Consider the following 288358-nt stretch of genomic DNA (forward strand, 5'->3'; position numbering starts at 1 on the left):
AGAACTTCCCTTAACAAAAAAGCTCTATGACCAGCAATATATCAAAGCAAAGAGAAACTCATGGTATTATGATATTTAATGATTTTCAGCCTTAACTGCACCAATATGGTATTCCCCTTTCACATCCATCCTTGATGCCTATCTCAGTGAGAGTCTAGTGCCAAATTGTCCAGATCAACATGGTCAGTTTTGTTACGGGCTTGCATTCACCGGGCATGAGGGATTATTCAAACTAATTTCATTCTGGTTCTTAGCTCCAACAATTAGAGGAGCCTTTCATCGAATCAGTCCACGATGGTCCTTCCCAAAGATGAAAGACCATATGCTAACCACTGCCAAGTCTTAAAATGTATACAAACTACTCAATTTTTAACATGTTCAAAATTGCTTACCATTCTACAAACTTTATATTCCTATCCTTTTTATTTCTCTTTTGCTTCCAAATTTAGCTTGAATTGGAAATACCATGCTGATGCAATTAGGGCAGAGTACATTGAGATTTATTCCACTCATGTTCTGTGTCTGACCTGTGCGTTCTTGATACTGATTGCATCAAAGAAATTATGGTGCAAAAAGTGGAAAATCCTTCCATTTGCAGAATGCTATTGTACCTCAATTTGATGAGTAAAAATGGAAAAAAAAATTCCTAACCCATCCTAAATTCAGAAACTGCAGCAAACTATGTTGTAACACTACTTTAGGATTGTAATGCTTCAAGAAAATAAATTCTGTTCCAAAGTTATTTTATCCTTGTTGAAAACTATTCAATTTCACAATTTGCCTAATGTAGTAATCCAGTTAACTGAATTGCAGGGAGCACTGGCCCAAAAGTGGAAATTAGTAAATAAAATCTAATCTAAAAGAAACCCAGTAAAAACAAAACTTGCATTTATATAACACTTCATTATGACTCAAACATCTAACATCACTTCACGTACAATTAATTCTGAAATGTGGTCATTGTTCTCAGTAGATGTAGCATCATTTTTAATTTTTTTAATTCTTTCATGGGATGTGGGCATTGCTGGCAAGGCCGGCATATGTTGCTCATCCTTAATTGCCCTTGAGACATGGTGGTGAGCTGCCACCTTGAGCTGCTGCAGTTAACTGGTGTCAGTGTTGTTAGGAAGGGAGTTCCATGATTTTGACCTAGTGACAGTGAAGGAATGGAACTATAGTTCCAAGTCTGGATGGTCTGTGACTTGGAGGGGAACTTGTAGGTGATGGTGTTCCTGTGCATTGTCTGCCTGTATCTTCTAGGTGCTAGAGGTCGCGGGTTTGGAAGATGTTGTCACAGGAACCATGGCAAGTATATGGTACACACTGCTGCAACAGGGCACCAGTGGTGGAGGAAGTGATGGCTTAGGTTGGTGAATGGGGTATGATCAAATGGGTTGTATTATCCTGAATGGCTTCGATGAGCTTCCTGACTCTTGTTGCAGCTACACTCATCGATGCAAGTTGTGCGCAGCAGAATCGTAGAAATGAGATAAACAACCAGTAAATTTGTATAGCTTGAAGGCGAAATGTTAGCCAGGTCACCAGAGAATTCCCTTTTTTAAGAATTCAGATGTTTTAACATCCACTAGAATCATGTCACATGAAGCTACTAAGTGTCAGCGATACATGACAGAAATGGTACAGGTGTTTCCTCCAAAGCAAAGGTAGTCTTTGATCAATAGTTTGATCATCAATATGGTATGTGTACATAATTAATTTTAAGTGGTGATTTCACCAGTCTTTCATTACTATGCAATTTAATACCAATCCCAATAAAGTGACGTGAGTTAGATTACCTTAAAATTTATGTGCAATTATCTTGACTATAGCTATGCTTAAACATCCTGAGCTGAGAGCCATCTATTTTCTTTAAAGCTCTTTATCTTGTGAATAAATGTCTGGTGTTAAAATATTTTGCAGGTTTCAAAGAATGCCATGACAAACTCTGTTTTTACATTTTATGAACTCTCCAATGGAGATGACACTGAGGGTGAAGGTAAGGAGTTTTGATAATTACCTGCCATTAATTGAGCACTGGAAGCAATTGGCAAGTTGTCTCCCCTTTTAATTGTTCTTGTTTTTCTCTCTCTATATCCTGACATCTAGAATTCAACAGAGTATCCTTCTAAACTCAACTGCCATCATTTTTCTATGAACTCTTCATTGATAATTAAGGAGGTGCTATATACAATTGACAAATTGGTTTGTCTACTTCTGATGAAAACAAACTTGTAACCACATAACTGTATAAAAATAACTGTTCCCATTGTGCTGTTTAAGACGATCCAGAAGCAATAGACCATTCTGGTTACAAATTCATGTCCTAATACATTTAATTTTAAGCTAAGTTACCCTCATAAAATGAAGTAAAAGGAAAAAAATAAATTGGGTGTGTTTCATCAATTTATTATGTAATTTAGAACCAATAAATTTACCGTACAAGAGGAAACTATTTGGCCCATTACATCCATGGCAGTCTTTACCTGAAGTTGTATGCTTTCCCATTTTCCTGCCCTTTTATATTTGTTCTCTTCCCACACTTATTCAGTCCACTTTTAAATTATGTTGCAGTCTGTGCATTAGTGTGGTAAAGCATTGCATATACGAGCAAGGAGTCAGAGTAGGCCACTTAGTCCCTCAAACCTTCTCTGTCATTTAATAAGATCATGGCTGATCTGATATTCTAATGACCCCCTCAGTGAAAAAGTGTTTTCCAACTTCTGCCTCATACTTTCTAATGATAATCAGGTCAGTGCTGTCATGTTGCTATTTCATGAAGCAGTGGAAACAGTCTTTCTCTGTTTACACTATCTCTATGATGACAGCACACTAGCCATACATCTGGATGGGCCATCTTCAGCTTTCTATTCTATAGAATTTCTTAGTTATGTTTAAGAATGTCATATTGCAAAATGAAATGAAGAATTTTTTTTCAAGTATAAAAGCCTATCGGTTTTGAGAGTTAGCTTGATCTCACAGGGATGCAAAGAATCTAACACTGGAATCTGACACACAGAAAATACACTGCAGTTAGTGAGTGAGAGAAGATAAGTAACTTTCTTATGCTTGACTTTTTGTCAGAAGTGCCATACTGATAAAAGGTCAGGAATGATAGTGTGCCTTTTTGTTTCAAACGCTGATGGTCCTGCCTTATCTTTCAAGCAGCTCCCATTATTATAAAGAGCTTACTGACGTGTATCCAACTCACCTAGTAAATTTCCATAGAATTATGTTGTCAACGAGAATGAAAATTGTCATGCTTTCATCACAGGCATTATGTTCTGTCCTTGCTAGAGTTCCATGGTTTGGAGGAATGGCTTCTGCTACGGGCACTACAGTCTTTGCAATCTGAGCGAAAGGCAGAGATCTTCACCCTTAGTGACAGCAAAGGCGTCAAGTTCTTCTGATGACATCCTTGTTCATCTGAGCAGCTGCTGGAGACGTACACGTTGTGTATGGAATGAAGATTTTACAGTTAATGGCAATGAAGACTAGCCCTCAAGGAAGAGTGTATTGGATTACAGATCTCCAGATACGAGACAACACAGTTGTCATGACATTGACTTGTTTGTTATGCACGGTCTGGCTGCTTGCAATTGCAATCTCCTTTTCATTCTTCATCTAAATAATCTTAAAACTATTATAGTTCCATGTACTGAGTGGAAAATGCAGCATTACTGATTGCACTGTACTGATCCCTGTGTGTGCCAACAGAGAAAAACATTCAAAAGCAGAATACTTCCACATAGGCGACCAGTACAGGTACAGCCTTAAAGGTTTACATGAGGGAGTTCAAGATGTTGCAAACTCACAATAATAATTTTCCCCAGTTGCAATTATGCCAGGTCACAAATAAAGTTAAATTAATTAAAATGATTTGCAAAAGGGGCCCTCCACCCCCCTTAGCGTAACTTCAAGAAGCCTGTCAACCTGATCTTGCTCGGGGACAGTGACAGTGATTAGTTTGTCGACTACTCATTCCTTATGAGTATTCTTCAATCTGTATATCTTTTCTATTTAAGCAGTCTGTTTATTTTCTATAGGTATCTTATAAAGCATTAGGTAGCAGGGAATCCTCTGCTGATACTGAGATTTATGTATGCTTGCATTGCTTTGAAAAGTTGCAGGTTTTTATTGGTGTATAACACTTGTAATTAGCCAGTATAAAAGATAAAAATAATGAATGCAAAATGCAACATTGCTGGCAATGGAACACAGACCTCATGAAAGTGCTAAGCATTCATAATGACCATACATTGCAAATTTGATTGTGCTGGGTGGTTGCAGCCTAGGATAATACCTGGGGTGGAAGAAATGGATCCAGTCCCTACTCAAATTACACAGAGCTAGAATTTTCCATGGTTGATGGATTACATCAAGCACCACAACAGAATAATATATAACTATCAACCTTAGAATTATTTTTGTCTTTCCAAGATTTCTCCTTTTTGGTGTTCAATGATTTAACCTCTATTGCATCCCACCTCCACATCCCCAAAAAATAACTGTTTGCAGTACTGAGATTTTGGTTTGATTGTTATATTTTGCAATTTAAATCAACGTGACGTGAAAATATTAATATTTGACAGGAACTTTCTAATTATCTCAATTATTTGCTCTAGAGATGGGATTACAGTAGTGGGATTTTATGCTGTGAATTCTTGTCCTCTCCAGACACTTGAACTCATAATCTGATACTTCAGTGCAGTGCTGAGGGACAGCTACACTGACCTTTTGGTTGCAATGTTAAACCAAGGCCCAGTCTACTTTCTCAGGTGGATGTAACTGATCCCTATTCCAAGAAGAGCAGCTGGTGTCCTGACCAATATTTATGACTCAACCTAAGAGACATAAAAAAAAAAATCTGGGTAATTTATCTCATTGCTGTTTGTGGGAGCTTTCTGTGTGCAAATTGGCAGCCATGTTTCCTACATTACCACAATACTTCAAAAGGCTGTCAAACGCTTTGAGATGTCCTGAGGTCATGAAAGGCGCAATGTAATTACATGTCTTTATTTTCTTTTATCAAAGGGCTAGCTTTATATACATGTAACAGGTTTAAAGTGAGGGAACCACTCCAATCGGTTGTGATCAGCTTTTAATTGGAACCTGTGCAAATTGGTCCACGTAGTCACTTATGTCCCTTTATTGTTGACATGTTTTGACGGTAACTCAAATATAGGTGCTGATTGATGAAATGTGATTGGTCAACAAGATTTTTTAAGTAGTTTCTTTAAGAAATCAATTTAAATTCTGCAGTTTATGACCAATTGTACAGAATGGTAGCTGATTCGCACAGTACTTCTATACTTCAAACTTTGCTTCTTGTTAAAGTCAGTTCTGAGGTAATTAAAAATAAATTTAAAAGTTCTCTCAAAGTGAAAATTGTATTTTTTATTTCCAAATACTTGTTTTAAGATTAGCATGGGCAAGAATTTGATTATCACTAATTGCAGGGATTGATCATCAATCATTTACTTGCACACCTGGAGTCTCATGGGTCATATATGAAAAATTATAAAACAAAATACCGAATTCAAAGAAAGTCTGTCCTTCCCACCCCCACAATTAAAAATTTGCAAATTAATTGTTTAAATTTTCTGCTCCGTTTCAGCGGCTGTCTGCAGGAGGCAGGTGACCAAAGCTTCACAAACTGATAGCCAGGTTCATAGTTTGCTTGATGATTAAGGACAATAATTCGAGCATCTCTAATCTACCATTTTTGCCTTCAGTAGCTCAGCAGCAGAGAAACTTTATTCTAGTATCAGAGACCAGAACAAGGGACTTAACAGCCTTCCGGACTGAATATTGAATTCAACAACTTTAGGTCTTGAACTCCCTCCTCCTTCCCCACCCCCTTTCTGTTTCCCCCTTCCTTTTGTTTTTTTCCAATAAATTATATAGATTTTTCTTTTCCCACCTATTTCCATTATTTTTAAATATTTTTAAATCTTTTATGCTCTTCCCACCCCCAGTAGAGCTATACCTTGAGTGCCCTACCATCCATTCTTAATTAGCACATTCGTTTAGATAATATCACCAACTTTAACACCTATGTGTTCTTTTGTTCTGTTGTTTGTGACATCTTTTGATGATCTGCTTCTATCACTGCTTGTTTGTCCCTACAAACACACCAACCCCCTCCACTTCTCTCTCTCTCTCTCTCCCTCTCCCCTCCTCCCTTCCCCCCCCCCCCCCCCCCCCCCCCCCCACACACACACACACACACACACACCTTAAACCAGCTTATATTATTCAGATCTTGTAATAAACTGTGGCAAGAGTGAGTTTGCAAAAGCTCAAGTAACCTACTTAGGGCATCTCATAGGGCAAGAACAGGTATTGCCAAGAGCAACAAAGGTACAGGCTCTGGTAGAATTCCTTGCCCCTAAAACTAAACGGGAAATCATGAGATTTTGGGAACGTGCAGTGTCTATTGTAAGTTTGTGCCAAACTTAAGCACGATAGCTGCTCCACTAACATTTATTACAAAAGAAGTCAAAGGTAGTATGGTCAAGAGAGTGCCAGGCAGCTTTTGAGAGATTGAAGGCAATTTTAACTCATGAAATGGCATTAGCTGCCCCTCGTTTCACTTCAACCTTCAAGGTGGCATTCGATGCCAGTGACTTGGGGATGGGTGCGGTCTTATTGCAAGATGATGAATCAGGCATAGAAAAGCCATTGGGATACTTATATAAAAAGTTCAATTGCCTTCAAAAAAGATATTCTACCATAGAAAAGAAAACCCTGGGATTGTAACTAGCTCTAATACATTTTGGGATATATGTCCTTCATGGCTGCAAAGAAACGCTAATATGTACTGACCATAATCCCCTGGCCTTTAAAGAAAAGTTTAAGACTCAGATGCCGGTCTGTTTCAATGGAGTTTCTTACTACAGCCTTATAACTTGAAGGTTGTCCATATTGCTGGAAAAGATAATGGACAGAATCATCTGCCTGTCAGGCAGATCAGTCGGGAGAGGGCACTAAGCCAATCGCCACCTGCGATCGGCTGCACGCCGCCGTTTTACACGGGTGGGCCAATAATTTACTGTATAATTCCTGCCTGTATCAGACCTTCCAAAATGCATTACCTCGCATTTGTCCGGATTAAACTCCATCTGCCATTTCTCTGCCCAAGTCTCCAACCAATCTATATCCTACTATATCATTTGACAGTCCTCTTCACTATCTGCAACTCCTCCAACCCTAGTGTCGTCTGCAAACTTACTAATTAGCTCAGTTACATTTTCCTCCAAATCATTTATGTATACTACAAACAGCAAAGGTCCCAGCACTGATCCCTGCGGAACTCCACTAGTCACAGCTCTCCATTCAGAAAAGCACCCTTCCATTGCTACCCTCCAAGCCAATTCTGTATCCATCTTGCCAGCTCACCTCTGACTTTACCTTCTGTACCAGTCTGCCATGAGGGACCTTGTCAAAGGCCTTACTGAAATCCATGTATATAACATCCACTGCCCTTCCATTGTCAATCATCTTTGTCACTTCCTCGTGAGACACGACCTCCCCTTCACAAAACCATGCTGCCTCTCACTAATACACCCATTTGCTTCCAAATGGTAGTAAATCCTGTCACAAAGAATCTTCTCCAATAATTTCCCTACCACTGACGTAAGGCTCACCAGCCTGTAATTTCCTGGATTATCCCTGCCACCCTTCTTAAACAATGGAACAACATTGGCCGTTCTCCAGTCCTCTGGGACCTCACCCATAGCCACTGAGGATACAAAGATTTCTGTCAAGGGTCATTTGGACTCGAAACGTTAACTGTGCTCCTCTCTGCAGATGCTGCCAGACCTGCTGAGTTTTTCCAGGTATTTTTGTTTTTCTTTTGGATTTCCAGCATCTGCACTTTTTTGCTTTTATCTTAAGGTTACTGACAATGTTGGCAACGTGAAAGTTTTTATATTATGGGAAAGGTACAATTCCAAAGACAAACAGAACAATGGAATTTACATATTAAAGAGAGAGAAACATATAAAGGAAAATGGAAGGCAATATTGAAGGCCATGTAAGATCTAACAGGAGTGTGTGAAACAGTCTTGAAAAAGCCTCCAGCCATTTGTGCATAAGTCTTCTGTGTCCAGTAACTGAAGTTGGATAAAACCATTTGGAATTCCACTTTCAAGTGGGTACTGTGTTAACCTGCTGGGTTTTATTTAAATCTAAAATATATTTTGGACTGTTGCCTTAAAGGGGGAGCGTATCACAGAATCACACAATGCAGAAGAGGCCCTTCAGCCCATCGAGTCTGCACCGACATGTGAGAAACAGCTGACCTACCTACCTAATCCCATTTACCAGCACTTGGCCCATAGCCTTGAATGTTATGACGTGCCAAGTGCTCATCCAGGTACTTTTTAAAGGATGTGAGGCAACCCGCCTCCACCACCCTCCCAGGCAGCGCATTCCAGACCATCACCACCCTCTGGGTAAAAATGTTTTTCCTCACATCCCCCCCCCCCCCAAAACCTCCTACCCCTCACCTTGAGCTTATGTCCCCTCATGACTGACCCTTCAACTAAGGGGAACAGCTACTCCCTATCTATTCTGTCATAACCTTGTACACCTCAATCAGGTTGCCCCTCAGTCTTCTCTGCTCCAACGAAAACAACCCAAATCTATCCAACCTCTCTTCATAACTTAAATGTTTCATCCCAAGCAACATCCTGGAGAATCTCCTCTGCACCCCCTCCAGTGCAATCACATCCTTCCTGTAATATGGCGACCAGAGCTGCACACAGTACTCCAGCTGTGGCCTCACCAAGGTTCTATACAACTCCAACATGATCTTCCTACTTTTGTAATCTATGCCTTGATGATAAAGGCAAATGTCCCATATGCCTTTTTCACCACCCCACTAACATGCCCCTCTGCCTTCAGAGATCTATGGATACATACGCCAAGGTCCCTTTCTTCCTCAGAACTTCCTAGTACCATGCCGCTCATTGAACACTTCCTTGTCAAATTATTCCTTCCAAAGTGTATCACCTCACACTTTTCAGGGTTAAAATCCATCTGCCACTTATCTGCCCATTTGACCATCCTGTCTATATCTTCCTGTAGCCCAAGACACTCAACCTCACTGTTAACCACCTGGCAAATCTTTGTGTCATCCGTAAACTTACTAATCCTACCCCCCACATAGTCATCTATGTTGTTTATATAAATGATGAATAATAGATGACCCAGCACAGATCCCTGTGGTACACCACTGGACACTGGCTTCCAGTCACTAAAGCATCCTTCTGTCATCATCCTCTGTCTCCTACAACTAAGCCAATTTTGAATCCACCTTATCAAATTACCCTGTATCCCATGTGCATTTGCCTTCTTTATAAATCTCCCATGTGGGACCTTGTCAAAGGCTTTGCTGAAATCCATATAAACTACATCAACTACACCACCCTCATCTACACACCTGGTCACCTCCTCAAAAAATTCAATCAAATTTATTAGGCATGACCTCCCTCTGACAAAGCCATGCTGACTATCCCTGATCAAACCTTGCCTCTCCAAGTGGAGATAGATTCTCTCCTTCAGATTTTTCTCCAATAGTTTCCCTACCACTGATGTGAGACCCACTGGCCTGTAGTTCCCTGGCTTATCTCCAAAACCCTTCTTAAATAGCAGAACCACATTAACTGGTCTCCAGTCCTCTGGCACATCCCCAGCGGCCAGAGAGGAATTAAAAATTTGGGTCAGACCCTACGATCTCCTCCCTTGCCTCCCTCAGCAATCTGGGACACAAATCATCCGGACCTGGAGATTTGTCCACTTTTAAGGCTACCAACACCTCCAATACCTTGTCACTCCCCATATCAATTTGCTCAAGAACCTCGCAGCCTCTCTCCCCAAGTTCGATATCTTCATCCTCATTCTCTTGGGTGAAGAAAGATGTGAAGTATTCATTCAGCATTCTACTGATGTCCTCTGGCTCCACCCATAGATTGCCCCCTTGGTCTCTAATGGGCCCTACTCTTTCCCTGGTTATCCTCTTCCCATTGATATACTTATAGAATATCTTGGGATTTTCCCTACTTTTACTAGCCAGAGCTTTCTCATATCCCTTCTTTTCTCTCCTAATTGCTTTCTTAAGCTCCACTCTGCACTTTCTGTACTCCACTAATGCCTCTGTTGATTTGCTTCCCATGTACCTGCTAAAAGCCTCTCTTTTCCTTCTCATCGTATCTTGAATATCTCTGGTCGTCCATGGTTCTCTGGGCTTGTTCCTCTTTCCTATCACCCTAGAGGGAACATGTTGAGCCTGTACCCTCCCCATTTCCTTTTTGACCGCCCCCCACTGCTCCTCTGTAGATTTCCCCAAAAATAGCTGTTCCCAATCTACCTTGGCCTTATTTTACTAAAATCTGCTTTACCCCAATCCAAAACATTGTTTTGCAACTTGTCGATTTTGTCCATAACAAGCTTAAATGATACTATGTTGTGGCTGCTATCACTAAAATGCTCCCCACCACCACCTCAGCTACCTGTTGGGCTTCATTCCCCAGAATTAGGTCCAGCAATGCACTGTCCCTTGTTGGATCATCTACATATTGACCTAAAAATTTCTCCTGTACACATTTCAAGAATTCCACTCCATCCAAACCCTTAACACCATGTCTATCCCAATTAACACTGGGAAAGTTGAAATCACCTAATATAATTACCCTATTGTTATTGTTTTTACAGACCTCCGCAAATTGTGCATAAATTTGCTCCTCAATTTCCCGCTGACTATCTGGGGGTCTATATTAAACATCTAACAATGTGGCTGCCCCTTTTTTATTCCTAAGCTCTACCCATGAAGCTTCATTTGATGCCCCCGCCAAGATATCATCTCTCCTTACTGCAGTAACTGACTCCTTAACTAATAATGCAATGCCTCCTCCTCTTTTACTCCCTCCCCTGTCTCGCCTGAAGATTCTATTTCCCGGAATGTTGAACTGCCAATCCTGCCCCTCCCTCAACCACATCTCAGCGATGGCTACTATATCTCAATTCCACGTGTCAATCCTCACCCTTAACTCATCCGTTTTACCTGTAATACTCCTGGCATTAAAGCAGCTGTAACTAAAAACATTACATGTACATTACAGTAGCTGCAACTGGGAGTCAGGTTAATTAGGAATTTTAGGATTTGTTATGGTATTAAGTAATAGTAGACAAAATCTTTTATTTTGATAATAAATATTTTAATTTAATTTTTAAAATCTCTAAAAGTCTTGGTGCTCTCATTACTTCTGAATTCAGTGCACACATCTCGTAATAAATGCAAATTGCAAAACTGTTGTGATATTGTGGCCAAGTTTCCCCTGTGGTTTTGGTCTGCCTGGTACACATCATCTGCCATGTCATAACAATACCTTAATAGTCACTTTCTTAATCTACCATGTCAGCTTCAACAATTTGTCCACACATACCCCTATGTCCCCTGCTCCTGTCCCCTTTAGAATTGAATTCTTTATTTTACACTGTATCCTCATTCTTTCAAACAAAATATATCACTTCAAACTTCTCTGCATTAAATTTCATCTGCCACGTGTCTGCCAATTTCACCAGCCTATCTATGCCACCTTGAAGTCTATCACTGTCCTCCTCACAGTTCTCAATACATACAAGTTTTGTGTCATCTGCAAATTTTGAAATTGTGACCCACACACCCTAATCGAGGTCATTAATATAGATTTTTTTAAAAAAAGGTCCTAATACTGACCTCCCTGAAGAAATCCATTTTCTACCTTCCTCCAGCCTGAAAAACAACCATTCACCACTACTCTCTGTTTACCTGTTTTACGCTCTGGAGATCGTCTCACCAGTTCTGCTCATCAATTGTTGTATAACTGTTGCAGGTTTGAGTAGAGCTGTAGCATGTCAAAACAAAGGAAAGCAGTGCAGCTGTTGGTTTCTGTCCTTTTTGCCAAGCATCCAGTTACAGTATTTGTGAAAGTTGGTTCCTATACTAGGTTGCATTCCCTGGAATACAGTGCACAATGGGTTATACTATCGCATGATGCATCATGGGCAGGAAGTGGTAATGTAATACAGCTTAAGGTACAAGAGAAGAAATTCCTCCACTCAATATGGGTAATAAGATTCTTAGCCACATCAGTCATGGTTTGTTGATAGCACTCCCTGTGAGTCAGAGGTTTGTCCTGAAGCAGGACTTGATCCCAACAAATCAAAGCTGACACTCCAGTGCAGTACTGATAGGGTGCTGCACTGACAGAGATGCTGCCTTTTGATTAAGATGTTAAACTGGGACTCTATCTGCCCTCTCAGGTGAATGGAAAATATCCCACAGCTTTATTTTAAAGAAAAGCAAGAGAGTTATCCTTAGTGTCCTAGCCAATTTCTATCTGTTGATCAACATCACAAAAACAGGTCATTTGGTCATTATCACCTTGTACACAGCAAGCTCCCACAAAAAGCAAACTGGCTGCCATTTCCTAAATTACAACAATGACTACACTTCAAAAGTACTCCATTGATTGTAAAGTGCTTTGGGACATCATGTGGTCATGATAGGTGCTATATAACTGCAAACCTTCCTTTCATAAGTTTGCTTCTGAAAATTTTGTCTATTTGCTATTTCAAGCAAAATCAAAATTCCAAAACGCATAAATAATTTTAATAGCTAGAAAAACTGAATTAACAACTCTTCGCCAATGTCCCTATGGTATTGTTGTATGCACCAGATGTTACCTTACCTATTGCAAATAAAGGCAAGAGGGCTTTTATTCTCTAATCTGGTTTCCTCATATCTCAATGCAGATGTTGGGTGACCAAAGTGGAAAAACATTCCACTCTGGAGTCCTGACATTCTTTATCTTGATGACGACAAAATTTCAACAGCAAAAAGAACCAACTATGAGTGAGGACACTTTTTAAACAAGCACAGATCTGTGTTTGTGCACACTTAGGACAGAATCATCCTAGATTTGCATTAAGTGCGTTAGCGGGCGGGTTTTACCCATTGGCCGCAATAGCGGCTTTCCATGGCTGTATTGTCCCAAACCCACCGCATTAATGATGTATTCCTGGGAAACACACCATTTCCATGGCGGGCGGGCTCTCATTCACATACCACGCCATCATCTCACTGGTTCATCATGCCGGGCGCCATATCTAAAGTGCAGCCATGCACACACCTCTCAGTGCTTCCAGCCCACGACTGTTGCACAAAAGACAGAAAGGCAAAAAGACTGCAGCCCCCAGGTTCAATGACGCATCCCTCAAGCACCTTTTGGATGCAGTGGAAGCTCACTGCATTGTCCTCTACCCCCGCTCTGGTCACAAGGTGGGCAACAATCTCACTAATACAGCTTGGGAGGCGGTGGCAGCAGTGGTCAGTGCCAACACCCATCAAAAGAGGACAGCCACCCAGTGCAACAAGAGGGTGAATGATCGCCTCCACTCTGCCAGCGTAAGTCACTCTCAACTCTCGCACTCACAAACACATCACACATCCAAAGGGATCTCACTCACTGCTGGTTCAAGGGACATCATCATTCAACCTCTCACACACACTGTCATTGTCCTCATCCTATCCATAGGACCACCACCACCCACACGTGCCAGGTACATTTATCATCCAGCCTGGGAGGCGTCCTGCTTAGACTCTCTCCATCTCTATTCATGCAGGACAAGCTGACACACAACCACAGGGAGAGGTCACACACTGGTGGAGGAATGCCTGAAATTAAGGTCCCCATGGACTTTGAAAACAGAGCCATCCAGCTGGGTGGCGAGGATCTGGACCAGTCCTGTGCTGACAGTGATGTCGGCGGTGCTCTACCAAGTAAGGATCCAGCAGTACAACATCCATCAGACAACCATACTGTGAGTGGTGTCCTGTTTCACAGGCCACTGTCATGCACTAATTAACTCTCCTTGCTTTCGCAGGTACATCTGCCAAACAGCCAATGGACCCCACAACCCAGAGCCTCTAATCAAGTCCCAAAGAAATCTGTGAAGAGGAATCTGAAGGCTCCCTCCTTGAAGTCCCATCACAGCGCTCACCCACACCCTCCACTAGCGCAGAGACACACTCCTCGGTGGAATCTAGCTTTAGAGTAGCCTCAAGATCACAATCTGGGAGCACATCGCACATTCTGATCCATAGCAGGTGGTGGCAGGGATTTCTCAGGTATCCGGCACTCGAAGGACTGCTGGAGAAATCTGCTGAGTCCTGGTCAGATGATGAGCCTCTGGACTCGGTCATGTCTCAGTTGCTAGAGCTGCAAAGGCAAGCTTGGGAACATCTGGAAGAGATGCCCGCTGCATTCCTCGGGTTGCAAGGCACAATGGAGGAGTCTGTCTGCCTTCAGGCTAAGGTGATAGCGCTGGCAAGCCAATGCACCGAAGTCAACACTAGTAGGATAGCAGCCACCATGAAGATCTTGGTCCAGGACATCGCTCCTGCACTGCTGCGTGGGTTCAACTCCATTGTTGCTTATTAATTGGCCTCCAACATTGCGTATGTGAGAGGGATTGGTGGGCAGCTTGATCTCACTACAGCTACCCCTTCTCCTCAAGGAGTCAGTCAGTGACCCTTGGGCACCCTTAGGGAGGAGGATCAGTAGGTGCACACCCCGCGGCCATCAACCCAAGTGACTCAGGAAATGTCCAGCCCATCTGAATCTCATCCTCCTGTGACCCCAGCAGCTCCAGCTCCACAGGCCGAGGAGGGTACTACTGACACACAGCAAGTCCCCAAAAGCAGGCTAGGGCCCTCCAGGTCTCAGCCCTCCAGAGGTCATCACAGACAAAGCATAGCAGACAGCAGGCTGCCTCCACCTCTGCTGTGGATGTCCGGCGAGCACCGAGACATAGCGGCAGGGTTAGAAAGGTTAAGAAAGTGTAGTTGCACAGCTTGGACAGGGTGTCAATCACTTTTACATAATGTTCACTATTGTCAATAAACTCCCAAGAATGTCTCCGTGCCTATGGCTCCTTATTCTGATGAGCAGAGCTCGTGTCACTCAGATATGAAACATTTCTGCACAAGATAAAGGTGGGTGTTCCGCTCAAGGGCCTCTTCCCTACACTTTGTGCAGTTTTCAGACCAAAGGGATGGTCCGGCCTCACTCCCTGGACACATTACTGATGCCTGCACCTCGACAATATTTGTCATTGTTGCCAGAATTGTCGTGGGCAGGCATCACAGAGCTCCCATCTCTTCATCACCTGTGACCAGTGACGCTGTGCTCCTGAAGGGCTCAGGAGCTGAAGGTGGACAAAGGATCAAATGCTTTTAAAGTTTCATGGCTGCCTCTCTATGATATGATCCAACTGCAAGCCAACTGCCCTCAGCCAAACAGGAGTCAGACATTCAAAGAGGCTATGTGAAGACCTATGGAGTGTCCTCACTGCATGTCGTCATCATCCTTCTGAAATTGAGTGACTATTAGGGCCTCCAATGCATCTCCATGATGGAAGCATTCTCACAGAGGGTATGTGCATTGCCAGAAGCCAGGCTGGAGTCAAACATTCATAGGTGCAATATGAGGATCTATGGTGTCTCCTCACTGCATGTCATCAACATCCTCCACAAATTTAGCAGCTATGAGTGCCTCCTGATCGTGCCTGCCTCATCTGGCTAACGCAAGGGCCTCATCACCTTCATCATCACCTTCAAGGATCTCCTCACCATCATCACAGTCAACATCCTCCTCATCGGAGGAACCCTCCAGCTCCTGCGTCTCCTGCTCAGCCAGCTCTTCTCCCCCCTTGCAGCGCTAGATTGTAAAGGGCGCAGCAGACGACGATGATGCGTGACACCCTCTGTGAACTACATTCAGGGCTCCACCAGACCCTTCCAGGCACCAGAACCTCATTTTGAGTATCCCAATGGTTTGCTCTACCAAGTTGCGAGCTGCAGCCTGAGCCTCATTACACCTTCGCTCTGCTGCAGTCTGAGGCCGCTGCACAGATGTCATTAGCCACGTCTTCTGCGCGTAACCCTTGTCCCTGAGGATCTTACAGTCTCTGTGGACCTTGGAAAACGTAAGGGATCTGTGACCAACTGAGAACGTAGGAGTCGTGCACACTCCCTGGAAACTGTGTGCTGACCTGCAGGATGAGTTGTGGTGGTCACACACCAGCTGCACATTCAGCAAATGGAATCCCTTATGGTTGACATAGTTGATCCTGTGTTGCAACGGAACTCTGAGTGCAACGTGAGTGCAAACAATGGCACCCTGCACCTGTGGGAAACCCAAGACCTGGGCAAATCGAATCACTCTTGAATCCTGGCTCTCCTGGTCCCGGGCGAAATGCACCAATTTGTGTGCCCTCGTAAAGATGGCATCTGTGATCTCATGGATGAATTTGTGGGTGGAGGTTTGCGATATCCCACAGAGGTCACCTGAGGAGTCCTGAAAGGAGCCATTGGCATAGAAATTGAGCACCGCGGTCACTTTCATGGCCACTGGCAGTGGATGCCCTCCATGTCCCTGTGGTGCCAAATCCTGCAGTAGCTGGCATATGTGACCAACCAGTTCCCTAAACATGCGCAGTCTTCGGCGACACTGGTTCTTGGTCATCTGCAGGAATGAAAGGCAGCATCAATAGACCCTGGATCTATAGGCACAGCACAGACCAGCGATGGCTCTCTGTGGCTCTTTGGCGATGTATGCAGGAGCCCCAGTCACCCCTACTTCCAGAGGGTGCTGTTCCTTCCTTTGCACAGCTAGGAGCCTAAGTCGCTCTCTTCTCCATTGTCTTTGCTCTCCATACTCCATGAGGCACACAGCTAGTTCACCAGGCTCCATGATCCTGATGTACTGCTCCTGCAGGATGAAGGAGGGAGACACGTGGGTTATCATGGGTGTACTTAGAACGTCTCTTTGTTGAGTCTGAAAGCCTTTTAACGCATCCCAGAAAGTGCTGGCCACCATTTGGATGGCCAGAGATTAGACCGCTGCATGGCTGCCCCTCTCCACTGGTGTGCATGCTGTGCTCTCAGCTCAGACATAGGCATTCTTCTAATCCACTGCAAGGCTGTGCTGTTAGCTTGAACCATGGGGGAGACTGGTCCAAACCTGGATGATGACATTGCAAGGGGCTGTGAGCACCTCGACCAGTGAATGCTCCATGGCCAGCTTCAGCAAGGAGGCTGTACAGCATGCCCAGTTGTCCAACTGTTCTGTAGTCCACTAAAATGCTCTTTAGCTTGCAGTCTGTGCCCAAGGGGTGAAAAGCTCTGGAGCACTTGGTGGCTCTTTGATGCCTCTGCATTGCTTGAGTGGGGGATAAGCTACAGGCCCGACTCCAATCATTTCAATGCGACTGTGCCTGAACTGTCTCAGCTGCAGAGGAATGGTCACTTTATACTTGGAGTCGCTAATGCACGGCCATTTTCCTCAACCACCACCCCCCACTGCATGTGCTTGTGCACTACCTTCAATCGCGGGCAGCCTTTGCGCCCCCACCCCAAAGTTGCCTCAACCACAGGGCAGCCTTTGCCCCTGCAACCTTCAGCCTTGAAGTCCAACAGGCACCCCTCACGAACGTTCCACAATATTACTGTGCACTCACCTCCAAGCTCCCCTCAAAGTGCAGCCTACCAAGTGCACGCCTTTTATATGCTGTTGTGAAACACGTCAGCATGCAATCAAGCCGGCGTGGGCAGACAATCCAGCAGTGGGAGGATGAGTCCAGCAGCCTAGCCTTATAATGATATGCTGATGTATTACAGTGAGGTTCCGGATGCCTGATGGCGTGAAGTGCAGCCCGCCATCGACAGGCTGAGCAGATGATCGCAAACTGGTTTCGTGATGTCGTGTCACTGATTTTTAGCCTTCTTGCCATATTGTCCACTCACGCCACCGAACACACACGACGCCAGTGGTCACAGACGATTCCGCCCTAAGTGAGCTCTCCTCTGTCCAACATTCAATTTTATTCCCTAAATAGAAAACAAATGAAGTTATTAATTAGCCAACAGTTTTCAAATACAAGGTCTGCTTTCCATATCCCAGTGCTGCAACAAGGGGCTTTGCACAAACAAAATAAACAAGCAAATGTTTCAAGGCATAAAGCTAGAGTTATGCAGTAATGAGGGTAGAACAAATGAGCACTCATTATGTCAAACTCAACAGTCATTCAAGTCAAGTTGAGTCTATTAAAAAATTGAACAGTTGCTTGCGACATAGACTGACAGTTACATATTCATGAGATGAACGGTAAAGCAATTGTTTGAAATGTCATCCAAGTTTAGAATTTTGCTAGACTATAGATGCTTAGCTTCACAACAGCTGCAATAAAGCACTTATGCTCAGTAAGTCTTCCAGATCAATCAATGAAACCTTGACCTGCACTCACCCATAGTAAGATCTTGTGTTGCTAGAGGAGCCGTGCAATTTAGTTTTCGCTAAAGACGTTTGTATAATTGTGGCATCACATAGTTCCTGTGACATTTCTGAGTCACACTTATCATCAAATTTATTCTAGCCTTAAAAGTTTTACGAAGTAAATGCATTCTTGCCACAACTTCATTTGATCATTCTTCCCATCCATTTAAGGGGAAGCTAGACAAGCATATGAGGGAGATGAGAGTAGAGGGTTACAATGATTGATTTAAATGAGGAAAGATGGGAGGAGGTTTGAGTGGAGCATGGACAGAATGGCCTGTTTCTGTGCCTTATATCCTATGTAATTCTATGTAAGCCTTGTTGTTGATTCTGACTGCTGGTCCTTTTGGCCCTGCACCCACAGTATCTTTTATAATCTTGGGATTTTCCAAAACGCCTTACAACCAATGAAGTACTTTTGAACTGTAGTCGCTATTATAATATAGGATACGCACGCAGCAAGGTCCCACAAACAACAATGTGATAATGACCAGATAATCTCTTTTTGTGATATTGGTTCAAGGATGCCAGGGAGATCTCCCCATGCTCTTGTTCAAATGATGGCATGGGATCTTTTATATTTGCCTGAGAGGGATATGAGCATTGGTTTGTCTCACATGAATATAGAACCTCTCACAATGCAGCATTCCCTCAGTATTGAAGTATAAATTTTGTTTGACATTGTATATTGTTCCTTTCTTATGAAACACTGCATCCTCAGCTTTACCATGAGCAATACCACTGGAATTTCACTTATCAACTTATTTAAAAAATAATACATACAGAGTGCCTACAGATAGCACTCTGCAGATGTCAAACTTCTGTACGATTTTAAAATGCTGTGTGCTTGTGAGCTTGACCTGAAACTGACACGCACATTCCAATTTTCTAATGTCTCACACCAAACAATAGTTAAAACCAAATGATATGAGACTTTGTTTCCTTAGCAAAAATTAGACTTTGTGGCTATAAAAGGACATGTACTGCACAGCAGAACAGCACATTGTGTTTTACATGGAGTAACATACTGTCGTTATATGCAGCAGGTCATTCAACTAGCATAAACAACACCATCAGAATTCATTTGTATATAACAAACAGAAGGCAGAAATGATTAGAATGAAAGCACTCTCATACGTGATGTTCAAATATTATCTAAACTCCCTCAATGAGACTATTTTCTTGTAATCACACCCAGCCAGCCACTATTGCCTACAGTTTTGAAATTATGCTGAGCAAAGATTATAATTGAGATGACACCATTATTAAAATAGTAGAACAGAGAATTTTATAGAGATGAATTACATGAATTTATATAATTTATTGTCAGTTATTTATTTTAAACTTACAATATTATCTTAGAGTTACTGGATAATAGCAATATTTCTGAAAATTACATAGAATTTTAACATGCAGAAACAAACCATTTGGCCCAACAGATCTATGTTGGTGTTTATACTGCCCACAACCCTGCTCCCACCTTATTTCATTTCACCTTATCAACAACATATTTTGCTATAATTATTCAATGTAGTAAATTCTAAATTCTCCTCTACAGAATGTATAGAAGGATTGTTTCTTAAGATTACCAATTACTGGCCTAGGCTGTCCATAACTTTGTGTTTAAATAAAAATAATGGAAATTTATTCCTCCTTAGATGCAACCATTTTGTAAAACAAATTGTTGACCTTCTGAACATAGGTGTAAATGCGCTGCCATAGTTTACAAAGGGAACCTAAAATCAATGAAGTTAAAGTGCGCTTTCGTTTATTTAATGCTTCTTAACCCAAACAGCCTGTTCTGCTGCTAATATTGAATGAGATGCCATTATAGAATGGTGATGCTGTGGATATAAACCTTAATTATAGTTTTACCCCAGCTTTTACTGTCAGGGTTGTACTGCATGCATTTTAGGTCTGTTGATGTGAGGAGTCCCTTTATAATGCATAAGTGAAAGTAGTGAATAATGGTTTAGCAGGAGGGCTATTTAGCACAGCTACCACACCATCAAGATACAATATTAACAAACTCCTTTAGAGTAAGAGCACTGAACATCCTGTAATTCACTACTGTACAACAATAAACAATAAAATGATAGCTCTAACAATGTATACAGTACAAATTGGGTTTTGAGTGTAAAAGAAATCACTGAACTAGATTTACTCTTTACAGAAAGCAGCCTTAAGGCACAGCATTATTTAGAATAATACTTTGTGTTAATGGTCTTTTATGTTTTATGATGCATATTTTTACAGCATGCACTTAACTTTAAAAATATATTTGCTGTATGACAATGCAATACTGTGTATTAATGTACAGTTTGAGTACTTGACAGCCATCTGTATTCAACATTGAGTTCAACAGTTTCAAATCATAACCCCTGCTCCCATTTTTTCAAACTGAAGATGCTGGTAATGGTTCTGCCATTGCCATCTATGCCTCTCGTGGACCCATTTTTTGTTTCTTTACTTGTTCCATTAGCACCTGCTTTTGCCTATCACCATCATCCCTCTGATCACTTCTTCTCAACCATTATCATCAACCTCCCCTCCCTGCTTTCTCTGCCTCTGTAAAACTTAAAACTTGTTACATCTCTAACTTTTACCAGTTGTGATGAAAGATCAACCCCGAAACACTAAATGTTTCTCACTCCACAGATGCTACTGTACCTACTGAGTATTTCCAGCATTTTCAGTTTTCATTTCAGACTTCCAGCATCTGCAGTATTTTCCTTTTGTATAAATAAATACTCAGCTGATGGTATAAGGATAATGCCATGGGAATTTTTTTGAAAACTTCAGATAGTTCTGATTTTTTTCTTACAAAACAGCTTTGGATGATAGCCCACTCAGTGAGACATTTCTTCCTTTATTTAATATGCTGCAAATTGTTTTTTGGCAGTTTGGTTCAGTTGGCAACATTCCTGCTTCTGAGTGAGAAGATTGTGAGTTCAACCCCAAGTAAGGATTTAATCTAGGTTGACACTACATTGCAAAATCAGGACAGTGTTGTATGTTTGAAGCGCTGTTATTTTGGATGAGGTCAGAGTCATTAAGAGTGCAGAAGGAGGCCATTCAGCACATCAAGTCCATATTGGCACTCTGCAGAGCAATCCAGTCAGCCCCATTCCCCCATTCTATTCCCCGAGCCCTGCAACTTTATTTCCTTCAAGTGTCCATCCAGTTTCCTTTTGAAATCATTGATCATCTCTGCTTCTACCACCATCGTAGGAAGCAAATTCCAGTTCATTATGACTTGCAGCATAAAATAGTTCTTCCTCAAATCCTCCTAGCATATTTTGCCCCAAATCTTAAATCTGTGTCCCCTAGTCCGTGTACCATTAGCTAATGGGACAGCTTTTCTTTGTCTACCTTATCTAAACTTGTCATAATCTTGTACACTGTATCAAATCTTCCCTCAATTTTCTCTGCACCAAGGAGAATAACCCCAGCTTTTCCAACCTAATCTTGTGGCTAAAGCCTCTTATCTCTGGAACCGTCCTGGAAAATCTCATCTCCATCCCCTTAAGGACCTTCACATCCTTCTTAAAAGTAGGTGATCAGAGCTGCTTGCAATACTCTAGACTAACCAGAGCTTTATGAAGGTTCATTAAGACTTCCCTGCACTTGTATACAATAACACTACTAATGAAACCCAAGATCCCATATGCTTTGATATGAATCCCCCTGTCCCTCTGTCCCTGCACATACTTTTAGAACTGTGCCATTACTGTGCATTGCTTCTTCTTATCCCTTCTGTCAAAAGGCATCACCTCACACTTCTCTGTATTAAATTCCATCTGCCACTTGTCTGCCAATTCAGCTAGCTGGTCTATATCCTGCTGCAGTCAATTGGTATCATCCTTACTGTTTGTCACATCTTTAAGTTTGGTATCATCAACAAATTTTGAAAATTTACTCTGTATTCCAACATCCAAGTCATTTATGTACATCAAAAAGGCAGTGGTCCTAACACTGACCCTTGTGGAACACCATTGTCTACCAAAATCTAGTCTGAAAAACAGCCATTTACCATAGCTTAATCATTTCTGTCCTTTAGGCAATATTTTAACCAAGCTGACACTAAACCTCCTATTCCATGAGATTCAATTTTGTTAACCAGTGTTTTTTGCGGTACTTTGTCAAATGCTTTCTTAAAATCCAAATATAGACAATATGAATTGTGTTCCCTTTTTCAACCTTTTCTGCACTTCATCAAAAAAATTAAATTAGTCAAGTACAATATGCCTTTATAAATCAGTGCTGACTCTCTTCAGTTAATTTAAACCTCTCCAAGTGCCTGTTAATTTTTTTCGCTGTTTTTGTTTCTAAAACCTTGCCCACCACTGATGTTAAACTGACTGGCCTGTAGTTACTGGGAATGTCCTTATATCCTTTCTTGAATAAGGGTGTCACATTTGCCACTTTCCAATGCTCTGGCAATTCTCTTGTATCCAGGTAAGTTTGGGAGATTATGGCAAGCTCTTCCAATATCTCCACTCCCGTTTCCTTTAGCAACCCGGGATGCAAGCAATTCAGACCGGGTGATGTATTTACTATAAGAATACTTATCCTTTCCAGTGCCTTCAGCATATCCATTTTCACCCCATCTGTTACCTCTACCATCTCCGCTTCTATCGACATTTTGTCAGCATCCTTTCTTAAACACCAAAACAAAGTACTCATTAAATATTCTATCCCTTGCCTGCCCCTCTAAGCATATTTAAAAACAAAATACTGCAGATGCTGGAAAGCTGAAATAAAAACTGAAAATGCTGATAAAACTCAGTAAGTCTGACAGCATCTGTGGACAGGAAAACAGTGTTTATGTTTCAAGTCTGTACGACTCTTCTTCAGAGCTAAAGAGAACTAGAAATGTGATTAAATTTATACTGTTTAATGGCGGTGGAGCAGATGAAGCTGGATGGAGGTCAGCAACAGGTGGGGGCTAAGGAGAGATTGACAAAGCTGACATGGACACAAGACAAAGGAATGTTTATGGTAAGGTAAGGACTGAAGAAGGTGGTGATAAGCATATATCTTCCTCTTTGCCCCTAATAGACCCACCTTACTCTTACTACTCACTTATATGCCGGTTTTCTTTTTATTCATTCATGGGATGTGGGCTTCGCTGGCTGGGCCAGCATTTATTGCCCTAGTTGCCCTTGAGAAGGTGGTGGTGAGCTGCTTTCTTGAACTGCTGCAGTCCATGTGGTGTGGGTACACCCACAGTGCCATTAGGAAGGGAGGTCCAGGATTTTGACCCAGTGACAGTAAAGGAATGGCGATATATTTCCAAGTCAGGATGATGAGTGACTTGAAGGGGAACTTCTAGGTGGCAGTGTTCCCATCTATTTGCTGCATTTGTCCTTCTAGATGATAGTGGTCATGGGTTTGGAGGGTGCTGCCCCAGGAGCCTTGGTGAATTCTTGCAGTGCATCTTGAAGATGGTAGACACTGCTGCTACTGTGCATCAGTGTGGAGGGAGTGAATGTTTGTGGATGTGGTGCCAATCAAGTGGGCTGCTTTGTCCTGAATGGTGTCAAGCTTCCTGAGTGTTGTGGGAGCTGCATTCATCCAGGCAAGTGGGGAGTATTCCATCACATTCCTGACTTGTGCCTCGTGGATAGTGGACAAGATTTGAAGAGTCAGGAGGTGGATTACTCATCACACGGTTCCTAGCCTCTGACCTGCTCTTGTAGCCACAAGAGCATTTATATGGCTAGTCCAGTTCAGTTTCTGGTCAATGGTAACCTCCAGGATGATGAAAGTGGGGGATTCAGTGATGGTAATGCCATTGAACATCAAGGGGCAATGGTGGGAGTCTCTCTTGCTGGAGATGGTCATTGCCTGACACTTGTGTTGTGCAAATCTTACTTGCCGCTTGTCAGCCCAAGCCTGGATATTGTCCGGGTCTTGCTACATTTGGATATAGACTGCTTCAGTATCTGAGCAGTCACGAATGATGCTGAACATTGTGCAATCACCAGCGAACATCCTCACTCATGCCCTTAATGATGGAAGGAAGGTCATTGATGAAGCAGCTGAAGATGGTTGGACCGAGGACATTACCCTGAGGAACTCATGCAGTGATGTCCTGGAGCTGAGATGACTGACCTCTGACAACCACAACCATCTTCCTTTGTGCTAAGTATGACTCCAACCAGTGGACAGTTTTCCCCCTGATTCCCATTGACTCCAGTTTTGCTATGGCTCATTGATGCAACACTCTGTCAAATACTACCTTGATGTCAAGGTCAGTCACTCTCACCTCACCTCGGGAGTTTGGCTTTTTTGTTGTTGTTTGAACCAAGGCTGTAATGGGGTCAGGAGCTGAGTTGTCCTGGCAGAATCCCAACTGAGCCTTTGTGAGCAGGTTACTGCTAAGCAAATGCCACTTGATAGCACTCTTGATGACCCTTTCCATTACTTTACTGATGATGGAGAGTAAACTGATGGGGCGGTAACTGGCCAGGTTGGATTTGTCCTGCTTTTTGTGTACAGAACATACCTAAGCAATTTTCCACATGGCTGGGTAGATGCCAGTGTTGTAGCTGTACTGGAACAGCTTGCCTAGGGGCGCGGCAAGCTCTGGAGCACAAGTCTTCAGTACTAGTGCCGGAATATTGTCAGGGGCCATAGCCTTTGCAATATCCAGTGCCTTCAGCTGTTTCTTGATATCATGTGGAGTGAATCCAGTTAGCTGAAGATTGGCATCTGTGATGCTGGGGACCTCCAGAGAAGGCCGAGATGGATCATCCACTCAGCACTTCTGGCTGAAGACTGTAGCAAATACTTCAGCCTTATCTTTTACACTGATGTGCTGGGCTCCGCCATCATTGAGGATGGGGATATTTGTGGAGGCTCCTCCACCAGTGAGTTGTTTAATAGTCCACTACCATTCACGACTGTATGTGGCAGGACTGCAGATCTTAGATCTGATCCGTTAGTTGTGGAATCTCTTAGCCCTGTCTATCACTTGCTGCTTATGCTGTTTGGCATACAAGTAGTCCTGTGTTATAGCTTCACCAGGATGACAGCTCATTTTTAGGTATGCCTGGTGCTGCTCCTGGCAGGCCCTCCTGCACTCTTCATTGAACCAGGGTTGATCCCCTGGTTTGATGGTAATGGTAGAGTGAGGGATATGCCGGGCCATGAGGTTAGAGATTGTGTTCGAGTACAATTCTGCTGCTGCTGATGGCCTACAGTACCTCATGGATGCCCAGTATTGAGTTGCTAGATCTGTTCGAAACCTATTCCATTTAGCATGGTGGTAGTGCCATTCTATGTACTGTCTGAAGAAGAGGAGCAGTTCTACTGTCCTGAACACTATTTCTGTCTGAAAACACCACCACCAAAAGCAGACTAACTGGAGACTTACCTTTGCTAAAGTTTGTTACTCTGTTTGCCCACTGCTAACTGCACTCCAAAGTCAATCCTTTGGTTTTAGAAGCCCTTTGGTTGGTCCTGGGTATTTGTTGACATATACACATGCATGTTTGCTTTTTCTGCTTGTTACCTTATAAGTCAAAACTTTACTAAATTGTGATCAAGGTTTAGTGTTTGAATAAGTCAGATTTTCATTGTATTGTCAGATTCTTAATTCTTTGTTGTTTTGTGGATTGTCTGCCACAATGCTATCCATTGGAATTGGAAAATCAATGGTCTCCATTACAATCTGCAGTACTCTTACTCCTATCAAAAATTACTGGACAGCTACTTTCTCACAAGTTAAAACTATTTGTGCAAACCCATCTTGGTATAGGTGGCTGTTACCATCTTTATACCAGATGTGGGTACCACCACCCCTCATTGGTTGGGTTATGGAGGCCCATACACCCCCCCCAGTAAAGGACTACAATATGGACTGATAAAGGTGGTTTTGGCCATGGAAGGAGACTATTCGCCTGTCAGATTGACAATCAGCCTGCAAATATTTACGCTACCTCGCACTGTTGTTCAATAGAGGGTGAAGATACGAACACATCAGCAACCCTCCCTCGGGCGGCGTATGCCTTGGGGTGATAGTAGCGCAGCTTCTATTGAAGAGGCCATGGCACTGTGTGAGACCGTGACATGAGCTGAGTGAATGTTGTGCCCGATAAAGGAGGACTTGTCCATTCGGATCCTGCTCCTTCTGATAATGCCTGTTCTGGTGGAGTGCCTTCTGAGAACGTGCGTGTTTCCCTCGCTCAGCACTTTGTGTCCTGATCTTTCAGCACTTGGAAAACAAGGGGAAATTAAAGGGCTGTCCGAAAGCAGAGAGAGAGAAAAAAAATGACAGTAAATTACATTTCATCTCCCCGCGATGGAGAATTGAGTAAACAATGTCGGTCAGGCTGATTCCCCCCGCCAGGTGTCACTCCCCTGAGCCAATGGGCGCTGTGGGAGGTGTTATATGCGCAGCCCCGGCCTGAGACCAATATCAGGCGCCAGTGCAGTCGACGCTGCAGTGTTTTTCCAGTCCTTGCTGCAGCTTCACAGCCCCAGTAACTCCTTAAGATCCCTTTCTGTTTCTTGCAATTGGAGAATAAATGGCCAACAGTTTACAATCTGGAGCTGCCTGAGAGAGAAGAAACATAAAAGTTTGGGCAGCAGAATTGTTTTATTAAGCAGCAGATATAAAGTTTGCGTAGGTTAAGCAAAGTGGGGGTGGGGGGGGGGACTTTCAACAGAAGCCCATAATAACGATGCCATGGGTTTTGCTTTTCTTTGGTGTTGAGTTAAAGAGGTCGGTTTGACAAGAGAGGAGAAGTCAGGTTTTTAATTCACTCCAAAGTGCCTCCAGTTGCTCTTCAGGCGAAGGTTTGAGTCTGAGTTTTAAAAAGTGAATGAAGGAGGGCTCCATGTCCAGGACAATGTCTCAGGCGGAGGTGGACCTGGCTGGTTTTGGGGTTATCGCCTCGCCGCTGGATTTGGACCTAGAGCGCTCGCCTCTGCTCAGCAAGATGCAGAACCGGCGGCGGAGAGCGCCCGCCAGAGACTGCAGGAGGAACCCCCGCCTCCAGAGGAAAAGCTCCATCGAGATCGAGCTGGGGGCTGACGGTCTCCTCCTCCGCCGCCCGCTCCGGCCACAGCTAACCCCGGACAGCGAGCCGCCGCCGCCGACGCCGCCGCCGCCCGCTGAGGGCGGGCCAGGAACGGGCGCCCCCAGCGCTCCGCCCGGCTGCCCAGCGCCCCAGCCCCTGCTCAAAGCGGCGGCGGCGGCCACCGCCAACAGCTCGGACACCGAGGATGGCAGTCCCCGCCTCCCACACAAAGACTCGGTTTCCGAGCTTCCCGAGGAGAGTAAGATGGAACCGGAGGAGAATGAGGTGGAGATGAAGGCGGTGGACACCTCTCCCGATGGCAGGTTCCTGAAATTCAACATCGAGCTGGGCAGAGGGTCCTTCAAAACTGTCTACAAGGGCTTGGACACGGAAACGACTGTGGAAGTGGCATGGTGCGAGTTACAGGTAAAGTGGGGGCGGGCGGGACAGGTGCTTTGAAATCCCTACTTTATAATCTGGGGACACTGTGCCATCATTTATCATTGTGTTATTCAGAAATGCTTCAGTGCTGCAAAGAATCTTTCACAACGTCAGGACAACAAAGTTCTTTTAAAGTGTTATCAATGTTGTACTGCAGGAGATGCGGGAGCCAAATTGCGCACAGCAATTTCCCACAGGTAGTGAGGTAATGAGCAGATTATCTGTTTTTAGTGATGCTGGGTTGAAGGATAAATATTGCCCAGGGAATAGCTCTCCTGCCTTTCAGAATAGTGCCATGGCATCTTTTCATTCACTGCAGAGGGCAGATGGGGCCTTGGTTTAAAATCTCATTCAAAGATAGTTCCCTCAGTACTGCACTGGAGTGTCAACCTGCATCATGTGCTCCTTATATGGGACTTGAACCCACAAATCTTCTGACTCCAAAGCAAGAGTGTATTACTGACCCACAGCTAACTTGAATGACTGACTTGTCTTGCAGAAGGATGCTTAATAAGTCATTTCCTCAGTGCATGGTCACAGCACTATGGATTGTGTATCTTTCACTGTGCCGCACACTCCAAGGACTGTTATGCTGCTAGAACGATTGAAAAGCATATCCTGAAATTAGGAATGAAATTATTCCTGAAATTTCCTGCCAAAAAAACCTGACTTAATATTCACACTTTGAAAGAATGATACTGATACATTAATGTTGTAGCTCTAGGCCTGCTCCATCCCCTAGCAAGTAAAATAACAATATTTAAAGAGAGCAGCAATGAGCTTGCCCACCCTCTACATATTAAAATTAGCTACTGATGGAATTGAAAGATGCTACGAGATCCAAGAGACCTCCACCTTTCTCCCACCAGCATTTCTAAACCTATATTGATGTGACACTGAGGCTATACACTGTCAGCTCCAGGGGATTTGTACAGTATCTCTAAAATTTCATTATAAATGCACCCTTACAGAGTGGTGATCGTTAAATGAAATGGTGAGAATGAAGAGCCAGGTACTTTTGGTTAGAGGTTTAAACTGACTTACATGTTGATGCAATTATTGTAAATTAAGCTTATGTGGCATTTGGCGAAGCATATATATTGTACAGTGAGTCTGCTAGCATAGCTGTATATTCTGGTACCTTACACACTTGAGGATCAGGGTATTCTGTTGTTAGTGGTCATGGGTGGGAGATATGGCGGCTGAGAAAGTTTTCTCCCTGTTTACTCTATCTTGTCAAATGCTGCCATTGGGTTACGGTATTATCCTTGTGTCTGGAACCGATTGTGAGATACTCGTATCTTCCCTCTTGTACTCGATTGTTCCTCACTTGGTCTTTTTCATTCCATGCCCAGCTTCAATTTTGACATCACATGGAGACATGGAAAAAATAGCCATGTTGTTATCAAAGTTGTATCATTTGTTATATAAAAAAGGAAAATGCTAGAAATATTCAATAGGTGAGGCAGTATCAGCAGTGAGAAAAACAGTTAACATTCCAGGTCAATAACCTTTTACCAGAAATAGAAAAATTTGGAGATGTAACAAGTTTCAGGTTATCCGTTAATTCTTGTTTCCCTCTCCACAGATACTGCCTGACCTGCTGAATATTTCCAGAATTTTCTGTTTTTATTTGAGATTTCCTGCATCTGCAGTGTTTTGATTTTGTATTAGTTTCATTTGTTTAGGAAATGACTTTAATACCAAATTCATGTCAAGGAAGTGTATCTTGGCTGGGCAAGGGTGAGAAATTATATAAGTTATCTCATGCAAGACATTGAAGAATCCTTGGTGTTAATAATCATGATTAATACTAAATTAAGAGAAATAAACCTATACATTGTTTTAATTTTACCAAATCATTTTATGTGATATGCACAAAATATAGACTAAGAAACTATGCAATATTCAATTTATTCCACTCACTAACTGAGTTAAACTCCCTATTGTCTCTTCATACTTCTTCAAAAGTTATAGGAAAATAGAATACAATGCCCCACGGAAACCTTCTATGCAAAATCAATTAAAGTATTCAAAAGGGCAATAGATAAGTTACTCAGGAAGTAAGAGTGTTGAGGAAGATAATCTGGTTATTTTTAAAGTTATTAACATTGAACTGATGCTGCTCATTATCCCTTTTGGAAAATAGATAAGAAGCTAAGTTAACTGAAATGGTTTCCGTTAAATAATGTAGTTTGTTTTTGCACAGGGATGTAAATCAAATGGTTGAACTTGAATCTACAGGGAATTGGGATTGAAAAAATAGAGCTACCATGGCTAGCAGAATGGTGAAGCAGACTTTAAAGGCTTAATATGATGTGCCGATTAGTCCAGATTTTAAATCATATTTTCTTTTTGTTCACTGTACTGAAGAAATTCATTGACCCAAAACAACATGGATTTGTTTGCTTGATTTGTACTTAATGTCATAAAATGTAACTCTACTCCATGTCTTTTCAGTTTAAATGTCTAACGAGGTGGTGACATTAGAAATATATTTCAGCTCCAGCCATAGCAGAACATGGTTCCATCAGCCAGTTTATTCCAGTTTCTCAATGTGAAAGCAAAACATGTATCATATTTGCTTAAAGAACAAAACACATATCGAGTGTTTTAAGAAAGCTGCTAACGAGAAGTCCTCTATGGATTAATTTCCCATTGAAAACACAGCACGTAACTTACTGTTATGTCAACAACTCACTGTGGAAATAAAAAAACATACAATATTGGCATTCATTCAGTATATTCTACCCATAGAGAATCTCATAAATGTGGAAAAATGTCCAAGTTTTACTTACTATCCAGGTTCAACCATTTAAGTTATATTTCTGTGCTGAAAACCACAATGTTGAACTGAAACCATCTAATTTAGCCCAGCTTTTTATTTCTTTTCTAGAAGGGATCGGTTCAACTTTATAACTTTAAAAATAACCAGATTAGCACATTTAATAGTGGTCCTTTTCATTGCTAGCCAAATCACAATGTCAGATCACTTGCAGTAGTTGTGAAGCAAATAGCCTATCAGCTGATTGACAAAGTGTGTAGCTTTTTATTTTGCACTGTCCTTATCTAATGTGCAATTTTTAGCATGAAGGAGTATTATGATCAATTATTTAGATGTAATTATATTACTGATTTGTTTTGTAAAGTCCGTATTATGTTTCCTGTTCTCTCACGCATGCCTTTTCGTCTATTTAATTTAGCAAGCCATTGAGATGTATTGAAACATATTGGTATCCAGCCAGATTGGGGCCATTTACTCAGTTTACCTCAATGTTACTTTGGTTCACTTTCAACACAGGGTTCAAAGCCCTAAGGCATTTAGTAGTGTTTTTATACATTGGTACTAAGGTCTCCTTGTAAAAGCTTAATCACTGTGGTAGATAATTAGGTTGTGAAATCACATGTAAATAATTCACTTAAAATGACGTGAGTATTTTAAGTACATCTGACCTACAAAATTGCCATCTTTGCAATGTTAACATACAATAAAACACTAAAATTTGGAGTGTAGAAATTATGGAGCTTGGGGCAGGAGACAGCATAGTGGTATTGTCACCAGACTAGTATTCCTGAGACCCAGGGTAATGCCTTGGGGATCTGAGTTCAAATCCCACCACAGTAGATGGTGGAATTTGAATTCAATAAAAATCTGGAATGATGACCGTGAAACCGTTGTCGATTGTCTTAAAAACCCATCAGGTTCACTAATGCCCTTTAGGGAAGAAAATCTGCTGTCCTTACCTTACCTGGCCTGACCTACATGTGACTTAAACGGCCTAGCACGCTACTTAGTTGTATCAAACTACTACAAAGTCCATAAGGAATGAAACCGAACGGACCACTCGGTATTGACTTAGGCATCAGAAACAACATTGGCAAACTCAGCCCTGTCGACCCTGCAAAGTCCTTACTAACACCTAGTGCCAAAATTGGGAGAGCTATCTCACAGACTAGTCAAGCAGCAGCCTGACATAGTCACACTCATGGAATCGTATCTTACAGACAATGTCCCAGACACCAGCATCACCATCCCTGGGTATGCCCTGTCCCACCGGCAGGTCAGACCCAGCAGAGATGGCAGCACAGTGGTATACAGTTGGGATGGAGTTGCCCTGGGAGTCCTCAACATTGACTCTGGACCCCGTGAAGTTTCGTGGCATGAAACTTGGCATGGTCAGACATGGGCATGGAAACCTGCTGAATACCACATACCACCCTCCCTCAGCTGATGAGTCAATGCTTCTCCATGTTGAACACAGCTTGGAGGAAGCACTGAGGGTGGCAAGGACACAGAATGTGCTCTCGGTGGGGGACTTCAGTGTCCAGTAGCAAGGGTGGCTCGGTCGCACCACTGCAGGCCGAGCTGGCTGAGTCCTAAAGGACATAGCTGTTAGACTGGGTCTGCGGCAGGTGGTGAGGGGACCAACAAGAGGGAAAAATATACTTGACTTCATCCTCACAAGTCTATCTGCTGCAGATGCATCTGTCCATGACAGCATTGGTAGGAGTGACCACAGCACAGTTCTTGTGGAGGCAAAGTCCCATCTCCACATTGAGGATACTCGTCATTGTGCTGTGAGGCACCACCACCATGCTAAATGGGATAGATTTCAAACAGGTCTAGCACCTCAAGATGAGGCATCTATGAAGTGCTGTGGGCCATCAGCAGCAGAATTGTACTCAACCACAATCCGTAACATCATGGCTTGTCTATCCCCCACTCTACCATTACTACCAAGCCAGGGGATTAACCCTGGTTCAATGACGAGAGCAGGAGGGCATTCCAGGAGCAGCTCCAGGCATACCTAAAATTGAGGTGTCAACATGGTGGAAGCTACAATTCAGGACTACTTACGTGCCAAACAGGGTAAGCAGCATGCAATAGACATAACTAAACAATCCCACAGTCAACGGATCAGATCTATGCTCTGCAGCCCTGCCACATCCAGTCATGAATGGTGGTGGACAATTAAACAACTCACTGGAAGAGAAGGTTCCACAAATATCCCCATCCTCAATGATGGGGTTGCCCAGAACATCAGTGTAAAAGAAAGGGCTGAAGTATTTGCAACCATCTTCAGCCAGAAGTGCTGAGTGGATGGTCCATCTTAGCCTCCTCTGGAGGTCCCCAGCATCACAGATGCCAGTCTTCAGCCAATTTGTTTCACTGCACGTGATATCAAGAAATGGCTGAAGGCACTGGGTACTGCAAAGGGTACGGGCCTTGACAGTATTCGGGCAATAGTACTGAATACATGCTCCAGAACGACACTCAAGAAGCTCAACACCATCCAGGACAAAGCAACTGCTTGATTGGCACCCCATCCATAAACATTCACTTCCTCCACCATTGATACAGTGGCATCAGTATGTACCATCTACAAAACTCACCAAGGTTCCTTCGACAGCACTTTCCAAACCCACGACCGCTACCATCTAGAAGGACAAGGACAGCAGATAGATTGGAACATCACCACCTGGAAGTTCCCCTCCAAGCCACTCACCATCCTGACTTGGAAATATATCGCCATCCCTTCACTGTCGCTCCTGGAACTCCCTCCCTAACAGCACTGTTGGTGTACCTACACCACATGGACTGCAGTGGTTCAAGAAGGCAGCTCACCACCACCTTCTCCAGAGCAGTTAGGGATGGGAAATAACTGCTGGTTTAGCCAGTGATACCCTCATCCTGTGAATGAATAAAAAACAAAAAAGTTTTCCCTAACTACAGCTGAGGTATGGGGGCTTGTGTGAACCAAGCACCCCTGTATTTTCATCCGCTCCCAGAATCTGCCCACTTTGTGCTGCCCTTTTCTGAGCAGTTCCACCTGAACGATTGATTGCATCTTCCTGTTATCCACTGAACACTAATTTTCCTATGTTTGGTACCAATTTCAACATTCTGCAACACTTCTGTGATTGCTACAAGTCTGCTGTTTCCTCTCCGTCAGCCCTGCTTAAATACACATGAGGCCCATGCAGACACCCCAGTAACATTTACTAAATTTATAAGTCACATATCTGATATTAAATTCAAGGCCATTTGATGATTGGAAGGTGTCAGGTACAGGGGAAAAAGTCAAAACGTAGACAGTGAAAGCAATGCCCTTGGTATATCTATACAAGAAAGCAGAGGACAATTAGACATGCAAGTGAACAATAAAATTAGTGCTTTTTTTTTATTATTTACACTCACTTCCCACTCACCTTCATCACCCCAGCCCCCCCAAATTTTCTCCTTACCCCTCCTGACCTAAAAGCAACACTTGGTTTGGGTAACAACTCTGCCAGTGTAATGCCTAGTGACCAAGTTATGTGCAGGATGGCAGGTCTCATTGTTTTCAATGGGATGTGAATTGAACTTTGACCCTACTTTGTAATTTAATGGAAAAATTCCAAATTCATTTGGGAAAAGTAAGGCATCATCCACCCCGCTTTTCAACATGTCTAGATTCCTGCCCAAATTTAAATCAGTCTCATTGACTATAAAATTTTAACCTCCCAAGGACCTATGCAAATAAATAAAGGCTAGTAACAGAACTGAAAATGATGGAAAAGTAAAAGCAGGTTATGTTGTAGGTAAGAAGCTGAGACCAGTATTTGATGCCTAAAGTTGGCAGACCTTTATTAAAATTCATGATTACCTGAATCTGACGAGCAAAGACTGACTTCAGTGCATATATATTTCCATGGATGAGCAGAGTGCTCTTCTCTCTCACAGCAGATATTTAATATTCCATTCAGTTTCAAAAGTTGTCAGAAGGCTGAACTGACCACCTGGGCACTTTAGCCACACAATCTTGTTCTGGACTGGAGTTATACTGCTGCTGGTGTGAACTCAAAAAGTGTGAAAAGGCATCCTTGTGGTGGGAAGGGGGAAGCTCACTGTTCCTTGGCTTTAATATGCTTGTGTGTCAGACTGTGTCCTGTTACCCTTGTTCTACTGCCACATTTTGCGTCAGTTTGTTCATGGAAGTCATTTTCTATCAGTGCAAGAGTGGAAATATAACCTTACCTTAACAATGACAGTCTAAGGAGGTGATATTTTTGCCATTATTATTATTTTACCCTCCAGCGTCTGGTTTGTTGGAGAGTGGAAAAATAAACATGTCTACAATGAATTATACAGCTCAGTTTGTGAAGGTATTTACATGCATTATTGGAACAACGGAAAGCATTTTGCATATTGACTGGTTGGTTAAAGAAACACTGGAGATGTTTTTATGACGTGAGTTCAATGGAGATAAATAGAAGTGGCAATTGAAAAGAGTGGGTGAAACAGTTACAATAAGGTAGTAAGTAACTGGCTGTTTTAGGAAGGTACCCGTTTATGCTCTTATGGTGCACACTGTTTAAAAATAATCCTGGTCAATCTCCTTCCCTCCAATCCTGAAAACCTTTACTGTTGCTGGGAAATGGTTTCATGAATGTCAGACACCCTACACTGGTTAGATCAAGAGGCCATTTCACAATAGTAGCTGTCAGCACACCGCTACCAATGGAGGGCACGTAGCCAAGCTCAAGACTGTCCTCACTCAATGATCACATACCCTCACTTTTGCAGTTTTGCTTGTATAGCCTTCATCAGCAGAAATCCTGGATGATTTTTCTCCTTTGACATAAGGCTGCTGATCCCAATTGTAGTGACATATCCAACTGCTCTGTCTGAAATCGGGTAACTCAGCTCAGATTGGGGACTCACACCTGAAACCTTTCTGGTATTGCACCTCGCAGCCACTCACTAAGTTAAACCTGCTGAGCTACCAAGAGACCCAATCCAGTCTCTCTTCACTCAGTTTGTACTCTTTCATCTGTTCCCAAGGGCCACATATCTCCTGCATTAAGAAAGGTGAAAATGTGACCTTCCCCCAGTGGCACATTAATAAGTAAATGCTTCCTTTGGAATGTTTCTAAATCTGTCTAAACTTAATTCTAGAACATAATGCAGAATGTAATGTGACATTCCTTTTTTTTTTGCTTCTGTGAAAGATCTTCCGAATCGACTTACCTTAGCAATTTGTCCATCCTTGCAGTGGCCATGAGCTAAGAGAGTTCCGAGGTACAGAACTCTGTCAACTGATTGAATTTCCATAACTTGACCAGGAGACAAATCTACCTTCTCATGTTCTGCAAACACCAAAAACTTCAGCACTATTTGCATGCAAGATGACTTCTGTATTTAACGACTTGCATGCAAATGTCTAATTAGCTATTAAATACAACCTACAGGAAAATGTGACGTGTCATGTTTCATAAGCATAATAGGTAAAATACCTTTGCTTATCTGCATCCTCACTTTGAGTGTAACCCATGGTTTCAGGATAAAAATTATCTTGCTCTGCCAATTGTACAATTTTTAAATAAAACTCAACTTAGTTCCTGGTGGGCATTAATTTACGTAAGTTGGCACTAATTTGCAGCCAAAGTCAAAGGTGTCAAAAGGATTTCTAGCATTTAAATGAAAAGCCACACTGGAGCACAGTGTGAGTATTTTAGTCTGCGTTTAATTGTGTACAGAACCCAGTGCTTAATTGAAAGCTGGGGAGAAAATATTCCATTCCCAGAATTGACATTTCCAACTGTAAAGAAATGCTGGAAAAGTTGATCATTAAAAATTCAAGCTTCAAAAAGAAAAACAATGGGTGTTATTATAACCTAACTCACCAAGCAGGAAACCCATAGGATCAGTTGCAACACTGGTTTTACACCCTAAATGGTTTTACTCTCCATTTAAACTCATGTTCCACCTAAACTGATTCCTGGGAAGGCAGGATTATCATATGAGGAGAGATTGGGCCAACTAGGTCTGTATTCACTGGAGTTTAGAAGAATGAGAGGAGATCTCATTGAAACATATAAAATTCTGACAGGGCTGGACAGACTGGATGCAGGGATGATGTTTCCTCTGGCTGGGGGTGTCGAGAACAAGGGGTCACAATTTCAGGATTTGGGGTAGGCCATTTAGAGCTGACATAAGGAGAAACTTCGTCACTCAGAGGGTGGTGAACCTGTGGAATTCTCTACCACGGAGGCTGTGGAGGCCAAGTCACTGAATATATTTAAGAAGGAAATAGATAGATTTCTGGACTCTAAAGGCATCAAGGGTTATGGGGAGAGAGCGGAAATATGGCGTTGAGATAGAGGAGCAGCCATGGTCATATTGAATGGTGGAGCAGAGTGGGCTCAAAGGGCCAAATGGCCTACTCCTGCTTCTATTTTTCTATGTTTCAATCCCATTGGTTTCCTGCCTGGCAAGTAAGCATAAAATTATCACCAATATCTTTCCTGAGCAGAGATTTAATATTTCCCATGAAATCTTCTGATGAGGATCCAACCGGTCAACATGATCTTAATTTTGTGCTTTGAGGTCCTTGTGAGGGCCTAAAGACCAGTTATTTAATGTTCCAATTCTCAGATGTAGATGTTGTAACATTTTGGAGCATCTCCAGCTCAAATTTCTGATATATTAAATTGAACAAAATTCCACCTGGATGATGTTAAACTAAATTTATGTTAACACCATGAGCCAGGTCAATTATCCTTCAACAGTCATCCTGTTGAGTTATTAACGAAGAATAATGATGTTTATAAGAGCTTGTAAAATCTCTCTGCATGGGAAAGGTACTAATAATTAGATAAAAATAGTTCAAGTTTGAATTTAGAATTTGTCTGTTTAAAAATTTTTGATGTATCTCTCTTGTTTACCGTTTACCACCCTTCAAAGTTGTGTGTGTGTGTCTCCTCTGTTTGAGTTGTGAGGAATTTCAACACTGAGGAGTTTTCCTCTTGCCTTGTACGGCTCATACCAGTGTCAAAAACACTGAGCCCTCAATGTACTAAATGTGGTGGCGAGCATGAAAATCGGTGTTTTACCTGCCAGCTGCACTGGCAGGGTTTTGTGTTGTAATGTCTGCTTCCCGCCTTATTAAATATGCACGCAGGGGAAACATACCAGATCGCTGGCAAGTGGCCTCTGATTCACCTGTCCCACAGTGAGCTCATCGCTTCCTCACTCTGGACGTCATATTTAAAGTGCAGCCGCGCACAGTGTTCTCAATGTCTACAGCCCAGGACTGCTCCACTGAAGACATGTCTCCGAAAGCCAAGAAGACGGCAGCCCCCAAATTCAGTGACACCTCACTGGAATGCCTTTTGGACACAGTTGAGAGCCACCACAATGTCCTATACCCCCACCCTGGCCACAGGAGGTCCAGCAAGCTCAGCAATCCAACTTGGGAGGCAGTGGCAGCGGTGGTCAGTGCCAACGCTGCACAGAACAGGTCAGGCACCCAGTGCAGAAAGAAGACTAATAATCTCATCAATGCCACAAGGGCAATGTAACCATCTCATCACTCTAAACTCTCACAATCACAAGCCCATCACACATTCCCTGGCATCTCACTCCCTGCCAGTTCAAGGGACATCAACACTCACTCTCTCACACACCCTCACATCTCCATCTGGGTTGATCTCCTCTGGAGATTGTTCATGGCTCCCCTCAGCACCCGCACATGCCAGGCATCCTTATCGCCTGCCCTGACATGCATCTAGCTCATACCCTCTCCATCTGTCTTTATGCAGAGCAAGATTGCACACAGTCACAGGGAAATATCCCAAATGGGGTAGGAGTCCCGGAAGTCAAGGTCCTCTCTCAATTCAAAAACCAAGCTGTTGAGCTGGCCAGAGAGGACATGGACCATGCTTGCAGCAATGATGAGGAGCGGCAAACACCCACATGAGGATCCTGCACCAGCTCAATCCTCAGACAACCATAGTGTGAGTGCAGTGTCCTGTTTTAGAGTCACCTGCCTTGCACTTATTACCTCTACTTTCCTTCATAGGAACGTCAGCCAAGGTCCTGATGGCTTCAACCAGCCAAGCCCTTAGCTCAACCCCTGACGACACCTCAGATGAGGATCCTGAGGACACCACAGCAGAAGACGCATCACAGCGCTCACCCTCCACCAAAGCAGAGGCACACACCTCAGTGGGACCCAGTTCTAGAGCAGGCTCAGTCACAATCAATCTGATGAGCACAGCGCACAATCTAGTCCACAACTGACAGAGGCAGGAACACCTGAGGTTGCCAACACTTGGAGGATAGCTGGAGGCCAGGATTCTGAGTCCAAGTCAGATGGCAAGCCTCTGGATTCAGTCCAAAATCAGTCGGTCGAGCTGCAGTGACAATCATGGGAACATCAGGAAGGGATGTCAGCTGCACTGGTGCAGAAGCTGCATGCCATTGCTGTAGCCATTGGTGGCAATCTATCAGTGGCCGTGCAAGAGGAGGGTGGGGCTGGAGTGTCCAGTTGATCCCAATCCCCTCTTCCTGTGACCCCATCATCTCCAGCTCCACAGGCTAAGGAAGGTCCGCCTACCTCACAGCAGGACACCCAAAGCAGGCCGGGGCCCACCAGGCCTCTGCCCTCCAGAGAACGCCACCAAATTCATCATAGACAAGAGGATGTAGCAGTCAGCAGGCTGCCTCCACCTCCGCTGTGGGTGGCGTAGATTCACTGAGATGTAGCACTAGGGTTAAGAGAGTGAAAAAATTTAAGGAGCACAACGATGGCATGGGTGTTCACAACATATATAATGTTCCCAAATGTAAATAGAATTGCATCTATTTCACATCTCCTCTTGTGTATGCCTCCTTTTTATGATGAGCTGTGTTGCTGTGAATCAGGTGTGAAACCATGGTGCCTCTCCCCACTTATGGGAGATGTCGCTACCATGGGCCTCTTGTCTATGTAGTGTGCTTCCATATCACCCCAGTGTGTCCCCGTTTTTCAGATCATTCTCAACACCAATGCTGCCTCGACCTTATGGAGTTCCACAAGCACACTTAACAATGTGCTCTCTATCATCCAGCAGGGTTTTTCATGCAATGAGCCCATACTCAGAGCCCATGTGCACTCCTGTCTGCCAACCGCATTTCCAACTTTCCGAGTGTTGTCCCATCACTGCAGAAACTTCTTTAGCCAGAGAGTGGTGAATCTATGGAAATCATTGCCACAGAAGGCTGTGGAGGCCAGGTCATTGAGTGTATTTAAGATCGAGATAGATAGGTTCTTGACTGGTAAGGGGATCAAAGGCTACGGGGAGAAGGCAGGAGAATGGGGTTGAGAAACTTATCAGCCATGATTGAATGGTGAAGCAGACACGATGGGCCGAATGGCCTAATTTCTGCTCCTATGTCTTATGGTCTTATGGAGATGGATCTCCTTGAGGAGCTTTTTCACCTTGAAGGCATACAACTATGAGCCCACTGAGGATCGTGGAATAGCTCTTGGCTCTTGTAGGCTGCCATTGGGACTGGGATGCTGGAGAGACATTTGAAGAGGCAGTACCTTTTGATGTCTGGTGCTGGAACTTCCTCCCCCTCCAGTTAGCACTTCATCTCAGTAAGGACACTATTCCCGAGGTTTCATCATCCTTTAAAGGATCAGGACATTGTGAGCCTGATGTGTAACTATTCACTCTTGTATTGGAGTGCATGTTTGAAATGAGAGGAATAGCAATGCTGGTGTTAATGTTGGATTATGATGGAGGGCACTTGTCCAAGAAGGTATTCGCTGCAGTTAGCCACCAAATGCCACTAGGAGGATGACTATGAGGGCCTCATGTGCATGCCTGCTTTGTCTGGCCCATTCTCTGGCCTCTTCCCCTGCAGCCTCGACTTCCTCAAACTCAGCGCCCTCATCCTCTTCAATGTCCTCTTCATTGGAGGAGACATTCAGCTCCTCCATGTCGGCATCTGGCAAGTCCTTCCCACTTTGCAGCGCCAGGTTGTGCAATGTGCAACAAACCATAATGATCCATGAGATCCTCTGGGGACTGTACTGGAGTACTCCGCCAGATCTGTCCCAGCATTGGAATCGCATCTTTAAGATGCCTACGGTGTGCTCCACCAATGGTCGGGTAGGGCATGAGAATCATTACATCTCTCTGCAGGATTCTGCGGCCACTGCACTGATGTCATAAGCCCCATCCTTTGCAGATACCCCTTATCATCGAGGAGCCAACCCTGGATCCTGTGTGGATCTGCGATCTACTCAAGATGTATGAGTTGTGGACGCTTCCTGGATATCTGTCGCAAACCTGCATGATAAGTTTCTTATGGTCACAGACCAGCTGTTCATTGAGTGCTTGGAAGTCTTTCCTGTTTATTTGTTAGAGTGCCTATTGACAAGGAGCTTTTATAGCGACATGAGTGCAGTCGATAGTACCTTGTACCTGTGGGAATCCAGGAATCGCTGCAAAGTCCACTGCCCTGGCTCCTGGCTTGCTTGATCACTGTTGAAGTTGACGTAATTGTGGCCTTGGCAAAAATGGTGTCAGTCACCTCATGTATACGTTTGTGAGTGGAGGCGTTAGAGATGTCGCAGAGGTCCCCAGTGGAGCCCTGGAAGGAGCCGCTCGTGTTGATGTTCAGTGCCGTGATTACTTTCACAGCCAGTGGCAATGGATGCCATCCCAGTCCCCGTGGTGCCAATTCCTGGAGAATGCGGCATAATTTGAGTCACCAGATCCTGGGACATGTGGAGGCATCAGTGACTTTGTCTCTTGCTCATCTGCAGATAAGACATGTGAGTTCTGTACACCCTCGGACTTCAGAGGCACCTACACACGACATTTCTGTGAGCCTCGTCCTCTGTGTCCTGCGGGAGTCCTGCTGCCCCTTGGACTTGAGGGTTTAGCTCCTCCCTTTGGGGAGCCTGGCACCTCGATCATAATCTTCTCCTTCCCCACTCCTGCCTGTATACGATGACGCATCAGCAATAAATCCAGGCTCCATCCTCCTGATGGTCTCCTCTCAGCAGCTTCAATGAGAAACAGACATGAGTCAGCATCAGCCTGCAAAGGTCCTATTTCTGTCAAAGACTCGTCAGTGAATGTGGGTTCAAGGGCTTTGTACCAGTGTCAGAAACAAATTACCCCAAAAATCCAGGTTAACGCAACATGTGTTTTAAGGTGTGTCTTCCCCTCACTTCGCTCAATTGCTCTGGAGTGCGTTACTGCCCTGGGGAATCTCCACGCTGTGAACAAGGGGTTAATACAAGGAGATCGATTAGTGACACTTTGGGGGATTAGCCTCGCATGAAAGCACATTATAATTTCATTTTCCTGATTCCCTGCATCGTCATTGAAAAGCTCCTAATATGCCTCAGCTGTACATCTCTCCTCATTTGGGAATGCACAGTTCAGTTGGGTGCCCCTTTAATCACTCCCCCCACCCCTGTGCAGGCACCCACCCTCCAATCAGCCCTCGGAGCCCTCACCAGCAGAGTATCTCCTCATTTTAATTTTGTACTGTGCCATCACTGCAGTTTGGAAGATGGTGGTGCTGAGGTCTCACTACCAGGCCAGCTTGGACCCTCCCTGTATGAGCATGAAAATCCCTCCCATCATCCTGCAGGAGCTCAATGTTCAGGTTTCCCCCCTCAAGTGCCCCCACAATCCCTTTCCCCCATCTAAAGGCTGCAGATGCCTCCCCTGACTATGTGTGACATCTGCAGTCCAGTATGGGGATTGCAGAAACCCCCCCCCTCCAGACCAACACGTGTGATGATGCAACAACGCCCTGCGCACAACATGCTGGGCACAAATAAGACTGGACTGACCTGACCTCCCCCTGCCTGGACTGGGACAAGGACAGTCTTTCCAAGCTCAACATTGAAGCGCTTCTTCGCTCAGCGATCCTCCTATTCTGGCCCTGTGTCATTCTGTAACCAACTCTCTCCCCATCCTGGCCCTGAGGCCGTTTCCCCACCACCCCTACTGCCCCCAGTTATGTGTCTGAGTGCAACCTTCCCCACTCTTATCCCCCGGTGGAGGCCTTGCCCAGCAGCCCCTTCCCTTGCCTCCAACCTGGTTCAGTGGAGGCTTTGCCCTGCAGCACACTAAAAGCCACCCCACCTTACTGCTGGAATGATAGGTAAAGACTGGCCTCTGACACCCCCTGAAAGTTTTTTTTTTGCAAAAATATACTTTATTCATAAATCTTCAAAAACATTTCGCACCATTTCAAAATCACCATTACAAAAATACAATCAGATTCAACTTTTACAACATGAATCACAAGGTGTATCAGTACAAACAATGAATATTACAATCATTGGCAGACATTCATTTTAAGCTGTACAGCCTGAGGGGCTCTTTACAGTTCCCAGCCCCTCGGTGCACTGTGGCAAAAAGGTCTTAGGCAACGACCCTTCCCCATTGCGCCTTTGTGACGGCTGCCCCAAACTTAACTGTGTCCCTCAGCACGTAGTCCTGGACCTTGGAATGTGTCAGTCTGCCTGAAAGTGATCTGGTGCTGCCTGCGAAGCCTGGCGATGGCTCTGAGTTGCCACGAGTGCTGTGCGATGCAAGGTAAACACACAAACCTCAAAGTCATAAGCAAAGTGCAGGTCGCCAGGTGCATTCACTTATATACCATTGTGAAACATGTTGGTCTAATTGGACACCGACGTACCCTCTTGATCCAGCGTAGGAGGATGATTCTGGCGAGCAGCCCTTATAATGAAATGCAAATGTATTGAAATGAGGTTCCCAATGTGCCACAGGGGGCAACGCGGCCCACCATTGGCAGCTGGAGCATACGATCCCAGACGGCTTTTACAATGGCGGTAAACTGATTTTTCCAATCTCGTGATATTTTCCATTCACTCTTCTCCGCCATGGTATCTGTCACAGGTGGGGCTGGAAAATCCTACCCACTTAATTTAAGTATAACACAAATTAGATTTAGGATCAAGCTTTTAGCATTCTATCCCAAAAATGTGTCCTAACCCCAAAGAAGCAAGACACTTTCGTTTTACTTATTGCTACTTGTGTGAATTTTCTCTTTTAGTGTAAAATTATAGACAAATGAAGATCTGCTACAATTATAAAAGAAGTGGCATTTATACAATCAGGCTGTGTTAGATTGACTGCCAAGTTCCATAAGTGGAAGAATTGTGCTCCAAATCTATTCTGTAAATGTTCAGTGTTTTTCCGATCAAGCAAGAAGTTACTTTGTAACTCCGAACATGTATTTGAAAGTGCAGGAGATCTGACGGTGTAATACATTGGAGAACTCTATACACGATAGCATGGAACCATACATAGGAAGGCATTTTGCCTAATAGGCAAATTCCTAATCTCAGATGGGTCACCAAGAAAAACATCAATTAGAGCTCATCATGAGAGCGAGAAAGAAATTGTCAGCCTGCTAGTAACTTGTTAAGGGGCAATATTTCCAGGACTTGATTCTTATTATCTTGTTTAGGCATAAGGTATATTTTGGGGAAGGGGTGTAACTCAGCAGATTAACGAACAGGTTGAAGTATATTAGATATTTTATTCAGGCTTGCTTTTGAATATTATGAAAAATCTCTTTGAATAATAACTAATATATGTGTTAGTAAAGTGAATAATAAATTAGAGTTCAATGGTGGCTGTCAGAACTGTGCTGTTAATTGGCATGTCGTTGGGATTCAGGGACAGATCTCAAAATCTCAATTGAGTCCCATCGTGAATGCATTAGGCTGTTGTGATTGAGCAAATAAATGGGACTGTTTTATTACATTCTATCATTTTAATTAATCAACTAAATTACATTCAGATCTTACAAAAATGATTTGGCAATGGTGATTTCCAGGCCGTTTATCACTTAAATTATTTTAATGAGAATACATATACTAGTTGTATGAGAGCTGTTGGTTAGTACACACTAGATTGCCTTTGTAGACAGGAAATCATTAAAGTTTACAAATACCAGATGTGTAAAGGTTCAGTAGATATTTTTTCAATAGCCTATGACTCTTTAATGATGAATTGGTTACACTGGAGTCTTCACTTTGCCCCAAACAAAGTACAAATACAATCGCTTCCATCAGTGGAGCACAGAGGAATGGATGTCAGTCTGGACTTGATCCAACACAACTTAAACTGATCCAACCGAAGCTTCTATTCAGTCCACATTTTGTACATGCCAAACCTTAGTCATTTCTCTTAAAATAGTTGTTCCCTATTGAGTTGTATTGGCTCTGTGTTGGAGAGTAGATAGTTACTTGTGAGCTTCTTACTGTGAAGGGGTCTGTATATATTGCTCATGGAGGGTACATCTTTTTTTAACAAGTCTTGCATTTGATCAGTTTTTTCAGATACAGGAGGTGTAATTCATTTTCCACTCCACTCAGTCCCCAGAACTTTTAACAGTTGATGAATATAAGATTGACTTGCATTTTCGCGTCTTTCATGACCTCAGGACATCTCGAAGTACTTTACAGCCAATGAACTAATTTGGAAATTTAGTCACTGTTGTATTGCAGGAAATGCGCAATTAAAGGATATGTATTAGCATTTTCTGATTGCCAGGCTTAAATCTTTATGACTAAGTTAATATATTTTACAATTGTCAGGTAGGGAACAAAGGGAATTAAGGGAGGTGAATTAGTGACGAGGCTTTGTATAATTTATTTCCATGTAATATTTAGAGAAATAGGGAATTAAACTAATTAAGTGACAGGTTATTAAAACGTATAGTTATTAAGACTGATTCCCGACCACTCACACTGTGAACCCACCATAATTTCTAACTTTTCAACACACCGGAAAAATCATCTGGAAAAATGGGAAATCTGCTTGACGTAAATATATTGAGTATAGTAGCCATCTGTTTGCAATTATTGTTCAAGCATTTGGTTATTATAATAATATTAGAAAATGTCAGTTAATTTTACAAAACTTCTGCAAGTGTCAGCTGTGGCTCAATTAATAGCCCTCTTGCCTCTGAATCAGGAGCTAGTAGGTTCAAGTCCCACTGCCAGATTTGAGTACAAAAATCTAGGCTGGCATTCCGGTGCAGTACTTGCGGAGCACTGCACTGTTGGAGGTGCCACCTTTCTGGTAGGACGTTAAATGAGGCTCTGTCCTCCCTGCTTTGGTGGATGAAAAAGTTCACGTGGCAGTGATTTACTAGAGGTTTTCATAGTGTGAAGAGACTCTCTAGCTGAGGAGTAAGTGGCACAAGAGTGATCCATTTAAAATCGTCAATGAGAGACGAATAGAGAAAATTCTTGAGAGAGTTGTTGGAGCTTTATGTTGGGAATAGTTGGGGTAGAGAACATTGTGCTTCTTCAGAGAAGGGTAGATAAGAATATGAAGCAGAGGAAGTTACAGGATTGCAGAGAGACAGTAGTTTGGTGTATTACAGGCTTAATGACCTCCTCCTATGTGGTGAATTGCTACAATAGGCAAAAAACAAAAGTGAGAAAGATTTGACAATAGTTTAATCAATATGTGATGATAACTTTGACTAAAAAGAAATCAATTAATATAAAAAAGACTATAATTGGTTAGTAACTGTAGTAGATAGAAATTAAGCTATCATGTTCAAATTTTCTTATGCATTTTGATATGTCAATGTGATCATCTGCAGCTCTGTTTATGGAACTGAAGGCCTATTCAAAATACAACTATAGGCTTACTTGAATAATCAGATTGACTTAACTCATTGTTTTTTGAAAAGCTGGCAGTAATAATGTAGCCTCATGCGTTGAAGTCCCACAGGTTACAGGTTACACAGGTTAGCTCTTTAGCAAGTCATTTATCTGTGATTATTTGAGGTGATTGCACAGTGAGCGTATTTTCCTCTTGTTGGCATGTGACAGTAAAGCAGTTGTATCCCCAACCCATTTTTCTGCCTCGTGGCTCATTGAGCATGTAGCTTGGATTGCCAGCAAGATCCATGCCACCAAGAAGAAGCTTGCTGCTACAAGGACAAGGGGAGAGGTGAGATCATTTAAAGATTTAAAGTCCTGAAGATCCAGGAGAGACCTGCAATTTTTAGGGCTTGGGCTGGGTCATGCCCAGAAAAGCCCATGGTTTAAAATAAGCCCACCTTTCCTGCCAAATATCAGCCTAAGAGCCCACTCCATATACTTGCTCCTGTCATACGGATAACTGTGTCCTCTCTCCTGCTAGTCCATGGAGTCAGTGGAATCAGTAGTGCTAAATAGGGGTAATAGAATGACAAGCTATGGGCAGGGATAAGGTATCCTCCATCCATCCCACCAGGAGTGATGGAAGGGAAATTTAGTGTGGTGTGGAAACACAGTGAGAGGCCTCATTGCCTCATTTTGATTCCTTTTCCACTGCTGAGACGGAGCACAGAGGAAAGTCCAGCCAGTGAGCTGACAGTGTAAGGGTTATAAATTCTAGGTCAGGCTAATGTATAGTAAAAACTTCAAAGTTATGTAGATTTTTTTAAACCACTGACGAACAGCAGCAACAGTGTATGCCATCTACAAGATGCACTGCAATAACTCACCAAGGATCCTTAGACAGCACCTTCCAAACCCACGACCACTACCAACTAGAAAGACAAGGGCAGCAGATGCATGGGAACATCATCACCTGGAAGTTTCCCGCCAAGCCACTCACCATCCTGGCTTGGAAATATATCGTTGTTCCTTCACTGTCGCTGGGTCAAAAATCCTGGAACTCCCTCCTTAACAGCACTGTGGATGTACCTACACCACTTGCACTGCAGCAATTCAAGATGGTAGCTCACCACCACCTTCTCAATGGCAATTAGGGATCAACAATAAATGTTGGCTTAGCCAACGACATCCATATTCCATTATAAAAAAATTATACAAAAATCAATTTTACAAGCCACGTAAAGTTTTAAAACAGTGCATTAAGCTTGTAATAGTCAGCCACCATTTACACTAAGTCTTATGGTTACGTTCTTTCAATAGAAATGGATTACATTAAAGTTTTTACTGTTTTCATATTTTTACTTAGAAGCTAATCTTGGTTTAAGGGCAAGGAAGATTTGTGCTCTTATGTGATTGAATTAGATCTTAGGGTTAGTTTAATGAAATATTTTGTGTCGCTTCAGTAAGATCACAAAGCTACACAGGATATTATTCTATCAGTATGAAATGGTGATGTCTTAAAACATTTTAGAACCCTTCGTGAAATCTTATTCCCATGTGGTCTTTGCCCTGTCCAAATGTGGATTGCATTAGTTAAGTGCCAGATGTGAACTGCACATAATTTCAGAGCAAATGTCAAAAACCCTTTGTTCAACAGTTTATAAATCAGTTTAACTTTTCTTTCCCAGGATAAGGAAGCTGAGTACAGTGGCATGGTGGTTATGTTACTGGACTGAGCAATCCAGAGGCCTTTACTATTATTCTGGAGATGTGAATTCAAATCTCAACATGTAAATTTGTGATAAAAACAAAATACTTTGGATGCTGGAAATCTGAAACAATCATAGAAAGTGCTGGAAAAACTCAGCAGGCCTGACAGTATCTGTGGAGAGAGAAACAAACTCTGTTTCTCTGTCCACAGATGCTGTCAGACCTGCTGAGTTTTTCCAGCATTTTCTATGTAAGTTTGTGAACTGAATTCAGTTAATTAAATAAACCTATAATATAAAGCTAGTATCTGTAATGGCATCCATGATAGTTGTAAAAACCCAACTGGTTCGCTAATATCCTTTAGGCAGGGAAATCTGTCATCCTTGTGTGGTCTGGCCTATAACTCCAGAGGCATATCAATGTGGTTGACACTTAACTGCCCTGTGAAATGGCCTAGCAAACCATGAAACCTTCTTGAGAGGAGTTAGGGATGGGTAATAGCTTTCCGGCAATGCCCACATTCCTTGAATGTGTCAGAAAAACCTTCGCTTAATTGTCCTAGTTATGTGAAATATAATGGATGAATTATTTTTGCAATATCCTTAACCTGCAGCAGACCTGAGGACCTTTGTGGAGCACAGATACAGTAAGATCGATCGTGCTGCCAAAATTTCCATTGGGCAGGGCATAGGAATTTTGAAGACATGCTTCAGGCGTCTTTATAAATCTAGGGAATGTTTCAGTACAGTTCTGCCAGGTTGGTGTGCATGGTTGGTAGCCTGTCGTATCCTGTACAATTTTTCCACAAACAAAGGGCTACTGATTAAAGCTCAGGAGGACAGAGAAGAAAGTGATCAAGGTCGTCAGGGTCAACAGGCAGCTGAGGCACTATTAGAGAAAGTGGTCACACAGGAGCACCCTTTGCTAGCTGCCAGAGATCTGTGTGCAAACCCAGCAGGGACAAAGCTTCAGCTAAATAATTGCTGTGTCCACCAGAATTACTTTCATGGTCCCCCTTTTTGGAAAGGCCTTCTTGTTATTGGCACTTCAAACAGTTTCTCTTTATTTTCTCTAATCTAAACCATTTGTGACTTTAAACCTCTATCAAGTCTCCTATTACCCATACAATACACTGAGCCATAAACAAATCCTTTAAATTTAAAAAAAGTGGAATAATTTGTTACAGATAGACATATCTTAATATTCTCTAATATGTCAGGGGAACCACAGCAATTGTTGGCTGTCATCTTAAAATATATGTTTTCGGGGATGAAGAGAGAACTCCAACAGGCCGTTTGGCTGGAAATAGAAAATAATCCAGAACTAATTGACTAAAGCGGTGAGGTTTGAAAAATTTCATGCAAAGTCCAGTGTAGGAAGTTAAATGTGTGACATATGATTGAAGCTGTCATTGTACATTTAAATAGTTTCATGAAATTATAAGCAGTGTGTACTATTAGATTGAAGTAATACTATGGATTCACTCCTCGTTCATGATCCAAAGATTTCTCACATGTTGCTAAGTGGAAAAAGATAGTAATAATATGCAAGTTATAGAATATGTTTGAGTATTGCTGAAAAAGAAAAGACACGTTGTCGAAGCTTTTTGTCTTGCACTCATCAGGACATCGTAAGAATATCAAATATAAAGGGAACAACAATTTATATTTCATGAGAAGAAGGTGCTGATTGGTTGGCGAGTAAACTCTGATTGGTAGAAGCATTGCCATGGGGAATGCACCAGTTAACTGATGATTAACCATTAACTGCCAAGTTTTGTTTAAATTCAAACCAGGCAGGTTAACTCTGATTGGTCAAGGCATTGCTCTAGGGAACGAAACAGAGAATGGCTATTGCCTGTTTTGTTTAAGTTGAAACAGGTGCAATTTGTGTACGTGTTTTTTCTGTCTGCAAAGAACAGGGCTCTGTGTATTAATATATGTAGCTTCTAACACACATAAGTGTGCCACACAGCAAGCCCGACTGATAATCTTCAATCGGATGTCAGCATAATTCTTAGCACACTCAGGATTGTTTAGCAAATGTTGTCCAATCACAGAATCCCATCAAATGTTGGATTTGAATTTTAACAGCATGGACTGATTGGGTACGGTTGGTCTCTTGCCTGTTGCGAACAGCTAAAGGGACATGCTGTTTGATATAATCCACCAGTCTTTGGGACGTATGGCCTACGTACCTAGCATCACAATGGACTGAAATTCATTTACTACATTTCTCATTTTTGTGATAGGCAAAACGTCTTTTTAGCAGCATCCTGTTAGTGGCAAACCCTAGGTGTTCTGTTTACATTTGGCATTCTTGTGAATTGTCCTGATGGGTGCAAGGTGAAAAGCTTTGACAATGTGTCTCTTTTTTCAGCAATAATCAAGTTCTGCAATACCAAATGACTAAAAATATGTTTGATTATTACATGAAGCACATTTGAGCCTGAGACCATGCATCCATGACATCACTAAGACCACCTGTCTCCACCTCCATAATATCACTTGGCTCCACCCCTGCCTCAGCTCAGCTCATCTGTGGCTGAAACCATCATCCATACCTTTGTCACCTCAAGACTTGATTATTCCTAGCTGGCCCCCCACATGCTACCCACCTTAAATTTGAAATCACCTCAAACTCTGCTGCCCATGTCCTAACTTGTACCAAATTACATTCACCCATCACCCCTATGCTCATTGACCTATATTGGCTCCCAATAAAGCAATGCCTCAATGTAAAAATTCCTATCCTTGTTTTCAAATCCCGCCATGGCCTTGTCCCTTCCTTTTTCTGTAACCTCCTTCAGCCGCATAACCCTCTGAGATATCTGCGCTCCTCTAATTCTGCTCTGTTGCGCATTCCCAATTTTAATTGTCCTACCATTAATAGCTGCGCCTTCAGTTGCCAAGGTCCTAAGGTCTGGAATTTCCTCACTTAACCTCTCTGATTCGCTCCCTCTCTTTCATAGAAACATAGCAAATAGGAGTAGGAGAAGGTCATTCGACCCTTTGGGCCTGCTCTGCCGTTTAGTATGATCATGGCTGATCCTCCATCTCAATGCCGTATTCCCACGCTCTCCCTATACCCATTTACGCCTTTAGAGTCCAGGAATCTATCTGTTTCCTTCTTAAATATATTCAGTGACTTGGGCCAGGATTTTCCCCTCGGCGATTTGGGAGCAGAGCCTGCTCGCCGAGGGGAAAATGACACGGGATGATGTCAGAAGGAACCCTCGACGTCATCCTGGTCCCTTTAAATATTCACAAAGGCGGGAGGACAGCAAAATTCGTTGTCCGCCCGCTGACCTATCAATGGCCAATTAAGGCCATTGACAGGCTAATTAACCTTATTAAACACCCTGCCCGGCCAACCTTGAGGCCGGTGGGCAGGCCAGGAGCCCCAGCGGGCTGCAGATTATTAATGAAACTTCATCCACTTGCGGGATGAAGTTTCATGTCCGTTTTTTAAAAATTTAATAAATTTTATGTGTTTATTATTAACATGTCCCATCTCGTGTGACATTGTTCTATTATGTTAAAGGTGTTATATAAATACAAGTTATTGTTATCGTTTAATCAATTTTAAATGCAGTTTTCTTGATCACTTTATAGAATTCTAATGCATTTGTGGTCAGTTGTGGAATACTGTGGCTAGTTATTGTCATCTTAGCCATGTTTATCTCCATTCTTATTACATTATAATTTTTGAGATTCAATCCAAAATATTGATGTACTGGTCCTTGAAAAGACTCAATGAAAGGAGCCATTTTTCCACTACCTACGATGTGTAAAATCATGGGAGGAATTTTATGGTAGGATCAGGGCTGTAAAATGCGGCGAGCCGTTCAATGGTCCGTTGACTTGAGCAAGACCATAAAATCCCACCGAAGTAAAATTTCGCCCCTTGTTTTTCTAACCTAGCAGGAACACAGGCATCAAATTTGCATCAAAATTTCGTTCACTCTGACATCCTTTTAAACAATGAAGGTGACAATGTGGGGCTGAGTGTATTGATTTTGATTGTATTAATAATGATTTTATTTAAAAAAAATACTCCAGTGCATTATTGAATGCTCTTACATTGGCTGCTGTTATATAAAAAGGAAGTTTGAAGGACAATGTGGATTTACCTCATTCACATAGTTTCTTTGATAAGAAATACTACGTGTATTGTTAATCATTTAAACAATGCCTGATTATACCTGAAACCCAAATATCTTAGGCAAATATATTGATGTCCTAAATAAATATGTCTTTCCATCCCCTGTTTTGAATACCCATTATTTCTGTACGTGTAATCGTTTTGGCAAGAATATTGTCCGTCAAAGATGACGTGACTGAAAGTGATAGGAAACAGATTGTTGAGTTGCACAGGCAGCTTAGAAAACGTGGTCAGTAGCAAAATTACAAATCTGTTTTACATAATCAGATCCGACCCTTAGGAGAGGGGCATGGGAAATGGCAAAGGTTGATACACCAGATCTGAATATTAGTGGTCCCAAAAAGTTGTTTGCCAGCATACCTGAGATGAGAGGCCTGAACTTCTTCAGAAATTTCAATCTCTTCAAAAGCAAGTGACAGTAAAAATGTAAAGTGCTTTTATAACCACCAATTCAAGGACCCTCCTCAGTATGTGCCAGACTGTTGTGGAAGCTTTGTATTTTACATTTTTGTACTGACAGCAAATGTAGGTTTTGAGTAGACTGATTTGAGAAAGTGCCAGTACCTAGGAACTTGTGAGCAGCTGCACAATATTTTGCCTCTTTGCTGGTGTTAAATGAGAAAACCTTAAAACTGGAATGGTTTACATTTTCCATGTTTTGCCATGCCTCGATGGTATAGGGAAATTGTATTCAGCAGCTCGTACTTAAGGAGTCACATTGCAATGTATTATATTGGGTTTAATTTGTAGCAGATTTCTGGAAAGAATTTATTTTCTGATTGTGGTTTGCACACGTTAAGGGCCTTTCAAAAAATGAACCCTGCTCCTGGGCCTGTAAACCATTAGCACCAGACCTGTACGTAGTTTTTTTGATCCCATAGGTAATGAATTTACTATAGGTGGAATGTTAACAGTTCTTTATTTTGGCTGAGTGCATACCCTTTCACAAGGAGTCAGAAAAATAGTTGACTTACGTCCCTTATCCTTGCACAAAGCACCCTAACACTTACTACTGGGGAGTAGTAAATGCCAACTCCATATGTGCAGCTGGCTTCAGAGGAACATTTATAGAAGCCAGACTGTGCTTTATTTTCAAAAATAAAGTTCACTAATGTCTGTGCCAAGAAAAGCTTACTTTTTTGTATTATCTCCGCATGGACATTGTTTTCTAAGTAATATTCATTGAGTGATGTGACAGCTGTGGTGTGCCACTGAATGATTGGCTGTGAGTTCACACATGTGATTGCCCACATGGTCACATATTGGCAAATCTGATTGAAACAGGAGGCATCCTACCCACTTAAGGCATTTATAACTCTCAAGAGAACAGGGAATAATCTCGCATGCAATTAAGGGAGATAAAAAATAGCCGTAAGATTAGCCAAGGGACGTGTGGAAAATTATGCGTAATTGCCGCAATAATAGCAAAATCTTTCTCAGCTATGTCAGAAGACCATTAAGGATGGTAAAGGGCCACTAGAGGATCCCGTTGGGCAGATTCAAACTGACTTTCAGGTTATGGTAAAGCTGCTAAATGTCTATTTTGCATTAGTCTGTAGAGGATTCAGATGAGGGGTGCTCATTATTGAATAGCATAAGTAATATTAAAATAAATCGTGTCAATTTGGATAGATAAGGAAAAATCAAAAAGCTGTGGATAAAATCCATCCATGGGCAATTAAGGGATGGGATAGGGGCTTTGCGAGCCCCATGCCCATTTCTTCAATAGTTTAATAGAGTCAGGGATTGATCCCTTCTGCTGGAAACTAGTTCCTGTAGCTCCTATTTTTACAAAAAAGAGGAAAAATTAGAACCAGGGAACTAGAGGCCTGTCAGTTTGACATACATTACTGGGGAAAAACTAGAAGGGATCGTAAGAGATACCTTTACAATCACTGAGAAAGGAAAATTCACATGCAGCTTCCAAAAAAAATCCCACCTAACAAATTTGATAACTGGTAGTGGATAAGGGAAATCCAATGGTCTTTGCTTGCCTGGAGTTTCAGAGTACCAAGGTTCCTCGTACTAGGTTACTTCACAAGTAGGAATCTTCTGGTATCAATAGAAATTAGGAATTGGTTCCAATCCCACAACCCAATGGTTGTGGATAGTGGATGATTCAATTTGGACACTTTCTACCAGTGGTATTCCCCTAGGTCTACTACTCTTCAAGGTCTTTATTAATGACCTGGACAGCATTATTGAGAGTATGGTAAATAAGTTTGCAGATGACACCAAAATCTGCGCAATGGATCAGATGGTAGAGGAACGCAATCAAATCAAGAAAAAAAATTAGATGTACTAGAGGAGTGGACCAAACATTGTCAAATTGCATTTAATTTAGATAAATGTAGTGTCATGCATGTTCTTTTGGGATAATCCAGCCAACGTGGTGTGTGGCAAGCTTGTTGGACCAGTTGGTCTGTAAATTCTGTATGTTCATTTGTTCTCAACCATGCCATTGCTGGAGCCACAGATCATAAACCAGGTCTCTCCCCACAGGAAAGTAATGACACTGGAGGGAAAAATATCTTTGGGTGAGTCTTTCACATGTTTTAGCAGTAGGTTCCAGGGCAGCATTGGTGGAAGTCTAAGAGGCAGTCACCTTCCTGCCAATTCAACAGAAGATGGTGTGTTGCATATGAAGATCAAGAAGGGATAAGAAGAAAAATGCCCTCAAAAGGAAAAGTCTTGTCCTTAATATAAATTTCAAAGAATGCTAAATAAATTACTCATGCCATTTCTATAACTGACAAGCAGTGCTTCACAATTTTAAGGTATCATGCTAGCACATTGTGAATTGGTTGTTGATGTTATATGGATCCTAAATGTGTTCATACCAAAGTCCAGATATTTTACTCTAGCTATTAACCTCCATAAAAGTACTGGAATTTGGTACTGGTGCATCACATGGTGATATTGATGGTCATTTCTGTGTTAGTTTCTTATATAATCTAAAAATGGAATCTGGTTTTGTTTTTTTTTAAAAAATCACATACTCATTTGTTTTCTCACAGACTCGAAAATTATCGAAGGCGGAGAGGCAGAGGTTCAGTGAGGAGGTGGAGATGCTGAAAGGATTACAACACCCCAACATAGTGCGTTTCTATGATTCCTTTAAATGTTCAGTCAAAGGTCACAAGTGTATTGTGCTGGTGACGGAGCTGATGACATCAGGGACGCTCAAAACGTAAGTAGTGAGGTAACGACCATTTAGAGCTGGCTGACAGATTCTCTTTATAGACACAGTGTGGTGACTGGTGTAACAAGCAAGTTGGGTTACATGTGCTGGAGCGAAGATGAATGATAACTGACACTTATGTAAAATTTACAGATGCATTTCTAAAGAAATTCCAAAACTAAGATCGTTCCCCCAATTCCAACTCCCCTCCTCCCCTAACCTCATTTCTTCCGAAGAATCTTTGAGATATCACGAACCTCTGGAACTTCGCTCAAGTAGCCGTTCTTTATGTGCTAGTCTGGACAATGAACATGACTAGGCTATTCAGCTGCAGTGGCCATTACACACAAGCATGATTTCTCATGAATCAGCAAAATGGAATAATGGCCAAGTTTGTGTTCCACAGATGGGGATGCTTAGGCCAATCATAGCACATTGCTGCCACCTCAGCTGAGACGTTCTAACTGGATATATAGCAAGGATGGTACCTGCCTCTTCTGTGTAACAATGCCACATTATGTATTGCACCAATCCACTCCATTATCAGAAGCAGACATTTTTATGAAATTGAAATCAATGGCAAAAAAAATCAGGAGAGTTGTAAATTGGGCTGCTGACTCTCTCTCAGCTATTTTGCACAATCGCACAAGGATCTAATTTAAAAAACACAGGACAAAAATCATGACATAAATTACAAATAAGAAAATAACAATATTTATGTAGTAACTGTTCATGTTTTATATTTTTTTGAACGACATGTTTTTAATTTTCTGTGTAATTTTCCTACCCTTCCCTACAATTCCTTATGACAATTATAAGATCAGCCTGCTTGATTGGCACCCCATCCACAAGCTTTAACATTCATTCCCTCCAACACTACATTGGCAGCAGTATGTACCATCTGCAAGATGCAGAGCAGCAACTCACTAAAACTTCTTCAATAGCAGCTTCCAACATGTGACCTCTATCGCCCAGAAGGTCAAGGGCAGCAGAACCACCTCATGCAAGTCCCCCTGCAAGCCACACACTATCCTGACTTGGAACTATATCGCTGTCGTTGGGTCAAAATCCTTGGAGCTGCCATCCTAACAGCACTACACCACGTGGGGCAGAATTTTACGGCCTCCTCGCGGTGAGGGTGGGGCCATAAAATGCGGTGAGCCATTCAAAAGTCCATTGACTTCGGCGGGACCGTAAAATCCCACCCACATAAAGTTCCGCTCCATGGACTACAACGGTTCAAGAAGGTGGCTCACCACCACCTTCTCAAGGGCTTTAAGCATGGGCAATAAATGCTGACCTAGCCAGCGACGCCCGCATCCTGTGAAAGAATAAATAAGAGTTATATGTGATGAATGAATGATGACATTTGGTGGGATTTACAGTGTGTAATGTACAACAAAATGACACTGGCAGAACCATACAAATGACAACTGGAAGGTTTGCTGCTCAGGCTGCAATGCTATTTTACTGCTTTATCTTCAGGTACCTAAAGCGGTTCAAAGCAATGAAGAATAAGGTTCTGCAGAGGTGGAGCAGACAGATTCTGAAGGGCCTACAGTTTCTTCATACACGGTCACCTCCTATCATCCACCGTGACCTGAAATGTGATAATATCTTCATTACAGGGCCAACTGGCTCTGTAAAGATTGGCGACCTTGGTCTTGCAACACTAAAGAGTGCATCATTTGCAAAAAGTGTAATAGGTAAACACAATTTAAGATCGTATATTACTTTATTAATCAGATTAATATGACATCATAGTAGAAATTAGTTTCTGGCAGTTTGATCCCACTTGTCCAGTGGGGTCCAAAGTACTAAATTTCCCTCGATATGACATTACTTGGCACTGATTTGGTAATCTCATTCAGAACCATATGACTGAGCAATGTAATATGAAAATATTAGTCATGCATTAAAAGAAGCCTACTTAAGTTTAGCATTGCGGGTACCTTGTCAGCATTTCATTTAACCCATGACCCAACTGAGAAAGGAACTCCTGGTGTTGTCAACTGAGGGTAAACAAATGACATCTGCTGCAACCTTTCCTCCAGAGCAACGTCAAAAAAACCTGAATGGGAATTTCAAAGCTCCCCCCTCACACAATTAAAATTACTATCCAGCCTCAAAGAACATTTCAACTGTCAGCAGCGTCTTGTCTGCTCTGAAGGGGATGGTAGGAAAGAAATGACAGGCAAACATGAAGTGAAAGGAAAACCAAATGAAACACAGTCTGCAGGTAAGTGATGCACAACCACAACCAGTGTTGCCTGGGCTGGAGCGTTTCAGTTATGAAGAGAGATTGGATAGGTTGGATAGGCTGGGGTTGTTTTCCCTGGAGCAGAGAAGGTTGAGGGGGGACCTGATTGAGGTGTACAAAATTATGAGCGGCATAGACAGGGTAGATAGGAAGAAACTGTCCCCTTTAGTAGAGGAACCAATAACCAGGGAGCATAGTTTTAAGGTGAGAGGCAGGAGGTTTACAGGGGATTTGAGGAAAAATGTTTTCACCCAGAGGGATGGGGGGGGGTGGGGGTATCTGGAACTCAATGCCTGAAAGCGTGGTAGAGGCAGGAACCCTCACGACATTTAAGTATTTAGATGAACATTTGAAACGCCATAGCATACAAGGCAACGGGCCAAGTCCTGGAAAATGGGATTAGAGTAGATGGGGGCTTGATGACTGGCACAGACACGATGGGCTGAAGGGCCTCTTTCCATGCTGTAAACTCTATGACACACACTATAACCTAGCATCTGCCCCTTTTTTGATGGCTGCTGAAGTGATGCTGGTGTTGCATGAAATAATTGGGAAGCCAGTGACCCTGAAAGGAGATGGAGACACATTTGAGGCTGTAGCTGTTGTTCACCATGCCAACCAGGTGTATATTAGCTGCAGGTGCACTTGCAGCAGCTTTGTGCTAACCTGGAGTCTCTAAACTTGCTTTCTCTTGGCCATAGCCTGCAGGAGTGGTTGATCATGTTCGCAGGTTCACTCAAATATGCATCCACCAGTAAAGTTAGAGCCTTCGCAGAGCACATCCATGTCATTAAGTCTGCAGTTGCTTTGGAATTGGAGCCTTCACTAATTATCTGTGCTTGGCTGTGTGAAGATCCAAGTATAAAGCTATTGGCAGGTGGGCACAGAATACTTCTGATGCAGCCTAATTTATCTCGTATTCCTCCATTGGTGCTTCTCTTTATTGTTCTCCAAAAAGAACAAGTATTTGGGATTCCCAAGAGGAAGCACAATGTGGTATTATTGTCAGTGGCAAAAAATGGCTATTCCGGAACAATCACAACAGTGTCTTGTGACCATTTAAATGAAAACAATGGACAAAGAGAAAAAGAAAATGCAAGAAAGCAGGATAAAATGGCATGAAAATATTCAAAGCGACAATCAGACAGAGCTTTTCAAATCAAGTGCCCATTTTAATAGGTGCAGGCACCATAAAATCCCATTTCCCTCTAAATAGCATAATGGGGAGCTGGCTTCAGTATTATGATTACACGCTTGTCTGTTTCCTTCAACTCAATTGACATTGAACTTTAAAAAAAAGCCATAATGCACAACATTGGCAGAAATCCAGTGTGATGGATTTGTACTCCATTTCTAAATTAGTAACACCCAATTTATGCCTGAAAGACATGGATTATCAATTGGAAAGTATGCCCGCAAGTGCCAAAATCAAACAAGTGGAGTAGAAAATGCTTTATTAAAGCTGGAATGAAGACTAGAGCAGAACAGTAAACATTTGGTCTGTGCTATACTTGATCTAGAAGTGTATTAAATTTCTTGGAATTAATACAAAATCTTGTACTAGGAGGGATTTGATGTGGAGACAAAGAAACAATCAGGTGCCAGTAGGCTGTATTCAAGCCAAATGTTCAAAATTGTTACATATGCTCCTTAGCAAAGGCCAACATATGCATATATTCAACATATTCAGATACATAATTCCCTGAAAGTGGCATCACAGATAGACAAGGTTGTAAAGAAAGCTTTTGGCATACTGGCCTTCATAAATCAAAGTATTGAGTATAGGAGTTGGGATGTTATGGTGAGGTTGTATAAGACATTGGTGAGGCCAACTTTGAAGTATTGTGTGCAGTTCTGGTCACCTAACTACAGGAAGGATATCAGTAAGATTGAAAGAGCGCAGAGAAGATTTAGTAGAATGTTGCCGGGTCTTAAGAAGTTGAGTTACAGGAAAACATTAAACAGATTAGGACTTTATTCCTTGGAGCATAGAAGGATGAGGGGAGATTTGATAGAGGTTTACAAAATTATGAGGGGTATAGACAGAGTAAATAAGAGTAGTCACTTTCCACAGATTAGGAGAGATAAACATGAGAGGACATGGCTTTAGGGTGAAAGGGGAAAGGTTTAGGGGGAACATTAGGGGGAGCTTCTTCACTCAGAGAGTGGTGAGAGTGTGGAACGAGCTGCCATCTGATGTGGTAAATGCGGGCTCACTCTTAAGTTTTAAGAATAAATTGGATAGATACATGGATGGGAGAGGTGTGGAGGGTTATGGACTGGGTGCAAGTCAATGGGATTAGCGGAATAATATTTTGGCACAGACCAGAAGGGCCGAATGGCCTGTTTTCTGTGCTGCAGTGTTCTATGGTTGCATAACAGCTTAATCTATTGCTAAGGGGTGTGGATAAGAACTGTTCCTGTTTTGACTAAATGTTACACAAAAACATCATCAGCAAAGACTGATGCACAAACACCATCATCAAGCCAACATCAGTGTCAACTGTGGCTCACTCTTGCTTCTGATTCAGAATGTTATGGGTTCCAGTCCCACTCCACGACACTCCACTGTAGCACTGAGTGAGTGCTGCACTGTCAGAGGTGCTGTCTTTTGGATGTAATATGAAGCTGAGGCACTATCCACCAGCTTAGCTGGTTGCAAAAGATCCCATGTACTATTTTGAAGAAGAGCAGGGGAGTAATTGCCAGTGTCCTGGCTAATATTTATCTCTCAATCAACATCGCCAAAAAGAGATTATCTGGTCACTATCACATGGCTGCCTGTGAGAGCATGCTGTGTGCAAATTAGCTGGTGTATCTCCTATATTACACCAGTAACTATATTTTAAACAGTATTGCATTGGCTGTAAATTGTTTTGAGATGTCCAGTAGTCATGAAAGACTTGATATAAATGCAGGTCTTTTTTCCTTCTTTCAATGGATGAAAAGCAGAGGGTTGATAGACAAGAAACAATAGATCACAAAAGCAACAAGTCAGGAGTGAGCATAAGAAGCCAACAGTGATAACCAGGAGAGAACAAGAGAAAAGCAAAATACTGTGAATGCTGGAAATCTGAAACAAAAACAAAAATAGTTGGAAAAACTCAGCAGCATCTGCGGAGAAGAACACAGTTAACGTTTTGAGTCCGAATGACTCTTCAACAGAACTAAAGAAATATAGAAATGTGGTGAAATATAAGCTGGTTGAGGGGGGGGGCGGCGACAGGTAGAGCTGGGTAGAGGGCCAGTGATAAGTGGAGGCAAAGAAGAGATTGCCAAAGATGTCATGGACAAAAGGACAAAGGGGTGTTGACAGTGGCGATATTATCTTAGGAATGTATTAATGGGGACATTAAGGGTAGAAAGCAGGACAAACAAGTGACAGATGGCCCTGGTGGGGGTGGGGTGGGGGGAAGGGATCGAAATGGGTTAAAAGGTGGAGATAAAATGATAGATCGAAATGAATTTAAAAATAGGTGGGAAAAGAAAAATATATTTAAAATATAAATTTGGAAAAAGGGGGATCGGAAAGGGGGTGGGGATGGAGGAGAGAATTCATGATCTAAAGTTGTTGAACTCAATATTCAGTCCGGAAGGCTTTAAAGTGGGGATGGAGGAGAGAATTCATGATCTAAAGTTGTTGAACTCAATACTCAGTCCGGAAGGCTTTAAAGTGCCTAATTGGAAGATGAAGTACTGTTCCTCCAGTTTGCGTTGAGCTTCACTGGAACAATGCAGCAGGCCAAGGACGGATATGTGGGCTTGAGAGCAGGGTGAAGTGTCGAAATGTCAAGCGACAGAGAGGTCTGGGTCATGCTTGCGGACAGACCGAAGGTGTTCCACAAAGCGGTCACCTAGTCTGCGTTTGGTCTCTCCAATGTAGAGGAGACCGCATTGGGAGCAACGAATACAGTAGACTAAATTGAGGGAAATGCAAGTGAAGTACTGCTTCACTTGAAAGGAGTGTTTGCGCCCTTGGACGGTGAGGAGGGAGGAAGTAAAGGGGCGGGTGTAACACCTTCTGTGGTTGCATGGGAAGGTGCCATGGGAGAGGGTTGAGGTGTAGGGGGTGATGGAGGAGTGGACCAGGGTGTCCCGGAGGGAACGATCCCTGCGGAATGCCGCCGGTGGGGGGGGGGGTGAAGGGAAGGTGTGTTTGGTGGTGGCATCATGCTGGAGTTGGGGGAAATGGCGGAGGATAATCCTTTGAATGCGGAGGCTGGTGGGGTGATAATTGAGGACTAAGGGGACCCTATCATGGTTCTGGGAGGGAGAGGAAGGAGTTGAGGGCGGATGCATGAGGGATGGGCCGGACATGGTTGAGGGCCCTGTCAACCACCGTGGGTGGAAAACCTCAGTTAAGGAAGAAGGAAGAGATGTCAGAGGAACTGGTTTGGAAAGTGGCATCAGAACAGATGCAACGGAGGCGAAGGAACTGAGAGAATGGGATAGAGTCCTTACAGGAAGCGGCGTGTGAGGAGCTGTAGTTGAGGTAGCTGTGGGAGTCGGTAGGCTTGTAATGAATATTGGTGGACAGTCTATCACCAGAAATTGAGATAGAGGTGTCAAGGAAGGGGACGGAATTGTCAGAGATGGACCATATGAAAATGATGGAGGGGTGGAAATTGGAAGCAAAATTAATAAATTTTTCCAGGTCCACAGGAGAGCATGAAGCGGCACCAAAGCAATCATCGATGTACCGGAGAAAGAGTTGTGGGAGGGGTCCGGAGCAGGACTGGAACAAGGAACGTTCCACATACCTCTTAAAGAAACAGGCATAACTGGGACCCATATGGGTACCCATGGCCACACCTTTTATTTGGAGGAAGTGAGACAAGTTTAAGGAGAAATTGTTCAGAGTGAGAACAAGTTCAGCCAGACGGAGGAGAGTGGTGGTGGATGGGGTTTGTTCAGGCTTCTGTTCGAGGAAGAAGCGGAGAGCCCTCAGACCATCCTGGTGGTGGATGGAGGTGTAGAGGGATTGGACATCCATGGTGAAGAGGAGGCAGTTGGGGCCAGGGAACTGGAAATTGTTAATATGATACAGGGCATCAGAGGAGTCACGGATGTAGATGGGAAGAGACTGGACAAGGGGAGAGAGAATGGACAAGGGGAGAGAGAATGAAGTCAAGATAGCAAGAAATGAGTTCCGTGGGGCAGGAACAGGCTGACACAATCGGTCCGCCCGGACAGTCCCGTTTGTGGATTTTGGGTAGGAGGTGGAAGCGGGCCATCCGAGGCAGGGAGACTATGAGGTTTGAAGCTGTGAAGGGAAGATCTCCAGAGGAGATGAGGTCAGTCAGTGACAGTCCTAGAAACAATGGCTTGATGTTCAGTGGTGAGGTCATGGTCCAGGGGGAGGTAGGAGGAAGTGTCTGCGAGTTGACGCTCAGCCTCTGTGAGGTAGAGGTCAGTGCGCCAGACAACAACAGCACCACACTTGTCAGCGGGTTTGATGACAATGTCAGGGTTGGACCTGAGAGAACGGAGTGCAGCAAGTTCAGAAAGACAGGTTGGAGTGGGTGAGAGGCGCAGAGAAATTGAGACGACTGATGTCACGCCGACAATGAAAGAGAAAGCTGAAATGATCAAAATAAGCCATCAACAACATTTACCTTCTTGGAAAGAAAGTATGAGTTAGCAAGACAAACTGGGAAAGTGAGATGAGAGAGAAAAAGTAGCAGCATGAGACAAGCCAGCAACAAAGGCCTCGGTTATAATATACTCCATTGTTTTGATTTAATTCAGTGTTAGTATTATTGACATTTTTAGTTATTCAAATGAGTGTCTCTCTGGTGAAAATTAACTGCCAGTTCTGGAGGTATCAGGAGAACATTGGGGCTGATATTGAGTCTAGCGATCGCAATTGTTGATTGACTGGATTTAAAAGAAAACTTTGGTGTGTGCAACAAACATGTTAACGTTATAACAATGGATCCTACCTTTCCTTGTTTTAGGTACTCCGGAATTTATGGCTCCTGAGATGTATGAGGAAAAGTATGATGAAGCTGTTGATGTTTACGCATTTGGCATGTGCTTGTTGGAAATGGCCACCTCAGAATATCCATATTCAGAGTGCCACAATGCAGCCCAGATATATCGAAAAGTAACAAGCGTAAGTAGAAATTTAATTTTATTTTCAATTTTATTAAGTTAAGAATAACATTCCTGAGTGAAAGCCAATTTACAATTTACAAGCTACAGTATTTACTGATATGTCATATTTCCCAAAAATTTCTACTCCCCAAGTAAGTAGGAAAAAACCTTTGCATTTATATAGCACCCTATATAAATATATACACTCAGGACAACCTAAAGTATGTCCCAATCAGTTATACGTTTTTCATGCGCAGTTGAGTCAAATGCAGGAGCGATTTGTACATGACGGTGTGTCAAACAACCAGATAATCTGTTTTTTTTGTATGTTCCTATTTGAGGGGTAGAATGTTGAACAAACTGCTGGGAAAACTCCCCTTTTTTTTGATCAATGTTATTGGGCCTGTTACATCCGCTCAAATAGACAGGTGCAGCATCAAGACAATGGCCAAGATTTTATGGTCCCTCCCACCTGACAGGATATTGCGGTCCCGCTGAACTGAATGGAAATTTGAATGGCTCACCGCATTTGCCAGGGTCAGACACACCGCGGCAAGGGCCATAAAATCCTGGCCAATATCTCAACTAAAAGTAGCATCTGTAAACATGGGCCATTCCCTTACTACTCCACTGAAGTTAAGTAGTCAAGTCCTGGAGTCCAAGTCTGTAGCCCAGCATCTAGTATGATCTATTAAATTAGGAATCATCATGTGTAATTTTCCTAGTGGTGGTTCCAAGTGAGACAATGACAATGAGTCACAGCATTGATGTCATGTTGGGGGAGCACAAGAACTAAATGCTCCCTGTTGTTAATATTAAAAGCACATTATATGATTTAAGAGTAGGATAAAAACACAATGTTGGAAATGCTCAGCAGACCAGGCAGCATCTGTGGGGAGAGAAATAGAGTTAATCTTTCAGGTTGACTTTCATCAGAAGTGGAAATTAGAGATGTAACATGTTTTAAACAAGCACAGAAGCAGGGAAAGTGGGGAGCTGGGAAAAGAATTAAAGGGAAGGTCTGTAGTCATATATCGGTTAACTGTAAGTCTTCATTGATTCTATTTACAAATATACAGTAAAGAGTACAAGCTGGAAGCTGTCTCCATACTTGCTGGTACAATAGCTCTCAAAGACTAGATTGACTGTGGGTGTGGATCATGGGCTATCCTACATCACAATGCGGGCAGTACTGTCCTCAGTCCCTTATTAACCTTATATGTGCCAGACCCTTAGACTACATCTCTCCCCAAGTGTTCTGGCGGGAGAGTAGCTGTGGGAGTCTATCCTCAGAAATGGAGACAAAGAAGTTAAGGAAGGGGAAGGAAGAGTTGGAGATGGATCATATGAAACAAGGGAAAAGTAGAAATTTGAAGCAACATTCATGAAATTTTCCAGTTTGGGATAAGAGCGAGAAATGGTACCAATACAGTTTGAAAAATCACGGATGTAGATGGGAAGGGACTGGATAAAGGGAGAAAAAGCAGAAATACAATTGCAAGAAATCAGTTCTGTAGGGGCAAGGCTTGAAAACAGTGGGTCTACTGGAGCAGCCCTGATCGTGGACCCCGTTTCCAGTTTTGGTAGAAGCTGGACCAGACATATCGTCCCATTTTCCTCCCCTACCCGCCTCAGGATTTACCCGTGGACTAACTTGGAGTCCGAGCCAGTCGATTTTGAATTTACATCTATTGGTCAGAATATTGCCGTTGGTGTGCGAGGATGAGCCCGACACACCGATGCGTAAAATGACATGTGATGATGTCAGCCGTGCATCCTGATGTCATCGCACGGCATTTCGTTATTTCGTTCAGCAGGCGCACGCCAGAGGTGGCTGCGTGCTCACCAAACTGTCAACGGCCTACTAAGGCCATTAAAAAAGTAATTTACCTCATTAACAACACTGCCCGTCCAACCTTAAGGTTGGCGGGCAGGTGACGAGCTCAAGTGGCCTTCACATTTTTCGGGAAACCTCATCCACGGGCGGGATGAGATTTCCTGAAGGTTTTGTAAAATAATTAAATAAGTTTTGCTGAATTCACAAGCATGTCCCAGCTCATGTGACACTGTCACATGAGGGGACATGTTTGGATAATTTTTTTACTTTCAAGTTTTATTCACAAATTAATCTCCCTGAGGCAGCTCCGTGCCTCAGGGAGATTGCTGCGCTCTTATGCACAAAAGAGCACAGGCCTGACTCTACCCCCCTGCCCCTGACCGCACAGGTAGCGCTGAGCGCCAGCAACCGTGCGTTACACTGGGCCAGCCTCAATTGGCCCGCCTGCGTAAAATGGTGGCGCGCAGCCAATCACGGCCAGCGATCAGCTCCGTGCCCACCCGCCCCAGCTCCTGAACAGCCCACCTGCCATAGGAAAGATTCTACCCATTATGTCGATGAGACCCAGTTTTAAGTGAGCCCCGGGTCTTGGCCTCCCAGAATTTGCTCCAGACTCGGTACCAACTCTCAGCAGAAGACTTCCTGTCCATTGTCACCAATGCAGTAATAGTCACGAGTCAATCTGAGGTGTGAGGGCAACTTTAAAAACAACAAATACTATTTAAATTATCCTAGTTCTAAGTAGTGCTAAGCAATCAGTTTTGTTTCACTGCCTGCTAAAAGTCAAATTGTTTTCAACCTGTTTGGCTGTATTGTGCAAGAGGGAAAACGTTAACACGTGTTTCCTGGAACATAATGGAAACATACCCATGGCGACATTGTCAATGATTTCAAACCAAATATTCCCTTGTTAGTTAACCATTCAAACATTCCATAAACCAAAGCAAAATGCTAGCTTTGAAGTGAACGGAAAAAGGAAAGGCGTTTGTTTAACTTATCGTTCAGGTCAAGCTTGAAAGGAGGGACTGAATAAAACTGAGGAAGGTCAAGAAAGATGGTATATTTTAGAGGGAATTAGGAATCACAGGATGTGTGGGGCAGTCAGCCCCCAGATGATGCTGATCCTAGGGTTCTCAAGCAAATTATATGTAAGATATGTGCTGTGCAAGTTTCTTGCCCATATCTTTAGTAGCTCACTGGAGTCAGGGACTGTTGCCTTAATGTTGTTCTCATCTTTAAAAAGTCAAATAAGGTGGATCTATAGGATCATTATTCAGTAATGGGAGTGATGCCTAAAGGAATCATTAGAGATTCGCCATGTGACTATTCAGACAGAGAATGACTTTTCTTGCTGTGGCAATGTGGCTTCAGGACGAGGTCTTTTCTGACTAATTTTGAAGTTAGGAGAAAAGAAGGCTGGGAGGAGATTTGATAGAGGTATTCAAAATCATGATGGGTCTGGGCAGAATAAATAGGAGCCTGAGAGTGTGGTGGAGACAGGTTCAAACAAAGCGTCCTAAAGGGAATTAGGTTGTTATCTAAAAAAGAATGCACAAGGTTAAGGAGAAAAGGTAGGAGAATGGCACTAGTGGAAATGCTCATTCGGAGAGCCAGTGCAGACACGATGGGCCGAATGGCCTCCTTCTGCGCTGTAACAATTATGTAACTCTATAATTGTATTTTTGAAGAAGCCACTGAGATAGTGAGTGCTAGATCTGCCATTGTCTACCTCGACTTTTTAAAGCTTTAGATAAAGTACCGCACAAGAAGCTTCTCTGCTAGGCTAAAACTTCAGGTATTAGTAGCAATCTGCTGTGCTGGATCTGAGAATTGACTGAAACCCCATAGACACAAAGCATTTGAAGATAGACATAGATATGACTGGAGACCAGTCACCAATGGTATCCTGTAGGAATCGGTGTTAGAATCATTGGTGGTTATTTTCACTAATAATCCAGATGCGGGTTTTGGGGGAATTATCCCAAAGTTTGCAATGATAAGATATGTGCGAGAGTCAGGACTGCAGACGATGCTCGATTACTACCAATGAACCTAATGCACTAGGGGCTCGGACCCGTGGCAAGTGATGTTTAACTTAGAAAGTTGTAGTGTTAAGCATGCGGGCAGGGTGCATGCTGAATATATGTAACACCCTTCAGGAAAAAGAACTAAAGCTCCAACCGTGGGCTTTGCTCCCCTTGCTGACTTGCTGACCAACCCCACCCCCACCTCACCCCCTGACAACCCAGTCCATGCCTATTAAGGCCTGCCCAGTGTGACGGGCACCCAGTTGCGCTCAATGCTCCCTGTGCAGGCCGGGGGAGGAGGGAGAAAGAGTGCAGAAATCTCCCTGAGGCACAGAGCTGCCTCAGGGAGATTAATTTCATAATAGAACATTGAGAGAAAGAAAAAATAAATTATTTAGACGTCCCCTCAAGTGACAGTGTCACATGAGCTGGGGCACGTTTATGAATTTTCATGAAAATTTTTATTGCATTAATAAAACCTTCATGAAACCTCATCCCGCCTGTGGATGAGGTTTCATGAGAAATGCGAAGGCCGCCTGGGCTCTTCACCTGCCAACCAACCTTCGGGCAGCCCTGACAATTACTTTAATTAGTTTATTAATGGCCTTAATAGGCCTTTGACAGTTCGGCGGGCGGGCAGCCGACTCCAGTGCGCGCCCGCTGAACTAAAGATCGGAATGATGCGCGGTGACATCGGGACACATGCCTGATGTCACCACGCGTTCACGTGTGGGGTCCACCCCCACACGCTGACCAGAAGATTCTGCCCTTTATGTTGTAAACTGCAGCCTTTGTGATAGGCCCAGGGCTCAGTTATTTCATCCAGCTGATATGTGGAATCCTGCTGTTATCTTTCCAGCTTTTACACTCAACCTGACTAACAACCACATCTTTGCCATTATTAAAGACAGTTCTGATTAAGTGTAAAATTATGATCTGCAGCATAGGGTTAATCTGGGGAATTTATTGCCAGGAAATTTTACCTCAGAGAAGAACTGCTTTTTCAAAAGGAAAACTTGGGAAATGATTGGTACAGGTCTGAACTGGTATTGTATACTTTAAAATGGAATTCCAGTTCGGACTAGTACCAGTCATTTCCCAAGTTTTACTGGCTTTGCCCTCTGAGTATCAATTTTACATAGCTATACTGGACAGTATTGAAGATATTAATTCCATTTTGTGCTGTTAATCATATGTGGGCCATTTGCCTCTCAATCCCAAATCACTCCTCTTTACAGCAATTATTATAATCCCTGACAGAGATTCATTCTGTGATTGAAACTATATTAAATAAATCATCTAATATGCCAAAATTAAAATACAAAGTAGGAAATTTTTATACAAGTGGGAGAGTACTTCCTGTTGAAAATATTTCCTCTACAATTCTTCTTTAATGAAGCTTTTGGGGAATGGTTAATGACTTCAGAGTAATATGGGTAGGAGACCTGAGAAAGCTATACCTGCCTTGATTCTTCTTGATTAAATATTGGCAACTATTCTTTCCAACCTCTGTAAAAATAATCAGCATATGATCCTCAAGAGTCATTAGTTTCAACTGTAGTATTGGTTATGGACTCATACACATCTGGGGAGCACAACTTGACTGATGTTGTCATCTGTTGTCAATTTGGGAATAAAAGGAAATTTTTCTGAAGTTTGTTTTTCTGACTATACAACATGCACTTTGAGGGAAGGGGTATCATGTGAATCTGAACATGTCTTTGAATCAATTAGTTCAGCAATGCAATGATCTTTTGGCCCAATATCTTTGTAAGTTGTTGTTCTGCATTTTTGTTTAAGGATGTTTCAAGGATTCTGGTATATGGCCAAAGTCAAAGTACCACTAGTTAATGATGCTGAACTATTTAGATGCTAATCTGATTAAATGTCTTTGACCTTAGTAAAATTTGTACTTGCATTATATGGTCGGAGTTACTGAGAAGCAAATGCAGTTAAGACTGTTTTAATTTTCTTAAAAGCCACCAACACTGGCTCATACTGGAATAAGTTGATATTGATGGGCAATACACAGTAAGAGTGTAGCCTAGTTTCACAATCCTCCTTGATTAGATTACTCTGTAGGAAAATTTTGGAGGTTACATGATTCACTCATTTCCATCTGATTGATTAAACTGAGACTGTGTAAAGAGCTTGACCCCAGTTTTACACCTGACATTTGAAGAACGATGCACATTTTCATTATTATGAGTGCAGCACTTGATTCAGCATTTGCAAGTAGTATAGCTGTTACATTTGGTATTTGTAAGGTTTATAGTCAGCTTCTATTTTAGGTTTCTTTCCTGGCAACTGCATCAGATCTGTGCCTATTTAAATAATCACCTGCTAAATTATATATACCCAGAGTGGGTAGAGAAACACAAATCTGTAAGTAAATATTTAATTTTCTAATCAAACCAAAGCTTTGTCCAATTGGATTTTAGTTTAAACTAATCAGTCTGTAGTGTCTGGATACAAGAGTAAGTGCTCATCGTGTAGTTTGCAACAATTGCGGGGAATTAATTAATGCTTCATCATTACCAACAATGAGCAATTGCAAACAGAAATAAAATTGTGATGACGGAATATGACTTTATTTGTAAACTTACTGAACTTGTTTACTTGTTTTTTTCTGAGAGGTAATTAAATGCATACCATAAAAACATTTACCCAGTTAATCATTACTACGCTCAACACTTTACACTTTGATTGCACTTTGTTTTAAACTAAAGGTTACTGCTTGGTATTTTTTTCTGTAGGGAGTTAAGCCAGCCAGCTTTAACAAAGTAAAAGTCCCAGAGCTCAAAGAGATTATTGAAGGATGCATACGCCAAAACAAAGATGAGAGGTAAGAATCTGCTCATCGTTTGTTAGGTGACATAAGTTAAACTTACAAATAGATAGGGAGTTCATCTATGATCTATGAACTGTCCCTCCCAATCCCATAGGACCAGCTGGAATACAGGAAATTTCTAATTCCTTGGATGGGAAGCAAATGTAACAGCATTATATGGGGAGATGTTTAGGCAGTTTCTGGTTGGTACACTATGATGCTAAATGCCAAGATGTAATGTGATTCTCAATGGGTTGTTATATTATTGTTCTGTTATAATGCAAGACTTCTTTAAATAAATTGATTTTTTTTATTATCACTGTGATTTTGTACAGCAGTCCATGCATCTGACTGGATAAGCCCACGGTGCATGTACTGTCAGGAATTTATTGCCAGGAAGTTTGGGCCTCATTGTCATCAGGCAGTGCATACCTACTAGGCCTCACGAGGTAGCTCACCTGGAACAGAAGATCAGGCTGCTGAGATGGCATCAGGAAAGGAGGGCGGTTGTGTAGGGGAGGGACAAGTGAGCTGGGGGTGGTGGGGCTGGGTAACTATGTTGAGGGAAAGGTAGGGCGGGTTGGGAAGTGTGGGGGACTGGATCAGGAGGTGGGGAAATCGAGTCAGGAAAGGGCTGCAATCAGGGAAGGGGAGCTGGTGGCTGGGTAATGGTGATCAGTCGGGGTAAACGAAGGCTGAGCTCGGGGTTGCAGAGGTGATCAAAGTCAAAGGGAGCAGCAGCCACTGGGGGAAGGGCAATAATGGTGGAGATTGGGAAGGGGTACGAGCCGGCAACAGCCTGTGTGGCTTAAATGTTGGGTCGGGGGACCGTCCTGCCAGCTCCACATTCAGATAAGTGTATTTTAAGATCTTAGCTTCTTGGTTGCAGCCTACAGAGCCAAGCTGTTAGGCTGCCTTGCACCAGTTGTGTTCATGGCAAACTCGTGTGGTGGGGCGGAGATGGGGGAGAGTGCTTCAAACATGCGTTAGGTCCCTTATTTGAATCTGAGAAGGGATCATTTCCTGTTTCAGGCATGGGATATAGATGCTAATTTATTTGTCTACATTATCGTAGCGGGTGGTGCATTTCTGGCTCATGATAAGTGTGCCCTTCCTACCTGCGGTATTGGGAACTAGGGAGGCAGTTCAGCACCTTAAAAAAAAAGGTGCAAACTGGAATTTCTAGGCTATTGTGCAGCAAGAGATGAAAAACATGTCAACCACTTTAGAACTGATTACGCCTGAATCCTATCTGCATCCCTATTTTGAAATGTAAGCAGCAGGAATGTGTTGAAGTTTATAATCTGGTGCATACTAATCTGGTGTGTGCGGATCTAAGGAACAAGGAGATTAATTGAAATGTACCATTTTTGCTTCCCATTCCAATGTCTTTGATCTGCACCTTCCCATTATCACTGCTAGAAAAAGATCTCTAATTTTCAGCAGCTTGGCAATAAGCGCCAAGTCTGAAAACAGCAATCCACAAAGATACCCGATGACCGCTTCATTTGTTGCAGAACATGCCTTTCAAGGATTGGTCTCTTCAGCCATCAGTAAAAATGCACCATATGAAGCTACACCCCATCCCCAACAGATTTGATTTGCTGCATGTCCACCATTTTGCATAGATAAAAGGGGGCCGACCACAATGAGGTCTCTAATCCTGAGTCTTCTTGCAGAGCATTTTATTTTTAGCAGTTGATGATGAGAATCCTCCCGTACTTCCTGAGAGGTCATCTAAGTGGGAGGGAGGGCTATAAATTGCATAACTGCAAACATATAATTATAACAGCAGAACCATGGGTGCTATCAAATTGTGAATCTAGAGAAGAATGCAAGTTGGTGTATGTGGTAGCATTAGAAATAAATTAAGAGGGTCTCTGTTTGTTATTCCTATTGTAAACGTATTCCTAAAAAGTGAATTCATTATGGCTGAGCAAGACTCATGATCACAATTCTGCTAAAATTGGGTGAATTGGGTAAAAGTAGTTATAACTTTGATCCATTGCTGAAATCTTGCTTCATAGAGATGCCTGGTAACAGTTACACTTTCAGAATTCTGAGATGTAATTTTTTTTACCTTTTATTTTTATTAGTTAGGTAAGTAGCAGAGATGTTAGTTGCAAAACATGATCTGAACATGATGGGAATTATTTACTTCGAGGTCACTTGATGGTTAAATGCATGAAACTATCAACAATGTTTATTCAGACATTTGAATATCCAAGTAATGTTCAAACTTAGATATGTGGAAAAATATTTAATTGCAGATCCATCAGCTGGCTTAATCTTGGCGTCCTATTCTCTTCTTGAGCAGGTACACCATTCAGGATCTTCTCGACCACTCATTCTTTCAAGAGGACACTGGGGTCCATGTAGAGCTCGCAGAGGAAGATGATGGAGCAAAATCTGCCCTAAAACTTTGGCTCCGCATGGATGATTCAAAGAAACTCCATGGAAAATATAAAGACAACAAAGCTATAGAGTTTCTTTTTGAACTGTATAAGGATGTTTCAGAAGAGGTGGCACAGGAAATGGTAAAGTTACCGCTATTTACGCTTCTACATTGTCAGCATGCAGAGCTCAAAGAAATGTAGGTTTTATTTGTAGGATTTGCATGAATGTGAATCTTGGGCAAAATGTTTTTAAAATTGTTCCAATGAAAAAAAGAGCCTTGAATAATTAGCAAATGATCCTCCCATTATTACATTTTTTTTTTTGCTTTGTCCTAAAATTTCCATGAACGTAGAAGGATTTATGTTTTGGCAAAATTAGGATGTGTAATCATTACTAGTAAATTAGATACTCCGATAATTGGGCCTTCACTTGCACAAGAATACATTGTCTCTTTTAAGTGCTCATTTCATGTACCAACACTGCTAACAATGACTAATCTTAGGCCGGGATTTTCTGGTACCGCCAGCGGTGGGAATCGGCGTGGACTGGACCAGAAAATTTGGAGAGCAGCCAAAAGTCCAAAACTCCCGCCCTTAGGCCAGGATTTTCCGGCCTTGCCATGGGCAGGACCCGCCGTGGGTGAGGCAGCGACCCAACCAGAAGTCCATTGACTTGCGGCGAGACCGGGAGATCCCAGCGATGGGCGGATGCAGAAAATCCCACCCTTAGGCCAGGATTTTCCCCTCGGCGATTTGGAGGCTGGGCTCGGTCACCGAGGGGAAAATGATGCGGGATGACGGTGGGAGGAATCCCCGACGTCATCCTGCCCCATTTAAATCTTTAGGAAGGCGGGCAGGCAGTAAAATCAGCTGTCCGCCCGCCAATCTGTCAATGGCCAATTGGGGCCATTGGCAGGCTGGTTAAAGTAATTAAAGACCCTGCCCGTCCAACCTTAAGGCTGGCGGGCAGGCCAGGAGTCCCAGATTATTGATGAAACTTCATCCACTGGCGGGATGAAGTTTCATGTCCGTATTGTAAAAAGAATAAAGTGTACATGTTCTTTATTAAAATGTCCCATCTCGTGTGACATTGTCACATGAGGAGGACATGTTAATAATTTTTAAATTTTTCTATTTTTAATGTTTTTGACGCTGTCAGTATTCCCCCTGAGGCAGGACTTTGCCTCAGGGAGAAGTGCACTCTTTCGCTCATATGCACGAAAGAGTGTACTTTGACAGCTGGGGATTCCCTCCCCCCAGCCGCACAGGAAGCGCATAGCCCTGGCGGGCTTCAGAAAAAGCATGAAACCTCATCCACAGGCGGGATGAGGTTTCATGAGGGTATTTAAATTTTTAATAAAGGTTTCAATAAAAGTCATGGACATCTCCCAACTCATGTGACAGTGTCACGTGAGGGGACATTTCAGGGAAATTTTTTTATCATTGAATAACAATTTTTAACTCAGAGCCTTAATTGGCCCGCCCCGCTCAAAATGGCAGCCGGCCCCGCTTCAGTGGTGGGCAAAATTCTGCCCTTGGTCTTTCTTTGGAAAACAGGATCAACATTTGGCAGCAGATGTGAAAACTACATTGTTCATCTTGAGCTTACTGCCTAAAGGCTGTCCGACCCATAATGGCATGACCTCTACCAGGGTAGGGCAGGGAGGCAGATCCTGAATCCATCCTAGCCGGAACAGGAATTGAACCCTGTGCTGTTGGCACCAATCTGATCCACACTGGCCATCCAGCCCACGTAGCCAACCAGTTCCCCAAGGAGCTTAAGTTGCTGTGGCAACATACACTTTTACATGCATGCTGTAGCCTGGAGCTATAGATAGTCTTGGTAGGGGCTTCAACATTCTTTCCATCACATGGCTGACCAGGAATCTCTCTCCCTCTCACTGCTTGCCTTTGGTGTGTGTTGGGAGAATTTACAAGTTGATACTCAAACTGTTCGGCTGTGTTATGGACACACCTTCTGTAGTCATCAAATCCTGGAGTGGGTCTTGAACCTGGAGCTTCTGGTTCAGAGGCAGGGATACTATCCACTGCACCACAAGGCCTCCAAAGCTAAGTTAAGCAACCCTCTTTAAGGTGGCATTTTAGAAATTCAGAAAAATAATCTTCACTCTATCAGCAATCCTCCGTGTTAGCAGTCTTCTGCTTAATTCAATACATGTTTGCCTCTACTTTTTGTTAATATGCAAATGGTGAGCAAATTTCTCCAGTGTACCACCTGGATCAGAAAGGTCACCACTTCCGTTCACAAACTAACCCTATTAGCTGATTATAGCCACAGTGTTTATAGTTGTATTACAGTTGGAAAATTTTAAATTCCCATTGGCAAGAAACTAGCATGAACCTTGGCACGATTCTGATGTAAAAGTGATTGAGGAAATTATAAACCATCTCTGCAGTTGGTTCCACCCAAAATGAAACTTGTGCAATGAGACTAATCCCAAACGACCAAATATTATGTGTAGAATCAAATCAGGCAGACAGAATGAAAATGGTGGTATTGGAAATAAACACTAAATTCCCCAAAATGAAGGGTTTGTAAAGGAAAGCCACAGTCAGGTTATTAACCCAGAATCAGATACAGGATTTCATGGGCAGGATCTTCTGATCGGCAAGCAGGGACGTCACCCTGCGTCATTTCCATTTTCAGCTTGGTGGGGGCGCAGCTGCGCGCCTGCCAACCTGTCATCAGCCTATTGAGGCCATTGAGAAACTAATTAAAGTCATTAATGGACCTGCCCGTCCAACCTTAAGGTTGGTGGGCAGGCCGGGAGCCCTGGCGGGCTTCAGAAAAAGCATGAAACCTCATCCACAGGCGGGATGAGGTTTCATGAGTGTATTTAAATTTTTAATAAAGGTTTCAATAAAAGTCATGGACATCTCCCAACTCATGTGACAGTGTCACGTGAGGGGACATTTCAGGGAAATTTTTTTATCATTGAATAACAATTTTTAACTCAGAGCAGATCTCCCTGAGGCAGCACTTAGCCTCAGGGAGATCAGTGCGCTCTCTTGCACGCATGCACGAAAGAGCACACTGCCGGCTGAAGGAACCCCCCCGCCCACACAGGGAATGCATAGCGCTTTCTGGTGGACATCACACTGGGTGAGCCTTAATTAGGCCGCCCACGTAAAATGGCAGCGCACCCCCCCCACCCCCAATCGGGGGTGGCCAATTGGAGACAGCGCCCATTCCTGCACGACCCACCCCCCCCCCCCCCCCCCCCCACAATGGAAAGAAAAGTTCTCCCCTTGTTATATATCAATAAACTCGGGTTCAAATTGATGTATAACACTAAAACTGAATTTTATTACTTATTTTTTCAAACATACTTGAACCAAAGTCCTGTGAGCTTATTGGATCTGCCCTTGTTTTGAGGCAGTTGCTTGATGGAAGGGGCTCATACTGCTATTTGGATAGTTATAATTTGGCTCAAAAAAAAGGAGCAGCAGTTATATAGATAGAGCTTAGAACTTGTGGAAGACTACAACTGTATAACTTGTTGATTTTACTTTTCTAGCTAGTGGATTACATTAATACTGATTTAGATGTGCAAACAAATCATTAAGATTAAATGTTCTGGAGAAATGGGACTCTTACCTTTCACAATATCAAGATTGACAAGGCTGTCAATCTGTTTGCATTTTTGAAGTCTACATATGTAAATGATTAATTAGGATGACAAACGTCAATGACTTGCTTTGAAGCCTACATGATGAGTGATTGCTCTCTATACAACCTTGGAGTTATAATCACCGCATTCATCCAATAGGAGATGACCAGAAATCAATTAGGATATAGAATCCTAGTCCATCTCCATTTTGCCAGCTCAGGGACTGCAATCAACTTAACACACACACAGGCCAACTCAACACTGACCCAGGATTGAACCTGAAACCACCCTGGTCTATGCCATCTGCTTTTATTCAGTTTGCCAATTTTCTCTCATTAAGAAACAAACCTTTGCAAAGGTACAGTTCCTTAGGCAATGACAGCCCTCTGATTGCTTTCTCGAGAGGTCATTCTCTATCTGTGAGCTTAGCTTATATCATTAGGCTACTCAATGTGGCATGTATCACAATTGATTCCAGCTTGATTATCACCCACAATAGCTCCTTACTAACAAGTGTCACTGCACAAATATCAGCATCAGGAACCCTTGCCATTTTCTTTTTGCCCCTTCCAAACCCAGGGTCACTGAGACCTGCTGTAATGCCCCAGCTGAGATATACTGACTCAATGCAAATCAAGAATCGAACCTTGATCTTGTAGCCACACTGCACACTAAACCATTGGAGGATCTACAAAGAAAGTCTGCTTTAATTCCTGGAAACTTGTCTCATTGAGGACAAGCCTATGGGCCATAATAAATCTTAGAGTTTCAGGGAACAACAATTACAGTGCAGACAATTTCTGTTAATTATTTATGCACATATATTATCTATTTATTGAAGACAGAATAGATGAGCAGTATCATTCTTTTATTGTTATTACATCTCCGATCCAATAATCTTACAATCATCGCAGAAATATTTCATTTTGTATTCAAACAGAAGTATTGTTGCAGTGAACATAGAACATGAGATCACACCATTAAATTGTAGATTATGGATAATCTACAAGGGGAGACTTTTAGGTTACCATGGTACCATAAGATCAAAAGTGTATATATGTGAAATTAGTTTTTCTTCAGCAAAATGCTGTCCTCCCATTTTTGAATGTGTGGTGTATCTCTTTGTTAGGTAACCTTGGGTTTTGTGTGTGAGGCTGACTACAAATTGGTTGCAAAGGCCATCAAAGATCGTGTGACTGAGGTCAAGAGAAAACGTGAGAGAAACCAACGTATGCAAGAGGAACTGAAGAAAAAAGAGCAGGAGAAAAAGAAGAAGATTTATGAGCTCTTGGAAGAGCTAAAGGTGCCTCAGGACACAACAGAGAGTGCAGCTGGAGCTACTCAACTTTCCAAACCTACAGCCACCACAGGTCTAACTGAGATCCTGCTGATTCCTCCATTCCCACCTGAGCCTGAGGAGCCAGAGGCTGATCAGCATCAGACTTTTCGTTATAGAAATACTAACTATTCTTCAGCTACATGTAAGACTGAATTGAAATAAGTAAATAATTTTATACTCCAGATTTTATACTCCTGAATAAAAATGATGGCTGGAATTGCCTCATCTTATGGCTAAACCCTAGACTGTCTAACCATAAAAATCTGTGTGGGCCCAATCTAGGATATATGGGAAATGAAATTCAGAATGGGCAGGGACGCCAAACAACCAGTGCAATGCACAGACGGTTATATGGACCGCCAACATATGATTCCATTGAAATAACTCTGTGTCAATGTTGTTCTATTTCTAAATAGTGCTTAGCACCTAAAAGTGGATGGCTTAAGCTTCTCTCAACTCTGAGTTTATTACTAAGCACAAATTGCATAGTGTTTTATTTCATTATTGACTGTTAACCCTCATTTCCATGTATTTTCCAGTCTTTGTTAGGTTCCCTAATACAGAATTAATACAAGTCTACTTCATTTTCCAATTTTCCCCCCTTTGAGGGGTAATACCTTGTCCTGTCTGTGTGTTTCCTTAACTGTACAGAAAGTTTCTAGTTGCAGATGGAAAGTTGGCTCTAAACCACAGATATATACACATGTTTGCTGATTAATTGCATAAACATATTTGCCAGGAAAACTTCAAACAACACTATTATTAAAGTGGCACAAAGAGACCAAAGACAGTGTTTGCTTGTGGATACTTTTCTCTTCCCATCTGTCAGAGGAATACATCTTCAAAAGAAAATAAGTTTTTAAGTATATTTTTATGAAGCCAAGTAAGGGCAGAATATCAGTGCACTCGTTTACTGTATCATAAATGGATACTATTGTCTGTTAATTTCCCACATGGGGGTTCCTGATATTGGCCAAGCCATCTGAGTAATAGATCACAGAATTCAAATTATTAGTAATTCCTGGTCAATCCATAGCAAATCTGATGATATTGCAAACACATATAGTTAGAAATATTATTGTGCATTCCCTAAACACAATACTTTCAGTCCATTACAAACCTCTTTTCCAAAGAATTATAGTCTATAGATTTATGGATTTTCACTAATTTTACACTGGTACCGTTACAACATAAATGGTAACATGTTCAGCTCCACTGATTTGGATTTTAAAGCTGGTAATACTTTGATAAGCGCGTCAGTGGAATTCATCCAAGTGTAATCAGAGCATTTATTGTACTCTTTGTTAAAATGTAACACAAGAAGAATAAAATTGATGTCATTGAAACCAACCATCTTCATTTTTTTCTCTGTTTCTGATTAGCTGATTGTGAGACTGATGGTTATCTGAGTTCTTCTGGATTCTTGGATTCCAATGACAATTTGCACATGGCTGGCCAGTTAACACCTAAATCTACAATTGGACTCCAGTTTCCAGCAGTAAGTGACTGTCATACAGATTTAAGCTTGTGGACTTCTTCAGACAATGTCAAGTTTTGTGAAAGTTATCCAGTTTTCAGCGCTAAGTACAGTTAGTAGTCCTAATTAAAGAACATTTTTGTTGGTGGCATCATTTTATCAGGTTGCGTGGTTGTGTTTTGCTAAATTTTGGTGCGTTGAAAGGCTTGTTCTCAAGTCCCAGGGCAGTAAGATAATACTATGGGGTATTGGACAGTCATCCCAAACCAGCGGTTTCCAACAAATTCATATGGGCTTGAGTTATGTGCCTCATTTTTTTTCCCTCTTCTCAATTTTCATTTATGAATGGCTAAACCTATTAAATTTGGTTTCTTACTCAAAAAATGCTTGCAAGATCATGGGCAGAATATTACGCTCGGCGTGTGGATGCACACCCGACACGCCCAAGCGTAAAATGACGCTCGATGATGCCAGGCACGTGTCCTGACGTCATCGCGCACTCGCACGATATTTCATTCGGCAGACGCATGCCAGAGTCAGCTGCACGCCCGTCGATAATTGAAAAGCCTATCAAGGCCATTAACAACCTCATTAACTTTAAATTTACGCTGCCAATCCAGCCTTATGTTTGGGCAGGTGAAAAGGCCAAGCAGCCTTTACACTTTTTAGGAAGCCTCATCCACGAGCAGGATGAGGTTTCCTGAAGCTAATACACATTAAATAAAAACTTTAAAGCATGCCCTATCTCATGTGACAGTCACATGAGGGGACATGTTTTATTAAATTTTTATTGTCTTTATTAAATTTTTTTAAAAAGCCCTTCAATCTCCCTGAGGCAGCTCCAAAGCAATCTATTGAGCGCACGCATGAAGTTCGCACTAGGCCGGCTCTCCCTCCTCCCCCTGCCCGCACAGGCAGCACTTAGCACTGCTGCTCGCGATTCACACAGGGCGGGGCTTTAATTGGCCTGCCCACTGAAATCGTGGTGCGGAGTCGACCACGGGTGGCAGTCGGCTTCCTGACCGCCCCAGCCCATCCCCACCAAGCACCCTTGCCAAGGGCGTAATCCTGCCCCATATTTTCCAAGCTAATAAACTGTTAGATGTACTAATTGGTTTGTCTACCTGTGGCAGCGTATCACATAGTTACAGTTCTGAAATAATGTGTTTTTTAATTAAAATTACAAGAAACAATTTTATTTTTTCATTGGAAAACTGAGATGAAAATAAACAGTAATTGGATGATACCAAGCTTTCAAATATGTCAAAAGTCAGAAGTTTGAAGAAAGAAAGACTTTTGGAGTTGAGTTTTAGTTTTCATATTATTGGGAACAATAATTTAGAGTAAGACCATATAGAAGCCTTGAAAGTTCTGATTTGAAGGAAGTTGACGAATGTGAAATGGTCAATAATTGGACAATTTGAGGAGGCTATTATATAAAGAAGAAATGTGGTGGGAGAGAGGACAGAGCTCAAGGGAACATTTGTTAATAGAATAAGAATTTGAAAGAAAATGGAAGAGCCATGAATATTATGTTGGTGGGAGGACATAACCTGCTTGGAAATGTACAGTGCCTGACCATGTATGAATGCTTCGAAAATGTTCAAGGCAGAATTCCCAAGTGCATTACATACATCAATAGTCCTGCCAAAAATATGCTGCCTATCATTGTTTAGGCTTCTAAAGTAATGGGAAATTCAAAAGGAAAGGGCAAGTTCCATAACTTTGGAAAATACTGCTTTAACAGGGTGTACTCTGAAATAATGCATAGTACTTATTTTAATATTTTACATGATAACTCATGTAGGAGAAGAATGTTGGAAATAGCTGGGACTCCACATACCGGGTAAATTTTCATCTTTACCACCAGGGCAGTAGTCTGATGGACCAAAGCGATGGAGCTGATCATTCATCTGTTGTAGAGCTTGTCTGATCTTTATTCCATTCAGCTGAATGGAAGTCGGGCCAATTCTACAACGGATGAGTTATCCTCTCCCTTCAATCAGATGACTGTTCCGCTCTTTAGTTTCTGGTCATGGAAGCTTTTAAAGTTTGTTTAGTATGGTATCTCAATAAATGTTGCATAATTCTTATTCTGTTTTGCATCTTTCTTTGCAGAGCATTGCTGTGACTATTCCCTCAAAACATCATTTATCACTTCACAGTGGGCTCAATTCGCCAGTTGACAGGTAAATCAAAATGACTCAGAAATTGAAGAACCATGGGATCCTTTAATCCATTTGCACTCCCACTTTTAAAAATTTGTATATCCAAATCCCTAACTCTCATATGTCTAATCAATAGGGGGGAAAAAAAATGCAAAGAACATTATTGTAGTGACCTATGAGTATACTTCGATTTTTTTTTATAAAGTCTTCATTCTCTGGCTGACATTTAAACTTGTCAGTCTTTAGTGTGTGCCTTTTACTAATTCTTTTTTGGACAACAACATGTAGTTCTTCAAAGGAATATGTCAGAAAGGGTGGAATATCTGATTGGTTTTTTTTATGATGTCACGAGAAAATTATTGCACCTTCATGGAATTATCAACTGTTGTGGAATAAGAAATAGTTTTGCAGCAATTCGAACTTGCAACATTTATAACAAAAACTTATTTGTCAAGAAATAATACAAAATTGAAAATGGGACCAATTTTTGCAATAGAGTAAAACCTTCTGTTCCATGAAGGATTGAATAATTATAGTGAGAGAAAGAATTAAAGATCAAAGTCACTTCGACTAAATTTCAATAACAATATTTGAGAAGTAAATATCATGAGTCATTGAAAACCATAATAAACATTTCACAATTTGGCTATAAAGGGTATTAATTTATAGTTCCTTTATCTTTTCAGTGTATCACATGGCATGCATGCAATATAAACTAGCTCTTTGAACCTCTCCTTCCCCTAGTTTAGACCAGGATCTTATGGCCTTTCCCACCCAGTGGGATATTACGGTCCCATCGAACTGAATGGAGATTTAAATGGCTCACCACATCCGCTGGGAGGAGATACGTCAAAGCGGGGCCATAAAATCCTGGCCACAGTTTTGTTGCATTGCACCTAGATAGCATTTGAGGAAATTTGTCCAATTTTTGGCAACAATCCTCCAGGAAGAGGTTGTTCTGAGGTGGAAACCTACAGCCTGTAACTGTTGGCTTAAATGCAACACTTTTATACTAGAGTCCAATCATTTGCAGTTGCTTAAAAAGTGAGAAAAAAAATTGTCTTAATTTAGTAATGTATGCAGAAACTGAATGGAACCACACTTCTCTTAAGCATCAACACTAATTGAATGATATTTTCTTAACTTGTAAAAGTAATGTTGAATTATCATCTGTTGTATGTTCAGAAATTACACCATGGGAAGAATTTTCCGGTTGGCGAGCAGGCGCGGGGCCCACTCATTGACGTGTGAAATGACACACGGTGACATCAGGCGGGTGTCCCGACGTCACCGCACATCATTTAGGTTTTCAGTTCAGCCCACCGAACTGTCAAAGGCCTATTAAAAACTAATTAAAACAGTTAAATGAGCTGCCCGTCCAACCTTAAGGTTGTCGGGCAGGCGAAGAGCCCAGGCGGCTTTCGCATTTTTCATGAAACCTCATCCATGAGCGGGATGAGATATCATGAAGTGTTTTAAAATTCAATAAAAATTATTTTAAAAATTCATTGACATGTCCCAACTCATGTGACACACTCTGCCTCCTGCCAGACAGTCAATCTTCTATCCATGCTAGTACCTTGCCTCTAACACCATGGGCTCTTATATTACTGAGCAGCCTCCTGTGCGGCACCTTGTCAAAGGCCTTCTGGATGTCCAAGTAGATAACATCCATTGGCTCTCCTTTGTCTAACCTACTCATTACCTCCTCAAAGAATTCTAACAGATTTGTCAGGCATGACCTCCCCTTGATGAAACCATGCTGACTTTGCCCTATTTTACCATGCACTTCCAAGTATTCTGAAATCTCATCCTTAATAACGGACTCTAAGATCTTAGCAACCACTGAGGTCAGGCTAATCGGCCTGTAATTTCCCGTCTTTTGCCTCACTCCCTTCTTAAACAGGGGGGTTACATTAGCGATTTTCTAGTCCTCTGGGACCCTCCCTGACTCCAGTGATTCTGAAAGATCACCACTAATGCCTCCACTATCTCTTCAGCTATCTCCTTTTGAACTCTGGGGTGCAATCCATCTGGTCCAGGTTATTTATCCTCCTTCAGACCTTTCAGTTTTCCTAGCACCTTCTCCTTGGTAATGGCCACCATACTCACCTCTGCCCCCCAACTCTCTTGAACTTTGGGGATGTTACTCATGTCTTCCACCGTGAAGACTGATGCAAAGTACCTATTCAGTTCCTCCGCCATTTCTTTGTTCCCCACTACTACCTCTCCAGCGTCATTTTCCAGCAGCTCAATGTCCACTTTTGCCTCTCTCTTACCCTTTATATATTTTAAAAAACTCTTGCAATCTTCTTTTATATTACCGGCTAATTTACCCTCATATTTAATCTTCTCCCTCCTTATTTCTTTTTTAGTTGTCCTCTGTTGGTCTTTGTAGGCTTCTCAATCCCCTGGTTTCCCACTGCTGTTCGCCGCATTGTATGCTTTCTCTTTAGCTTTTATGCTGTCCCTGACTGCCCTTGTCAGCCATGGTTGCCTCGTCCTCCCTTTAGTATGCTTCTTCTTCCTAGGGATGAATTTTTGCTGTGTCCCCCACATTACTCCCAGAAACTCCTGCCATTGCTGTTCCACAATCTTTCCTGCTAGGCTCATCTCCCAGTCAATTCTGGCCAGCTCCTCCCTCGTGCCTCTGTAGTTGCCTTTACTCAACTGTAATAATGTTACATCTGATTCCAGCTTTGTCCTCTCAAATCGCCTAAGGGTTCCTTCACCTTAAGCTCCCTTATCAAATCTGCCTCATTAAGCTCTGTGCCTCAGGGAGATTTTTGCGCTATTTCGTGCACATGCGCAAAAGAGCGCAGGCCCTGACTCAGGGAATTCCCCCACCCACACAGGGAGGGCTCAGGACACCTTAATTGGCCCGCCCACATAAAATGGCAGTGCGAACACGATCTGGGGTGCTGATTGAGTTCACGCTCACTCCCGCCTGCTCCTGCACAACACCCCCGACAGGGGGAAAAATTCAACCCCATGTAACAAATGTTTCTCACAACTAGCTACAGCAACAACATTGATCCAAGTTGATGGAAATCAAACACTGTATTTGATAATAAAAGCAAAATACTGTGGATGCTGGAGATCTGAAATAAAAACAGAAAGTGTTGGAAAAACTCAGCAGGTCTGGCAGCATTTGTGGAGAGAGAAAAAGAGTTAACGTTTCGAGTCCAATATGACTCTTGTTTGGAACATAGGGCAGAATCATCTTGTCCCATTGCTGGCGGGCGTCATGGCGGGCGTGAGCGGATAATATGGTAAGAAGGCCAAAAACCGGATTTACGCCATTATGAAAGCAGTTTGCGATCGTCCGCTCCACCCGTCAATGGTGGACCGTGTTTCCCACCACCGCACATCGGGAACCTAGTTTCAATACTTTACGCAATCTCATTATAAGCCCTGCTTGCCAGAATCATCTCCCCACGTTGGATCATCCGGGCACATTGGCATGATTGCATGCTGACGTGATTCACAACTGTACATAAGTGATGTGCATTTGGCAAGCTGCACTTCGCTTGGGACCTCAAGTTTGTTTGCCCACCTTGCTTCGGTCATCAGCGCCAGGCTTCGCACGCTTTTAGAGCACTCATGGGCAGGTCTTTAGTGACCAGACCAGCCATTAGGCGGGGCTAGGGCTTCCTTGGAGAAAGGGGAGAAGTGGCCTCCGGCAAGGGAAGAGGCTGCAGAGTGAGGGCTTTCTTGGGGAAGGTGGTATCCCAGGGTGTGTGTGGGAGCACATGTTGATCTGTTGAAGTGGCCTCTAGATGGTGAGGGCTGAAGAGGCAGTCTCCAGAGGAGTTGACGCCAGATGGAGATTTGAGGGTGTGTGTCAGTGAGTGAGTGGTGATGTCCCTTGAGCTGGCAGTGAGTGAAATGCAAGTGAAGATGTGATGGGCTTGTGTGTGTGAGACTTTAGAGTGATGAGATGGCTGCATTACCTTGGCGGTGCAGATGAGATCATTCACCTGTTTTCTTCACTGGATGGCCAGCCTCTTGTGTGCAGCATTGGCACTGACCACCTCTGCCACCGCCTCCTAAGGGGCAGTGGGGGAGTAGTGAAATTGATGGGCCTCCTGTGGCCAGAGCAGAGGTAGAGGACATTGCAGCGGACTTCCAGAAGGCATCCCAGGGATGCATCACTGAATCGGGGGGCTGCACACTTCTTGGCTTTTGGAGCCATGTCTTCATCAGAGCAGTCCTGGGCTGCAAGCATTGAGAACTGTGCATGCAGCTGCTGTTTAAATATGGCACCCGGTGTGAGGAAACGTTGAGGTAACGGTGTAACGGGCAAATCGGAGGCTGCCCGCCAGCGAGATGGTGTGTTTCATGTGGCTGCATAATTAATGAAGCAGAAGAGGCGATACAGTGCACAAACCCGCCATTGCGGCCAGCAGATAAAATGTCTTTTTTCATGCCTGCTAGTGCAAATCGGGACGATTCCGCCCTTAGTCTCTCTCCACAGATACTGCCAGACCTGCTGAGTTTTTCCAGCATTTAATATATTTGATCATGTTGGCTCTACTTTCTGTTCTGGTTGGTTTTATTCAGCTATGCCTCAGATGTTGCTTCTGGAATGAGTGATGGGAACGAAGGTCTATCTGCAGGAGAAGGATCAACAAAACTGCCAGTGAAACATATATCGAGCAAACTCATTCGTAGGCGTGGCAGATCCAGGCTACGAATTCTTAACGTAAGCATTCCCTAATTCAATCAGATACTGTCCCAGCAAATAAATTGCTAAGGGAAGACCTTTCCCCAACTTTTACTTTCCCACACATTCACACAAAGTTCTTCCTTTCACAATGTGGAACAAATTTATGTTTACTCAAATATTGTAAAGGAAAGAGCATTGCCCACAAGTAAGAGTTACGTACTGCCTAGACACAGTTTCAGGGATGTTACACTGGAGCTTTACCAACAGTAGATCCACATGTTGATGTAAATGGGCCTGGCACTAATAGCTACACATTTATACAATGAGCATGTCATGCTCAGCGTTTTGTGGAACTACTGCAGTGTTGACTTAAATGCAATTGACAGAAGAAATAGTAGGGGTAGAAATTGGTAGGCAGTGGAATCTTAGGGCAGGTTTTTCCTGATCCTGAAGTAGCGGGCTGTCCACGGAGGTGCAGACCGTGCCAGTTGCTCACCCTAATTATTCAAACAAGGCCCGATGACTAATTTGGCATCAATCTTTGGACCTTTTGCTTCAGGTATGCGCTGCCTCCACAGTACTGAATATGAGGCCAAAAAAAGGCCTCAACCAATTTCTACCCTGTATTGTTTTATTTCCCATGATAATTAAAATCTGAAAATGGCATTACTCTCCCTATTACATTGGTGCTCCAGTCAGTGCCATCTTGGTGATGGCCTTTAGATGGGTCATCAATATGTGAATCTACTGTTGGTAAAGCTCCAGTGTAACATGCCTGAAACTCTGTCTAGAGATTCCATAACTCTTACTTGTGGGCAGTGCTCTTTTTAAGCAGGAAGCCACTTTTGATATGCAAATTGGGGGTTCAAAGGTATACACAGCACCCTTGAGTACATATGAGTGGAGTGTACTTAATGCATGTTCTTCTCATTGGTACTGGCCAAAGTATTCCTGCTGGCCCATGTCCTTTCTGCGATTGCCTTCCCCAGGTCCACTGTTGGCTGCATATATGTAGGATCTGACTGATTTCTCACCCTCACGACCAGAAAGAGGCGATCAGAATACCAGTCTAGCCTGGTCATGTCACCTGGTCATGTTATGGAAATCAGGCCCATGTCACAAAATAGCTCAGGTCTCACAGCAGCAACAGTGACCGGCGGCAGGTGGATTCTGCCTGTCGACTGTCCATGTTACACTCAAGATAAAATTAGCCCCTTTACCTTGGCATCTGTGTCTTTAGCTCTTGCGTTTGTTTTTAAATTTGTTTGCATTTATTTTGTTTTAAATTTGTTTATATCACTTATATAGGTCCGTATGTAGGTCACAATGAAATACCTGCAATTTATACTGTTAGTGCGGATCATACAGGCTGTTGCTGTCACATGTCACACATACTCATTCCTGCTTCAGATTTCAGACAAAGGAGATCGGGTTGTAGAGTGCCAACTCCAGACACACAACAACAAAATGGTAACATTCAAGTTCGATTTAGAAGGAGACTGTCCTGAAGATATTGCTGTTGTTATGGTACGTAAAACGAGAAAGGTCCTTTTCATCAGGAAGCGCTAGGTGTGCAATCGGCCTTCAGCGGTGGCGATGGAGCAGTGGTTCTCAAAGCGTGGCCCATGGACCACTGGTGGTCTGCGGGGCTCCTCCAGGTGGTCCGCGGGCTGGTCCAAAATGCAAGTCGCTGACGCGCAACATGACAGCCAAGGCCATATGAGAGGACAGGCCAGAACCCCCATCCCCACCACTCACATAAAGTTACACAACCAGAAAGGCTCTCCTGTGTGTGTGGTATAGCCGTCATGATCATGAACAACAGCAATGTAGTTTTATAAGCAAGATTTATGTTACTGTTGATATGGTTTAATATAGATGTAAGATGAGTATTAGTTTCTCAGAAGTTTATTGTGATGATTTTATAATAGAATATTTCAAACTAATGGGTTCTCTTGTGATATTAATGTTTTTAATATGAAGATGTTTAGATTTTTGCTTATGACATGAATTCATAATTTATTTTTGTTCTTTAATAATAAAAAGACTCATTTTTTACATTTAGTTGTGGAAAAGCAGTGAAATATTTATAGCTTCCATATGTTCCCATTAATTCTGATGAGCTTTTTTGCGCTGGCAAGTGAAAGGGGGTAGGGTAGGACCGGTAGATGGTCTGTAGGCTCTTGTGCCCTGCTTAAGTGGTCAATGGATGAAAACGTTTGAGAACCACTGTGAAAGAAAATCAACCACCCATTCTGAAATCGACGGTAAACAAAATTGGGCGACCTGTAAAACAGACTTCTTTTAAATGAATTCGTAGAATATGGGTCACGCTGGCAAGACTGGCATTTATTGCCCATCCCTAACTGGCGGTGAGACACCTTCTTGAATACAACTGAGTGACTTACTCAGCCGTTCCAGAGAGCAGCTAGGAGCCAACCACATTGCTGTGGCTTTGGGGTCACATGTCAGCCAGACTGAGTAAAAGCGGTAGATTTTCTTCTCTGAAGGACATTTCTGAAGCAGACGGGTTTTTACAACAATCCAATACTGATAATAGCTTTTCCTTCTTGACTTATTTAATTAATTAATCTTAAGTCTCCAACTGCGATAGTGAGATTTTCACTCTGGTCTCTGGCTCATTCATCTTGATCTCTAGATTACTAGTTTAGCAACGTACCCACTATGCTGCTGTACCCCTCTCATTGTCACCCATTTTTTGCCATCTTCGAAGACAAATTTCACCTCCACTAAGTCTTTTTCCCTGCCTTCCCTGAAATCGTGCAGTGTTGTTGATAAGTCTGTAAGGCCTTAATATTATCTGCCATATAATACTTGATTATAATTATGGCTTATTTTTTTTAAATCTCACTCCCTTTTTTTCTCATCTATTTCTCCAATTTTGTCATCCTTCATTCACATTATACAACACTGAGTGGTCAAGTAATCAACCTCCCCCGGGCCAGAATCTTCAGGTTGGTGTGTGGGGCCGGGCCCCACTTGCTGATACATAAAATGATGCGTGGTGAGATCGGGCACGTGTCCGGACATCACCACGTCATTCAGATCTTCAGTTTGGCGGTTGCACACCAGAGATGGCTGCGCACCCACCGAACTGTCAAAGGTCTATTAAGGCCATTTAAAAACTAATTAAAGTAATTAACTGAGCTGCCTGCCCAACCTTAAGGTTGTCGGGCAGGCAAGGAGCCCAAGCAACCTTCACATTTACCATGGAACCTTATTCACGGGCGGGATGAGGTTTCATGAAGCATTTGTAAATTGAATAAGACTTTTTGTTACAGTTCGTTGATATGTCCCAGCTTTTTACTGGGCAAATGCAGATCTCTCACCAATGCAATAACTCTAAGGCAGAAGTTGTTCAATTCTTCTATGCTCCTGATCTCATCAGTGCTGTAAGGAGATACCAAGTGGCAACTGCGCAGTTCCCTGTGTCACATGAGGGGACATGTCTTAAAAATGTCTTTTTTCTTTAGTTTGACCGTTGAAAATTTTAATTATCTCCCTGAGGCAGCTCTGAGGCACACTCTGACTCAGCCTACTTCCCCCGCCCACACAGGGAGTCTACAGCACTTCCGGATGCATGTCACGCTGGGTGGGCCTTAATTGGCCTACCCATGTAAAATGGCACGCAGCCGATCACAAGCGGCGATCGGCTGCACCCCCAGCGCCCGCTCTCGCTCAGCGCCAGCCCCCCCCCCCCCCCCCCCCCCACGACGGGGAGAAAATTCTCCCCCAAGCTTCTGTCAATTATATTCTTCCTACTGTTACTCGGAGATCTGTAAAGATCACTTGGGAAGATTTGTGTATGGGATTCGCTCAACCATTAAAAGTTAAAACTGCCAATAAAATGCTGATCCAATTTGAAGTAAATGCCCATGTCAGGTCAGACACTTCTCTAACCATGAGCATTCCATAGCCAGCCGACTCGGCCTCTGTTCTCAACCAGGCTCTAAGAAAAATTTAACAGCAGTCTGGAGACAACACTTCCCATTTCCTACCCCGCAGGGAACTGCACAGTTGCCACTTGGTATCTCCTTACAGCACTGATGAGATCAGGAGCATAGAAGAATTGAACAACTTCTGCCTTAGAGTTATTGCGTTAGTGAAAGATCTGCATTTGCCCAGTAAAAATAACGTGCCAAATTGTGAATTCATTGTTTGAATGTAGTGCAAAACAACGATCATTCTTTTATGAAGTAAAGAGAAGGCTTTAACTGTATTATCAAAGCATATTTCATGATATTAATAAACAAGCCATCATATCTGTTAATCAGATTACCAAAATGTGTAGTCACAACAGTTGAGTGGAACATTTAATCCACTATAATTTTGCAAGTGTGGGCTCTCCAAAAGCTTGACCAGAATTTAGCCCTCGCTGGGGGCAGGCGGGAGCAGTCAGGAAGCCGACCGCCACCCGCAACCGTGGCCTGACCGCAATTTCACGCTGGCTGGCCAATTAAGGTCCGCCCAGCAAGAAACGCATGCTGCAGCACTCAGCGCTGCCGGTGTGTTGAGGGTGGGAGATGGAGGGCGGGCACACAAGTTTGCGCATGCACCCGGGCGTGCACAGGAGAAACAGGAAGGTGAAGATTTTTGAAAATTTAAAATAAAGAATTTTAAAATGTTAACAAAAATGTCCCCTCCTGTGACTCTGTCACATAAGGAGGGACATATTATGAATGAAATGTTAAAATTTTTATTTAATTTTTAATTGCTGTTGGAAACCTCATCCTGCCTGTGGCCTTCATGCCTGCCCGCCAACCATAAGGTTGGACAGGCAGCGAAAAATTGAATTTGATTAGGTCTTTAATAGCCTTAACTGGCCTGTTAATTGTCAGCAGGCACACCCGCGTGCTTCCGCCAACCAAAATATCGCGCAAGTGTGATGACATTGGAACACTCATCCAATGTCATCACGCATCATTTTATGTTTGTTCAGGTCAGGTGCGCACCTGCCCAACGAGCAAAAGGTTCTGGCCCTTGTGTTACCTCTTTCATCTTTGTCATGAATGATTAATTTACCTAGTAGCTCTGTGGACTGATTTTGTTCTGGCATTTTCAGATCAATAGGGAGTTCATTCTACTGTCAGAGCAGGATGGTTTTGTCAGCAAGCTGCAAGAAATCATACACAAAGCAGAAGCTGTGTTAAAGAAGGATATTCATGGGGATCACGGCACTGAAAAACTTAGTAAACAGTCAAGTACTGCCAGTTCCCATGATTCTCAGGTAAGGAGCATGCTAAGAATTTTAAAACATTTTTTTATCCTTTCGCGGGACTTGGATGTCGCTGGCTCGGCCAACATTTTTAATGTCCAACCCTGATCACCACCTTGAGAAGGGGATGGTGAGCCACCTTCTTGAACCACTGCAGTCCATGTTATTAGTTATAATAATAATAGCTATGAACTATTTTTAGTTTCCTTTCCTAACTACTAAAACACTGAATCATCGTCTTTATCTCCCTTACCATATGATCATTAGTTTTCATAGCTTGCGTAACAAACTTGATAGCAGATTTATTGACAGATGGGGGACGGAGTCTAGTTACTATGTTCCCCTTTATTTGATGGAAATATCTATGTTTTAACCTCCATAAATTTATGTTTGTTAAATGTCTTTAGACTGCGTGAAATGATTAGTGATAAAATCATAAGGCTAGATATTTTTATTGCCAAGAGTGGTGCGTCAAAGCTTAAAGCATATGTTATCTTAAATAAATAAATACCTACATGTTAAAATAATGGACAAAGGAATGTCGTACTAATGCAGCAAGTCTGGTATTACCAGTAAGAGTTCCTAGCTTATTACGTTTGATTGTGTGGCCTGAAAACTATGCATACATGCTAACCGATAACTACTGTAATACTGCTTTCAGGTGGTTGAAAAATGGGTACCCTATTAAAGTGATCCTGCCTGGGCTCTTTGATTTGATCATTTTATTAATATCCATATATAATATTTTTATATAACCTAAGTAAGTGAATAACAATGGCAAGTTTATAAATGGGTCATGCGTGTGTGATAACATAGTCTCGTGTTTCACAGGGAGAAGAAAGGTTAAACCAGGCACCATATCCCACATTATTGCCTTCAGCTTCAATAGGTGAGCTGCACAATTAATGCCTTTTTGTCTACATCACAGAATTGACCTTTATATCTACTGTACCTTTAAAGTGGTGTTTACATTCAAGTATAGGCAGTTTTGTGTTGTGTACTTGTATCCAGGAGGAACTGAGTTGGCGATGCTCAAACTTCTTTAACAAAAGGCCTTGCCAGCTGATTTAGAGAGATTTTATTCTCTCAGTTTAGGCTGGATTTAAACTTCAAGAGATTGGGCCAACTTTCTTACCCCAATAGCTGTGATGCCTACCATGTTGAACAGCCTACTGACATTTAACATAAATATGACAGAAGCATGCAGCACAGAAAGAGGCCAGGCATTCAACCCATCACATTTCTGCTGGCTCCTTGAAAGAGATGCTAATTCATTCTATTCCTTTGGTCTTTTACCAAAGATCTGAAAATTTCTCCTTTTCAAGTATATATCCAATTCCTATTTGAAAGTTACTACTGAATCTGCTTCCACCACCTTCTCAGGCAGTGCATTCCAGATCATCATCATCTCGCTGCGTGTGTGTTATAAAAAAAATCAAAGCTCCTCGTTTGCTCATGGGATTTTTTTTGCTAATTCTCTTAAATCTGTGTCCTTTGGTTACTGATGTTGCATAATATTTTGCTCAGCATAGTAACTTCATGAAACATGGCATCTGAAAGGCATCAGGACTAAAACAAAAAGAATATTATGTTGATTTGCATATTGTATGCACACTGAATGGAGTGATGTAAAGCATGCCCTACATCAAATAAATTTGAACTTTTAAAGAAGTCAAGCTATCAAAATAAATGTCTGTTGGTATGGATCACGTAATGATGATATTATCAAATTGTCATGCCTCGGCCTATTTATTCTACCCAAAATAAGCTCATATTTTTCAAAATATGTTTTTCTAATAGTCCACCATACAATATTTCATTGCAGGCTATATATGCTGAAAACTATTTTTAAGTCTAACTTCCTGTCAAAAAACTAAGTAATGTTAAAGTGCTTTTAAACACTCCATGCTGTTGGAATAATATAGCATTGACATTTACAGGACAACCTGTGCTTTAGCAAATATTCAGTGAGAACTAAACAAAAACAAATGCCCTAAGGTTGGTCTAAAAATTGTTCATAAAACTAACCATCATACTTTCCCCACTGAAAGGGAATGGAAGAGTTCCTAGGAAATAAGCCTATTCTGTCACACAAGCAAAAAGTAAAGAAATAGAAACAAGAAATGCGGTCAGGCAGCATCTGAGGTGAAATAGGGTTAACACTTCAGGTCAATAACTTCTCCTCAGAACAAGCAAGAATAAACATTAGGCCTAAATTTTCCAATCCCGCCCACTGCAGGAATTGTAGTGGGCAGGATGGATAATTTGATGGACCAGCAGAAGGTCTGTTGACTTTGGGCAGGAATTTTCAGTCCCACAGTGTGCAGGACCAAAACACTTCTGCCCATCGATATGAGTGAGTCTTAAGATGGGTTCATTGAAACTGTTTCCCACTGAATTTAGAGGTCAGTTATGATAGAATTCCGTGAGAACTATTCGTAGACTGAAACAGATGAAAATACATGGACAATTTAATTTAATAAATTAGTTACTGAAATTTTGATGTATATTGACTATTTAGTCTCTGTCATTACTGCAAATTACAATCTTTAAATGCATTGTTGGTACAGCAGTAATTATTTTCTTGGGCCAAAAATAATAAAACAATTGCAATCAGTTCTGTAGTAAAACATCAGTATAAAGCAGACACAAGGATTGTCAGATAACTATGTCAGCCAGTCCTTGTTGCTATTACATAGGATATTTGATTGCAGTACATAACTTGATCTGTTTATTCCATGTCAGATGAAGTGAGTACCCCTCTCAGTCAAGTGGTAGAGTCTGCAACAAGGAAGTTTCTGGTCAGCCCTGTTCCTGAAAATAAGTTGTCAAGTCCTATGACGGTTAACTCATCAACTCAGCCTTATGTCGTCACCACATCTACAGGTATGAATGCCTTAAAAAACAAAATAACTTTATATCTTGGACACAATAATGCCAGGCCCAAGATTTTAAAATAATAATCTATCTCAGTTTTCATTATAATTTTGGTCCAGCGCAAAATTATTGTATACCATAGATGTAAACTTTTTATTGATTGCACAAAATGGATTCTACGTGGCTCTCCTGTTCACATGGCTATGTCTTGCATTGTGAGCAGTCCTGACTTCACTGAAATGTTTAAATATATTTCCGACTACCTGATAGGCTTTTGGTTATCTATACAAAAGTTCCCCACAGTGGAAACCAAGCTTTTCGTATAAATATATTGCTATATCATAGTTTTACTGGAATCTGATAACTTAGATTAATTCTTATAAATGTTGGACGACTCTACATCCGAACTGCAAGCACTTGGTTGAGATTAGAACAGAGTCACCCTCATGAGTATATCGTAGCAACAAAAACTTTTAAAAGTTGCAGTAATGTTTTATTGACTTACTCTTAAAACCAGCCTGCTAAGAGTTGTTTAATCCCACATCAAATTGCTGGAACAGTTGTCCTTGTGGCTCCAACCAGTCTGTATCTGTTATTTAAATCCCATTAAAAATATAGCATTGAATGGATCTAAATTGGGGTGCAGTTCATCATCATGTGGTTAAAAGTGCAGAAGGTAAGGCTGCTTGGGTAATAGATAGAGTCCATCCTTATTTTTTATGATTTTTGTTGTTGAAGGTTGAAAAATGTCAACACTAAGAATGCTTTCAATTTTGGGCCCAGCATCATTTATTCCTAGATATGTTATGCCTAGATACTCATTCATTATTCCTCAACTCCAAATGCAGAATAGCACCTCTGCTACCTAATGTGACATATTGTCATTTCCTGCAACCTACATTTAGCAGTCTGAGTGAGATTTCAAATATAGTGGCACTGGATTGAAGCTATCTATCATCATTAAACACTGGAAACTTACAGCCAACATGGAGACAAGGGAGTGGACATTGTGATTGTTTTCCAGGTGGAAAATGGTAGGGGGGCACAGAGTCTATTTAAGGGCCCAACCTCCTACACCAAGCGGGTGCACTAATCGGAGGCCCGCCCACCCACGCCTGCACTTCCCCTCCGATGGAAGGAAAATGTTGCCCCTAGTTTACACTGGCAAAATGGCAGGAACTGATTCGATTGCGCGCCCGCCGAACTGAAAATCTAAATGACACAGGGTGACGTCGGGACGCATTCCCAACGTATCCCCGCGTAATTTCACATGACGGTGAGCAGGCCCTGCCCGCTGACTGGAAGATGCTGGTCTAGGTGCAGGGACTGATTCTTGAGCTGTTTCTTGCTGAGGTTTACTCTGTCTGGGCTGGATTCAGTTCCAGGTCCCAGAGGTGAGAAAGCAACATGTTATCCTCTGCACAACTCCTGTGATTTTTAATAAAGGCTATAGCATCTGAAACAAAGACAGAAACTTCCAGGAACATTGGGCTGAATTTTAGTGCCAAGGTCCCAGTCCAATTGCCAGGCTGAATTCCAAACCAGGAATCCAAAGGGTGGCCCTGGAGCCAAGAGGAGATTTTTGAGGAGGCGGCCAATTAAGAGGCTGCCTCCAATTAAGAGGCTGCTTCCAGGAGCTCCATCTAATGGCGGGTGGGTAGATATCACACCCCACCACCTCCAACAGCCGCCTCCCTGAAAACAGAGCACAGGCAAGGAAGGTATCAGCACACTGACCAGTAATGAGAGATTGCCGGCACACCCATCTCCAAACCCTCCTCTGCTTTGGGATGGAAATCCTACCCATTCAGTTGGCAGCTGCAGAGAGAACAGATGACTTAATGCTCCCTGTGTGGACCCTTTTCTGTTTCTGAACAACATTTTCTGGCTTTATTAAGAATTCCTAAGTTGTCTTTATCAGACTCACTAAAACCATCCCATTACTTGTTTCCTAATATAGTAACTGATCAAAATGTATTGTCTGGCAGGAGGCAGAGAGTGGGGATAAGGGGGTCCTTCTCAGGATGGCAGCCGGTGACTAGTGGAGTTCCGCAGGGGTCAGTGTTGGGACCACAACTTTTCACTTTATACATTAATGACCTAGATGAAGGAACTGAGGGCATTCTGGCTAAGTTTGCAGATGATACAAAGATAGGTGGAGGGACAGGTAGTATTGAGGAGGCGGGGAGACTGCAGAAGGATTTGGACAGGTTAGGAGAATGGGCAAAGAAGTGGCAGAAGGAATACAACGTGGGCAAATGTGAGGTCATGCACTTTGGTAGGAAGAATAAAGGTGTAGACTATTTTCTAAATGGGGAGAGAATTCAGAAATCTGGAGTGCAAAGGGACTTGGGAGTCCTAGTCCAGGATTCTCTTAAGGTTAATTTGCAGGTTGAGTCGGTAGTTAGGAAGGCAAATGCAATGTTGGCACTTATTTCGAGAGGACTAGAATATAAAAGCAGGGATGTGCTGCTGAGGCTTTATAAGGCTCTGGTCAGACCACATTTAGAATATTGTGAGCAATTTTGGCCCCCGTACCTCAGGAAGAATGTTCTGGCCCTGGAGAGGGTCCAGAGGAAGTTCACGAGAACGATCCCAGGAATGAAAGGCTTAACATATAAGGAATGTTTGAGGACTCTGGGTCTATACTCGATGGAGTTTAGAAGGATGAGGGGGGATTTGATTGAAACTTACAAAATACTGGAAGGCCTGGATAGAGTGGACGTGGGGAAGATGTTTCCATTAGTAGGAGAGACTAGGACCCAAAGGCACAGCCTCAGAGTAAAGGGAAGACCTTTTAGAACAGAGATGAGGAGAAACTTCTTTAGCCAGAGAGTGGTGAATCTATGGAATTCATTGCCACAGAAGGCTGTGGAGGCCAGGTTATTGAGTGTATTTAAGACCGAGATAGATAAGTTCTTGATTGGTAAGGGGATCAAAGGTTACGGGATGAAGGCGGGAGAATGGGGTTGAGAAACTTATCAGCCATGATTGAATGGCGGAGCAGACTCGATGAGCCGAATGGCCTAATTTCTGCTCCTATGTCTTATGGTCTTATGGTTTTCTGATGGTACATTCTGAGCGTGCACTGAGAGGGAACAAGAACAGCTCTTAGAACAAGTACCAGCAAAAGATATTAAACTTGAGTGTTTTGAATGTGGTTTTGCTAAGAGTTTGCGAACTGGTTGAACTGCTATTAATTTATTTTCCTACAGCTTCATCAAATGTGTTCTACCAGCCGAGAGCAACATCACAACCAATTTCAGTAGCAACATTTAGTAATGTGTCACTTAACAGTTTTGACCCAATTCAAGTCACTAACAGTGAAAACAGTGGAACCGACTTGTTTATATCTACGCCATTGCAGAATTTTAAGCCAGTGCTAGCGTCTCTACCTACTGCTACATCTGCTTCGAACATTCTTCAAAACGTAGCACTGAATCAGCAGGAGAGTCCACAATATGCTGTGCAACAAGAATTTCCAACAAAGGAGGCAGAGAATGTTGGCAAAGACATGCCACAGTTTTTACAGCCACAAGGTAATAGCTGGCCAACAACCACACAGCCCTTGTCTCTCTTGGCTGATGTACTATCATTGATGTGCATGAGTCATCTGGCCCATACAATGTTACCGAGCAGTTCTTCACACTCTCCACTGGTGTCTCCCAGTAGCATTGTCTCTTCTCCAGGCTTTCTGCCTGTCAACATTTCAAGGCTGCCTCGTCTTTCATCTCCAGAAATAAATATTGGAAAACAACCAAATAATGCTGAGAATGGTGGCATGGAAAGGCTAGAAGGACAACTTGGACCAATTTTTCCTGAATGCAACAGATCTCATGAGACGCTCCAAAACTTCAGCCACGTACTGGGAACATCAAGTTCTGAACCTGGTCACATGGTATCATCAAGCAAAGAAACTGACTTCAGTTCAACATCTTTGGATATCCAGGGTACCCCATACCAGAGCGTAGCAGCTCCTACAACAGCTATCACACCAATGTCTACCGCAATACCAGTCTCTAACATGTACTCTCCATCATCAACAAACTCTCCATTTTATTCACATCCCAGTCCAATATTTAATCTTGCAGGTTCCCTTTCACCACCTCAGAATGTTAATCTAGGAAATTATGTGCATACTAGTTTCTGTGGCAGCACGTTAGTCTCACCTTCCATGCCTCAAGTTGCTGTTACAAATCTTATAAGCACCTCAACTAAAGAACTAGAGAATAGACAGTTCTCGGTAAGTAGAATTCTAGTAAGTACAATTGATTTAGAATTCTATAAATCAATCTCTAATTTTTGAAATGCATAATTGAGATTAGTAACTCTCCATTGTGATCGGTGTCGTAATATTGACTTTCATTCAATGACAATGACTCATAATTAAATAGAACAGTAGCACAGTAGTTATGACCCTGGACAAATAATCCAGAGCCCTGGACTAATGATACAAAGATATAAGTTCAAATTCCACCACAGCAGCTGGAGAATTTCAGTCCAGTTAATAAATAAACCTGGAGTAAAAAGCTATTATCATTAATGGTACCCTAACTATTAGATTGTCATTAAATCTCATCTAGCGCTCATCTGTCCATTAGGGAAAGAAACCTGTTGTCCATAACCGGTCTTAGCCTATATGTGACTCCAGACCCACAACTGCCCTCTGAAATGGCCAACAAGTGACCTGTTTATGATAATTATGGATAGACACTAAATGCTGGCCTTGTCAGGAGCACCCACATCCTGTGAACAAATTTTTTAAAAAGTTATGTTTATTGAAATAACAATGCAATAACCAATCTGGTCCCACTAGTGTCTTGAAAATCAATTACATTCAGAATGATATTTTATTGAATGTGTTTCAAAAATGAAGAATGCTCATCTTACAAAATTTTGATTTTATATTTATGTAAATTTCTTTTTAACAGTTGCTGGATATAAGTAAGAAAAGTATATCATCATTGATTATAACTGAAGCCCTAACATCACAATCAGGAAAGTCATCATTGCCTCCTATTACTGAGGGTAAGTAATCACCACATCTGCAATACGCTTTGCAAAGTTGCATTGTTTCATTTTTCGTGAATTAGTTACTGAGCATTTTTCCAGCCAGTTATTCCTACCATTTCATTCATTCATCCATTTATAGTGGTCTCATTTGTAACTTCTGTGATGGGTCTATAAAGCTGCAGTGTTATTTTTTTTGCAACAATTGCTTCTAAATGTAAGAAACATAGAATTAGCCAACCAATGTGATATAGTTTATTCGCAATCTTTTTATTTAAACAAACTGATTCCAAAATAATTACTTGCGACTGTGTAAGTATATCACCCGTGCAAGACTAGTTTTTCGTAAATATTTCAATTGATACTTTATTAAGGAGGAGCAAATGAGGTAAAATTATTTTGATTTTTTTTTCTTTGTAGTCATTTTTAGCTTGGAATCCACATTTAGCTTACAGGTAAAGTTAAAAAGGCTGTTAGTCTTTGCACATAGCATGTAGAGTCATAAGGAAGAATTTTCCTGTCGGCGAGTGGGGGTGGGGTCCGCTCGCCGATGCGTGAAATGACGCACGGTGACGTCAGGCGGGCATCCCAACATCACCATGCATCATTTAGATTGTCGGTTCGGTGGGCACACAGCCTATTATAATGGCCCATTAAGGCCATTAAGAAAGTAATTAAAGTTGTTAAGAATGCTGCCTGTCCAATCTTAAGGTTGGCGGGCAGACGAAGAGCCCAGGCAGCCTTCGCATTTTTCATGAAACCTCATTCCACAGCAGGGATGAGGTTTCGTGAAGGGTTTATTAATTAAATAAAACATTTTGAAAAGGTTAATGGACATGACCCAGCTAATGCGACAGTTTTACATGAGAGGACATGTCCTTCAAAAATTTTTTCACCTTTATTAAATTTTCCAGAACTTAAACTAATCTCCCTGAGGCACCTCTGTGCCTCAGGGAGATTTCTGCGCTCTTTCGCTCACATGCACGAAAGAGCACAGGCCCCAACTCAGGGAATCCCCTCGCCCACACAAGGAGCAGTTGGTATAGGATAACCTATTGAAAACAAGCTCATTTGGAAAATAGTGATTAAAGTACTGTTTGCTTCTTTTACAAAGGCTGTTTTGATATATAGGCAGTGTCATTGCCCATTGCGCTGTGATGCAAAGTTGTGGGGATAAAGATTCAAACATATTTGTGTCTGCAAGTTCCAACATGATCACTTACTAATCTTAGCCATCTCGTTTAGAGAAAGTACAAAATAGAAGCAAGCAGTTACCCTCCAGGAAAAAGGAAAAATTGCACAGCTGCTATGCCCCAACCATTCTGAGCAGCTTCTTGTGGGAAATCGATTAGGGACAGTACTGGGAACAGGGGGATGTAATAGAGGAGAAAAGAAAAATACTTCAAAAACTCATGACTAGTCCAAAAACTAGTGATGCACAAACTTTACAAATTATATTGTAATTGTTTTGATGACACATGAACCTTTAGTGGATTGACCTACCATTTTTGCTAAGTTGTAAAATTAATCACTTTTTACTGTAAGAGCCTTATCAATTAAGAAATATTCTTTTAGTTTTATATATTTCTACACTTCAATATTACAACTGCACAAATCTACAGGGGAGGAATTTTGATTATGTAATCAAAAAGGAACAATGATGTTTTTCAAAAGCTAAGATGTTATTTTGGTGTGCAAAAATAAAAGCATCAATTTCTCTCTTCAATGTTAAACTAAGTAACAAGCTCTCTCTCTTTTCTGATATTTAGGTGAGTGGAGGCACTGTTCTTATTAGTTGTAGCTATTAACAAATGGCTGTAGTTCAGGAAGAAAACCGAGACTATATACATTAGCTAAAATTAGAAATAAATTAACCTTAAATGATACTTGAAAACGAAAAATCTGACAAGCTCCTGATTTACTTTGCATAGTATGGACTGTTTTGTACATTCAAATAACTTGATATAAAATGAGATTGATCTTGTTAGAGTTGATTATCTTTACTGTAGCAACTGCATTTCAAATAATGTAGCTGGATATTTGATATCCCAAAAGTGACACTGAATGCAACATGTTTTGCAGTCAAAAATAAGCACATTATTTGAATCTAGATCTGAAGAAACAAGGTAATTATTATGATTAGTAATTTGTCGTGGTTTAGTGGCTACAGCAGTGAAAGAGGAAGCACTGTATGGATCCTGCCAACTAACTTGTCAGGTTTTTCACCCTGTCAACTTGCTGAGCAACTAGATAGCCAACTTGGGTGAAATCCTGTTAAGTGAGTTAGCTGGATCCATTCGCTGAGCAGCAAGATGGAGGATCTTAGGCTGGAAGAATGAGGCTTCAAAGTCAGAGCTATGGGAAGGAGCCTGACCAACATTGAAAAGGCTGAAATGCTTCAATGATGCTTATAGTTCTGTATTGTGGATTCCGTGCCCCAACAAGATTAGTTTCATGATCAACTTGCCTTGCCCTGTGCTAGTAAGCAGCTGAGTATGCCTATCCATTCTGGGAATGTTCTTCCCATGCCAAGAAATTAGATTCCATCCTCAGTGCAGCCTGCAGAGCTATTGCTGGCTGCCTGAAACCTACTAAGGTGGATGATTTGTACCTGCTTGCCGGTATTGCTCCACCTGTCATAAGGAGAAAAGTTACATCAAGAGTAGAACAGACAAATAAAACCTGTGACCCTCGTCATCCTCTCTTCCAAAAAGAGCCAGAAACAAAGGGTATCAAGTCAGGGGCAGCTTCTTACATATTTCCCAGCCTCTAGATTGTACCCCTCACAGTTGTCGCCTTGCTGATTGGTCAACACATCTACAAAGGAATACGAGTTGTCTAATGACCCAGAGGAATCCTTCCCATCAGGAGCCAGCAAAACATGGCCTTATTTGGCTGTGACTCAAGAGTCTCAGGACTGGTGTTGACTGCTGAAGGAGGACCCTTATGCGTAAGTGGAGATATAGCCAAGTGAATTCTGTCAGCTGTGACTGTAGAGAGGCATCCCAAATGATGAAATGTCTTCTAGAATGCCCGCTATTCTGAAAGCCATGCATCCCTAAAGATCCATAGGTCTGAGGGGCTTCAACTCTCGAGCCACAGACTGTGTGGAACAGTGGTGAGGGAAGGTGTAGCAGTATGATGAGAAATTATTTTACAGTTTTTCTAAAGAATATTAATCCTAAATATTTCTATAAAGAGAGAGATGTTGGCAAATCTGGAGTCAACCTTGTATTTTAATTGCCTCATTTAAAAAAATTCCAGTTTATGGAATAGTAATTACTAAGAACATATTACAAAACAGCTCCTATTTATTTCTTTAGTGCATAATTATTTTTCACATTCAAATTTTAAGTGGATAATGTGGACATCATGTGGACAGGATTTACTAATTCAATAGTTTTATGTGCAATACTTCAAGAAAAACTGCCAGAACATGTGGAAGTAAATTACTTACAAATTATGCTATGCTCGTAGAATAAGAAGTATTAGATAAGTAGTAAGAAATATGATAAACTTTCAAAGTAAGATAGTTTTTAACAATTATTTTCAATGTTTTGCAGAGTTCAAGAATTTTCAACCAATTGGTTCACCCCAGGCCCTTACAGTAGGACGCTTTGAAGTCTTGAAAACTCGAGATCTAATTAAAGAAGTTTCTCAACTGGCAAATCATGAAGCCACTAAAACAGAAGATCATTTGGTTGCAGACAACTGTGCTCCTTTGAGACCAACTATGACTCTCAGTGAACCAATGTTGGACATTGGATTGGGTGTTGCACTGGGAAGTCAGCAAGATAGCAACACCGTGCCAAGTTCACCCAGCCAGATTGTGCAGTCTTCCTTAGGAATTTCTGAGGCTGCTGCTGACAATCACTCTCTAGATAGTAACAAAGTAATGGTCAGTTCAGGAGATGAAAAACAAAATACTGATTCCAAACTATTGGATGACCACACTGATTCAGTCCCTGTACATGGATGGATTCAATATTCACGGTCAACTGTCTACGTAAGCAGTGACGATACTGAGAGCGATGGCGATGAGATATTTGAAGAGTTGCAAAACCTGAGAGAAAAGTAAGCTCTTGAGTTATGATTGTGAACTATTTGTTGTTCATAGTGCAGTACCAATTTTTTTTTGAGTTTATATTTTGAAAGGTGTTTCTAAAGTTCTTTAGTGTAAATCTGTGTCGTATTTCGCATTTCAAATTTACATAATGAAAGTTTATTTCAATTTTTGTTTTTTTTGCTTACTAATATTTCAGTAAAAATAGGTCAGGATGTATACTAGTAGGTACTGAATAAAGAGCATTCTAAACTGCTATCAGTTGAGATCAGCACTAACGACTAAAAGATCTTCCATAGAGTTGTCATGTGCATTGCATGAAGGGCTGTTTTTTAATGGCAGGTGTATTATACCAATGTAGAATGGTATAGCTGAACAGTTTTAGCTGAATTTCTGTTTGGTGAGGTAAGTTTAGAAGGTGCTCATAAGTTTCCAGTTGCCAGCCAAAAATGAAATAATCATTAGATGACTGCCTTCATTTCTTTTTATACTTTTGACACTTTGCCATCTGAAATGTAACCTGTACAAGACCCAGATTTTCCTATTGGATATGTAAGTCCATTGCTTATACAGAGGGATAATGCATTTTCTAGGAGTTGAGTTGCAGTTTTGGGACAGTCATATGAGATGCAAGAGGAGGGGGAAATTCTTCTCATTTTATATACCATGGCTTTATCGTTTCTATTTATTGGTCATACCATTCAACCAGAAAAGATTATGCCGTTGTCACAGTGCCCTTTGTGGAGTGAACAACATCCTTATATTTCAGTAAAACTGGTTTGGGCTCTGCAGTATCAGCAAATAAATAAACTGATTGAAGTACTCATAGGAAAAATCTTCCCCCCATTGGCGGGGTGTGGGGAAGTGCGGGAGACGGTGCGGGCAAGCGTGCCTCCAATCGGCGCCCTGCCATTTTACATGGGCGGGCCACTTAAGGCCCGCCCAGCGTGACGTCCGCGAGGAAGTGCTATGCACTCCCTGTGCAGGCGGGGCAGAGGGAGATTCCCTCAGCCAGGAGTGCTTGCGCGTGCTTGCGAAAGAGCACACTGATCTCCCTGAGGCTAAGTGCTGTCTCAGGGAGATCGGCTCCAAATTAAAATTTGCAATAAAAACGATAGAAAATTTTCCCTGACATGCCCCCTCATGTGACACTGTCACATGAGTTGCAACATGTCCATAAATTTAACTGAAACCTTTATTAAACATTTAAATACCCTCATGAAACCTCATCTCACCCGTGGATGAGGTTTCATGCTTTTTCTGAAGCCCACCAGGGCTCCTGGCCTGCCCACCAACCTTAAGGTTGGACAGGCAGGTCCATTAATGATTTTAATTAGTTTCTCAATGGCCTCAATAGGCCGTTCACAGGTCAGTGGGCACACAGTTGACTTGGCTGCGCCCCTGCCAACTTGAAAGTAGAAATGACGCAGGGTAACGTCGGGAATGCCACCCAACGTCATCCCGCACCATTTTACGCTCACTGACCAGAAGATCCTGCCCCATATAAATTTGTAAATTGGTTTTGATGAAACCAAAATAGTAGCTGCAGTAAAACCAGAAAATGCCGGAAATACATACCAAGTCAGACAGTATCTATAGAGTGAGAAAAGGATTTATTACCGCAGGTTGTTGAACTATCAGAACTTGAGTCCATGTGCAAAATCCAAATTTTTTAATTGGACATATGGGGCCACTGTTTACACAGAGGGATAATGCATTTCCAGGAAGTTAAGCTACAGTTTTAGGACAGACAGCAGGTCAGTGATCTGAAGTGTTAACTCTGTTTCCTGTTCCACAAATGCTGCCTGACCTGCTGAGTATTTCCAGCATTTTCCAGTCTTTATTTCAGATTTCCAGCATCTACAGTATTTCCATTTTGTTTTAGTGGCTGAAATGTTCTTGTTAATCCAACAGACACATGGCAGAGGTTCAGAAGTTGCAGGCAATACAAAAGAAGGAGATTGAGGAACTCTATGAAAAGATGGGCAAAGTACCTCCTGCAGGAATAGTATCACCAGCTGCAATTTTGACTGGAAGACAAAGGCGTTTATCTAAGGGCAATTTTAACCAATCCCGTCGTAACAGCCTGCAACGACTTGAGGTTTTACAGCAAGCAGGTATCTATAAAAATATAAAGTGAATAGCTGCATTTTATAACTAGAAAATTTACTTTGCCTTGAGAATTTAGGGCTTTACAGTGTAAACACAATTCCATGTAATTTTATTTGGTAAGCCAGAAGAGAACAAAAATGTTTAATCATCATGCATTGATGATGCCAAGTACATTTGTAACATCACAGGACAGATATGGGTTAGGAGAGGTATTTAACACTAACTTATATTTAAGTAGCATCTTTAATGAAGGACAACATTCCAATATGCTTGATAGAAGCATAATCAAAAATGGATGCTAAGCTAAGTATCAGGAAGGTTGACCAAAAGCTTAGTCAAATCAATGGATTTATGGGGAGTTTTAAGAGGTAAAGAGGAAGAAAGTGCAGACAGAGAATCCTATAGCAAAGCACCTAGGTGGCAGAATGCTCAGCCACCAGTGGTGAGGTGAAGCACAGAGGTGGAGGGGAATGAATAACAGGCTAGAGTCAGAGGAAGAGAAGATTCTGTTTGGGAGTAGGTGGTGGGGTAAATGCAAGACTTAAGAGCTATATTGCAGTGAAGGGATTTAAACAAGTTGAGAATTTTAATTATGAAGTATTGAGGGTTTGAGAACTAATCAAAATTCACATGAACAGGAGTGATGGGTGAGCGGAACTTGGTGCAGCTTAGAATTAAGGTAGCAGAGTTTTGGATGAACCGAAGTTTATGGAAGGTGAAGGGTGGGAGATTGGCCAGGAGAGCATTGAAACATTTAACTCATCTAAGCTCACACATAAAGGCCCGAGTCCTTGTTATGGCCACAGCCGATATTATTCGCTAGAGCAAGCCAAATCCCAGAGGGAAACGTGTCTTACTGATCATAACCTTTTTTTTGTATTTTGAAAATGAGGGGGAAACTACTGATCCCAGAAGCATAGAATCCCAGTAACACTTGTAGGATTTTAAAATTAAAAAATTTAATAACAAGAAAAAAACTTAAGCACACAAGATTAAAATTACAAGGTTAAAACTGTCTTACAAAACACAACCCCCATTCCACCCCCAAAAAAACCACTTAGAACACACAAGTACACCACTTGACAACAGATCCCTTATAGATTTTTAACCATAAAAATCCAGTAATATCACCCAAGGCAAAAACTGCTGTTACTTTACTAAAGTATATCACATGACTTCTCACTCTCTTCCACTCTGCTATGGAAATCCAAAAAATTTCAGACACTTTTCAGAAAACAAAGACTTTTCTGGCTTAAAACTGGATGGCTGCTTCAACTTTTCTCAGCACAGAGCTGGCCTCAGGACGTGTCCCCCATACAGCCAATACAAAACTAAAAATCTGTCCTTAAATATCTATTTTTTTCTTTTCATCTTCAACTCCATTGTCTTAAGCATCTCTAGGAACTCCACTTTTTCAAAATATAAAAATCTTTCATGTTTTCCTATTGCCTCCACTTTCAGGTCAAATAAAATTTAATAACCTTCCCTTGTTTACTTATGAAACTGTCACGGAAAACAGAGTGAACACTCAGACCCAGGAGGTTTGTCTCGGAAGCCTTTATTGAATCGTAATATCACGGAGAGCCCAGCAGCATACAGCGGAGCTGGCCGGCACTCTGAGGAAGCATCAGAGTACACACATAGTTATAGTAAAAGCTTGCGCAATTTTATCTTTGGCATGCATACAATTGTTCTGTCTTAGTTTATAATTACGCAAAAACCTTGAGTAGTCCATCTGGGGACTAGTCATCTGAACAGACAACAGATAGCATGACTAGGCCCTGTCTCATGTGCTAATAACAGACATCCTAACTTTGTTTCAAGGACTCTTGGTAGTTTGTTTATGATACTTGTTTTTCTTCCTTCACAATAGTTGACAGCGCAGGTTTGTCTGCTACTGGTGCAAGGAGACTTCATTGTGGTATTCCATTATGGTTTAACCACTGAACCCTTTGTTATCCTGTAGATGTATTTTATTCTCCCACAATCCCTCCTTGTTAATCTTCTAGATTAATACCAGTGAGGAATAGTATCTTCATTATCATAAGGGGGTTCATAACCATAAGGAAAAGGCCAATCTCCGGCAGGGTAAACCTCCTCTCCCCACCAGTGGGCTTCACTAGGGCCAATGCGCATCATTTGAGGGACAGCTAGAGCTCCTCCTAATCCAGTAGAGACACTGTTAATAACCTGGGAACAGCAAATTCACAGAGCAACACATGCACTACATCCTATAACACTTACTATGACTAACCCAATTAAAACGAATAGCAACTAACTTCCCCAACCGGAGAACCAACCTAGTATTACAGACCACCAAGAATCTTTTTTATAAAAATTACTCAAACTTTCCGTTTCAATACATAATACAAGTTAGATCACTTGGTAACAGCTGCTATATTGTTGCCGGACAATGTCTTTTACAGCAAGTGGCATGGACCCAGTCTTCCTTCCCTTTAACCTTCAAAGCCGTTCAAGTTGTTGGCAGCACAAGGTAGGGTCCTTTCCATCCTCTCATGCAATTCAGCTGCTGTTTTGCATAGAGGAAAATGAGTACAAATCCAACATTTAGTCCAATTAACTTGCAAGGCTATGGCCTGCGTTCGTTGAACCGCAGAATTGGTAGTCCGTGCCCCTGCAAGGACCACGCAGGACAGGATCCAAATCAGTGTCAGCATTCTGACGGCTCAGTTAAAGTTCTTGCACAAGCACTTCCGTCCGAGGTCAGCGTCCGCTTGATGTGCGATGCGTGGATCCACAAGGGCATCCTTCAACCTTCACGGCCATATGGGTGGTGAGCAGGACTTGGAAAGGCCCTTCCCATCGAGGTTCCAAACAGTTCTTTCTCCTGAAGGTCTTTACTAAGACTAGGTCTCCGGGCTGGTATTGATGGCAATCTTCAATGGTGGGCTTTTTCTGAGCTTCTACTACCTGTATATGCAAGCTCTTGAGATAGTTAGGGTGAGAGCGCATAGTCATGAGCGCCAAGGGTAGAGCTTCAGGCCCTTTCAAACTGGTTTCTTCACATAATTTAGCTAGTTTGTTTTTCAGAATACCATTTTGTCTTTCCACCGCTCCAGTAGACTGGGGGTGGTATGGGCAGGAAAGGTGATGGTTGCATTGTAAGGCCTTCAACAGTTCCTTTATCACTTTAGCAGTAAAATGAACAACAATTTTACAACAACAACAGCATCATTTCGTCGGATGGGATATGCCTCCACGCATCGCGAGAACAAACATACTAGAACTAAAACATAATTATATTCCATACATTTAGGCATTTGTATAAAGTCCATTTGCAGGTGTACAAATGGGCCCCATGGCTGGGGTCCCGTACCAGCAGTCACTGTGGGCGCCTTGACATAGGTATTATAGGTATTACTAATACAATGCCTATGAGCATATTACTATTCACTATACATTCAACATTCATTCTACATACATGTGTTAAACCCCTGAGCTGGCAACCGGTCAAAGCATGATTCTTGTGTCGTGAGAGATTCAATAGATGCTCATTAGTTACCCATAAAGGGACTACCCCTTCTTTAGTATGTCTTAAATTTTCTTGGGCTTGTTCCAGTGCCCAAGATCCATAGGTGTTGCATACATAATTTCTGCTCGCTTCATCTGAAATATTTTTCCCTATTTCAATTAATTTATTGATAGTCCCCGCATGACTTTCGAGCACAGTTGCCAGGCTTTGGATTAACCAATGATGTCCCTATATTGAATATCATAGTGGCATCATTTATCAGGCTGCGCTTAACGCGGTTCCCTCCCAAGCCTGATCGCATCTCGCCACTGAACTGCTTCAGTCATCAAATGGCGCGTCAGAGCTGTACAGAGTGCTTGGGTATGGGTTGAGCACCATTGGGGCAGGACGACACCGGATACATTCAAGACTATGGGTACCAGCTCATGGTGTACATTATCATACAAAACTTCTGATTAACGAGTACCAAACCATTCTGGATGCATAGTCGGACAAGGTGGGTCAGTCGGTGTGGTTTGAGGGGCTTCAATTATCTCTACTCAGACTGTGAAAGTAGAGGTGGGAGGTGGCTGGGTAGTGGCGGACCTCTCATGCTCGATCTGAAGCAAACACTTACTACAATTTGAAAGCACTTGTTCTTCCACTGTTACGTTTATCATTCCCCGTTGCGTGTCGCAATCGGCACTGTCCATGCTGTACCAAAGTTCCTCCTACGGTGCGGGATGAGCAGTGATGATCCCCGACCTTGTTGCCAGTACTGATAGGCCCACGATCAATATCGTAGATCTGTGGAGACATTAACATCAGCTCCCGTTCTCTGTGTTACCGCTTGGTCAATTGTCATGTATCTTTAACTGTGTGTAATGCCACCATTTACTTCCCGTTCTCATATCTACAAGTGCGCATGTATCACCTATCATAATTACCTGATATGGTCTTGTCTGTCAGCTCCGAGCTCACCCTAACCATCACCTTATTCCCCACTTGGGGGGGGTCCTTTGTTGCTCCTTGGATTTGCCTGTTTCCATATCCTTAATCATCTGTCAGTCTCTAACTTCCTCTCTCAATTCATGTAATTGCCTACTTAATTCCCTTACATTGTCCTGTATTTTTCCTTTCAGTGGCCCTACACCTCCTACTATAATGCCTTCAGGTAATTGCATGGCCCTTCCTCTTATCATTTCAAATGGGATGAACCTGTCGGTCCTGCTTGGGGTAGCCCACAGTGCATTAGAATATTGGGCTGTTCCCTGTCTCTTGATTGATGTTTTTTTTTAAAGTTCAGTTCATCCTTTCCACCATCCCTGGACTCTGGGGATGGTAAGGAACATGGAATTTCTGTTTAATCTCCATAAAATTACACACTTCTTTAATGACGCTCCCTGTGAAATTAGTTCCCTGATCTGAATCCATTTGGGAAGGCACCCCCACTCCTTCCAGTTTACTCTCTCCTGCTGCTGTCTCATGTCAGGCCTCAATTCCTTAAACAACTCTACAATGCACCTGCTTATCCTATCTTTCAATGGTTCAGTATCTTCACTTCCAGTGATGGTTCTCTCTGGAAACCGCTTAACTCTGCCTGTTATCAAGGTGTTAATCCTATGGTTTTACTTTTTGTAGCTCACAGGCACATTAATATAATCAGTAATACATCTATTTAGCCTTTTTCCAGCTTTCCCTTTACCTGTATCCATCTTGTGGTAAATTGTTGCTAAGTATTATTTCTCCTTACATTTCAATTCCTGAACTACAGATTCCTCATAGTTTTACCTCTAAGTTTTCTTTCCTGACCATGATCATCCTAAGGTTCTCGAGTTCAGTTTCTCTATTTTCTTAATTGTTTAAAATGTTTCCTTACTCTTTAAGCCAAATTAACTATTCCATTTCAACGGGGATCTCTGTCTCTAGATCTTTGCTTATCTCCCCCTGTGCAGTTCCAATGCCTCAGTTGATGGCCAGATTATCAAATTCATTTCCCTTAAAACAGTTTGTACATTATGTCCTCTGTCCTTAACTCATTCTCCTACTTGCCTCATACCATATTACACTTGCAATAGCTACCATCTTATCTTGTTCAGGTTGCCTGGAGAGACTTTAAAATAAATAAAATATTCTCATAACAGCTTTAAAAACAGAAATCAGGTATTGACATGTTTTGCTTCCTTTTCTTCTTCTCAAAGATTTTATTGTCTTAAAAGTAACCCACTAAATTGTGTCTGACCCTTTTCTTTTAGAATTATCCCAGATTCATTAACTCAGCCAAAAATTGGATTTCTGCCAAACTTTGTCAAGATCTTGAGCTTAGCTTCATATTTTGGGAACAGACTTACAAACACAAAAGCTTGCAGCATTTGAATTAGTGCCAATTGTTGTCAGACCTTTTAAAATGAAAATTCCCTTTTTGAGAACTTTATCAAGAACCAAACCTCAATTTTTTAAACTTTGTAAGAACTGTAATTTACACTTATCAAAATTAAAACAACCTCTTTTTCATGTGTAATGATTTGTATCCAAGTTATAATTTCTGTATGTTTATCAATACATTCTTTATCTTAGATAGCATCCTAGTGATTCAAAAGTAACCTGTTAAATTTCACTGCACTTTACATCTCAAGATTGTCCCAAATTCAAATTCCAGTGCTTTTGGAAAGCAGATTTCCTTTAATATTTAATTCATGTCTACATAAGAAACCCCTTTTTATCCATTGGAACCACCTAGACCTTGTGTTTATGTCTTTTCATTTTCCTAGAATCCTTCTGAATTTCAAGTAATTTCTTTTTTCTCAGAATTTTAGAATACTAACTCGTATGTATTAATCCCAATCAGCTTGGAAGCTGATGATGAGGGTTATTCCCTACTAGTATGCAAGGGGGTGGTACAAGGGTTGGTTCATCTCAAACAAAGGCAAGCCCTGTTTTATCTTTACACTAACTTCAAATTACGATTTTTGCCAGAAATCTCAACTCAAACCTTATACTCAAAACTTTGGAATGTTTGAATAAACTTTTCCTTTAATCTAATATGGGGCTTTCGACTCTAAAGTGCTCAACTACACACACAAAAGACAATTCAGGGAAGAAAACACATTAAAGCTCACATACAAATGCTTCATTGCACACAAACACATAGATAAAGGTATGTATCGATACTCCTATAACATTGAACTTAACTCTAAACGAAACTTCGAGTAGCAGTGGGGAATAAAGGGATCTTGAAGGCTCGACCTATAGGGACCTTCAAACTGACGAAAGCTCACATTTTCTCTGCTGCTGCTTGTCAATTGCTCATTAAGCCCCTAGAGGTACCCTCTCTCTCTCTCTCTCTCCTCAGCACAAACAGCTCATGTAACTTAGATCAATTCATTTTTTTTAAGTTATAGAAAATTCAGTAGCGGACTATCTACTCCCCTTAAAACATATTATAAGCGCTCAATTCTGTCCTGATTAAAAGTTCCAGCTGGTGGGAAGCTCTCTCCTTTACTTTGACTCCATTTAACCCAATCAGAAACATATTGGTCAATTTCAGGACCGTAGTGGACATACATATAAGCATTTGGGGTTCCCTTCTAAGGGGGAACCTGGGGTTTCTTTGATGTCATATTTCCCATTTTACTTAATTACACAAAAGAAAACACAGAAATTACTTATTTTTTACCTCCAGGGGACTCGAACCCCTGGGTATACTACTACTACTTTTTTCATTTTCTAACCCATTTTCAAAGTTCCATATTTAAGCTCCAGTTTTGCCGGTTTCAGTTTGTTCTTAGTGCTTTGCGAAGCGGGGGGGAGAGTGGCAGAGCCCGCTCTGCTGTTGCGACCTCCCATTTTTCTGAAAAGAAAACACAATTAACAGCGCGGCGCGTTTTCTACCTTATGCGCTCACCAGTGTTTAAGAGTTCCTTAACAAGTCCTCAGATTCTTTGGGTCACTTAAATCTGGTCGGTAGCTACCCTTTTTCAAGCATTCCCCCTTTCAGCTAGAATGCTTTTTGTCCCCCTTTCACCTCTCCAACGTAAGAAGTAGCTGGGACGCTATTTAACTGCACTCCCCCTTTCAGCTAGGATGCAGTTCGTACTCTCCCCAACTTGGGAGAGTAATTCCTCCCTGTTTCCGCGAGGGTTCTTTTTTAGAGATCCGACGGCCCAGAATTTCTTTTCGTCCCCCTTTCATCTCTCCAACTTAAGAGGTAGGTGGACTTCAGTCGGATCCCATCCTCGTCGCCAAATTGTCACGGAAAACAGAGTGAACATTCAGACCCAGGAGGTTTGTCTCGGAAGCCTTTATTGAATCGTGATATCACGGAAAGCCCAGCAGCATACAATGGAGCTTAACTGTACTTAACTGTAAGCAAATTTTCCACTAATGTCCATGTTCCTATGATCACTGAAACTTTGTGAAAATCTGGAGCGTTACTTCAAATTAAATTATGAAATTTTGCACAAAGAAACATGTACAAACTAATAAGCACAAATTTAAGATCAACGTCAAGAGGCTGTTTCACACATAGTGATCAATACTATGTCTTCTTTACAGAATACCACCATATTCCCAAAAACATTTTTAAAAAATAACATCCATCTTCACATCCTCCACATCTATTGCAGTACCAACTGTTTAAGTGATTTCAGAATTTGTCTTTACTATTTCAGCCAATGGTTAATTTGATGAATTGATCACTATGTGTGAAGCAGAGCCTCTTGATGTTGATCTTAAATTTGTGCATATCAGTTTGAACATGTTTCTTTGTGCAAAATTTCATAATTTAATTTGAATTAATGCTCCAGATTTTCACAAAGGGCAGAATTCACCCCCCCACCCCCGTCGGGGGGGAAGGTTCAGGACCGGGCGCATGGAAGCCCCAATTGGGGGTGCACTGCCATTTTATGTAGGCGGGCCAATTAAGGCCTATGCACTATGCACTCCCTGTTTGGGGGAGGGGAGATTCCCTAAGCTGAGAGTGCGCTCTTTCGCACATGCGCGTGAAAGAGTGCACTCATCTCCCTGTTGCCTCAGGGAGATCAGTGCCAAATTGAAAAATGTTAAAAACAGAAAAATAAGATTTCCCAGACATGTCCCCTCATGTGACACTGTCAAATAAGTTGGGACATGTCTATCACTTTTAGTTGAACTTTTATTAAATTTTTAAAACCTACATGAAATCTCATCCCGCCCGTGGATGAGGTTTCTTGCTTTCTCTGAAGCCTTAAGGTTGGATGGGCAGGTCTTTTAACAAGCTCAATTACTTTGGCCATTAACAGGCCTGCGGGCGCACAGCTGATTTGGCTGATCCCCCGCTGACCTGAAAACTGAAATGACACAGGGTGACATCAGGAGTTCCGCCCAACGTCATTTTACGTGTCAGTGAATGGGCCTCACCCCCGTTCGCCAACCGGGAAATCCTGCCCAAAGTTTCAGTGTTTACTTCATAGGAACATGGACATTAGTGGAAAATTTGCTTACAATTAAGTGTTCCCCACTTTTATCAAATTAAATGTTATCATGTATTGTTACATATTAAATATTAATATATTACAGAAATCCTCTTTGGCCATTTTGATGGCTGACAATAGCAGATTTATGGTCTTTGGCTCCAGAATCAGCCAACACAACATTCAATTTAAGTTAACATATGCCAGATGGCCTGTTTTCTTTCCTGGAGTTAAAATATTTCAATCACATAACAGACACATAAACATACATATGGATAATTAAAATGCATGGTAGAATATGATCAAACCTGGCCCATTGCTTCTATACCTAACCCCCTTTGTACACCCCTTACTGACAGATATAAAGACAACCAGTGTAAAACATAGCAAAATCCAAAACATAGTGGAAACCATGATACTCAAAAATTTTAAGTTAAGCAATCATATGAACACTTCTCCATAAATGACTGGAATAATTTTTGCCCTCAGCAAGTAACAATGTATAGGCCATTGTACCTGTATGTGTCTTGAATCTCTTTGTACAAAATTTTCAGTTATTGACTTTGAAGATTGTGGAATTGCATTCTCAATATTGTCTAATTAAATGGAATTTCTTTTGGTTTTAGCAAAATTATCATTGAATATTTCAAATGGTGTATAGTGTCAGAATTAAATCAGATGACTACTTCTTCACATGCAAAAAAGTATTATGAGGTTGAATCACTGCTACAATTTTTTAAAAAACTATATTCTAATGTTAAACTTGTTATGTTTATGCTGAATGTCTGCAGGATTCAGTAGAAGAAATTCCTTAACGGGCAGTTGCAGCTCACAGGATCAACGCCAAACGCCGTCTTCTGTTGGTGGGGGTTACTTTTCCTAAAAGCTTCTGAAAGTGTGCTGAAGAGTTAATCATCGGAAACGAAGGCTCTGCACAATAAATCTAAATTAAATGGAACAGAGAAACACATATAGCTCCAACTGCAATAAAAGTCCGTCACTGTTACACCTGTATTATCTGTAGAAATAACCCATTGTTGGTAGATTTATGGATAGTTATTGTAGTTAACAGTTTGGGCTTGGATTATTATACAATGCACGCAGTCAGCAGTATATGATTTTGTATAAGCCTATGCTCTTCAAACATATGTTCAGAAATATTCTGGATGATCCCTATCAGGAATTTGTAAGGGATGAATCCCCCTTTACAATTGTCACAGCATAAGATATAAGGATATATACTGCATTTGTTTTTCTGGAAACACTGTAAAGTACAGAACAAGGAAACACAACAGCACAATTTTAATCAGATCACATTATCTGGCATGAAATACTTCAACAATGGTCCCTGTTTTAATCAGGTACAAAGATCTATTTTTTTTGTTCCTGCTGACAGTTCATTAAAATATACTATTCATGGTAATTTATTGCTAATGAAATCTGATCAAATCAGATTTAAAACTGAACACAAGAAAATAGACTAGATAAGAATTTTTGTATTTTTAGAGGAAGTTTGTTAACCTTGCAATATAAAGACAATCTAATGAGTGCTGGGTGCTAAGCAACCAATATAAATCATCTGTGTATTTTTGTATTAAAATATGTTCTGCCAATGTCACACTGTAAAAAAAAAACTGACTTTATTCATTGTACGTGTATATGTATATATAAAAACTGGTGTTAAGCAGTAAATTGTATAAGAATCGCATAGCTAATATCTCTAATTTTAAAACAAGATAGATAAACAACTTTCTCAAATGAAAGGTTTAGTGTAATCTATTGTAAATGATTTCAATCCATCAATTCATCCTTCTACGTGCATATTAAATGTTAAAGAATTATTTTATCAATGATATTTAATTTTGTAAAATATTTTGTAGTATCTGAATCCAAAGCTGACTTTGATATAAATGTACATCTGAGAGTAATGCAAAAATATTTATATTTGGACAAGGTATGATAGCTACTAAAGCATTGGTGATCTTATATAAATTCTTATCGTTCAATTCATTGATTGTAAGTGTTCACACCTTATAATGGAGATGGAATTTTCTATAATTATTCAATATTGCCTTTTGGATTGTAATGTCCACTTTAACAAACCTAAAGATTAAATGTGATATTTATCTGTAATAACCGCCATTTAACTTTGAAGCCAAACTACATCTTGTTTTAGGTGAACCTCCTTTTACTGTCACAAATGTAGAGAAGTCACTTAAAATAAATGTAAATGATAATATGTTTTCAAACCTACATGTACCCACTAGGCCTAAAGTCACAGGACCAGGATTAAGGTGTCTAGCAAACCAGTGACAACAAAAAAACCCTTGCAGAACTTCTGCAGATTGCTGATGTAAAATAGATCCATATTCTTAATATGTATTTAACTTTATTGTTGCTTTCTGCGAAATATTTAAAACTTGAATGTTGCCATCTATTTTAATACCATCAGCTTCAGCACCTTGAAGCTTCAGACCTATTATCTCTAATTCTCCTAGATAATAGCTATATGAAAGACTGCTGGGACTCTACCTATCTACTGACACAACAATCAACTAATGTAAACAATGTAGGGTAGCAATAAAATAATATTGATTTGAAGAGTCATGGAACTTGCTGTGTGTTGGAGAGATCCTTATGACATGTATCAGAGTGACATTACAGGGGGAAAATTCCCTAGAATGCAGGGTGTAGCAAAATCATAAATGTGTACTTTATAAATACATGTATGGTATTGTCAGATGCAGTGAAAATGAAATTTTCCACTCTACCATTTCATGAAATTTTATATATCCTAACAATCTATTGCAGTTTAGTATAATAGAAATAGCAAATGAGTGAAATCAAATGGTTAAGTCTGCCATTTTTGTTAGGTGCCTTACCTCACAATTCAGTTAAAATTGTCTCCGCAAAGGTTCTTCTCAAACAAAACACTAAAACTAATAATTCTTTCACTTTGAGGCTAAAAACACTCTCCATCTAAATTAATATGTATTAGTTGAGCAATATAACTTTTAAAATATGATTGTATGTGATTCTCCACATTTTGAAAACATATTTATTATTTTAAATCACTAAAGCTAATAAAAATTGTACAAGTAGCATTTTGCCTTAAATCTACAAGAAGTGTCTGAATGTGTTATGTGAGAAAGGCTATGCAATAAACTGCCTGATTTACTGATGTGCAAAAATACAATTATTTTCTTGAATGTAATGCTTAAAAATGGGTTTTTAAACTTTCATAATATTCCACAGAATGATGCATTCAAATCTAGATGCTCTACAATTAATGTATTCAGCAATGAAGGGACATGTTCAACACCAAAATGTTATGTTAAAGTTGCTTAACTTTATTTTATGATTGTAAAACTTGAGAATTGTTCACCTAGTATCTCTCAATTTTAACAGGAATAGTGTGCCACTTCAGTGTCAGTGCTGTAATCATCCTTAGAGGAAAGATGGTGGAAAGGTTAGGTTGTTGCTTTTCCACTTTGGGAGTAATAGAGGAGGAAACTGGTCATTTGAGGCAAGAGCAAGATAGTTCTTTTAACGAAGGGACAAAAGGCTAATTGCTGTTGTATTGCTGCTCTGTACTACAGTTCCCATTTATTATTAAATGTATGCTTTTCTGTATAGACCTGGTTGGAGTTTGCTTAAAAGAAACTGAAGATCCTATTATGCAATGCCGTATATAAGTTTCTGCTGCTGGTATCCTAACTCACTATCCTAACTAAGTCTTGTTCACCCATCACCCTTGTTTTCACTGAGCTGCATTGGCTCCCAGTCTGCCAATGAATTGATTTTAAAATCCTCTTCCTTGGCTTCAAATCCTTTCATGGCTTCACCTCTCCTTAGGTCTCTAAAATCCTCTAGCCCTATAGCCCTCTGAGATCTCATTAAGCCTAGAGAGGGTGTGAAAAAATAATGTTAATTTAAGACCTCTTAGAAGCTAAAGCACGATGAACCAAATACATCTTACATGCGATCACTTGCAAATCTTGTCATCCTGAATGTACAATGAAAGCCTTTGTCTATTGGTCCAGAAACAACCTATAATTTTCCATCACAATTTTCAATTACTTCTTGAATAAGTGCAGGATTATTGCTTTACTGTCTTACCTGAAAGACCATTGCACTCATTAATTAATCTGTGAAACACTTCCTCACATAATTCCTAACTGTGCCTTTTGCTATTTTGAATGTGTCATACTCATACTGTCATGGTCCAAGTTGAAATTATGCGTGGATTTTTTTTTCCATGCTTGTTACCATCTTATGCAGCCCCCCACCCCCTTAATTTGTCTCCCGTCAAGTTTATCCATCTTTTCCTCATTACAGAAGACTCTGGGGGGTCAATCTCATCACTTTTGTCTCCACCTCTAGACTCAAATATCTCCCTCCTGTCTCATAAACCAGAATTGGATTCAATAGCCAGGATGTGATAATGAACAGAGTACTGTACAGCAATGTTCTTGCTAAGCTGTGTGAGGCCTCACAGCAGCCTGGAAGGTACCATGCTCCAAGCACAGTTCCATGTTAAATACTGTGCATGCACAGCTTTATCAAAATGTTCTCAAACTGTTGAAAGTTTGTGCAAAACAATTCAGATGCTGCGCATTGAAAAAAAAACTGACTAGTAACAACTAGTAACTTACATTAATAATAGTACCATCAAATGCAAATGATGAGATGGAAACACAAAAATTGGTTTGAGTATCCTAACATAAAAGTGAAGATTGTTACTGCAGTCACAGCTTTTGAAAACATGAACTATTAAATTTACTGCTTCCATTAAATACCTGTACGATATCAGCAACATTTTTATTATAAGGAACTCTCAGTATGCCCCAATTCATGTTGGATTTCACAACTACATGAAGATTTATTTTACAATGTGGACTTCAATTTCAAAGTTATAGAATTAATTGGATCTGAAATACTAAACCATGATTTTTTACTTTTCAAATATTTGATTATAATTATTCTTGCCAACCATATCTAAGTTACTAGTTTTAATAATAAAGCATCAAATGTATTCATTCAATTTTGCCATACAAACTGGGTATTGCAAGTCATGGATTTAGTAAATCATACCTTCAGCTATACTCTGGTTCAAGGCAGACACTGACAGAAAATAAAAACCTCTGTGCACTCTGAAAAAGGTACATCTTGATCCAGCATGTTTAATTTTCTTTAATATATATTGGCTGCATAATCGTTCAGTTCAATCAGTCATAAATCAGCAGTACACAAACTGTATAAACTAAGTGTTTCAGTTTACGGAAGTCTTGGAATCACTTCTTGTTTGAATACTTTTTGCTTCTTTTTCCAAATCATCAAAAAAACGTTCCTGTGACACTGAATAAAATGTGTATCCATCTAGGGACATTATTAAGGAAATATAAATAAATCTGCAAAAATCTATTCAAAATCTAATGTTTTGTAGTTGTAGTTCAATTTTTGAAATAACAAAAAAATCCCCAATCTGTTGTTGTGGCTAAATAAAAGTCATATATATGAACAGTTAGTTATCATTCATATGAAAATAACTTGTTGCAAAAAAACTTAGCCTCTGCTGTTTCATTTGGCAACAAACTGAAGAAAGAAAAACTGAAAGAAAAAGCTAAAAATGACAGGTCTATTATTCTCTCAGACAGAAAACTAAAATCCCGTTCTCCGGTATCAACTTAATGAATCTGTATTTTCTCCATGTTTTATTTAATGCGCAGCTTTATCAAAATGTTCTCAAACTGTTGAAAGTTTATGTATCTGAACCCAATCCATTTAAGATTTTGCCATTTATCGTGCAGTACTGCTTAGTTTTTCCTTCAAAATAATCCATGTTACATTTTTCTGCATTAAATGTCAGCTAACATCTATCTGCCCAATATACTAATTGGTAAATGACCTTTGAAGTTGTCCTCTTCAGTTAATCATGCTTCCTACTCTTATTATTTGCAATTTCAGTTATTGTACACCTATACCTGAGACCAGATTATAAATGTGTGTTTCTATATATAAAAAAGCAGATATCAGTTATTATCCTTTCAATCCACAAAGCAGTCAGTAAGCACTGCTCTCTGTTCTGTTCTACAGCAAACTTCCCACCTATGGTGCCAAATTTTTTCTAATGTGTAACTTAATTTTAGCAACATTTCTTCTATGTATCAACTTAACAAGCACCTTTTGAATAATTCAAATGCAATCTATCATATTTCATTAACATACTCCATTATGCCATTTACAAATCCATCCCTAATTAACTGGTTCTCTAATCACAGGCCGTTACTCTCCCACATGAGAATATTAGCAGCAAATGTGGGAAAGAAACAGTCTCTGGACAAGCAGCAATCAATGGCGGTGGTAGTTGTGCTGGGGAGAAAGGATTTCGACTGGGGGGTGGGATGGGGTTGGTGGGGTGGAGAGAAGTGAGAGACAGACAGAGAGAAGTAGCTGTGGATCCCAGCCTGTGGGGGAGAGGGGGGTTAAGAAGGTGCTGCGTGGCCTGGCGGGGAGCTGCGGGGAGGGACTGTAGGGAGGGAGAGAGGCTGCCAGGCTGAGGAGGTGGGGGAGAGAGGCCACGGGACCTGGGTGAGGAGGGCTGTGAAGAGACTCACTACTGGGGGAGGAGGTTGTGAGAGTGAGGCAAAGTGTGCGCGAAAGAAAAAGAGGGAGAGTGTGTGTATGAGAGAGATAGGGACAGTATGAGCGAGAGAGGGACAGTATGAGCGAGAGAGGGACAGAGTGAGTGTGTGACAGAGAGAGAGTATGTATGTGTGGGAGGAGAGTATGTGTGTGTGTCAAGAGAGTGTATTTGTGTGTGAAAGGAGGGAGAGTGTGTGTGCGTGTGTGAGGGAGAAAGTGACTGAGGGTGAGTCTGTGAGAGAGAGGGAGAGTACATGTGAGGGAGAGGAAGACTGTGTGTGTGAGAGAGGAAGGAGTGCGTGTGTGCACGAGAGAAAGGGAGAGAGTGAGTGCGTATGTGTGAGAGATGAGAGTGAGTGTTTGTGTGTGTGAGAGGGGGACAGAGGGAGGGAGTGTGTGTGTGAGCGAGGAAGTGTGAGAGTGTGGAAGAGAGAGGGAGTGTGTGTATGAGAGAGGCTGTATGTATGTGGGAGAGAGAGGGAGAAAGCGAGAGAGAGGAGAGAGGGAGAAAGTGAGAGTGTGAGAGGGAAAGGGAAAGAGCAAGAGTGTGAGAGGGAGAGTGCGAGTGGGTGTGTGTATGAGTGAGTGTGAAAGAGGGGATGATTGAATGTGTGAGAGGGAGAGTGTGTCAGTGAGGGAGAGAGTGAGAGTGTGAGAAAAGGAAAGAGCAAGAGTGTGAGAGGGGAAGGAGAGAGCGAGAGTGTGTGAGTGAGTGTGAGAGAGGGGATGAGTGAGTGTGTAAGAGGGAGTGTGGGAGAGAGTGAGTGTATGAGAGAGAGGGAGAGAATGAGTGAGAGGGAGAGAGTGTGTGTGAGAGAGTGAGGGAGAGAGTGAGTGTGAGAGGGAGAGAGTGAGTGTGTGAGAGAGAATGAGTGTGAGAGAGAGGGAGAGAATGAGTGTGAGAGAGAAAGGGAGAAAGTGTGTGTGAGAGTGAGTGTGAGAGAGGGAGAGAGTGTGTGTGAGAGAGGGAGAGAGAGTGTGAGAGAGAGGGGGGAGAGAGTGAGTGTGTGAGAGAGTGGGAGAGAGTGAGTGTGAGAGAGAGGGGGGGAGAGAGTGAGTGTGTGAGAGGGAGAAAGTGAGTGCATGAGAGAGGGGGAGTGAGTGCGTGAGAGGGAGGGAGAGAGTGAGTGCGTGAGAGGGAGGGAGTGAGTGCGTGAGAGGGAGGGAGAGAGTGAGTGCATGAGAGGGAGGGAGAGAGCATGTGTGTGAGAGAGGAGGAACGAGTGAGTGTGAGAACGAGTGAGTGTGGGAATGAGTGAATGTGACAGAGCGGACAAGTGAGTATGTAAGAGAGGGGATGAGTGAGTGTGAGAGAGAGGGAGCAAGTGAGTATGTGTGTGAGAGAGAATATGTAAAAGAGAGGGAATGAGTGTGTGTGAGAGAAGGAAGGAGTGTGTGAGAGAAGGAACGAGTGTGAGAGAGGGGACAAGTGAATGTGTGAGGGAACGAGTGTGTGAGAGAGATAGGAAGAGTGCATGTTTATGTGTGTGAGAGAGAGGGATCGAGAGAGGGAGGGAGAGAGTGAGTGTGAGAGAGAGAGGGGGCAAGCGATTGAGAGAGAGGGGACAAATGAGTGTGAGAGAAAGATAGGAAGAGTGTGTGTGGGTGTGTGTATTTGACTCACTCCCAATGGGAGTAAGCCAGAAACACACACACACACTCTCCTACATTCTAATGGTCATTTTTATTCTTTACTCTTATAATTAGAAATGTATTGCTACGACATTGCTTTATTTTTGCTCAGCAAGTTGTTTCTTTTCTTCAGACTGAACATTTTTTTGAAGTTCATGTATCTTTTCCGAAATCTGCTCATCAGCCCCTTTTCTAGCTTGAGCGAGAAACAATGGAAATGTTTCCCCCCCCTCCCCACTTCCAGGCTAACTGGTTGGACAAGCCAGTGCTGGAAGCTTATCCTATACCAATGTTTGTTAACTGCTGTCCTACCCTAAATTCCTTTCTCAAACAAAAGGCTGGCACATTTACCATATCCACTGACGTGTGATTGTGATCATAGTTATTTAATCACTGACCTCTCTCAACATCCATGCCATTGCAGCCTGACATTTTTGACTTTCACCAACTTTTCAGTAATGCTTATTCATCTCTTTTTAATTCGTTCCCGGGATGTGGGTATCACTGGCTGGGCATTTATTGCCCACCCCTAAATGCCCTTGTTCAGAGAGAGAGTCAACCACATTGCTGTGGGTCTGGAGTCACATGTAGAACAGATCAGGTGAGAACAAGATTTCCTTCCTTAAAGGACATTAGTGTGGGTTTTTACGACAATCGGCAATAAAGGGAGTGCAGCAGAAATTGGAGATCCTTGGGTGTTTCATCATCAGACTTTTAATTCCAGATTTTTATTGAATTCAAATTACACTATCTGCCATGGTGGGATTTGAACCCAGGGTCTCTGTGACAATACCACTGTGCCACCACCTCCCAACCTTAGTTATTCTGAACCTGCACCACCTCCTTCAATCCCACTACAGCAACCAACAGAAACAAAATACTCTTAGTATATCCACCATTCTTTTGTTCTGAGAGAAGATCATTTTCACCTCTAATCAGCTCTAGCTTTTGTCTAACTAATCTTTTACATTTTATATGTTCATACAATCCTTTTACTTATCCGTGGCCTAGCTAGCATTTCATTTTTGCTATATATATTTTCTATACATCACTTGATTTTTCTGTATGATCAGCTCTAGGTCTGTCATATTCTTTTTTATGAAATCTCACGTTAATTTTACTTTCCAGAAACACCCAAGGATCTCCAATTTCTGCTGCACTCCCTTTATTTCTGGGAATTTGTCTAGCTTGTAGCCTAATCATCCCCAGTTTGAAACTTTTCCCTTATTTGATAATTGACCTATATACATATTTTTCTTTCCAATTTGCCTCACTAATTTTATTATTTAATTTTGATTATTTTTCCCCCAGTCATTGTTGCCTCCTTTCAATTTTTACATCAATCCCAAATGTGATAGGGTTGCTGTTTCATAAATGTCTGCTTACCCTTATATTATTTTACTTTGTTCCCCAAATTATCTTCCATCTGATGTTTTAAATGAATCTTCCATTAAAACTGCAAACCTCTCCTGAATATTTTGTACCCAAGAATAGGGTGACCAACAGTCCTGTATTTTACACGATCGTCCCATAATTTTGCTAATTGTCCCACGTCCCGTCACGTTTCCTCCCAAGGTTCCATTTGTCCCATTTCAGCCTGCTCTGCCATTTAATAAGATCATAGCTGATCTGATAGTAACCTCAAATCTGCATCCCACCTACCCTCAATAACCTATCACCCCTTGCTTAGCAAGAATCTATCCCCTCTGCCTTAAAAATATTCAAAGGCTCTGCTTCCACCACCTTTTCAGGAAAGAGAGTTCCAAAGACTCACAACCATCAGAGAAAAAATGTTGCCTCATTTCCGTTTTAAATTGGTGACCCCTTATTTTTAAACAGTGACACCTCTGGATTCTCCCACAAGAGGAAACATCCTTTCCACATCCACCCTCTCAAGTCCCCTCAGGATCTTATATGCTTCAATCAAATCACCTCTTACTCTTCTAAACTCAAGCTTAGCCTGTCCGATCTTTCCTCATAAGACAACCTGCCATTTCCAAGCATGAGTCTGTTCTCTGAACTGCTTCCAACGCATTTACATCCTTCCTTAAATAAGGTGACCAATACTGTACACAGTACTCCAGAAGTGGACTCACTAGTGCTCTGTATAACAGAAGCAAAACCTCCCTACTTCTGTATTCAACTCCCCTCACAATAAATGATAATAGTCTATTAGCTTTCCTAATTACTTGCTGTACCTGCATACTAGCCTTTTGCGATTCATGCACTAAGACACCCAGATCCTTCAGCATCTCAGAGCTCTGCAATCTCTCACCATTTAGATAATATGCTTCTCTTATTCTTCCTGCCAAAATGGACAATTTCACATTTGCCAGATCTTTGCCCACTCACTTAACCTATCTATATCTTCTTGTAGCCTCCTCATATCCTCTTCACAACTTACTTTCCTAACTATCAGTCTCATCAGAAAATTTGGCAACCATCCCATCCATCCCTTCATCCAAGTGATTTATATAAATTGTAAACAGTTGAGGCCCCAGCACTGATCCGTGACACACCACTCATTACATCTTGCCAACCTGAATAAGACCCATTTATGCCTACTCTTGGCTTCCTGTTAGCTATCCAATCTTCTATCCATGCCAATATGTTAACCCCTACACCATGAGCTTTTATTTTCTGCAATAACCTTTGATGTGGCACTTTATCAAATGCCTTCTGGAAATCTAAGGACCGTTTTATCCACAGCACACGTTACTTCCTGAAAGAACTCCGGTAAGTTGGTTAAACGTGATTATCCTTTCACAAAACCATGTTGACTCTGCCTGATTACTTTGAACTTATCCAAGTGCCCCGCTATAGTTTAATTAATAATAGCTTCTAACATTTTCCCTATGACAGATGTTAATCTAACTGGTCTGCAGTTTCCTGCTTTCTGTCCCACTCCCTTTTTGAATAATGGAGTAACATTTGCTATCTTCCAAACTAATGGGGCCTTCCCCGAATCGAGGGAGTTTTGGAAAATTAAAACCAATGAATCAACTATCTTCCTAGCTACTTCTTTTAAGACCCTAGGATGAAGTTCATCAGGACCCAGGAACTTGTGAGCCCACAGCTCCAACAATTTACTCAGTACCACTTCTCTGGTGATTGTAATTTTCCCGAGTTCCACCCTCTTTTCTATTTCCTGATTTATAGTTGTTTTTGGGATGTTACTTGTATCCTCTATAATGAAGACTGATGCAAAATGCCTGTTCAATTCATCTGCCATTTCCTGGAGTTGAACTGCAGCCCAGAAGGAACGAAGAGAACGTGGGAGGAGCGCTGGAGCAAAATTTGCAATTTGCGAGAGGTTAAGGGGGTTCCAAGTGCTGGACCAGCAGCCCTAAAGGGCGTAACGACACAGCCCCAGGCTCGTGGGAGGTTCAGGCCCCATGCTCAGTTGGTGGGCGGAGGCATGCCCTCGGCTCCTGGGATTTTGGGCTCGAGGTTTGGTGGGGGGTCCAGGCAGGCCTCAGGCTCGTAGGGGGTACAGGGTCAAGGCTCATGAGGGGTTCAGGCCTGAGGCTCGGTCAAGAGATGAAGTCAGGCCCGAGGCTCGGCCGGGCCGGGGCGGTGAAGTCAGGCCCGAGGCTCGCCCGGGGTGGGGTGGGGTGGGGTGGGGGGGGGGGGTGAAGTCAAGCCCGAGGCTCCGCCGGCGTGGGGGATGGTGGGGTTGGTCAGGCCCGAGGCTCGGCCGGGGGATGAAGTCAGGCCCGAGGCTCGGCCGGAGAGTGAAAGCAAGTCCGAAGTTCAGTTGGGAAGTGAACGCAGGCCTGAGGTTCGGTCCAGTCCAGAACTTGAATCTCCATGTGCATCGAGGCTACCTCCCTGCACCTTCATCAGCAGCAATCCCCCACCCCACTGGCGAAGTGTCTTTAATTTTATTTCCTCAGATCTGGTCACCCTGACCAAGAATTTTTGACCCCCCGTTCCTGCTACATTCGTGCTGCCCCAAAGCAATGTGTGCTTTTGGCTCACAAATTACTGTGCAGTATACTATGTGCATTGATTTACATTTAATTCAAATTCCCTTCTGTCAAACTATCTCTGCAGTGCCTTCTTTAAACTTTTCCTCCACAGCACTTGTCATTCAGCTCACGAAGATATTAGTTCCAGCCCTGTTCAGATAAAGACCTACCATCCTGTACAGCCCCCAACACTGGTCCTGATGTCTCAGTGATTACCTCCTTTACCATTTCTGTACTCACTAATGCATAGCATCAGGTGAAATGCTGAGATTTTGAATTTTCAGTAAAGTTAGGAAAGGTAGAAATGCCTAGAACTCTCTCCCCCCCAAAATGCAGTAGATAATTGCTCAATTTATAATTTTAGATCTGAAATCAATAGATTTTTTGTCAGATTAGTGTATTAAACAATATGGATGGACGGAGTTACGATGCAGATCGGCCATGATTCCCATCGAAGACTGGAACAGGCTACAGGGCTGAATGGCCTACTCCTGTTCCTATGTCAATATGAAAACTTTATAATTCTGCAAGTACGTGCACGGATAGGTGTTAGCATGAAATTGCCGTACAAATGGTCCACCACACAATTTAATTTGATCGCAGAAACTAGCCTGTTAATCAACAGCAAATCAACTGTACCTATAATGATGCCCAAGCTAAGTATCTAAAGCCATACTTTTATCTCTATCAAAGCATTAAAAACATGATAGAAGGATACAGATGCCCAAGACGATTGCCCCGATAGCTAAGCCTGTAATCAGATTCCTCCCGCGCCGTTTTTGTAGGTTTTTATGCCACTGAGCCAGCTCCACTTTCCGCATGAACTCAATCTGTTCTTTGCTCAGATTGTCCTTTTTCGGATCCACACGTTTAGCAAACTCCGAACCTCCTTTAGAATTCATTTCCGCCATTTTTCCAACTCGCCAGCGTGAATACCCTGCGGAAGGCCAAATACGGAAAGCTGAAGGTGGCAAATCAAAAGAGCAAATCTCGTTTCTTAGTTTCAAACAAACAGCTAAAGAGGGAAACGTATTCGGACGTGAAATAAGCCCAGATATGTGGAAATTATGCTTCCTTATTTCAGAAAGGACGGAATGAAATATCACCAAACTCAATCATTTTGCATAAGAGGTGTTTGTAAAATAAAATGTTTGTCCAATGACGTATTTTTTAAGGAGGAAAAATAAGTTTGGGGAGGTAATTTCAGAGATTCGGGCCAAGGCAGCTGAAGGGACAGCTGAGGTGGTGTGATGAAAATTAGGGATGCTCAAGAGAATAGAATTGGAGGAGGGAGGAAATCTCAGAGTTGCAGGGCATGGAGGAGATCACGGAGAAAGGGAGGAGTGAGGCCATGGAGAGATTTTAAAACAAGGATGAATTTTAAAATAGACATTGCCCTGCTGGGAGCTAGGCCAAAGAAGACAGTGGTGTGGATGAACATTACTTGGAAAGAGTGGGAAAGTGGAAATGATCTACAGATTCAGCCACGATTATATTCCTAATAGAGTATGATCAGAAACACTGATTGGCTGCAGAATATGGATGCTGAAACTAGACAAGAGAAATTCTTTCATCAAAGTGTGTGTATTATATTTCTATGCTTCAGAATTAATGAGTGACAATCATTAAAATCAATAATATTAACAAGAGCTTTCAAATATCGGATCCAATGCAAAGGCTAAGCCTTTCTGTCTCTTGATCTCTCTTTTTAAGACTTTCCTTACAACAAATCTCTTTGACCAAGCTTTTGGTCACTCCTAATTATACATACCATACACACAGCTTCTGTTTTTTGTATTATAATTCTGTGAAGCACCTTGGAACATTTTTCATTATTATACTGATGATGAAGTTAAATCATGAGGCCATTGAAGTTTCCTGTAACCTTTAACCACTTGGTGGCAGTAAAGAACCACAAAACATAGAACACAATTATTCTTGTTGAGTGATACATGTGAAGACTATCAAAAGTTGAGAGCTGATCTCAGAGCCCAGGGGAAGAATATTGCCATCGTCGTGCAGGGGTGGGCCCGACACGCCGATGCGTAAAATGACGCGAGATGATGTCAGGCGTGCGTCCCAGAGGTGGCTGCGTGCCCGCTGAACTGTCAACAGCCTATTAACGCCATTAAGAAAGCAATGTACCTTATTAACAACACTGCTTGTCCAACCTTAAGGTTGGCGGGCAGACGAAGAGCCCAAGCAGCCTTCACGTTTTCCAGGAAACCTCATCCATGGGCGGGATGAGGTTTCCTGAACATTTTATAAAATCAATAAATAAATTTTGGTAAATTCACAAACATGTCACATGAGGGGACATGTTTAAATAATTTTTTACTTTATTTATAAAAAAAGTTTTATTAACAACTTAATATCAGCTCTGTGCCTCAGGGAGATTGCTGCGCTCTCCCTCCTCCCCCCGTCCGCACAGGTAGCACTGAGCACTACCGGCCATGCGTTACGCTGGGCAGGCCTTAATTGGCCCGCCCATATACTAGGGCGGCGCGCAGCTGATCATGGGCAGCGATCGGCTCCACGCCCACTACTGCCCAGTCCGCCTGTCATAGGTAAGATTCTCCCTAGAGAAAGGCAGATAATAAACAAGAAACATAGCCATTTGTGACTGAAAACCAGTCCAGACCGCTCTTCATAAAAAATTGTTTGCCATTAACCATTCAAAACAGAAAATGCTAGAAATATTCAGCAAATCAGGCAGTGCCAGTGGAGGGAGAAACACATTTAACATTTCAGGACGATGACTTATTGTCCATGGTACTTCTGTATTCGCCCTTCAGTTCAACTACTTGATAAAACTTGCTGTATGCTATTTCAATGGTACAGCTAAACCCTTGGTTTTAGTGTAAGATTCAGTGTAACAAGTCTATTTCGCGTATCAGCTATCCTTGTAGCTTATTCCATTGACAGTAAGTCTGGTCTTGCATATTGACAGTGTTATGCTATGGAATCAAACCCACTACAAATTTGAGAATGCCAAAGTAATTTTACTTAGGCCCCCTACAATCAAAAAAGATAACAGATATGCTGAACATGAAGTAGATTTCCTCCTTTTTTAAAGCAATATTTTGATAAGTACAAAAGTCAAAAAATATTAGTTGCACTCAAAGATTGCAATTTTTGTCACTTTTTGGGGACAATTCAGCCAGCCATTTGATATTCTTCTCAACTTCCCCCTCTTTAAAATCTGGTATTCAAGGCAACCACCATTTGTTTTAGTCGTTTATGGGATGTGGGCATCACTGGCCAGGACAGCATGTATTGCCCATCCCTATTTGCTCTTAAGAAGGTGGTGAGCCACCTTCTTAAACCGCTGCAGTCCATGTGTTTTAGGTACACGGTCACAATGATGTGACATCACAGAGATGGAGAACTTCAAATGAAAGAAACACCAGGTGCAAAAATCATCAACTTTTGGAAAAGACAGATTGTCTCCAGAAATTGCAGTTCACATCGACCTCAACTCCATTGGAATTTAAAGACCACCATGGAAAAAAATCTGCCTCAGCCATGAACACCAACAAAGGACTAACAAACAGTGAACTTTCTATTTTTTGCCTTTTATCATTGAATTTTAATTTGGCCAAAAAGTAACGTCCTACTATATAACTTGTAATTTTGCATGCCTGAATGTTTGTGTGTGTGTGTGTTGTGAAGGTCGGGATATAGGATTACCCTTTTAAATAACTTTATATCTTTACCTGGTTGGGTTTTTAGCTCAATGAAAACTGACCCCTTTGTATTGCTGAAAAATGGGACATGCTGTCCAAGTTTTTTGTCTTGCACTCGTTAGGACAGATTCGCAAGAATACTAAATCTAAAGGGAACAACAATATATACTTCATGAAAAGGGTGCTGATTGGTTGGCAAGAGAATGCTGATTGGTAGAGGCTTTTTCCATGGTGAACGCACAGGGAACTGCCAAACCTTTGTTTAAATTCAAACCGGACAGGTCGACTCTGATTGGTCAAGGCATTGCCATCAGGAATGAACCAGGGAATGGCTGTCGCCAAGCTTTTATTTAGTTGAAAAAGACACAATGCATGGACACGTTCTTTCTGTTTGCAAGGGACAGGGCCCTGTGCGTGAAGGTATGTTGCTTCTAGCACGCGTAAGTGAGCCACACTGCAAGTTCGACTGATAATACTAAATGGGTTGTCAGTATAATTCTTAACATAATCATGATTACTTAGCAAGTGTTCAATTGCAGAATCACATCCAATGTTGGTTGCTATGTTCTGAGTTTTGCAAGCACAGGCTGGTCGGGCAATGGCAGTACCTTGGCTGTTGCAAAAAGCTGAAGGGACATGCTGTTTCATACAATCCACCAGTCGTTGGGACGAATGGCCTACATACTTGGTATCACACCAGCAGTGAAATTCATATACCACACTACTGATTTGTGTGATAGGTAGAACGTCTTTTTGGCTTGATGTTAGTGCGGAAAGTGGAGAATACCACTCGTGTTGCTATTTCACAGTAGCAGCATGAAACGGCTAGCTTCACCTGATAGTTTTCACCTCAAAGTTTTGAGGCACCTTACCCCTTCAGGATAACCGGAGATAGACTGGGCACTTTTCAGGACTGACATTGGCAGCCTTTGGCCCATTTATGAGTTTGCGCAATGGTAAGCAGAGAATATTCCATCACATTCCTGACTTGTACCTTGTAGGTGGTGGACAGGCTTTGGGGAGTCATGAGATAAGTCACTCTCTGCAGAATTCCCAGCCTCTGACCTGCCCTTGTAGCCACAGTATTCATATGGCTAGTCCAGTTCAGTTTCTGGTCAATGGTAACCCCCAGGATGTTGATAGTGGGGGCTTCAATGATGGTAATGCCACTGAATGTCAGGAGTAGATGGTTAGATTCTGTCTTGTTGGAGATCGTCATTACCAAGCATTTCTGTAGCACGAATATTACTTACCACATCAGTCCAACCCTGAATTGTTGTCCAGGTCTTGCTGCATATGCACATGCTTCAGTATATGAGAGGTGGCGAATGGTGGTGAACATCGCGCAATCATCTGTAAGCATCCCTCTTCTGACCTTATGATGGAGGGAGGGTCACTGATGAAGCAGTTGAAGATGCTTGGGCCTAGGACACTACCCTGAGGAAACCCAGCAGCAATATCCCGGGACTGAGATGATTGATCTCCAACAACCACAACCATTTTCCTTTGTGCTAGGTATGACTCCAATTAGTGGAGAGTTTTCCCCCGATTCCAATCGGCTTAATTTTGCTAGGGTTCCTTGATGCTACACTCGGTCAAATGCTACCTTGATCTCAAGGACAGTCATTCTCACCTCACCTCTTGAGTTCAACTCTTTTGTCTATATTTGGATCAAGGCTGTAATGAGGTCAGGAGCTGAGTGGCCCTGGCAGAACCCAAACTGAACATCAGTGAGCAGGTTATTGCTGAATAAGTGCCACTTGATAGCACTGTCCACGATATCTCCCATCATTTTGCTGATAATCGAATGCAGACTGCTGGGACAGTAATTGGCCGGATTGGATTTGTCCTGCTTTTTGTCTACAGGGCATACCTCGGCAATTTTCCACATTGTTGGATAGATGCCAATGTTGTAGCTACACTGGAACAGTTTGGCTAAGGGTGCGGCTAGTTCTGGAGCACAAACCTTCAGTACTATTGCCGGAATGTTGCCAGGGTCCATAGCCTTTGCAGTATCCAGTGCCTTCAGCTATTTCTTAATATCATGTGGAGTGATGCTGATGCTGAGAAGGTTCATCCACCTGGCAAGTCTGGCTGAAAATGTTTGCAAGCCTTGTCTTTTGCACTAAAGTGCTTGGCTTTGAGGATGGGGATATTTAGGGAGCTATCTCCTCCTGTTAGTTGTTTAATTGTCCACCACCATTCATGACTGGATGTGGCAGGACTGTGGAGCTTAGATATAATCCATTGGTTGTGGGATCACTTTGCTGTGTCTATCGCATGCTGCTTCTGCTGTTTGGCATGCAAGTAGTCCTGTGTTGTAACTTCACCTGGTTGACACTTCATTATTTTTAGATATGCCTGGTGCTGCTACTGGCTTGCCCTCCTGCACTCTTCATTGAACCAGGGTTGATCCCTCGATTTGTTGGTAATGGTAGAGTGGGATATATGCCAGCCGATGAGGTTACTGATTGTGGTTGTGTACAATTCTGTCACTGCTGATGAGCACAGTATCTCATGGATGCCGTGTTTTGAATTGCTTGATCTGCTCAAAATCTATCCTATTTAGCACAGTGTTTGTACCACGCAACAGGATGGAGGGTATCCTCAATGTGAAGGTGGGACTTCGTCTCCACAAGGACTGTGCAGTGGCCACTCCTAACAATACTGTCATGGACAGATGCATCTGCAACAGGTAGATTGATGAGGACAAGGTCAAGTAGGCTTTTCCCTCTTGTTGGTTCCTTCACCATCTGTCTCAGATACAGTCTAGCATCTATGCCCCTGAAAACTCAGTCAGCTTGGTCAGTAGTGGTGCTAGCAAGCCACTGTTGGTGAAGGTCATTAAAGTCCCCCACCCAGAGAGTATTCTGTACCCTTGTCACCCTCTGTGTTTCTTCCAATTGCTGTTCAACATAGAGAAGTACTGATTCATCAGCTGAAAGGTGGGGGTGTGTGTGTGTGTGTGTGGGGTGTGTGTGGGGGGGACGGGGTAGGTGGTAATGAGCAGGGGTTTTCCTTGCCTATGTTTGACCTGCTGCCGTGGGGTCCAGACTCAATGTCGAGGACTCCGAGGGCAACTTTCTCCTGACTGTATACCACTGTTCCACCACATCTGGTGGGTCTGGCCTGCTAATGGGAAAGGACAGAAAGGACAGATAGTGATGGTAGTGTCTGGGACATTGTCTATAAGGTATGATTCTGTGAGTATGACTAAGCTAGGCTGTTGCTTGAATAGTCTGTTGGACAACTCTTCGAATTTGACACAAGCCCCCCGATGTTAGTAAGGAGGCTTTGTAGAGTCAACAGGGCTGGGTTTGCCCTTGTCGCTTGTCGTCTCTGGTGCCTAGGTTGGTACTGGGTGGTACCACCTTTCTGGACCCAAACTTTAAAAATTTGGGGAAGGACCTTGACCCATCATGGTCTGAGTCTGAGGAGAAATTTTCTCCAACAAAGACTGATTTTTCCCTTGTCCTTCAATTGAACTTTTCCACCTTAGACATGTCTGTATGACCCTAACTCAGATCTGAAATAGTTTCAGGCATAGCTTGTGTTGGAGTAACTATTGGTACTCTATTCGTATCCCAACAATCCAATTCATCAGGCTCATATGATTCTTCCCAACTCCCACCTTCAAGAATTTCTGAAGGCAAAAGATGTACAAACCTAACCTTTCCACTACCAAACATCTTGACCAAATATGTGCAAAGACTACATATTTTCACGACTCCTCCTGATAGCCACTTCAACCACTTATGATAATGATCTTTCACCTTAACCTTTTGGTTCAACTTAAGACTTCCTTCTCTCACTCCACCTCTATCATGACTCCCTTTCTGCCTGGACTGTTGCTCTTCTACTGACCATGCTGAATGTGGCTTCAGCAATGAAAACTTTGTTCTTGGCCGTCCTCTAAGAAACAATTAAGCTGACATTCTGCCGGTAGTAGCGTGAGGTGTGTTATGATAAGTAAACAAAAAAAATCACCAGTTTATGATTCAATGACATCTGCTGTTTCTTCCAATTTGTATCTAGCACTTGTTGAACAAGAGCACACTTAACAATTTGTACATTGCGCTCTGTTGCTCTATTTGAAGCAGGATGATATGGTGGGACTTGTGCTTTTTACCCTATTCATTTTATGAATTTTGCAAACTCTTCTAAACAAAACTGAGGTCCATTGTTGGACACAATTTCCTCTGGGAATCTATAAGCAGCAATCAAGCTATGCAAAATTTCAAGTGTTATTCGATTCAATGGAAACCCTTCAATGCATTTCAGATGGCTATCTATCATAATAAATAGCTGTTGCCATCCAAATTCTGCAAAATCTGTGTGCAGCTTCTGCCACATTCTAGCTGGCCATTTCCATGGTTGCAAAGGTTCCAATGGTGGCTTCTTTTCTACTACTTAACATACTCTACACTGTTTCACTGTGTCTTCTATGTACTTATCTAACCCTGGCCACCAAAGATAGCTTCCCATTGGACTCTTTGTCAAGCTCATTCCTAAGTGCTGATCATGAAGACCATATAGTAACTGCAATCTGTACTTCTCAGGAATTACGAAGCTGGCTCCCGGCATAACATAACCTTATCAACTGACAACTCATTTTTATGCATAAAAAAATGGAATGATTTCTAAATCCACCCATTTATGATTTAGTTGTGTACCCTTGCCAATGCAGAGTCCCTGCAAGTTGTTCTATCAATAGTGGAAAGGTTAGGTTTGTACGTCTTTTACCTTCAGAGATTCGTGAAGATGGGAGTTGGGAAGAATCATGTGAGCCTGATGAATTGGATTGTTGGGATACGAATAGAGTACCAATAGTTACTGTTGGTTCTGCTGTGACTGGCAACTCATCTATGTGTGGAAAGAAAAAAATCTTCCCAATTGGGCTCTGCCTCAGATGGGAATGGTAATCTGGACATCGCATTGGCATTACAACGATCATCCAATCATCTGTACTTAATGTCGTACTGATAAGCAGACAAAATCAAAGTCCGACTCTGCGTTTGAGCTAAAGCAGGTACTGGAGACTTTGGATTCAATATAGCTGCGAATGGCTTATGATCAGTTTTAATCATGAAACTATGATCATAAAAGTATTTATGAAATCTTCTTATTCCAAAAACCAAAGACAATGCTTCACATTCTATCTGATCATAATTTTGCTCACTGGCACTGAGGGTGTGTGAGGCAAAAGCAATCAGTTTCTCCTCATTATTATCCAACACATGAGAGATCACAGCACCTACACCATATGGAGAGACATCAGATCATAGCTTAATATTTTTGGATGCATCATAATGTACAAGCATGGTAGCATTTACCAATTAACTTATACACAATTTGAATGCTTTGTGCTCTTTTCTCCAATTCCACAGAAAATCCTTCCTCAAGAGTTCATTGAATGTATTAATAAGACTGCCAAATTTGGCATGAATTTACCAAATTCACGAAACCCAAAAAAGATCTGAGCTGAGGCATTCTGAGGTGTGGCGCATTTCTTATTGCTTGAACCTTACTCTTGGTAGGATGTAACGCATCTTTGTCTACCCTGTGACCCAAGTACTTTATAGGGTTTTGAAACATTTCACATTTATATGCCTTTGCCCGAACGCCATGTTATTCCAAACACGGAGCACCTTTTTCAATGTGAATTATGGTTCTGCCTGTGTAGAGCTAAAATAAGTGTGTCATGCAAATAGCACACTACTCCCTGAATTCCTTGCAAAATTTGGCTCATCACCCCAGGGAAAATTCTGGGGGTTGAAAGAACACCAAATGGCAGCCCGTGAAACTGAAAAAGACCCATGTATGTATTAATAGTCAAATCTGACTTAGACTCTGTCTAATTCGAGTTGCAGAAAGGTACTTGTCAGATCTAACTTTGAAAAAAATCTAGCCTCCTGACAGCATTGTGAACAGATCCTCCACGTTTGGCAAAGCACCAGACGGATTACATTCCAGTACCTGATTTACGGTTACCTTACAATCCCCACATATTCTTATACTGCCATCTTACTTTGGTACTACCATGATGAGAGTAGCTCAATTCCTCTGTTCTGCCTCAGAGATAATGTTCCCAGACTCAAGTCTTTTCAGCTCTTGCTCTACTTTCTCCCTTAGAGCAGAGGGTACTGGACAAAGCCTGCAATAAACTGGTCTTGCGCTCCTCTGAACCCACACATTAGCCTTATGTCCTCGAATCAGTTTGACGAAGGTAAGAGTCCATGGAATCCAAGGCAATTTGGCAAATTGGATCCAGAATTGGCTGAGTGGCAGGAAGCAGTGAGGAGTGTTTTTGTGACAGGATGCCTGTGTCCACTGGGGTTCCACAGGGATTGGTATTGGGTCCTTTGCTGTTTGTGGTATTTATAAACGATTTAGACTTGAATGTAGGAGGGTTGATCAGTAAGTTCGCGGATGACACGAAAATTGGTGGGGTGCTAAATACTGAGGAGGATAGCCTTAGATTATAGGAGGATATAGACGAGCTGATCAGATGGGCTGATCAGTGGCAAATGGAATTTAATCCAGATAAGTATGAGGTGATGCACTTGGGCAGGACAAACAAGGCACAGGAATACATAATGAATGACCCTGGGAAGTACCGAGGATCAGAGGAACCTTGGTGTGCATGTCCACCGGTCCCTTAAGGTAGCGGGACAGGTAGATAAGATAGTTAAGAAGGTATATGGGATACTTGCCTTTATTAGCCAAGGCATAGAATATAAGAGTAGAGAGGCTATGTTGGAACCGTATAAAACGCTTGTTAGGCCACAGTTAGAGTATTATGTGCAGTCCTGGAATCCACATTATACAAAGGATGTGATTGCACTAGAGAGGTGCAGAGGAGATTTACCAGGATGTTGCCTGGGCTGGAGAGTTTTAGCTACGAGGAGAAATTGGATAGACTGGGGTTATTTTCCCTGGAGCAGGAGATTGAGGAGGCGACATGATTGAGGTGTATAAAATTATGAGGGGCATAGATAGGGTAGACAGGAAGGAACTTTTCCCCTTGGTGGAGGGATCAATAACCAGGGGGCATAGATTTAAGGTCAAGGGCAGGAGGTTTAGAGGGGATGTGAGGAAGAATTTTTTCACCTAGAGGATGATGAGAATCTGGAACTCACTGCCTGAAAGGGTGGTAGAGGCAGAAACCCTCAAAGCACTTAAGGAGTATTTGGATGTGCAGTTGCAATGCCATGGCATACAGACTGTGGGCCTAGTGCTGGAAAATGGGATTAGAATAGTTAGGTACTTGTTTGACCGGCGCAGACTCGATGGGCTGAAGGGACTTTTTCTGTGCTGTAAACCTCTATGACTCTATGACTAATCAACTGAGGGTACTTTGCGATCACGTCTTTTTGCATTGTGAATCTTGCTTCTATGTAAAAATGCTTGTTCCAGTTTAACTTAAGCGCTGTTAACCAGTTTCTTCCTAATAAGGCTTGTTTCTCACCCTTCACTACAATGATGGGTAATTTTGCACATTGCTCCTTATATGTGACTAGAACTGACACACTTCCCATTATGGGGATTCTTTTCTCTTCCATAACTTTGAAATTCTAAGCATGATTTCTCCAGCTGATGCTGACTTTGTTTGACAGTATGGCGATTCAGGAATAGCGCTAACTGATGCACGCACGTCGACCTCCATGTTTATCGGAGCACCATCTAACCCTACTTGGCCCATGTCTAATGTCTTGCAAATTTCTCCTCTTATGCTTCAGATCACATGGATCTCAACTGACCCTTAACTGCTGCTGTTCAAAAACGCTATGCAGTGAACGCTGTTTCCCCCAGCCAGCATTTTCTCCATTTACATTCTTACATGTCTTGGCAAGATGTTTCTACTTCTTGTAGCTATAGCACTCTTACCTTCACAAATGGACAATTCTGTGCCCAGTGATGACCTAAGCACCAGTAGCAGGATTTTGTAGTACTATTGCTGCTACTAAATGCCTTCACTGGAGCCTTCTCCTTACTCAGCTACAGCTTATTTACTTAAGCAGATGATTGGCAGTTGTTAACTGACTTCTTTCGAGTCACTTCCTGCCTTGTCCATGGGCAATGCTGTTTGGCAAGTTAGGTCAAAATAAACTTTGGCAACGTCAGCAATTTACTGTGAATTCATTCACTTTTTAAACCACACACAAATCTGTCCCGCAATGCTCTCTCTTGAAATTCTCCAAAATTACAATGAATGGTCAGCTTTTTCAAACACATGATAAACACTCCAATGTCCTCATTGGGCAACTGATTCCTTGTTTCAAATCGATAGCTTTCTGCAATCTCCAATGGCTTAGCATTGTAGTGCTGCTCAAACATGCACAAAATGTCCAACAGCGGCGTGTCCTTTGGTTTATCAGGGGCAGGCAAATTCTTGAGCGTTTCGTACGCTTAGGGGCCTGCTTCCATCAAAAACATCACCATTTTCCTTTCTCACATTGCCTGATTAACAGCTGTATTATCAGGATGTTTGAGGTTAGTAGCAAGTGAGAAACATCTCTAGCCGCTCCACATACTCTCAGTCACAGCTGTATTCTTCCAGTAGCCCAATAATACCTGTTGATGCAGCGAACCTCAAAGGTCAGTCCACCTGTGTGTATGAACAGCCATTTTTCTAAGACCATATTTTTAAGTTTATTTCTTAGCAAGAAAAACCCTCTCAGTTCTGCTGCTAGTTTGCTGGAAGCTTCTCAAACCCAAATTTCTTCGTTGAGGGAAATCCACTATCCCATTCCTATTGCCAAACTGTGATATCATGGCAGGACAAAAACACTTGAGCATGCATATGGAGTTCTTCTGAAATGCCTCATTCTAGTTGTTGTTTATAAACATACATAGATGTACAAATAGCTACAAGAGGGTGCTTTTACATTGGGTGTGAATCCTGGAGCTGGGTTTCGTATGTGTTAAATTGCATGTGTCAGCTGCAGCTCAGTTGGTTGCACTCTCATCCACTGATCAAGTAGATTTTGGGTTTGAGTCCCTTTTGAGTACAGAATCTAGACTGACATCCCAGTGCTCTACTAAGGGCTTAGCTTTTGGATGAAACATTAAACCAAGCGCTAAGTCTTCCCTCTCCAGGTGGATGTGAAAGATCCGGGAGCGCCAATATTTTGCAGAAGAGCAGGCTCCAACCCCCGCCAGGGCTCTGGCCAATAGTTAATCCCAAAATCAACATCACACTGGAACAGATTATCTGGCCACCATCATCTGATTGTATAGTCTATGGGATTTTGATGAACTCAAAATCGCGTTTCCTTCATCATAAACAGTGACTTTACTTCAGAGCAAAAGATAATTCATCGACTGTAAAGCGCTTCCGGACGTCCTGAGGTTTTATATGTACACATTCTATTTTTCCCCCCCTCAAGTTTATTTTTTTTTTTCCTCGCACTTTGGAGCAGCATTTCCTCGTCCCTCTTATTGTTCGGGCGTCAAGAGACTGAGGGCTCGCGACCGATTCGAACAGTCAACAGTTACTGCGCGAGGCCGCAGCCGAGAAGGAGGAGAGGGCGGGTGGAGGTGGTGGGGTGGTGGTGGGGGAGGGCGGTGTGCGAGCGGCGGCACATTACGCATGCGCTTTGGAGATATGCCGTGGATCGGCGCAGCTTGTCTTTGGCGGGTTGGAACATAGCACGTGCGGCTATCCGCGCAGGCGGACTGAGAATAACAACTAAAACAGAAAGACTTGGAAAAACTCAGCAGGTCTGGCAGCATCGGCGGAGAAGAACAAAGTTGACGTTTCAAGTCCTCATGACCCTTCAACAGAACTTAGTAAAAATAGGATTATTATTATTATTACGGACTGAGAATATGCTAGCGGCCGACGCAGGCGCAGTGGGAGTGCGCCAAGGGGCCCGCGCACGTGGACGGGGGGGGAGGGCGAGGACGCCGCCATTTCCTTCAGACTCTCCGAAAGACCAGTCGGCCAAATTGGCGACTCGCTTCCAAAGCATTTAATGTGCATTCACGTGCACTCGACGGAATAGGTCAAGGGTTTTGTGACAATTACCCCCCGCCCCACCCCAGAGCCGCCCCTACAACATTTGACCAGGCCCTCGCACCTTTGGCACTGGGAGGCCCGAAGGGTTGTGCGGCCATGAGTAAAGTGGTGGTTGTGAAAACGGGCGAAAGCCGGAGCTGTTGCAGCAAAAATACGCCTCAGCTGGCGTTCAGCGCCGTTTCCCCGGAGATGCTGGAAGAATTTCTGGTTGATGTGGCTAAGGAAAATGAAAATAATTTGATGAACCTCTCTCAGCACGCAGGCTGTTTCAAAAAATTAAGATTAATAGGTGGGCTTGCGAGTATTCGCCGTCGTCTGTAAAGCCAGCTTGGTGTAAACTTTACTCGCATTTAATTCCTCCGTTTTTTATTTGTATCACAGAATTTGTTTTCCTCCTTTGTGAGCAACTGGGGCTTCACCAGGTCACGAGATATCAAGCTGTGGAGATACTGGAAAGGTAAAACAATATAATCCGCTCATGGATTTAGAAATTAAAGAATATGCTGTTTTATTAAACAGGAGCACAGGAATGCACAGGGATTGACAAAACACCACATCAGACCAACCAGTCAATCCCAAAATTATGACACAATACAAAGTTCTCCACTCTTGGGATTTTTATTTGACGCAGTTGATTTTTTTTCCAGCATCACATATAACATAAACAGTACAGCGAAATGCAATGCAGAAGTCACTATCATTAATTGCCTGCTTCTTCCCAGGTTGTGCTGTTAAAGTTCTGTAGTTGGAAATCTTTTGAAATCACTTGAACTGAGGTGAACTTGAACTTTTACAAGCTCAGGTGTTTTACAGAGAAACCGTTACACCTAGTTGAATAAGGTGTAACAGGGTTTTTAAACAGGTACTAAGTGCATTGTTACTACACAAGTTCTCTGGCCCTGAAAAACTAATTTTATGTTTGTGGAATATCAAATTTCTTCACAATCATTAAAATTACAAGTTCTAACATTTTTTGTATAAATTTATGTCCAAGTCCTTATTTCATTTTTTAAAATGATTAAAAGCAAAGGTTAAGTATTGTTTGTGTCACTAGTTTGCTAGCTCTGAGAATACTTCCACGTTACTGGCTACTTGACGCACTTGGCAACATCACTGTTGCTAGATGCCAGAGAGCCCCATAGTTGGCACCAGAATCAAATTACCGCTGAGAAAGTTGAAATCCACGCCACAGATCTCATTAGATCTTAGAGGATCACAGTGGGCACCATCAATTCACCACTGTTCTTTTTAAATTACTATAATTTCTTGAATACTAAAACAAGGGTTACATTAGAAACAGAAACAAAAATACCTGGAAAAACGCAGCAGGTCTGACAGCATCTGCGGAGAGGAACACAGTTAACGTTTCGAGTCCGTTCTCGAACAGAAGTTCTGTTGAAGAATCATACGGACTCAAAATGTTAACTGTTCCTCTCAGCAGATGCTGTCAGACCTGCTAAGTTTTTCCAGGTATTTTTGTTTTTGTTTTGGATTACATTAGGTTCAGTGTATACCCTGACTTCAGAATTTTTTCAATTTTTCTGTTTAAGGTAACATGTTTTTAGCAGCACAGAACGTTGAGAGTTTATTTTATGCCCAAAGATAGCAGAATAGATTTTTAATGGAAACAGCATACTGAGAAGTCAACAGTTTATATCATAAAGCTGGATTTCAGGCTCAAAAGAATTTTTAAAAACCTGTTGTGTTCTTAAATGTTAATTATGAGACCAGCTATAATTTCTTTTATTTTACAGGTTTATGATTCGCTACATTGAAAAACTCTATTCAGCTAGATGCACAGGTTCTGTGAAAAATGCAGAAAAATACGGCTGGGGACTATTGCAAGTTAGAATCCAAGATCACTTTGTGCTACGTATTATGTCTTGTGTTCAAATAGCAAGCAAGATCTCATTCCATTACCAGGTAAAGGATATCATCATAATATTTCTTGTGCAACATCACGCATATTATGTAAATTGCAAATTCCATCTTGATGTTTGACTTTAGCCAGGAACGCAACCTAGTTCTTCATCTCTTTCTCCAGATTGTTAATATTACTATGGCCCTGAAATTTCTCCAGTCTCTTGGTTACTCATATAAGAGAGAAGATTTTCTGGATTCAGAACTGCTTGTCCTTGAAACTCTGAGTTTTCAAGTCAATGTCCCTTCTCCTTTCACTCACACTGAAATATTATTAGAAGTCATGGGTGAGTGAGAAAAATGTAATCACTAGTTGATAACAATTAGGATGGTATTGTAACCTAATGCTGAACCTGGGGGCCAAATGACAGACAAAACTGAATTTCCATGCTTAACAGTATACGAATCTGGTGCTTCATTGCTGTCATGTAGTTACATGATGCCTTTACCAAATGAGTCACTGCAAAACCAAATATATACACTTGACTGAAAAAAAGGATTTGAAGTACATAGTACCACTACTAAATTACTGTTTGTCAGCTCTATAGCAATGATTTAACCAACAGCATGTATTAATTCTTTAAAAACCAGAAGTTTCACCTAAATACTTTTTTAAATTTCATTCCTATGTACTTTATAGCAAAATCTTGTTTAAACTATGTTCAAAATAACTAATTTTATGATTTTTTTTTAAAAAGGGTACAATGATCCATCAGTTCCAGTTAAAAACCTACATTGTATTTCCCTGAAGGTGCTGAAATTTGTTTACCTCATGAGAAACACCATTTATGAAAACTTACTAAAAATTACTATTGAAAATTCTACACCTAGTGAACTCCAAAGGCAAGTATTTTTATTTCTTACATTAGAATCAATAGTCCTTTAAAAAATCTTAAGCACTTTTGGTTCTATTTGTTAGTTTTTTAAACTCAAAAATAGTAGTGTTTTGAAGATGGTTGAGGCTTGTATTAAAAAACTTAGCTCCCATAAATTAAGCTTCAACCAAAAATACAAATACCACATATATGAATACCAAGAGAGGCAGTTAATTAAGTCTAATAGTTCAAGTAGACCACAAGTCACAAGTCAAGTCTAAGCTACAATCTTCCCTTCAGCTGAAGTCATTCTGCCACTCAAATTTTTTTTTCAAATAAGGCTTCCAGTTTTGATGCATCCTTTCTGTTACGCAGTGGTGTAGCACCATGGCAGTATGATTATTTTTCAGATAAGAAAAAAAGTTCTGCTCAAATTACTGAGTACAGAGAAAAAATTATTAGCTGTTGCGTTCACCCCCCCAAACACCTTGTTAACACACCTTGGTTGAGTGCTAATATCCACAGTCAGCAAGTTGGAATGGCAGACAGCCTTTTGGTTGACAATTAAGTGCATCTTTAATTTGTGTAAGAAGTCCAGATGTTTCCTTATACACTTTAAAACATAAATACAAAATCAAATAACATTTTACTTTATCATAGGGCAAAGTTTTTGTCTGTAAAGGAAGATTGCATGCTTCTCGCTGTTGGGGTCATTGGAACAAGTGCAATTATACTGAACTATACACCCTGGTTCAAGGTAGTAAATAATACAAATTATTATATATACAATACTGTAGTAGATATCAGTTAGATAATTTGTTTGTCCTATATTCAAGCATCTGAACTGCCTTCCTAGCAGCAAAGATAAGAAATAGATTGTCTTTAAAAAAATGATCTTAATTTTGTATCTTTTGTTTTACAAAAAGGTTGTACAGCAGCTGGCCTCAATTAGTGGTGTAACAGAAGAAAGCATTTCTGAGTTTTCTCAAGTCATACTAAAACACATTTTTCCAGGAGCAAATCATGAAATAAGTTCCAATGTTAATAGATACAGTATTTTGTCAGTACATTAATGGTAGTGGTTTTGTAAATTCTACATCAATGAATTGTATATCACTAATCTGTGAGGTATACAATTTTAAAATAATTTGTGAAAAAAGTGTAATCTAGTACGTATATCTGTAATATTCTAACACTTAATAAAGGTACTAAATTACATCACAAATACTTCTAAAATTTAAATTCATAGATGGAGGTTTATTTAAATGCTTTTTGCAATCTACTTAGGAATATGAAGAAAGCTTTTCCAGCAGGAAATAAATAAAGGACAAAATAAATTACTGCAAATGAAGGGGAAATGCTTATTAGCTGTTTGATCTCAACTTCGTAACCAAATTACTACTGGAAGAATTTGTCTGAAGCATATAACTTCTCAACAGGCTACTTAATTAAAACACTTACTAACTCAATTAACATGTTCATAACCGATCATGTAATGCTGGTTTTCAAATTTCTGAGGTACTGGCCAACCACTGGAGGAAAGAGAATGAAGGCAAATACAAATAATTATACTAATTCTACAAATTAAGCTCAAAAATATTTTAATTTGTGGCCACATTTTATTGTGTAAAGTAATTCAAAGTACTGAATATTTTTATCATGCAATAACCTTAAAATTTCAGTGCACTAGTATACAGCAATACACTGCATCAAGTAGGTGTCATAAGAATACATTAATACATAACAGTAACTTCCATAACTACAATTTCTAAAGATCCTGACTCATCAACACAATGACACCAAATACAGATTCTTCAATGAAAAGCCACCTCAACTTTTGATATGAAATACCTGCTTCTCCATCAGTTTTTTCAGTAGTGCAAATACTTGCTGAGATCAACTTACCCAGATGCACTATACGACTACAACAGCTAGCATTTAACTCTAGTTCAACATTATATGTGCTCCATGGCACTGGATTTCAACTCCGAATTTTTCATCTTAGATTCTATGCTATTTTATGGGACACATTATAGCATGCACCTCAGTATAACAAGATACTCAGTGCCAAGGAAACCATTACACTTGTGTACATGTTAAATGCATAAAATATTTTCCCAGGCACTGTCCTTCCTTACAAGATCTAATGTAGCCAAGACTTTGATCATAAATAGGCAAATCCCAAATCCTGTCACGCAACATCATAACTTTCTGCTGTCTTCAAAAGATCACAGCGGGCTTCTTAATCCTCAGAGTAAATCAACAAAATTCCACTCCATTCATCTGCACAAATAATATAGCAAAAACAGCTGGGCTCTTAACAAATTTGGCATTCTGGCCACAAATAGTTGAGTTTCTACTATAAATCAAGTTCTAAGCAATGTCTGAAATATATTCAAGGTGTTCGGATAAGTTTGAATTAAAGCAATGTTCAAAGACTGTGTGACAGCTTTGGAAAAACTCGTTTATTTTATATGTATTTCATTTTGCAAATTCATTTGAGCTTTCACTTCTCTTTCAGTGATACAATATAAAAAGCTGTTTTACAAAATTTCAAAGCTAGACCAAGTGTATAACAGGATCAATTAAGACAAGCTTTTACTGAGAAATAATATACTCACTTTCACAGAAGCATTTTACATATTTAGGTTATAAACACTAATCACTATTGATTAATTCTGGAAATGATGCAATGATTATATTGTAAATTTAATCCTTCAGTGTGGATGTCATTATGCCTTTACTGAATAGAGAATGCTGCCCACAGTCAGCCATGACACCAGTGTATAAGAAAAATTCTTCCATTCCATCTTCTACAACAGTAGCACAACATACCAGACTTAATTGTTATAAATAAAACTGCTATATATACACAAATAATTAAAAAAGTGTGTGTTTGGCTGTAATTATAATGGAAGCAATCTTAGCCTATGATTCAGATGAGAAACTGCTTGCAGTTGTGGTTCATTTTCTGAATTCCTTATTGTCTTGTAACCACGCCAACCCACTATATAACAAACTCCAGCCCAGCTGCAGGTTAAGTGCTGAGCACTCAATGCAGTGCATTGCAATAAAAGCGAATACTTAAAACTTAATATTTACTTTCATTCCAATGTCTCTATGCCAAAACATACATGGTTTATGAACTCTCACCTCAACACGATCCAAAATGATTTAGAAGCCAAGGCACCAATAAATTGTGAACTAACAGCAAAAATCAAGCTATCTGGCCACCTGCCTGTCAACATTTTATACTGTTGAAATGTTACATCACAGAACAAAGTTAGATTTAAATCCTCGATAAATCAATTATTACATAGTAATTTAACATCCATTGAAAAAGGAAACAAAAAATTCCCAATCTGTTCAAACATCTAGCAATCTATTGCATTGGTGGAGTCCATGCTGATTTAGCATATCACACTCAAAGTCTAGACGTATATTCCAAAAACAAATAAAAACACAAGTTATTTTGTTTTTTTTCCCATTTTTGTGCTCATCAAGGTGAAGGTGACATTAGTGCTGTGGATTAGATCTTTTATCATTTCAGGCATGCAGTGTCAGCATCAGGTACTCTAAGGTCAAGGAGAGGATAGTTTTCTACTCTACTGGAACTTTATGCTTAAGTCAGAAAAGCACCCTGTTACTGTACTAACGTAATATTTCTCCCCCATTTCTCACATGAGCCATCCTGTGGCCTAGGTGCAAGATTGCCAACTAATGCAGGACTAGGGACAGCCTTGAGCTGCAGAAATAAGCTCATTAAGAACTGGACTACAACTACCCAAACCCATTTCACACAGCACCTTTATAACTAACAACAGAGGAAACTTTCATTCCATCAGATTTGGAGCTAGGTCCACAGGTGAAAGGCTAGCATCTAACGTCTTACCCACTGTGCCAGCCACTTCTCCAGTTTATCACATTTGATCATTTTATGGTTTATTTCTCAAGGAAAGCATACATAAAAGCACAGTAAATCACCTCATACAGGCAATAACATTGAGTGAAACCTTGAAACAATGGTCAGCAAAAGCAGTATAGACTCAATAAGGAAATAATCTGTAATCACCTATTGTAGAATTGAGAAGATACCCAAGCCAGCCCCCATTTCAAATTTGTAAGCATGAACTTGAGTGCCTTTGTCCACTGTTCCTCGGAGTTGAATTGAGTTTTTATGGAATAAGATCCTCCACTTCCTCCTGTGTCTTCAATCTTTCCCTTTTCCACATCCATTCTATAACAAAAAGCATTACAAAGTTAAATTACTTAAAGTGGAAGTTAATTGATTATGTCGTTGTTTAAACTTCTGGCTTTTTTCACTGGACTCAAACCATTTTTGTCAACTTGGTTCCCTTTCAATTATTACTACTTTGTCTGATTTACTGTATTAACTATAGTATAAAAGTACAAGTTCTGAATAGAGTTACTTTTACTCCCTGTGGGATGAGGATCATGCAATTCAAGCTAGCCACCCAAATTGGTGGTTAACTGTTAACTATAATACTGGGATTATACAACGAATAAATAAAAGGTCACATAGATATCACTTATGTTACATAAAGTACTTATGTTTATATGGTACTCAGTTGAAAGAATTTTACAATTACAAAGGATGGGGTCTTACAAAGAAATTTAAGTGGAGATACCATAAGGCATGACCTGAGATAGGCTGTAAGGTCACATTTAAAGACAGGGAGAGGGGTAGCAAGGCAGTGACTTTGAAAAATTCCAACAGGGTATAATTGCTGAAACGTTAGCTCCTCCAAAAATGGTATAAAAAAACATTAATCCACATTATGAGAGAGCCTTGACACCATCTGAACAGCAGTTATGTATACCATACATTACAAAGGAAGTATGCTACTTTTACAGTATCAATACCTATCAGATGCTAGATAAATAGGAAGTACCTTCTTCACGCTGCATATCCTACATTCAAATATTGACACTCCTACGATAGCATGTAATTTGTAAAATATATATACAAATTTGATAGGCATATAATACTGGAAATCAGCAAGATGAGAGTTTTGATCCTTTATTTACTATAGAGGAATCAGGATGCTGGCTCCCATGCCATATCAGAAGATCGCTTGCAGAAATATTTGCATGGAATCACTGTCAATGTTTTTGGTATCTTGAGGGCTAGTAGTTAAAAAATACAAACTGGAAGGAACAGTCTAGGATCAGTCTCTTCCAAACACAGAATGACTTACTGGATGTGCAGCAAAGGGGAACTTGTTTCTGATCTGTTCCAAATGTTGTAGCCCAAAAGGAAAACAGATAACTCATCAATTAAATACCAGTTTCTAAAAAATACATTTTTAAATGAGTAAACTCCATTTATGAATACATATTTGCCGTCGTGTAACCTCGTTCTTGGAAAGGAAATGTTTCACTGTTCTTATGAAAACTAAGATTAGGTTAAAATCATTTAACTAATCTACTTAGTACCTGTATGGTAAGCAGAAGCCAGTATCACCTCTTTCTACCTCTTCTTTAAATTGTTGAACACAATCCAGAAAAGCCACCATAGCATGATCAAATTTGTTATCCCAGAAGAATCGCAATCCACCAGAACAGTACAAGGGCAGCTCCTACAATATCAAGTTAAACAGAAGATGCAAAATTTAAAAATGCAAACCCACTATGCTTAACTTCTTGCTTATTTGATGGTAAACTCCCTCTCTTCTCATTCCCAAAAACAAGTACAACTAAGAATGTGGATAACGCTGTTTTGAACAGATTGCTAGGTGGTGCAAGGGGTGCCCAAGGATTACTTTTCCTCCAACAATGACACTACTAAAACTGAGAAATCAGTGGGAAAGAAAAAATCAAACTTGCATTCCACCATACATGGGCCCATTATGCTACATTATCATGACACTGTTATTACTTTTAAAAAATTATTAATACCCATTTAATCAACAGAAACCTAACAGGCAAAGAGGAATCATATGAACTAATTCTAATAAAACTAATATTTAAGAAAACAAATGGGCAAATATGTATTTAAAGAGCAAAAGTAATGAAGTTACACTGCTTTTTCATATTTTCACATTGACCTAGTGAGATACTCTTATCCTAACGATGTTTGTTTATTATATAAAGTCTAAAATGCATGTTAGTAGTCAAAAAACATTTTCCATATTTTGATCTGTCAGTATAAAGCACTTCGAGATCATGTGCAGCTTAGATTAGCAGGGTAAAACAATTTCCCCCCCCAATTAAAAATATTAATCACAACCTTAGAAGACTTATACACCAATTCACACTTGTGGCTTCATGCCAAATGATTGGCACTGTGGAGTTCAGTCTGGTAGAAATGGGTTAAGGTTGCCCCAGTTCATTTAATTTATAGTCATCTCAGCAGTCTGGACAGGATCTTAACCCAAGTCTCAGGAGAGACCTAACCTAACCCAGTTCCTAATTCTGTTTCCAGGAGTTTTCTCTCCTAACTTCTTCTGAAAACTACTTCAAAAACTGCACATCTTTCCAATTAAATATTTCAACTTCTAAATTCAAATTTATTGGTAGATAATAGTACTGAATATTCTCACAAAGACATTTTCCCTGTTTACAAAGGCAGTACAGACCTTGGCTCTGTCTGTAAGTGATTCCAAGTATGAGTGATTTCCATAAGGGACAAGACGATACCTATAAAATGGAGAAATATTTTCCATTAAGTAATTAGTTGAGTAAACACAAATTTTTTTTGCATTTCCAGGCATTCGTCACACATTATTGGGACGAGCTGGAATTGATAGATGGGGAAATTCATGGCAAAATGATCTCTCTTTTCACATCAGAAATGTCACTCACAGGAATCTTCCATTCCCATATGGCAAACAAGGCTGGACACAGCTTACCAAATATCAGATCATTTCCCCCCCCACTGATTAAATAATTACCTAGTTTATTACACCATCCTTCTACAAAGCCATCCTCCGTTGTTCAGCTGAGTGGGACTGCACTCACCTGGTTCCACTCTTACCTATCTAGTCATGGCTAGAGAGCCTCCCACAACAGTTTCTCTTCCCACTTCCACATTGTTATCTTTTGACTCTGAGGTACTATCCACGGCATTCTCCTATTTCGCATCTACACTTTGGCAACTTCATCCAAAAACTCGTCAAATTCCACACATGTATCTACTATATCCAGTTCTGCCTCACTCAACCCCTCCACTGCATCTGTTGTCATACTGCTGGATGAGTTGAAATTTCTTCATTGGGAAGAACAAAGCCTTTGCCTTCTGCTACGCACAAACTGTTTCCTAGCTACCAATTCCATTCCTTTCCCTGGCCATGGCCTCAGGCTGAATCAGATGGGTCAGAACGACAACACCCTATTTGACCCTGAGCTTCCAACCCCATTTCAACTCTATCACATAGACCTCCTATTTCCACCTCCAAAATATCACTTCTCCCTTCTCCTTCATCATCCACCTACTGCTGAATCCCTCATCCATGCTTTTGTTAACCCCAGATGCAACTTTTCTGATTCTCACATCTACCTTCCAAAATCGCATCCAAAATTCTGCTGCATGTATCCCAACACAGTCGCATTCAACACTCACCCATGCTCGCTGCCACACATTAACTCCCAGACCAAAAACATCCCGATTCAGAAATTTTCATGTTAAAATCCCTCCATGACCTCATACCTCCCATCTTGAATCTCCTGCAGCCCTGTAAGAATTTGAATGCTGGCCCCTTGCATATTCCTTACATCCGGTTTCAACCTCTGGAATTCTCTCCCTGAACCTCTGCTCCTTGAAAATCACCTTAAAACCAAACTCTGTGTTCACCTGTCCTAATGTCTCCTTTGGCTCAGGCTCAGCATCAAAGTTTGTGGGTTTACACTCCTGTGAGATGCCTTGGGATGTTTTACTAAGTTAAAGATGCTATGTAGATGCAAGTTGTTGTATAAGCAAACAAAAAAAGTGCTCAAGAGTATTCATAAGAGCAGATGGCTATGAGAATTTCTCTCTACTTCATTCTATGAGATACATAACTAGTTATTCCATCAAGCACTTAGATTTTTCAATGCACCAGGTGGACAACCTTCAGCATTTAATATGGAGTAAATAAATTGCAAGAATAGTCCACAGTGCCACTCCCACCGATTATCATTTCAACTTCAGGATTCAACTTTGTAGGCGGTGCTTTACTCAGTCCCACCAGCCACTTAAGCTGACTCCAACTATCACTAAGAGTGGCTGGTTGGGAATTACTGGCCTAGGCTTTCCCTGACCTCACTGTTTTCGACAGATCTAGGTTAGTCGAAGGCAGCAAGCAATTTGGCAATGAGCAACTATCATATATGTTATCACCTGCTACACATTTACTGCCAGATCTGCCCAGGAGAAACTTCCTCAGTGTAGGTGTGTATTCAGTAAAGATGGGCAAATCAGACACTCTTGGCTTCTGCCGAGCTTGCCATCATTTACACAAAATCCAGGTGCTGCCGGGTAAGTTCCCCCCCCCCCAAGTTCAGTTGAAGGAACACAAGGGCAAAAACTGGAAGAGAGCCTGTGTAAGCACCATCTGGTATTGCACATGTTCCATCAAGTAAAAAAGCTTGTGCAGAAAAAAAACTGTGTTATCAGGTCATGTGCCAGTCACCTCTGTCTCTGTGCAGTCCCCTTGGCAGCTACAGATTTCCAACCTTCCAACCTACTGGCACAAGTTCCTAGAGGCCAGGAAGTCCACTTCCCAAATATGAATGGCCCCAGAGTCATTTAGTCATCTCATGAACAAGAGGAAGCTGGAGGGGCGTCCCAATCAAATGTGAGGAAGACAATTGAAACACAGTGAAATGGCAGAATTGCCAACATATGCCGGGTAAATGCTCAATTTTTTTAACATTATAACCAGTCTTAGCATTAATAAATCCTTGGTTATTTAATTACATCAAACATTGCTTAAGCAAAATAATTGTACAGAGGTGAGGAGCACATAATTTCTTATAATTTAAAAAAATTTTTCTTCAAAAAAAGTGTGCTGAGGGAGAGATTCAGTTGTCCAATTTTCCCTCATGCTTGAAATTCTTAATTAGGAATTAGACCAATTTTGTTCACAATTTCAATTATTGTTTTTCTGGTATTTATGATTATAACAAAAACAGGTCTCATTTCAAAATTCATAATTACATGTTTCACAATACATATAAGCTAAATGCTGTTTCAGAATGCACCTTTGAAATCGGAGTTCCATCTTGTTGGCCAGTGAGTGCAGTAGTAGCACAGTCTGTCCCCAAGCTGCATTAATTTCATTCCACTCCACAGGAACACTAGGTAGACGCCCCAGTCTGAAGTTATTAATGGTGCCAAACTGTCCACTGTGCCTGAAATTCAAATTGCCCAGTAATGAAAGATAAACCATAATAAGATATCACAATTTACATACATTCTAAATTCAGATATGATTAAGCCAGTTTTCAATCTAAGTGTCATACAATTCAACTTAGTGAATGAAGGGAAATTATTTGGTAACATTAATTGTTAAAAAAAATAACATGAATGAAAAGAAAGATGTAACATTTTGTGCATGCCCTTAAACTATGAATCCTTCTATTGTCTTGTCCAACATCACATTGAACCTGTCTACAATAGAATGAGCTGCAAAAACTAAAGTAACACTAGACAGTCTTATTTGGTATTGCAAACAGGACGTTAAAAATCAAGTGGGTTTAGAGAGGGAGGAATAATTGGATGGTTTGTATTAATGCTGGCCAGAATAAATTTACAAGAATCCTTTTGCAATCTTGAGTGAAACGACATAGGAATTATGCAAAAATGAGTATCAGTCCCATTTTCAACGGTAACATTAATAGTTTATATCTTTCATTTTAATTGTAGTGAGGCCAGGACACTAGGATATTTAACATGGAAGGTCAAAAGGGCAAAGCAAAACAGCATCCTTGACTTGAAAGCCTGGAGATAAGGTACACAAAGATGGCTACTGTCATCACAGGTTATTGCCCAGAAATCCTCTCCCACTGCTGTGCCTCAGTAACTGTCAGGTTGTATGCAAGAAAGTAGGCCAGACTTTTTTCATGCTGTTTCATGAGATAAGGGAAAACCATGTTTTCACTAAGAGGTGGGTGATCATTGTCTACAGAAACTGGCAGTTCCTGGCCATGTGACATCTAAACATGAACAGCATCATATTCAACATGTTTCATTAGGTTTATGAATCCGCCTTGATAACATTGCTAGGTTATCACTGGATTACATATTTCCATCACTTCTATATATCTAGCCATTGATGATGTGCAAGGAGTCACTTCTGACAGGAAATGGGAGGGCTATAAATATGCGTAGGGATCAAGCAAAACAGGTTCGTGACCCACTTCCCATCCTTTCTCACTCCATTCCTATTGAAATATTGACACAGGAAGGTGGAAAATCTACATTCCCATTTATTTGCATATATCTCAACATTCTGATATAAACATATTTATTTTCTCATTTAGGATCTGTGCATCAATGAAGTGATGCTTAAAAATAGCCCTTTCCAAACCTTCAGGCCCACAAAATTCAAAACAAAGAAAACATAATAAACATAAACGCAAATTGTTACTGGGTTTTGAAAGTTAAATTGCAAGGCTTGGGAGCTTCTACAAGTGATTCTATAAGGCACGTGGCAAGGATGTGATGGAATACTCTCCATTTGCCTGGATGAGTGCAGCTCCAACAGCACTCAAGAAGCTTAATTCCATCCATGACCAAAGCAGTCCACTTGGTTGGTACCCCATCTGCCAACCTGAACATTCATTCCCTGTACCACTGACACACAGTGGTAGCAGTGTGTATATCTACAAGATGCAAGCAGCAAGTCACCAAGGCTTCTTCAACAGCACCTTCCAAACCCATGACCTCTACCACCTAGAAGGACAAGGGCAGCAGATGCATGAGAACACCATCACCTGCTAGTTCCCCTCCAAGCCACAAACCATCCTGACTTGGAGTTTTTTTACCATTTCTTCACTGTCGCTGGATCAAAATCCTGGCACTCCCTAACAGTGGGTGTGCCTACACCACATGGACTGCAGTCTTTCAAGAAGGCCGCTCACCACCACCTTCTCAAGGGCAATTACAGATGGGGAATAAATGCTGCCCTCACCAGCGACACCTGCATCCTATGAAAGAATTTTTAAAAGCTGCAGCAGCGACATCCCTGCACTGCTGCATCAGTTAGACATTCCCATACTAACTATCCTTGTAAGAAAATGGCTGATGATCCTTACAGGGGGCGGGAGAGAAAAGGATTTTATGCCATCATCATGGAGTCAAGTCCACATCCCAGAAATGAAATGATTGTATTCCAACTATTACAAATTTTGAGTTTGCTTTAGATTCCTCAAGTTTAGGTGTGTTAGTTATTACCACAAGTAGTTTCAACATCTTATATTCAAGAATGTAGCTAATTTTAGCAATCCAGGAGCATAACCATTGTACCCCCTTAGAAACTAGATTCCCCTCTGCTCCAATGTTCCAAAGATTGTGGATGATCATTGAGGAAAGCAGACAAACATGTTAAGACAGAACCAAGTTAACAATGAGGTTGAACCTGCAGTTCTGCCACAGCAATTGAGACTACTTATCCTTGAATAGCACTAATGTACCTCCTAGACTCACCCAATTCATTGAATTCAGCTCATTTAATTGGTTGGAATGCAGTCTCTGAATGCATGGATTGTACAGGATATTGATGACAGCTGTGGCATTCATCAGTCTAAAATACAGGTGCAGACGACTAGGTCTTACCATATGTGGAACGTAGCATTAAAAACATTGGTTTTCTTGAGTTTGTCAAGCTGGATCTGAGCATATCGCATTTGATTGCCGACACTCGTTAACTCATCATCAAGCTCCAGTTGCTGTCTTTTGAATTCAGAGTACTCCCTCTGGTACCTTTCACATAAATAAAGCATTGTGCTAACTGTACAAGCTTAGAGTGAGTCATATTGCTTTCTTACAAATTATTGGAACTTTATTAGACAAAAGCAAGAAATTTTTAGTGTAACAGATTTCTTGCATCTTATTATAGTTAATAGCAGGATGCCAAAAATTCTTAAATGTTTAAAATGTTTGAGATGCATTTGTTCTGTGGTGCAAAACCTAGATTTCAGGCTCAAACAAAAGAACAAAAAAAAAAGAGAAATGCTAAGATTCTTCTGTGCTGGTGTATGTAATACAATTGGATAAAAATAACAATCAATTTCTACAAGTCTCTCTGACAGAATCCATCTTTGGCTATTATAATTGAATTTGTATAAAAGACTAGAAATTGACATCATTCTTATGATGTAAATGTATTAGTATTTCAGGGTTTTTTTTGGATTGGAAACTGGGCCGGCAGTCATTGTTTAAGTGAGTCACCTGATTTACAATGTACAGCTCTTTTCCTCCTGTAGCACAGGGTTTAATTATGAGAATATAAAAACCTTACAATAAAGAGACTGCTTCATTTGTACTCTCTATTAGTGAGGGAAGCAATGAATATCATGCACCATCAGTGATAGAAGGTACTGTGTTTGCACTTTTACATTAAAACTGGTCTACTCACTGGGCTTCTTCTTGATTGAGCCTATCTGTCTCTGCCCTAACCTCAGCCAAATCATCCGCTACCTCCTTCCGTTTCACTTCCACATTTTCAAGTTCCTGGATTAAACAGTCCTCTTTGGAATTAAGTGCTTTTAGCTCTTCCAGTAGTTTCTCTTCATCTTCCTCATTCATTTGTTCAAGTATCTCTAAACAGTTCCTGCATCAAGAACATATAAACAGTCAGTCACACCTAACCAGAAGGCATTACAATTCTCTAAAAACCTGGCACAACAAGCAACCGTCTTTAGAAATATAGTTTTGAAGAAGTTATTCTAGGATATTTAAAAAAAACATTTCTTGGGTACGTTTAACTGCTTTACAACATTGTCTGGAACTTTATAGTCTTGTTCTGCTGATGGAGGTCTTATATTCTCCAACTGGAATTGATCTGGATGATAAACCACATAAAGGGCAGAATCTTCTGTCTGTCGGGCAGGCCGGTTGGGAGCGGACGCGGAGCCGATCGCCACCTGCAATCGGCTGCGTGCTGGCATTTTACATGGGTGGGCCAATTAAGGCCTGCCCAGCGTGACACACGCCCAGTAGCTCTATCTGCCTCGGAGATTTAGTTCAGATTTAAAGTTCAAAATAAAGAAAGTTAAAAATCATTTACACTTGTCCCCTCATGTGACAGTATCACATGAGCTGGAACATTTATGAAATGTTTATAAACTATTTAGTAATTTAATAAAAACTTCATGAAACCTCATTCCGCCTGTGGACGAGGTTTCACGAGAAAGGTGAAGGCCACTTGGGCTCTTTACCTGCCCGCCAACCTTAAGATTGGACAGGCAGCGTTCAGAATTAGTTTAATCAGTTTATTAATGGCCTTAACAGGCCTTTGACAGTTTGGCAGGCATGCACGAATGGAAAATTGGAATGACATGACGTCAGGACGCACGCCCGACATTACCGCATGTCATTTAATGCGTCAGCATGGAGAGCCCACCGACGATAAAATTCTGCTCATATATTTGGAATACAATAGAAGTAGCATTAATAACCTACTTGTAATTCTGACATTCATTTTCTGTGACATTCAGTTGCTGGTCCAACTGATCAAGCAATGTATCTGTACATTCCTCACACAGAGGATGGTCCACATCTGTCTGTCCAGACATAATGTCAAACAGATCACTGGTCACCTATTTAAAAACAAGTACCAATAGAATTTAGTAACAAATGCAATATCAACCTTGTGTTCAGCATATATTTCCCCACAACACTGTTGATTTGTCAAAACAAAATTTGACTTTAGTCTCCATAAATCAGTAAGTTTGATAATACATTGTGCCCCAATATTGCTCCGATTTTTTTTATCCGGGTGCATAAGCAGAAATCAACAGGGCACACCACCTGTCCATGCCAAAATGTTCTAAAATTTAGTGGACCAGGTCGCAAACACCCCAGTATATCCCCAGCAAGGACTTGCGCCAATAATTGAGGGCAGAACCAGCTGTGGACCTCATCACAGGAGCTGGGAGACTTCTGGCTGCTGTTGAAGAACAACTGCCGGATAACCTCCAGATCCAGAATTCCAGGAGGTACCTAGGAAAGAAGCAAGCTACCTATATTTGAGATCTCCTTCAGATTTTTAACTGGCCCCCTAAAGCATGTTAATATAAGGAGAGACCAGAGACGTGTTTCACTGTCAGCTTCTTGATTGGGTGGGGCATTGAGTGGGAGGGTTGTTGGAATGTTAATGGACATCCCAAGACACAAGGGAAGGAAAAGGGCCAGGAAACCTCCCCAATCTCACTGATATGCCAACATTAGGCTGGTTCTTATTGCAAGAATAGCAGAGCTTCAGCTTCACAAGCACCCTTCCTCCGAGACAGCACCCACACCAAGGCCCAGATGGTAGTCAGCCCTAGCCTTGCTCTCTCTCAGTTTCACTCCAAGGTGTAGCGGAGGAGGGCTTCATTAACATATCACGTGGTCCGCAAACTCTGATAAGAAGCTACCAGCCCTGCATTTGCACCGAGCAGGGTGGCAGCTGTGGAGCTTCTCCCAGTCACAGGCCAAGGTTAATGGCTGCCGGCCTGAAAGGGAGCCACATGAAGCAGGGCAAATGAGTGGCTATCATAGGCCAGATAGCAAGAGGAGAGGGCCTTCACTGATTATTCTATCATGGGGAATATGGCGAGCTTGAGTGAAATCTACACAAGTAGATGAAATAATAAGATTTTTACAAAGTACTTTAAAACATAGATTTTCATATTTATATGATGTATTTATTACACATTGATCTATAATACACAAACTTTAATAATTATATACCAAATGTTACTATGCTGCTTTGTTTTTGTTTGCATCTGGGGTCACATTAATTAAAGTGTTAAAATGGGGTCACATTGGGAAATAGTTTGGGAAGCACTTAAGCATAGCCTCTACTCCATCCCCTTAAAGCAAGCCCTAGAAACCCTGGGGCAATTCTGGCTCTGTCCAGTTTTCCTCTCCTTTACTATCAGAGAAATGATTGCCCCTCCAGCAGTAAGCAGAAGAGTTTTCTCGGAGCCATTGTGGATGACATGACAACACTCCCATGATGGACTCCTTTGCCTCACCAGCTGCAAGGCCACAGGCCATCTGATATATAAAGATTGCCACGTACATTGATCACACTTCAACCAAACAACTCCAAAAGAATAATTGAGGGATAGAACACCAATCATTTCCAGCTGCTTCCTCTGCTCTTTATAATTTGGCCTCTGCCCAAGACCAGGAAGTCAGGTTTACAACGTTTTTAAAAATGTTTTTCAGTGAGTGAAGGGGTGTCATACCAAGTGACCCACAATGGCTCCAAAAATTGAATTGCTGAGTAGTATTTGGAGCATGCTGATTTCCCGTGGCCATTATCCATTAGGTTGACCTCTTTAGATCACTTCCCTGGAGTACCTGAACCCTGGTCTTAAAGGGGAAGGGGTGAGGTTACATAGCTCCATCTTGGTGGATGAACATGCTCAGATCCCAGATTATCAGCAGGAAAAACATGGGAAATCAGCCTTAAGAGTAAATAAGTTCCCTTTTGAAATCCGGCTACTGTTCAATTTTAAACAACGTTTCTATAGTCTAAGATGTACAAACATTTATACCTTTTGAAATTAATAATACCATACTGATGACCTTGTCTCTAAATCGGTTTGACTAAAAATGAGCTGTACGGAAGAAGAGCCATCATATATTCTTGCAAGTGTCACCCATTTCCTGTAACACTATTTCACCTCACCATCAGCAACATTATGGGGATCTATGTGTGTATTATACAAAAGCACATGATTTCATTTCCAACAGTCTTTTCTCGTAAAACACATTATTAAAAAGTACAATTTAAAAACATTTACTGTATAATAAAGTAAGTAAACAGCTATTGATTGATATCTATCAGACCAAAGAAAGTACCTTGAGCCTTCGGCTTAGGTTTTCCATTGTGCCACCATCAGAAGCTTCTCCAATTAGAGTAAAGCTATTAGCACTCTCTGTGGACAACATCCTGCAAAAGATTGAAGTACTATAAACAATTCCCCAAAAGATCACAGCTCAGGAAAATATATCTATTATAAATTGCAGTAAGATGCAGTGCCACTAAGTAAGGAAAATAAACACGTAGCTTTCCATTGCTATCATCTACAACCTCTTTCTTAAGCAGTCTCTCGGGATCAAAGATGACTTGCTTTCACTCCAGTTTGATGGGTTTTGAAATGGCTAATGAGTCCAATGCATGGTCTGCAGACCTTCCCATATATGGACAGGTGATGCTTGGAAGGGTTTGGTAGATGGGTTGTTCCTGATGAAGTCTTTCGATATGGTCAGTGCCTTCTCGAATGAACTTTCTCCATTTTGGTCGGTCAGAACCCACGAGTCGGTGGGAATGGATGTTTTGAGGACATCCCTAAAGCATTTCCACGGTCATCCTGGGAGTCTCCTGCTGCAACCGAGTTCTGAGTAGAGCAGTTGCTCACAGATAATCCGATAAACTTTACTAAATTAACCAGATGATTAAAGTCTTTGGACAAAACATTTTTTTAAATTATAAGTCGGTTTTATAGTTTGAAATTATAATTTTCCATCATTTGACATTATTTCAAAACTTCACTGTAAACTATTACAATAAAATCTATGCATACATACTTGAGAAAAGTTGCTTTCTTTGTATATGGCTAAAGAGAATAAGATCAAGGGAGAGGAAAACTTTTTCCATCCCACCCCCCCCCAATTTTCTCTTCTTCCCTAATTCCAAAATATACTGTTTGATGACATAACAGATATGGCACTTCAAAGTAACTTGTATATGAAGCACTTTGAAATGCAAGATATAAAATGTAAATGAAAGTTCATTGGTGAACTAGAACAAGTACATCATAAACAGGGCCCCTCAAGCCTGCTGTACCATTCAATAAACTCATGGCTGATCTTCTGCTTGAACTTTTTATTTGGAGAGGTAATGTTTGATCAGGGATAGTCAGCATGGCTTTGTCAGAGGGAGATCATGCCTAACAAATTTGATTGAATTTTTTGAGGAGGTGACCAGGTGTGTAAATGAGGGTAGTGCAGTTGATGCAGTTTATATGGATTTCAGTAAAGCCTTTGACAAGGTCCCACATGGGAGACTTATAAAGAAGGTAAATGCACATGGGATACAGGGTAATTTGATAAGGTGGATTCAAAATTGGCTTAGTTGTAGGAAACAGAGGGTGATGATAGAAGGATGCTTTAGTGACTAGAAGCCAGTGTCCAGTGGCATACCACAGGGATCTGTGCTGGGTCCCCCATTATTTGTCATTTATATAAATGACATAGATAACTATATGGAGGGTAGGATTAGTAAGTTTGAGGATGACACAAAGAGTAGCCGGGTGGTTAACAGTGAGGTTAAGTGTCTTGGGCTACAGGAAGATATAGATGGGATGGTCAAATGGGCAGATAAGTGGCAGATGGAATTTAACCTTGAAAAGTGTGATGTGATACACTTTGGAAGGAGTAATTTGACAAGAAAGTATTCAATGAACGGCATGACACTAGGAAGTTCTGAGGAAAAAAGGGACCTTGGCGTGTGTGTCCATAAATCTCTGAAGGCGGAGGGGCATGTTAGTGGGGTGGTGAAAAAGGCATATGGGACACTTGCCTTTATCAATCGAGGCATAGATTATAAAAGTAGGAAGATCATGTTGGAGTTGTATAGAACCTTGGTGAGGCCACAGCTGGAGTACTGTGTGCAGTTCTGGGCGCCACATTATAGGAAGGATGTGATTGCACTGGAGGGGGTGCAGAGGAGATTCACCAGGATGTTGCTTGGGATGAAACTTTTAAGTTATGAAGAGAGGTTGGATAGACTTGGGTTGTTTTTGTTGGAGCAGAGAAGACTGAGGGGCAACCAGATCAAGGTGTACAAGATTATGAGGGGCATTGACAGGGTGGATAGGGAGTAGCTGTTCCCCTTGGTTGAAGGGTCAGTCACGAAGGGACATAAGTTCAAGGTGAGGGGCAGGAGGTTTGGGTGGGGGGGGAATGTGAGGAAAAACTTTTTTTACCCAGAGAGTCTGGAATGCGCTGCCTGGGAGGGTGGTGGAGGCGGGTTGCCTCACATCCTTTAAAAAGAACCTGGATGAGCACTTGGCACATCATAACATTCAAGGCATGGGCCAAGTGCTGGTAAATGGGATTAGGTAGGTGGTTCAGGCATTTCTCACGTGTCGGTGCAGACTCAATGGCCCAAAGGGCCTCTTCTGCATTGTGTGATTCTGTGAACTCCATCATCCACACCAACTCCATATCCCTCAATTCCCTTATTCAAAAATCTGTCAATCTCAGTCTTGAATATATTAAATATCTGAGCATCCATACCTCGCTGCGGTGGATAATTCTAAAGATCACAACTCTTTTAGTGAAGAAATTTCTTCTCATCACAGTTCCAACTGGCTGACCCTGTGTTCTGAGTCTGAGTCGATGATCCCTAGCTTTAGACTCTACACCCAGAGGAAACATCCTTCAAACATCTACCCTGTGACGTCCCTTAAGCATTTTACCTGTTTCAATTAGATTACCTCTCATTCTAAACTCAAAGGAATCTACTCCCAGTCTAGTCATCCCCCTCAGCCTACCTATCAGTCTAGTGAACTTTTGTACTCCTTTTAAGGCAAGTATGGCTAGTCAACAGCTGTAACACAATAAAGCCATGTCCTGTCTTCAACATATGTTTAGACATATTTTCACTTCCACCAGAGGTCAGTGGTTTACAATAATAAGTAAGCACACTTCCTCATTCTAATTGTGCAGAGAATAAATAGCAAATTACCTGTCAACACAAGAATCAAACCCAGGACCTTTTTGACTTGTGCAGCTCAGCACCACAATGTGCAATACAATTACTCAATTAGACATCAGGGCTTTTCTGAAAGTGACTATCAAACCACAGATGGCAACTAAAATGCTAATAGTTTTGAAAACTCAACTGTTTTACTACATTGCAGAGTAATGCACCACATCAACTTGCTCAATTTATTTTTCTTCCCCTCCAAGTCAAGTCTTTGGTTAAGAAGTCACAAAGCGAACTGGCTCTAGGCCTATACAAACACCATTCTTAAGCCAGTGGCAAAACCTGGCCTCTGATTTTCCATCCCTTCTTGTGAAGAAGAACAAAGCTTCCAAGCTTATCATATAACAGTGAGGGGAAATTCCATCACTTTATGGCAGAGCACACAAATTCAGTCCATCAGCATCGCCAGCTTAATATATTAATTGCCCTTTTAAAGCCAAAAGAAGTTATAACTTGGTAAGCTATGAAGCAAATTAAATTAGGTATCCTTACCGAGCAGGCGGAATGTATTTCCTTGACACACCATCTGGCCTGTTTTCTAAACAAGTTTCCTGAAAATAAAGCATCTTCAATTAAATCAAAATGAAAATTAACTGTTGCATGTTTTGTGCAATCATTTTTTTAAAAAACAAATAATATTTTGTGAACTGACATGAAGTGAGATACTTATAGAAGAAAGGGCACTAAAATAATACCCTAAATATTGCTGATGAGAAAATAACTCCTTATAGCTCCTTATCACAACTCTGAAACATCCCACAGCACTTCACCTGATGAACTACTTTGAAATACAGTTGTTATGTCGCTGAATCACTTTACACAAATTGAGATCCCACAAAATACAACTGGATGAATGACTCATTGATTTGTTCTGGTGTCATTAATACAGGGAGAAACATAGTCCAGAATACCAAGAGAGTCCCCTGTTCATCTCCTGACAGTGTCATGGGTCTTTGACATTCAGTTGCTACTTTTAATGACACCTCCGACAACACAACACTCCTTCATTCTGCTGTTCTATTGGGCAAAACTGAGAATGCTACTTAAGCTGCAGTTGTTTTGAACTTTTTACATTTTTCCAGCTGTTCCCTAACTTGAATTTGAAGCAAATCCCTCCCCTAGGAATACCAATTCTACAAAAAAAAAACTAGATCTACTTGGAAAGTACAATGGAAAGTTACTATTTCTGGTTGCATCATAAAGCAGCTGCAAAGCACTACTACACCAAGGCAATGAGGTTCCCAATGCATCCTACAAATGGCACAATCCATAAATTTACTGCCTACAAGATTACTCCCAGAACACGAGGCATTCAGCATACATCAACAACACACAACATACCAGAATATTTAACAATTAAATAAAAGCTGGGTGCACAGTGAATAAAATTAAATACTCGTATTATGCAATTTATTTATAGTTATCTAGCTCAGTTCTTACCTCTGGTAAGCTGCTGTTTTCCACCCTGCCTTCTTCTGGTTTTACAGGAGTAACTGTAACTAAAGGAGCTGAAAAAAAGCAAAACTTTTGCCTTATCTGGTCTTTTAATGTTTTTAAACATTTTTTGATTTCCCTATGTAAGTGATAAGTTTTGATGAGCCATATAATATTATCTAGTACTTGGTTGATTAGAATACATTGGAAAGAGGAATAAAGGGAGACATCATATACTAAAAATCTTGCATAAAGCTGAGCAACTACCCAAGAACCATCTATCTCAAGGTAGTGTTGCTAAGGTCATGACTCGTGCTTCAGTAGAGCAGTTCATTCAGCTGGTATATTGTGAAACTTGTACAGACACTTTGTGTAATGCTAATTCTAGTGTGCTGCTCTGTCACACATATTAAACATATCTATTTATTACCTTTACCTCTGATTCAAGACTCCCAGTTCTGTCTCAAAGCTGGCTGGCATTGTTCAGCACAGCACCATCTGCTCATATGTCAGCCTATCTCTGAAATCCTCAACCATGCTTTTCTCAACACCATACTTGATTATTTCAATGCTCGCTTTGCCAAAGTCCAGTCCTAAATAGCATTCCCTGTATTCTATCCCATACAAGGCCTTGTTCACCCATCATCCTACCTCGGTGGGCAGTGTCTGGACGCAACACCTCCAAATTTAAATTCTCATCCTGTGTTTAAATCTCTCCATTGGCTCAATATCCTCAGCTTTGTAGCCTTCTTCAGTTCTCCCTATTTCCCTTCTCCCACCATTGTTTCAGTCACTAGGCCCTGGACTCTAGAATTCCCTTTCTGAACCCCTGCATCTCCTCCTTGCCTCCAAAACCCACCTTTTTTCACTAATATCCCCCTTGGCTCATCAAGTGCCTTGAGACAGTTTTTTTTTTAAGTACTATATAAGTTGGTTGTTGTTACCAAGTGCATAGAATTATTTAGGCTAGTATTTTAAATAGTCTTCCCAATTCAAGGCTGGAAATTCACAAAAGCTGGTGGTGGAAAGAAACAAGAGTGTGGGATGAATTTAGGAAGGATTACTAGGTCCTATAGCCCTCTCCTCTCTCCCAGTGTTCCCATCTCCTAGTAGTCTCACAACCAGAAAACATTTCCCTCAATATGCCAATACCCAAAGGTTAACCCATCATTGCTGCACCCTATGCTTTCCCATTGCAGTCTGGCACCTCCTCCACACTTGCTATAAATGTCTTGCTCCCCCTCCTAACTATACTCAGGTCCTATCACAACGTAACCTTTCTGCTCATTCCTGGCATTCTGACTACTACCACCGCACGTCTATGGTCTCAGGCTCTACCCACAACATCCCACTAATTCGGAACTGCACTACCACAGCCTTTCTGCATTTCCTTTCTATTACAAGCCTTCAGTTTCAGTTCAACTCTATTCACACTTTGTCTCACCCAGTCAACATAAAGAAAAAACAGACACAATGTCAATGCACAAAAATACTACCGCAACATGGACAAGTTAGACATCGATATATCCTACAACTTCCCGTGAGCAAGGAGGTGGCTGACCTATCAGTATATTACAGAAATAAAACAACATTTTGAACAGACTGTTGAGTATTGTTAAATTTGATCAGTTTAGTCAGGCAACTTTTTGTTTAGACATAAGCAAGTTTAAAAGAATGACACTGGCTGCAAGGCAAATACAATTATTTGAAAAAAGATGGTGCATAATTTTACATTTGTGGGGCACTATTGTCCTATTAATTCCAACTTACGGGAGCAAAAATTAAGCTCTTAACTAATATTGTCAATAATAAAGAAGGATTTGCATATATAGAGCACCTTTCACCACCAGACATCTGAAAGCACTTTACAGTCAATAAAGTACTTTTGAATTGTAGTCACTCTTGTCATGTAAGAAACACAGCAGACATTTTTCACACAGCACAGCAATGTGATCATCACCAGATAATCTGTTTTTAAGATTTTGATTTGAGGGATAAATATTGAAAAGAACGTCAGAGTGAACTCCTGTACACTTCTTCCAAATAATTTCATGGGATCTTTTGTAAGTGGAGCAAGGTTTAACGTATCATCCAAAAAACAGCACCTCTCGTTACTGCATCGGAGTGTCAGTCAGATTTTCTACTCAAGTCTCTGGAGTGTAACTTGAATCTATAACCCGCTGAGGCAAGACTGCAGCCAATTAAGCCACAGCTAACAATAATGAAACAGTAGTTATTACAACTGCATACCTGTAAGTTCCTGAATTGTCACTCTATCCAAGACATTGAAGGATGTATCCAGCTTTAGGGGTTGACTACAGCGCTGGCACACAAAGCTTACTTGCATGGTGGAGCTTGAAGACTTTGACCCCTCCATATCTATACAAGAACAAAGGTGAGAAAGCATGGAATAATAGATAATGCTTTGGCCCACCAATACCATCCCTACTACAGACCAGATACAAATTTGCCCATCATGGACCCTCCCTGACTAATTAAACTATGGGAAGGTTCTACATGAATTCTCCCTAATTACAATCAACACTACTGATTAAGCATGAAAACACAAAGGAAAAAATTACAGAGGCTGTCTATTTGAAACATAAAGAAAATGCTGAAGGCACTAAACAGGTCAAGTCAGTATTTGTGCAGAGAATAATTAAGTTAACAATTTGATCCTAGATGCATCATCAGATCTGAGATCTGCACAGCATCTAAAGACAAACAAAGCAAAGGGAAAAAGATGAATAAATCATGTGCATACACAAAGTAAAATGACCGATAATCATTTAAATGGAAAACAGAAGACGGTTCAATGACTGAAGTGATGTTAACATGAGATAATAGGTGACATAACGAGGGAAATATAGGGCATTTTTAAGATGTAGAGAGCATGTGAGTTGGGTAGGGATTAAAGCAGACAGAAACAGTATGATAAACTGGTATGAAAAGCATAATGTAGACCTACCAGCCAGCATGATGTTCCAACAGAAGATCGCCATCCCTTCCCACCCATAAAACACTCACAAGTATCCCATGCCACCAAAAGTTTCAGATGATGGAGAGTAAGTGGCAGCTACAGTTTTGGTCAGAATCAATTAAAGTCAACATTACAGCTAGTGACTTCAAAGTGCCTTCAAGAAAAAGGTACAGCTCCTCAACGTTACATCCCCATTAAGAGGTTAAAAAAATAATTACTGGAACTATAAAATTATACAAACATCAAATTCTGAAAATGCCGGCTTAGTCATCAGTAAATTTTGATGTTATCAACTTAGTTACATGTTCTCCCATCTCCTTATCTAATCAAAGATCCCATTGAAACATTAACCTTTCAGATACTGTCAGCGTTTTGTTTCCTCAACCTGAAACACTGACTGATTTCCCTCCCCTCAATAAAAGCAAATAAAGCTGCTATTCCCAGGGCGGGAAGAAAGGCTTAAGCCTGTGTATCTGTGCCTCATGAAAACACTTAGCATAACATGCAGTGGGAGAAACAAAGCAAACGTTCAGAGAGACAGTGGTAACACACCTTGTTTCCTGTGCAGTCCGGTCAAGGAGGAAGGTGCCTGCAGCGGAATCAGCCTCCTACTACCGAGACGATGCTGAATAACTCAATGTTCAGACAAGCACATGGTCGCGTCCTGGTGGGTGGGCAGAAAGTTAGAGAAAAGTTCCCACTCACTCACTCAGCACTTTGTGATGGTGATATTGTTACTCCTTTTCCTCCTCCTCCTCCCCCCCATCCTCCTCGAGGCCGGAAGTGAGAACACTTCCGGCCGGCTTGCGACATTGCTTTGCCATATTAAAGCAGCCAATAGGGAGGCGGCTGGCCGGCGCCTGACGTCAGCCGCTGGGCTCGCGCTGACTCTTTGCAACATGTCGGGGCTACTGAAACTGGACAATGCGCTCAGGACCAAGGTAGGGCCGGCCCAGAATGGGCGCTGCTCCGGCCAGACTCTCAGCCAACGGTGTATGTACCCGCCTCGCTGACCCCCTAGAGCTTGGAGGGACCGGGTTAGGCTCCCCATCCCGGTGTCTTCTGCCCCTTTCCCCCCTCCCCCGGAAAACCCATTCGTTGTTGCAAAAATAGATTTTTAGACCCGCGGCTATTTTATTTAACCTCACATTTCATCCTTATGGGGTTTGGGTTCTAACTTGGCAGGATCCTCCCAACAGCGGTGATCCGCATTCGGCCTCGGCCTCTCGTCACGAGAAAGCCCACATGTGGTTCAGGCGGCCTGCAGCTACATGTGGGTTTGCTCCCAACCCAGACATTACCTTCTCTTTAGTTCTGAAGGAGGGTCATGTAGACTCGAAACGTTAACTCTCTTTCTCTCTCTCTCTCTCCACAGATGCTGTCAGACCTGCTGAGTTTTTCCAGCGTTTTCTGTTTTTAGTCTAGACATTATCCTTCTGGCTTTATTTATTGACCTAGAATAACAACACTGGGAATAGCAAACACACATGGTTTGTTATCCACCCCCCGCCCCCACTGAACCTACTTTTTGTCACCCAGGCACCTGTTTGTGGCACTAATCTGGCACTTTAGGAGGCACAGGCTTTTTAAATATATGGCAGTTTTATTTGTCATCTTAAAACATTTGATCTTGTTTGGGGAGAGATTTCATTAAAATGGGATATGCTTCATTTTTTTGCTCATAATGGTGATGGCACAATTGAAACTAGTATCTTCCTCACATTTACTCCATCTCCTCTCTTTCAGGAGTCTCAATAACTCTTCAGCAATGCCTCCAGTAAACTCCCATCTCTTTCTCCCCAAACTCCCCATTCCTGTTGTCAGAACTCACTCTCATATAGGGTATGTTAAATCATTTGTAAGCTGTTGCAGGCATTCGTTTTCCAGGCTCTCGGGGGACCTAAATTTTGACTTTTTGCTGAGATGGAATTGACTTCTGCAACCATGATGTATGAGTTTAGGAAATGCAGGGATATGGTGGTTAATGGTTCTGCTACCAGTTATTTTAGAGCTAAGACTTGGAACATTGGAGATGGCAAGGTGTTGAGCAGGTGCACAATGTAGAATGGGGCAAGCCAAAGGGATAAGTTAAGGATGAGGCACTTGGGGAGTCCAAAGCTAGGGGATAAGGTAGTCACTAATAAATCTAGTGAGGAATTAAGGAGAAGCTTGTTTATCCAGAGGATGATCCTATATGGAAAGTGTTGCTGCATGAAGTAGTTACTAATAGCAGAAAGGAATAGAAAGAAATGCTGAAGGTGTTAGATAAAGTAGGGCCAAAAGGAGGCTTCTGTGGAGCATAAAAACTAACAGACCAGTTGCATGGCCTGTTTCTATGCTGTAATTCCTGTTCAATAATTGTATAACTTTAAGGCAGTTAACTGCAAATAAATATTACCTGGGATTTGTAGAATGCTGGATTGTTCTCATTTACTTCCAATCTGTAGAATTGCTGACCCAGTAATATTATTTGCCATAAAAGCAAAAAACTGCGGATGCTGGAAATCCAAAACAAAAATAAAAATACCTGGAAAAACTCAGCAGGTCTGTCAGCATCTGCAGAGAGGAACACAGTTAACGTTTTGAGTCTGTTTGGCTGTTTTGTTGAAGAGTCATACGGACTCGAAACGTTAACTGTGTTCCTCTCTGCAGATGCTGTCAGACCTGCTGAGTTTTTCCTGGTATTTTTATTTTTATATTATTTGCCATGGTGTTTTTGTTAGGTTTGTTTTATTCTTTCACGGGATGTGGGTGGTGCTGGCTAGGCCAGCATTCTTTAGGAGGTGGTGGGGAGCTACCTTCTTGAACTGTTGCAGTCTGTGTGGTGTAGGAACACCCACAGTGCTGTTAGGAAGGGAGCTCCAGGATTTTGATCCAGCGACACAGAAGGAACAGTGATATATTTCCAAGTCAGAATGTTGGGTGGCTTTGAGGGGACCTTGCAGGTGGTAGTGTTCCAATACATCTGCTGCCCTTGTGCTTCTGGGTGCCAGAAGTTATGGGTTTGCAAGGTGCTGTCGAAGGAGCCTTGGTGTGTAGCTGCAGTGCATCCTGTACATTCTGCAGCCACTGTGCGTCAGTGGTGGGGGGAGTAAATGTTTAAGGTGCCAGTCAAGTGGGCTGTTTTGTCCTGAATGGTGTCCAGCTTCTTGTGTTGCTGAAGCTGTACTCATCCAGGCAAGTGAATAGTATTCCATCATGCTCCTGACTTGTACCTGGTGGATGGTAACCACCACCACGCACGCACGCGCGCGCGCGCGCGCGCGCACACACACACACACACACACACACACACACACACACACACACACACACACACACACACACACACACACCACACCCCCCCCCACCCCGGGCCCATTGTCAGATCAAGGCAGTGTGTAAGGGAAGGAAGGTAATTTGTGGTACTGGCCTTTTCCTACCAAACTTTGCTGACCCCCAGAATTCTTAAGGTTAGTCTTTTTTCACGATTTCTGGCATCATAAACTCAAACTTGTGTTGAATTGCTTGAATTTCTACCCTATTCAAAAATAATTAGTCACATAAATATATTGGTTATGGCTAGTACACTTTCTATAATATGTTTAAAGTTGTCAGTTCTACATTAGGATGTGATAAAGTTCATATGTTAAATCCTAAATCAATATTCAAAACACTACAGCTGTTACAGAAGATTATAAAGCAAAAATCTTTAACTCAAACCCGTGGCTCACTGCCATTTAGTTTTAATGTCAAATCTTCTGCATTTAAGTTGTGTCTCCCAAATATTTACCTTTGGTTCTTGTCAACGCTAATTGTAATTTTTCTCACTTTCAGCATTCTGTTCCTCCACAGTTAGCTTCCTAACAAAGCTAGGATCAATGTATAAATTTTCAGAAGTATTTGATATCCGCAAATAATTAAACAACTGTCCATTTGACACTGCCCTCCACAAATCACTGTAATTCATTAATTGCCCCAGACTTTGCATTTATTTTTAGAGGCATCACATGCTTACTCTAAAATCAGCTATATCTCCCATTTAAAGAGTGGACACTAAACCCTTCTAAAGCCCTGAAATATGTCATGCTCATACCATCATCACATGATTTTTATATTGCTGGCAGCTCTTTAAGGTACTTCATGTACTGCAGTGGTTTTCAAATCTATTTATGGTTGAGGCCTCAGAAATATAGTTGTATTCCTTGGGATCCTTGTACTGTAAACTTTTTGTTATTTGGCACTCTACCAACTGGAATTCTGTACTAACCAGAATTTCTGTGAGGTCTGTTTTTGACTGGAGATGTCTCTCGTCCCTCAGAAGCTGACACTGACACTTGTTCCCTGCCAGTCCCACTCTTTCAGAACTGCTAGAGAATGTCAAAATCACCGGTGGTTATCCACAGCCTTCCTCTGTGTTCCCTCAGCACCGTTCACTACATTCACTGTCTCCCACACCTCTCACAGCACCTCAACGCCCATGTCATCGTGAGATCACCCAGGAGCTTTCTGATTGGTTGAACATGTGGAATTCTTAGGTAGACAGCATTTTTGATTAACTAGCACCATCCATTCACTGTGCATGCCAGATAATCGAAATTTTACTGTACTCCTTTCTGGAAGATGTTATTGGCTATCCAAAGGAGAACAATGCATTTATTGTTAGGACCTCAATAGATCGACAAATAAGAATTAATGCCAGATTGACTTGGTCAGAACTGAGAAGTAAACATAATAGATTATAAAGTCTACAGGAAAGATAAAGAAAATTGTAGAGGGGCAGTAATCAGGAGGAAATCCACATCAATGAGAAGAGAGAATATAACAAGTTACGCATGTAGTGGAGACTTTATAAGTAGATTTAAGAGTCTAATGGGAGTTGTATATAGGTCTTCTGATGGTAGTTCTGAAGTGTTAGAATGTCTAAACACATAGATTAGACAATCGTGTAGCAAAGGCAGTGTGGTTTTAATGTGGGGTTTTAATTTCCGTGTGGATTGAGGTAAGCAGACTGACATAAAATTGCAGAGATTTTAATAGATTAGGTGAATAAGTAAAACAGTGACGAAAGAATTTCAATGTAAGCAAAAATGAGTTCATCCACTTTGGACCTAAAAGTATAGAACAGTGGTTAAGATTTGGAATGCATTGCCTGAGAGTATGGTGGAGGCAGATTCATTTGAAGCATTCGAAAGGGAATTAGACTGTTACCTGAAAAGCAAGAATGTGCAGGGTTATGGGGAGAAGGTGGGGGGATAGCATTAGGTGAGTTGTTCGTTCCGAGAGCCGGTGCAGACACAGTGGGCCAAATGGCAAAAAGTGAGAAATAGTGGAGGTCCAAAAAGACTTGGGGGATGGGGAGGACCACATACGTAGAAAAGATGTCATGGACAGATACATAAGTTAATCACAAAGGCTAATGGAATGCTAGCCTTTAATATCTACAGGCCTAGAATGCATGGAGGGGGAGGTTATGCTACAGCTGTACAAAGCCCTGGTTATATCACACATGGAGTACTGTGAGCAGACAGCATCTCTTTGGAAGGACGCATTGACCTTGGAGAGAATGCAATGTAGATTCATCAGAATGATGCCTGGGTTAAATTACGAGGAGAAATTCTACAAACTGGGGTTGTGTTCCTTAGAATTGAAAAGAATTAGAGGGGTTATTTGATCAAAGATTGAGATATTAAGGGGAATCGATGGGATGGATGGAGAGAACCTGTTTCCTCTGGAGATTCTGGGACTAAGGGGCATTGCCAAAGAGCCAGGCCTCTCAGGAGTGAATTTAGGGAACCTTTATATATGTAAATGTGGATAGAAGTTTGCAACTCTCTTTGCAAATAGCAACTGATTCGTTGTTCATTTTAAATCTGAGATTGAGGTATTTCTGTTGACCGAAGGGATGTGGGGAAAAGGTGGGCATTTGGAGTTAGGCCACAGAGCAGTCATGATCTCACTGAGTGGCAGAACAGACTCTAGAGACTAAACGGTCCTGTTGCTATGTTCCTTCAACTGAAATCTGATGAAAGATTCTTAGAAATCAGATCTTTGCAGATAGGATCCAGGAATCCCTGTTCGAAAGGCCATGCAATATTGTGGCATATTTTTCAAATTACACTAGCCATAAAATAACTTGTTTTTTTTCTCTTTCTTTAGGTGGATGCTTTCAGGGAGCGAATGACTGCTGAAGTAAGTAGCAATTTAGTTTACAAAATGTTGAAAACAAAAATTGTAGATGAAATATCCCTTGATTGTTTTTCCCTCTGGCTTTGCATCTAACCAGTGTCATTCATTATTTGCTCCCAGGAGACAATCAGCTCCCAGGCCCCTGCCTTAAACTTCCAACTGGAAACATGAACATACCAATTGATTGACTTGCTCTCTGATTTTTATACATAAACCCAATTTGAGTTTCATTCCATTATGTTATTGCTATTGGGATCGTGGGTCAGTTTCTGACAGGAGTGGGGTAGGATGGTTGTGTAGTTGGGCAGGTGGTCACATCCTGTCCCTCGCACTGTTTTGTGAGAAGGGAATGAGGATTATAGTGCTGACCTTGAGTCTTATTTGGAAGATGTCTGATTCTGTAGCCCTTCAGGGGCTTCAGCAATGCAGCATACAGATTTGATTTCTTCTCCCACATTAGCCACCAGCTTATTTCCTGATGTTGGCAATGCATTTATGGAGAAGCACTAACTGAATGCTGGGTACCTCCCCCAGTGGACGAAAGAAAGTTAATGAGTGATTTGACCAAAGATTGTTTAAGTTACCTTTTGATCGGTTCAAAACGGCAGTGTTGTAGTGCTAGGCTTGATGCCAGCCTAGCCACATGATGGCATGTGATCTAAGATGATTGGGGATCAAAATAGAGACTTCACAGCCTTGTCCCTAAATACAAAGCTGACCAAACATGTTTAATCCTTGGAGCCCTTGTAAGGAGGGGGTTCTTCTCTTGCATCTCTGCTAACATCTAAGTGCTGGAGGTAAAGTTTTCTTCCCAACTGTAGCACTTTCCGCGATTGGGTATGGTGGGGATAATTAATATTTGCAATGACAATATTATATTATTTTTAATGTTGCTCTATTATACATAGTAATTTTCTTTTAATATTCTTGTGAAAATCACGAATTCATATGTTTTAGAATATAACTTTTAGTTTTAGGAATGTGACTTTTAACCTGGAGGTTAAAGTGTTACATGTGAGATAATTGGAAACATTTGGTTAGGAAGTAAGTATGCACCTCATGTGAATGACAACTCAAAGAAAACTAGGTTTATTAACACTTGTAAGATGATAAACAAGTTACCTTTTAAGGTCAGTGGTCGAGCTGCAAAACCTTGGAGGTCTTCTATCTTAGCTTGCAATGGAGCCAGAAGTTTTCCACTTACTTCAATAAAAAAATCTGAAAGCAGCATTGTAAACATGAGGGTTTCTTCATAGACCCAAGGAGTCTGTAGAGAGGGCAGTTACATCCGTTAGAAAAATAAATTATTCATATGGGTTGCAGAATCAGAGTTATCGCAGGTGAAATAATTTGTTTACATTTCTGTTTGAAATCATGCCACACTATCATAGAGATGGGCTGTGGGGGTAGAAGGTTCTTTTTAAGTAATATGGGTGTTTGCTCAAAATGCAGGCAATTGCTGTCTTGTTTTTATGTAGACTGGATTGAGCGAGCCAGCAGGAGATGATTGTTAATCAGGCCTCCACTTTTAAGCAGTAATAACTTTATTGTCCACTATGCAGGATGTGGATGGGGCTCAAACTCAGTTTGGATTTTGAGAGGGGGATATTTGCCTAGTTTGCAGCTAGAGGAAGAAATCTGCAATGGTCCTCACAAAGCTCTGTGGCAGTGAGCAGTCAGCAGAGTTAGCTTGGAAGCTGTAAGAACGCAGTTGGGTATCTGTCAGCAACCAGAACAAGCAGCTGAGGCATCCATAGTCGTGAGATATTAAATAAAAGTTGAGGCGTCACTTAGCTAAATAGCTAATGGAAGATCCCCATAAAATCTTACCTCTGAGAATAGCTGGAGCACTGAGGAGAATTAAAGTGAATTCCGGCAGGCTGTGGAATATCTTGTGGGTTGGTCCGTAAAGAAGTAAATGAGCCTTCAAGATTGTAATGTATAAAAGAATTATTGGGTGGGAAGCAAAAGGTGGAATTGAGTTCATAGCATAAGTAATAATAAACCATAGTGTTAAGTTAATAGTGCTTGCTTTGTCTAATTCTTACACGCAATAAAGTTTGGTTTTGTTTAAAAACACAACATCTTGTGGCATAGCTCTGTCAGTTAATTACGGAGTGTTCGGATTTCCCTTTAAACATCAACAGTACATAACAGGATCGTAATAATGTGTGGTGCCCTAGAGCACTTGCCTTAATGTTTTATGTTCTGAGTATTGCTGAAAAAAGACATTTTGTCGGAGCTTTTTGTCTTGCAATCATCAGGACAATCGCAAGAATACCAATGTCAGGGGAAGCAACAACTTAATGCTGTATGAGAAGAGAGAGTGCCGATTGGTTGGCAAGTGGACTCTGATTGGTAGAGATGTAACGCTTTCGAGTGCAAACCCGTTTCCATCTGTTTCAGATGAAGTTACATTGTTTCATAGTTTGCCATTGTGAGATTTGAACTCTTGATCTTGGGGTTACAAACCCAGTACCATAACCACTTGGCTATTTAGGCCAAGCTGATTGGTAGAGATGGTGGCATGGAGAATGCACTAGTTAATTGTGACTGACATTTCAAAATGCTTGGCTGTTAACTATAAACCAGGTAACTTGACTCTGGTCAAGGCATTGCCCTGAGGAATGAGTCAATGAATGACCGTCACTTATTTTGTTTAGCTGAAACGGGCGCAATGTGTGTACATGTTTTTTCAGTCTGCAAAGAACAGGGCCCTGTGTATTAGTATATGTAGCTTCCGGTACACACATGTGCCATACTGCGAGCCCAACTAACAACCTTAAATTGTTTGTCAATGTAATTTTTAGCACACTGAGGAGTGTTTAATAAATATTGTCCAATTGCGGCATCTAATGTTGAACACTGTGTTTTGAGTTTTGCAAGCACGGACTGGTTGGGTACAGTCTGTACCTTGCCCATTGCGAATAGCAAGCGGAAGGGACATGCTCTTTAATACGATCTGCCAGTCTTTGGGATGTATAGCCTACACACCTAGCATCCCACTGACACTGAAATTCATGTACCACATTACTTATTTGTGTGATAGGCAGAACATCTTTGGCTGGATGGCAGCATCCTGTTAATGGGGAATACCACTTGTGTTGCTACTGCATAGTAGCAGCATGAAGAGGCTAGCTTCCCCTGTTGCTCAAATTTTTGAGATAGAAGGTGAGGGTAGACTGGGTGCTTTTCAGGGCCTAAAGTGATGGCCTTAGACCTGATATACATTCCGAAATGATCTGATCAAGGTAGCCACTATCCCAAAGGATATCTGATGCATCCTACTTCAGCATCAAGCTTGCATGATGAGCAAATAACAGGGGCCCTATTAATGCAGTTGCCAATGAGGCCAATTTTATAGCGCATGGAACTGTAAGAATCCTAACACCTGTATTGACCAGTAATGGTAGGTTTGCGATAGACCATGGTAGAGAATACCTGGCAGATTTCTTAAGTAGTACGTCAAGGAAAGGGAGTTCATTTCAGTATAAAGTTTCAGCATGACATTGATATTCCTGTGATTGCCCTGATGAATGCAAGATGAAGAGCTTTGACAAGATGTTTTTTTCAGCAATACTCAAGTTCTGCCCTACCAAATGCCTATTTGTTTTATGTTCTGTCTGGCGACGCTTGAGCAACTCAACATCATTTCTACAGGTTAAACAAAACGGCCTAGTTATGTGGAAGTGTATTTGAAATTAAATGGTCTCAGTTTTTAATGCTTAACGCTTTTGAATGCTAACAGTCTTAAGTGCGTCCGTGGCACTATTTTGAAGAAGAGCACGGGAGTTATCCTCGGTGTCCTGGTCAGTATTTATCCCCCAATCAATATCACAAAGCAGATTATCTGGTCATTATCACATTGCTGTTTATGGGAACTTGCTGCGCAGAAATTAGCTGCCACATTCCCTATATTGACTACATTTCAAAAAGTACTTCATTGGCTGTTGGTCGTTGTGAAAAGTATTTTACAGTAAATCCCATTTTAAATTGCCCAGTTCAGCACATTTCGCTAATAAGGCCAGTATGCGAGCTTAACGTCAGCATCTTTTGCTTTAGTGTTGTTTCATGCCAGCAACAACAGAGCTTGCATGACCCAATCAGCACCATTTTGGAGTGGCCTCTCCCACTCCCAAAGACACACTCCCTTTGCCAAGACACTCTCCCACGTCGCTTTCTGCCCTGACCCTCCCACTTGCCGCTTCCCTACCCAGCCCTTTCACTCATAGCTCCTCTCATGCCCTCACTCGCTTCATCCCTCTCATCACCCCTCTCCTGAGCCCTTGCTCAGAGTGAGGGTTCGGGAGAGGAAGCAGTGAGCAGAAAAGTTGGACAGAAACGGTGAGAGCCGGTCTGTGGGAGAGGCAGTGAGAGGTAGCGTATTTCTTTTATGTTTTTAAGTTTATTACATTGTAAAAGTTATTTCATTTGGGAATATAGGAATTTAGGAATGTACGGTATTTCAAGTTACAAGGTATAATTTTTTTTTCTGACAGGACAGATCCTACATAACCTAATTACAGCTTGCACAATGGTTGTAATGGGAAAATCTGATTCACTTAAATTGTTTCGCTTGAAGTTTCACTTTTCAGCAACTGAACTACAATTTTAAAGGAGGATCTACTGTATAAATGCAAGTCTTTTCTATGTTGCCTGTTACTTTTATACCTGGGAATGTATGATTCATAAAAAATATAGTAAACCAATAAAATCGCCATGTCGTTTATGCCTTATGGTGCATTAGTTATCCAGCATGTAGTACTGTTTTTGTTGGAAACAAAGCCAATTCCATGTGAGGGGTTTTTTCTGATTTACATCTTTATCTTGCACTTTAGGCAGAAGACTTAGTTGCAAGTTTCTTTCCAAAGAAGTTATTGGAACTAGATGGTTTTCTGAAGGTAAGACTCTCCGACGTTTAGCGGATGTGAATAAAATATAGATTTTAGGATAAATTCACCAAACTCTGTGTGTAACACACAAAAGGAATGTGGATAAGGCATAGAGCTACAGTATTGTAGAACTGAATCTCTAACCTAACCCCTCTGCTGGGAATTTATTGCTTTGTGTAGAGCTACAATAATTGCCATCTTTAAATGACAAATTTGTGTTTAAATTCCTCCATACAGCTCTTATATTTTCGATTAGTTTTGTAATTATCTTTTCATTATTTTGTGCAACAAATAATTGTGCATTAACTTGAATTAAACAGTTTAATTGACCCATGAAACTGTTGAAAGAGAAGTATTGGAGCTCCTTTCTATGTACAGTATTATAATGAGCACCTTAATTTGTAGAGTGATGTGAAAGTCGAACCTTTTGACTTTTTACCTTGAAAGTATCTCATTGTTGGTAGCCAATACAAATGGAAATTAAGAGGCTTTCGATATCACAGAACATGCAGTATTGCCATGTCCACACTGACTGGCTTCATATTGGCCTGAATTTTCCCGTCAGCGATTTGGGGGCGGGGCCCGCTCGCTGACAGGAAAATGACATTGGGAGGAACCCCTAACGTCATCCTGGTCCCTTTTGAATTTTCAGGAAGGCGGGCGGACAATGAAATCAGCAACCAATTAAGGCCATTGACAGGCTAATTAAGATTGCTAAGGACCTGCCCGTCCAACCTTAACGCTGGCGGGCAGGCCAGGAGCCCCAGCGGGCTTCTGATAACACATGTAACCTCATCCACTGGCGGGATGAGGTTTCATGTCCGTTTTTAAAAACTTTAATGCATTTTATGTGATATTTATTAATATGTCCTATCTCGTGTGACATTTTTAAATTTTTCTAATTTTAAAGTTTTTTTGGGACTGTCAGTGATCTCCCTGAGACAGCACTTAGTCTCAGGGAGCAGTGCGCTCTTTCGTGCGCATCCACAAAAGAGCGCTCTTTGACAATTGGGAAATCCCCCCCCCCCCCCCCGCACAGGAAGCGCATAACACTTCCCGTCGGGCAGGCCGCTGGGCGGGCCTTAATTTGCCCGCCCACTCAAAATGGTGGGCCCTGTTTCAGTGGCAGAGGTCAGCACCACCCCCCCATTGTATAGTCAAAGTAAGGTTTCTTCATAAATGATCTAACTGTAGATATATTCTTTCTAGGAACCCCTCTTGAATATTTCGGATTTGGCTACTATTCATTCAGACCTCAACTTACCTGTGCCAGAACCTATAATGCTAACCAACAGCCATGATGGTTTGGATAGTGCAGTGAGTATTTCAGAAGAAGATGATATGTGAGATCTCTCTTTGACAATAATTGTCTCACATGAACTGAAGAGATAAGCAGTTGACCCTGAAAGCTGGCGAAATTAATCAACTTTTAACTTCTCTGATATTTTGTGAAGGTAGACCTGAACCCTGGCTCCTTTCCAGTGCTGGTATTTTGTTTTACAGCTTGAGCATATATGGTAGCTTAAGAGTCCATGAGCAATGAGGTAACAAATTTTTCAGCTTGGACTGTTGTATCATTTGTGTATATCTCTGTCAAGTTCTGATTCTCTAAGCTGTAAACGTTGACCCCCTATTGCAGTGAGCAAGTTGACATTTAAATATTGTGCATGTGTTTGCACTGAGAGGGCCTCTTTGTACTGAGATGTGCACAGCAGTTTAAATGGAAAGTTAGCTTTCTCATGATTTCCCCCTCTATATTAGCGGTTTCAGCAATCATTATAGAATTCCTTGTGAAGTGCACAATTAATGCTTGAGCACTAATGCAATGCAACTTTTTTTGGGATATGGGTTTTATTTTTAAGATTACATCAGCAACATAACACAGTATAATGCATAGGAATTCTCCTGTATGTTCAACATTATCTGCTTACAAACTAAATCCAATATCAGGTGTACTGCACTTGACACACTTTTATTAATATCCTTGGCATTGGTAACAATTTTGTAACAATCTCTTGTGTTATTTGACGAGATGTTGTGTTGATTTTTAGGGATCCCTCCAGAGCTGCCATCTTTTTGTACTTTTAGCAATCGCATCTGTTCTCAGAGTGTTTTACTATACTGATGGGACTGAAGCAATGCATTAAGAGAAACATGAATAAATAAAACAATCTCTGTTACTTCTCAAGTGGTCCATCCTCACCTTTTTTAAAAAAAACTTTTTGGTCAGCAGGTGAGCTGAAAGTGCTTTTCCAATTTTGGCACAAGAACATTTCCTGGTCAGGTGTAGTGTGGATCAAAGCTTCCCATTCGCTGCTTCAACAAATGCCTGAGTGTCAACTTCAGCTCCTCCTGCTACCTTGTTTTGTTTCACACACCAGTCACCCTTTCTGCTTTTCTGAGTGATATTGCCCATTTGTGCATGAATTACTGGCAGTTTTGTGAATTGGATTTATGACTAATGGAAGCTAGATTTTAGACCCTATAGAACAATTTTACTTGACTATCAAAGCAAGAAGACTCTTCAACTCATCAGTTGATTGGGTTTGAACTAAAAGCTCTTGGTACGATCCCAAACCTTCCTGCTTCATTCCTAAAACTTAGTCCTTTAGATTTTTGCTTTACCCCGAGGTACACTATGTAATTTTTCCCCAGGGTTATTATTTATTCTATAACCAATGTGCCGCCTTAGTTTAAGGAGGTTGTCCCACTTGGCTCAGCTGGCTCAGTATTCCTTCTGCTGCCACACTCCCACCTACCCAGAGGAATAGGATGAAAAAAAATGCAACAGTGAGTAGAGGAATGCCAAGGAACTAATGGGAAAAAAAAGAGCATTAATGGGATATAGAATGTATACAGAAAATTAAAAAAAAACAGAAATAAGACAATTCTTTTGCTTTCAATTTACAATCTGCCTCTTGATCATCTCAATTATATTTAACTGTTATCTCTCCACTCTTCACTTTTTGTTTCCTTGTATTTTTAGATATAATTTTACTTGGCCTTTGCATTAGGGCCCCATGGCTTTGCTAACTCTTTTATTCCCTAGTTACACTTTCCATTTTGTTCCTTCACCGATCTTGGAATGAGATTTTAATTACTTTTTTTTTAAATTTCAGCGCAACATTAAGAAGAGAAAACTGGAGGATGGTGAAAGTAATTGCCCAGGTAAAAGAAACCTGCACATAATTGGATTTTTTAGTTAATGATTTGTTGTCTCAGCTGTGAATGGTTGAAATTTGAGAAACCAAATGTTGCAAAATACAGAAGTTAGAGCAATTTCCTGCTCATATTGACAAGAGAAAGTAAAGCACAAAAAAGTCTGTTTGAGGGAGTTCCTCAAAACTTCTTTCCATCTTCCCTTATCCTGGAATATATAGTAATCAGTTCTGACAAAATTCTATTGACAATTTATTTCATTCTTAAGAATAAGATTATAATTCAGTTATTTTTCAAAATATTTGTTTAGCTATTCTGAAGTAAAGGAATAATTGTATGTATGTGTGAGAGCATTACTGTCAGCAGGATTATGTATAATGAGGAGTTGCACCCCCACTTGACGTATGTTTAATGCTTTCTACTTTAGAGGTTTAAATTGATAGCTTATGCATGTCAAGAACACCAAAGGGGATTAAAGTAAGGATATTTTAGCCCATAAGCCCAGTGTGTAAAAATAAATTGTATCTTAGTTTGCTTGTTGAGTGTAACGGTCATCCCAGCTTGATCAGTAGAATTATACGATTGCCTTAGACCTACAGGATTCTGCGTTTCTTTTTGCGTCTTTAACCTTACCATATTACAGTCACTGCACCAAAGATTCTCACCCACGTTTAGCTCCTTTCCTCCCTTATAGGCAGGCCAACAGGTATGAGGAGTATGCTTGAGGAAGGAGCCTTGCACACATTTAAGGAAAATATTCCTTTTATTTCTTCCGTTTTATTTCTCTCCGTCTCAATCAATTAAGTGGGCAATTAAAATATCCTAGAATAACTGTTGTTCCCACTCGCCTCCCTGATCTATAGATTTCTTCTATTTCTCTCCTTTGATTAGAGGTATTTTAACGATCCCTTTTATTTTTACAATTATTGACTCTGAACCATTTTAATCGTGTACGTCAATCCTCTCTCTAGCATGTATTCCCTCCTCCATCAATATTGCCATTCCTGCTTTGTTATATATTCTGTCTTTCCTAAAAATATAATAACCTTAATTTTCCACTCCCACCTAGATTGCAGTCAAGTTCTCTATGTTAAGTTCATATCTTGATGTGGCATAATTGTTTCTAATTCCCCTTTTACTTGCCATACTTTGGGCATTATTATACACGTACTTTATCTTTTATAATGTGTATTAACATTACTCTTTTTCGACACTAGTGCCATTCCTATATCTTGTTCTTTGCTCTACTTATAACTAGTTGGTCTGATTTTTCTCCTTTACATCCTTTATTCTTCCTATGTGGTTTCCCTTTCAGTAAACACTTTTCAATTTGTCATATTATCTTCATCTATTTCTAGCTTGCCTGCTTGCTCTTCCTGATTGCTTTTATTTCTCCTGACTCCTCAGTTTAAATGACTTTCATTTCCCTGTTCATCTGTTTTGCCAGCTCTTCTGTGCAGATGTAGCTCTTCCTTCTGCAGCAGGGTCCTCCTTCCTCCCAGGAGCTGTTAAAACCCATAAAACAGAAATCCTTTTTCTGACATTAAGGGCTGAATTTTTCTGGGACCAGGAAAATAATGGGGAGCCACGTCGGGGCAGTCTGGGAAGCCGAGGCTGGCAGCCAATTTACACACCCAACCGCTTGCGGAAGTGGCCAGCTCCAGGCCTGGGGACCATCAGAGACAGAGGCTCCATCCCCCAAGAGGGGCCTGCTTGCAGGAATGGCTGCACCCATGGTCCAAACGCTTCTGCCAGAGGGCTTGCCCCTTTGGAAATTTTCCTTTAAATTTTCAGCTGAAGGCTTCTCCATGTCTGAGGATCCAGCTCGCTGCAACTCCAGCTCTTAGGCAGACAGTTAGGAGGCCACCTAATGGAATATTGCTCCACTCGTCTCAGAACTCCCATTTGGTCCCGCTGTCAGGATTCCAAAGTCCACAGAACAATCCCATCCAAGCCTCCGAGTTCCTATTCTAGCACAAGGCTTGGAAAATAGCCTGTAGATTAGCACCCTGACGCTTCCTGTTACATCATGATTGTTTGTGTAACTCAAGGGCCTGTTTAAAGATTACATTGCTTCTGACCTTAATTTGTTTGTGTAATTTTTTCATTAATGATGTTGGCCCGCGGGCCAATATTCCACTATCGGCAGCACACTGGTCCTGATAATGTTTTTGTTTGTAATCGTGTCCATTTGTTTAAAAATTTGTTCTGAGATAGCTGTGCGTTTAATATCAAACATCTAGTCAACGGAATTTCTTTCTCCTTTTCTCTAGCAATTGTGGTGACAGTTACTTGCACAGGGTTCAATGTGTGATAGCTGCCCTCTAATAACTGGCCATTTTGTCTGTGTGAACCTGTATCGTGGCTGACAGCAAGCTACTCAAATGGGGTGGGACTTGTAAATGTGGTTTTCATCTGATGCCTAGCCAACCGAGTATCTCACCTTGAGTCACTGAATTACAGTCTGAAATGAAGAAAAAAAAAATAGGATGGTCTCCCTTCTAGTCAGAGGATTTTTCCAAGAACCAGTCTGGGAAACAATGATTGCATGTTTTAACTGTTTAAAAGTGTGAAAATGTTCAATCTCTCCCCTCTTTTCAAAAAAAAAATTGTTGGGAGAGAAAAAGGAGTTTTCATGTCAGGCCAAGTTTTAATGTTTGTTACATAATTCAGACTTCCAAATTGTGAAGCTGTTTTGTACAACATCTTGACATGTTTATATAGCAATTTGTATGCTGATTGCTTTTTGGAAAGGAAGTTTGCTTTCCAGCTCCATAAATTATTAAGCAAAGCCACTTGCGTAAGGGGCTCTGAGCTGCTGAAGTTCCTTGTCTGAAGATGTATGGCTTGCTTATAAAAATTATTTTAGCGCACAGAAATTGTCAAATTCTCTGCATTAACCCTCTTTGAGCCATATCGTGACTTGAATGGTTTATTGCATTTTCCATTTGTGTAACACTGACCTCTCCCACAAGGAGAGGAAAAGAATTGGTGACTAGACTGAAGGTGGGTGAGGAGATCTTCAAATCTACTAGTGCAATCAAATTATGGAATTACTTTTAGAAGAGACAAGTGTCAAATATGTTCTAAAAATTAAATTGAGGGATTGCAGCAAAAAAGAGTCGTCATTATTATAAATTTGCCACTCTCTATTTAGATCTACACGGGGCCCAAGTTATCTGTCATAGGAACTGTGATCCCCATTGCTTGCAATGACATTTGACTCTATATTCATGATTAATTGGGCAGTTTACTAGTGAGCCAGATAGGTACAACATTAGAGATTAGACATTCCATATGACCAGAAAAATAGCGATTCTGTCTTGATTAGAGAGTTCCGAGGTTGGACTGGGTCAGTTTAAACAACAGACTTACGTTCACATAGAAATATGCATTCCAAGGTATTTCAAAGATGTAAGAAAAAATATTGGTGCTGAGCAAACAGGACGATATTTGGAATAAAAACTGAAAATGTTAGACCTTTGGGTCAAATAGGATGTTAAGGTTGCATATGGTTTGGTCCAGCCTCAGACTGTGACCAGAGAGAGTATAGTGTAGTCGAATCATGTCAAAGGCTGCAGACAGTGTGAAAAGATTGAGGAGGGATAGTTGCCATGGGCAAAGCCACGTAACATGTCAATTGTGACTTTGAGAGGGCTATTTCATTGTGTGGCAGCAGCAGAAATCTGATTGGAGGCATTCGAGAATGGAGCTACGGGGTTAGAAGACTGATTTGAAAGGGAACATCATGTTTGATGTTTGACCAGCTTGTTGGAAATTAATTGAGGAAGCAACAGAAAAAGCAGGTCAGGGCGTGGTGTAGGATATAATATATTTAGTTTTTCAAAGGACCTTTCATTAAGTTACTGCATATTAGGCTCATGAATGAGGTCAGAACATTGAGTCAGGGGGCAAGTAGTAGAATGGATGTTAAGCTGAATGCAAACGGAAAACTAAATTCACTGCCAATGAGGGCAATGGAAGGGGAGATGATCAAAAGGAAATTGGATGGGCACTTGACGAAAATAAACTTGCAAGGTAACAGGGATAGGGTAGGGGAATGGAACTAATTGGATTGTTCTACAGAGAGTCGGCATGGACTTGATGGGCCGAGTGGTGGCCTCCTGTGTTCTAGTGACTCTATAAACATTCACCAGATCAGGGAGCAGTCGTGGATAGAGAAACAACATTAACTTTTCAGGTTGATGATATTTCATCATGCATTCATTAAGATGAATGACCAAAACCTTGGGTCAAAGAGACTGGGCTTTGAGGTCAGAATTGTGGAGGAGGTAGTTTGTGACTTTTGATTTCAGTGAAATGGTAGGAGTGGAAATTTGGTGGAGAGATTCAAACAGAGTGACCCAGATTTGAAGGAAAATCAGATTTTCCCAGTTCCTAGTGGTGCCAGTATAAACCACAAGAATGTCTATAATTTCATAGATTCACAATCTCCCTCACCTAAAACGGTAAGAGAATTGAGGTTGGGACGTGGAAGATTCTCTAGAGTAGACAGTATTTTTCCTCTTAACATAGAGTATTTGGACTGACTTGAGGGAGCCTTGCTTTGGGCCTAGCGTTTGGAACATCTCACTTGGGAGCATTTCTTAGCAATGACATCCTGTACTTCGAGAAATCTAGAAGAGTAGGAAACAAAAAACATAATTTTAAAAGTGATTAATGGACACAAGACTACAAAAAAAATTGGAAGAACTGAGAAAGGTGGCAAGATATTTGGAGTGTTTTATTAAAAGTTCATCTACATTACATCCTTAAAAGTGCTATTTGACTGCCCATTTATAATGTAATTTTCTTGAAAATTGTGTTTTTGTTGATTTTGGCCATCTTCTTTCAATCTTAATTAAATCCCTATTAGTAAATTCAACCAAAGTTGCTCACAGTTGGCACTTAGCCATTCATACTCTGAGATTCAACAGCGAGGATAAAACTAATTGCTGCAACTCTTGGGATTTAAAAAGTGCAAAATGTTGGAAGCGTTTAGTAAATCTGTCATGTGTTGAGCTGTTTAATGTTTTTGACGTAAGGTCTATTCTGGTAAAGGTCTAACACTCAAGTTAACCTGTCTTGTTCTCAAGCGCTGTTTGATTTGCGCTCTCTTTACTTCCAACATCTGTTTTTATTTTTGGGAATTAGCAACTTTACTGCCAAAGTTAGAGCATTGCAGTATTTTTTTCTTTTAAGTGCAGAATGCACTCTGATCTTCCCTACTTGATAGTCATGTTAAATTTTGCAATTACAGGTACAAAGGTATTTGTAATTCCAAATGGAATGCTGAAGAGCAACCAGCAGCTGGTTGAGATGATTGAGAAAATAAAACCAGAAATCAGGACACTGATGGAAAAGTGCAATACGGTACGTGACATATTTTGCGACTGTAACCTCGAGTGCAGGCTGGACACTGCACAGTTAGCAAACTGTTTATTCCAGAATTTGGTTGTGGCATAGTGCTGCACTTCTACATTTAAGTTTAGATGAGGATGAGCACAGCCCCATCAGGACCAACTTGCCATGACATTGAGAAATTTCACCAACCAGACATGTCCTTTGCTGGTCAGTCTGTGGAGAAAAGATATTGTAGAAATTCAGAGTTAAAAAAGGACTTCCCTGCTATTTCTTCAGTGGCACATATAAGGACATTGTAGAACTAGAAAAAAACTAGTTGAGCGTGAGCCACACAAGCTTCCTCTAATTTTTTCAAGTATTTTGTAGAAGTGTCAGGCATTTGTTTCAGGACTGTTCTTTACAAGTGAGGCCATAATGTGGGAGAAACTGTCATTCTGACACAGCCCTCTGGCATAAATCTGGAAACTGACCTCTTGTGACACTAACACACAACTAATACGGATCCTGATACACACACGAAAAGTGATAAAACTGCTGGTAATGTTCTGCCTCAGGCAATTTGAAGTGAATATTCAAAATACTTTCACCCATAGCTTTTTGCTCTTCATCAGGAATACCATGATGTAACAGCCTTGTACATCTCCTAAAACATTGTTCACTTGGGTAAGATACTTACAGGATGATTGAGACCATGGAATTCTACCCCAGTAAGGAGTCAACAACTGCAGGAACAGAGAGGAGAAAAATAAGAGGGAACAAATAAAAAGTCCCATGGTAAATAAAAAATTGCCAAATGTCCTCCCAGAATTGTTGGACTATGCCCTTTGGAGAATATAGTACCTAACACTAAAGGTAAGTATATATGAGGTTGGAGTTCAGAGGGATAGTCCACTCAATTTAGATGGAAGTTTTTTTATTCATTCCCGGGATGTAGGCTTCACTGGCTGGGCCAGAATTTATTGCCCATCCCTAGTTGCCTTTGAGAAGGTGGTGGTGAGCTGCCTCCTTGAACGTGGCAGTCCATGTGGTGTAGGTACACCCACAGTCTAATGCTAAAATGGGTGGGGAATGTCTCTCCACTCTCCCCCCCCCCCCCCCCCCCCCCCAGCCAAAAAAAAAGTACTTTATGAAATGTACATTACAGAACATCAAGCAAGGATACCATTGACTGCCAAACATGATGTTCAGGAGTATTTAAAATAGGGGTGTCTAAGCGGAATGGGTCCTGAGATGCACATTCTCCTAAGAAAAGATGTGGGCATGTCCGGTGCTCCATGCCTTTGTGCATCACCTGAAGAATTGGAATTACCACGTCATGTCCATGTCTCAGTCTAACCGTGCCCCTTTAAACAAAAGTTGATTGCCATTTAGGGGAAAAAAATGATTATCAACTTTTTAACTATCTGATGCTTGAAAGGGTGGTTGAGTCAGAAACACTCATAGCATTTAAGAAGTATTTAGATATTCACTCACGATGCCATAGCCTACAGGGCTGTGGGCCAAGCGCTAGAAAATGAGATTAGTATAGTCAGATCTTTGCTGACTGGTGTGGACACGATGGGCCGAATGGCCTTCTCCTGTGCTGTAAATATATCTATAAGTCACAAATCTGAACTCTGTAGAAACAACTTGAAGCATATATTTAAGTAGCTGATGGTGTCCTCGATGAAAGCAGCACATGAAGAAAATCATTAATATTTAGAATACTAATAAGGAGCAAAGTGTATTAAACTGGCTGCAGAAATCCTGATGCCCTAGTCACTTCGAACTCTAGAAACCAAAGACTTAGTTATTGGCCAATATTCAGTAAGCAAAGCCAAGAGAACATTCTATTCCTTCCTCTTTTCCCATATGACATTATTGTGCGTTGGGAGAAAAAAATAATCATGACACCAGATGCAAGATCTTTGCTGTATTGTGTTATTTAGTGTTATCTAAATTTCCTGTAAATGTGGGTTGTGCAGCTGTATAATATCCATTTTTTTGAACATGCCTTAGGTTAAAATGTGGGTTCAGCTATTAATACCAAGGATAGAAGATGGCAACAACTTTGGTGTTTCTATTCAGGTAATACCTTCATATGTAGTATTTCTTTAGGTTTACACCTTTTTGCTGCACCCTCCATTTGCGATTTATTTTGCATTTTGGGGTTCCTCCCCACCCCGGTGGATCACGGTGAGAGTTGTCAGCTGGAATTGGAGTGCCTTTCCCCTTCAGCTGCATATCAACGTCAAGCACTCTCGACCCTTGCTGTGACTGGGTGCATGGTGATAGCTGCAGCTAAGTACTGCGCTGCTGTAACTCAGATTGCCATGCTGATTGTTGAATCGCAGATAGCTTTGTTCTGTGGAATTGCATCTCCGCAAAGGATGGCATCCAGGGTGTCCAGACTCGTTTCACACAAGAACTTTGCCGCTAGCAGGGGTGTGGCCACTTTCATCTCTACCTGGACTCCATTCAAACCAAGTGCCAAATATGAAAAGGCAGGCTGGTAGTTTAAGGTGTCATTTGATCGCTTCCTCAACATTCCCTGTCTTGTCATGCTAAAAAAAAATGCAAAATGGAATTGCAAAGGAAGAGTTTGCAAATAACTTTTTCCACGTGTATGTATTGTGTTATAAAGTATAAATGATCAAATGCACATGTATTACATTTTTAACAGCACTGTTCCACATCTGCTATTCACAACTGGCTGTGTCTCCTTGGTTTATCATTACTTCATTTATTGTATTACATTTTTTTTAAAAAAACTAATATTGTAAAGGTTCCAATAGAATGTGCTCCTCCAGAAGCATTAGAGAAGCTGTAAAATTTCTTAGCCGTTTTTAATGTACGAAGTGACACAAACCCACCATGACCCGAGCAGTTGTCTGGATCTGTTCCTGTCCGGCTGCCATTCATTTTAAGTCAGAACTGCCGACTTTTCTTGCTCTTTAATGCCAATCTTGTGTAATGATGATCATGGCTTAAGTCCAATGTGGCACGTTTCACTAAAACTGCTATGGATTTAAGAATATAATTTTTCATGTAGGCTTTTAAACATATGTTTTCAGAGGAGTGTTACATGAGATTGAAAGAACTGTTTTTTTCACCAACACTGACCAACTCTGCATTCGGGTTGCCCATTAACTTGCATGCCGTTGTCATTGTATTGGAATTTAAAGGAACAATAGGTAGAATAATGACTCAAATTCAGTTTGAAATGGAGATTTTCTTCAAGTAAATTAATGGTGACTATGCCTTTAATGCAATATTAAATAACCTGAACAAAGGTTCAAATTTGGCAAAAATTCTTTATAATCAGACTGCAAGTTTACGCAAAATTTGCTCAATCTTTTTGTTTCCCCCTTCCGTACAATTAAAGGAAGAGACTGTTGCAGAACTTCGAACAGTTGAAAGTGAAGCTGCTTCATACTTGGATCAGATCTCCCGGTAAGTACAGATTTTAATGTACAAATCATTATCTGGATTTATCCATTAGTATGTTTTAGCTGGAACCTTTTAGAACACAAACTTAAATATACTCTATTTAAGATTTTAACTTTTTTTAAGGCTTCAAAGCAATAGGTTGAGTATAACTAGTATATAATAAATAATGTTCAGCTTTCTGGCTCTACAAGCCAACAAAACCCTAATTAAAACAAATTATATATTTGTGGCTTTCCAGATACTACATTACAAGAGCAAAATTGGTGTCCAAAGTAGCTAAGTATCCCCATGTGGTAAGTGGAAATAAAACTACTTTGATGTGAAAGTGTTTATATCACCAAAGTTAACAATGTTAGGTCTGCAGTGAATTCCAAGCCTAGCAAGTTAGCGCATTAGCTGGTTCCTATTACCAAGTCCTACACAATTACACGTAGTTAATCACACTTTTTCTTGGCTTTATTCAAAGATCTTTTGATCTCTCACAATGGCTAATAAGGGATCTGGGTACGTTTTATCCTAACATTGCAACTGAAATTATCAGTGATCTCTGTGTGCACTGATGGCACCCAGCTCTTCCCCACCACCACTTATCTCAACCTGCTGTCTCTAAATTGTCAGAGGAGAATTTTTTTTCTGATCAAATATTGGGAAGACTGAAGTCTTCGGTCCTGTTACTAATTGTGCTCAATCACCACCAATTCCATTGACTTCACAACCTCTGTCATATTTGACGCAGAGGTAAGCTTTCAAGCATGCTCACGGCATTGCTAAGACTGCCTATTTCCACCTTGATAACATCGGCCATCTCCACTCTGATTTTTAATCTCGCAACCACTGGCTGTGCTTTCAACTGCCTTGGCCCTAAGCTTTGGAAACCTCTCCCTAAACCTCTGCCACTTTTTCCTCCTTTAAAACACCCTTTAAAACCTACCTTAATGACTAAGCCTTGGTTATCTGACCTAATATCTCTATATGTGGTTAGGTGTCATATATTTTGTTTTATATTTCCTCTGAAGTGCCTTGGGATGTTTTATAACATTAAAGATAACATATAAATGTAAGTTGTTTAAAAGATAGAGAGAGGTGAGAGTTCCGTTTCACTCGTGTATTTAGAAAGCAAATCGTCTATGGTGCCAATGATTAGAATTCAGTGTAATAAGCTGTACTTTGATGTCACTATATGCAACTTAAACATAACTTCCTGCACCAACTGGAAATCAAAGGATTGAATTCAAAGTCCTGGAGAGCTAGGTATGTGACCTGAAAAGAAAAAGTAATTTTCAAAAGTAAAGATTAGTGGTACCCTGAAGCTTTAATTGCTTGTGGTCAGAGGCAATGGAACAGTGTATTTTTTGAATTAAAGAATTTCTATTAGTCGCAAATGCTAAATACAGCTTTGCATTAAGGAATGCATTTTGTGAGATGACTGAATTACTCGGCACTCATTTCATCTCTTAATTAACTCATTATAAAATCTCAATTAGATAGTTAATTCATACACTTCTTCTGAAAACTTTTATTGCCTCCACAGCCTGGATACAAATCTAGCCAAGGTTAATTGATCGGGGACATTCAGAACTGAGGTGGAATGAGTTAGGACCACCTCTTCTTTGCCCTACTGTTTAGGGGTCCAGTGCAGTCTGGAACTTCAGGCAGCCACAATGTTTTTAGAAGTTGAAATTAAATCACATGGTTGAAGCAGGTGGAAAATGAACTATTTCAAATCTAAACCATGCTTTGAGAGTGTTTGATATGGGTATTAACTGCTAAATTGAATTTGTTTAAAAATAAAACATTAATCTCTGTCAGGACTACAAAATTCACCAAAAACATTGCCATAGGGTAATTTATCCTATTTACATTCATTGCTAACTAGATGAACAGAATTTCATATGCCACCACATACGTGCGACTCAGTAATATATTTAATGTTATTATTCTGGTATTAAAGGCTGTTTTTTTTTCCCTGTAATGACACATTTGATTTTCTCGGACAACACATAGACTGGTGCAGTAAGTGTTTTGTGGAAATTTGGCAATTCTTTTAGCTTCCCCTCTCCCCTCAAACATTAATTCCTGCCAGGTCTAGCTTCTTTGCCACATACCTTCCAACACCTCTTTTAAGTCTTTACTCCATTCATGAGCATAAATAGTGAGTGTTGGTGAGGGACGAAAACATCACTGTGGAGTAAATTCTGTCCTCACTTCAAATCTGCAATGCACACTTTACGATCAGGAGATTGTGATTGACTTTCCTTCTGTAGTCTGTCTACTAATGCCAAGATCAATTGCACTGTTGTCAAGTCTGCTGAAATTGGCTAATTCATGATATTAAGAATGGTGGGTAGCTTTAGCTGCTGGACACTAGAGAATTAATCAATTTGCAGCATTGTTTGTAAATGAAGCTGGACCAATAATTTACCTGTTTTGGATTTTAGGAAGATTACCGTCGCACAGTGTCTGAAATTGACGAAAAGGAATATATCAGTCTTCGGTTAATTGTTTCTGAACTGAGAAATCAATATGTAAGTATAAAATCAGCACAGATTTATGATGATCGAATCGTGACAGTGATCTCTTGTATTTTTTTTCACTTCCTTGCCCACTTTTTTTTTAAATGTTTCTCCAGTAAAGGCAATGACTTCTGCTGTATACTAACTTCTCCTGGGCTTCACTGGGGACATGTCCTGATGTGGCATGGGTGCTCTCCTTTCATAGTAGAGTGTGGGGAATTTCCCCTGTGGATAATTGCAGGTGCATATCATTGTTCCAGTCCTCTGTGGTGCAGTATGCTTTTTCTTTTCTCTCAAAACCGAAACCTATGTCTGTTAACTTTGGTCATGATATTGGTTAAAGAACTCTAAACACCTACATAAGAAACCTGGCTTTATCAACTTTTCAAATACATTGCTAACGTTAATAACACTAATTATAAGGTTATTAAAAGTCCAATGATATAGCTGTCCTTTTGTTTTACAACCTGGGCCCAAATTTAATCCAGATTGACTGACTGGATGAATATTCTTCTCTGCTAATTGAAAACTGAAGTGAAATGGGCAGTTTCAGTCCAATTCCTAATGGTGATCAATCTACTACAGTCTGAACTTGAGAAGTTCCAAGAATGACTGGTATGGGATATCGTGAATTCATACCAACATAGTGAAACATGTTGTTGGCAAGTCATCGTATAAAATAAGTCTCCCATCTGATACACGCATGGCAGCACTTGGTGGCGTTTAAGTGCAAAGTGAAAACTTTTTTTAATCACTGCCTATTGCCTCATGACTAGTGACCCTCTTCCTGATAGCAAGAGAAATAAGCTGGTTGCTTTAGGGTTAAGAGGGTTTCAAAATCGCATGCCTGCCAATGAAAATTCAGAACCAAGAACACAGTTTACCCTCTTAGATTCTGTAATGCAATACCTGAGATTGACGCATTCATTAATTGACTAATCTAATCACTCTGCTTCCCTAGTAATTCCTGGCGTGTTAAACCTGTTGGGATTCTTCCCAATGAGTTTCACATAACCATGCAAACCATTACCCTAGTCAGTAAGATGACCTTGGCTGAGCAAGAAATAGGAAGTTTACCAGTTCTACAATGATGTGCTGTATGATTTTGACTGGTTAAACTCCAAGCTACTCCACTACCCTGAGCCATTAGTTACTCCACTACCCTGAGCCATGATGTACTAACTTTTGTTTAAGCTACCTGGACTTGGATGAATGGGATGAAATATGCACACGTCCAGATTGGGCAAACAAACTATCTGTAGAGATTTCTCAGTCTCAATTTAGAGGCTCCTAAACTTGATTTTTACTGTATTTCATATATCCAACTTGCTGGAAAGAAACCTAGCAAATTCAAACTATAACGTTTGAGATGCAGAATTACATGCTGGGCAATGGCACAAAATGATTGGTGTCAAACCAGCTGCGCGTTTTGTGCCACTGCCCGAGAGGAATTTCTACCCTTTGTGTGTTTTCCTCCCTCTCTCTCAATTCCACCCTCCACGCCAATCCTTTCCAAGATATTATTTCAAACTTGTCTATGTCAAACTAAAAATAGGAAATGCTGGAAATACTCAGCAGGTCTAGCAGCACCTGAGGAGTGAGAAACAAAGTTAACATTTCTGGTCGATGACCTCTTGTCATCCTGACGAAACATTCTGATGCTTCATTGATCTAGAACATTAACTCAGTTTCTCTCTCTGCAGCTGCTGCCTAAACCTACTGGGGATTTCTAGCATCCGTGGCATTTTGCTTTTGTATTCGTGTCAGTATATGTTGGTTTGGAAATTGTATTGAGCACATAAAGTAAGGGAAGAGGTAGACAGATAATTTCAGTTCTTGCTCCTAAAGTGAATAATTTGCTTTTATTGTCCTGTCACAATGAATATTTGTTGGTACCATTCAGTTTGAGAGCAGTCTCACTCTGCTGGGTGTCGAGAAACTAAAACGTCATGGGTGCCATAGAGGTTTTTTGGATCTGATTAAATCTGCTGGTGTCAAATTGCACAGAGTTGGAGGTTGAGCGAGGGACACTTTTTGCTGCGGAACTGTACTCCTAAAGTTCCCTTACATCACACTCTGTGAATGATGCAGCTTGGGTTTTAGAACTATGTGGTCATCTATTGTTCAGGTTTTTTTTTAAAAAAAACCTGGATATAAAAAGACCCATCAAGTAAAGTTTTGGCTGATTTATTCTCCAAAACAAAGTGATGTAAAGCAACTTTCAGTGCATAGCTCTGAAGAGGAAATGCAACGAGAAGCCCCTGTATCCAAAAATGTGAGCCACATGCACTTTCTAGTACCTGCAGCTTTGTTCATTTGAATGATCAAAAGAGCACTTCACTGGTAAGTCATATTTTTGGGCTATGCAGATTTCTAGATGGGAGTAATAGAATTCCTAGTCACTAAGGGCCTCAGAATTGCAATACCATCAAATTAGTGGATATAGTTGTAATTTCTCCATATGAGTGAATTCTTGATGCACTGTACCCAACAGATACCAAATCAGGAAAAGCAGCACAATCATTGGTCCAAGCTGTTCTTGCTCACCTGAGCAAATACATTGGACAGAGACCTGAGACTATACAATGAGGCACAAAAGAAACTCTTAAAAGCACTCTGGTGTTTTTTTTTCAAGAAGGTCAGCTTCTTAGTAGAGCTTGTTTTTCTTTTTCCAGCAACCAGGGTCAGCAATAAGTTGTCATTGGTCAGTTGTCAGCTTTGTTCTATTCTGCCACCACAATATGCCTTTCTCTAAAACTCAAAAGCAGACTCCTGCTACATTGGTGTGAACTGTTCAATTTCTCACAATGGCTGTCCTTTTGGCATCATCAAGACAGCCAACTTGTGTTCCAATATCTGTACAAAGCCAGCAAGTTGTAAATCTGCAAGCTCACGTTGTTTGATGTGTGATAGACTTTCACCCAGCAGTCTAGTTTGATTTGAATCCAGGTTCCATAGATGCAAAGATACTAATTTACTGTTCTCGCTGTTATCAAAGAAAAATAACATTGTAAATTTAAAATATTGCATTTCCACCCCTTGCCCCCCCCCCCCCCCCCCCCCCAAACAGGTAACATTACATGACATGATCATCAAAAATATTGAGAAAATCAAACGACCCAGGAACAGCAACACAGATGCACTGTACTAACGTGTGTGCTTCGTGAATTGGAATCCGACATTTGTAACCCCAAATATAAGACCGTGATTGCCTTGGCTTTGTTACGTGAGATTGGTCTTGTTGAGATGGAAAGAATGGATTGAAAAATGAAGCACAGAGTTCGTTCCATTATAGTGAAATAGCTGAAAAGGGATTTCCATTCATCTTTTATTTTTGTGATGTATAGAGGTTTTTAATCCTCAGGAATTCTTTCACATTTTTCTTGACAAATCTCTTTGTAATGTACAGTATTAGTGATCTTAGCAAAGAATTCTGTTTAGAGGCACGTTTTATTTCATACCATGGTATTTTTCTGTTTCACATCCTTCCCTCATTTAAAAAAAAGTTAAAGTTCATGAAAGATGATGTATAAAATATCCTGTAAATGCTAAATGATTAGTCATGTACAACTTTTGCATACAGGAAAATACCCAGAGAACACCAGCCACATGTTTGCAGGCTGCAAATTGTAGAAAGGAGCACCTATTGCACCATATTTTACGGTACACCTACTGACTGTCCACTGATCACCTGTGAACATTTGTTTTTAAAGAGAAGTATTTGAAAATGTTCTTTTAAAATAAAAAGTTGTGCTGTATGCTTAGTGTGAACCTCCATAGTGGGGATAAATGAAGTTATAAATTCTACGTAAATTACGTATTGCTATGATTTTTCTAATTACCCTAAATTAGGATACTGAGCGTTAATTTCTCCAGTTTAACTTTTTCTGCTTCCTTTTCTTGTGAAGTCACTTGCAATTTTAAAACTCCATCTCTGCGCTTAGCTAAGTACTGTCCCTGTTCACTACTTATCTTGCAAGGGTTGAGAATGTTGTGCTCATTAGTCAAGAACTTGTGGGAAGGAATGAAAATCAAAAATTACTGGTGAGCCCAATTTTCAGACCATGACTACTACAAAATTATATAAGACCTAATAAAACATTCCTCCTAGATAATGTGTGTTGGGACCTCTGCCTGATGGTGTATGCAGTAATTTTTGTATTTTGTAACCTGATTGCCCTGCACAGCGCACAGTTACAGGAGCATTGCGCTGAGAGCTACAGAACAAAATGTGATGACTTAATGAAAGTTGAGGTAATGTTGTTATCATACAAGCTAGTCTGCTAGGTTTATACAATCAATCGGCATTAAATTAAAATGGATTAATTCATTTTTAACTGTAATTTAAGAATACCGCTTACTCATTAGATTTGTCCTTCTAACCCTTCATTAGTTTGCTTTTATTCACTTGCCTTGTTTTCTTACCTTATCGTTTACCACCGTCTTTGCACCAATGTTTGCTGAAAATCGAGGTAACCAAAACCAAGTGAAGTACTAAAATATGATGGTGGCTAAGAAACGCAAACCTTTTGTTATTGAATATACGTTCTGCTGAAATCATTAAAGTCTCCAGCAAAGAAAAATTGTTTTAAATGTTGATAATGTGACTTGCCCATGATTAGCAGAAGATGTTTGCCAAGGGAAATGTGGGCCTCTCGCAAAAAAAAAGCAGCTTCAGTGGCGTTTATCTCTGCCAGGACTGCGCTGACTTTTAACAGTGCTGTTTAACATCTGTTACAAAATGGTTGACTCCTTCAGACATGATCAGTAGGTTAGTAGGAAGCTGTCTCCTGCAGCTAGTTTTGTTTTCAGCAATGTAAGTGTTGTCCTAATTTATCCTGAAAGGATTTGTATATTGAGGCCACATGGGATCCTAGGGACCTGAGTGCACTTCCGATGGCCCTCCCTGCAGACTTGAATAGGTTTTTGCAGTAGAGCCTGTTTTTAACTAACAGCATGTCCATACTTTCTATTTTTCCCAAATGCGTTCCACAGCTGCAAGTGTTAACCCAGTAATCTGTGGTTTGACTGTGGGCCTGGAGCCCTTCTGTTGTTGTTGATTTCTGTCACTCTTATGAGTAACAGGTGTCTCTGATGTTCTGTGTCACTGCTGAATACTCCTCCAGAATCACTTGACTAACTTAAAATGCTTAATTTTCAGAATGAACGTCTGCAAAATAAAAGGTTTTTAGTGTAGAACCCACAGAAATAAAAATAAATAACTTGAACCGTGGGTTCCCAACTGAGTTAAAGAAAACATCTCTCATTCTACTAATGGGTACATGTTTTTTCATTACTCATTCAAATGAATATGAAGTACGATATAGGAGATGTATTTCTCTAAGTAAAGCTTATTTAACTGAATTCTGCAGCCTGGAATTGTCAAAAAAAAAAAGATCCCAGACAGCTGCTTGCTTTGGCTTCTATTTGATGTAATGAGGAAGCCTTGTTTTCCTCTAGTAGATGCTAGGGGAGCAAGAAGTGTGCAAGAACAAGCCATTTGCCCCCATCCTTGTAAAGAAGTACAAAGTTTCCATACTATCATGTCGCAGTGAGAAGGATGCTATCACTTTATGGCACAACACAAAGTACACAAACTCAGTGCATTAGGATTGGCAGCTTCTTAATGTTTTAGTTGCCTTTTTAAAAGCCGAAAGAACAGTTTGACAAGTTGAATTTAATTTTGTTAGAAATGACTGTGTCCTTACCGAGCTGAAGAAATGTATTTTGTAGACAACACCAGGCATGCTTCTATACAAGTTTCCACTGGTATAATCAGATACGACTTTATTGTGGCAGTATAGTGCTGTTACTGTGCTTGATCTTAATCCTGTAGTACCACATGTACTTCTTTACAATGTTTTAATCAGTGCTTTTTCTTGCCCCACAAAGCACAATAAAATCGATTCTTTGAGTAGGACAGAAACTTAATGGAAGATTCAGTTTGCAATGAGGGTGTATGTGTGTGTGTGTCTTCAAAGCATGGCCAAGATGTAGTAAGCCAGTGCCATTAATCAAACACTGAAAAGAAAATATTCAGTTACTGGCACTGAACTGTAAACTAAAGGGCTAAAAGCAAAATATTCAGTAGTTGTGTTTGAATCCCACCCCTGACCACCTCTTCTAAGCCAGTAGAGATGGGGGTGAGGGGTTAAGCAGAAACCTGATGGCAAAAGGGATTTTTTTTTTTTATGCCCATGCATTCCTGCTGAGTTTACAAACCAAAACCTTGATTGCCACTGTAGATTATTTCTCTACCATGAGATATATAGTATATTAAATTGAAATTTATGGCAGAATTAGGCTCTCCCCTGACATTCCCCTGCCAATAATACTTTGGCACAGAATAGTTTCTGTTCAGAATTCTTGAAAGTTAAAATTCTCCTTTTTTGAACTGATATCTGCCAATGCATGAGTATAATCGTAAGCAAGAAAGCAGAAGTAGTGCACTGAGATATCAAATGAGAATGTGAATACGGGATGGCCATTCCATGTAATAATGAACTTGTCGGGGTTTGAATATTTTATTACCAGGTCCAGGCTATAGTTAGAATGAAGCTGTGAATCAGATATTTTATTTATGGAACTTCAGCTGGCTTTATATCCTAGATAGTATCTCTTGGTGCTTTCACTTTGGTCTCAACAATAAATATTTTGACACTAATGATATCAATTACTTTTTTTTTTCCAAAGATCACTTAAATTGTGGCAAAGGTTAGAGCATTCTATTTGGCATTCCATGTACTGTACACAAACCTCACAAGACCTTAAAATAAATCATTTCAGTGTAGCCCTTTCTTAATATTCTTTCAGTTGCCATCTTTGTCCAGATATTGGGATGCAAAAATACTGATCACATCAGAAAGACAGCTCCTTGGATTTTCTAGATTCTTGCATGAGATTAGGCTGAAGTATTTGCAATTATCTTCAACCTGAAGGGCCAGGTGCGGGATCCATCTCTGCCTCCTCCTGAAGTCCTCAACTTCACGGATACCAATCTCCAGCCAATTCAATTCACTCCAAGTGGTATAATGAAAAAGGCTGAAGGTACTGGCTACTCTAAAGGCTATGGGCCCTGACAATATTCTGGCAACAGTACTGAAGACTTAGGCAACAGAACTAACTGTGCCCCTAGCCAAGTTGTTCAAGTACAGTTATAACACTGGCACCTACCCTGCAATGTGGAAAATTGCCCACGTATCTCCTGAACTGTCCACAAAGAGCCAGGCAAATCCAGCATCGTTTTATATTCCAACGAGTAAGAAAATGTCCAAGGGACAGACACACCATCCGTGGTTAACTAGGAAGATTAAAGATAGTATCAAATGTAAGACAAAGCATATAATTGTGCAAAGATTGGTGGAAGGCCAGAAGATTGGACAGAATATAAGGAACAGCAAAGAATGACTAAAAGCTAATGAGGGAAAAATTCGAGTATGAGAGAAAGCTAACCAGAAATGGAGTTTTTATAAATATTTAAATGAAAAGAGTGGACAAAGTGAGTGTTGGTCATATAGAATGAGAGTCTGGATAATTGATAATGGAAAATAAGGAAATGCTGCATAAACAGGTATTTTGCATCAGTTTTCACTATAGAGATACATATTGAGATATAGAAAAGCAATTATAAACTGGAAATGGGAAAGTCAGGAAGATTACAATCACCAGAGAAGTGGTACTGAGTAAATTGATGGAACTGCGGGCTGACGAATCCCTGGATCCTGATGGACTTCATCCTATGGTCTTAAAAGAAGTGGTTATGAGATAGTTGATGCATTGGTTTTAATTTTCCAAAACTCACTAGATTTGGGGAAGGTCCCATTAGGTTGGAAGATAGCAAATGTAACTCCATTATTCAAAAAGAGAGGGAATCAGAAAGCGGGAAGCTACAGGCCATTTAGCTTAACATCCATCATAGGGAAAATGTTAGAATCTATTATTAAAGAAACTGTAGCAGGGCACTTGGATAAGCTCAAGGTCATCAGGCAGAGTCAACATGGTTTTGTGAAAGGGAAATCATGCTTAACCAACTTATTGGAGTTCTTTGAGGAATTAACGTGCTTGGGATAAAGAGGAATTGGTGGATGTACTGTCCTTAGATTTCCGGAAGGCATTTGATAAAGTGCCACATCAAAGGTTATTGCAGAAAATAAAAGCTTATGGTATAGGGGGTAACATATTGGCATGGATAGAAGATTGCCTGGCTAACAGAAAGCAGAGAGTTGGCATAAATGGGCCTTTTTCAGGTTGTCAAGATGTAACAAGTGGTGTGCTACATGGATCAGTGCTGGGGCCTCAACTGTTTACAGTTTATATAAATGACTTGGGTGGATAGGATAGTTACCAAATTTGCTGATAACAAAGATAGGAAAGTAAGTTGTGAAGAGGACATGAGGCTACAAAAAGATATAGATAGGTTAAGTAAGTGGGCAAAGATCTGGCAGATGGAGTATAATGTGGGAAAATGTGGAATTGTTTATTTTGGCAGGAAGAATAAAAATACATATTATCTAAATGGTGAGAGATCGCAGAACTCTGAGTTGCAGAGGGGTCTGGGTATCCTAGTGCATGAATTACAAAAAGCTAGTATGCAAGTACAGCAAATAATTAGGAAAGCTAATAGAATGTTATCACTCAGTGTGAGGGAATTGAACACAAAGGTAAGATTATGCTTCAGTTGTACAGGACACCAGTGAGACCACGTTTGGAGTACTGTGTACAGTATTGATCACCTTATTTAAGGGAGGATGTAAATGCATTGGAAGGAGTTCAGAGAAGGTTTACCAGGTAAATACCTGGAATGGGTAGGTTGTCTTATGAGGAAAGATTGGACAGACTAGGCTTGTATCTACTGGAGTTTAGAAGAGTAAGAGGTGATTTGATTGAAACGTATAAGATCCTGAGAGGTCTTGAAAGGGTAGATGTGGAGAGGATGTTTCCTCTTGTGGAAGAACCTAGAACTAGGGGCCACTTAAATGGGCAGCCCCTTATTTTTAAACAGATGAGGCAAAATGTTTTCGCTCAGAGGGTCATGAGCCTTTGGAACACTTCCTAAAAAGGTGGTGGAAGCAGAGTGAATATTTTTAAGGCAGAGGTGAATAGATTCTTGGCAAGCAAGAGGCTTTTAGGTTATCTGCGGTAAGTGGGACGCAAATTTCAGGTTACTATCAGATCAGCTATGATCTTATTAAATGACGGAGCAAGCTCAAGGGGCTGAATGGCTGACTCTTGTCCCTTGTTCATATATTTGTATGTAATCTACTCTCAATCATCAGCAGAGTGATGGTGCCTTTGACAGTGCTATCAAGCAGCACTCAGCAATAACCTGCTCACTGGTGCTCAGTTTGCATTCCACCAGGGCCACTCAGCTCCTAATCTCATTACAGTCTTAGTTTACACATGGACAAAAGACTGAACGCTCGATGAGGTGAGACTGATCGCCCTTGGCATCAAGGCAGCACTTGACTGATTGTGACATTAAGGAGCCCTAGCAAAACTGAAATTAATGGGAGTTGGGGAGATGACTCCACTGGTTGGAGTCATATCTAGCACAAAGGAAGATGGTTGTAATTGATGGAGGTCAACCATCTCAGTCCTGGATATCACTGCAGGAGTTCCTCAAGCTAGTATCCTATGCCCAACCACCTTCAGCTACTTCATCAATGACCTTCCACAATAGGGTCAGTAGTGAGTTTATTGCACATCTTTGCACAACATGTCCATATGTAGCAGGACCTGGCCAATGTTCAGGCTTGGGCTGATAAGTGACAAGTAAGACATGCCATAAGTGCCAGGCAATGACCATTTCCAAACAAGAGAGATTCTAACCATCTCCCGTGGACAATCAATGGCATTACCATTGCTAAATTCCCCACTATCAACATCCTGGGAGCTACCATTGACCAGAAACAACCAGACCAGCCATATAGGTACTGTGGCTACAAGCGTAGGTCAAAGGCTAGGAATTCTGTGGAGAGTAACTTACCCCCTCACTCCCCAAAGCCTATCCACCATTGACAAGGCAAAGTCAGGAGTGTGATGGAATACTCTCCATTTGCCTGGATGAGTGCAGCTCCCACAACACTCAAGAAGCTTGACACCATCCAGGACAAAACAGCCTACTTGACTGGCAGTCCATCCAATGCCTTAAATGTTCAGTCTGTCCACCATCAAGTACAGTGGCAGCAGAGTGTACCATCTACAAGATGATTATAGCAACTCATCAAGGCTCCTTCAATAGCATTTTCCAGACCCATGACCTCTACCACTTAGATAAGGGCAGCAGATGAATGGGAATAACATCATCTGCAAGTTCCCCTCCAAACCGTACACCATCCTAACTTGGGACTGTATTGCTGTTCCTTTGCAGTCGCTGGGCCAATGTCTTGGAACTCCCTCCCAAACAGCACTGTGGGTGTACCTACACCACATGGACCAAAGTGGTTCATGCAGGTGGCTCACCATCACCTCCTTAAGGACAATTACAGATGGGCAATGATTTCTGACTAGCAATGCTCACATCCCATGAACAAATTTTAAAAATGGCATTCTGCAATTGGGTCTACTTCCACGTGGAGTATAAGGCACAGTTACAAGTAAAGTTCTAGGAAGGGCTGAATGGAACAGCAAAAGATAAAAGTTTCTGTCCCTTAACAGTGGAACATATGCAGCTCTCCCCCTTAGAAGATGTTTCTGGAAGAGCCGAGATTTATAAATGATGGGTGTATTGCTGTGTTTGGTAAGGATGTTGGTGTGGTAAGGGAAGAAGGTGGTACTGTGAATGGCTCAGACAAAGGTTTCTGTGATGAAAGCTTTAAGAATGGGCTTTTCAGCTGTCACACAACCTGGGGTGTGGGGAGGGGGTGGAGAGTGCAAAGAGCTCTGCTTCCTGCTAATCTGGATTTGTATTTATTCTATCTTTTCCTGCTGTTGTTCCATAAGATACATTCCTTTTTCCATGGCAATGTAATAAAAGATACAGGGAGCAACAACACAGCAGGCAGGCTGGTAATGCAGCATGTCCTCTGACCCTTTCAAATGATGGAAACATTGCTTCAGAATTCCAGTCTTCTTTATGATCGTCCTTTTGGAGACATGGATCTCATGTTGCCTTATGTCAATTGCTGTGCTGGAATATTGCAAGTGAGTCATTGCTCAGGGCAACAGTAGGTCTGATGGCCATAGATCCAACTCTTTATTGTGTTTTATCTATAACAAGTGGTGGAATACAGGTGATTGTCTCTGAATCAATGTACGACTAGGTGCCTGTGCCTTGCATTCATCTACAATACTGCTTGTCACATAAAAGATAGACTTCAGTGGGAATAAAATGTCCTTCCTGTAAATGTAGGGGTACTCCTGCCAGACAGTGCTTGTAGAGCTACATGGATCCCATTTATTGATGCATTCTGACAAATCCCGTGGTGGAATCTGAGCATTGGTGCCTGGTGTGATCAGGGTATGTGTCACTTGCTGGATGTACCTTTACATTGAAGAAAGTTGTTTTCTATGTCACTTGCACTATCCTGGAATGGCACAGAGGCAGTGGCAACTTCCTAGTGCTACGTGGAGAGCTGTTCTTAACGTGGATTGAGAAGATAAAGCCATTAAAGACATTGCTCCTCATTTCACTTCACAAATGCTCTGAGGAGTCAGTATATCCTTCATGGTGGATAGCTGCCCTCGTGTGATTTTCATCACAAATAGTTTATGTTTGGAGCATGGGAAACAAAATCAATGGTATTTAAATAAAAGATTTAACATATAATAAATGTTGCATGATATAACATGGAAAACAACACTGCAAAAAAAGATGGCATGCTAACATACATTGTAAGTGTTTCTGTAAAAATAATGGCCTAAAAACTGGGTTGTGATGACAGGCCTGGTTCGTGCTGCCCCACATCTCAATTAAGAAGTCTGAAGCTCTCTAGACCTTGGGGCTCAATCTTTGTTTCAATGTCACAGATAAAACATGACCCACCAGTGGGTCAAGTTTGGGTTGCTGCAAGTGTCATGGCAACCTGTAGGTCAGTGTTATCAGGGATTGTAGTTTGCATGGTGAATTGGAGGGCGCATGAGTCAGGTTTTGTGTGGGTCTGGACTGATAGTTGGGGAGCGCAGGGACATGTCGTGCGCAGTGGCAAGTTTGGGGTGACTACCCCGAGGTCTGGATTCCCTGACTGCAGCCAGGGCTGGTTCTGCTGCCTCTGGACAAACATGGAGGAACCTCAAACAGGCTTCAGGCCAGTTATTTGTATATGCAAAAAACCTAACGCCTCTTTCAGACATGACAAGTGGCAAGTAACATTCACGCCACACAAGTGCCAGGCAATGACCATCTCCAACAAGAGAGAATTTAACCATTGCCCCTTGATGTTCAATAGCTTTACCATCACTGAATCCCCCACTACCAACATCCTGGGGGTTACCATTCACCAGAAACTGAATTGGACTAGCCATATAAATACTATGGTTACAAGAGCAGGTCAGAAGCTAGGAATCCTGTGGCAAGTAACTCACCTCATGACATCCCAAAGCCTGTCCACAGCCTACAAGGCACAAGTCTGGAGTGTCATGGAATACTCTCCACTTGCCTGGATGAGTGCAGCTCCAACAACACTCAAGAAGCTTGACACCATCTAGGACAAAGCAGCCCACTTGATTAGCACCCCATTCATAAACATTCGCTCCCTCCGCCACCGATGTCCAGTAGCATCAGTGTGTACCATCTACAAGATGTACTGCAGGAACTCACCAAGGCTCCTTAGACAGCACCTTCCAAACCCACAGCCACTACCATCTAGAAGGCCAGGCATGGGAACACCACCACCTAGAAGTTCCCCTCCAGGCCACTTACCATCCTGACTTGGAAATATATAGTCATTTCTTCACTGACACTGGGTCAAAATTCTGGAACTCCATAGCATCACTGTGGATGTACCTACACCACATGGACTGCAGCGGTTCAAAAAGGCAGCTCACCACCATCTTCTCAAGGGCAATTAGGGATGGGGAATAAATGCTGATATAGCCAGCGGTGCCCACATCCCTTGAATGAATACATTTTTAAAAAATAATGGCTTTCGCTTATCCTTAGTCACCTGCCGGGATGCATTCCAGCTGGAACTGTGCACAACTTTCTAGCTGCCATAATAGGGCTTTAGTAGCCTGAATAGTGGGCCTTAAACCCAAAATGGTTTTGACTGTTAACATCTGGCCTCCTGAATCTATAAATAATAGAATTAAAAGAGAGAACTGTGGTAACTTGGCAAGCAATCTGTCAAGTAGTGCCAGAACAAATGAGGCCCAAGGGAGGGATACATATGGCACTCTCTTTGTCCCCTTTTTAATTTGTGTAAATTATTTACTTCCAAATGTTTCAACATTATTTCCATGCCAATTATGTTTATCTATATTTTTTCTAGTTCCACTGTTAATAATCTGCATTCCAAACTTGTATTAACTGACTGCTCCATGGGGAAGTCATGCCTTTCATCTGCACACTCATTTTCCATGTTTATACAGGTGCCCTTCCACTGTTAATTGGAAGATAATAAATTAATCTTAGAAAACCATATGATAGAGCTCTGATTTGGTCATATGTAGTGTGAGTTTTGTAATTGGGGAAACAAACACAATATAACATTTAGAGGAAAGTATTTTCACACATAAACATTGCAGATGTTAGAATAATGTAGGAAATGGTAGACATTTGTATTCACAGTTTCCTATATAATCCATATTATACATGTAAAACTTTCAATAAATTACCAAATAATTACCTAACTTTGCCTGTGGAACTATGACTATGCATGCTTTATGCCACATTTTCACACTGGCCCAGATGTATTGATAGGATATATTTCCAGTTTCAGTACAGTGGAAGCAGAAAATTGGGAGCAGTCAGTGTACCTAGTCTGATCAGACAGCACTGGAGGGAAGAACAGCAGGATCTCACTGCTCCTGGGCTCAGGTCTCATTAGTGCTTCAAAATAAATGAGTGGGCATGAGGCATCCCAGTCCATTATTTTCTAGCGCCCAGTGACAATTATTCATCATTACCTGCTTAAAGAGCCAGTAGATGGGACAGAAGGAATTTCCTTGCTCTCAAAGCAATATGTTCCTTGGCTTTACCTCCTGGACATTGTTGATTTGGGCAGCAGGGTTTTAGATGACCTCAAGTTGACAGAGAGTGGAAGATAGTAGCTTGGTCAGTGGAAGATAGTAGCTTGGTCAGGGGTGCATTGGAATGGTCAAGTTTAGAGGCAAAAAAAAGGCCTGAATGGGGGTTTTAACAGCAAATGGGCTGAGGCAGGGGCAGAGGTGGGCAATGTTACAGAGGTGTGACGCCAAGCCCCCTCCTCTATTTTTACTTCAATCAACAGGTGACTATCTCACTGCTGTTGACAGGATATTCCCGTGCACATGTAAATTCGCCCAGTAAATGTGCTTAATTGCCTGTGAAGCACTTTAAAATACCCTGGGGTCATGAAGGGTGCTACATATATATATATTTCTCCCATTAGCTCCAGCCTTTTAATATCCGTTTGTTGTCACCTCGTGGAGCCAAGGGCCCTCCTCATGCAGGTGTATGGCTTCAGCACCGCCAAGTATAACACATAACAAAAACAGAATTACCTGGAAAAACTCAGCAGGTCTGTCAGCATCGGCGGAGAAGAAAAAAGTTGATGTTTCGAGTCGTCATGATCCTTCGACAGAACTTGAGTTCGAGTCCAAGAAAGAGTTGAAATATAAGCTGGTTTAAGGTGTGTGTGGGGGGAGGGGGGGGGGCGGAGAGATAGAGAGACCAACCTGATGCGATTTTGTCAATCATTGCGCCTGAGCGGCGGTTTAAAAATGATGGAGAAAATAGTTACCGATTCACTGCCCAAACAAATGTCACAACGAAAATCAATTTTTAAAAAAATGATTGTAACTCTCCCTAATTCCTATCTGAAATAAACACCTAAAAAGACCTTGCTCACTGACAGCAAAGATGCAAAATGTAATTAAACCGTAACGCGAAAGGATGGGAAAGAGTTATGTTGTTAGCTTTAATTCAGATGGGCTAAGAGCCAAATTGAGGAAGACAGTGAACAGTTAAAATCTCGAAGAGTACTCCAGAAACAGCTGGAGAACGCGGATCTCCGGCGTCAGTACCTTTGGAACCAATCAGCGCAAATAATTTCCTTCAGATATAAAACATATGGATTTGTGTTACCCCCAAGTTGGAAACGATAATCAAAAACAAGTCGGCTGCTTCTGGATCTTTCGTTCACCATGAATTTGAAGATTTTGTTTGTCCTCTTGGCGGTAGCTCTGGTCGCGATTATAGCCCTGAATTGGATATTGCTGGTGGGGTTCTCGAAATCGTCAATCTGTGCGAACCGCGTGCATCTTTTCGAGCATGAAGTGGTGCATCGGAACGACGTGTTTGCAGATCTCAAGCAAGAGGAGCTGACAAGCATTCTGATGTACCTGAAACAGAAACTCGGGGTGAAGCTGGTGAATTGCAATAAAGCACTTCCGTCCGATAATTTCATTTACATGATCGAATTGCAAATCCCCCGTAAAAGGGATGTCTTAAAGTTTTTAGACGAGGGCGAAAATCAGCCAAGGAGGGAAGCCAGAGCTGTGGTGATATTTGGTGCTCAAACTGAGCCCAATATAACTGAATACATCGTGGGACCCCTTCCGAATCCAGCCTACCATAAGGACATTACTTCCCAGCGATACCAGAACCTCAGCTTTAACTCCAGACCGTTAACACTCTTCGAATACGAACAGATCGTTTCGAGAATGGAACTGGAGAAAGCTTCTCGGCTTCTTCGGGAAAGTTTTGGATCCGACGGGAAAGCTCTGATTCATTTAGACTCTGCCCCTCGCGGCTTCAAACCTGGCGACAGAGAAACCTGGTTTCCCTTTCTGAGAAACGTTAGCGGTCTGTTTATGCATCCTCTGGGGTTTGAAGTTCTGATAGATCACAGCAGCACAAATATCTCAGAGTGGGCTGTGAAGAAAGTTTTTTACAATAACCAGTACTTTGACAGCATTGACGAGCTGGTGGGCCAGTACGACAGGGGGGCTGTGAGGAAGATGAAACAACATCATGAGGAGTCAGATCCCAACTATGCATCGCTGGAACCTCGTACGGAATACAAAAAGGTTGCCCCTTTGCAATATGAGCCAAAAGGCCAGCGGTACGATGTTGAAGACAATCATGTCAGTTATTTTGATTGGAATTTTTCATTTCGGCATAGTACTGTAAATGGTTTGCAGTTGTTTGATATCAGATTCCAGGGGGCAAGGATCGTCTATGAATTAAGTGTAGAGGAGTTAAATTCCGTTTATGGGGGCGCAACACCATCCATAATGAGGACCAAGTTCTTAGACGGCCATTATGGAATAGGACACTGTGCTAATGAACTTGTGAGAGGCGTGGACTGTCCCTATACTGCAACATTCATGGACACCTTGCACTTAATGCAAAGTGAAGAACCCGAGAGGATCAGAAATTCCATTTGTATCTTTGAACAAAACCGAGAGATGCCCCTAAGGCGTCACTATTCAAGCTGGTACACTGGCCCCTCTTATGGAGGATTATCCGACAGCGTGCTGATCATCAGGTCAATATCAACCATGGGGAACTATGACTTTGTGTTTGATTACATATTCCACAACAATGGGGTGATTGAGACCAAGATCCATCCGACAGGATATGCGCTAACTTCGGTTCTTTTTGACGACGGACTTACCTATGGAGCAAAACTTCAAGAGAACCTGTTAGGGAATATTCACACTCATTTCGTGCACTTCAAGGCTGACTTGGATGTAGCAGGTAAGTCCCGGGCGGACTTCAAAAGTCCATAAGCGCTTTCGTTAAATTTGTCTCTGTATCCAAAAGTTATATCTATGGACACGATTATGCTTTGTTAGTCGTTTGCCCCGAACTTGTGTCATTGAGTCTATGCAACTCACTAGTCTTACAGCTCTTAAGTCGTTGTTGTTGAATATACTTGGTAACCCGGAAAGAGCAATAAATAGGTTTCTAAATTATATAAAGTCTTACATCCGTAGCAAGGAAATCTGTTATTGCATGGGGATGTCTCTGACAGCCAATGGCTGAAGTTTCTTAGACGCTAAAACGAAATCACTACATGTAAAGTTACTGCTTTCCATTCATTTAAGAACTGCCATCACTTTAACCAGCACTTTAACAACCATTCAATTCATTTATTTTTCCTTTTGCAAATGCCCGTGATCAGTCAGGTTGTTAGCTGTCCCGATCTACTTTACACCCTGAGAACAGCCTTTTCTTTAATTAAATATCAAGTGGTAAAAAATCTCTAGGAAAAAAGTCACTAAACGTATACATAAGGTTTTTCACATCTTGTGAGCAATACCTTCAATAACCGTCACAACTGAGTTCTATCATTTTCCCAGGAGCCTTAGGCTTGTGAACTTGGATAATTAATCTAGCCTTGGTTTCCAACATTCTTCCAGCCTTTACCCATGAGTAGTTTCAGTGAGTGTTGGCTCTTGTCCGGGGAGCTTTAGCTGAAGCACTATACAGAGTTGTAGTGTGTCATAGAACAACAACTGCACCCTGCATCAAGACACTTTAATGTCCCAGGACATTTCAAAGAGGCTGGGTCCTAGACAGCTGAAAGCATGGCTGCTAATCATGGGGTGAAGAGAGTGAAAGGGATGATGGATTAAATCAATGGCAAAAATATGGAGCCTATGGCAGGGATCCAACGCAATGGCAATTTATCCGAAACTGAACGTTGGAAAAGCAATCTGACAATATAGAAAAGCGGTTGCAAGGTAGAGCTGGATTCATTAGCCCCCTGGATGATTTATTGAGTTTCATTCCATAACCTTTCTTTTTGTTTTTGTTATTATTCAACAGTCATCACGCCAATTAAATCTCTAAGGTCCATTTGCTGAGTTTTTCCATCTCTTTTAGTGTTATTTTATGAATTCTCATTTAATATTTTACTATTGTATTATCAAACACATTTTCCCAATACATTGAGCTAATCTAAACCACCATTTTCACTTGTTTTAACTACGAGAGGGAGTTTGTCAATCTAATTACTGAATGTCAAAGAGAAACTCTTGAGGAGAAGAGTGATTTGCACTGGTGCGCTCCAGAAGATTAGCCTGGCCGTCAACATGCATATTTAAAAAATGCACCTTGATTGTCTAATATGCACCTCCTATAGGCAAGGCTCAACACTGGAGCGCAAAAGCAGAACATTTAAGTTTCTCTTTGCAGGTTAGTATCGCCGCTCACTGAGTAAAGACCAGCCTTCATAACTTCATAGGCACAGCTCCATCTTTTGATCGGATATTTTACAGGCTTTCAGACTGAACACTGAGTTCAACAATTTACAATCAAAGCCTCAGTTCCATTTCTTCTTTGTGTTTTTTGTTGCCTTTCTATTTGTTGTTTTTAGACAACAGTTGGTTTCTGTTTTTCACAATTACGCCTCCTCTAGACGTGTTTTTTTTTCTTAACTTGTCCCATTACCATATCCTCTTATGTCTTGCACCATCATCCCTTCTGCCTTTCACCCTATCACAAACATCCTCTTTCACTTTTTCCCCTCCCCTATTTTCCTGGCTCTGTACTTAGATGTCTCTAATTTTTCCACTTCTGTAAAAAGGTCATTGACCTGAAACAGTAATTCAATATTTCTCCCACAGGTGTTACCCAACATGTTGAACATTTCCAGCATTTTCTGTTTTTATTTCAGAACGGGGATTCTGCTCATTTAAATACCCTCTGGTGCATCTGTGTGCAACACCCAGAGAACACACAAGTACTGAACTAAAAATGGGAGACAGGGGATGCATGTACTGCTGCAACTTTTAGATAAGACAAAATTACAGAAGAATGCAGATGGTTGGGAGCAACTACAGTGTATTACAATCCTAGCTCCTTTTGGAGCTATTCTAGATCAGGAGTACCTCCCAATTAACTGCCTTAAACCTCAGGTTGAGAAAGCCAGATTTCAAAGGCACTTAAATAGGTCTGCTGAATTGATCAATCTCTCCCCAAAGGGAAAAAAAAAGCCAGTCAAGATTGTTACTTTCCTCTGGGCAGCCTTTTTAAATAAGTTACAGCCAGGTTATAATTTCTCCAGGTATTACAAAAGTCCAGCTGAAAATTCCTCAGTATGTATTCCCCCTGCAAAAGAGAATGCAGAGTTGGGTTCTTCGAGTTATTGATACAGAAAACTGTATAAATTTTAAAATATATAGAAGTTTATTAAAGAACGAACATGCAATCCAATGCCTAAGTGGAATACATTAAATAGATCTAGAAAAAGAAAAAAATAGCAGAGTCTTATTTCTAATAAGGAATCCAAGTTTAAGCTTTAATTGTTACAGGGATAATAGTCTAAAAAGGATATCCATCAAATATTAAAGGTAAGTTTCCTTAATCTCCAAGCAAGTGAGATTCATTTAGCTCGTGAAACCAATCTAATGTATCTGACTTATCCTTAGATACTTATAGTAATTATTTTTTTACATAGAGAGGCATTTCTTTGGTCGTAATGAGGCCACCCCTATTAATCTCCTATTTTTTGTTGAAAAGACCACTCATTATAATTGATATAATTGTTAAAGTCCATGAATTCATGACCTGACCTGTCCAGAAAGGTGAGGCCTGGCTAAGAGTCATGTTGGTCAAACACTTCCCTGGTCAAAGGATGGTTTCATTATATTTTTTCTATCTGATTGTGATTTTAGTTATCAGTGCTTGCATTGTATGCTTTATGCGCTGTTAGTAAAAAAATATATTTGGGTGTGTGTTCTCTTATCAGTGGATTCACATTGCTGTGAAGGAGACTAAGCCTCAATTTGTCATTGCGAGTTGTTTCTGACTTTTTAAAAACAGAAGTAATACTCACTGTGAGTTTTCAGGGAAATAACTCTTAACTTCATATTCTTGCATTATAGCCATATTTTCTCACCTGTATTCCTTTACACAGCATTTAAGTCACATACTTAAGGCAAGACTGAATTGAATGTCAGCTGTAATATTTGGCTAATGTGAGAATTTGTGACAATTTGCTATATTGGAGGTGCTAGCAGAGGCACAAAATGTAGGGGGCAGGACACTGGAAAGAAGCAGAGAAAAAAAATTAATGAGAGACCCCTGGGTGAACTGCAACAAAAGAAAGACATTTCTGTATCCATGGCAGGAAACTTCAAAAAAGTGACTCATGCCATGCTGAGGAAGCTGCCAATGGCATAGATCTTCCTTTCTGCCTAATCTCATCTCCCGCAGATATGGGGTTACATGTGCCCTGATGACATACAATCCCATCTCCACCTTGTCTTTTAACTCCTCTGCTGGTCGTCCAACATCCAGCCTCAAATGAGTCACAATTTCCTCCCACCAAACACTGAGAGGACCAAAACAAAAACAGAATTACCTGGAAAAACTCAGCAGGTCTGGCAGCATCGGCGGAGAAGAAAAGAGTTGACGTTTCGAGTCCTCATGACCCTTCGACAGAACTACTTCTGTCGAAGGGTCATGAGGACTCGAAACGTCAACTCTTTTCTTCTCCGCCGATGCTGCCAGACCTGCTGAGTTTTTCCAGGTAATTCTGTTTTTGTTTTGGATTTCCAGCATCCGCAGTTTTTTTGTTTTTATAACTGAGAGGACCAAACCCATCACATTCAGCTGCCAGCACAAATCCATATCATTGCCATTCTTGCTCTTCCCTTCCCAACCACACATTTCCATATTGATTTACTTTCAATCCCGAGCTTAGCTTCTGATCTCATCCTCCCCATCACAAAGACAGCCTCTGTCCCGCTTCCTAACATCTCCTGCCTCTGCCTTCACTCAGTGCATCGGCAAACTGAGATCTTCATCCCTGCATCTTCATCTTGTCTTTGGGCTCAGCTGCTCTTGTATTCTTCTGGCTGGTCTCCCATACAATGTCATCAAATTTCAGCTCAACTGAAACTCTGTCGCCCATATCCTATCCCATATTAGTCTCGTTTTCCCATTCTTTTCCTCAGTGATGTACATTCTTAAGCTCAAATTTAAAATCCTTATCCTTGTGTTTAAATCATGCCAAGACTTTATATCATCCTAACCCTGTAACTTTCTCTACTGCTAAAACACCCTACATTCAACTATCAAGCTTGTTATCTCTCAGATATCATGTATACCATCACTTCTTCAGCTGTTCAGTTGCAGTAACCATGACTTCAGAAGCTTAGACCCAATTGATGGAATTTCTTTCTTAAATAATCTGTTTCTCCACCTCTCTCTCTTCTTTTAATGCCTTCTATGAAACACAGCTCTTTGACGAACATTTGGTCAATCCTGCAGATACCTCCATCCTTGGCTCAGCAAATGTGAAGTAAGTGGAATGTTTTACAGTTAGAAGTTCCCAACAAATGCAAATTGTTCTTCTTTAATCTGTTCCAAAGCGGCCTGATGTGGTGTAAGATTCTTGGAAGAATACTGCATTTAAGGAATTGGAATTTTTGTGAAGGCAGGGCAAATGAAACAAATGGAGGCTGCTGAACAGATGAGAATGCTTCAACGATAAGGTGCATTCTGATGCTCCTTATAGCCGTCACTGAGTAAATAGCCTTCCAGCCTTCATAATGCTCCTTTCTGTCAATGATCTTGTGCCCCTGAGCAGTTGAGCCCATCTCCTGGGGCTTCTCCCTGCCTAAGCCCTTTTGGACTGCAAAAATATGCAGCATGCTCCAAGCTACCACTGTGCTCACAGTTATATTGCAGAACCCATCCAGATCCATGTAGACAATGAAAGCTTTCCTACTGCAAATGTTCACAATGCTATTTGAGAGTCATCGATTGCACCCTACACTTTGGGGAACCCAGTAGCTTAATTAAACCTGTATGCCTCTATTGTGCAGCTTTGTGGTATTCACATGATTCCATGGGATAGAGGTCCCACGTGAAGTGGCTGATTCTTAATCGCCTCAAGGCAACTGGGGATGCTGTGTCCCAAGGACACGTTTTAAAAATGCTCCAGTTGCTTTTACCATTCAGCCAGCTTCTTACCCATCCCTTACATTTATATTGAATCCCCAGGTTTGAATGTAACTGAAAAAGACTTTGCCAAATGCCTTTTGAAAGCTTAGGTACAGCCTATCATTCAGCTTTCGGCTGTCAACTACTTGCTGCTTTCTCAAAGTCATCAAGGAGGCTGTATTGTACAGGTAACCCTTAACCTTTTATCCGTTCCTTTATTTCACATGGGATTGAAGTAAGACTGATGAGCAAATCACTCCCTGTATCTGCTCTAACATCCTTTCTGAATAGTGGCATCACATTAGCCCATTTAAATAAGCGTGCCTCTTCTCTTTTCAGTGACTTTATAATTGTCAATGCTTCAATAATCTCTTTATAATAGTACTTTAGGATCAATACCATCTGTCCCTGAGATTTTGTTTATTTTCAATTCTTTTGCCTCTCTAGGAATTCCATCGTGTTAATCACCAGAGGCACTAATTTTGCTTAAATTATCGAGGTTTGGAGAGTACAATTTTTTAATAAATACTTGAGGAATGTAAATTCCGAATATTTGCTCCCTGTCCTCTGTCTAGGTTCAAAATCTTTTAAGTTATCTCTTTCTCTTGTGATCTCTATTTTCTTCTACACAAGAAAATTGAGAAAGAATTGGAGGCAGGGTGAACCTGGAGAGGGCAAAGATGTCACTGAGCTTACCTCCTGTATGCTTTTTAAACTCTTTCCCCTTCCCATCTGGTATTGTAAACAATTCTTGTCCAGATCAACTGGAAGTTTTTTTTTAATTCATTCACAGGATGTGGGCTTTGCTGGCTTGGCCAGCATTTATTGCCCATTCCTAGTTGCCCTTGAGAAGGTGGTGGTGCCTTCTTGAACCGCTGCAGTCCATGTGGTGTAGGTACACCCACAGTACTGTTAGGGAGTTCCAGGATTTTTGACCCAGCGACAGTGAAGGAACAGTGATATATTTCCAAGTCAGGAGTGAGTAACTTGGAAGGGAACTTCCAGGTGGTGGTGTTCCCATCTATCTGCTGCCCTTGTCCTTCTAGATGGTAGTGGACGTGGGTTTGGAAGGTGCTGTCTAAAGAGGCTTGATGAACTCCTGCAGTGCATCTTTTAAATGATACACACTACTGCTACTGTGTGTCGATGATGGAGGGAGTGAATGTTTGTGAATGTGATGCCAGTCAAGCAGGCTGCTTTATCCTGGACAGTGACAAGCTTCTTGAGTTTGTGGGAGCTGCACTCATCACATTCCTGACTTCTGCCTTGTAGATGGTGAAAAGGCTTTGGGGAGTCAGAAGGTGAGTTACTCATTGCAGGATTCCTAGTCTTTTAGCTGCTCTTGTAGCCACAGTATTTATATGGCTAGTCCAGTTTAGTTTCTGATCAACGGCAACCCCATGAAGTTGGTAGTGGGGGATTCAGTGATGGTAATGCCATTGAACATCAGGGGGTGATGGTTAGATTCTCTCTTGATGGTCATTGCCTGGCACTTGTGTGGCATGAATGTTACTTGCCACTTGTCAGCCCAAGCCTGGATATTGTCCAGGTCTTGCTGCATTTGGACATGGACTGCTTCACTATCTGAGGAATCACAAATGGTGCTGAACATTGTGCAATTATCAGCAAGCATCTCCACTTCTGACCTTATGATGGAAGGAAGATCATTCATGAAGAGCTGAAGATGGTTGGGCTGATGACACTACCCTGAGGAACTCCTGCAGTGATGTCCTGCAGCTGAGGTGACTGACCTCCAACGACCACAACCATCTTCCCTTTGTGCTAGGTATGACTCCAACCAGTGGAGAGCTTTCCCCCTGATTCCCATTGACTCCAGTTTTGCCAGGGCTCCTTGATGCCACACTCAGTCAAATGTGGCCTTGACAACAAGGGCAGCAACTCTCACCTCACATTAGTGAGGTGTTTGAATAAAGGCTGTACTGAGGTCAGGAGTTGAGTGGCCCTGGCAGAACCCAAACCAGGCGTCAGTGAGCAGGTTATCGCTCAGTAAGTGCCGCTTGATAACACTGTTGATGACCCCTTCCATTACTTTACTGATGATGGAGAGTAGACTGATGGGGCAATAATTGGCTAGGTTGGATTTGTCCTGCTTTTTGTGTACAGGACATACCTGGACAATTTTCCACATAGCCGGGTAGATGCCAGCGTTGTAGCTGTACTGGAACAGCTTGCCTAGGTGCGCTGCAAGTTCTGGAGCACAAGTGCTCAGTACTATTGCCCTTTGCAATAACCAGTGTCTTCAGCCGTTTCTTGATATCACGTGGAGTGAATCCAATTGACTGAAGACTAGATGTTTATTAAAGTTGGTATTGCTGTTCCTGTTCCATACTGCACCCGAAATGTGGTGGTTTGAGAATTTATATTCATTATGGCAACGAACAGTTAAACCCTCAGAAAAATAGCCTGGATTACTGAGCAATCTGGAAGGTACATTCCAGACCCATAGTCGAGAGGATGACCCCAGGTGTTAGAGCGAGAGGAGCAGTGGCCAATTATTTCAGTGATTACCGGAGAAGTATTGAAAACAGGTCGGCTGCATCTGCATCTTCTGTTTACCATGAATTTGAAGGTTTTCGTCCTCTTGGCGGTAGCTCTGGTCGCGATTATAGCCCTGAATTGGATATTGCTGGTGGGGTTCTCGAAATCGTCAATCTTTGCGAACTGCGTGCATCTTTTCGAGCATGAAGTGGTGCATCGGAACGACGTGTTTGCAGATCTCAAGCAAGAGGAGCTGACAAGCATTCTGATGTACCTGAAACAGAAACTCGGGGTGAAGCTGGTGAATTGCAATAAAGCACTTCCGTCCGATAATTTCATTTACATGATCGAATTGCAAATCCCCCATAAAAGGGATGACTTAAAGTTTTTAGACGAGGGCGAAAATCAGCCAAGGAGGGAAGCCAGAGCTGTGGTGATATTTGGTGCTCAAACTGAGCCCAATATAACTGAATACATCGTGGGACCCCTTCCGAATCCAGCCCACCATAAGGACATTACTTCCCAGCGATACCAGAACCTCAGCTTTAACTCCAGACCGTTAACACTCTTCGAATATGAACAGATCGTTTCGAGAATGGAACTGGAGAAAGCTTCTCGGCTTCTTTGGGAAAGTTTTGGATCCGACGGGAAAGCTCTGATTCATTTAGACTCTGCCCCTCGCGGCTTCAAACCTGGCGACAGAGAAACCTGGTTTCCCTTTCTGAGAAACGTTAGCGGTCTGTTTATGCATCCTCTGGGGTTTGAAGTTCTGATAGATCACAGCAGCACAAATATCTCAGAGTGGGCTGTGAAGAAAGTTTTTTACAATAACCAGTACTTTGACAGCATTGACGAGCTGGTGGGCCAGTACGACAGGGGGGCTGTGAGGAAGATGAAACAACATCATGAGGAGTCAGATCCCAACTATGCATCGCTGGAACCTCGTATGGAATATAAAACGGTCGCCCCTTTGCAATATGAGCCAAAAGGCCAGCGGTACGATGTTGAAGACAATCATGTCAGTTATTTTGATTGGAATTTTTCATTTCGACATAGTACTGTAAAAGGTTTGCGAATTGTTTGATATCAGATTCCAGGGGGAAATGATTGTTTATGAATTAAGTGTAGAGGAGTTAAATTCTGTTTATGGGGGCGCAACACCATCCATAATGAGGACCAAGTTCTTAGACGGCCATTATGGAATGGGAAAATCTGTTAATGTCATAGTCACAGAGGTCTACAGCACAGAAAAAGGCCCTTCGGCTCATCGAGTCTGTGCCCGTCAAACAGGTACCTAACTACTGCCACTTCTCTTCAAGGAGTGCCTACCTTGAAGAAGTTTTGCTCTTCTCTCCGTCAGGCTTCTTGTCCCACCCCCTTAAACCACCTTATATTTCACCCCGTTTCTAGTTTTCCTTCGTTCTGTTGAAGAGTCACACGGACTCGAAATGTTAACTGTGCTTCTCTTCACAGACGCTGCCAGACCTGCTGAGTTTTTCCAGGTATTTTTATTTTTGTCCTAACTATTCTAATCCCATTTTCCAGCCCTAGGCCCACAGTCTGTATGCCATGGCATTGCAAGTGCACATCCAGATACTATTTAAATGTTATGAGGGTTTCTGCCTCTACCACCCTTTCAGGCGGATTCCCACCATGCTCTGGGTGAAAAAAATCTTTCTCACATCCCCTCTAAATCTCCTGCCCCTTACCTGAAATCTATGTCCTCTGGTTATTGATCCCTCCACCAAGGGGAAAATTTCCTTCCTGTCTACCCTATCCATGCCCCTCATAATTTTAGACACTTGAATCATGTATTCCACCCCCCCCCCCCCCCCCCCCCCCCCCACCATCTCCTCTGCTCCAGGGAAAATAACCCCAATCTATCCAATTTCTCCTCATAACTAAAACTCTCCAGCCCAGGCAACATCCTGGTAAATCTCCTCTGCATTCCCTCCAGTGCAATCATATCCTTCCTGTAATGCAGATACCAGAACTGCACGCAATACTTTAGCTGTGGCCTAACCAGCGTTTTATACAGTTCCAGCATAACCTTCCTGCTCTTATATTCTATGCCTTGGCTAATAAAGGCAAGTATCCCATACGCCTTCTTAACCACCTTATCTAACTGTCCCGCTACCTTAAGGGGCCAGGTGGACATGCACACCAAGGTCCCTCTGATCCTCAGTTCTTCCCAGGGTCCTGCCATTCATCATGTGTTCCCGTGCCTTGTTTGTCCTGTCCAAGTGCATCACCTCACACTTATCTGGATTAAATTCCATTTGCCACTGATCAGCCCATCTGACCAGCCCATCTACTCCTTCTGTAATCTAAGGCTATCCTCCTCACTATTTACCACATCATCAATTTTCATGTCATCCGCGATCTTACTGATCAACCCTCCTACATTCAAGTCTAAATCATTTATATATAGCACAAACAGCAAAGGACCCAATGCCGACCTCTGTGGAACCCCACTGGACACAAGCATCCAGTCACAAAAACACCCCTTGACCATCACCCTCTGCTTCCTGCCACTCAGCCAATTCTCGATTCAGTTTGCCAAATTGCCTTGGATCCCATGGGCTCTTACCTTCATTACCAGTCTTCCATGTGGACCTTATCAAAGTCTGCTGCAGTCCAAGTAGACTACGTTAAATGCATTGCCCTCACCTACACACCTGGTCACCTCTTCAAAAAATTTAATCAAATTGGTCAGAAGTGACCTCCCCCTAACAAAATCATGGTGACTGTCCTTGATTAATCCCTGACTTTCCAAGTGTTGATTAATTCTGACCCTCAGAATTGCTTCCAATAGTTTCCCACCACTGAGGTTAGACTGACTGGCCTGTAGTTCCCTGGTTTAACCCTTCCTCCCTTCTTGAATAACAGTACCACATTGGCTGCCTTCCAGTCCTCTGGCACCTCTCTTGTGGCCAGAGAGGTATTGAAAATTATTGCCAGTGCCGCTGCTATCTCCTCCCTTGCTTCACTCAACAGCCTGGGATACATTTCATCCGAGCCTGGAGATTTATCTACTTTTAAGCCTGCCAGACCACTTAGAACCTCCTCCCTTTCTATGCTAATTTATTTAATTAAATCACAGTCCTTCTGCCTGATTTCCATACCCACGTCATCCCTCTCACTTGTGAACACCAACACAAGGCATTCATTTAGACCCCTACCTACGTCTTCTGGCTCCATACATAAGTTACCGCTATGGTCCTTAATGGGCCCTACTCTTTCCCTAGTTATCCTCTTACTCTTAATGTACTTGTAAAATAACTTTGGATTTTCCTTTATTTTACCTGCTAATGTTTCTTCATGCCCCCTTTTTGCTCTCCTAATTTCCTTTTTAAGATCCCCTCTACACATTCTAAACTCCTCTAGAGCTTCCGCTGTTTTGAGCCCTTGGTATCTGCCATAAGCCTACCTTTTTCTCTGTATTTCGCTTGACATCCAGGGTTCCCTGGATTTGTTGGTCCCACCCTATATCTTTACTGGAATATGTTGGCCCTGTACTCTCCCTATTTCCTTCTTGAATGAGTCCTACAACTCTGATGCAGATTTACCTAAAAGTAGCTGCTCCCAGTCCACTCTGGCCAAATCATATCTGATCTTATTAAAATTGGCTTTCCCCCAGTTTAGAACTCTGACTTTTGGCCCATCCTTGTCCTCTTCCATGACAACCTTGAATCTAATGGAGTTATGATCACTATCTGCAAAATGGTCCATCACTGATATCTCTACCACTTGCCCGGCTTCATTCCCTAAAATTAAGCCCAGGACCGCCCCCTCTCTTGTAGGACCTTCTACGTACCTGCTTAAAACGGTCTCCTGGATGCATTTTAAGAATTCCGCTCCACCTAAACCTATCATACTATGACTAACCCAGTTAATGTTGGGGAAGTTGAAATCCCTCACTATTACTACCCTATTATTTTTACACTTCCCTGAAATTTGCCTACATATCTGATCTTCTATTTCTCTCTGACTGTTTGGGGACCTATAGTACACTCCCAGCAATGTGACTGCTCCTTTTTTGTTTTAAAGTTCTACCCATATGGCTTCATTTGAGGAGCCTTCTAAGACATCATCCCTCCTTAATGCTGTAATTGATTCCTTGGTCAATATTGCGATACTCCCTCCTCTTTTACTTCCTTCCTTGTCTCACCTGAAGACCCTATATCCTGGAATATTGAGCTGCCAATCCTGCCCCTCTCTCAAGCATGTCTCTGTGATAGCAATGACATCATACTTCCATGTGTTAATTTGTGCCGTCAACTCAACTGCCTTATTCGTCAGAGCTTGTGAGAGGCGTGGACTGTCCCTATACTGCAACATTCATGGACATCTTCCACTTAATGGAGAGTGAGGAACCCCAGAAGATCAGAAATACCATTTGTATCTTTGAACATAACCGAGAAATGCCCCTAAGGCATCATTATTCATGCTGATACACTGCCCCATCTTATGGAAGATTATCTGACAGCATGCTGATCATCAGATCAATATCAACCATAGGGAACTATGACTCTGTGTTTGATTACATATTCCACAACAATGGGATGATTGAGACCAAGGTCCATCCGACAGGATGTGCGCAAACTTTGCTGTATTCAGAAGATGCACTGAAATATGGAACCATGCTTGAAGTGTTTATTATTGGAAATATTCACACTCATTTCTTCTACTTTAAAGCTGACCTTGATGTAGCAGGTAGGTTGGAAAGTAATGCCAAAAGTTTCTGACCATTTTAACTTGTTAGATGAAATGGCAGGATCACCATAGGCAGGACCACAGTCTTTATTAATATGCTCCTGTCATCATATTGATGATTAAACACCCGGAGGTTGATTTTTCTCAATTCACTGCTTGGTGTTCGGTTGGGCGGAGAGTGGAAAGTATCCATTATACCAATCCCATCCTCTTCAGCATCTACCCATTTCTTGATGTAACAGCTGCCAGGGCTGTTTGGATGGGTACATTGAAATAAGGCATTCTTCCTCCATTCAATCCGAGTTGTAGCCAGTGCTGGTGCTGCCTATAGATAGTAGGTGCCCAGGGGCAGTTAAGTGTGGCAAAAAAGGGTGAAAGTGGATTGAAAGAATCTAGGAGGCAAATGGCAAGGTTCTAACCATACCTCTCAACAGATTTTTAAATTGTTTTTTGTTGCTGAATTTAATGATTTGTGTCAGGCTGTTATTTATAGCTCCCTCCCATTGTAAAGTGGACAAATCAGGCTTTCCATTGAGAATGTCTTGGTGTATTTGCTTTTTGGAGATAAGGAACAATGACAGAGACAGGCCAAACTGTTCAGGCTGCACCAGAGACACACTGCGCCTAAGTGCCAATACTCTGACATCAAAACCTATTAATGGGGTTAGCAACTTTGGTTGGGGGTGTTCCAAGAGGTTTGATAATGTGAAGACTGTCAATGTGATTACATTTAGCTTATAATGATTGAGTCTCCTGTAGTTAGATACTTTTGCTACTGATTTCACACTAGCAGCTGCTGTGCAAGGGAAGTTACACACACACAGGAGGCCACCAGAATGCACCAGAAGAAAGGAAAACCAAGAATGGGGAAGAGTGGAATCTGAAGGTGCGAGATGGATTTGATGGTGGGGTTGGCGGGGACCATGGGTGGGAGGAACTTTGATTCCACCAGTAATTAATAGTAACTCAATGAAATTGTACTAATAGCTGATATCACTCAGGTAATAATGGCAACACCCTTGCTGTAATATAGTAATCCTATAACTCACAGACATTCTTCCTGCAACTACAGCCAGAACCCCTTTGAACCATGCAAGGTGCAGTATCACTTTTAAGAGGCCCCATTTCCTTTCCTACCACATTGGACTCTGGTTTGGAGTCAGGTTCTGTGTCAGGAAAGTGGCAACACTGAACTTAGAGCAAGCAAAATACTGCAGATGCTGGAAATCTGAAATAAAAACAGAAAAGCTGGAAAAACTAAGCAGGTCTGGCAGCATCTATGGAGAGAGAAACAGAGTTAACATTTTGAGTCTGTATGACTTCTTCAGAGCTCACTGAACTTAGAGCTTCGGTTCAAAGCTAATCTGTACTTGGAATTCATGCAGCAAAACCAGATGGCACAGCCTGATCTGAACCAAAGCGAGAGATTGCAGTGGGCTGGATGTTTGCAGCTCTTCCCATGGGGCACAATGTCCTAAATTCCTCTCAGCACCAACATTTTTAAATTACTGCCTGGACTTGGAGTCAATAGACAATAGTTAGCATAAAAATCACAGCATAAGTGGTGAGCATATGGCTGGCAGTGTCTATGCTAGTGCTGGGCCTCCCTCCTGTTGTTCATGTTGTAATCCTGTCATAATGAAGTGCATACTCTAATTGTAAGTGAGAGCAGCTGTTACTAATTGAGGAAAGGTTAGGTGCATTATTCTGAAGTATATATAAGAACCTGTGTGGGGGGAGGAAAAGTGAGTCTGTCCCTGTGTTCTCTGGGTCATGTAAATAGACCTATACAAAGGAAAGACTCCCGGTTCCTCCTTTGCTCAGTGAATGAGCAGCAAATTATAACACTGTAATCTAATTCCCCAAGATCCTTTTTATTCACCTTTTCAATTCTTTTTCTTTCTTGAGATATGAGCTTTGCTGGCAAGGCCAGAATTTGTTGCCCATCCCAAATTGCTCTTGAGGAGGTGATGGTGAGCTGCCTTCTTGAACCGCTGCAGTTCATCTGGTGTAGGCGCATCCGTAGTGCAGTTAGGAAAATAGTTTCAGGTTTTTGAGTGAAGTAACAGCAGGATAGTGATTTAAATTGCTGCATTTTTGTTGGAGAAAACAGGACAGGAGTTTCTAATGAGAAATTGGAAGAAAATGGATGTTCCTTCTCTGCAATGCTGACCACTTTGCCATTGCAACACTCTTACAAGAAATATGGGTAAGGAGGGTTTGTAGCGAATACTCCTCAAAAAATATTTGTTCAACAAAGGTAATACTGGACAAAATGTTCTGCAGCATCCAGACATCCCAGACAGAAGCAGAAAGTACTTGCCTTTACTTAGCATCTTTCACATTCTCAAGACATCCCAATGCACTTCCTAACCAATTAATACTCTTGGTATGTAGTCACTGTTGTAATGTATGAAACACAACAGCCAATTTGTGCACAGCAAGCTCCCACAAACAGCAATGTGATAAACAGATGATAGCCCAGGTTTCATGATTAGTGCTGAAGTCACTGACCTCAAATAAAGCTGCTCACAAAGATGTAGCAATCTCTAGTGTGGGTTTTCCCTTTCCCAGTGTCAGTTGGAATCTGGTGCCAAGTGAAGAGGATCTCCAAACGTGGAGCAACAATGATATCAGCAAGCAGGCCAAACAGCCAATTGAAGTATCCTCACAGACAACAATCCAGAAAGTAAAATACACTGAATTTTTCACTTTGAATTCAAATTTAACAGAGAGCAAAATACATAAGTGATATAGATGGAATTAAGGTAGATGCTGAAATATAACAAACAAACTTTTTTTAAAAAAAATCATTCTTTTAAAAACGCCTGAATTGTTTCATCATAATGAAGAAATTTGACATTCCACAGATATAAATTTAGATTTTCAGAGACAAGAGCCCTGATTGGCAGTACAGTAATTGTGAACATAGCCATCACTGAAAATCCTGTTATGCCTCATTCAATTTGTAAGCTATTTTTTGAAGTGTTTTTACAGCAAGACAAATAGTATAAAAGGGTAAGTTTTAGTCATTCCAGTGATTTTTCACTCATTGCAGTCTGAGGAAACTTCAACAGCACACCCTATGGGAACCGTAGAACCAGATGCAGTAACTTCTCAATTTCAATGTTTAACTGCACATATGCAGACTCCTGGAGTTGATGACAGTATCATAGGAGGAATGATGGTGAATGCTGACAGTTTCATTCTGATTGTTACTGCAAAATTCAGGCCCATCTATTTTTCAGTGATGCTGATTGGTCAGGATGGAGGTTAGAAAGATGGCAGATCAGAAGAAGGGTGCCACCATTAGGCTACAGAACCATTTGTATGTTAAGGAACTGCATTAAGTGTGCATTAACTGATGATTTAGTAACTAGCTTATTGCTGCCTCAACCAAAGCATTCATATAAATTTATCCTGTGGAGTATTACAAGTAGACAAAGAGCCGATTGAATGCTTCACGATCTTAACTGTTCTGTAATATGACATAAACACAAACAGCAACTCAGAAATGAAACTCATGTCTTACTGAAATCTTGAAGGGACTTGAGACAACCACATGGTGCATGTGCATTTAATACCACCTAGGATAACTGCAGAATGGACAGGTGCCTATCACTGAATGTTTGCTAAACTTACAGCATCTCCAGCATACTTCCCTGTTTTCAAGACATGGTGACGGATGTAAAAAGAAGCAGCCCTAACTTGGGGAAGAACCCAGAAGCTACAAGCCTTGCCTTTCTTTGAGGAGGCCAGCCTCGACTTAATTGATCAAGAGAGTAGAAGACAGTTAAACTTAAAGTCTACCTTAAGGTCTAGTACCATTTTCTTCTTGTCACATTTTGCATCCTATTCACTCACTTACATACAAGCATACATTTTTCCATAAAAACATCAGTTACAATATATGGCAATGCACAATTGATTGAAGGTGCCTTTTGGCCTGGAAAAATAGTTTGTGGAGCATTGTCAGTATTCATGAAAAAGCCCGCACATCATAGGACCCTGTGTCACTTTCACCAACTTTCACAAGCTTTAATTGCTCCATACGCTCTGCAAAATGTAGGGAGTGAGTTCCACATGAATCATAATACATGAGAAACGAGGAGCAAATGGTGATGACAGGTGAGGTGCAGGCACCTCCTGTCCGGAGGGTGGCACAATTACTTTCTTAGTTTTAATACCTGGAGAGTCAGACCTCACAAATCCTATTTATAAAGGATGATTCTTTTCTGGCCAAGGCTTTACACTGACTGAAATGTCTTTATATCTGTAACTGGATTCTTGGTTTACTATCTCGTGCCAAGTTAGTGTGAGTTGAAGTCTTCCTGATGGGAATCGCACTCAAATTTTTTCTACTAGAGAGGCAAATGGATACAAAATTCACATTAATGCAGTTATACTATTCAGTTCATGTAGCTGTAAACCAATATCAATTTGGCATTTTATGTTGTCTGTGCGAACCTTTGTAAATTTTTACAGGAAATTATTATAACTGAAAATAATCTTAATTATGTTAACAAATAATGACCATCTCGGGGGAAAAAAGGAAGAGTTTACAACTAGTAAAACACTTCTGAAACATAGTCACGACTGTAATGTAGGAAACACAGCAGTCAATGTATACACAGCAAGCACCCACAAACAGCAATGTGATTATGACCAGATAATGTTTTCATGATGTTGATTGAGGATTAAATATTGGCCAGGCCACCAGGGATAACTTCCCTGCATTTCTTCAAAAAGTGCTATGGAATTTTTGTATCCGTATGAGAGGTCTCAGTTTAACACCTCATCTGAAAGTCAGCACCTCCAACAGTGCAGCATTACATCAATACTGCACCAGAGTATCAGCTTTGAATTTTGTACTCAAGTCCTCAATTGGAACTTGAATCTACATTTCTCTGATTCAGAGGTAATATTGCTACCAACTGAATGACAGCTGACATGGCTCAAAGGAGCTTGTACTTCTTGTGCATTATGCGAATTGTGCATTATGAGAATTTTCTATTACAATCCAAAATTAAAACCTATAAAATAGAGGTTTGGAACTGAGAAATACAATAGCTGCCTTTACATGATCGAAAGTAAAATCATACTTTCGCATCCAAAGCACTTTTTGCAGATAGAGATGACAAGTTCACAACCTCACTATGTAACAAGAGCAAACTGGTTAAAGCTTCAGGCAACTGCTTGCCAACAGCAGTAATACATAATCCACCATTTAGCGGTGAAGTTGTGGTGCACCTGCTCTGAAAGAAGAGTCACCATTACGTGGTTTCAGAAACGCTGGAAGGTGATACAACATAGGACACAAGCATTTGATGAGATGGCTATTCATGGACTGCTGCCAATTAACATTCACATTGTTTGATTAAGGATCTAACACCAGACTGAAAGAAGCTCACGCAAAGACATGCTAATGATGAATTAACTATGGTCATTGTGTAAAAATCGATGGCTTAAAGTAACAGCACTCTTTATGATTGAAATTAGGTTATAGCACAATCACAAAAGAGAATGCAGGATGCTCTGAACGAATTTCAAAACTTTGCCAGTCAGGGATGAGTCCCATGTATGAGATATGTTCAACTCAAGAAATCAAATCAGTGGGAAGTTGATAGACCATAAACAATTTACAGATTCTTGTGATTTAGATTTGTGTTTAAACTGGATTTGGATTGATAGATAGTCATATGGGGGAAAGGCTGCTTGGAGTCTGAGAGCTGAATCTGTAGATGGAACTATAGAGATTCAAATAAAGTAGCATAAATTATCCATACAGATAGGTAAAAGTGGAATATTCCCAGACTAAACTGCTTGGTAAGAAAGTCAAACTGATAAATGGAGAGTTAATGTAGAGTGTTATGGACAAGAGATCAATTTCTAATATTTAGACAAATGTAGAAAGCATGGTATAGAAATACTTGTACTGCTAAATGCAAGACGATGAAAGGAAAAGAACAACTGAACCCATGGAAGCAGATAAACAAAATTTCTGGTAGGCTTACAGAAGTGGGGAAATGTAGGGCTTGGTAAAAACTGTCATACGTAGCAGGTGATATATGCCAGCTGAACCAAATCCATAAGGCAAACTTGGCCACACTGTCACAATGGTTTTACAATTTGTATTTATTACAAGAAGATTTGTGCACTAAATTCAGAAATAATGAGTCCACTAACACCTTTAGAGATTTTAAAAAACTAAATTAAAACATTCATTAACAAAAGAAAAGATTTCAAGCACATACATAAGATTATAATTATTTAATACTATAACAAATCTCAAAATTCCTAATTAACCTGACTCCTAACTACACACCCCCTTTAAGGCAACAGCCCAAAATAGATTTTAAATTTAAATAGCAAGCCAGCATGTATACCACAACACCCAACAACAGTGGAATTCCAAAGGCTTTTCTCCAACTTTAGTTACTGAACACAGTAGACTTTTGCAAACATGCTGGAGGCTTCTCCCAGGCTGTTTGTCACATACTCCTGTTAGGTCTTACATGGCCTCACAACATCACCTTCCTTCCTTCCTTCTTTATGTATGTTTCTCTCTCTTTAATCTGTAAATTCCATTGTTCTATATGTCTTTGGAAATGTAGTTTTCCCATAATATAAATTTTTTTCATGTTGCCAATATGGTCAGTACCTTTTGTGAAAAATAAACACAATAACCTTGCCCTATTTATCTTGTTAGTTGTAAACATCCTACCATCCCTTTGAAACCCAAACAACTCCTTCACTTATCTAAAAATGCAAATTTCCTTTACACCCTACATGCTGAGATGTCTTCCATGTTTACTGATTAACATTTAAAATGTCTTTTACCCCTACCTTATTTTGATAATTTCAAGCTTGCAGCCTATCTGACTCTAATTTAGTTAAATCACACAGACAGAACCATCTACACTCACACCCATAAACCTACTTTACAATAAGTCACAATAATATGAAATTATTATAGTTTCATGACAAAACTGCTTTGAAACTGTTGTCTGTGACATGAAGAGTCAATGGTTTTAAATAGATTATGCAGCTATCTGCAATGTACTTCACTCAAGGATAACTCAGTTGCCACGAGAAATAGAGAAATATGAGTTGAAAATGTATAATAGTTCTGACATTATTAGAATCATATCTTTCAAAACTGAATTTTTATTTTAAAATACTGAAGGACATGGCATTATCTCAACATTTGGATGCTGACCAGGAGATTTCTTTTCAAGGGCACTAAATTCAGCTTGGAACTGTTAACAAGCAGGCCTCTTCCAAAAAATCACCTGACCTGCATGATATCTGAGGAAGGGCTGGTTGTTTGTTTTCAAATGCAATCACGTTAATTAATGGGGGGAATAACTAGAAGACGAAGGCTGGAGGTTTTTACTGGAAGTCACAAGGCAGAGGCAGACTTTTGAACTTTTGAGATTGTTAGTTATACTTCCATGTTAACCAGTTCTTGCCTCTTGCTAAAAATAACGTTTTGTTTTATAATAAACAATTGTTCTGAGTTTATTGAAAGAAGCCTGGTTAAAGCCTCTTTTATTGTGGGTACCAGTAGTGAAGGTAAATGTTTGGCCATTTTGGTGAGAAAATTAAACTTTTAAATTAATGGTATGGCCTGCAGAGTAGTGGGGCTAGATAATACATATGCTCCTCCCATCCCAGTTATAACAACATTTATTCCAATAGACATATTAGACTGAACTTTATTAGAAAAAGATTTACACACAACATATCTTTAAAATTATAAAAAAACAAAAGTGCTAGAAAACCTCAGCAGGTCTGGCAGGTGCTGTGGGGGAGAAACAGAGTTAATGTTTCAAGTCCAATATGGCTCGTCTTTGGAACTGAAGAGAGGCACAAATGTGATGGGTTTTAATTGCTGAAAAAGGGGGGAGGGGCAGGTCAAGCAAAAGGGAGGGCCAGGGATAAGTTAGAAGGCAGGGTAGATTAAATGACAAAGATGCCATGAAACCAAAGGCAAAGGGAGTGGTAATGACAGTATTAAAGAAACGAAGGATTGGTCCAGAATAGGTGTGAATAGCAGAATAAAGGTTAGGGCTGTCTGAAAGCAAAAACATGAGAACGAGATACAGACTGGCACTTGGGGAAAAAATTCAAAATTGAACTCAATGTTAAGTCCAGAAGGCTGTAATGTGTCTAATTGGAAGATGAGATGCTGTTCCTCCAGCTTGTGTTGGGCTTCACTGGAACATTGCAGCAGGCCGAGGACAGAAATGTGAGCATGAGACCAAGATGGTGAATTGAAATGACAAGCAACCGCAAGGTTGGGGTCATGCTTGTAGACTGACTGAAGGTGTTCCGCAAAGTGATCACCCAGCCTATGTTTGCTGTCCCCATTGTAGAGGAGACAAAATTGCAAGCTGTGAATACAGTAGACCAAATTGAAAGAAGTACAAGTAAATTGCTGCTTCATCTTGAAGAAGTGATTGGGGTCTTGGTCAGTGAGGAGGGAGGAGGAAAGGGGCAGGTGTTACACCTCCTGGGATTGAATGGGAAGGTGCCATGGGAAGAGGATGAGGTACTGGGTATGATAGAGGAGTGGACCTGTAGAGGAACAGTCCCTTTGGAATATTGAAAGGAGAGGGGAGGATGTTTGGTGGTGGCATCATGTTGGCAGAAATGGTAGAGGATGATCCTTTGAATACAGAGGCTGGTGGGGTGAAAAGTGAAGATGGGAGAACCCTATCATGATTCAGGGAGGGAGGGGAAGGGGTGAAGGCAGAAGAGCAGGAAATAGTTTTGTCGTAGTCATGTTAACCGCAATGGCTGGGAGCCTTGCACTGAAGAAAAAGGTAGACATGTCAGAAGTGCCATTGTGGAAGGTAGCATGAGGAGAACAGATGAAATGGAGATGGAGTCCTTACAGGAAGCAAGGTGTGAGGAGGTGCAGTTGAGGTAGCTGTGGGAGTTGGTGGGCTTGTAATGAATATTAGCAGACAGCCTACTCCCAGAAATGGAGGCAGAAAAGGCAAGGAAGGGAAGGAAGGGCTATATGAAGGTGAGAGTGAGGTGAAAATTGGAAGCAAAATTGATTGATTTTTCCAGTTCCAGATGAAAGCACAAAGCAGCACTGATACAGTCATCATTGTATCGGAAAAAGAGTTGTGGTACGTGCTCTGAGTATGAGTAGAATAAGGAATGTTCCAAATTCCCCACAAATAGACAGGCAAAACTAGGGCCCATTTTTAAAGTTTTCATGCATGGCAACATGCAAGAAGCTCAGCAGATGCTAATAGCTTATATATATGTCATCCGGTAAATATTCTATAACTGGTTAGTTATAGATTCAGTGATAGACTGCACTGGGCAATTTATAACGAGTATGAAACATACAAAATGTACGGTGATGTGTTGGAAGACCATAGATACCATGTTGAAGTAGATCCAAGAATGAAAGAGGTGATACATGCTCTGAAGGCTTCCTTTTGTATGGAGAGTGTTTCTGATACCCTGGTAATAGGGCTGTTCCCTCCTGTGTGTGAGTTCACAACCTATGCATCAAGTATGGATGTAGGCTGAAACTGGAGAAACTGAGAATCTGTACTGTTCTTAGGAACTTGGACAAGGCAATTGTGCTTCGTAAACAACTCTTGAGATTGTCGTGAAACTGAGCTAAGATTTTCTCACAGGTGCTAAAGCTAGCCTCTAGCAAGTTAAACTGACATAAAAAGGACAGCTTATTGACAACCATGGAAATGTTTCTGGATCAGCATGCCATTTGACAAATACCAAAGGTGCATGACCTTATCAGATTACAAGCTGCTTCTTAACTCTTCACTTGAGCTCTACTAAGTGGCTTTCGTTATGCAAAATCCAATTCCCCATAAATATTTTTACGCTTACTTAAAAAATAATAATAAATTAATACATAGTCCCAACACCATTCAAGTTTAATTTTAAAAATTACATATTCAACACTGAAGATGCATGGAAACCTGATTTTATACACAAGTGTCAACTTGCCCAAGAATTTAGCTGAGTAAGATTGAGTCTCATTGAGCTGCCAAATTTATTAACACAAGTTTTCAGTGACAAAAGCTGTCCATTGTGGCTATGGCTGTGTCAGCTCTTTGAAAGAGCTACCCATTTAGTTCCAATCCCCTTCTCTCCCCATAGCTCTGCTTTGTGGACAGAACAGTAGAAGCCCTAATAAGGAGTTTGGAAACTGCATAATAAGCTTTAGAAAATAACATGGAATTTACCATTATTAATTGGATTGGATGTCACTGCTTTTCTGGATGAAAATTTGAAAACATTGGTTTTTCAGCATTTTATTACAGGGTATGTCTGCATATGAAAACAATGATTATAAGTAAACAGCTGTTAATACTGTTATAATACACCTTTTACATACTGCAGAGTAGTTTTGCCTTTACGACAATGCAAAATAGTCAGGATAACAGCAACAGTGTGCATTTCAACTTTGCATTCGTTGCAACATAAAAGCACAGTGGTGGATTTACAGTGAGTGGGGCCCTGTGTTCAGCTTCATTTTTGGGCACCCACCCCCGCTCCGGGAACCCTCCCCCACCCCATCCCAACCCCGGGCACAAGCCAAAACTATAGGGCACTGGTTATTTCACCAGCTTTTTCACAGTCATGTAACTATTTCAGCAAATTATCGTATGACCTCAGTTCTCGCCACTCAATTGAAAAAACTTAGTGCCTCTAACGAGACGACACAACTTAAAATGTGCATGCAGATAAGCACTCCTTTGCTCATGCGGCGCAATCGGTAAATAATTGGCACGTTAATGCTGCACTGGCAGAGAGACAGTACTGAGAGAGTGTTGCACTGTCAGAGAGACAGTACTGAAGGAGTGTTGCACTGTCAGAGAGATAGTACTGATGGAGTGTTGCACTGTCAGAGGGTCAGTACTGAGGGGGTGCTGCACTGTCAGAGGGGTAGAACGGAGGCAATGCTGGGCTGTTGCAAGGACAGTTTTGAGGGAGTGCTGCACTGTCAGAGGGTCAGTACTGATGGAGTACAGCACTGCCAGAGGGACAGTACTGAGCAAATGCTGCACTGTCAGTGGGGTAGAACTGAGGGAGTGCTGTACTGTCAGAGGGTCAATCCAGGGAAATGAGCAGAACTGGGAGTTCAGGGGTTGGGCTGAATATCACATGGCATGATTCCAACCCCACTGTTTAGAGATCCTGGGAATTCTTCTCACTCCAGTTCTCAGCATTCACTCCATAATCAATCCAAATTCTTGGTCTCGCTTCTATTAGTTTTAATCCCCTTCCCTCTCCTTCGCAGTGGCTTCTTGTTGTCCTGGGATTCACCAGCTCTGCTCCCCACTTCCTCTGCCCTGGGATCACACCCCCAATTGAACGTTATTCATCGGCCAAGCTGTGAGCTGGATATCCAAACTTAGAGTCCGACTCTGAACTGATTCTGTCACCAACCAGTGGATACATCTACTAAAAAAGCTCATGGGATCATGGGCTTAATAAACAGAGGCAGAGGGTTAGAAATGTCAATCTCTGTATATAAATGGTTAATGTATATCGAGGTTACAATGTATCTGCCTGTCCTTCCACACAAACAGACATGGGTATGTGGGTGGAAATACCATTGCTGCCTCCCTTGCTCCCACATGTAGGACTCTGCCTCTCACTCATTCTTCTGTAAGCACTGAGGGGGCCCAGCCTGAGGAGGGGGATTTCCAATGACAGTGAGACCAGTGGCCATGAGTTGAGGGGCTGCTCATTTACTCCTGATTCCAGTTCTGGACATTGTGGGTCCCAGCCTCCTGCCCCCACAGACTGTGTGTGTGTGTATGTGTGTGCGTGCGTGCATGTGTGTGTTTCAGCATTACCACTGAACGAAAGGGCTGCCCAGCCAGCCGAGTGATGAGTTGGTTTAGTCAGTGCCCACGCTGCTGCTGTGAATCCAGGAGCTAGGGAACCTATCCCCCCCACATCTCCAGTGAACACTGCGGGGAAGCTGCCAGGAAATCTTTTGTATACAGCCGACCAGACAGCTCAACATTTCAGCTGAAAAATGGCACTTCCAACAGTTAAGCACTCACTCATCATTTTGGGTTCTCCTCCTATCATTTGGGGGCCCCAGGCCATGGGCCGGTGTGTTTCATTAAAGCAATGGAGGAATCGGAACAGAATGAGTTGCTCTGAGTCCCTGTGTCACTTTGATTTTTATATTCTGAATATTATGACTACACAATTCCCAAGCTAGCTTCTGATTGGCATAGCTGCAAGATGAAAACATAACACAGTATTATCATTTTACATTTTGGGTGATCATCAGTCCATATTTACTTTTGTTCCTTTTAGGAACAAGGAACTCGGTTGAAACAAAGGACGTGAAATACGAGCTCAAAACAGTTCCATGGAAACGTGATCAGAAGGTACATGTACCCACTGTGAAAGAGAAAATATTAAACACAGAAAGTGAAGCAGCTTTCAAAGCCGGAACAAAAATGCCTAAGTATCTGAATTTTGTAAATCTGGAGCGTAGAAATATATGGGACCACTATCAAGGTTACAGGATTCAAGTGGTAAGCTTCAATCCTGACAGTGTGCCAGAAGAAATTCCAGAAGAAAAAGCCATCTCCTGGCAAAGGTATGGTGCGTTTAACTCTTGGTTACTGCTATATTGTTATGTTATTGGAAAAGAGTTAGGAACTGTAATGTTATGCACATCTATCTATGTATGCCTAGAATGCGACAGTCACTATACCAATGTACTATTTTATCATTCTGTGGCATATGGCAAGATTTAGAGAAATACACTCAATGTCAGCTCCAACATTTGTGTCCAGAAGCGTGATTATTTCAGACTTCTGGGAACCACAAGACCTATCAGTTACTGAACATTACTTGACTGTCTGGCACTTCTGCCCTGCAAAGTTACCTGATGCAACTAATCTTAGATTTCTTACAATAGTAAGCTATGCTGGGGCCTGGTTACTTAATTTTTTTGTGTCATTTATAATAAAAAAGATTTTGCAAATGGGAAATATGGAAGTATTGGTAAATGTAATTAATTTATACATCCATCCTTACACAGGATTGTCCTTGCTATCACCATTGGACTGTAAATATTATCATTTCTGTTATGGAAGAACATTAACTAAAGGAAACCTCATGTAAACTAGTTGATGATCCATGACATGCCAGAGAAAAAATTGTCACTTTTTCTTCCTCTTCTTGTCTGTCGCTTACTATCTTTTTCTCATCTTCTGTTTGCTTTGCAATTTCTGTCTCCTTTCTCTGTATGCCTCTCATATGCTTTCAACTTTGTATCTCTATATTTGTCCATGACCTACTTCTCAAGCTCTTTTCTTTTTTCTTGCCCTTTCTTCTCTATCCTTTGTACTTTCACTGTTTCTGTCTGCTTCTCACACATGTTCTGCCTTCCTCTCTATTTGTCTATTTTTCCATTTTACTCGCAATCCACATGCCACTTTCATTCACTTTAATTTTTTCCCTATAGTGCTGTCTTCTTTTTTGTATTCAACGTTCAACTTCCTCCTAAGCTCTGGAACTCTCTAAACCTCTCCACCTTCTACCTCTCCTTCCCCCTTTAAGGTGCTCCTTAAAACCTACTTCTTTGACCAAGCTTTTGGCCACCTGCCCTAATATCTCCTTACGTGGAATCAAATTTTGTTTTATAAGGGTGCCACAAAGTGCCTTGGTGTGTTTTATTACTTAAAGGACCTATATAAATGCAAGTTGTTGCATTTGAATGTGTGCATGTTCACAGGCAAGATGTGTTAATAATGTCGTTTCATCCGATATAGGTATCAGTTGGCTGTAACAAAATACAAAGACGAAGAGCAAAGAAGCAGCAGCATCTACAATCAGAATAATCCCTGGGATCCTGCTGTTTATTTTGATGACTTTATTAATGAAGAAAACATTAAAAATGAGGTTTGTTTATATATGTGTACAAACAATTTGTTTGACTATAATGATGCACTTTTCTTGCAACCGCAGGCTACAGATTACAATCACGATTGCCACAGAAACACTGTGAGTAATCCCAGATCATTCTTGCATACCCAATGATACTTGCTAGGTGCAATGAGATGAGCCATGGTAAGCCAGGAGATCTGTGTTGAATTAGCTGACCTCAGCCAGGGCAGCTGTTGGGGTACTGTTATTGGCATCATCACACCTGGGGTGAAGAAGGGAAGTTTTTTTAAGCTTCCATATTCTGCTGAATTCTGCTGCTGCTACATGCAGATGAATGATACTCAAATTGGGTTAGGCTTTTTGGCCTTTACTGCCCACTGGCTAAGCTTCCCACTCATGGACCTGATTCTTCTGGTTGGCATGTGGGGGTAGGCCCCGCTTGCTGACGCATAAATGACATGTGGTGACATCAGGCATGCGTCCCGAAAGCACCACGCATCATTCTGATCTTCAGTTTGACAGCCGTGCACTGGAGTCGGCTGCGCCCCTGCCAAACTGTCAAAGGCCTATTAAGGCCATTTAAAAATCAGTTGAGCTGATTGTCTGAGCTTCCCATTGAACCTTAAGGTTGGCGGGCAGGCAAAGAGCCCAGGCGGCCTTTGCATTTCTCATGAAACTTCATCCACAGGCGGAATGAGATCAATGAAGGGTTTATAAATTTTAAATAAAATTCATAGATATGTCCCAGCTCATGTGACACTGTCACATGAGGGAATATGTCCGAATCATTTTTTAACTCTTTTTTTCAGTTTTCCACAATCACTTTAATCTCCCTGAGGCAGCCCCATGCCCCAGGGAGACTTCTGTGCTCTTTTGCGCGCATGCGCGAACGAGCACAGGCTCCGACTCTCCCTCCTCCCCCCACCCTCACTTGGAGCGCTGAGCGCTTCTGGGTGCGCGTCCTGCTATGCGGGCCTTAGTTGGTCCACCCACGTAAAATGGCAGCGCGCAGCTGAACGCGGGTGGTGATCTGCTGCATGCCCACCCCCCTGCACGACGTGGAAAAAATTCTCCCAATAAAGAAGGACCCTATTGCTGATACACATGGCATGGACTGAATGGACTGAATGGTTTCCTTCTGTGTCAGGATGACTCTAAGCTTGTTTTGTGCTGCTGACATAGGCCAATTTCACCCCCAGTATTAAAGGAAACGAAAAAAAACGAAAAAAAAAATAGTGTTTATCTTTAGTTATCTATGTCAAAACGGTAACCATACTTCTATTTTCTTCATGTTTTTGAACAGGACCTGGTAGCCTGGATTACGGCTGGCTTTCTCCACATTCCCCACGCAGAGGATGTTCCCAATACTGCAACAGCTGGAAATGGTGTAGGCTTCTTTTTAAAGCCCGTCAACTACTTTAAAAATGATCCATCTGTTTATTCTCAAGAAGCTGTCTACATCGATTCTAACCAGCAAGCAGAAGGATGTAAGAATAACCCCATGGCATGTACACCAGAATATGCTTCCTGTATACCCCATCTCCCAGCTTTTACCTATGGAAAAGATTAGCTGTTGATAGTTAAGATGACTTAATTAGAGAGAGAAGGCAAGCCAACTGACTGACTGCCACTTTCAGCTTAACCCTAAAGTATATCTCTTTGTTAAGAAATCACTTGTATAGGCCCTGATGATCTACCTGAAATTTCTCCAGCTCCATTCATTAGGTTAGGGTTAGATTGACTTTATGTATGAGCTGTTGCTTTGTTATATGGGCTGTTACTAGACAATAATCCAACCTATAGTGGTGAGGAAAAAATAGGGTAGATTTCACAAATGCCTGCTCACAACGCAAAACATTGTGTGCTGGAAGTGCAGCGGCCCTGCAAGATTCTTTACCCATCAAATTTTAATGAGCAGGAAATCCTGCCAGGGCTAAGTGATCTCTATGCTTAAATGCTACACATGCACAGCTGATGCAGAAAGCTCAGCATCATTGGAATTACTTAGTAAAATTTACCCTTAAATCTATTATGGCTGAAAACAAATTTACATTCAGTAGCTCACAAACTGACTTCTTCTTGCCTCAATGTGGTGGATTGCTTAATTGAAAAGTTGATACACAAGGGAACTTGTTTAATTGCTCAAGCTCAAGCTGATGTATCATCACAACATAATAGAAGATGTAAGCAAAAAACTGCAGATGCTGGAAATCCAAAACAAAAATAAAAATACCTGGAAAAACTCAGCAGGTCTGGCAGCATCTGTGGGGTCCGTATGACTCTTCAACAGAACTAAGTAAAAATAGAAGAGAGGTGAAATAGTAGCTGGTTTAATTGTGTGTGTGTGTGTGTGTGTGTGTGTGTGTGTGGGGAGGGGGGGCGTGGGGGTGGGGGGTGGGGTGGTAGGACAGGTACAGCTGGATAGAGGGCCAGTGATAGGTGGAGATAACCAAAAGATGTCACAGACAAAAGGACAAAGAGGTGTTGAAGGTGATGATATTATCTAATTAGCACATTCCTTAGATAATATCATCACCTTCAACACCTCTTTGTCCTTTAGTCTGTGACATCTTATGGTTATCTCCACCTATCATTGACCCTCTATCCAGCTCTACCTGTCCCACTGCGCGCCCCCCCTTAAACCAGCTTATATTTCACCTCTCTTCTATTTTTACTTAGTTCTGTTGAAGAGTCATACAAACGCAAAACGTTAACTGTGTTCCTCTCCGCAGATGCTGCCAGACCTGCTGAGTTTTTCCAGGTATTTTTATTTTTGTTTATAATAGATGTGTCCAAGCCAGTTCTTAAGATTTGGTAAATGTCTCCATAAGTGAGGCTAGCTTTATCAATTATGACTAATTGATTTTTGTGACTGACTTAAGTTAAATGTCACTTTTGTTAAAGGGCTTTGAGGACTTTTACAATGTTTTGAGACCTGCATTTCAAAATCAGAGCTGTTTTTAATTAGGTCAAAGGTTTCTAGTGACTGAATAAGTCAAATGTAGTTTTTGCTTCATGGAATTTCTCCATCCTTCCAGGATTATTGCTGGCATTTTGGGGATTGAATTCCAGTAAAGGATTGAATCGTAGAGTGAGATACAAAAAACTTCACAGGGGGAGATATTTATCACATATCACCGTTGGTTGGACTTCCTATTTGTAAACATTTATATAAGTTCATTTTTCATACATTTTTATATTGTTTATATTGCACTTATGCCATCTAGTAAAAATAATGCCCTGGGCTACATATCTCACAGTGTCACAAATTGGATTACTTTGGCATATGCCGATAATGCCATGTTGAATATTCTAATTCTTCCATGCATTAATGGGTCACTTCAATATCATATTTTATAAAGGAATTAATAAATGTATAAACTGAGTTATGACCTTCATCATCGGAGGTCATATGACATTATTAGTAGCATGTTTGAATCACTGACCTCATCGCTGTCGAGGCCCCGCCTGGTTACCACTGTTACATGTGAAAAGTGTTTTTTTTTAACTACTGGTAATATTACAGCAGGGAATCAATCTTCAACATGAAGGCCATCTGTAGGTTAAAAGTTCTATTAATTAGAAAGCCTATATTTGGCAGACTGTATCTGTGGTTTCTTGTCCTACATCAGGTGGTACTATGGAAACTATACCTAGAACAACCATTTTCTGGAGGAAAAATAATTTCTGCAAAATGGTGATCTTGTAGATTGGTTGGATTTTCATTGAGAAAATGAAGTGACATGGTCAACTTAAAAATGCTTTCATTTCCACAGTTGCATCTGTGTTAAGTCAGGATCCATTCCACGGACATTGTTTAACATCTTTATGCAAAGATTTTCTTTGTCGATCTTAAGAAACTGATGAAAACTAAAGCATAGATCAAACTTGATTGCTGATTTTCTGGCCAACTGCTTGTGATTTCCATAAAGAACCCAGCAACCCCAACTGAAGTAAAAGAAATGAAGCTAGATTGCCTCGATAGTTCTTTCATTTTATGCAAAATACATTTTCACTTTTCTGTGTTTAGGAACTATTTCCTAAACAGTTTGCCGTAAAATGAAAAGTCTGTTCACAACAAGAAGCTTCCATCTATGGGTGATAGGTTAACAACATTGATTGATCAAGAATTTCTGGTTAACAATTATGAAATGCTTGGCTAAGTAGTGTTAGAGAGTTGTGACATACCTGCTGCCATGTTCACTCCTGTGGGTCATGAATGATGCAATCTTGTAATAAGAATCTAATTTATTTACCATTCAGGTGGTTTCTAATCAGCCATATGATATACAGATCAAGTCTTTTTGAAAGAGTTTTGAAATTACGTGACCATTTTATAAAAATTCTGTGGGATTTGAGTTTCAGCTGCCATCTTTGATATTCAGCAGCTGCACAACATCACCACAACAGCATTAGCTTAAATTTATATAGCATCTGTAATGAAATAAAATGTCCCAAGACACTTCACAGGAGCATTATAAAGCAAAGTATGACACCAAGCCACATACGAAGATATTAACAAAAAAAACTGCGAATGCTGGAAATCCAAAAGCTTGGTCAAAAAAGTAGATTTTAAGGAGTGTCTTAAAGGAGGAAATTGAGATGGAGAGGCATAGGGAGGGTATTCCAGAATTTATGGCCTTGGCAACTAAAGGCACAGCCACCAATGGTGAAGTAACTAAATATTCAAGACCCAACAGGCCAGAATTAGAAGAGTGAAGGTATCTTGGAGGGGTGTGAGGCAGGAGGGAATTGCAGAGATGGGTGAGGGCATGGAAAGATTTGATAAAAAGACATTGACCGGGAGCCAATGTAAGGCAGCAAGCACAGGGGTAATAGGGCAATGGGACTTGGTGCGAGTTAAGACATGGGCAGTAGAGTTTTGAATGACCTCAAGTAGCACACCTTGGTGCAATTTGATTACACGATTACCATTGCTTCATATTCACCACCAGGATAAAGAAGCTGATGTAGGGAAGCAAATGTCATGCAACTAAAACCAGCTGCTAACCATTGTTGTATGAGAACTGAAGGGGGATTAAAGAAAACAATTTATATGTTTGCTTTTTAAAGTCTGATTTCCATTCTTCATCTGGCAATGTGATTATAATGAGGATTACACTTTAGCTGCCAATTCACCACTGGTACTGACTTTTGGGAGTGTAGCTACAGCATGTCATCAACAGTACAAATAAAATTTGATGGATGTCATAGTCTTAGCTTTCAACTACAGATCCACATCATAAAAAGGTCAAAATGCTACCATATGTCAGATTGGTTGAGCTACACAGTAAAATTCTGCTTCATGATGCTTGAATAATACTGAAAACCCATTAGGATTTTGGCTAACTATACCTATTAGGTGATCCCAAAGGTATCTGAGAAGCTGTTGGGTATATAAACCTTGAGTGAGCTGCTGGGGTACTGTGCCCCAGCTTAAATTAGAAGGGGTGAAGAGAAAATGGTGGAAAAAGATACCAATTTGTAAAGCAAGTTCAATTCAACATCTTTGAGCCACGTTTTGAAGACAGTCTCATTCTATGGTAAAGCAGCACTTATTCTTTTCAGGAGGGGGCACTGTTCTCTAACACTACTGGAGTTCAATTGTTTGCAAAGGCCATTTATACTGTTAAGTGAAAGCAGGTTGAATGTCGGACACACTCCAGCTGATTCACTGACACTGAATTATACAGGCAAATTTAAAACTAAATATTAAGGTGGCCAATGTAATTGTGTGAATACATACACAATTTCCTCTCTGATATTTTAATGGTGGATTTGACCCTTTAATTTCAATGAACTTATGATTCCCTTAAAATAGAAGAGAGCAATTTGATGCAGTTAAGCTAAACATTTGTACCATAAGGTAATTTGAGGTAATTTCCAGAGTTTGTTTTCAATCAACAATTATATGTGTATCTATTAGTCAATAAAAACAATGTAATCACATCAGCTTGTAATAATATTACATCTCTGTTTTCAGTAAAAGATATGTTTGATGAGGCAATGAGTTTGTTTATTCCTAGAAATGTAATTTATCATTATGATGCAAATAGCTACATCCATGCAATCACACCTATCTAGAGAAGTTATTAAGGAGATCAACTAGTTTGTTTTCAGTGTGGCAAATGACCATGATATCCTTCTAAAGGCAAGCAAGCACCAGAGAAATATTAGGCGACATGTTCCCTGTAGCACACCTTGGTTTATAAATATTCCCTCCTAGATGTTTCAACACAGGCTATATGCAAATAGAATTAATGCAAAATTAATGCAATCCCTGTCAGTCTCAGGGCCTAATTACTTCACAGAAGTGCATGCCAGGCAGTTCTACACCACTTGACAAAGAATTTCCATCCAATAAGAGCTGCACAATTTTCCAATGTGAAGTTTCAGAGTGCATTAGGAACACTAATGCTTGTGTGGCTATTCATGAAGAGTGATAGATTTCAATCAGGCATTCACTGCACATTTTATGTGATTGGAACAAAATTGCTAAATAGAAGCAACATAAAGCTGTAATAAATAGACAGAAACTACACATCTTGGATGGGCAATAAATGCTGGCCTAGCCAGCGATGCCCACATCCTGTAAATGAATTTTAAAAACCACAAAACATTGGAAACGCACAGCGGGTAAGGATAAAGAGAAGAGATAGGTTGATTCTTCAGGTGGATTAGTTATGAACTCAAACTATTAGCTACCCCTTTTTACAGCTTCTTTCTGACCTGTGTACTTATGAACAGGCTAAGTTCATGAATTTGAGGTCCCTATTGGGAGCACATTGGGAAATTGGCTGTGCAGCTATCTCCCAAATGATTTCTATTTATTAAAATGAATGCAGCTACTGAGTGAAGGTGCTGCTGCATGAGATATGGGCGCTAGGGATGGGCAGGAGGTTTGCCACTTCACAAAGCCATCCCATATAGGGCAGCTTTTCCTAGAGGGAGAGGGAGACAGGTTGAGGTCACAATCAATTTATTCTCACTGCCTGTGACAAGCCTTTGCTAAATGGCAACTAAAGCTGGCCTAGTAACAGGTAAGACAGCTCTGTTTCTGGCTCTCTGGAGGCCTGGATGCTGCGAAGACTGTTTGCTGCAGATCTTGCCAGATCCAGTCAACACTGCCTGCTCATGGCTTGCTGGTGCCTTGGCAAATTCAGCCATTTCTGGCCACTAATCCTGCAATGTTTTATTACAGGGCCACTGCAAGCATAATAGACTGAGCTGCTGATTCTGAGGAAGCATCTAGCATTATGGTTACTGAGGCATTCAGGCTTCTTTCACTTGTCCTACCCCAGCTCATTTTGGAATTGGAGTCTCCACATTTATCTATTCTTCGAATGTGAACAAGGCTGGCAAGGCTGAATTTATTGCTCAACCTTAATTGTCCCATGAAGGTGCTGGTGGACCTTGTCCTGAATGTATAATGCTAGTGCTCACACAATGCTGCTGCTTGGGGAGTTTAATTGATCAAGTTACAATGAAGGAACAGTGATATCAGTCCAAATCAGGATCACATATAACTTTGGAGGAATGTGGGGGTGATGATGTGCCCACTATATTGGATGTCTTGTCCTTCCCAGTGCTTCACAGTGCTATTGGATCTCATTTGTTTGCATGAATGTTTTAGGTTAAGAATACTCAATATCTTTCACTTTCTTTGACTTTTAGTTGTACATTTGCAGCTGATTATCTCAGTACTGCTCAAGCAAAAGTAGAAACAAGTATTGAGATAACAGTATCTCATACTTGCAAATACGTTTAAGTGGAATCTTGCTAAGCACATGAGGGAGCGCGGAGTTGAAGCTTATGTTGATAGGGTTAGATGGGGTGGGAGGAGGCTGGTATGGTTCAGAAACATTGGCAGTGATGAGTTTGTCTTAGTAACCTGCTTCTGTGCTGTTATTTCTATGTAATTCCATATGACAGTTTTTATTGCAGTCATTCGGATTGCATTAAGGTTAATTTGACAATTGCATTTGTACCTGACCAATTTGATGTGCTCTGTGTCTAAATTCAAGGTCAGACTTTTAAGTGCCATACCGGTCGAGTGACATGAGTTATAAGATTTCTGTTACCAACAGTGAAATGAATTGGTATGGAGAAATGTTACCTTTAAATGGAATAGCCTTTACAAAATGCAAGAAACCTTTACTGGTAGCTTCTAAGGGCTCAGGTGAGGACAATGTAATCAGGACAAAATTATATGGGTTTAAATTTTAGGATGAGAAATTGGAATTTTTCAACATTTGACGTTGGGTTTCTAAAATTCTTGAATTTGTAAATGTTTGTTTTATTCTGTGGTGGGCTGTGGGCATTCTTGGCAAGGCCAGCATTTGTTGCTCATCCCTATTACCCTTGAGAACATGGTGATGAGCCAACATTTTGAACCACTGCCGTCCATCTGGTGTTTCTGTAGTAGTTTGGTACAACTGAATGGCTTACTACTCCATTTCAGAGGACAGCTGAGAGTCAACCACATTGCTGTGGGCCTGGAGTCACATGTGGCCAGAATAAGGACAGCAGATTTCCTTCCCGAAAGGGCATTTGTGATCAAATGTGTTCTTAGGACAACTGCTGATAGTTTCATTGTCATTGTTACTGAGACAAGCTTTCAATTCCTGATTTTTTAAGCTCATTTTATGGGATACGGGTGTCACTGGCTAGGCCAGCATTTATTGCCCATCCCCATTTGCCCTTGAGAAGGTGGTAGTGAGTTGCCTTCTTGAACCGCTGCAGTTCCTGTGGTGTAGGTACACACGCAGTGCTGTGAGGGAGGGAGTTCCAGGATTTTGACCCAGTGACAGTGAAGGAATGACAATATGTTTCCAAGTCAGGATGGTGAGTGGCTCGGAAGGGAACTTGCAGGTGGTGATGTTTCCATGTATCTGCTGCCCTTATCCTTCTAGATGGTAGTGGTCATGAGTTTGGAAGGTGCTTCCTAAGGAGGTTTGGTGAATTCCTGCAGTGCATCTTGTAGATGGTACACACTGCTGCCACTGTTCGTCAGTGGTGGAAGGAGTGAATGTTTGTGGAAGGGGTGCTAATCAAGGGGTGCTATTTTGTCCTGGATGGTATCAAGCTTCTTGAGTGTTGTTGGAGCTGCACCCATCAAGGCAAGTGGAGAGTATTCCATCACACTCCTGACTTGTGCCTCATAAATGATTGACAGGCTTTGGGGAGTCAGGAGGTGAGTTACTCACCCCAAGATTCCTAGCATCTTACTTGCTCTTGTAGCTACAGTACTTATATATGGGTAGTCCAGTTCAGTTTCTGGTCAATGGTCACCCCCAGGATGTTGATAGTGGGGGATTCAGTGATGGTAATGCCATTGAATGTCAAGGGGCAATGGTTAGATTCTCTCTTGTTGGAGATGGTCATTGCCTGGCACTTGTCTGGTGCGAATGTTACTTGCCACTTGTCAGCCCAAGCCTGGATATTGTCCAGGTCTTGCTGCATTTGGACATGGACTGCTTCAGTATCTGAGGAGTCGCGAATGATGCTGAAGATTGTGCAATCATCAGTGAATATCCCCACTTCTGACCTTGTGATGGAAGCAAGGTCATTGATGAAGCAGCTGAAGATGGTTGGACTAAGGACACTGCCCTGAGGACATCCTGCAGCGATGTCCTGGAACTGAGGTGATTGGCCTCCAACAAGCACAACTATCTTTCTTTGGGCTAAATTTGACTCTAACCAACAGAGATTTTTCCCCCTGATTCCCATTGAATCCAGTTTTGCCAGGGTTCCTTGATACCACACTCAGTCAAATGCTGCCATGAATTCAAGGACAGTCACTCTCATCTTAACTTTACATTCCACTAACCACTGTAGTGGGATTTGATGCCACTCTTGTAGCATTAGCTGTGGATTACTAATCCAGTGACAATGCTACTACACAACCGTCAAACCCCACGTGTTGTAGTAAACTATGGAAATATCCTTTACCGTGGTTTTATAAAGACTGTGTTACAAACAGCTTAGCTGTTTTTCTAAGTTATAGACAATTCCAATTAATTTAATCCCTGAATTCTAGCATAGCAAATACATCCTATGTATAATAGTTTTATGCTGAAGGATAAGCAAATGAATTATTATGTCTTATTAATTATGCAATGGTGAATTGTTTATAATTACCTATGTCTCAATATTTGGAAAATTCTTGCCCTGGCGTCAAGTTACTAGATTGTTGGACTACCAGGGACAGTTGCTAAGAAGTTACTAACAATTACTTAGGATTCAAATGAGTGTATTACAACAAGGTCATTTGGTGTCCCGATTTCTTCAATGCAAGCCTGGCTTCTGTTTTGCAAACTTCCTGTATATAATTCCTAATGTCGCAATTCACAAAGGCAGAGCAGGCAACAACCTCTCTTCTGTTTATCATTCCTTTTTAATTCTTTTTCAGTAGAAGAGATTGCGGGAATCAGCAGCCAGCTCAGAGATGATTTTTATTCATTCAAAGGATAAAACCACGGTAAAGGATATTTCCATAGTTTACTGGTATGGCCAGCAATTATTGCCCATCCCTAATTGCCCTTGAGAAGGCGGTGGTAGGATGACTGCTTGAACTGCTGCAGTGGTCCTCCCAAAGGCCAGAAAAAGATTGACTCCATGTAGGATTAACATTACCCAATCACACAGCTTTTCGACGACATCCATGTTCTTGTGCATTGATCTTCTGAATAATAGCCAAATAATACAGTCATTTAACCAAAGTGAATCCAAGGTCAAAAAAATCCAAGTTGGGAACTATATAACTATATTTAACTTGGTTTCAGTTTCAAACCTGGCTTAATTTTTTTTTACCTAGAATGCAATTTTTACAAAGGGCAGGGACTCATTATTGGGTGCAGAATTATGAAATTTGCAGATGATATGATAAGAAATTTGGCATAATAGTAAATCAGGATGAGAATAGTCAGGGTGACACAAAGCAGATGGTGAAATGGGCAGAGGCATGGCAGATGGAGCTCAATGCAGAAAATGCAAAGTGATGAACATCAGGAGGACTAATATTGAAAGGCAGACACCATAAGTGACTGGATTTTGAAAAGTATAGATGAGCAGGGACCTGGTTGTCCATATACACGAATCCTTAGAAGTGGCAAGGAAGTTGATAAAGCATATGGGATACTTAGGTTTATAAATGGAGGAATGAAATGCAAAAGCAAAGAGACCTTGTTGGAACTTTATAAATAAGCCTCAGCTGGGGAATTGTTGGCAATTTTGAACACCACACTTCAGAAAAGATGTAAACGCCTTAGAAAGAATACAGAGAAAGTTTACAAGGATATTACCAGGGATGAGGGGCTTCAGTTGTGAGAAGAGGTTGAAAAAGTTAGTACTGTTCTCCTTGGAACAAAGAAGGTTAAGCAGTGACCAAACAGAGGTTTTCAAGCTGATGAGTGGTATGATAGGGAGAGAGAAAAAAAATTCTTCTGGCAATGCATCAATAATTAGAAGTCATAGATTCAAAATCATTGGCAAAAGGTCTGGTCCATCTTGATGTGGTCCACCAAGCCTGCTCTGCCATTCGATAAGATCATGGCTGATCCAACTGTGGTCTTAACTCTACTTTCTTGCCTGTCCCATATAACCCTTATCTCCCTTGACAAAGTTACAGTTCAGTGCTTCCTTAGAAAATATAGTGCACTTAAATGAATAACCCCCCAACTAGAGATGGTACGCTAACATACTACAGGTTAGGAATAGGAGCATAACCTTGCTTGCATCCATAAATAATTGTCCTCATTTTAACAAGAGAGCTCTAAGAGGAAGGAGTAATTGCTTCAGTCACCACTTATATGTTTTGAGCCTATGGGACTTCAAAAGTCAATTTTAAAACATAAAAACTTTGCTGTAGGTGCAAAATGTCAGTCATTCCTTGCTTTTTTTAAACATCTCTGATCTTGTAGCTAAGCTCTTATTGAGCCTAGGATGTGCCTGTTCACAATAATTAGACCTTGAGTAGCTTTAAAGGACATAGCTCAACCTAAGCGGCAGAATAATATGTGCCTATTGCATGGCATAATGTTCCTGTCCTTTGCATTGATACTGCAATGAAAGCCTAAGTGGATTCTTAGTGCGCACCAGGTGTCTTAACCACGCTGCTTGCACTACACCGCTTGTGTTGCTACCAGCTGGCCTATAGTAAGTGATAAAACAAATTCATTCACAAAATTAATTCTATAATAGAAAAAAACAGAAGGATCAGAAGCATTTGTCAATTTCTATTTTGGAAATTTTTAATAAACAAAATCAAACATTACAAGTTATACCATGAAAAGAAACTTAATTGTCATCATTTATTTCAAATTTAGTTTTATTCTTGTCACATACTTTATACCCTTCCTGAAACAAAAACACAATCACTAAAAATAAATAAATAACAATTCAAGATCTTGCCATGCTTCAAGGGTCTAAAATTCAATTATTTGTGAAGCCACTGACCAAATGTTAATACCAATGGAATACCACCTGCAGATGACATAAGACTGAATCCTCTTTTAAAATAGGCAGAGCCATTCTCTAATTTCCCGAGTCATCATTGAGAATGAGAAGAAGTAGGAACCATTGCCATTTCCAATTGATGCCATCAGAAAACGACTGCAACAGCTGGAGAAGTGACAAAGTGGGAATTGGTAAGGTTTGCAACGGGGAAGTTGACGGGGGTGGAGGCAGGGGAGAAGAGGCCCAAGGTTGTGGAGCAAAGGGCAGCCACTTAAATTCCGCCCCAGCTCCTCTGGTGTGAGCAGCTTTCCTGTGTCTGAATTCTGGCAAGTTAAAACGTGGAAGGGTGGAGCATATCACCCCCAAACCTGTCAACACCTCGATCCACTCATCCTATATCCCCCATCCATACTAAAGAGGTACTTAATAAAAAAATTACTGCCACAGATGTCAATCAGCTAACCAGCAGCAGGAAACCTCTGGCGAGTTACTTCTGCTCTATCTCAAAGAACATATAGTGGAAGTGAGTTTTGAGCAGAAAGATGTGCAGCATTTCTTATGTCATGTACATGAATCAGTTAAATGTAGACTGATTTTTTTTTAGGGTCCCCTGACCACTCACCTTAATACCTGTGATAACGTTTCATTTTCAGAAATCTATAGGAGCTTCTTTCCCTCGCGGTTTATAAGTTGAGAGATACAGTACGGTACAAATGCCACGGCTACCAGAGGCACTGCAGCACTTTTACAGAAAGACAGTAAGTAAAAGAGGAATTCTCTCTGTGTCGGGGGCTTCATAGAGTCAAACAGGTGCAGGATGATCAAGGACGTCACAATGCAACTTAGTCTGAAGCTGAACTGCTGGCCTCTCTTTCCTTTGCGGCTTTCCACATAAATAGGGGAGTTGAGAGCTAATCCCAATCCAAACAGGGCTCCCATGTTCCTGACCAGACCAGCGAAGGGAGTGCTGTCAATGTGGACCCATTCTGCTCGGGCGCACCATCTCTGGGCTTTCTCCACGGACCACAGCAGATCCACTCCCACCAATTTCAACAGCAGATAAAAGCCCAGAGCGAAGGAAAACAGGGAGAGGGTGATCTTCAGATACTGCTTGAAGGTTACGTTGTAGATTGCATTAATTCGACAAAATATTTCAGCCACAACCATCCCTGAACACAAAATAATACAACATTTAGCATTGAGGAGAATCAGTGAAGTTCCTCAAATCAGTACAAAGCCTCACATTAATAAATTAACCCAAAAGAAATACAGACCTGTATATGTATGTTAACTTCTCACCAAGGTCACTTCTTTCTGGTGACTGTATAGGTCAAATTATGTTTCTATTATATTGGGTTAATACTTTTCCTGTGGCTTTTATGGGTGTTAAGTTCTGTGGCTGAGAAATTCAACTTGCATTCCAAATGGGTGCAAAACCAATCGGGTGAAAGCCAGCACCAAATTTGGCCTGAAGTGTTGTTGGTGATCTGCAGGCTAGTGAAAAACCAAGGCCCCGCAACAGCTCACTATATGAAGATGTAGGTGAGGGACAGGGGGTTATCAGAAAATAACAGGAGGTTGGGCCTGGGAGTGGGTGATACAATCCTTGGAGGGGCCCCAAACACACTGGCAGTGAGCCAGAGTAGTGGTGGTGCTCCTTCAGCAATGGACATGAGCCAGGATAGAAGTATATAGTTTCCATTCATTCTGATCATAAAAATATAATCACCATCAACTGCAAATATCTAGAAATGTCCTTATTTAATAGTACAATTGAGACTTAAATTAAATTATAGATTATATATGACATGGCACTATTTACATTATTTATGATCCAGTACTTATAGTTTATCAAAATAAAATTCTAATACCTTGCTAGTTGAAATATTAAAGAACCATAATATCTTTTATAGAAAATTGTGACCTGTAAGTAATATGCCACTGACCTGAAATGACCCCCAGACAGACCTGGTGTGGGAAATGAGTGGCCACAAACACTCTGGATACACAGACACAGACCTGCATCATCCAGAATACAGTCCAAAGGACAGCACGAAGACACCTGTAACATAAAGGAAATCTTAGCACAAAGCAGCACTGAGTATCAGTGTTTAATTAATTCCCTCAGTTCAATTTTAACTCATCTCCAGCTTTGGGTGGATGAGATTTCAGAAACTCACCCCCACTCCAGAAATGAAACCTGGGGTATTATAACACCTGGACCTCACTTAAATCCCACCTGCCAACTTCCAGATTTATGGTGGTCCCTACACACCGAAACATCCACATCTGACCATGGGTTACTGTGACTAAGCTGTATAATGCATGTTGATCAATGCTCTCATTCAAATTCATTCAATCATGCGTATATGTAAAGCAACTTTTTCTAACCGTTTCTAACCATAGCTTGATATTGCAGACCTCAAGAACCAACAAATCCATGTCGTAAGACTCACCAGTTTTGGATGTAGTGCTGCTTATTCTGAAGTGTGCTGGTCAGAAATGCTGTCACCATCACATACCAAACCCCAGCTGACCCCATGGCGTGACCCGAGGGGCTTCCTGAAATGGACAAGGTTTGGGGTCAAGTTTACATCAGGAACACGGAAGAAAATCCAATTTTTGGTTTATTGAGATCAACAGTTTCTATTATTTGGAAATATGCTGGCCTCTCAGTACCTGGCCCTGTTTCACAGGTGATGGGGTATTGCTCTAATACAGGAAAAGATGAGTTGACATAGTAGGATGTTTCACGAACCCACCAGTAAGGTCTCTGGCCAAATAATATCCTGCAAAACAAACATGAAGATGAATTTTCAGATGTGAGATGAGGAGAGGTGCCTATTACTGGGCCAGTTCTTACGATCCATAATACACTGCCTGAAAAGGCGGTGGAAGTTAATTCAATAACAACTTTCCAAAGAAAGTTGGCTATATACTTGAAAATCAAACATTAGCTACACAATGGGTAAAGAGCAGGGGACTGGGGCTAATTAGATAGCTGTTTCAAATGGCCAGCAAAGGACAATGGGCTGAATGGTCTCCTGTGCTCTATCTTTCTAATCTTCTATGAAGATTATGACACTTTATGACACGGTCTATACGAAAAAATATTTTACATCGGTAGGTGATACTCATGCTGGGATTTGTTTGCATTATTGCTCAAGGGGTTTTTCCTCCTTGGATGAGCATTGACATGGGTGTTGGCAGGGTAGTCTGTGAAAGAGAGCCACAGCTGAGCTGATTTCATATTTCTAGCATCCGCAGTATTTTGCTTTCATTTGAGTGCCTCAGTCTCCTCACCTCGTGCTCAGCCCCTTTCAAAATGACACCTGCCTCATCATGGGGATTAATAGATCCCATTCTGAGGCAGTTAGAGCCCTGTTAAAGTCAGTTGATGCAAGTTGAAATGGACACCTTCTCCTCCCGCAGGCTGAAATCCCATTAACTCGAACATCCTGTTTGTTATTTGAGAATTAGATTTGCTGCCTCATATGACTTGCAATCTGAACTCCTGATGCAGTGGAGGAGAGGATGTTGGTTGACTTTTCACATGACTCATGGCTGCCCATGTAACTGCTCAGCAGTGGAGCTGTAAGGCATGTAGCAGCTGTCACTGTGGATCGCACAGATTGAGTGAGGTCAGGAGGTCAGGTGCTCTATCTTCCCATGGTTGCACATAAGTTCAACTTACAGGAAGGCAGCAGGAGACGGTCGCTTTGGGGAAACTGTTATTTCAAGCTCAGGGTTCCTCAGTGCTATCTGTATTCTGTGAGTTTACCACAACATACAGTAAATGTTTAACATGCAAAAGTGACAATAACCTTTCGATCAATGCCAATCATGGCCCAAGAAACTTAAACAAATCTATATCTGTTACTCAAAAAGTTTAGTAAATATGCACCAAATGAGGTGTCAGCATACATTAGTGTGTGGTGGGATACACACGTGGCCAGAGTATGGGAAATGGACAACTAAAGCTGAGGAAAGCTTCATGTGGAAACTGATATGGTAGAGCCAGCTTTAAGCTCGCAAAAGGTAAGTCAACAACAGAGAAGGGAAAAACAAATATTCTAACATGAAACTTGGGCTTACTGTTGACAGATTGGAGGGGCAATATAGAGGCAGTCAGCATTGTCAGGTGTGACAATGCATGCATGCTGCACTTCAGTCCTTCCTACCCTATGTTGCCTGACAATCAAAGCCTAGAATTCCTTTCAGGCCTCCAAAGGCATTTGATGGAGTTAGTCAGAAAATACTTACCATTTAAAGATGAGGTTGAGCCAGTCTCCAACGACTGCCACCCAGATGAGTTTGATGCCCACTGCTTCACACAGGTGGAACCAGATGGGAAAGAAAACAAAGAAAGTATTTCTCAGGTCAGCAGCAAAAGAGATAAAAGTGAACCAGCTCTGGGAATCCTTGTAATTCAACTGTAGATACTGCACCAGTTCTACCCCTGAGCTGTGGAGCAGGTCCATCCCAGTGTCCATTCCGTGCTTGTTCAGAAATGATCAAGGAGTCCAGCGGAGTTGCCTATTTCTCTCGTTTCTTATCTTTACCGCTTCTCGACTTGTTGCCTGAAACTCTCTTCACTGTGTCAGTTATATACAACTGCCAGCAGAACAACCCATGTCCATAAAGTGATCTTTGGACTTGTAAAATTGACCCAAAGTCAATGAGTGCTGTAATGACATTTCAAACTGACGCAAATGAGCTTAGGACATTCACACTGAATGCCTTTGGTATCTGGCTTATTGATTCATCAAATATACTTTGAAATTGGACAATAAACAGCAAATTTTAGGTTTCTTCAGTTCAATCAATTCAATGCAATTGTTTTATTATAGTTTTCTTTTCATCTTTCTTGGGCTTTGAAGTGACTAAAATCTAATTTTGATTTCAACTACAAATGTGAAAGGCCGGTGCCATGTGCAGCAGAGTGGTTTGTAACTTCGTTAGCAGCTTCTCTTCTGATCTTGACAGTAGCTCCATTGTTGTCAGCAATAGCAGTTCAAAAAACCTAAACCATAAATCAATAAGAAGAAGGATGGCTTTTTGTAGTCACCACAGATTGCATTAACGAGGTTTAATTCTGCGGTGTTTACACGTGCACTACAACCCTCCATAATCAATCTCCATTCTCTTCAGGTTTCACAGTGAACGGACTGTGCACTGTCAGGCTGTACAGTGGCTACACTCTTAAAGTATGTCATCCAGTGCAAAGCACTTTGGAGCACCTTGATTGTTACATAATCAGAATTAGGATTGAGAATCCATATAATCTATGATTTTTATGGATGCATATTTTTAAAAAGTTCTGTCTAAGATTAGAGTTGCACATAATGTCCCCTGGGTATCCTAACTTTCTCCCCCTTTAATTCTTTGTCCTCCTTGAGACATGTAAGCCTTGATGATGACAGTTGACAAGCTATTGGAATGTGGGGACACCACAAACGAGTCTGATCCTGTATTCATTTGTAATCCATTGACACACATATTTCAGTAAATACATTTCGATGGTGGTTAGGAATACAGTGTTTGGGCAATTCTTCTCTTCAGTCCAGGGAGATCAATTGCTATCAGCATTCTCATGCCCTGCAGATCAGCTAAACGCCAATGGGCAAACCTGTAAACCGTTGGCTCAGCACATTTCCACACAGATAAAAAGTGCACTTTTTATTTACTCTTTCATGGGATGTGGCCAGCATTTAATGCCCATCCCTAATTGCCCTTGAGGGGGTGGTGGTGAGCTGCCTTCTTGAACCACTGCAGTCCATGTGGTGTAGGTACATCCACAGTGCTGTTAGGGAGGGAGTTCCAGGATTTTAATCCAGCGACAGTGAAAGAACTGTGATTTAGTTCCAAGTCAGGATGGTGAGTGGCTCGGAGGGGAACTTGCAGGTGGTGGTGTTCCCATGCATCTGCTGCCCTTGCCCTCCTAGGTGATAGAGGTCACGGATTTGGAAGGTGCTGTCGAAGGAACTTTAGTGAGTTGCTGCAGTGTATCTTGTAGATGGTACACACTGCAGCCACTGTGCGTCAGTGGTGGAGGGAGTGGATGTTGAAGGTGATGGATGGGGTGCCAATTTCCCTCAGAGGCCATTAATAAGAGATGTTCTTATAATGAATTGGACAAGATGTCTATCTCATAACTATTGAATGTATTTTACAGTTCTAATAGCTTGAATTAAGAGTAAATAATAGGTAACCAATTAGAAGGAGGAAGCATGCATTTTCTATTGATACAATAATGATGGGGGTGGGTGGTGGTGCGGTGGGGGGATGGTGGTGGCGGAGTGGTATTGTCACTGGACTGGTAATCCAGAGACCCAGGGTAATGCTCTGGGAACCATGGCAGAAGGTGGAATTTGAATTCAATAAAAATCTGGAATTAAAAGTCATGATGACCATGAAACTATTGTCAACTGTTGTAAAAACTAATGTCCTTTAGGGAAGGAAATCTGCCGTCCTTACCTGATCTGGCCTATATGTGACTCCAGACCCCCACAGCAATGTGGTTGACTCTCATATGCCCTCTGAACAAGGGCAATTAGGGATAGGCAATAAATACTGGCCCTGCCACTGATGCCCACATCCAATGAATGAATAAAAAAAAAATGTTGCATTTTTAACATAGTAAAACATCTAAAGGTTCCTCACGGGAGTGTAATCAAAGAAAATCTGATGCTGAGGAGAGATTGGACCAGGTGACCAAAGGTTTGATCAAAGAGGTAAGAGTTAAGGATCAGCTGGGGTTACATCTCGAAATAGGAATAGGACTGTCCACATAACAGAGAAATTTGGACTTGCAGTACTCACATTATACACTAGGTGGCTTAATCTGCCCTATCCTTACGAATAGTCCCACAAACTAGGAACGTACAAAACAGCCAGGTTCAACTGTACTTTAAAGCTCTTCCAAAACTGCTGTGTTCCCAATGTTGATTACTGTGCAGTGATCGCCTGCTGAAAGTGTCCATTCACATGGGCAATTAACTTTAACCTGCAAATTGAAAATCTGGGGTACCTAGTAAAAAATCAAGGGTGAGGGGTCAAAATCAGTGACGTTTTATTTATGCTATCATTTAGAATGCTCAAATAATTCAATTTATCAGTAGATGAAAGTAGAAAATCTATTGAAATTGGTGTTTTTCAAGTTGGGACCAAAAACAACTGAAATCTTTAATCCTAACATTTTCTGGCTCAATTTAAAAATAACAGTAGTACTTGGATTCAGAGAGCTCCTAATGATGTGGAATATCTCCAAGTGCCTCACACAATGAGGCAGTTTTCAAATATAGGAAGCATGGACTAATGTAACAACATACTTAAAGTCTCGCACTAAACTGAGATACTATTTGCCTTTGGCTCTGACCCTCACTAACTTTCCAACCTCCTCCAGGCTCTACATCTCTGTCTGAGCCCTCAACCCTTCCAAAACGGGTCTTACGGTAAATTATTACATCTGAAAAAAACAGGGAAAGACCATCCCACCCATACAGCCTACATGCACTATCAATCCACCCAGTCACATAATTTCCTGTGAGAGGCAAAATCAAAAGAAGAGAAAAAAAAGTCTTAGACCAATTTAGGAAGATAAATCCTTCTCTGACTTCAAATCAAATAAGCTCACAGAGAGTGGGTAACTGATATCAATAATTACAACTACCCACCTTTTATATAAATTCCACTTTCAATAATTCATCAGCCTTGCTTTTCCAGGCCTACAGTGAATCCATACTTAGTGCATGTTTTGCTCATCTATTCCAGTGGTCTGTGTGAAAAGAAATGCTTCTTGGTCTTGTAGATAGGAGTAAACTGTTCCTGTTGGCGGAAGGATTGAAAATATGAGGATACTGATTTAAGGTGATTGGCAAAAGAGGCATGAGGAAACACTTTTTTATGCAGCAAATGGTTAGGATCTGGAATGCACTGCCTGAGAGTGTGGTACAGGCAGATTCATTCATGATCTAAGAAAGAGAATTAGTAATTGCCTGAAGAGAAAAAACATTGCAGGGCCACAGAGAAAGGTAGGGGATTGGGACTAAGTGAGTTGCCCTTGCAGAGAACTGGCATGACTACGACAAGCCAACTGGCCACCTTCTAACCACCCTATGATTTGATAATTGCTAAATTTGATAAATATTAATGGTCGCAACATAAATCTCTGTAGGATTTCACTATGGACCAAATCCGATTCAAGGCTACTTTCCATTAATTGCCGACACTCAGCCTATGATGCTGGGGCCAATTTGATGCCCAGTGTAAAATCTGTTGACCAATTCCTGCTGAATGAAACCTTACCTAACAGTCTTCCAAACACCGTTTGATTAAAGGTTTTCTGGAAGTTAAGGGACACAAGATCTAGAGGGCCAGTTTTGTCAGCTCTTCAAACAATTCGACCAAGTTAGTAAAGCAGGACCTCCCTTTGCAAAAGCCCTTAAAAACTATTAGACTCAAAGTGGTTGTACAAGTCATCTCTGACTCCAATTCTGACTTCCATCCTTAAACATTGGCAGTTAGTATATGAGTAATTGGATAACGGGGAACACTTCGCTCATTACAGGACAGATTTGTCAATGGCTTGAAACACAGCCCTAATTGTTACTCAATGGGTTAATGTCATCAGATTCAGTATTGCGAGCTTTATAAGGGCCCTAATTCCAGCAAGGTCTTTTCTGCATTGACCTCCCAATATTGAATTTTACTAGCACTTCTATCTGTCACCATATGATAAAGTGAGATACCCTGTTCCTTTAAGAAAATGCAAGTGTACTGATCATGTGACAGTCCTGATGAATCACTGTGCAGCATGGGCAACTGGGAACTGTAGGTTTAGTTCTGGAGGTTTCTGAGTGAGCACATATGATCTGGTGCTCTGCCCTATGTCTCAATAAACCATCACTATTAATTCTTATATCAGTTTCTCCCTGTTATTGATTGCAAGCGGCAATTGGTGAGAATATAGGAAGGCGTGCAGTTAGATTCGGTTGGCCAACGAACTCATTTACCCAAGACATAAACTGGTGACGAGGATAAAGAACAAAACAAAATAAATTTCAAGACAGGTAAGCAAAGCATTGGAAAGAGCACCTGTACTTACCTTATAAACTAGACGACAGTCAGCAATAGGAGTAGAAAGTAGTGCTGCAGTTTAAAATTTAAAAAAACCTGCAGAATCTCGATCACGGGGATCCACCAAAACTCAAAAAGAACGTGAATCCCAGCAGAGAAAAGCCAACAGCTGCAGAGACAGAGTTTAAATAAAGGTGACTGCTCTTAAATCAACAATGCATTTAAACTGGTAAATACGTGAAAAATGGCTATGGACAGAAAATAATGAGAGCCCAGCGAGAGGACAACCCTGTGAAAGACTACAAGAGACCCCAGCGAGAGGACAACCCTGTGAAAGGCTACAAGAGACCCCAGCGAGAGGACAACCCTGTGAAAGGCTACAAGAGACCCCAGCAAGAGGACAACCCTGTGAAAGGCTACAAGAGACCCCAGCGAGAGGACAACTCCGCGGGAAGCCAAACACCTAAATTCATCATTACCTGGAAAGCCTATCGGAAGTGCAGTCCCCTTGCAGTCAGTCATTCACAATGCTGTGGTTTGGGCATGTCGATCCATTTGACCCCATGGCAAATGACTGGTCTCAGTATGTCAAACGCCTAGCATTCTTTTTTACTGCTAACAACATCACGAGGGAGGAGAATAGGAGGGCGATTCTTTTGTCCTCATGCAGGAGCAAAATGTACATACCGATCCGCAGCCTCATGTCACCTAGTGCCCCAGACTCGAAGACTTTCGACAAGTTAATAAAAATTGTACAGAGCCACTCAAGACTAAAACCCTCAGTCACTATGCAGCGCTTCAAGTTCAATTCAAGGAATAGGCTTCTAGGGGTGACAATAACTGACTATGTGGCCGTGTTAAAGGCATTAACTGAGCACTGCAAATTCGGAATGTCCATTGATGATATGTTGAGAGATGGGTTGATATGTGGGATTGGAGATGATACTATCCAAAGGCGTTTGCTAACCAAACCTAGTCTGGACTTCAATAAGGCATTAGAATTAGCTACCGCGATGGAGAGTGCTGTTAGAAATTCCAAAGTTATTAAAGAGGCACAAAATGACGCCGTGCATCTGGTTGAGCGGGACAATCTGGTAACAAAAGGCGTGACTTCAGACTCCACGGAAAGGTGGGAAACGCTTTCTAGCTTCAGACCATTGAAAAACAACGGTACTGCAGTGAAAACCCATAACTTGAATGAGAGAAATACATCCAGGCCTCCAGTGAGCAAGTGACAACTTAAACAAGTCAGGTGCTTTCTCTGCCACTGCTATGGCCACATAAGGCAGCACTGCAGAGAAAGGCTAAAACAACATTATTAAGCCAGAAGAAAAAAATCATGAAATATGCCTCATGGAAGAACCAGAAGAAATAGAATCAGACATCCATTCATTATATTAACCTCAAAGTGTGTAGAATCAAGCCAATCCAAGTAGTCATTACAGTTAACGGACAACCTATTAAGATGGAAGTTGGTACTAGAATGTTGATGTCTGTCATTGACGGGTATACATTTAGATATCTGAGTAAAGCAACCCATCCTTTGAAATTAGAAGTTTCGAATACAAAGCTGAGGACATACACCAGCGAAGAAATAAACGTGAAAGGGGTATGTCAGGTCAAGCTGTAGAATGAGGAACAGTCCCCAAAATTACCCCTATTTTGTAATGTCAGCCAGGGGACCAAGAATTCTCGGAAGGAACTGGCTGGGAAATTTTGAGGGCCCGCTAAGTGCCCAATTTGAAACCAGAAGTATTGCTTCATGAAAAAATTAGTATGCAAAGACCCAATGGGTGAAGCCCTAAGTGTTACACCAGGACAGAGCTCAAGCTGAAATCAGCATCCTTCGAAAGGAAATGGAAAATCTATTAAAGGACCTTTGTGCATTACAAAATTCAATCAGCTCTCAATTTGTGCCACGACAAAGATATGAAAAAGAAAAGGAAGAGTTAAGCCTGTCTCTGGCTGAGTTGAGGAATTAATTAGCTGAGAAGGGGCAACAATATGCAATTCTCCAGGAAACTATTGACGAGAATAGGAAAGATTCGGAAGAGCTGAAGCAGCAACTGCGTAAAAGTTCTGAAGTTTTAAAGCTAGAAGGCCCTAAATTTTAAGAAGAGCTCTCAGAAAACCCAACTGCTGAGCTCATTCACGTTCAGCTCCCGCCTGAGTCTAGTCCAGCCAATAGCAAAATTAAAGAGAAGGCAGAGATAGGGGTCAGTGCTACCAAGAAAACGTTATGCAGGAAGAAAAAGAAGAATTATTGACAGTCCTCGGAAAGAAAAACTAATTTTTTTTCCCTTTCCCTCTTTCTCCTCACACACCAGCTCATCGCTGTATTGCTTTGTGCTTCTTGTCCTTTATCTGTTTCAGCTTGGAGGGGAGGGGCAGCAGGAGTGAACGTGACTACACCCAGAAGATGGTGAAATCACCCGCTGAGGGACATAGTGGGAAACTGCCCCTGAAAAGGTGGTCTCAGAAACACCAGCCGAGGTTGTTGGGCTGCAACACTCAACCTGTCAATGAAGGCCTCCTGAGAGACTTTACCTGTAAATAGTTATTCTGTAAATAGTTAATGTGTTTTAAGCTTGTTAACTGTATTTTAAATAAAGGGGAAGGAATGTGGTATGGTGAGGTACCCTGATCCTTTAAAAGAATGCAAGTATACTGATCGTGTGACCGCACTGACGGATCACTGTATAGCGCAAGCAACTGGGAACTGTCAGTCTAGTTCTGGAGGTCTCTAAGTGAGCACGTATGATCTGGTGCTTTGCCCTATGTCTCAATAAATCATCACTGTTTATTCTTACATCAGTTTCTTCCTGTTATTGATTGCAAGCAGCAATTGAGGAGAACATAGGAAGGTGTGAAGCTAGAGTTTGGCTGGCCAACAAAATCATTTACCCAAGACATAAAATACCACGCACAACGTAGCATTATTTTCAGTCATGTAAATAGATGCAAAGTATTTTTTTAATACTTCAGCCATGTCATGATTTTACACTGTAACCTGCGCTACCGAATGCCTCAAAGATCCTCTCCAGTCCTTAGTCATTCTCTAACTCCTGACAAAACATAAAAATACCTTACTCTCATTACCACATATGTCCATAATTCTTTTTTCACTGTTCTTTTCATTCTTCGGTTTCCCTTCTGCAGCAATGTTGAAGATCCTGTGGTTAACAGTTCACAATAATGGGTATAGTCTAGTCTTTTCTGTGGTTGGGTCAGAACTTGGAGGACACAATGGCCATGAAAGGCCTACAGTACCGCAGGCCCCATCTGTCCCCTCTGACTCTTACTTAGGAGCATATGGAGGCCCCCATGATGTCCAGACTAACACAGTTCTTTATCTATTGCCAGAATGCAGGTCCAGTCTACTCTTGTGGCCTCCTAGCATTTAACCACAGAGTGGGAATCTTAGGCTTAGGAACAGCTCTCCAGCCTGTACTCTCAGCTGGAGCTGTACATGGTGATGGGAAATGAAAAGAGTAAAATAAATTAATATAAAATAAAATACCACAAAAAGTTAAAACAAATGACAAACAAAACAACATTATTGTTTTTGAAATATTTATTATAATAAAACACTGAAAACAAAACAATTACTCAAAGGCATGCACAATGAAAAAGATAAAATGGTAGAATATTGTTAATTTAGCTAAGTGATCTTTATGCACTTAACAGTTGTTTTCTCTATGAAAAAGACCACCTATATAAAATAAATAACTGTTCGCCCCACCGTCAGAAAATAAACTATATCACAATGCACAGGTGCTGAGTTGAGACATGTACATTTTCAAATCCTTTTCTTACAGTACAAGTTTTAAAGGGTTGGATCCTGTCAATTTGAAGATCTTGACCAAGATTATCTGGTAATGAGTAAAATGTTTCCCTTTATCCAATTATTCGTGTGAAACAAGGTAATTAGAACATGGAATGATAGAAAGGTGATATAACCTTCTGTTCCCTGAAGCATACTTCACAGGGACCAACTGCCTCCAGTCCCATACTGAATTGGCCATTATTTCATGTGTAAGAATATAGGCTGAATGTCAACAGCACATTCAACCATGGGGTGAATCACAACCTAGTACAATCCTGCCCTCACCCACATTTGCATATTTTCTACATGGTCCATCAGTCAGGAGCTGGAACACTGCCTGCTGCTGAGGTTAAATCAACCAACTCAACAAATTGCACATGAGACCTGTCTGTAATACATTACGTGTGCAGTTTCTCATTGGGTTATCAGGGGTGCTCCAGGCATTTAAACAAATAGCATTATTGACAAGGAGCACATTGAAGGCAAACAGCACCATACAAAATATAACCCTTAACGCTCTCATTTTACCACACAACAATAAACAGAGTGACAGCATATCTAATGAGTTGACTTGGATAAAGGCAACTCAATGTAAACACTGGATTACAATAGAATACAGACAGGACAGCAAGTAAAAATGCAACCGCTGATCTGTGATGTGTAGTTCATTCTCAAGAAACCTCCAGCATGTGCAATTTTTCTGGGTAAGTCACATGTCTAACAAGACCTGTCTGTTCAGTGGAACCTACTAGCCTTGTGGCTTGTTGCACTGGTTGAATTCAGATTCTGCCTCCAAGTACAAAAACTAACCAAAGTCAAATTGATTTGATTCTGAAAGCAACGTCATTATACCCTATTGTACAAATATTTCAGTTTTACTTATCTATAGCACTTTCTTCTCTTGTTGGTTCATGATATGTGATGCAGAGTATGGAATGATTGCCACAGCCGCCAGAGGCACTGCAGCACTTTTACAGAAAGACAGTAAGTAAAAGAGGAATTCTCTCTGTGTCGGGGGCTTCATAGAGTCAAACAGGTGCAGGATGATCAAGGACGCCACAATGCAACTTAGTCTGAAGCTGAACTGCTGGCCTCTCTTTCCTTTGCGGCTTTCCACATAAATAGGGGAGTTGAGAGCTAATCCCAATCCAAACAGGGCTCCCATGTTCCTGACCAGACCAGCGAAGGGAGTGCTGTCAATGTGGACCCATTCTGCTCGGGCGCACCATCTCTGGGCTTTCTCCACGGACCACAGCAGATCCACTCCCACCAATTTCAACAGCAGATAAAAGCCCAGAGCGAAGGAAAACAGGGAGAGGGTGATCTTCAGATACTGCTTGAAGGTTGTATTGTATATTGCATTAATCCGACCAAACGCTTCAGCTACAACCAATCCTGAACACAAAATAGTACAAAAGTTAACACTATGAAAGCAAAGACCAAGAAATGGTTGTGACATTTTGATACTAAACGTACATGGAACTTCTCTAGTTATTGACCTCATCTAGTTGGTCAGAAATATTTAACAATTCTTTGCATACCAGCAAGTTACTTTGAACTATGTCTGTTCATGTGTTGGGTGCCACTTTGTGCAAAAGATCCCACAAACAGCAGTGAGATGTGTGTCCAGTGTATCTGTTTTTGGTGCTATTAACTTAACAATCTAATAAAACAAATACTAGAGAAAAGTTATGTCTGGTTTGGTATAGGATAAGAGGCTAATTGAATCAGTGTAATTAGAGAAAATTAAACAGGGAAAATGGCTGCACTGTTACTCTGACCAAGTATCTGACGGCAAAAGTAACCTGTTAGAATAAAGGAGAGTCAAAAATAAATACATATTCTGGAATATACTTTTTGTTTCATTATTTTTTGAGGTCAGGCAAAACTTTTGAAGAGCTTTGCACCAGGAGATTAAAGGAGTAGAGTCCATGGTAAATTGTAATGGTCTGGTGAAGGAGTAGTGATTGATTAGCTTTTATCTTAGTGATTGATTGGATGGTCTTGTTCCATGTTTCCCTGTGTTTTCATTTATAGAAAAGGGATGTAACAGTTGGAAGGTTGAGCCTTACTGAGGCAAAGCACTTTCTATTTTTGCCTTATAATGGCATATGAAGTATTAACAGTGGCTTAGTGAGCTCACCCCATCATTTACTGAGTTAAGGCAATGAGTAACTGAGTCAGAGAGACCAGGGAAGGGCTCCATACTCAGTTGCTAATCTGAGTACTGAGTTAATTAATGTCTGCTGAGATGTCATTATGGATCCTTTACTTGGCTTCAGTGTCCTGTGTTATAAGAAAGGAAATTGGCCAGGGTTCCTGTATCTGAGGTCATTATCCAATGGCCTTTGATCGAGGGGATAGGATGGAGCTCAGTTGTCTTGTGGTCTTCAGTCAAAGCTCATTGTTCAGGCTCACCCATTAAGAATGGCACTTGGGCTAGGTATTAATGGGTCTCCATGCCTTGGAACCATACAGCAGCAAGGAGTTCACTTCAGGAAAGGAGGAAGGGAGAAATTTGACAATAAAAAGGAAAAGCAGAGAAAAAAATCTTATAAAGCCAAGCTCTATGCATTGGATTAAGACTCAAGAATAGTCCATAAGACAGTCATGTAAGTAACCGCTTGAAATATTGTCGTGTCGATTCTACACTGGCATCTGTAAATCGTTTGCTGGTTGCACTTCAAAAGTAGTTCATTGGCTGTGAAGCATTTAAGAACATCCTGAGAATGTGATAGCACAAAGCATTTTCTTTCTTAATTGTAGAGAAGTAATTTCAATTATGAAGCTATTACTGTGGTAGCTAAAATAATTTTGTAAAGTACTTATGTACTAACTCTCTGTAGTCAAGGAGACAATAAATGGCCCTTCCCTGGGTGGGGGTCATACCTGGGATGTACCCCAGAAGATGAACTGGGAACCCCCTGGAGGTCTCCGTGCAAGGACTGCATGGCCATTGCCCAGGAAGGTCAACTTTCTGATGGGCAATTACCCTGAACTGGGAACCATCTGATACTCTGATCGAAGATTTCTGATTGTTTCGACTCTCTCAGCAGAATAGTTACCCAGGAAAAGTTAGAAGGGTTAAAACTGCTTCTAACTCTTGGGAAACTATGCTAGTGACCATCACCACACACCAACCGCAACCCCCCCCCACCCCCAACACACACACACACACCTGATCCCCCATTGGATCTCCTCCAACCACACCCCCAATCACCCCACTGGACCTTCTGACTCCTCCCCGCCCACTCCAACTACCCCACAACACCTGATTGGACACCAAACCCCAACTGCCCCATTATCCCAACTACAACCCCAACCCCAGTCTACCCTCCCCACTTTCAGACTACCACCCCACCCCCAACTACCCCCACTTTCCATGAATACCCCGCCACCCCTCAAATACCCCCCACCCAGACTAACCCCCACTCCAGATCCATTCTACCCTCCCCCATCCCCAGGACCCATCCTACCCCACCCATCGTATCCTACCCATTTTTACCTTACACATTTCTTCCTGGCTTCTCAAAGTGACTGTGCCCTTTAAACTTACCTGCTTTACAGCAACTAGTTCCATAAAAAGGGGGCACAACTTCAATTCCCCCAAAGCTGCTACACCGCACAGAAGTGTCCCAGGTGCCGGTACACAGCACATTTCGTAACAGACCTGAGTAGGGAGGTTGGGTAGGAAATGTGCAGCTCCCAAAGGAGCAGAGTGGCAATCTGACTGTGATTGCCACTCCTTGGAAGTTCTGGCCCTATAATTAAACAATGGTTATGCTTAATGCATCTAAGCTTGGACATTTCAACCTGAGCTGTTCTCATGTGAGTGCACAAGTACACCCATCATCTCTGTGCTAGGTTAACAGGGGTATTGAGCAGCTTTAAATGAACAGGAAGGTATTTTGTACAAGAATCATAGAATACTGACAGAGGGAGGCCATTTGGCCCATCATGTCTGCACCAGCTCTCTGCAAGAGCAACTCAGCTACATCCTGGAACAGCACCGATTGGACATTGTGGCCTCTCAGTGACACAGGAAGGATTACTAGATAATTCCACTGACCTGAAATGACCCCCAGGAAGACTTGATGCGGGAAGTGAGCAGCTACAAACACTCTGGATGCACAGACACAGATCTGAATTATCCAGAAGACTCCCCATAGTAAAGCACGCAGACACCTGAAAGAGTGAAGACAGTGATTTCAGCAGATGACAACATAACATGATAATTAGGATTTAACTGCACATACTTGTAAAGTGTGTAAATAGCACATATAATGCCAACGTAACAGATCGTTCTTGTCAAATAACAATGCTTGACCAATATTCAGTTTTACTCTCTGGTCATGAAGTTATTAAATGCTCCAGATGTTTATAAGGTGGGGAAATTGGGGAGACAGGAGTTTGTCAATTGAACAAAATTAATTTCCAAAGAAATCAGTATCCATTGCCATAGACGTCCTCTTTACCAACCCACCTACTACTTACTCTGCAGCCTTTAGCTTGACTTCTACTCATTTTCCAGAGCTTGCAATGTTTATCTACAAAACTTAATGCACTCGGAGCGTATGCCAACTAGGAAGTTGATATGTCAGTGCTGTACCCAGTGAATGTTGTACTATTGTGCATTGAGATGTGAAGCCAAGTCACCATTTGTTTGGTGGATGTAAAATATCTCGTGGTACAATGTTCAAAGAAGGGTAGAGAATTCTCCTGGAGTTTTGACAACAACATTCATCCCTCAACCAATATCGTCAAAACAAATTAACTGGTCGCTCATCTCATTTACTGTTTGCTGTGCATAAATTGGCTGTCAAGCTGGTATACAAAAGAACAGTGACCACACTTCAACAGTAATTCATTGCCTTTGAATTGTTACCAGCCAAGAGGCCAGGAAGGGTGTTTGAGACCAGGACACTGAAGTTATTTAACAAACAGCTAGATGATTTTAACTACTTGTATTTTATGGTAACAACAACTAAATCAAATGCTGTCTGAGAGTTTGTTTATAGAATTAAAAAGGTGAAGAATTATCACTCACTCCCTGCCAAATACTTTTCTAATACTTAGTAAGTTTGTTGCAACAAAACTTAATTTACAGTCTTTATTAAGTGCATTTATATGAATTCTAAAATATGTATTATATCTATTTACTACTTTATCTGTCATTGGAAAGTACAAGCCCAAGCCCAAAGAAACTATGCTACTTGTTTTTGGTTTTGTGTATAGATTACTCTATGGGCAAGCATTTTCCTGTGGTGAGCGGGGGTGAATGGGGGTGGGGCCCACTCGCCGATGTGTAAAATGACGCATGGTGATGTTGGGCATGCGTCCCAACATCACTGCGCATCATTTAGATTGTCAGTTTGGCGGGTGTGCAGCCGACTCGGCTGTGCACCCGCCGAACTGTCAAAGGCATATTAAGGCCTGTTAAAAATTAATTAACTCAATTTACTGAGCTGCCCATCCAACCTTAAGGTTGACGGGCAGGGGAAGAGCCCAGGCAGCCTTCGCATTTTTCATGAAACCTCATTCCACGGGCAGGGATGAAGTTTCATGAACTGTTTTAAAATTTAATAAAAATTTATACATTTATTATTTGACATGTCCAGCTCATGTGATAGTGTCACATGTGGGGACATGTTTTAAAAGTGTTAAAAACCTTTATTTAAAACTTTAGCGCTGAAACAATTCTCCCTGAAGCACCTCCATGTCTCAGGGAGATCCCGGAGCTCTTTCACACGCATGCAGGGAACCACACAGGGAATCCCCACCCTCCCCCAACCGCCCACACAGGGAGATTCCAGGTGCACGTCATGAAGGGCAGGCCTTAACTGGCCTGCCCATGTAAAATGGCGGCGCAGCCATGATCGGGGGCACCAACCAGGTTTGCGCCCGCCCCGCACAACCCCCTCTGACGGGGGGAAACTTCTGGCCATATTTCTTTGAAACGTTAGATTGGAATGTACAGGACTAAAGTGGCCAATTCCAAAGTTTGAAAATGTCTTACGCTTATTTTCTTAAGATTTATACCCATTCCTTTCTTTCTTTATCTCTCAAACCGGGTTGTCTGACAAATAGCTCACCAGTCCCGCCTAGGATCATCCAATCACCTGTGCAGTTTGTTTTGTAGGTGTACTAACCTCTGCACAAAATAATTAACTGTTCACCTTCTAAATGTGTGTTCATCCTTGTCTGTGACTGTCAAACATGTGATTATGGTTCAATTTATCTACACACCTTAATATCTTCCACAGCTCATGTCCTGAGCTTTCTTTCCTCTAGTGTAAACTTCTCCAGTTTTTTTATAAGCTTTCTTCACAACTCAGGGGTCCAATCAAATTTGGTTGGCCTTAAATTTATAAGCATTATAAGAGATTCAGTGTTTCACAGACTCACCAGTTTTGGATGTAGTGCTGTTTATTCTGAAGTGTGCTGGTCAGAAATGCTGTCACCATCACATACCAAACCCCAGCTGACCCCATGGCGTGACCCGAGGGGCTTCCTGAAATGGACAAGGTTTGGGATCATCAGGAATGGTGAAAAAAGTCTTATGTGCAGTTTTTAAAGATCTACAGTTTCTATTATTTGGAAGTGTGCTGCTCTCCCATTGGAGTTTAGAAGAATGAGAGATGATCTTACTGAGACAAATAAGACTCTGAGGGGACTTGACAGGGTAAATTGTTTTCACTAGTGGGGGAGACTAGAACTAGGGGACACAGTTTAAGAATAAGAGGTCTCCCTTTTAAGACAGAAGTGAGGAGAACTTTTTCCTCTCAGAAGGTCATTAGTATGTGGAACTTTCTTCCCCAGAAAGCAGTGGAGGCTTAGTTCATTGAATTTATGCAAGGCAGAGTTAGACAGATTTTTGATAGACAGCAGAGTCAAGGGTTATGGGAGGCAGATAGGAAAGTAGAATTAAGACCACAATCAGATCAGCCATGATCGTATTGATAAGTACCTGGCCCGGTTTCACAGGTGATGGGGTATTGCTCTAATACTGGAACAGATGAGTTGCCGTAGTAGGAAGTTTCATGAATCCACCAGTAAGGTCTCTGGCCAAATAATATCCTGCAAAGGAAAATAAAAACAATCTTTATATAAAAAAAAACGATTTAATTAGATAGATGTTTGGATTTCAAGTAACTTCTGGTTTTCACTCAAAAGATTCGCTAAACTAATGCCAAACATGTTAGAACCAAATAACATGGAACATTTGCTCAACATTTACTTTGGAATATCTAGAAAATGCTGATAAGAATTGCTTGTTAAACGTATATTGAACAATAAGCTGAAATCAGCTGTTGCAACTATTGTAAAACTTGGGGGCCAAGTGCCTCCTGTTTACTGAGTCCTGATTATAGAGAGGTTATCTTGGAATGTTGCCTTGGTCTTGTTAATTACTGATCCCTGTTTATTCATCACATAAAATATCTTTTAACAAAGCGTATCTACATCATTTCACCAATAAGGTACCTAAAAGTTACTATTTAAACAAAGTTAAATGGCAACAGAAATCTGAAGAATCATTTGCATTATGATTTGGGCTGCAAAAACACATTCAAGGATTTTGGAGAGGAAAGGGACATTGGAGATGTCAGGGATATGGGGGTCAAGGGTGTTGATTTTTCGAGGAGATGTGTGATGTCAGGTTTGAAGGCGAGGAGGACTGTACCTGAGGAGAGGGAAGCATTAACAATGTTGGCTAATGTGGGAAATAAGAAGGGAAGTTGCGTGGTCAGTAGTTTCGTGAGAATAGCGGCACAAGTACAAGATTGAATCCAGCCTCCCATTGTTTTCAAATTTGAAAATGTATTGAAAGAAGAGATGTTGCTTGATCAACAAGTCCTTTGCTATTTTTTTAAATCTACTACATGATGCAGTGCTGTAGCTCTGGGTTTTATATTTCTTTAGGTTCGTGGTCCCACAACAGCTTCTGAACAAAGTCCAGCCTACATATTTGAAGAATTCCCCTTCAATTGAAACAGTGGGCATGAACATCACAAAAAGACCAGCAAAGATAGCACTCTTCCAGCCACATACAAGAATACAAAATGCAAGCATACAGTGCCATAGTTGGTGCGATACTGAGCTATCAGGCCAGGAAGGTCCCGGCTTGTATCCTTGATCTCGATTATATTGACTGGTCACTGGAGGGCGTCTAACATTACAATTGCAATGCCCCAGAGCTCAATAAGGAAACAGCTAACTAGAGAATGTTTTGGAAAGTACACCTGATGAGTTTGGGATTGGATAGTGATGCACCCTGTGGTTGACTTACCTTTTCTACACAGAAGCAGCCTAGGGGAAGTCAGCACTTTCAATCGAAAAGAGAAGTTTGATGAAAGATAGAAAAATAGGGCCCACCAACCCTATGAGTCCTTCAGCTAATAGTGGTAATGGGCTCCCCAAAGGTTCACCTGATTAAACCTGTGAATAGCTGTGCTGACCCAGAAAGGGTCCAATATTCAATAAGGCTAAAACATTGCATGGTCAATCCCACAAAATGAAAATTAGATAACGAAAGAACCTTTTACTAAGATCAGTTTGTTCCTGGCTTGTAAATGGAAGCAGAACCTTTCATATTCTACATAGGTCTGCTTCTGAGAAACATTTAAGGTATCCTTGAGATTTTGCAAAAAAAAAGTATATACATATTATAATTTATTCTATGAAACTTACCACTTAAAGATGAGGTTGAGCCAGTCTCCAATGACTGCCACCCAGATGAGTTTGACACCCACTGCTTCACACAGGTGGAACCAGATGGGAAAGAAAACAAAGAAAGTGTTTCTCAGGTCGGCAGCAAAAGAGATAAAAGTGAACCAGCTCTGGGAGTCCTTGTAATTCAGCTGTAGATACTGCACCAGTTCTACCCCTGAGCTGTGGAGCAGGTCCATCCCAGCATCCATTCTCTTCACCTTTGGAAACTTCAGGCAACCTCACTCACAGTCTGTCCCTTTGCAGGATTAGCTCTTCTCTGCTGTGCTGTGTGGATCCGTTATATACAGCGATGGCCAGCTATATAATGCGCAAACAGTGATCTTTGGACTCAAAAGCTAGACTCACAGAGTCAACGAACAAAGCAAGATCATGTCAGGCTGACGCAAGCATATTTGGATACCTATTAGCTTGAAAAATACCCAAGTCATTGAAATTATTGATTGAGCTAATAAACAACTATAGAGGAAGGACTGAAGTGTTTTTAACATTTTTGCACTTCACCTAATGTAATTTTAGATGTGGTAACAGAGGTCTAAGTTTGACCAATTTTTGAAATAATATAACTTAATTCTGATGTTTAATATATGTATTTATTTTCAAACAGAAGAAAGCAAGCCTTAATCCTGTAACAGCTGGGATTTTCACTAATAGCACAGAAGCATGTTAAATTACTGAGTAAATATTCACAAATAGGTCATCAGTGCACCATCCTGTAAAAGTCATATGAGGAGATATTGTATCAGTGTGAAAACCAGTGTACAGAATTGCTCTTGTGAAAAAACAAACTGCAAAAGTATTTTTTTTTATAAATGTGTACTTTTTCTGTTAAATAGTCAAGGGATTTGTTCTGATTTAACCGAGAAGCCATTAACCAAGAAGTGTTGGTCTGTACTGTATCTGTACTCTGGCTATACAACCAATTTCTTAGCATTTTAGCCAGTTCTCAGGAATTCACTAATCATTACTAACAAGCTGATATTGCACAATTCCTTAAATAAAGCAAAATTAAAGAAGTTTTCTCAGTGAAACTTTTTCCACTCCTTTGCAGGAGTTTGCAGCGATTACAGAAGCCAAGCAGAAGGTTGTAAGAAAACTGACCATTTACATAAGGATTGCAAAAAATATGATTCTATTATTCATCAAATAACGAAGTTTTCATATTCTTATGCCGTTTACAGTAAAAATGTTAAGGATGTGCTTTTTGTCAACTGATATAAATTTTGAGTTTGTAACTGTCATATGACTCACATACCCGTCTTTTATTTCTCCAAGGGTACATTCGCCATGATTAGCCTTAAATATTTAAAAATTGAGAGGGCAGGGTAAAGTTCAAAATGCATACACTTTTAATATGGCTAAACGCCTTAGCCTAGATCCTCCAATAGTTTGTGTTGGTTTTACCAGATCAATTATCCCAAAATTGGCCGAACCAGCTTAAAATAATTGAAGAATGTAAGTTTAAATGACATTGAGAATCAGTCAAGCTTCCATAAGCTTTACAGTTGGTTTAACCCATAAAACTGGTCAAGTCTCAATAAAAATAGCGAGGGTGGTATAGTTTCACTGGTTGCGCCCTTTTGCAACCATTCTAGAATTCTCTTCAAATTGAGCTAATTAATTTTAGGCGCACAGTATAAATTATATACTGAGTGTTTAATTACATTCAAGTGCTCCTATAAACACAAGCAGGACCAACATAGCCACACCTTAAACCAGCTTATATTTCAGCTCTTTCCTGGACTCGAACTCAAGTTCTGTCGAAGGGTCATGAGGACTCGAAACGTCAACTCTTTTCTTCTCCGCCGATGCTGTCAGACCTGCTGAGATTTTCCAGGTAATTCTGTTTTTGTTTTAGCCATTAACAGGTCCAGGCAGTCCCGACTGTCTGCCCATCTTCTGCGGCTATGTTCACGGCCAGATGTATTTAGAGAGAGCGCATGCAGTGTCTGCTGGCACGGTAGAGGCTTTCTGTGATTGGTGGGCACCGTGGGGACTGGGGTGCATTATTGATCCCGAAAATCATATTTTGGTTTGACCTTTGTAAGTTTCCTTTGTGATTTGTCAGTAATTGCAGCTTCCTTTGTTTTTTTTAGCTCATTTGATTTTTTGTTAATTTGTTAATTTGTCCCTCTTTGATATTGGTTTATAAACATGAGCAGATTGAACCTGTGGTTGTTGGGTTTGGAGGTGTATGTGTGTAATGGTGTATCTCTGTAAATAAAAACTTGTAAAAATGCCAAACGATTATGCTGCAGTTCTATCCTTCGCTGACTGGCTTTCTGCAGCAGAAAAAAGGTAAAGTTTTAAGAGTTTTTACATGTTAAAAATATTTTAATTTACTAAGGAATTGATTTTGAACATTGATGCAAAGGGAGACATGTTGCGAAAGCTTTTCATTGCAATCATCAGGACAAACACAAGAATGCCAAATTTTGTTGTGATCGTTTGAAATTTGGAGACAAAAAGCTTCAGCAAGACATTTCTCTTTTCAGCAATATTCAAGAGATTGATTCCTGTAGACCAATGAAGCTAGTAAAGGGTTCAGTATAGTTCTTTTCCAAGTCATTTTCAGTGATTTTAAAATCAAGTTCCAGGTGTTGGATACAGCTCTCAAATTAAAGGTGCTTATTTCTTGTGATCAACCCATTTTCAGATGTATTAATAAAACTGCACCATGTTAACACTCTTAAATACAAAAATGAATATTTTTTAATGTGAGGTTAAGAAAAGCTTGATATTTATGCCCAATATTGCTGGATTGTGGGTGGAATTCTCCCATCCTGCCCGTGGCAGATTTCATGGCGGGCAGGAGTGGAGAATTTAGTGGAAGGCCAAAAGTTGGAAACCTGCCAGCGTACAGATAGTTTGGGGTTCTCCCGATGGTGGGTTAATGGTGGGGCGGGTATTCCACCGCTATTTACAAATGAGTAATGCCAGGCACATCTGTGCTTGTCCTGAGCTCTGGTAGATCACATATGTCACATGAAGACCTGGCGCCCACTGAGTGGGAGGCTACCCCCTGCCAGTGGCTTTGAAGGTGACTGCCACACTCAATTTCTTTGCCTGTGGATTGTTGCAGGGATCCGCAGGGGGCCTGTGTGGCATCTGGCAATCTGCAACGCATAGATGCTTGAAATAGGTAACAGATGTCCTCTGCAGCAAGACACATCACTATCTGAGGTTTTCTCTGGATGAAGATAGCTAGGCCGTGAGATTCACCGGCTTCACTGCCATCTCAGTCTTCCCAAGAGTGCAGGATGCAATCAACCATACCCATGTGGCTCTACAGGCTGTATGGCAGCAGGCCATCATGTTTATAAACCGCAAAGGCGTGATCACCGGAAGCGCATACTGCAAGTTTGTGCACGGTACCTGGGAGTTGCCATGACTCCTACATCCTGAATCACTCCCAATTGCCTGAGATTTTTGATGGGCCTGAACATCTGTAAGGAATGGCTGCTTGGGGTAAGGGGTACCCACTGAAACGCTGACTGATGACACCAGTGCGTCACCCTCATTCCGAGGAGAGGTACAACACTGCTCACTGGGCCAGGTGCTCCCTAGCAGAGCAAACCATTGGGATTCTGAAGATGCGCTTCAGATGTTTGGACCACTCAGGTGGTGCATTACAGGACAATCCCGATAGGGTTTCATGCAACATCGCTGTCTGTTGCGCCCTTCACAACCTGGCACTGCAAAGAGGTGATCCCTTGCCAGAGGATGAAATGAAAGCAGATGAGAGCTCTGTGGAGGATGAAGACCAGGAGGCCCAGGAACCTCAGAAGGTGATGAGAGTCAGCTTGAAGGCGATGGTGCCATAGAAGGTGTGGGAGGCATGCCCGTGACACTTTAATCGCTGCCAGATTTCAGGAGGAGCAAAGTGAAGGCCTGGAGAGATGGCCACAGTCCTCCTGGCCTTCAATGCCATTCCCTTTCATCTCAAGGGATTTCCAACCAATCAATTTAAGAATGAGTCCAGCACCTTCTGGCCTCATGATTTACCAGGCCATGATCTCCACAAAGGTCTGCGTTGCCCTCTGTATGCACTCACTCTGGGAAGTGAGAGTCCACTCAATAACGAGAGCAATGTGAGAAGTGACTTGAAGCAGCCCTCATCACATAATAAAGAAACTAAAGTGGACAAGTGAGTTGAGGACATGGTTAGGGATCTCCTCCTCCCGTCCATGTCTTGTCCTTTTCCACTATCACTTAGGACACACAAGTGCCGCTAATCACTCAAGGCTGATGTACTGCCCTCACGCAATGGTTTTCTGTGAGAAGGGTTAGAAGCACATAAATCACACACTACTGGTAAAGATTTTAACACATCTCCCTGAATCACACAAGGGTGTGGAAACTATCTTCAGCAACGTTGATATCATATGAATGTGAATCTCACAGAGGGAGATCATCACTGAGTGGGAGGATGACTAAAGCTGAAGATAAGAGGATTCATATGTATATAATCACAATGTCTTAAGTTGACCCAGCCATTCACAATAACATCAAATGTATTTACAAAATTGCAATATTTTTACAGTGACCCAATTTGATTTCAAAATTTCTTAATTTTCCTAAACCTACCACTACGCCTGGGTGCAACCCCGACATCCACAGCAGAGGTGGAAGCAGCCGACTGACTGCTACACCCTGATGTCTGCGATGACGTTGTTGGATGTTCTCTAGGGGATCTCATAGAAGCCTATAAAATTCTAACAGGACTAGACAGGGTAGATGCAGGAAGGATGTTCCCGATGTTGGGGGGAGTCCAGAACCAGGGGTCACTGTCTGAGGATATGGTGTAGACCATTTAGGACTGAGATGAGGAGAAATTTCTTCACCCAGAGAGTGGTGAGCCTGTGGAATTCATTACCAAAGAAAGTAGTTGAAACCAAAACATTGTATGTTTTCAAGAATGAGTTAGATATAGCTCTTGGGGCAAAAGGGATCAAAGAGTATGGGTAGAAAGCGGGAGCAGGCTATCGAGTTGGATGATCAGCCATGATCATAATGAATGGCGGAGCAGGCTCGAAGGGCCAAATGGCCTACTCCTGCTGCTAGTTTCTATGTTTCTGTGTTTCTATGGCCCAAAACCTGAAGGGACTTGGCCTGATAAGGATCACTTGCTCAGAAGCAGATGCACCCTCCTCAGTCTGAACAGCTGGAGTGGATGGGGTCACAGGCAGAGGGGACCCTGAGCAGCTGGACACCCTTGGAGTGTCCTGAGAGGAAGCCCCAGGAGTGTCCGGCTGATAGTCATCCTCCCTGTGGGTGCCCAAGTGCCCGGCCCTTGAGGAGAAGGTGCACCTGGATGGAGGATGAGGTGCCTTGTCCCACTGTCGTCTACATCATGATAGTGCCCATCAGGGTGTGTTGCTATGGTGTCCAGGGCCGAGCGCAAATCCAGCAAAACCTGCTGTACCAAGGTCTCCCTGGCGATTGTCAACTTTCCCATGGTGACCGAGGTGCTGGCATGTCAGAGCCACGAAACCAGACATGCCATGGACGGACTCCTCCATCCTTCACTCCAATCTGCTGAGTGACTACCAGATCACTGCCTGATGTTCCACCTTCTGTTGCTAATCTCCAGCATTGAGTTGGCAGCCGCTCAGAGGCTTATCATCTGTCTTGGCCTGAGTGGGTGGATAGTCACCAGCAGCCCTCCAAGCGCCAGAAACCTGGCCTGTCCCTGCCTCTGACTGCTGTGAAGATGTGTCAGTAAGGTGTTCCCCAGTAGGTGAGTCCGAGCCTAATCTAGAGCTACACCCCACTGAGGTGTGTGCCTCTGCGCTGGTGATGGGTGTGGGTGAGCGCTGTGGCGGTTCTTCCTCAACTTCCGCTTTGGACATTGTCTGGGGGCTGGGTTTTATGGTGGGTATCCTCGTGGGCCTCAACCTGCTGGTGCCTATATGATAGAGAATAGAGCTTTAGCTGATGAGCATGAAAAATATAAGATTGCATGTCACTCAGTGTGATTGTCAGGATGTGATGAACTGATCGGTTGTAGATTGCTGAGACAACCTGATCTCCTCTTCCCCACGGGAACGATCCCGGTCCTCCCCAGCGATCTCAGCTGCAGCCTCCTCAAACACACTGAGAGAAATGTCCAGCATGCCCCGTCATCGCCCCCTACCTCCTCCACCACCCCCCCACCCTCCACCCACTGCCTCACTCCACACCCTGCCCTGGTCTGAGCTCTTTCCCACCTGCTGTCAGCAAGCTTGCCTTGGATGAAGACAAAAGATAGGCAAGTGATGAGAAGGGATGGGGCATAAGTTGGAAAAGATGCATGCCCCCTGTGTGCGGTGTGCGCTCCTCACCAGGTCTGAGGATGGAGAGTGCACTGCATGATAGATGAGATGGTGGCACTGTGAAATGTTCCATTAGTTAATTGGTGCTGATGAGTCCCATGCTAATGGTTGTGTGAGATCCCTGAAGGGAGTAGCCCTTAGAGTGTACAAGATGCCATGATTAGAATTTGATATTGGAGGTGGATGAAGGGTGACTTACCCTGGCGGAGAGGATGAGATCATTCAGCCCCCCCCTGCAATGGATTTTGTTTCAGATGCTCCTGCCTGCCACGCTGACCTCCTTTATGATGGCCTTCCAGGCCGGAGAGTTGAGGCTGGTGTGCTTCCTGGAACTGTCCCTGGGATTCAGGACATCCCTATGCACCCACATTCCTCTGATCAAGGCCTCGGGGGCCTGGTGGGTGAAGCGGGGTGCTGCCTTCTCCTTTTGGCTTGCAGTCTTCTTCTCCTGGGTGGAAGACATCTCTGCGCATGTCCTGGAGACAGGTGAGCTTGGGAGAGTGAGATGTGTGTGCTCGGTGGCATTTAAACATGGCGCCTAGACATCTGATCCCACCAGGTAACATTGGGGCAGGCAGAGCAGCTCCTGATCCTCCGGGTGATGTAGAGAGATACTTGTCTGTACATAATTAATGAGCATCCAAGCACAGAATCGGGCGCAATTTTCCATCATTCCAAGCAGCAGGATACGCCCTGCGAAACCCGCCTGCCACCACACTTAGTTTCAAAAATGGAAAATTCCGCCCTCTATATTCGTGAATATGCAAATAATTATGCAAATAAGTTTGAGCAGAAACTTGAACCATAGCATGATTTCGGAAAACAGCACAATTTTAAGTGTAATTTGTACCCAGATAAATGATTGTGTGCAAAAGTAGGTTTACCCCCCTTATTTGTAATAATTAATATTTATTGCCTGTTTTATTGCTAGTGCCAGTCCCATGTTGGAGGGGCGGGGAGACAGGGGTTGGAACAAAATTCCTACTCTTGATAACTTTACTGAAAAATTCATTGTGTGAAAGGGAACAGTCAACAGGAAAACTTATGGAACCGGAAAAGGTTAGACTGGACTGAAAGTCCAGAAAGGATCATCCATCACTCCAATGTACACATCCCACAATCTCATCTTCAGCATGTGCCAATTTTCTTTCTAAAATTATCAATAGGAGGAAATTAATCACAAGTTGGTTTTCCAGTAGTTTTTGAAAGATGGCTCAGCCAAGCACACACCAAATTGTTGACTGGCCTGATTGAATACAGAGCAATACTCAAAGTAATTGACATTCTCCCAAGTCTTTTTTTAAAATTATGAATCTGTATTTTGAAAGTTATGTGACTGTACCCCAATGTTTTTCATTCCATTTTCCCCTATTTCCATCCTTAACCCACCGTCAACAGGGCCCTGGACCCCTGCTGTGCTACATTAAAGGGTTTCCCTCTGTATTAACTAGGTTTTGAGATGCAGTGGATAGTGCGCCTGCCTCTGAGCCAGAAGCCTCAGATTTAAATCCCAGAGATGGACTCGATGGCCGAAGAAGGAGTGTTCAAAATCCAGCCAAACAGTTTGGGTATCAACCTGAAAATCCTTCCAATGTACATCAAAAGCAGGTGGTAAAAGTGGGAGAGATTCCTGGTCAGCCATGTGACAGAAAGACAATTGGAGCCTCTACCATTGCTATTCATAGCTCCGGACTACAACATGCGTGTAAAAGTGCATGTTGCCACAGCAACTCCGAGAGTTTGGGGGACCAGTTCGCTTAGTTGGCTGAACAGCTTGGCCAGGATTTTACATTCAGTGTGCGGGGGCAGGCCCGACACGCCTGGATGTAAAATGACACGCGATGACATCAGCCATGCGTCCCGACATCATCGTGCAGTCTCGCGATGTTTCGCTCGGCGGGCATGCGCCAGAGTCGGCTGCGCACCTGCCAAAAATGGAAAGGCCCATTAAGGCCATTAGCAACCTCATCCACTTGAAATTTATGCTGCCTATCCAACCTAATGGTTGGTGGGCAGGTGAAAAGGCCAAACGGACTTTACGTTTTTTTAGGAAACAAATTGAATAAAAACTTTTTTTGAAAAATAAAAACATGCCCCATCTCATGTGACACAGTCACTTGGGGGGACATGTTTCATTAAATTTTTAATGTTTTTAATTTCTTCATAAAGCGCTTCAATCTCCCTGAGGTAGTTCCGTGCCTCGGGGAGATTGAAGCGCCCTTTCGTGCTAATGCATGAAAAAGCGCTGGACCTGAGTCTCCCTCCTCCCCGCCGCCCGCACAGGCAGCGCTACCTGTGATCCACGCAGGGTGGGATTTAATTGGCCCTTCTGCATGAAATCACGGTGCCAAGCTGATCGCGGGCGGTGGTCAGCTCACTCCCGCCCAGCCCACCCAATGCAGGAAAAATTCAGGCCCTGGTGTGGATCAAACTAGTGCCAACAGCAAGGGTGTTGCTTGAGTGCCCTACCATCCATTCTTAATTAGCACATTCATTTAGATAATATCACCAACTTTAATACCTATGTGTTCTTTTGTTCTGTTGTTTGTGACATCTTTTGATGATCTGCTTCTATCACTGCTTCTTTGTCCCTACAACCACACCAACCCCCTCCATTCTCTCTCTCTCTCCCCACCCAAACCCCCCCACCCGCCCTACCCCCCACACACCTTAAACCAGCTTATATTTCACCCCTTTCTTGGACTCACTCAAGTTCTGTCGAAAGGTCATGAGGACTCGAAACGTCAACTCTTTTCTTCTCCACCGATGCTGCCAGACATGCTGAGTTTTTACAGGTAATTCTGTTTTTGTTTTGGATTTCCAGGATCCGCGGTTTTTTTGTTTTTACCAACAGCCAGGGGTTCGTTCCCTGTTCTGGCTGGTGTGAATTCGGGACCTGCCTCCTTGCCCTACCTGTGGTGGAGGTCGTGGCACTGTAGGTCGGACCTGCCTTTGGGCAGGGAACTGAAGAAGAGTCAACGATTGAAACATTGAGAGAAAAATATCATACCATCTGTATGGCCGACATGTAAAAAGAGCGGCGTCATGCCATCACAGGGTTGCCGCCATTAGAAGATTCTAGTCTGGTCGTCTCGTCGCCAAGGGCTACGTCAATAACGAAAGGAGCACGTGGAAACCAGGGCAGCCTGTTTCCCCCTACCACCGTCTGCCCCACCTGAGACAGAGAGTGTAGGTCACACATTGGAGTCTTCAGTCACCTTGGGGCAGAATGTTGCCCTTGTCGGGCGGGCTCAGCGGGGGCGGTCAGGATGCCGACTGCCGTCACAATCGGGGCCAGACCGCGATTTCACGCTCCCCAGGGTGAATAGTAAGCTTCAGTGCTCAGCTCTGCCTGTGTGGGGGTGGGGGTGGGGGGGCAGATGGGGTGGGGTGGGGTGGTGGAGTGCGAGCAGGTTGAGCATGACCTTGGTGCATGCACGCGGGTGAGCGCTTGCAAATCTCCCTGAGGCACAAAGCTGCCTCGGGGAGACAAACAGATTTTTAAAAAGGTAAAGACTTTATAAACGTTATAAAACCTGGCCCCCTCATATGACTCTCACATGAGCAGGGACATGTTATGAATTCAACTTTAAAATTTTAATTTTATTTTTGTTTGCTTTTGGAAATCTCATCCCGCCCATGGATGAGGCTTCTGAAAAAAGTGCAAAGGTCGCTCAGCCTTTTTACCCACCTGTCAACCGTAAGGCAGCGAAAAATTTCTTTTAATTAACTTTTTTATGGCCCTAATAGACTTTAACTGTCAGCGGGCACACTGCCAACTCTGGCAGCGCACGCCGACTGAAATATCGTGCGAGTGTGCAATGACTTCGGGACGCTCGCCCGACACTATTGCGCATCATTTTACGCTCGGCCGGTTAGGGCAAGTGCTCACCCACCAGCTAAATGTTTTGCCCTTGAGAACTCATTTTTAGTGTGGACACAAGTCATCCTCAACCTCAAGGGACAGCCTAAGAAGAAGTAAGAGTACCGATTTGCAGTTCTATTCCAACACTTGTGCTGGCTGGGAATCATTTCTCACCAGACTGATCTTGCACTTTCACGATTTCCAGATATTATTCCAAGTCAGAAGTTTGAATGCATGAAGCGTGGAAAAACCATTTGACATATGCCTGTATCATAATTTAGTGATATGTTAATTTTAAGTCTTCTAATTGACTACAGAGAACCAAACCAGTTCATTAATGTACAGGTTATTGAATATGGTTTATTTGTAAGAATACAATTACAATTCTGCATAATTTATAGAATATTCAGAACATTCTGGGAACAGTGGTTATATACTGGACTAGTAAACCAGAAGCCTGGATTAATGATCCAGAAACGCGAGTTCACGTCTCACCACGGCAGCTGGGAAATTTAAATTTAAAAGCTAATCTCTGTAATGGTGACTACCTAAGTACCTATTATCATTAAAACCCATCTGGTCCACTAATGTCCTTTAGGGAAGGAGCTCTGCCTCCTTTCCTGGACTGGGCTCTATGTGATTCCAGACCCACTGCAAATATGGTTGTTTCTGAGCTACACCCTGAAATGGCATAGCAAGCCACACAGTTGTCGAGAAGGTAGCTCACCACTATCAGCCCAAGCGCAATTGGGAATGGGCAATAACTGCTGGCATTGCCAGTGATATCCACATCCTGTGAATGAATAAAAGAAAATCCAAGTCTAAAATTGCAAAACCCATTTAAAGTTAAGGTTTTCTCTTGAAGATGCATTTAAGATAATACTAAAAATGTACCAGCACTCTGTCTCATCTTTTGATTTCATTCATTGTAACAAAGTTGGATTGCTGACAAAAAAAGAGTATATTATAGTACTGACCATGTTACAAGCACAGATCAGGTAAAATTCTTCAAAACTTTCAGGACAAGAAGTCCGCATGGCTTAAAATGAACCTAAAGAAACCCCTTCCTAGTCTGCGAAGAATGACCTATCAACCTAATTCAAGCAAATAGAAGGAGTGAAGAATCAGTACTGGGGCTTCAGCCATTTACAATCAATAGTAATGACTTAAATGACAACACCGAGTAATGGATCCCAGTTTGTTGACGATACAAAGCTGGGTGGAAATGCAAACTGTGAGGGGGACACAAAAAGGCTGAAAAGAGATATGGACAGGCTAAGTGAGTGGGCAGCAAGGTGGTAGTTGGAGTATAATTTAGAGAAGTTTGAGGTTATTCACTTTGTTAGTAAGAATAGCATTGTAGAATATTTTTTAGAAGTGTGAGTGAAGGTTTACTCGATTGGTGTCTCAGATGAGAGTGTTGGCCTACAATGAGGGGCTGAGCAAATTGGGCCTATAATCTCTGGAATTTAGAGGAATAAGAGGTGATCTCATTGAAACATACAAGAGCCTGAAGGGTCTTGACAGGGTTGCTTTCCCTGACTGGGAAATTAGAACAGGGGGAACAGTCTAGGGGTAATGGACTGATCATTTATGTCTGAGAGGAGGAGAAATTTCTTCATTCAGAGGGTTGTAAATCTTTGGAATTCTTTATCCCAGAGGATTATGGATGCTCCATCATTGCATATATTTATGGCTGAAATAGATAAACTTTTGATCTCAGAGGGAATCAAGAGATATGGAGAGAGGATGAGAAAGTGGAGTTGAAGCAAAATATCAGCCATGATTGTACTGAATGGCAGAGCAGTCTCAAATGGCAGTATGATCTACTTATGCCCCTATTTCTTATGTTCTTATGATCATAGTTCAGCTATCTACCACAATGGAGGCCCACACACATCTTGAATAATGGAAATTGGCAAATAATTGAAAGTTTCTCTAATTAGTCTGATGGTTGAGCTTTTAGTTTCTGGTTGATCGATTTTGGTTATCTGACCAAGTGCCCACTACTTGTTGCTAAAATATATAATTTTTCTGTTTAACGGAGGTAAGCTATTTTTAAAAATGCTGATCCTAACTCGCCTCTTGACCCAAAGCACTGATTCTCATTAATCTCCTGGTGATTAACCTAAATATGGAGGTGAATATATGGGCATGAAAATAATTGATCCTACTGATCAGGAATCAGAAGTCTGAGGAAAACGTACTTAAAACTGAACAATTGTACAACAGTGTTTCAACACTCTCAAAGGCTTCTGTGCATCAACAAGAATGCAGATAAAAGAACGGTGTTTAACTGAGATTCCACTGTATTCTCCCTGTTTGTGTTACGTTATGTTGGACTCAATCTGTAAAGAAATATATAAGCCAAACAAAATTGTGTGATACTAAGCAAAATACACGTTCTTTCCCCATAACCTCTTGTTCACCAACATTCAAGACTTCCCACGATCTGTCGGTAGTGTGTATACCATTGACTCCATAGAAACTTCAATATCATTGATAAACAGTTGGTTGTTTATCACTGATACATTAGATGTTTCCTATGTGTTCCTTATTGGAAACAATGTGTGGTAAATCAGAGAAGATTATAGTGAGAGAATACTCTATTTCAGCAATTAATTAGATTTCAAATAATTTCATAAATTGGTTGCTGAATTGAAATTTGACTAATACCTAAAAAAAACTCTTTCTGTTTTCTGTAGACAATTCAGGTGACTTTCATAAGATCTGTCCTTGTGAATCAGGGTATACGTAGGACTTCAATCCCAGTTATTGTAATGACGCAGGTCTTGTTGGTAGAAAGGACATTGACTCTGTTTTTCACTAGGATTGCTTAAGTGGTAATCATTGACTGACAGTGGAAATGATAACAAAAGTAGAAAAACACTATTTCAGCTCAGAGCAAAATAGATGCTAGTGATGAAGTGCCTTTGAGAAGCCTTTGGAAACAAGATTTGAGTAGGTTTACCTTATGTCTATGTCCCTTCAATTGTCACTGTTCAGATTGGTGACCTCTAAGTCACTTTTGGTGGTGACTATTATAGCACTGCTCTACTATTGCCGGATTAGAAAAAAGAGTCAACTGTGTGTGACTTAACTATCAACAGTATAATAGAAAGCATCTTGAAACTGCTTATTGCTTTATTTTTCACACAGGTCTTGCAGAACATTCTCTGAATTTGCTCCTGAGACGTCTGACAAAAATGCTTATTTCAGAGAAACATCAGAAAACATGCAATGAAACCTCAATCTTTGATTATTTTGAAAGATACTAAGCTGGGAAAAGAGCTTGGAAGTTGGGTATAGAAAACAGGTCACCACTCTGAGCCAATATGGTTTCTGGTACAGCAAATATCCAATATTCAGGTATGCCAACATTATTTTAAATAGACACTCCAGGGGAGGAGAAAGTTGGTTTCTCATTCTTCAGTCGTGGCCACAAGTCTTTGGTGTCTTCATAAGAAACCATTACATAAGGACAGGCCATTTTGCCCATTAAGCAAGAAACTAATGTGAATTACATTGAAACTCCTCATGGAAGTAATGAAAAACAGGTAAGATATCAAGAAGACAAGACTTGAAAATTTCTATTGATTGAAGGCAACCAAACAACATTTCAGTCAGTCTTACAATCACCATTATTCAACACTGATTAGATACTTCTAATACCAAAACCTGTTACTCATTTCCAATAATTCATATTTTCTATTTTAATAAGCATTATTCACATCAGAATCCCTTGGTCATTGTGTATCTTGTGCATTTAATTTCTCCAGAACCTTTTGAATGATACAAATCTCTCTTACGCTAGTCATCTGGCTGCATAACTTAGTATTGTCAGCAAATTTCCTATTGCTACGCGCAGCCCCTTCTATTTAGTTTAGAAATTATGTAAGCAGCGGAGATTGTCGCATTTTTATGATGAATTTTAGAGGTTTGTCAAGCTCCAATATTGTCATAAGGGTTGGCCTTGTGAATCCCTGCCTGCGTTAGGATTTTCACTCGAGTCAGACCAATGACGCAGGTGTTGTTGCCAAAAAGGCCATTGACATTGTTTGCCTAGGTTTGCTCAAAGTTTTGTGATTATTGGCTGTTAATGAAATTGATAACAAAATGCTAGAACATTCTCATCTCCTATATAAACCCTGAATCCCCACAAGCAAAATCAGAAACCAAACTGCAAGCCAAGAAAACCTGCAGCAACTTCTGAAAGTGCAGAGAATGGACGCTGGGATGGACCTGCTCCACAGCTCAGGGGTAGAACTGGTGCAGTATCTACAGTTGAATTACAAGGACTCCCAGAGCTGGTTCACTTTTATCTCTTTTGCTGCTGACCTGAGAAACACTTTCTTTGTTTTCTTTCCCATCTGGTTCCACCTTTGTGAAGCAGTGGGTGTCAAACTCATCTGGGTGGCAGTCATTGGAGACTGGCTCAACCTCATCTTTAAATGGTAAGTATGTTCAGAAAAGCTCCCTGGAGTTTTATTAAAGGTCTCTCATTAGGGCAATGGACTAGACCATAATACATGACAAGTAGCAGACTGAGACTATTTAGCTTTGGCTCAGTTGGTAGCATTGTTGCCTCACAAGGTTAAGTCACAAGGTTCTGGACTCAATCCCTACTCCAGGGTTTGGGTGCAAAAGTCAAGGCTGACAGTCCAGTGCAGTACTGAGAGACTACTGAACTATTAGACATGCTGCCTTATGGATGAGATGTTCAACCGATACCCCATCAGCTTGCTCAAGTGTATGTAAAATGTTCCATGGTACTATTTTGAAGAACAGCAGGGGAGTTATCCCCAGTGTCCTGGCCAATGTTTATTCCTCAATCAATATCATAAAAATTAGATTATATGGTCATTATCACATTGCTGTTTGTGAGAGATTTCTGAGCACAAATTGGCCATCACATTTCCTGCATTACAACAGTGACTACACTTCAAAAGTTGATTTGAATGCACTTTGTGACATTCGTTGCTCATGAAAAGCACTATGTAAGTGTTCTTTATTTCTTTCTTATTATAATAACCTCAAGTTGCTTGTTTAAGTTCTGAGACTTGGGCACTTGTGACTTGAGGACAAGTAAATCTTTTTATTTCAATCTCAATTTTTAAAGAATGATCAAGGTTTGTACTTAAGAAATATTTTTGAGGCATTTATTTCTTGAGTTTCTTGTACCTTCATCTGCCTACAGCCCAGTTTCTTTTGAGCTAAGAAGTGGGCAGACAACTGACCTCCGGCCAACTGCCAGGGGGGATCTTGTGGTCGGGAATGATAATATAGAGCAACCACTGACTTTTTTTGCAGGAAGTGCATGGCCCTTCTAACCACTGCATCTTCCAATGTTGACATGAGATTCAGGACATACTTTATGAAAATTTGAAGCTGCAGCAAAGCATATTGGAGCTGCCTCTCTCTGCACTATCTGGGAATTATTTATTATTATACAAATTGTATTAAATATTCTTCCATTTTAAAATTATGAATATTTCAAGATAAATTATAGATAATAAAATAATAAATCTTCCTTTAACCCCTTTCCTGGATATTTTTCTTGGTCTTAGCTCAGGCTAATGAATATTTTTTAAGTTTAATATTTATGTCTTACTGTTATTTTTTAAAATTTGGGTTTTTTTTAGGTGAATTATTATTTTAGCACAACTTTGAATGTTTAAGTATTAGTTCACATTTCAAGGTGTTTAGACAGAGGTCAACCCAGCAGCCAGAAGAAACAAACTTGGAAGGGTTCTAATCTGATTTTACCCCTGGCTGAGATCAATGTAATAGTTTTGGAAACTCTTTCCTTCCCTGTTTCCATATGAAGTATGGCATCATACTTTAACTGAACTCTTGGCAAGAGCTAGGAAATCTCAACTGGGCATTCCAGTTTTTGGCTCGGTTCCAACTTACATCTGCTGAATTTGATTCCAATGTCCAGCCTTCCAAAGCTTCTTGGCCACCCTGTACCCAACCCCTTTAACTCATCATAAGTCAATGGTTCACATTTCCTGCATGTATCAGTAAGTGAAGTTTCCTATTAGAAGAGTTAAATACAATTGGCAAAGAATGAGGACACTTAAGAAAATCACATCATGGATATTGGACACATATTAATCAATCTCCCTTTTTTTTTTACAGGTTCTTATTTGGGCAGAGACCTTACTGGTGGGTCCATGAGACTCAGTTTTATGCTAATTCCTCTCTTCCCTTGGTGCAGCAGTTTCCCATCACTTGTGAAACAGGACCAGGTATTAGCAATTCATTGCATTAAAGAGACAACAGCAAACATTGCCGTTTTAAATCGTGATCATTTTTATTTTTGACGTCTTTTCGCTGTCTAATTTCCTTCTCCAATACTACATTGCATTCTGCATTCGAAGTAAATCAAAGATCGTATATCAATATTAGCAACTAAAGTAAAATTGTGGAGCAAAGAGGCATCCTGTCAAAACTTTTCATTTTACACTCATCAGGACAGACGCAAGGTTGACAAATTTCAAAGGGAGCAACAATATATACTGAATGAGAAATAAGGGTTTTGGCAAGTTGATTCTGATCGAGCTGTTGCCATGGAGAATGCATCAGGAAATAATTGCCCCCTGTGCTTTTGTTTAATTCAAAAAAGGCGCAATTCCAGGATATGTTCCTTTTGCCTTTACCTTTTACAACAACTTGTATTTATATAGCACCTTTAACATGATTAAAAACTCCCAAGGTGCTTCACAGGAGCATTATTAAGCAAAATTTGAGCCACATGAGGCAATATAAGGGCAGATGACTAAAAGCTTGGTCAAGGAGGTAGATTTTAAGGAGGATCTTAAATGAAGAAATGGAGGGAAAGAAGTGAAGAGGTTTAGGGAGGGAATTCCAGAGTTTACGACCTAGGCAGCTGAAGGCAAGGCCAACACCAATGGTGGAGCGATTAAAGTCAGGGGTGCACAAGTGGCCAAAATTAGATGAGCACAGATACTTCAATGGATTGTGGGGCTGGAGGAGATTACAATGATAGAGGGGTGAAGTTATGGAGGGTTTTGAAAACAAGGATGAGAATTTTTAATTCTAGGTGTCACTTGATAGGGAGCCAGTGCAACCCTAGCAAGTTCAGGGGTGACAGATGAACAAGATTTGGTGCAAATAAGGATACGGGCAGGAGAGTTTTGAATTACCTTAAGTTTATGGAGGGCCAACGTGGGATTACAACTTAGTGTGCTGGAATAGGTCAAGTCTGGAGGTAGCAAGGAAATGACTGAGGGTTTCAGCAGCAGATAAGCTGAGGCGGGGTGAAGTCGCTGATGTTACGATCATGGAAATAGGCAGTCTTAGTCATTGTACAGATTTGAGGCCGGAAATCATCTTGAGGTCAAATATGATACCAGGGTTGCAAGCAGTCTGGTTTAGTCTCAGGCATCTGCATGGAAAAGGGGTGATGTTAGGAACTAGGGAATGGAGTTTGAAGCAGGGAGCAAAGACAATGGCTTCAGTCTTCCCAATATTTAATTGGAAGAAGTTACTGTTCATCCAGTACTGGATGTTGGATGAGGAGTCTGACAATTTGGGGACAATGGAGGGGTTGAGAGGAGGCGGAGGTAGAGCTGGGTGTCGTCAGTGTAGATGTGTAAACCAACACTGTGCTTTCGCATGAAGGGACGGATAGGAGGGGACCAAGGATAGATCCTTGGGGGACACTGGATGGATAGTGCAGGAGGAGGAAGGGACGTGTTAAAAAGCATTAGAAAGTATTATTTAAATGATTAACAATGGAAAACACCATTTTATAATTGAGCCTTTGTATGATGTGTTTGACAGGAAGTCCATCTGGTCATGCAATGGGTTCATCTGGTGTCTGGTATGTGATGGTCACAGCATTCCTGACAATTGGATTCCAAAAAAAGCAGCCCTGCTTCCAAAAATGGTAAGATTTCAAAATATTATATACACATACAAGGCTTCTACAGTACTGCTTCAATATATTAGGCTTGTTTGGATTGATATGGGTTTGTGCACATAAAATGCAGCTCTTTATGACAGGTGTGGATGCAGTTCAACATGTATGCAATTCTGTATGTCAGTGCTGTAGGTGTGTATGCATAAAGGTTAATTATGTTTAAACTCAACACTCTCACATTTATCAAGTTGTGTCTGATCTTGATAAATGTTTTAGAAATGTTTATGTGCAAGTAGTTTCAGTACAATGTTCTGTGGATTCACTTGAATTCCCATAAATGCTATTTATGGTTAGGGATCTTGTACCATGTGTACATTATGTCCATTCTGATCTCCACAGTTTTGGGGGAGAGCTGATTCTCAGTCAGTTACTAAACCCAATACATATTGATATAACTTTATATTAGTGTAATTTTAGTGTAATAAATAACTGCATTAAACTTAAAAAACAATTGGTACTAAGAAGTTACCTTGCTAATTCTTATCTTTTCATTTTAATGAGGAACTGCCCCACAGCAGTTATAAAGATATTGTAGGTGCAGGTACTTGTGTGTTAAGGTCTTAAACTACAGTTTTTCCATTAGCGTCTACATAGTTTAATCTGTAGTACAGATAGATAAAAATGAATATGGATGGATATTAGCTCGTTGGATGGAGGATGAATGGTGCCATAATCCCTCATGACTTTTCATTGTAATGAGCTCATTCTTTGATTAACTGTACAATAATTACCTTCTCATTTTCCAGGTGTCTCCATGTACTGCTTTGGACAGTGTTCTGGCTGATTCAAGTCTGTGTCTGTGCATCCAGAGTGTTTCTGGCTGCTCACTTCCCACATCAGGTCATCTTTGGGGTTATTTCAGGTCAGGATTCCTTCTTTCAATTGAAAATATAACAATAAAAACTCTATTAATTGTGCATTGATTTAGCTTGCATTAATTTAAACTTCTGTTCCCATTGGTGATAGTCTACATAACTAAATTCTCAAGAAATTAAAACATAATTGATTCAATAACTACTTGGTTGCAGTGTCTAAAACTAACACTTTCCGATAAGGATAACTTTAGTGACTCTGGACTCAATGGAAATGAATAGCAGGTGCTGTGTATATCGGGGGACTAAT

The 288358-nt window shown here is 41.3% G+C and overlaps 10 protein-coding genes and 1 long non-coding RNA gene across 16 annotated transcripts in view; 6 read left to right on the forward strand and 5 right to left on the reverse strand.

Annotated features, from left to right (window-relative positions):
- The window catches only part of vps25 (vacuolar protein sorting 25 homolog), an 18762-nt gene extending 13384 nt beyond the window's left edge, over positions 1-5378 (forward strand). The window contains exons 5-6 of the mRNA XM_041173537.1: positions 1921-1996; positions 3295-5378. Coding sequence (XP_041029471.1) covers positions 1921-1996; positions 3295-3407 — 189 coding nt within the window. The 3' untranslated portion in view covers positions 3408-5378. The remainder of the gene's footprint in view (positions 1-1920; positions 1997-3294) is intronic.
- Positions 5379-26367: 20989 nt separating this feature from the next.
- Positions 26368-117923, forward strand: wnk4a (WNK lysine deficient protein kinase 4a). Of its 2 annotated transcripts, none has more exons than XM_041217587.1 (19): positions 26368-27835; positions 55176-55348; positions 56825-57045; positions 63557-63714; positions 70316-70404; positions 72704-72926; positions 77547-77898; positions 79139-79254; positions 81352-81422; positions 85965-86106; positions 87481-87597; positions 91154-91318; positions 92138-92195; positions 94052-94192; positions 97399-98426; positions 99115-99211; positions 102757-103267; positions 105171-105373; positions 115082-117923. In XM_041217587.1, exons 1-19 carry the CDS (start codon positions 27212-27214, stop codon positions 115171-115173), a joined length of 4581 nt encoding a protein of 1526 aa, XP_041073521.1. In that variant the 5' UTR covers positions 26368-27211; the 3' UTR covers positions 115174-117923. The 2 variants fall into 2 exon arrangements, with proteins under 2 accessions (XP_041073521.1, XP_041073523.1); XM_041217589.1 differs by having other exon boundaries at positions 26369-27835; positions 72707-72926.
- Positions 117924-119468: 1545 nt separating this feature from the next.
- Positions 119469-127449, reverse strand: LOC121294051 (cytochrome c oxidase assembly factor 3 homolog, mitochondrial). Its single transcript, XM_041217591.1, has 2 exons — positions 127257-127449; positions 119469-119669 (listed from the first exon to the last, which is right to left on the reverse strand). The coding sequence occupies exons 1-2, from the start codon at positions 127447-127449 to the stop codon at positions 119563-119565; spliced, it is 300 nt and encodes a 99-aa protein (XP_041073525.1). The 3' UTR covers positions 119469-119562.
- becn1 (beclin 1, autophagy related) lies at positions 119469-167111 on the reverse strand. 2 transcript variants are annotated; one of them, XR_005946683.1, is made up of 14 exons: positions 166879-167105; positions 165597-165725; positions 163353-163420; positions 162405-162463; positions 158999-159089; positions 156605-156741; positions 155559-155753; positions 154757-154903; positions 152182-152331; positions 149580-149640; positions 148438-148580; positions 147053-147217; positions 127257-127475; positions 119469-119669 (listed from the first exon to the last, which is right to left on the reverse strand). XR_005946683.1 is itself a non-coding variant. In XM_041217590.1 (13 exons), exons 2-13 carry the CDS (start codon positions 165721-165723, stop codon positions 144446-144448), a joined length of 1410 nt encoding a protein of 469 aa, XP_041073524.1. In that variant the 5' UTR covers positions 165724-165725; positions 166879-167111; the 3' UTR covers positions 143532-144445. The 2 variants fall into 2 exon arrangements, 1 of the variants encoding a protein (XP_041073524.1); XM_041217590.1 differs by lacking the exons at positions 119469-119669; positions 127257-127475 and adding an exon at positions 143532-144512 and having other exon boundaries at positions 166879-167111.
- On the forward strand, positions 139995-144053 carry cntd1 (cyclin N-terminal domain containing 1; the record flags this gene model as incomplete). The annotated part of the gene is made up of 7 exons (XM_041173779.1): positions 139995-140016; positions 140627-140702; positions 142000-142168; positions 142290-142452; positions 142864-143008; positions 143641-143737; positions 143907-144053. Coding segments are annotated over 7 exons (819 nt in total), but the record flags the coding sequence as incomplete, so codon positions are not given.
- Positions 167112-167141: 30 nt separating the features above from the next.
- psme3 (proteasome activator subunit 3) lies at positions 167142-197777 on the forward strand. 2 transcript variants are annotated; one of them, XM_041173369.1, is made up of 11 exons: positions 167142-167267; positions 172465-172497; positions 177333-177395; positions 178596-178703; positions 180506-180554; positions 185806-185918; positions 187908-187976; positions 189274-189341; positions 189577-189631; positions 191777-191863; positions 195435-197777. In XM_041173369.1, exons 1-11 carry the CDS (start codon positions 167226-167228, stop codon positions 195525-195527), a joined length of 780 nt encoding a protein of 259 aa, XP_041029303.1. In that variant the 5' UTR covers positions 167142-167225; the 3' UTR covers positions 195528-197777. The 2 variants fall into 2 exon arrangements, with proteins under 2 accessions (XP_041029303.1, XP_041029304.1); XM_041173370.1 differs by having other exon boundaries at positions 167144-167267; positions 194922-197777.
- Positions 197778-207079: 9302 nt separating this feature from the next.
- On the forward strand, positions 207080-237233 carry LOC121294040 (membrane primary amine oxidase-like). Its single transcript, XM_041217556.1, has 4 exons — positions 207080-208691; positions 233439-233727; positions 234908-235037; positions 236326-237233. Exons 1-4 carry the CDS (start codon positions 207134-207136, stop codon positions 236590-236592), a joined length of 2244 nt encoding a protein of 747 aa, XP_041073490.1. The 5' UTR covers positions 207080-207133; the 3' UTR covers positions 236593-237233.
- A 10133-nt stretch (positions 237234-247366) lies between these two features.
- On the reverse strand, positions 247367-251971 carry LOC121269065 (glucose-6-phosphatase catalytic subunit 1-like). 3 transcript variants are annotated; one of them, XM_041173498.1, is made up of 5 exons: positions 251742-251971; positions 250158-250267; positions 249956-250040; positions 249425-249558; positions 247367-248647 (listed from the first exon to the last, which is right to left on the reverse strand). In XM_041173498.1, exons 1-5 carry the CDS (start codon positions 251969-251971, stop codon positions 248136-248138), a joined length of 1071 nt encoding a protein of 356 aa, XP_041029432.1. In that variant the 3' UTR covers positions 247367-248135. The 3 variants fall into 3 exon arrangements, with proteins under 3 accessions (XP_041029432.1, XP_041029431.1, XP_041029429.1); XM_041173497.1 differs by having other exon boundaries at positions 249953-250040; XM_041173495.1 differs by having other exon boundaries at positions 249425-249540; positions 249935-250040.
- A 9294-nt stretch (positions 251972-261265) lies between these two features.
- LOC121269087 (glucose-6-phosphatase catalytic subunit 1-like) lies at positions 261266-269300 on the reverse strand. The gene is made up of 5 exons (XM_041173536.1): positions 269071-269300; positions 267350-267459; positions 266788-266893; positions 264452-264567; positions 261266-261777 (listed from the first exon to the last, which is right to left on the reverse strand). The coding sequence occupies exons 1-5, from the start codon at positions 269298-269300 to the stop codon at positions 261266-261268; spliced, it is 1074 nt and encodes a 357-aa protein (XP_041029470.1).
- Positions 269301-283466: 14166 nt separating this feature from the next.
- Positions 283467-288358, forward strand: part of LOC121269104 (glucose-6-phosphatase catalytic subunit 1-like) — a 6726-nt gene continuing 1834 nt past the window's right edge. The window contains exons 1-4 of the mRNA XM_041173569.1: positions 283467-283742; positions 285430-285539; positions 287098-287203; positions 287983-288098. Coding sequence (XP_041029503.1) covers positions 283513-283742; positions 285430-285539; positions 287098-287203; positions 287983-288098 — 562 coding nt within the window. The 5' untranslated portion in view covers positions 283467-283512. The remainder of the gene's footprint in view (positions 283743-285429; positions 285540-287097; positions 287204-287982; positions 288099-288358) is intronic.
- LOC121269105 overlaps positions 285586-288358 on the reverse strand; it is a 3225-nt gene continuing 452 nt past the window's right edge. The window contains exons 2-3 of the long non-coding RNA XR_005941308.1: positions 287968-288111; positions 285586-287188 (exon numbers count right to left, since the gene is read on the reverse strand). This is a non-coding gene — a long non-coding RNA (uncharacterized LOC121269105). The remainder of the gene's footprint in view (positions 287189-287967; positions 288112-288358) is intronic.

This window comes from Carcharodon carcharias, chromosome 23 (genome assembly GCF_017639515.1).
Source record: "Carcharodon carcharias isolate sCarCar2 chromosome 23, sCarCar2.pri, whole genome shotgun sequence".
NCBI lineage: Eukaryota > Metazoa > Chordata > Chondrichthyes > Lamniformes > Lamnidae > Carcharodon > Carcharodon carcharias.

What these genes read in the sequence shown, in the direction of transcription:
- LOC121269065 (XM_041173497.1), bottom strand. Translation starts at nt 251,971, where the DNA reads ATGGACACTGGGATGGACCTGCTCCACAGCTCAGGGGTAGAACTGGTG. An exon ending in CACCTGTGAAACAGGGCCAG is followed by an intron (nt 250,041 to 250,157) that starts GTACTGAGAGGC and finishes TGTCCATTTCAG; the next exon opens with GAAGCCCCTCGGGTCACGCC. An exon ending in AGCACACTTCAGAATAAGCA is followed by an intron (nt 249,559 to 249,952) that starts GCACTACATCCA and finishes CTTTGTGCTAAG; the next exon opens with ATTTCCTTTATGTTACAGGT.
- becn1 (XM_041217590.1), bottom strand. Translation starts at nt 165,723, where the DNA reads ATGGAGGGGTCAAAGTCTTCAAGCTCCACCATGCAAGTAAGCTTTGTG. An exon ending in AATGCTACGTTCCACATATG is followed by an intron (nt 152,332 to 154,756) that starts GTAAGACCTAGT and finishes TTTGAATTTCAG; the next exon opens with GCACAGTGGACAGTTTGGCA. An exon ending in CACTTACAGACAGAGCCAAG is followed by an intron (nt 148,581 to 149,579) that starts GTCTGTACTGCC and finishes TTGATATTGTAG; the next exon opens with GAGCTGCCCTTGTACTGTTC.
- wnk4a (XM_041217587.1), top strand. Translation starts at nt 27,212, where the DNA reads ATGAAGGAGGGCTCCATGTCCAGGACAATGTCTCAGGCGGAGGTGGAC. An exon ending in CGCCAAAACAAAGATGAGAG is followed by an intron (nt 70,405 to 72,703) that starts GTAAGAATCTGC and finishes TCTCTTCTTGAG; the next exon opens with CAGGTACACCATTCAGGATC. An exon ending in CCAGGCTACGAATTCTTAAC is followed by an intron (nt 86,107 to 87,480) that starts GTAAGCATTCCC and finishes TTCCTGCTTCAG; the next exon opens with ATTTCAGACAAAGGAGATCG.
- LOC121294040 (XM_041217556.1), top strand. Translation starts at nt 207,134, where the DNA reads ATGAATTTGAAGATTTTGTTTGTCCTCTTGGCGGTAGCTCTGGTCGCG. An exon ending in AAAGCCATCTCCTGGCAAAG is followed by an intron (nt 233,728 to 234,907) that starts GTATGGTGCGTT and finishes CATCCGATATAG; the next exon opens with GTATCAGTTGGCTGTAACAA. An exon ending in AAGAAAACATTAAAAATGAG is followed by an intron (nt 235,038 to 236,325) that starts GTTTGTTTATAT and finishes GTTTTTGAACAG; the next exon opens with GACCTGGTAGCCTGGATTAC.
- LOC121269087 (XM_041173536.1), bottom strand. Translation starts at nt 269,300, where the DNA reads ATGGATGCTGGGATGGACCTGCTCCACAGCTCAGGGGTAGAACTGGTG. An exon ending in CACCTGTGAAACCGGGCCAG is followed by an intron (nt 266,894 to 267,349) that starts GTACTTATCAAT and finishes TGTCCATTTCAG; the next exon opens with GAAGCCCCTCGGGTCACGCC. An exon ending in CTTCCTGGGGGTCATTTCAG is followed by an intron (nt 261,778 to 264,451) that starts GTCAGTGGAATT and finishes TTTTGTGTTCAG; the next exon opens with GATTGGTTGTAGCTGAAGCG.
- psme3 (XM_041173369.1), top strand. Translation starts at nt 167,226, where the DNA reads ATGTCGGGGCTACTGAAACTGGACAATGCGCTCAGGACCAAG. An exon ending in ACAATGCGCTCAGGACCAAG is followed by an intron (nt 167,268 to 172,464) that starts GTAGGGCCGGCC and finishes CTCTTTCTTTAG; the next exon opens with GTGGATGCTTTCAGGGAGCG. An exon ending in ATGATGGTTTGGATAGTGCA is followed by an intron (nt 178,704 to 180,505) that starts GTGAGTATTTCA and finishes TTTAAATTTCAG; the next exon opens with CGCAACATTAAGAAGAGAAA.
- LOC121294051 (XM_041217591.1), bottom strand. Translation starts at nt 127,449, where the DNA reads ATGGCGGAAATGAATTCTAAAGGAGGTTCGGAGTTTGCTAAACGTGTG. An exon ending in GGCAATCGTCTTGGGCATCT is followed by an intron (nt 119,670 to 127,256) that starts GTATCCTTCTAT and finishes TAATGTCCCTAG; the next exon opens with ATGGATACACATTTTATTCA.